The 236,584-nt window shown below is 47.9% G+C and overlaps 3 protein-coding genes across 8 annotated transcripts; 2 read left to right on the top strand and 1 right to left on the bottom strand.

Annotated features, from left to right (window-relative positions):
- Positions 1-59,343: 59,343 nt before the first annotated feature.
- ABRAXAS2 (abraxas 2, BRISC complex subunit) lies at positions 59,344-86,266 on the bottom strand. Its single transcript, XM_025467569.3, has 9 exons — positions 86,113-86,266; positions 82,128-82,218; positions 78,047-78,083; positions 75,826-75,892; positions 67,167-67,357; positions 66,216-66,335; positions 65,622-65,706; positions 64,019-64,133; positions 59,344-61,532 (listed from the first exon to the last, which is right to left on the bottom strand). The coding sequence occupies exons 1-9, from the start codon at positions 86,257-86,259 to the stop codon at positions 61,063-61,065; spliced, it is 1,323 nt and encodes a 440-aa protein (XP_025323354.3). The 5' UTR covers positions 86,260-86,266; the 3' UTR covers positions 59,344-61,062.
- A 6,333-nt stretch (positions 86,267-92,599) lies between these two features.
- EEF1AKMT2 (EEF1A lysine methyltransferase 2) lies at positions 92,600-165,581 on the top strand. 6 transcript variants are annotated; one of them, XR_007406883.1, is made up of 8 exons: positions 92,600-92,754; positions 94,417-94,482; positions 95,516-95,630; positions 110,096-110,203; positions 112,464-112,680; positions 116,422-116,609; positions 132,068-132,199; positions 132,818-133,178. XR_007406883.1 is itself a non-coding variant. In XM_025467567.3 (6 exons), exons 1-6 carry the CDS (start codon positions 92,624-92,626, stop codon positions 116,514-116,516), a joined length of 732 nt encoding a protein of 243 aa, XP_025323352.1. In that variant the 5' UTR covers positions 92,600-92,623; the 3' UTR covers positions 116,517-116,816. The 6 variants fall into 6 exon arrangements, 1 of the variants encoding a protein (XP_025323352.1); XR_007406880.1 differs by lacking the exons at positions 132,068-132,199; positions 132,818-133,178 and adding an exon at positions 165,317-165,581; XR_007406884.1 differs by lacking the exon at positions 132,068-132,199.
- On the top strand, positions 165,440-236,259 carry FAM53B (family with sequence similarity 53 member B). Its single transcript, XM_049103494.1, has 4 exons — positions 165,440-165,581; positions 173,828-173,882; positions 185,216-185,994; positions 232,003-236,259. Exons 1-4 carry the CDS (start codon positions 165,504-165,506, stop codon positions 232,369-232,371), a joined length of 1,281 nt encoding a protein of 426 aa, XP_048959451.1. The 5' UTR covers positions 165,440-165,503; the 3' UTR covers positions 232,372-236,259.
- Positions 236,260-236,584: the final 325 nt, after the last annotated feature.

Raw genomic sequence — 236,584 nt, 5'->3', positions numbered from 1 at the left:
ATCGGTTTTGTCAGGTAGGTGTTAACTCCAGTGATTGAATGGAAAGCCAAGGGACAGAGAGGTTAGGAGGCTCTCGTTTTAGAATTAGAATACGGGCTCCAGAAGTTATAACCCAGTGACCCAGGCCCACACTTTTTCATCGACCTAGCTGGGCCCCAGAAAACACATAGCTTACCAAGGTTTTCATAAAATGTGTGGATTAAAACTAAATATCAGTGCCTTCTCTAATTTTGAGATTACTGTTTTCAAGAAGCAGTCCTTGCAGATAGAATTTACCAGAAGGATCGCAGATTACTGGCCTCATTGCATTTGTGAAATAAGAGACTTCTCTATTGCCGGGGAAAATGAGAAATAGCAGAAGCACTCAACCTGAAACCAAACTCATTCAGTGATGAACTTGAAAAAAAAGAATGTGCTCCAACTGGGTGAATATCTCACCCAATGTTTTTGGACGGGTAATTAGCATCAGCTTCAGAGCACTTTGTTTCAGGAGCCAGCAGGCAGGCCAGTAACCAGATAAGAAAGCAAGCAGAAAGGGAGTTAGCTGGAGTCCACGCGCCTTGCAGGGTCAGTGGGTCTGGGAAAGAAGACTACGTGCGTCCGCCCCGGACCGCAACGGTACAACCACCACTTACAAGCATCTGGGAGCTCAAGCAAGATGTCAGCAACCTGCCTTGAGAACTCATTGAGTTGTACAACCACCTTGCAGAACTACATCCTTCCTCTTTACATTCTTGTGAAAATGTCAACAATTCGCCACTCTCGTAGTAAAAAACAAACAGCAGGAAAAACTTAAGTTGTCCAGGGCCTGGCTTTAAATCCTACTCACGTTGAAAACATTTTCTCCAAACAAGTCGTAGGCAAAATAACCATTGTCCCCATTCTTAGCGGTTGTCCTTAGAAGACTCGCATGTCAACACCCCAGGCAGAAACAGCATGCTCCAATGGGAAAATTGAAATTCTTTACAAATGCATGGGTGAGGTTGAAGAAAACTAACAAAGATAATGAAACAGCCCTGAGCTGGCAGTAAGAGGGAGCCACACTACCAAATCCTAGGGAGGGAGCAATTGTAGGGAGGGCCACCTGGCAGGAGCCTTCCTGGAGTAACACAGTCTTTGTCACCTGGGGGCCCAGTGAGAACAAGCCAGAGTAAACATCCTGGTGTCTCTCTCCTCCCTCCAGTCTCTGGACAGGGCCTCCTACTGGCCCAACCAAACCAGTGACCATAAGGCCAGAGAGCCACGGACACAGCCCTCACAGGCCAGTCTGCCCCAGGGGCACAGAGCAAGTGGGTGTGGAGGGACAAACTCAAACTCTCCAGCCAACAGACACTACAGCAGAACAAATGCAAAAGAACAGATATTTCCTGGGGCGTCTGGGTGGCTCAGCCATCTGACTCTGGGCTCAGGTTGTAATCTCATGATCCATCAATCCATCGATGGAGGGACTGAGCCCTGTGTCTGGCTCTGCACTCAGCAAGGAGTCTGCTTCAGATTCTCTCTATCTGTTTCCATCCTGCTCACTCCCTCTGTCTCTCAGATAAATAGATAAAATCTTTTTTTAAAAAATGCATGTTTCCAGAACTTTACTTGGAGGCAACAACTACTGCTCTTTTTAATCCATTTGCCTAAGCAAAGACTTTTCCACCCAAAGACAAGGTAGTTTGAGAACATCTGAGTTTTCCTTTTGCTACTTCAGCATGGTTTGATGCCATAAAAAAGAATTACATTAATCCATTCCAGAGCTGAAACTCAGGAAAGATGGATGTCAGAGGTGGTACAGACACATTCCAGTGAAATAATGGAGTCATCAGGAAAAGGCTTCCTAAAGCAATAGGAAAAAGTTTAAGTCCATAAAGTTATCTCTCTAGCAGCGTCTCTTCGGACTGAAATGATCTATCACAAAAGATAAGATTTGTCAGAGCCTCGACTGAATTTAATGCCAGTCATCCTTATATGTTAAACAATTAAACTGTATTTCCACCGCTGGCGGATATGAGACCTTCCTTTTATGGCTTTGTCTTATGGTATAGCTTTGGTTCTGTCTGTAGGATTTCCATCACTGAAATCAGGATTAGAGATGAAGAATCTTTTATATTATTAAGTAGGAAAGAATTATGTAAAGAAGCCAGCTCTAACTCAGAGATAACTATATTTTAATAAAGCAGAGAGATTCATAAATGACATGTAGCTTTGTGTTAAGATAATATTCCTGAAAGCCTGGCTAATCAGGAGGGGAACCCCCCCACGAAGAAAACATTAGCAGTTTAATCACCAGGTCGCCTTGCACAACGGACAACTGATAGTATAGTGGCCCACGGTCAGTGTAACTGAAGCGTGACATTTTTCTTGTGCTGCTAGGCCGAGAGACAACGTCTGTCACCATTAGAAAGAAAGAAAACGAATCTTCGAGAGGAAGGCATACTCTTGCTCAAGAGCTGAGAAATAGACCTCTTTAAAAAAAAAAAAATACATTAGCTTTCCATCAGAAAAGCCACATATACGATATAAAAATGCCTGAGCAGATACTATACCATGCAGGGCAATAAGGAAAAGGAGCTTTCTTTGTTGGAGCTGAGTTTCAACAGGAAGAAAAAAAAAAAACAAAGGTACGATGTCCATTTGGAAATGCTTTCCTTAGGGCCCAGAACTTAAGTTCATACCATTGTAACCAGCCCATCATTATCTCCTTTCTCACATGCATGTTGAAAAAAATTATTTAGTCCCTACAAAATACAAAATTCTGTATAACTACAGTGAAATGCTCTCATTTGCACAATGCCAAAGCAGGTGAAATGGTAGACTAGGTAAGTTAACTTACAGAAAAGCAGTAAGGATGATAGAATCTACATTCCCCATTAGAATTCCTTGTCTGAATTTTTAAAAAGCTAGAATGAGAACATTTTAAAATATAGTTTCTCATGGCCCTAGGAGTTAGGGATTGATTTATTTTTCGGAGATTTATAGCCCTCATAACTTAAAAAGAAAATGAGGTTGTAGATTGTGGTAGAAATTGTGAGAGACTCTTTCCAACACCCATTCTCCTTTCTCAAGCAGCAGAACACTGGTTTTTAACAAAATTGTTGCTCAGATAAATGCCTTTCCTGGGTTTCTAAGTCTCTATTATAGGTAGGTGTGGCCTGTTATTAAGTTCTGGCCCATAGTGAGTGAGAATGTGTGTGTGTGTGTGTGTGTGTGTGTGTTGTAAAGGATTTGATGGGAGTATCCCTCAAAAGGAAGGAAACAGGCCATTCAGCTCATCCTATCTTCCTTCCTGGAGTATGGATGTAATGGCCGGAGCTCCTGTGGCCACCCTGAGCCATGAGGTGATTTTAAGGATGGTAAAGCAGAAATACAGCCCATGCATGGCCTGCTTTCGACCAGACATCTCTCCCATGGGAAAAATACATCTGTCTTATTGAAGCCACTGTTATTTGGAGACTTTCTTTTTCAAATAGTCTGATGGAATGTCCACTCCCTGATAACCAAAGAATTGCTCTTGTTCCTTTTCCTGCAGCTTTACATTTTTATCATTTAACACTCCATTTTTCTTTTTGGGGGAAGAAACCCTAGTGAGCAACTCAAAGAAGGAAGGGAAAAAGATCATTGCGAAAAGTGTCTAATCCTCAGAAGATGCCAGAGATAACTTTCCCAAGTCTCTAAAAATATGACAATAAATGAAGTATCTGTTTCAGAGAGAACTGAATTCATAAACATTACAGTTTTAAAAAAAAGAGAGAGAGGGATTCTAACCAGAATATTTTTTATATGACATTTCCAAAGCTTAAAATAACTTCTAACTAAAACTGAATCTTATGCGGGCAGATTTTAACCAAAAAGGTTGTGGCATTGCACATTACTTACAACACTTTCTGACCCACATAGAGTCATGGGTGGGATGACAAGGATGGTGACATGAAGACACCTGGTGTGCCCTCCTTCACTTCAGCTTCTTGCTCAGATGTCACTTTCCCAAACCTGAACGTCTAAAATTGTAACTCACCCGATTTCTTTCAGCATCACTCCCTGACACTTTCTATCCCTGTTTAAATATATAAATATATATATATATATTTATATATTTATCTTATTTGTTGCCAATGTCTTGGGCCGGAAGGTAAACTCCATGAGGCAAGAATTTTTCTCTAGTTGTTAACCTTATGCCCAGAAGACTGCTGGCCCATACCATTTGCTCAATAAATACATGCTAGAAGGCCTGGCAAAACCACCCCACTCCCTGCCCTGATTGTAACCACCACAGCAGTTAGGACGCACACCTAGGTTCCTACAGCTCCAGTGACGGATGGTTCAGTTGTGGAGAGGCCTGGTGGCCCTGCCTCAGGGCGCACAACCAATGTAGTCACACAGGCCTTGCACACAAGAAGCCCCATTCTTGGGGTCTAATGCTCCGTGGCTGGTTGCTGTCTTGAATTTCTGAATTCATTTGATCTCTGCATTTGTGTTTTATAAGTGAAGTTTGATGGGTCAGTGGAGTGTATGCTCCTGGTTCACTCACCATCTTGCCTTCCTCCACCTCTTCCCATCCCCAGGAGAGGAGCTCAGATGCCCAATTCCCTGTCCCAAGTAGTAAGCACCTCTGCCTTTGCTCTTGGCAGGATCCTGGGTGCAGACCCCCAAAGAACCAGGTGGGTCACGCAGGCCCCGTGTGCCAAGTCACCAGGCAAGATCCCAGACAACTATGCGGTTTGGCACTCACCCCACCAAAATCCCCATGCCCGTTCCCAAGACAACGCGACATTAAAGAGAAACTAAAGAAAGCTGTGACTGGTGGAGAGAGAGAAATCATGGGTGAATAAGAAAAAAAAAGGGTCTTTTTCCTGCTTTTGAATGAGGAATCTGCATTTTCACGTGCCACTGGGCTCTGCAAATGATGTAGCCAGGGCATCTGGCACAGAAGGGAAACGGGCCAAGGAACAGGCTCTGTGCCGGGTCCTGCCAAGCCTAGTCCAGCTGCAGGATGCCCTTTAGGGGCTGCCCTCCACACCCTGGTCCTGTCCACCAGCAGGTGTCAAGCATGCACAGAGCCACCAAACTTTTTCCAGTTCTGGTCAGCAAGTCAAGGGTCTGCCCCTCCCTCATCCATGCGTCAGGTGCACCTTGATGCCCTTTTGGACCAAGCTCTATCCAGGTGTGAATGCGCAGAGGCAGCGGTGAGCTGGTAAAGGTTTAAAAACCAGCTCTCGGGGAGCAGGAGCCCTGATTTGCAGCATTTGCTGGCTGCCGTGCTATAGATATTCCCTCAGGGCCGATTCCAAGCTACCTGTATCTGATAACCAGTTCACGAAATTCTTGAACACTTAACAATTGGCTCCCATAAAGTAATACAAGGAGGCTGCTGCCCCTTACTGCTTGGAGGGGAGAGGAAAGAGAGTTCGCTGTGATTTCATCTATAATCTGGAACAAGGGACACCTGGGTGGCTCAGTGGTTGAGCGCCTGCCTTCGGCTCAGGGCGTGATCCTGGAGTCCCGGGCTTCTGTCTCTGCCTCTCTCTGTGTGTCTCTCATGAATAAATAAATAAAATCTTTAAAATATATATATATATATAAATAATCTGGAACAACATAGGCAATTCACAAGGAAAAAAACCAAACAAACCAAAGAAGCAGCAAATGAGAAAAGACTCTTAAAGTGACTATGAAAATACAAATAAAACAGAGGACTATATTACTTTTTAAAAAGTCAGTCTGATAAAAATGTTAAATCTCGAGTTTCAGTAAGATGCATGACTGGCAAGAATGTAAATCTGTGCAGACAGATTTGGAAAGCACTTTGATGGGATCCAGTAAATTCAAAACGTGTATCAGGTCAGCAGTTCCTCTTCCAGGTGAGCTCAGGGAAATTCCCCAACGCGGGCAAGGATGTTCACCCCACATCATCACGGTGGGCTCCCGGCCCCATTACCCAGCTTCAGCAGTTACCAACTCATAACCAGCCTCATTCCAATTTTATCCCATCTGCTTCCCCACTTTTTTTTTTAAGATTTTATTCATTTATTCATGAAAGACACACAGAGAGAGGCAGAGACACAGGCAGAGGGAGGCAGGCTCCCTGCAGGGAGCCCAACAGGGACTCAATCCCAGGACCCTGGAATCACGCCCTGAGCCAAAGGCAGGCGTTCAGACATTCAACCACTGAACCACCCAGATGTCCCTGCTTCCCCACTTTCCATATGATACTGAAGTAAATTCCAGACAGCATATCATTTCATCCATAAATATTTCTGCATCCCTAAATAAAAGACACCTAGAATAGGCCTTTGTCAGGTATGTGGAAGAGAAATCCCAGCAGGGTAATCAGGGAAGGGTGGATAAAAAGGCAAAGGTACTTTTACGAGCACTCTGGAGTTTGGTTGATTCAAGAGTAATGTTTCAAGTACATTCCCTGAGGAAATTGTCCCCGTTCCCTACCGGACACAGCAGGCTGAAGGGACAGCCTTCTGGTGCTTGGCAGATTTGGAGGTCAAATAGAATCTGTGCTAGGTAATCAGCTTAGTGGATAATACATGGAGAACTGCCATTCGCATGGTACTTACAAACTTCCAATGCAGGGGGTTGTCACCTGTTTTCATATTGTCTCCCTTGACTATTGCCCTTTGTTGTCATTATTTGAAAATACGTACCTGATTAGTTATACTCAGTCAATAAAAATATCAAGTGTATAAATAGCCACATGAGAGGTCTTTCAGGTGGCGCGACCTCTGATTGCTAAATTCACTCCCACCTCTCGACTTCTGTCTCAGGGCGATATCTCATACTTGAAAAAAATGCATGCTGAAGGCAATGACTTTCCAGATTGTTTATCAACATCGATCAAAAGAACCCCCCTTTCCAAATTGCTGCTTTGGTCTGTGATTTGCGGAAGGAGCTTTAGGATTTTTGTCTTAATCTGAAAATGAATTAGGACAGAGGTCGAAAAGAAGAAAAGGAAAAATGAGACACTTTCACATTTTGAGAGACACTGTATTAAAACCTCAGTAAACTGCTCTATATTTAGTCCCTGATTAAGTGCTAGAAAACTCCCAGAATACAACAGAGAACATCATCTCCACACGGAACATGGTTTCCTAATTCCTACACACTACACAAAATCCTGCAAACCATCTCCTTACTCACTGTCGCTCAGGACAAATCATTACTGACTCATGAGATTTTAAGCAGCAAGCAGCCGGTGGGAAGGGAAGAAAGAAAAAAAATGTGCAAAAGCAAGGTGGTTACCCTGAAAGCACAAAGATCCGCCTAGCTTTCCTGTAAGAGTAAGTCCCCAGCTCGCCCTAAGGCCTGTGCTACCGTGGATTGAACCTCCACGTAGAACAACGGCAAACATGCAACGAAAGGACAGATGGGACGCTGTCGCCGCGGGAGTGTCAGGTACTCTGAGAGTGAAAGAGGCAGAGCTGTTGCGTCCCCATCACGGAGCAAGATGCATCCTCCTCAGTGGAGCTCTCCCGATCCCAATCCTTAACCAACTTTGTACCTCTCCCCTCTATGATCTGCAACTCCTGCTCCTCTTTTATAAACCCCTAAACATTCTCGTTACTGATTTCGTTTACTTACAAAGACCGTTGTTCGACTTCAAAATTTCATCACGGCATCTAGAGCCAGGGTGAAATCATATATTTTATTTGAAATAAATGCTTGTCATTCACCCTGGCTCATCTCTTGGGGGTGGAGGGTGTGGAGAGGATGGGGAATGCTCCCAACACTGACTCTCCCTCGTTTTTTGTCCAGCAGCAGCAAGAGTGGGATGGTCCCAACCACGGCTCTGGGGTCACCCACCTAACACCAGCTCATGATACTGAGCCAGACATTGCATCAAGCAGCCTCTGTTTACCCATCTTTAAAATGGGAACAGGGCAGCCCCGGTGGCTTAGTGGTTTAGCGCCGCCTTCAGCCCAGGGCATGATCCTGGAGACCCAGGATCAAGTCCCATATCAGGCTCCCTGCATGGAGCCTGCTTCTCCCTCTGCCTGAGTCTCTGCCTCTCTCTCTCTGTCTCAAATAAATAAATAAATAAATAAATAAATAAATAAATAAATATCGTTAAAAAAATACAATAAAATGGGAACAATAATATATCCCAAAGAGGACTGTGTGTCACTCCGACCTTAGAAGCATGACAGAGAGGGCTAACCACGGGACTGAGCATCAGAGAAGCTCCCACAGTTCCTCCTCAAGGCCGGAGGCCACCTCCAACTCCTTCTCTGCCCACAGCCAACCAGCCACTTCTCCCCTGGTCTCTTTTACAAAATAAGTGGAGTTAGAGGAGCTCGTGAATAAATTCCCGTCCAGGTGTAAGGTTCTAGTAACTCCTTCTGAAATGACTGACCCACTGTTCCTTGTTTTTACAAGATAATATGTGGATCCTAGAGAATGTGAAATTCTGGCCAAGTAACAGAGCCCCTGCTTCTGCGTATTAAACCTGCATGCAGAGAATCCACTTAAAGAGCTCTGCAATGAGCGCACCCAGAAGCGGCTGCTGGATCTCCTGATAAAAAACAGGGTTCGTGTTTATAAAGCCAGGAGGTGACCTTCCTTTCACCTGGAGAGAAAGGATTTTAGGAAAGGAAGGAAATTGCCGTGATCTCTCAAAGTCTGTGTCCCCACATTTGTGCGTGGAATGGACAGTCCTCCCTAAGGGCTTAGACTGGGAGACTCACATGTCCATTAACCTTTATTCGTACCGTATTTGACCGTTTGCAAAGCATTTTCACAACCATTATCTCCTACCGGAGCCAATTCATGCTGAGTCTAAATCCTTTTCCAGAAACCCTGACTGTTTCGGAGAATGTGGGTCTCTCCAATCCATCAAAACCGAGGCACCTCAGCTGGGCCTCCCACCAAAAAATTATCATTTGGGGGGCAATTTTTGAGAATGTATTTTTTTTCAACTACATCATTGAGTCTTTTGAATGTGCATATAAGATGCCATATTTCGTGGAGTGTAATATGTGTATTTTTTTTAAGATTTTATTTATTCATGAGAATACACAGAGAGGAGAGAGAGAGAGAGAGAAAGAGAGAGAGGGAGGCAGAGACACAGGCAGAGGACGAAGCAGGCTCCATGCAGGGAGCCCAATGTGGGACTCGATCCCTGGTCTCCAGGATCACACCCTGGGCTGTTGGCGGCGCTAAACCGCTGAGCCACCCGGGCTGCCCGTAATATGTGTATTTTTTCATATTTAACGTCTCTGAATTCATGATGCATCTAGTAATGCAGCCTTAGCTTTCTGTCTTAACCCTGTGAACTGGGTTCAGTAGTGTCCCCCAGAGATTCATGTCCACCTGGAACCTTGGATTGTGACCTATTTTGGAAACAAGGTCTCCAGCGATGCAGTCAGTTTATGATGAGGTCATACCGTGTTGGGGGGTCCTTGATACCACGGTGACTGGTGTCCTTAGAAGGAGAGAGGAGGACATACCGAGACACAGAGGAGACACAGGGAAGAAGGCCATATGACAGTAGAGGCAGAGATGGAGGTGACATGTCTGTAAGCCAACAAGCACCAAGAATTACCAGCTCCCAACCAAAGCTGTGAAGAAAAGAAGGATCCTCCCCCAGATTCTTTGGAGGCAGCATGGTCCTGCCAACACCTTGATTTTTTACTTTTAGCCTCCAGAACCGTGAGAGAATACATTTCTGTTGTCTTAAGCCAGTCAGTTTGTGGTACTTTGTTACAAAAGCCTTCGGAAACTAATACACCCTGCAAAGTGTGTACCCGTGTGTGTATGCACACATACACACAACATGCACATGGGTTTGGTTGGTTTTCATTTCCCTTTCCTCACTCATAGGGGAAGGATGAAGAGCATGACCATCTCTTGAGCTGCCAGGTTCACACTGTGCTAAGTGATGTCGTAGGGGCCAGTTCACGAATTCAGTCAGTCTTCTACTCAGTACAGGAGAAATAGGGTCACAGAACTTTGCTTAAACTCAACTTCTTGAATGTTTTGAACTTGTCTTTAAAGGATAAAGCTTTAGGGACACCTACGTGGCTCAGGTCATGATCCCAGGGTCCTGACATCCAGCCCCGTGTTGGGCTCCCTGTTCAGTGGGGAGTCTGCATCTCCCTCTCCTCTGCCCCTCCTCCCAATTGTGTGTGTGCTCACTCTCTCTCTCTCTCTCTCAAAAATAAATAAATTAAAAAATCTTTAGAAAAAAAGAAAACAATGACATTTTAAATAAAAAATAAAGGACAAATCTCTGCATTCTCCATCTGCCCCACAGCCTAAAGGAAGACTCAAGCATCTAGGGAGCAGTAACAATGGGAATAAAGCATCCTTGGAGCTGAACTTTAACCGGGGTTCTGGGAGAATTTCAAGAAGCCAACCCCACACCCACCCCATTTGTAACAAGTCCTTAGAGCCCCAGGTCCTCTTGAAGGTGACCCTTCTCTGCCCAGTCCGGGTACCACTCTCCAGTGCTGCCCTGGTGGTCTTACGGCACAGCAGGTGAAATGTGTTGTTATTTGCATGTGGTTCCCTTTCAAGGAAGGAAGGACAGACAGATGGAAGAAAGAGAGGAAGGGAGGGCTTAGCACAGGACCTGGAACCTAGCAGGCTCAGTCACTCCACTCTGCAGGAAACAGAGCTGCTTTGTCATCACTGCAGAAGGATCTTTCCCAAGTCTTTACCTCAGGCACAAGAGGTCCCTTCCATGGCCTCGGACGTGACAAACACACACACAAAGCCCATAGATTAAAGAGCACGTGGTGTTTGGGCCACTTGGGATCCTATGCTCAACACTGGCACAGTACAGGTCATAACTGGACATATACACTGTGCACCCAGGACACACTCATCAGGCCTTAGGGAAATGTTTCTCCACAATTCCTGGCTTCTGTCCTTGAACAGAAGGTGGCTGAGCCTGATCACCTTGGAGATCCGTGGTTGTGCTGTTACCAACGTTGGAGACAGACACAATTTCCAAAGAACAGAAGGGATTTGGCCAGGGGAAAACACTGAGAAAGACAAAGAGAAAGGCAGATTGGTCAATTTGCCAAATCTTCAAATAGCATAACCACAACAGTGTCTTGCAAAGAGCAGCATTGGTCCCCAGGAGTCCTCTATGCCTTTTTGTCCTTGTTCCTTCATGCCCTAATTCAGGATTGGAAGATCTTCACAAAGGAATACAGTCTTCACTGGAATTGCTCATGGTGGCCCAGGAACATGGTGCAATATTAGATGATCCATACCGTTCTTAAATATGCTCATAAGTACATCTCAATGTAATCATATGAAGCACAATGTCCACAGATCTAGATACTGCTTGAAGAGATGGAGAAAATTGCAAAAAAAAAAAAAAAAATTCCTAGCAGTTTATATGGTGAAATTCAACTTGCTGTAATCTTTTCTGCAGCAAAGATAGCTTGTCACAGGTAATCCCATACAGTGTTTGATTCTGATATATGAAATCTGCAGCTCATTTCTGAATCTAACTATTGCTTTAATAATTTTACTGACAACTTCAATTGATATTGCGTCAACAGAATGAAGTTTCTCTGTTGAAATTTAAAGATTTTTTTTTTTGAAAGAGAGATAACACGAGGTGGCAGGGCAGGGGGAAGGAGAAGTAGGCTTCCCAGAGCAGAGAGCCCAATGTGGGGCTCCATCCCAAGACCCTGGGATCATGACCCAGGCCGAAGGCAGATGCTTCACCAACTGAGCCACCCAGGTGACCCTCCAAATTGAAATTTAAATTAAAAAAAAAAAAAACTATTCAGGAACTACAATGACTCAATAAAAGTTGTCTAAATTAGTACTACTGTGTAGAACGCAAATTATCTGAAAATTTTGTCTATAACAATGTGAATAATGACTCTGCTGCAATACAGGAAAGAATAATAAATATTGTACCACAAATACAGACTGATGAATTTCATCTTTTTTTTCTTTTTTCTTTTTTTTAATAATAAATTTATTTTTTATTGGTGTTCAATATGAATTTCATCTTTATCACTTGGGCAAACATCACCAGCCCATTAACAAAGCACCTAGACGTTTACGATAATAATTCAAGTCCGTTTCTTTGATATTTTTGCCGACTTTCTGCAGGTAAAAGCCATGGCTTTATAAATAGAAATATTTTGTTGTTTTGTCATTATGAAGATATATTTGTTGAGGCAGGAGGGTAGAACATATTTTTATGTATCAGTTGGGGGACTTGTTAATGACTTTTAAACATTTGGACACATGGCATGTGGGCCTACCCTCCCACTCTCGCCCTGGGCCCTGCCAATGGTGGGGGAAAGCCTGTACTCTGAGCCTCCAGTTTCAGCTCATGCATGCATGTGGTGGACAGTTCCATTTTAAATCACAAGAGCTCTGATGCATCTCCAGGGGAGGTGCCCCTTTGGCCAGGGAGCTCAGAGGAAAGCCTACTTAGGGGGTATGGTAGGTAGAAGCTATTTTCCAGAAGATTCATTCCTTCAGTTTATCCTTCTGCTCCCCACAGGTCACTCCAAGGCCCCAGTTACTGGCTCTGGGCTTTAAGAAAGGGCAGGACCAGGAGTTGGCCAATGGGCAGCTGGCCAGAGCTAGGATGAGCATCCTGGAGTGGGTGTAAGTGGTACAATACCAGGGAAAGTGGGGTGAGTACACATGAGCATGCTCGAGGAGCTGCCCAAAGTAGATGCTAGGAGGACCTGACATTCCCTCCAAGCCCCAAGAGCATGAGCAAGGGTGTACCTGGTGGGGGGGGGGGGGGGATTAGAATAGATCTAAGTGCAGAGGTTCCTGAGCAGCCACTAACATCTGACACAGCACTGGGGCCATCTAACTGCAGCATTGGAGGGAATCCTAGAAAATCTGATCCACTCAGTACAAGTGAGGTGTCTCATTCAATCACTGTGGCTGGGGGTGAGCTCGCTCTAATGCAAACACGGCAGCTGAGCTCCACCTCCTTCACCAAGACAAATCCAGAGAGGGCATGAGGGTTCCTCCTGTGTGTCTATAATAAATATATCTACACCCTATGACAAACGGTTGTCCAGTGGCTTAGGGGTGAAGGATCAGGGTGGAAAATCTGGAGCTCTAGCGCTCTCTTTCTGAGGCTGCATAAATCTCCCCTGACTAGGGGTACGTTCAGTCCCCCAGCAGAGGGGGGTAGTATGCTGGGCATGGCTGACACTGGGGTCAAGAGGCTGCCGCTCAGGGGAGCCAAGGAATGGAAGATGATGTGCTAAGCAGGGGGCGGTGAGTCTTTGGAGATTTCTAATCACCAGTAACAAATCCAGAGGGACTTCCCAACGGCGGCAGAGTTTGCAGTGCCGTGTCATCTGGCAGCTGTGAGTTCAGTATCCTTTTACCAAATTGGTTATTTGGCTGTTTTAACAACTGATTGTAACTCAGTTGATCGTCAGAGTCAAGAGGCTGATCAGATTTGGGTCTGAAGTAGATGTGAACCACGAAATCACCTCTCAGATGTTACCGAGCAGCTTAATCTGCACAGAACCCAAATCTATATGTAACACACCAACCTCTCTCTCTCTCCCAGAGAGGCACCAGGAAATCGCAGCGTGTCAGCATTTACAGGCCATTTCCAGCACCATGGCAACCTGTACACAACACATAACAGCATCTGGAGATCCTGACCATCAGCCTGAGGCCCAAAGCAAAAGACAGAGCTACAGCATTTAGACAGGAAGCTCATTCACTGGAGGAATTAAAGTTAAGAATTTAAGACATGAAGCCTTGATATATTCTTGATGACAATTTTCCTCACCTAACCTAAAAGAGGAAACAAAACTGCATATCTGGTTTCATTCTGACCAACCGGAGTGACTGATGAGTGACAGAGAAAAGCAGGGCCACTGCAGCAGAGGGTCACTGCAGATGGGCCAAAGACGCAACACCCACACCAGGCATTTATCCTGGACTCCCTAGAAGGCAGTCTAGGGGGGCGCCTGGGGGACTCAGTCAGTGAAGCACCTGCCTTCAGCTCAGGTCACGATCTTAGAGTCCTGGGATCGAGTCCCACATCGGGCTCCCTGCTCAGGGGGGAGTGTGTTTCTCCTTCTCCCCCTGCCCCTCCCCCTGCTTGTGCTCTCTCTCTCTCTCTCTCTCTCTCTCTCTCAAATGAATACATTAAAAGATCTTTAAAAAAAAAAAAAAAAGCAGGTCTCAAAAGATGTAGAGGAGAGCTGCCTGTGTCTCAGGGGCCTGGGAAAGCCTGGCTTGGCTCCTGCAGCACTCTTGGGAAGAACGGTGGAGTCCAACAGCTATAAGGCCACACAAGGACTTGGCGGGCCAAGGGGACCCAGGAGGTCAGAGGGGCTGTGCCAAGGCCCCGAGTGCCAGGCCTCAGGGGTCTGAGGGCCACGCTGGGCAAAGAAAAACCATAGCATTCTCATGCCAAACTCCCAGCTGGAGACACTAGCACCCTGACCATCTCCCCTCTTTGGTCCTGGGCGGCTTGTGCCTTTCCCCAGAGGCTGCTGTTACCGCCACCACCTTCGTGGGCCCTACCATTACTTGGTCCCCTTAGCTTGTGTGTCCTGTGTCCTTCCAGGCTGTGGCTCCTGAGGCTCTAACTCCTGCTGTCACCACTGTTGAGGGGCCCAGAGGTTACAGAAGGGTTTTGCCAAGAACCTTTGTACATAGCTCCTTCTAAAGCAGCAAGCAGAGGAGTCTGTTGTGCCAAGAAAGAGAAGGGTGACAAAGACGGGCACAGAGGAGACCCAAGGCAGTGTTAGAACCACCATGATTATGCTTTCCAATATTTCTATGATCGTAAAGTTTGTCCTCAAGGAGTTAGCACGCTAATGACCCCCTTCCTGTCTGTAAATGAGGCTCAGGAACTCTTGAAAATGTCTAGCCACTTCCCTCTTGTCTGCCCAGGGCAGCTGTTACACCTCCACTTCTGACCTTTGGACTTCATCTGGTTCCTGAGCCTGTCCCTGGATTGTCTCTCTTACTGGCCTCTTCCAGCTGATGACACATTGGACTGTTTATCTGGCTTCCTGCTGTAACATTCTCCCACAGCCCGGTCAACCCTGGCTTCTCAAGAAGCACCCCTGCTTCTCTAGGGAGAATCAAATAAAAGTAATACTTATTTCTGGGGCGCCTGGGTGGCTCGGTCGGTCACACGTCTGACTCTTGATTTCAGCTCAGGTAATGGGATTGAACCACGTGTCAGGCTTGTCAGGCTCCATGCTTAGCAGGGAGTGTGTTTTTCTCTCTCTCTCTCCCCCTTTCTCTGCCCCTCCCCATGCTCACATTCTCTCCCTCAAATAAATAAATGAATAAAATATTTTTTTAAAGATTTTATTTATTTATTCATAAGAGACACAGACAGAGAGAGAAGCAGAGACACAGGCAGAGGGAGAAGCAGGCTCCATGCAGGGAGCCCGATGTGGGACTCGATCCCCGATCCCAGGACCATGACCTGAGCCAAAGGCAGGCACCCAACCGCTGAGCCACCCAGGCATCCCAGATAAAATCCTTTTAAAAGGACTTATTTCTTACAGAAGACCTAGAAAATACAGGAAAAAATAAAGAATAAAAATTACCTACACACCCCAAACCAAGAAAGAATCACAGATAACACTGTAAGGAATTTCCAGAAATGTATTATTAAATGTATTATTTTTAAGATTTTATTTATTCATTCATGAGAGGCACAGATTGAGAGAGAGAGAGGCAGAGACACAGGCAGAGGGAAAAGCAGGCTCCATGCAGGGATCCCGATGCAGGACTCGATCCCGGGTCCCCAGGATCAGGCCTTGGGCTGAAGGCAGCACTAAACTGCTGAGCCACTCAGGGATCCCCAGTGTGAGTATATTTATGTACATACTCTAGGGCTTTTTACTCACATTTAGCATTTCTACATATGTGTGTGCGTATAAATTCTTTTTTTTTTTTTTTTTTAAGTAAGCTCTATGCCCAACATGGAGCTCAGACTCAAAGCCCCTAGAGCAAGAGTCACATGCTCCACTGAGCAAGTCAGCCAGGTGCCACAATTTCTTTGTAAAGATTTTACTAAATAATTACATGAGATTCTATTTTAGGAGTAGACTAGCAGTTAGCCACTCCCCTACTGCTGGACACTTAGGTTGCTTCTGAATTTGACTTTTTGTAAGAAGAAAGAACTTCCAAAGTCTTGTCTAATGCTCTTGCTTCAACATACACCAAAGTCTTGTCTAATGCCCTTGCTTCAACATACACCAACAAAGAACTTCCAAAGTCTTGTCTAATGCTCTTGCTTCCATAGCACACACTCTGTTCCCCCCTCCAGGGACTCATCCCATTGCCCAGAGATTAACCCTAATTTAGATCAACATTTTACCAGTGATCAGGGTCACCAGGCCTCAGAAGTGGGCACCATGTGATTCCTCCTTCATGGCCTGACTCAAACGTAGATACTCATCTTGGCTGTGGCTGCTCTACCCTCTGCCCTGGTGTAAAGAGACCCAGGACTGTTATTCACATGGTTGTTGGGCGGAGTGGACATGAAGTCATTTCTATCTTGTCTGGCTGCATAGTGCACCTGACCATGCAGAGGCTGTATCTAGATTAGGCATGAGAAGTAAGAGACCTTCTTCACCCCAGGTCCAGGTGAGCTCTCTAGGCAAGCCATTAGCAGAAAGCTCTGCTTTGGGGTTGTAAGCTGCTTGCCTAGTGTAGCCATTTAACAAAATGTTTTCAAAGAACTTACACACACAGGTACACACACATATATGTGATTTCATAGGGAAATGTGAGTAAAATAGCCGTATACACACACACACACACACACACACACACACACACACACACACACAGGTCCTTACCACTATTATGAACAGCACTACAGTGAACATCTTTGGGCTGACCTCTTTCTCTAGATCTCTATTTTAAACACACTCTATGAACACACAAACATTGTATTTATCAATCTTCTCTGCCAATGCTCCCACCTCTTACCCTCTGGACATCCCAACAGGCAGCAGGAAGTTGCAGAAATCAACACAAAATCTGAAATCAGGATTCCTAGAATGGTTTGGACACCTACTTCCTGTGCCTGGGGCAAACCACTCAATCTCTCTGAGCTTGTTTCCTCATGTGTAAGATTTAAATTAAGGTAGTGACAACATCTGTGAGCCTCACGGGGTCACAGTGAGAAGCAAAGGAGATCATAGATGGGAGGAACCAGAAGAGGATGGGAGATGAGGGAGGCATCGCTGTTCCTCAAAACAGCACCTCACATCTTTTTCTCTATTTTTGCTCAGAACTTTGATCTCTTGGAAAAGTGTGAAAGGACTCAAGACACAGGAAAAGAGGTCCAAGAAGCCAAAATGGAGAATTATTCCCCTTCAATTCATGGGACATTTGGAACTACTTATTTACATATAAAAACACTTAGTAAGCAATTTAGGAATGGATTTGGAAAGCCCTTCGTCTTCCTCATCTTCACAGTTGCCCTTGGCCACTCTTGATCAAGTCCCCATTTCCTGATACATCACTTCATCTCATATGTCCTGACTTTGGCCTACAATTAATAACAGGCTATTTAACAATGTACACCCTGTGCATTTTAAGTATGAAAAGTTAAAGAAATACTCTTACTCTTCTAGCCAATGGCCTTGGGGACTAGAAGGGTCTTTCTTCTTCCAAAGCTATTTTGATAGCTTTGCAAAAAAACAAAAAGCAAAGACAAAAACATGCCTTAGAAATGAGTATAGGGGTACCTGGGCAGCTCAGTCTATCAGGCATCTGCCTTCAGCTCAGGTCATGATCCTCGAGTGCCAGCATTGAGTCCCACATCAGGCTCCCTGCTCAGTGGAGAGTCTGCTTTTCCCTCTGCCCCTCACCCCACTCGTGTTTTTTTTTCTCTCTCTCTCCCTCTCAAATAAATAAAAATAAAATTTAAAAAAAAAAAGAAATGAGTATAGGAGTGGGCTTGCAATCAGAAGTCTTATTCAACAATGAATTACTTTTCAAATTGAGTTGTGTTTTCCTTAGACAAAATGCAGAAAAAAAAAATAAAAAAATAAAAAAATAAAAAAAAATGCAGAGACAATAGCCATTGCCATGTTAGCAAAACTTATCTCTAGATGATCCTGTGCCCGCAACCTGCCATGCTTCTCCCATTCTCCCAGGGTGAGCCCGAAGAGGGGTCTGTCTTCCACATTCCATCCCCTTCCCATTTCATCCTGTCCTCAGCATGCTAACTGCTGCCCATGGATCCCTCGGGCTTAGGGCAGGGAGAAAGTAGGATAGTAAAGGAGCAAAAATGTATTTTTACTTATGTGTTATTCTCATTCAGCAGCTCAATGCCCTCTCTCCCAGCAGATGTCTAAATGCGGACTCCTTATGTCTTGGGATGCACTGGGGGGATGTAGCAGGGATAGGGGTTAGAGACCCACCCACACCTCCAACACTACCCTTGACATCGTGCAGGTCTTGGATGCAGGTGAGACACTCTCATGTTGGACTCTCCTAATGCCCCTGCCCCCCTCCTTCAGGGGTAGAGTTGGCCAATCTGACCCACCCAAGAGCTTTTCTGAGTTTACTGCTAGTATACCACTGGGGTGGGGGGGGTCTGTGCAATTCTGCAGGCATCAGACTGAGGCCTGAGCTGGCAGTCTTCCTTATGGTGAGCACTCCACCGCATAAAGTGGTCTTGGCAGTGCCTCCTTTCTTGGTTTGAGAAGGAAAGGGAGTGGGGGAGACCACAGTACCCACTGCCCATAGGCTGGCAGCCCTTCCCATCCCATCCTCAATCTTGAAGTTTGCAGAGCCAGTTTGCCCCTGCCTTTCTTTCTGCTGCTGCTGCTGCTGCTGCTGTGATGAGTCCCATTCCTTTCTCTGGAATGTGGACATTTGTCACTCACTGACCTCTCTTCCTAGACAGAAAAAGTTACAGAAGCAAAGGAGACCACACTTCAATCAGCTGTTGAAAATCATTGAACTACACTCATTGCAGAAACAGGCTCTGTTTTGTTGTCATTGTCTAGGTTGTTTTCATAGCTGTATAAATAAAACACGAGGAAAGCCACTCAAAGTGGAGATTCCATGTAAGTTTCTGCGACTGCATGGTCACCAGCCCTAGAATCCTGTTCTCAGCAGCAAGACAGCGGAAGGAGCCAAGTGGGCAGAGCGGAACAGGAGACCCAACCCACGGGTCCAGCTGGACTGGGAGGGCTGGCTGGAAATGACCAAGGAGCTTTGTGCCAGGACTTCTTGGAGGCAGGACTGCAGGGGCAGGTAAAGGTGCTCAGTCTGCACTGAAGCCTCACCAAGCAGTCCCGGCTCAGGCCTGGTGCACAGCGTGTGCCCAAGAATGTTTCGAGTCCCACATTAACATTAACATTCAGACAAGAGAAATTTCAGTACCATATGTTGCTTCCAAGAAATTTCATACAATCATTGTGAAGACAAAACAGGACTTTTTCCCAACAGTCTTAAAATGAATTCTGAAGCAAGATTATGAGAAACTCAGTAATGTTGGGAATAATATTTTATAGCTCAAAGGGCCAACTTGATATTTTAAAACTCTGCTAGATCTCTGGAAAACATGAGTGTAGCAATAAAAACATTATAAGAATAGGAGAAGAATCAGGATATAATTTTATTTAGCTCTTTATTAAGCAAGTAAAAGATATTAGGAGGACTTCTGGGTTGAAATGATGGATCGAACACATGCATCTAACTTCACTTCCCCCTGAAATCTCCAATAAAGGGATTAAACAAAGAAACAAGTGAACAAAAATAGAAACCAAGAAGAGCAGAGAGAACAGGAGAGGGAAATTGTAACCAGATTTTGTAAGCTGGACATCAAGCTGTCACTGACTTAGGAGATCCAAGAAAGTCAGTTCCTACCCAACAGTGAGGATAACTGAGAGCCGTTGGTTTATATGCAGAACCTTAAAAAGGCACGGGAATGGACAATACCAGGGACTTCCAGAACTGGAAGAAAGGAAATATGCTAAAGTGAGGGTTGGCTAGAGCTATTGGGTAGTAATCACATGGATTCCTAGATGCCCTGCCTAATCTATGTGGCTGCATGACAGTCCCAGCCCCAGCACCATCTTGGTGAAACAGGATCCAAGCTAGGGGATGGCAGGAATGCTCAAAGGTGTGGGCACCATACCAAATACATATGAATGTATGGAGAGCCCTTGCCTCCTCTTGAACTCCTAGATGGCTGGTATCCAGGCTGTCCCTCTCCACAGAGAGACTGTGTCCTGACAAATCTGGCTAGCCATGAGAAAATATCTCAGGTTACGGGCAACAGGAGTGTCCCCCAGAAAGTGGTCCACTTGATCTTCCTATGGAGGAGCACAAAGACAGCAAGTCCCGCACACACATACGGAGTGTCCAGTAAATTTTTGAGTTCCCATTTCACAATTAAGGATATAAAACATCTGAGAAAGTATATTATCTAAGGAAACCAAAAGAAACAGAAAAAAAAGAATTTGGTGGAAACAAAAACTACATAGAGAAAAGAAAATTAAAAGAAAAAACTCTCAGTGAGAGATAACAGACGCTATTACATCATGAAACAAGAATAAGGCACTATGAAAAAGTAGTATCCAGAGAACATCTCTGAAAAACATGAGTGCATCAATAAGGAACTCAACAGAGTTCTGGCAGTGTGTTAAGCCAAGAAAAATAGAAAAGCATAAAGATCAAAAAGGAAGAAGTAGGGCAGCCCCGGTGGCGCAGCGGTTTAGTGTCGCCTGCAGCTCAGGATGTGATCCCGGGGACCCGGGATTGAGTCCCACGTCAGGCTCCCTGCATGCATCCTGCTTCTCCCTCTGCCTGTGTCTCTGCCTCTCTCTCTCTCTGTCTCCCATGAATAAATAAATAAAATCTTTTTAAAAAAGAACATTTAAAAAAAAAGAAGAAGTAAAACTGTATTTATTTGTAGACAAAATGATTATTTATATGGAAAATCATAAGGAATCTATAAAATATTGTAACCAATGAGTTTAAACAAGAATACGAGGTCAGTATACAAAAATATTGTATTTCTATACAGTAGCAACAAATAGTTAAAAATTTTAATACAAGAAAAAGGGCAAAAGATTCCATAGACACCTCCCAAGGATGATACACAGATGGTAAGTAAGCAAGTGAAAAGACGCTCAAAATTATGCCTTATTAGGGAATTGCAAATTCAAGTGATGAGATGCCGCTACGCATCTAACAGTATGGCCAAAATCTAGAACATGGGCAACTCCAAATGCTGGCAAGGATGTAGAGAAATAGGAACTCTCATTCACTGTTTATGGGAAAGCAAAATGGTATAGCCACTTAGGAAGGCATTTCTTTTTTTTTTTTTTTAAGATTTTATTTATTTATTCATGAGAGACACAAAGAGAGGCAGAGACACAACACAGGGAGAAGCAGGCTCCCCACAGCAAGACTGATATGGGACTCAATCCCAGGACCCTGGGATCATGACATGAGCCGAAGGTGAAACAACTGAGCCAGGTGGCCCTAGGAAGATATTTCTGACAAAACTGAACATGCTCTTACCATGCAGTCCTGCACTCATGATCCTTGATATTGACCCAGAGGAGCTGAAAATTTGTCTGCAAAAAACTTGCACACAGATAGTTATAGCAGCTTTATTCATAATTGCACAAGCCTGCAAGTAACCAAGATGTCTTTTAGTAAGTAAATGAATAAACTGGTCCATCCGGGCAATGGGCTATTATTCAGTGCTAAAAACAAACAAGCTATCAAACCATGAAAAGACACAGAGGAACCTTAAATGCATATGACTAAGTGAAAGAAACCAATCTGACAATGCTGAACGACACCATCTATGGGACATTCTGGAAAAGGTAAAACTATGGAAACAGTAAAAAGATCAGTGGTGGGCATCCCGGGTGGTTCAGAGGTTTAGCGCCGCCTTCAGCCCAGGGTGTGGTCCTGTAGACCTGGGATCGAGTCCCGCATTGGGCTCCCTGCATGGAACCTGCTTCTCCCTCTGCCTGTGTCTCTGCCTTTCTTTCTCTCTGTGTCTCTCATGAATAAATAAATAAATAAAATCTTAAAAAAATAAAAATAAAAAAAAAGATCAGTGGTTGCCAGGGGTTGAGGTAGGAGAGTAAAAATGAACATGGGGGACACAAGGGATCTGGAGGGCAGGAAACTACTCTGATGATGCTATAATGGTGGATCCATGTAATTATACATGTGTGCCAACCCATAGAATGCACAACACCAAGAGTAAACCCTAACATAAAATATGAACTTGGTTGATGATGTGTTGACGTTGGTTCATCAATTGCAATAAATGTACCACACTGATGCAGGGATGTTGATGAAGAGGAGCTGGAAAGGAGGTACATAGGAATCTCTTTCTCTACTTTCTGATCAATTTTTCTGTGAATCTAGGACTGCTTTAAAAAATAAAGTCCATTTGGTGCACCTGATTGTCTCAGTTGGAGGAACATGTGACTCTTGATCTTGGGGTTGTGAGTTCGAGCCCCAAGTAGGGTGTAGAGATTACTTAAATTAATAAAACTTTTAAAAATAAATAAATAGGGATGCCTGGGTGGTTCCGATGGTTAAGCTTCTGCCTTCAGCTCAGGTTATGATCTCCAGGTCCTGGGATCAAGCCCCACGTTGGGCTTTCCACTCAGTGGGGAGTCTGCTTCTTTCTTTGCCTCTCCCCCTGCTTGTGCTCTCTCTCTCTCTCTCTCTCAAATAAATTTAAAACAAAATCTAAATAAATAAATAAAATCTATTAATTTAAAAAATACTATACTGGGTTCTATTCAGGAAGTTCTTTCTCCACTTAGAATGTTCTATTCTAGGGGCATCTGGCTGGCTCAGTTGGAAGAGCATGAGACTCTTAATCTCAGGGTTGTGAGTTCAAACACCAAGTTGGGTGTAGAGATTACTTAAACAAAAAATTTTTTATAAGAATATTCTTTTCTAATATTTTCATGGTTTTGATTTTCACACCTTCATCCTTCAGGAATTAATTTTGGTTAATAGTATCAGAACAATGATTCTATTAGGGGAGGGAGAGGGACAGGGACAGATCAGCTGGATAAAGGGCAGGAGGGAATTCATTGGGATGATGGAACGTATACATCTTATTGGGTGGTGGTAACATGAATATATATCTTTTTTTTTTTTTTTTTTTTTTTTTTTTTTTTTTTATGAATATATATCTTTATTGAAGTTTATCAAGCTGTGTATTTTTTTATTTTTTTATTATTTATTTATTTATTTATTTTTATTTATGACAGTCACACAGAGAGAGAGAGAGAGAGGCAGAGACACAGGCAGAGGGAGAAGCAGGCTCCATGCACCGGGAGCCCGATGTGGGATTCGATCCCGGGTCTCCAGGATCGCGCCCTGGGCCAAAGGCAGGCGCCAAACCGCTGCGCCACCCAGGGATCCCCAAGCTGTGTATTTTTTAAGGATATATGCACCCCATGTTTATTTCTTAAGTTTTTATTTTAATTCCAGCATAGTTAACATACAGTGTTATATTAGTCTCAGCAGTACAATGTAGTGATATAACACTTCCATACATCACCTGGTGCTCATCATGACAAGTGTACTCCTTAATTCCCAACACCTATTTAAGCCATCTACCCCCCCCACTTTGGTATGCATCAAATTTTTCTCTATAATTAAAAGTTCGTTTCTTGCTTTGTCTCCCTCTCTCTCTTTTTGCCTTTGCTTATTTATTTTGTTTCTTAAATTCCACATATGAGTGAAGTCATATGGTATTTGTCTTTCTCTGACTTATTTCACTTAGCATTATACTCTCTAGCTCCATCCATGTCATTGTAAATGGCAAGATTTCATTCCTTTTTATGGCCAAGTAATATTCCATTGTGTATATATGCTACATCTTCTTTATCCATTCATCAGTCAGTGGATACTTGGTTTGCTTCTGTAACTTGGCTATTATAAATAATGCTGCTATAAACATAGGGATGCATGTATTTCTTTGAATTGCTGGTTTTGTATTCTTTGGGTAAATACCCAGTAGTGTGATGTGATGACAAGCATCTTTTCATGTGTCTATTGACCATCTGTATGTTTTCTTTGGAAAAATGTCTGCTCATGTCTTCTGCTCATTTTTCAATTGAGTTGTTTGTTTTTTAGGGTATTCAATTTTGCAAGTTCTACATTTTGAATCCTAGCTCTTTATCAGATATGTCCTTTGCGGGGATCCCTGGGTGGCGCAGCGGTTTGGCGCCTGCCTTTGGCCCGGGGCGCGATCCTGGAGACCCGGGATCGAATCCCACATCGGGCTCCCGGTGCATGGAGCCTGCTTCTCCCTCTGCCTATGTCTCTGCCTCTCTCTCTCTCTCTCTCTCTATCTCTCTGTGACTATCATAAATAAATAAATAAATAAATTAAAAAAAAAAAAAGATATGTCCTTTGCAAATATCTTCTTCTGTTCCATAGGTTGCCTTTTGATTTGCTGATTGTTTTCTTCGCTGTGCAGAAGATTTTATTTTGATGTAAGCCCAATAGCTTATTTTTGCTTTTGTTTCCTTGCTCAAGCCATACTGTACATTTTTAAATCTATGCATTTTACTTTATGTAAAGTATACTTCAGTACACATTAAAGAAGCTTAATAGAAAATTTAGAAGATAAAATTGAAGAAGTTCTCCAGAAAGTAAAAGGACAAACAAATTTTAAATAGTAAAAAAAAAAAAAAAAAAAAAAAAAAAAGGTTAGTAAATTAGAGGACCAATCCAGGGAGCACTATTTACAAAAAACATGAATCTTCCCCAAAAAGACAATCAAGGGGTGCCTGGGTGGCTCAGTTGGTTAAGCATCTGTCTTAGTCTCAGGTCATGATTTCAGGGTCCTGAGATCAAGCCCCACATTGGGCTCCTTGCTCAGTGGGGAAACTGCTTCTCCCTCTCCCTCTGTACTCTCTCTCTCCCTCTCTTGTTCTCTCTCTCAAATCTTTAAGAGAGAGAGAGAGAAAGAACCAAGATGGTAAAGGGGATGGAACCATCAAATAACTTAGAAAATATCCCAGAAAGCATTCTATATACACATTATAAATCTTAACTTTTCACTAAAACTCACTGTTTGGGGATCATTTCCAAAGTCGGTATGTAAAGGCCTATCTCTCTATAATGACAAGGTGTTCCTTTATGAGATAGCTCATAATTAATTAACCAGTCCCCTAATGGCTGACATTTATGCAGGTTCTAATCTTGTGACATTTTAAGTAATATTGCTGGTATCATCTTCACATATTCATCATTTTCCATGTAAGAGTTCCAGGAAAAATTCCTGGAAATTAAATAGCTCAATCCAAGGAAATATGTATTTTAATTTTAATTTATTTTGCCAGACCTCCCTCCATAGAGATGGCACCATTACGATCCCTTCTGGTATGAGCCCCGTTTTCCTTCATTCTCAATAATGCATGGTATCAGTGAGCTTTTTCATCCTTGTCAGCATACTTGGTGAAAAACGCTATATCCCATTGTATTTTAATTCTCAAGTTGAAGTTTTTAAAAGGTGTTTTGGGGGGCACCTGGATAGTCCAGTCAGTTAAGCATCTAACTGTTGATTTCCACTAAGGTCATCATCTCAGGGTTGAGAGATTGAGCCCTGTGTCAGGCTCCATTCTAGGCGTGGAGTCTGCTTAAGGTTCTCGCTCCCCCTCTCCCTCTGCCCTTCCCCATTATCCCTCTCTCTAAAACAAACAAACAAACAAACAAATAAATAAGAGAGAAAAAGGTGTTTTGTGTTTAATATCTGGGAATGATGAGCAATAAAACAAATAATATTGGATTATAACGCAAGGGATAAAATATCCGTGAGTCTATGTGGATACAAACTATTAGCTGTATAAATAAGTAACTGTGCGAGAGGTGACAACTCTTTCTTACAGAAGAATCCCAACTATTAAATAGAGAAGGAATGGGGGAGTGGTAATAAGAGATCACCATTAAAACATCACAGCAATGACTGCTATAGGCAAATTCACTGATGGATGCTAAAAGTTTAGAAACGAACAGGATATTTTCAGAGGCTCAAAAACACCTCACCCAAAAGATTTCAGCACTTCAAAGGGAAAAATCATAACTTCATAGCCGAGAAACCCAGCTATCAACTTGAACCAAGTGATCAGGGCTGACATACCAAAATCATGTATTCTTTTCTTTTTTTTTTTTTTTTAAGATTGTATTTATTTATTTGACACAGAGAGAGAGAGAGCATGGGCAGGGGGAGGAGGAAGCACAGGGAGAGGGAGAAGCAGGCTCACCATTGAGCAGAGAGCTCAACATGGGGCTCGATCCCAGGACCCTGAGAGCATGACCTGAGCCGAGGGCAGGAGCTCAACTGACTAAGCCACCCAGGTGCCCCTAAAATCACGTACTCTTGTTGATGCACTGAGAAGGGTACCTCACTCCATGCATCCTTCCTGACAAAGCACAACCTCAATCTAATCACAAGAAAACGCCAGGCAAATATCCACATGGGGGGACATGCTCCAAAATATCTGATCAGGACTCCAGAAGTGCCAAGGTGTGGAAGACGAGGAAGATGGAAGACCCATCGCAGATGGGGAGATACTTAGCGGACAAGACAATGAATTGTCCAATTTGGACAATGATCCGAATTGGATCCTGGACCAGAAAAAGGACTGCGTGGAAAAACTGATGAAATATGAATGAACTCTACACTGTAGTTAATAGTACTGTGCCAATGAGAATCTCTTACTTTTGATCATTGCGCTCCAGCTACAGGAGATGTTGATATTAGGAGAAGCTAGAGGAAAGGTGCATGGAAACTGCATGGAAACTGTATTATCTCTGCAACTCTTCTGTAGTAAGTATACAGTGACCTCAAAATAAGTTTCTTTAAGGTATTTGTTTTCCCTTTTCTGCTCATGTACATTCATTTTTCAAATTTATTTTCTGCCATTTATATAAGGGTTTTTAGGAATTCTTTCTTACATTAGGGAAAATGAGTTTCTTCATATGTGCTACAAATACTTCCTCCCTGTTATTTGTCTTTGATTTTACCTCTGATAACTTTTTTTTAAGATTTTATTTATTTATTCATGAGAGATGAGAGACAGATAGGGAGAGAGAGAGAGAGAGAGAGAGGCAGAGACACCGGCAGAGGGAGAAGCAGGCTCCATGCAGGGAACCCGATGTGGGACTCCATCCTGAATCTCCAGGATCAGGTCCTGGGCTGAAGGCGGCACTAAACTGCTGAGGCACTCAGGCTGCCCTCTGATAACTTTTAAGGCAAAAGCTTTCATTTTTATGCAAATAGATTAGCCTTTCCTTTCTGCGTCATGTCTAGAAAGTTATTTCCCATTTGGAAACTTTTCTTCTAATATTTTTATGCTTTCCTTTTCCACATGTAAATCTTTCTCCTGTAATTTATTTTGGGATATTTTTTCAAAAATGGTTACCTAAGTTTTTTTCCAATATTTCCACTAAATTATCCATCTTTTTCTCAGTGCTCTTTTTATTTAAAGATTTTATTTATTTATTTATTTGAGAGAGAAAAAGCACACAAGCAGGAGGAGGGAAAAGGAGAAGCAGACTCCCCCCCCCGAGCTGGGAGCCCAATGCAGGGCTTGATCCTAGGACCCAGGGATCACAACCTGAGCTGAGGGCAGATACTTAACCAACTAAGCCACCCACGTACCTCTTTCTCAGTGGTCTTAAAGCCACCTATATTATATACTGATTTTTTATTTTTAGTTAATTTTTAACTAATTAATCCCTGTGTCCAACATGGGGCTTGAACTCATGATCCCAAGATCAAGAGTCTCATATTCTACGAACTGAGCCAGTCAGGTAGCCCTATATTTTTTTCTAATTAAACAAACTGCTTCTGAGGTTTCCATAAGTAAATATTCCAGAAGAGCCAGGGAGCCTCAGAGAAGGAAATATGATGAGGACAGAACCAGCTCAATCAGATATAAAATGTGCATTTTAAAGCTACTACTAATTCTAAAGATTTGCGTAGAGTGCATTGGCTGCAAGGACTAATTCATCTCTGCATATAGCACAGTCCTGACAAGAATAGGAAATCGATAAATGTTTGTTGAATGAGTAACTGACTGAGTAAACAGGTTGAGAAAGGTGAAAGAAACTATGTTGTTAGAGCCTACTCTTTCCAGTGCTTTATATTTGCTTTCCTTTTTACCTCCATTTTTTTTAAGATTTTATTTATTTATCCATGAGAGATACACAGAGAGAGGCAGAGACACAGGCAGAGGGAGAAGCAGGCTCCTCACAGGGAGCCTGATGTGGGACTCGATCCTGGGACTCCGGGATCATCCCCTGAGCCGAAGGTAGACGCTCGCTCGACGACTGAGCCACCCAGGCCTTCCTTACCTCCATTTTTTTACACCCAGTTTACCCTGAGCACTCATGCTCACAACGGTCCAGCCAGGGTACTCAACTGGTGGTGAGGGGTGGACCTAAGATTGGGCCGATAGTCCTCCAAGCCGCCCAGGATCTTGGAGAAGGATCACCTGCAGCTTGCCCAAAGACTAGTTCCCCCGGCCTAGTCCAGGCCTAACCAAACCAGCTTCTGTTTGGGGCTGAGCCCCCACTTCACAGAGTCACTGTCCATCCTGCTGCAGAGATTGACATGGGCCATGTCCCAGGTCTGCTGGACCCTAGTCCTGGACCTGTAGAGTCTTCTGGAGTCCTGAGGTCCCAACCCTTCAGGAGAATAACTACCACAGCTAGATCGAGACACCCAGAATTTTATGTGGCTAACCAGGAGCCTCTTGGGTCAGTCCTGGGAACCACAAGACAGCGGGGTCTCAGACGAGCATGGACAAGGGGTTGGGCAAGCGGAATTCTAACCAGACCCCAACTGCTGTGCATCTTGTACAAACCCTTAAACTCTGTGAGCCTCATCTATATGGTGGGATTTTTTTTTTCTTTATTGAGGTAAAATTTACAAACAGGGACATGCTTAGACTTTACAGTACAATTCAATGAATTTTAACAAAGAATAACCAAAACCCAAATCGAAATGCAGGGCATTTCCATGAATCCAGTGAATTCCTTGTCAAATCCTGACCTTAACCCCTTGTGTGCTCATTGTCTATCCTTAGAGATGATCTTCGCCTTCTTAGATTTCCTATCAACAAAATTGTACAGTATTTACTGTGTCATTTCCGGTTCCTTTCAGCGAATATTTTTGAGATTCATTCATATTGCTGCATGTAACATACTTCATTCCTTTTCATTCATGTCCATTATTGTATAGACATGCTACCATCTGGCCATCCATCCACCTGTCCAAGGACAGTTGGGCCGTTTCCAGTTGGTAGTGATGATGATAAAGGTACAGAGAGCATTTTTTAGTTTTGAGAGACACAGATTTCCATTCCTCTCGAGTAAATATTTGTGTGATAGCCATAGAAGCACACCACTTGTATCTCCTTCTAGAGAACCTGCTGCTTAGGGCACAGATGGCTGACATCTCAGTGCTTCCCCTTGGGACCTATGTCCCCAAGTGGCTTCCAGCCAATGACTGAGCAGAGTGGAGACTTGCACCAGCCCATTCCTGCAGGAGAAAGGACTTCCCACTGGGGGCCAGGGATCAGAGCCTCCGAGCTCCAGCCAAGATTCAATTAGAGCTGCACTGAGGGCCATGGCTCTTCCCACCTGTTAGGGGCTGCACTGTGTCCCCCCAAATTAATATGTTGATGTCCTAACCTCCCTAGCACCTCAGGGTATGACTGTATTTGGAGATCAGGTCTTTAAGGTGGTGATTTAGGTAAAATAAGGTGGGCCCCTAATCCACCGGTGTCCTTATAAGAAGAGATTAGGATACAGATGTGCACACACAGAGGAGGGACCACATGGGGACACAGGGAGAGGGCCATATGCAAGCCTTAGAAGAAACGCAACCCGCCAATATTGTTGACCATGTGCTCTCAGCCTCCAGAACCGTGAGCAAACGGATTCATGCTGCTCAGGGCCCCTGGTTTGCGTTGTCTTGTGTCGGCACCCCGGGGGGACCAGTCCACCGCCCAGCCTTCCTCCCAGCCCTCTCTGTGCTCCCACTTAGACCTGCCCCATCACTGGGGGTTCCCTGCTGCCCGGAGCCCTCTCCCCACCCTTCCCAGGCATTTCCCCCAATGAATGTCTGCCTGTCTGACCCTGTCCGGTGTCTGCTTCCTGGAGGACCCACACTGACACCACCTGCCGGCCGCACCACCCGCGTTCTGGGGAGGTGGAGGCACTGGGGCCGGTCAGCTGGGCAGGCGGCGGGGTCCGTGGGGCCGCTCCACAGGCCGCAGGTGGGAGCCAGACCTCCGTCCCTTGTTCAGACACTGCAGGGCCGGAGGGCGCCGGCCACCCCACAGGGACAGACCCCGGGGTCTCCTGGCCACGGCCCGGCCCAGCAGCAGGGCACGAGCAGCAACGCCAGAGCGGGAAGGGCCTCGCAGGAGCCGCGGGGCCGGGGTGGCTGCAGCGACTGAGGCCATCGAGCATGCGGGCCCGTCTCCGGCTGACCCGGGGACAGAAACAACCGCCACCCCCGGCGCTGCCTGCCTGAGTTTGGGGCGGCTCTGCAGGTGTGTGGGTGCTGGCAGCTGCTCCCCAGCGCCCTGCCCGCTGCCACACGGCCTGCTCAGGGCCCACCTGCCCACCTGCCCACCTGCCCACCTGTAACACAGCCTGCTCGGGGGCCCTCCTGCCCACCTGCCCACCTGCCCACCTGCCACACGGCCTGCTCGGGGCCCACCGGACCACCTGCCCACCTGCCATGGTTGACAGCTTGGGGGACCAGTCCCCCCGCTGGAAGGGGACAGGGGGGCCGTGGTCAGCAGACACTGCCAGGCTGGTTCAGGGCTTTTCCCAGCCGCCACCTGGAGAAAGGTGGAGAAGGAGGGGATTTCGCAGAGAGAAAGCCAGGGTCTGGGTGAAGAGAGCACAAGGATGTGGGGGCCTGAGGGGCGAGGCCTGGGCTTCCGTGGGAGAAGGAGAAAGGAGGCAAGGAGGGAAACGCTGGCAGGCCATGCTGCTCTCCTGGGTTATAAACCACTTTCTCACACATCAGCCTTCGGATCTCATAACCACCCTGTGAGGGAGGCAGGTAATTATCCCCATTTCACAGGTTTGAAGACTGGGGCTCTGGGAGGAGGAGGTTCAGCAACCTGTCAGGCTCTAGTCGTGTTGGAATATCCTCCCCCCTTTTTTGTTTTTAAGATTTTATTTCTTTATTTGAGCGAGAGGGACAGAGAGTGGCAGAAGGGACCACATCCTCTTTGTCCCTTCCTCTGTCGATAGAAACTTGAGGTGCTTCTACCTTCTGGCTATTGTGAACAATGCTGCTATGAACACAGATGTGCGAGTGTCTCTTTGAGACTCTGCGGCCAGTTCCTTGGGGTATACACGCAGGAGTGGAATCACTGGATCGCATAGTGGTTCCAGGTTCAATTTTTTGAAGAAGTGCCAGGCTTGGTGCTCTGTGGTCCCAGAGCAGAAAAGGTCCATTCGAAGGCAGAGTCCTTACTCAGCGAGTATTTTTACAGTGTTGGAGGTGGTGTCCATGTTGTGAGCATCAAGGGTGGACATAAAACATGGACTTTGACCCCATTAACAGGGGACCCACAACTAATGAAGAAGGTAATCCTATTGTTTCGGTAGCTGACTAACCAGGTTAATAGTGTTCGTGTGGTCAACCGTCTGACACTGAGAATCCCTGGAGTGATAGTACAAGACTAAATGGGAATGTGTGAGCATATTAACCATGACTGTGTTTGGGAGGAACCTAGAATGACTTTTTCCGCTACCTTTTAAAATTTTCCTCATATATATGTACTGCTTTTATCATGAAACAAGTTAAAACAATCATTTTTCAACTTTTCTCCCACTATCTCTGTATTCCACTGCTGTTGAGTTGATGTAGTTATGAACCAGTCATCGCACACTTGTGTCATTTGCTAACATGCTTAAGAAAATGTTCTCAAAGTCCTTAGCATTTATTTAGTAATTTTTAAAAGCATCATTTATCAAAATGACATGTTTATAATAAAACAATAAACATTCCAAGAAGAATGTGGAAATTATCCAGAATTCCGCACCCGGAGAGAACCTCAGCGATCATTTCGGTGAATATTTCTGGTTCGCACAAACTCACTCTTTAATTGATTTATTTTGTTAGTTGTTTTTTTTTTTAATTGACCGTATACTTTTATTTATTTTTTAAGATTTTATTTATTTATTCATGAGAGACACACACAGAGAGAGAGAAAGAGAGGCAGGCTCCACGCAGGAAGCATGATGTGGGACTCGATCCCAGGTCTCCAGGATCACGCCCTGGTCCGAAGGGCCTCCTGCTGAGGCGCTCAACTGCTGAGCCACCCAGGCATCCTGATCATATACATTTAAATATACAAGTATAAGGTTTAAAATCAAGCTTCAAAATGTGCAAAAGAATACACGGAGAAAAGAGCATCTTCCTTAACAATATATCTTGTTATATGTCAATAAATATGTAGACACGCCTGGTTCCTTAGGAAGGCAGGACCATATCAGATTCACTATCTCCACTCTGTGAAATCCCACACCACGTGCAGACACGTAACTTCTCTGAAATATGCCATCAAAGCTTTTGCTTTTAAACCCACCCGACTAAGCCTCACTTCCTATCCCACTCCCAGAACCCCTTTGCGTCATCAAGCCTAGCCTCACGTATTTCAATGAAATGCCATTGTCTGCAGGACCTTGATATCTGCTTTCCTGTTTAGCACTACATTTGAGAAACAAATTGGCAAGAAAGAAAAAGCTCACCTATTCACCACGAAGGTTTCCTCTTTCTCGATGTCCTGCCTTCTACGAGGCCGAGGCCCTATGGCACGCCCAGCGAGCAGCACCTCTGACAGTCCCAACACGCACTCTGTATTTTGCAAGGTCATGACAAATTGGATGGGAAGAAAAATCCAGTCGGGGCTGGGTGTGCCTAAAACTGTTCAAGCATCCAGCACATTAGCAACAATCTTTTTTGGAATGTTGCCTCCCCTTGTTCAAAAGGGCAACCACTAGCATGTGATGTTGTCGTTTGCCTTCTTTGTTTTTGGACCTGATTCTCCACCACCCCCGGAAGCAGCAATCTGAAGTCTGTTTCCTTAGCTAAATATTTCTCTTTTTCTTCTTCAAGGGCACTTGTATCCGTACACATTTGAATATGGGGCCACTCCTAGATCCGGGCTGCACTGACTGTGGCTGGGAAAGATGAAAGAAGAAAAAGGAATAACAGGCACCTCAAAGATTCCTTGAACTTTCTGGAGCTGATAGAAAAGCTGAAGAGGCCTTGGCCTATCGGACAAGGTCCCCTGTGTGGCCAGCAAGGGAGGGGTGCCCTGCCAAGCCCAGGGGAGGGTCTAAGTGAGGAGACGGCAGCCACAGATCTACGTGTGCCCACACGCATAACGTGCCCAAGCTCCCACCTCTCGCATTTCCTATCCATGAAATGGGCATTTTCCAGAACAATCTCTTCCAGAATCTCAGGGGGAAGGACAGCAGGCAGGTGCCTGGCCCATTTCAGAAGGAAGTGGATGTTCAGGGAACTCCTCACCGTTGGCCACAACAGCCAAGACTGGGCAGGTCCTCCCCGTACCTTTCAGGAAGGCAGTAAACCATCCTCATCAGGGGACGCCAGGACTCAGGGAAGGGAGAGCAGGTGCTTTGGGGAGGGCCATTTCCTAGCGGGGGTCACCTTGCATCTCTCAAAACAGCCCCGTGACCTTGACTGGATGAGGGAGTGTCAAGAGCCACAGCCGGGCTACTGAGTTCTGGTCCTGGCTCCACCCCTTAGAAGTCCTATGCCCTCCACTCATGCCAGTTACTTTATGTCTCAGGGTCCTTAACTGTGCACTAGAGCTAATGGTAGCGGCCCCCAGTCTTCCTGAGGGTTAGAGGAGAACCGTGGGAAGCACGTGCCTGACCTCACTTAGGGCTTGTTAGATGTTAGCTTTGGTTATTGGCCCGAGCACACCACCCCGGGGCCAGCAGACCCGGGACCAGGGACCAAAGCAGGTAGCACTCTCAGGTCAGATGTGCTGACAGCCAGGGGCTTTGCTACTTTTGCTCCAGACACAGGATGTCCGAGCGAGGCCCAGTCCCTGAACTGGGCTGCACTTCGAGAGAGACCAAGAAGCTTACAAGGTCTGCACACCAGGAAGCCCTCCAGGTGACCGTGACAGGTGCCAGCCTCGGGGATGACGGCGCTGGTGGAATTTTCTCCCTGGACAGCTCAGGGGGTGGAGGCCAAGGGTGAGAAAGCCTGAGGGCCATCAGTGGCCCAGCTGGGCTGGCCCCCCATTTCCTGGCCCTTAGGGCCCCACAGTCTTTCCTCTCCCACAGGAGCCCCTGCAGCCAAGAGGCCAGATGGGAAAAATCAAGGAGGATTCCTCATATCCTTTGAAGCACTTTTTTTCTAAAATCCAAAAGATAAGAAGGGTGCCTCTTGTGCCAACACACTTATTCTCCTTTTAAAAAAAGCAAACTTCACGGTTTTAGGCAGAGCTGAATCCAGGCAGGAGCTTAACTTGCCTCCTGGACAGAGGATCCACTGGTTGGTTGAGCTGTGTTGAGACCTTTTTTAATTTGGAGGATTGTTTTTTTGTAACTCAGAAGGATGTGTGCTCAGCTCCATTTTAGAATTCGCTCTTTTCAGGATAAATATCAGTCTGTCGTTTTGAAAGGGAACATATGGGCGTCAAATGACCATCATTTTCTTTTAATGGCAGACATGTGTTAATGAATATGTAAATGTCCAGAGGTGAGGCTGGTGAAGCTTGGCTGTTGCTGGGCTGGATTTCTTTGAAATATTCTTTGCACCAGATGGCGTTTGGGCTGCCAGAGACTGAAGCTTGGAGGAAGAGTCTTTGCTTCTCCCTCCCCATCCTTGGGGTGGAGGTGGTGGGGAGAGGATGGGCCCAGGGAGGAGCCCTGTTGGCTGCCTTTTGTGCAAATGGGCTGCACCACCCCACCCACCAGGAGAGAGGGTAAGGAGATACATGAGCCTCTGAGTCTAGATGATTCCTCCCACATGGCCTCAGCCAAGTGGGCCTCACTATCATCACCACAGAGGGTAGGTGATGCACCTGTGTGATACACGTAACGTGTCCAGAGCCCAGCAGGCAGCGAGGGTGTTGTGAGTGACAGCAGCTATGGTCATCCAGGCCTGGGCTCCACCTCCACCCACCGGCTTGACCTGGTTTGGGGCTGAGTGGCTGGCTCACTGCCATGCTGCACTCTAAAAAGGGAATATGTTGGGCCACAGCCGCAGAGTAGCAGGAAATAGAGCTTGCTTGCCACCCTGTCATTACTGGCCTAAACGTTCCTCCCAGGCCTCTGTGTCCCCTCATAGGGAAAGGGGTACCCTTTCCATGGAGGTACCCCAGGGCCCCTCCTGCCTCAGTAGGTTGTGCATTCAAATGACTATAGATTTAGATTGTAATGAGCAATCAGGGTTGAGATGGCCAATCCCCCACTGCACCAGTGGCCCAGCCATGCTCTAGACCAGTTAAATGGGAGCCCCATGGTGGGACCAGGGTATTAGTATGTTGCTAGTGCTCCCCTGGGGGATTATAGAGTACGGCCAGGGTGGAATGGTTAGGTAAGCTTCACAAATCCAAGGCCAGTGGTGTTCAGATATGAGCTTGGCACAGCTGACCTAACTGCCCCATCCTGGCCAGGTTCTAGGCTATTATACAAAGGCAGGGTTTCAAAGCTCAGCCAGCAGGACCTGCTCCACTACCTTAGTCTGGAGGTAGTAGATTTGTCCAGGAGTCTTTGGGGTCAGAGGTCAAGCCTAATGTGGGCTGTGATCCTGGTGGAGTGGTTTTGTACACGCCCACAGGCCATGCCTAAAAGATTCCCGGTTCACAAGCACACCCACCCAAGGGCTAAGAACGGCAGCTTGCTGTAGGAAGGGTCTAGCCTCTTTCTGATAGCTGGGTCAGCCAGGCCACAGCCTCTCCCCCTTCCAGGTCTTTGGTGGGCAGCAAAATGCTAAGGACAGGTCCAGTGACTTTAACAACAACAACTTCATTATCATCCATTTATTGAGGGCTGGCTCAGTGTCTGGCCACTACTGCCTACGTGCATTAACCAAATTCTAACTCCCATGGCATTCCAGTGAGGCAGCAGGTACAGTCCCTACTTTGTAGACAAAGAAATAACCTTGGGAACTAGCTCAAGGTCCCATCAAGAGGAAAGTTGGAAGCCAGAATTCACTCCTTCATGTAACGGGCCCAATTGCCCCCGATCTTTCTGGCAAACCACCTTGGCCCCTGCTCCGTGTGTGGGTCTGAGGCTGCAAAGTCGGGGAGCCCCTGTCCAGACTTGCACCTGTCAGGGTGTGTGAAGCTGGAGTACAGCTCCTAGTTCTTTCAGCCATGACTCACTGTAGCAAAGCTCAGCTCGACTCCCGGGCACTTCTGCTTCCAGCTATGACACTGCAGCTTCTGTAAGACCGATTTTCCCAGCAAAAACAACTAGAGAAACTAGGCAGCACACACATGCATGCACACGCACACACACTCACACACACACACTCCCTCTTTCTTTGAAGGCATCTGAGAACTCCTGAGACTGCCAGGGCTTAAAATAATACTAAATAATTAATCAAAAGACAGAAAAAAGGAAGAGAAAAACAAAATAGGCAAGATAAACGGAAAATAAATATTAAAATGGCAGATTTAAATCCCAATATATGGTTACGCATATTGGTAAATATTAGTTACTAATTAAGGTTAGTAAATAGACTAAATGCTCCATTAAAAGAACTTTTATCTTTAGAGGTTTGAGGCAAAATGGCACCTTCTTAGGATGGATGCCCATAGTGCTCTCCCATCTGAGAATGCCCTGTTTATTTTTTTAATGGAGAGGAAGGGACTTTGAAAGAGATTAACTCATCTGGACAATACTGAAATAAGTAAAAAAAAATAAAAATAAAAATAAAAAAGGACATGTAGAGATGTTAGAAATTTGAGGTTGAAATCTGTCTCAAGCTCAAGTGGCAGAGACACACCAGTGGCAAAGGGACAATCGTGAGAGCCACCAGAGAGAATGGACAGATCGTGCTCAGAAAACAGACCAACGGCCGCTGGTCATGACAGAAGGCAGCAAGCTAATACTTTCTTGAAGGGGGGAGCAGAAAACTGCAGACCCACAATTGCAAATCCAGCAAACGTATTTTTCAAAGATGCAAATGAAAACAGAAGCATCAGATAAACAAACTACCAGCAGAGCCTCACTGAAGAAACTTCAGAAGGATGTGCATTTGGAAGAAGAATGTGATTGTAGCAGCAAGAGCCGAGGTGCCACCAGGAGCGGTCAGCAGAGGACTCCTGGACAGGACCCTCTGCCACCCCAGAGCCTTCTTCCAGCTCCCAGCCTTACTGCCAGCTGCTCCGCCTTGCCCTCCATGGGAGCTTGCTTTCCTGTAAGTGGGTCTTCATTATGATCTGGGGGCTCTGATTAGGACACTGCTTTCTAGAGCAGTGATTCTCAGGTGTGATTTGGAGACTCTTTCGAGGGGCCCACAATGTCCAAAGTATTTTTATAATAATACTGAGTTGTCTCTCGCACTCCTGTTCCTCTAAGAACATACCGTGAGGTTTTCTAGAGACTACGTGACATGTGATGCTGCAACAGACTAAATGTAGAAGCCAATAAGAGCATTCTTCTGTTTTCTATTAAGCCAGATATTAGGGGCATTCAGATAGTTCAGTCAGTTAAGCATCTGACTCTTGATCTCAGCTCAGGTCTCGATCTCAGGGTCATGAGTTCAAGCCCTGTGTTGAGCTCCATGCTGGGCATGGAGTCTACTTTAAAAAAAAAGCTATATATTAAAGATGTACAAAAAATGTAAAACAATGCTATTGTTCTCACTGGATTTTTTATTTTAGAAATAAAGCTATTTTTCATAAAGGATATGCTGTGTTCATGTTAATGGCTTACTATAATTTTAAGATGAATGGATTAATTAATTTTGTGGGGGGTATTTTTAAGTAATCTCTATGCCCAATGTGGGGCATGAACTCACAATCTCAAGATCAAGAGTCACACACTCCACTGACAGCCAGGCAGGCACTCCATGAATCGGTGAATATTTTTAATTTCCTTAATTTTTATTTTTATAGGGATCTTATTACTAAATATAATCTACATAACAATGGCTATTTAGGTTCCTTATTAATTTTAAAAGTCTAAGGGGTCTTAGGACCAAAATGTTTGAGAGCCGTTATTTGAGAGCAATAAAAATAAAAACTCAAATGGATGCATCCTACCTATGAAGGATATAACAATGAAGAAGCTTTCTCGCAGTTGCAGCACAAAATTTTCTTAATCTTTCACCACACTAACAGACTTTCATATTTTTTCCTGGTTTTAGGGGCAGCTTTCAAGAGTATGTATTCAGAGTTTTTACATTTTTCCTCAAGCTTCTTAATTTCTCTTTTAAATACTAACTACCATGCCCTTAAAAATCTGAAAAACAACTCTCAAAACGGATCTACCAGTAACTTAACTGCCTACCAGGTCAAGGTATAATACTTTTTAAGAAAATACCACAAAATCTAGACTCAAAAACACAAAATTTACAATGTCTGGTATCTAATAAAAAATTACTAGATATGTAAAGAAGTATGAATATGTGACCCACAAACAGGAGAAAAATCATTAGATGCAGACCCAAAAGTGACTGTCTTAGCCAGCGTGGCTTATTTTAACAGAATACCACATGGCTTATATACAACACAAATGGAGCTCTCATGGTTCTGGAAGCCGGAAGTCTGAGATCAGGATGCCAACATGGCCAGGTTCTGATGAGGACCCTCTTTCTGGTTTGTTAACTGCTATCTTCTTGTTGTGTCTTCACATGAAGAGAGGGGAAGGAAGCTCCCCCATGATTTTTATAAGGACACTAATCTTATTCACAAGGGCTCCGCATTCATGACCTGTCTCGTCCTAATTACCTCCCAAAGGCCCCACCTGCTAATACCATTACATTAAGGGATAGAGTTTCAACATATGAATTTTGAGAGGACACAAATATTCAGTTCCTGAGAGTGAAAGGAATAAATTAATTAGCCAAGGATATTTATTTATTTATTTTTAAGATTTTATTTATTTATTCATTAGAGACACACAGAGAGAGGCAGAGACATAGGCAGAGGGAGAAGCAGGCTCCTTCCAGGGAGCCCAATGCAGGACTTGATCTCAGGATCACGACCTGAATCAAAGGCAGACACTCAACCATGGAACCACCCAGGTGCCCTAGGCAAAGGTATTTAAATAGCTTTTATAAATATGCTCGAAGAGTTAAAGAAAAGAGGAACCTAATAGGAGAGAAATTGAAGATATTTTTAAAAGACCCCAAATGGGACTTCTAGAGATGAAAATTATGGTATCTGAAATAAAACTTTTACTGGGTAGAATGAACAATAAATAAAATATGCACAAGAAAAGATCAGTAACTGGATATAGCTACAGAAACTATCCAAAATGAAAGACACAAAGAAAAAAAGAAAACAGAATCTTGTGACCCATGGGATGGTAGCCAGCAGTTTGAGGTTTGTTTCACTGGAGTTCCAGAAAGGGAGGGGAGAGGATGGAACAGCTATCTGAAGAAGTAACTGAACATTTTTCAAATTTGATTAAAAACTATAAACCACAAACCAGAAATTTCAACGCCTGAACAAGAAAAACACAAAGACAGTGACGCCAAAAAGCACAGTATAATCAACTTGATGAAAACCAGTGATAAAAAGGGAGTTTTTAAAAACAGAGTTTAAAAAGGAAAAAGAAAAAGGGACATTAGGAAAACAAGAAGAAAGATGACAACAATTGTAGATTGCAGCCACCAACTATTTAGGCCAGAAGATAATAGAAAAATCACTCTAAGATATGTAAAGAAAAAATCCATCAGAGTAGATTTGTATATATAATGGAAATGCCTTTTAGAAATGAAAGCAACATAAAGACTTTTTTCAGACAAAAGGGAAAAAAAGCCAAGAGGAATTTATTTCTAAAAGAACTGATCTACAAGAAACATTAAAGGCAATTTTTCAGACAGAAAGAAAATAATACCCAGATGGAAATTTGGATCAACACAAAAGGAAAGAAGAGTGCCGGATATAATTAATATGTGGATAAACACAAAATTTGCGGACTTCAGATAGAGCTGTATTTAAAGGGAAATTTATAGTCTTAAATGTGTGTCTTAGAAAACAGGTACCTCCATATCCATCACAGGGAGCAAAAGAAGCGAAAAGCATTTAAGAATATGTGAAATTCAGGGCACCTGGGTGTTTCAGTCAGTTAAGCCTCTGCCTTCGGCTCAGGTCACGGTCTTAGGGTCCTGAGATCGAGCCCCATGTTGGGTTCCCTGCCCAGCGGAGATCTGCTTCTCCCTCTCTCTCTGCCCCTCATCCCGCTTGTGCTCTCTCTTTCTCTCTCTCTCCCTCTGTGTATCAAATAAATAAATAAAATCTTTAAAAAAAAAAAGAACATGTGAAATTCAATTAAGTAGGAGAAAGCAAATAACAGAGATAAAAGCAAGTGAAATAAACAGATTTATCATTTTTTAAAATCAACAAAGTCAAAAGTTGTTTTTGAAAATAAAATATATAGACTTATAATAAGAATGATCAAGAGAAAACAGATACAGCACATGTTACCATTTTTGAGAAAGAAGACATAACTACTCATGCAACAGCTATTAAAAACACAGCGAGAGCCTTGTCCTAAAGAAGTCAATGTCCCCTGAAGTATTTAAGGATAAAAGTAGCATGATATCTCCAACTTGTTCTCAATGATTCAGAAAAAATAAGCAGAAAAAAAAGAAAGAAGAAAGAAAGAAAGAAAGAAAGAAAGAAGAAGAAAGAAAGAAAGAAAGAAAGAAAGAAAAGAAAAAAGAAAAAAAGGAAAAAAAGGAAAAAAGAAAAGAAAAGCAGCAAATGGGATAAAATGTAAACAATTGGAGAACTCTGGGTAAAGAGCACACAGGAGTTACTATCCATGCAACTCTATTAGTATGAAACATACAAAAATAAAAAGTCATAAAAATAATGTATTGCTACCCTAAACAACTTTAAGTCAGTAATTTAAAAGTTAGATGAGTGGACAAATTGCTTGAAAACAGAATTTACCAAAACTGACACAAAAAATATAAAATGTGAATGATCCTGTATATACTGAATACATTGAATTTTGAATTTAAATGTTTGAACACAAAACACACACAAACATTCCAGGGTACATATGGCTTCACCAGAGAATTCTTTCAAAACGATTTAAGAAGAAATAACTCCAATCTTACATAAACGCTTCCAGAAAATCGAAATAGATGGAATAGTGCCCAGTTGATTTTGTAAAGCCAATGTAACCTTCATTTCAAATCTTGATAAAGACATTCAAAGAAAATGATAAGTGAATGTCTTTCGTAGACAATAATGCAACATCCCTTAGCAAAATATTAACTAAATCCAGGGATAAATGGAAAGGATAATACCCCATAGAAATTTACAAATCAAAGATTGTTTTAACATCTAAAAATCAATCAATGTAGTCTATTTAACTAAATGCAAGAAAAACTCACATGCATTTGATAAAGTTCAATCGTCATTCATAGTAATAAAAACTCAGAAAACTTGGAATGGAAGATCATAGAAAGGTAAGAAAACTCCCTGAATCCCATAGAATATCTGCAAAGAAACGATCATAAGCATCTTACTGAGTATAAATTATTGGAAGCTTACCCCCTAGGATCAGGAATGAGACACAGATGTGTCCTACCACCATTTTCATTTAACACTATATGGATGGCTAAGCAAGAGCAAAAAGGTGAAAAGAGAAGTAAAAGGTGTAAAGAATGGAAGAGAAGAAATAAGACTCATTATTTTTGGAAACATGATTGTATGTATAGGAAAATCAAGAAATCTATGGATAAGCTCTAAGAATAATTTAGCAAGTTTACTGAATACAAGGTCAATATCAACAAAAATCAATTGTATTTCAACATACTAGTAACAGACAAGTAGAAATGAAATTTTTAAAAAATTACTGTTTATATTATGTGTGCATGGATGTACCCATATGTGCACACACACACACACACACACACACACCCCACAAATGCTTTAGGATAAAACAATGAAAGATATGCAAGATGCCTACACAGAACAGTCTTGCAAGAAATTAATAAAGGCATAAATGAATGGGTGGATATATCTGGTTTGTGGATTAGATGCTTCACTGTTATTAAGATCCCCATTATTCCCAATTGATCAATAGAATCAATACAATCAAAATCCTAGCAAGACTATTTGGAATATGTGGAGGTTGACAAGTTGATCCTAAAGTTTATGTGCAAAGGCAAAGAGCCAAGGACAGTGAAGATGAACAAAACTCCAGGATTTCCATTACCAGACATCAACAGTTGTCATAAACTGACACTGTGATAGACAGGCCACTGGGACAACCAAGAGATTAGAAACAAACCTGTATTGGGGGCACCTGGGTGGATCAGTCGGTTGAGCATCCAACTCTTGATTTCAGCTTAGGGGTTGAGGGATCGAGTTCTATGTCGGGCTCTGTGCTTGGTAGGGAGTTTGCTGAGGATTCTTCCTCTCTCTCTGCCCCTCCTCTCCCTCTCTCTCTCAAATAATAAATAAATAAGTCTTTTAAAAAGAAAAGAAAAGGAAAAGAAACAAACCTGCATTTGATTCAACAAATGTGACAGTGGGGTGCTATAGGAAAAAGGTTATCTTTAATTACTGGCACTTAGCCCGCTGGATATGCATAAAGAAAAAATGAATTTTGACCCTCGGATCACGTAACATGCAAAAATTGTGACCCTTACTTCATACAACATGCAAAAATCAAAATGTGAAAAGCAAAACAGTAAAGCTTCTAGAGAAAAACTCAGCAGAAACTTTTCATGGCCTTGGATTAGGTAAGAATTTTTTTAAGATTTAATTTTTTTAGAAATCTCTATACCAGGACACCTGGGTGGCTCAGTGGTTGAGCATCTGCCTTTGGCTCGGGGTGTGATCCCAAGTCTGGGGATCGAGTCCCACATCAGGCTTCCTACATGGAGCCTGCTCCTCCCTCTGCCTATGTCTCTACCTCTCTCTCTCTCTCTTTGTGTGTGTGTGTGTCTCATGAATAAATAAATAAAATCCTTAAAAAAAAAGTTAAAAAAAAAAAAGAAATCTCTATACCCAACGTGAGCCTCAAACTCACAACTCCGAGATCATGAGTCTCATCTCCATTGACTGAGCCCATCAGGCACCCCGAGATTCCTTAAATAAAATGCAAAAACACCATAAAGGGAAACAGTTGGTAAATTGAGTTGGATTAAAACTTAAAATTTCTGTTCAGCAAAGTAAAAAGGTGAGTCACTGAGCAGAAGAAAGAAGCTATACGTATGCATACGTGTACGTGCAACACACACACACAATATGTACATATATGCATATTTGAAAAATATGTCTGGAATATACAAGAATTCTTACAAATCAATAAAAAAGGCAGGTGACGTAATAGAAAAATGAGCTCAAGGAGGAATTTCTCAAAAGAAGTTATTGAATGGGGCAGCCCCGGTGGCGCAGCGGTTTAGCGTCGCGTGCAGCCCGGGGTGTGATCCTGGAGACCCGGGATCGAGTCCCACGTCAGGCTCCCTGCTTGGAGCCTGCTTCTCTCTCTCTCTCTCTCTCTCTCTCTCTCTCTGATTAAATAAATCTTAAAAAAAAAAAGTTATTGAATGGCCAGAAAACACGCAGAAATGTGCTTCACCTCCCTACTTTCCGGGTAAGCACAACTTCTAACCACGATGGTGGCCACTCATCCTAACCGCAATGGCTAAAATGTTTCGCGTGAACAATACAAGTGCAGACGAGCAGGGGCTGCTGGAACCCTCACACTCGGCTGTTGGGAGGATAGGTTGAGTGACCGCATGGCCGGCTGTGTCTACTAAAGCTAACCAGTTACATGCCCCATGAGCAGCAATTCACCCTTAAATATATACCCAAAAGAAATGCGCACATAGGTCTCCCCATACACAGGATGAGATGTCACAACTGTGTTATTTGCACCCCCATCCCCGAAAAGTCTCAAACGTCCATCCACGATTGCACAATTGTTGTCTTCGGCCACACGGATGAGTCCGACAAATATAATGGCGAGTGGAAGAAATAGGCAAGTTTATAAGACATTTACTGATGGTGCCGTCTTAGCGTGGGCTGCTGGAAGGGAATGCCATCGCCTGGGTGGCTGCAAACGACACAAATGCATCACTCACAGTTCTAGAGCCCTGAAGTCGCAGACCACGAGCTGGAGCAGGTGGGTTCTGGTGAGGCTCCTCTTCCTGGTTTGCAAACTTTCTCATGGCTTCTCTCAAAAAGGCCCTGATCCCGGGACGCCTAGGAGGCTCAGTCCGTTAAGCGTCTACCTTTGGCTCAGGTCATGATGCCGGGGTCCGGGGATGGAGCCCAGCTCTGTGGGGAGTCTGCTTCTGCCCCTCCCCCACCCCCCGCTCATGCTCGCTCTCTTGCTTATGCTCTCAAATAAATAAAATATTTTAAATTTTTATTTTTTTAAAGATTTTATTTATTCACTTGACACAGAGAGAGCACGAGTAAGCAGAGTGGCTGGCAGAGAGAGAGGGAGAAGCAGGCCCCCCCAGGTGAGCAGAGAGCCCAGTGAGGGACTCGATGGGATCACGACCTGTGCTTTAGGCAGACCCCCAACCGACTGAGCCACCCAGGCGCCCCCGGCCAAAAACATTTTTTTAAAGACCCTGATCCTGAACCTGATCCCAGCATGGGAACCGCACCCTCGAGACCTCATCTAACCCTACTCACCGCCTAAAGGCACTGGGGATTAGAGTGTCAATGTCTGCATTTTGGGAGGACACAAACGTTCAGTCCGCAACAATGAGAGAGGTCAGGAGGTGGGAGGGGATTGAGAGGGCCCATAAGGGGCATTTTAAGGCACAGGTATTCTATTTCATTTTTTTTTTTATTCTGGTACGATTGACTTTTACCATTAGTCTTGGGTATACAACATTATGCTTCACTATATATATTGTAAAATGATTGCAACAGGGCAGCCCCGGTGGCTCAGCGGTTTAGCGCCGCCTTCATCCCAGGGCGTGATCCTGGAGACCCGGGATCGAGTCCCACGTCGGGCTCCCTGCATGGAGCCTGCTTCTCCTTCTGCCTGTGTCTCTGCCTCTCTCTTTCTCTCTCTGTCTCTAATAGATACATAAGATCTTTAAACAATAAAATAAAATGATTGCAACAATAAGTGTATTTCTTGATCTTCGTGCTGGTTTCACAGGTGCGTGGGCTTTGTAGAAATCTGACAAGCCCTAACGGTATTTGTGTCCTTTTCTGTGTGTATGTGACAGTTTCATAAAAATTTACTCCAACAAAAGAGGAGGGACGGGGAAAGAGGGAGGGGGTGGGGGATAGAAAGAGAGAGAAGCAGGAAGGGAGAGAAGAGGCCACATCTTCCAGCTAAGGAGGCGGGACTGACAACCGTGCCCCCGGGTCTCCAGGCGCCGGGGCGGGAGGGCCCAGCATCGGCCACAGCGAAGTGCCCGCGCACAGGATGCGGTGAGGACAGATGGCCAGGGGAAGGTGCCAGCGATCCCCCCGCCGGCCCCCTTCTCCTGAGGGCTTGGATGTCGCTCAGCCTCTCTCCAAACTCTGCGCCCGCTCCCCCCGGGTGGGTGGACGTGTGCGTGCCAGCCTCCGGATGAAGAACGGGGATTAATTTGATGCCGCACCTGGGCACCTCGGAGTGGGCAGGCCGGGCGCCGAGCAGGTGGAGGGCGCGGGAGGCGCCGCCTTGATCGGCTCCTGGGGGCCCAGCCGGTCAGGGGAAGGGAGCGTGTGGTCGGGAAGGGGTCCCCCAGACTGCAGCTGCTCAGGCGAGGCCCCCCGAGCCCTGCCCGGCCCGGCCTGCCGGACACCGCAGAGGACATCGCAGGCTGAGCTGAGCACAGCGAGCTTCCCGAGCGGGCTGCCAAGGCCCCGGGGGCTCCAGGCCCGGCGCTCCAGCTTGTTCTCCGGCTTGTTCTTTGTTTACTTCAATCTGGGACAAATGTGGCCGAGATGGTCTCTGTCGGGAGGACGTTCTGAGTGTGCGATGGTCTGAGAGGAGGCAGGCGGCCTGAGCTCTGGATCCTTCCCTGGCTTGGTGACCTGGGGCACATGGCCCTGCTACCCTTGACTCAGTTCTCTCTTTGTGCCATAAGGGGCTAGCGTCCTGTGCTGCCCAGGGTGGTAGCCACTGGCCACGTGGTATGTGGCCATTTAAATCTAGATTCCAATTAGTTAAAAATAAATAAAAAGGAGGGGTCCCTGGGTGGCTAGTTGGTTAAACAGCCGACTCTCGATCTCAGCTCAGGTCTCAATCTCAGAGTCGTGAGTTCAAGCCCTGTGTTGAGTGTAGAGATTGCTTAAATAAGTAAATCTTTCTTTTTAAAAATGGATAAGGGCACCTGGGTGGGCTTAGTTAGTTCAGCATCGGTCTTAGGCTCAGGTCATGATCTTGGGGTCCTGGGATTGAGTCCCGCATCGGGCTCCCTGTTCAATAGAGAGTCTGCCTCTATCATTCCATCTGCTTCTCCCGCTGCTCAAGCTCTCTCTCCTTCAAATAAATAAAAAAAATATATTTTTTAAAGATTTTATTTATTTATTCACGAGAGACACAATGAGAGAGAGGCAGAGACAAAGGCAGAGGGAGAAGCAGGCTCCATGCAGGGAGCCCGATGTGGGACCCCATCCGGGGACTCCAGGGTCACACCCTGAGCCAAAGGCAGATGCTCAATCACTGAGCCACCCAGGCGTCCCCAAAAAAATATTTTTAAAAATAAAATAGGGATCCCTGGGTGGCTCAGCGGTTTGGCGTCTGCCTTTGGCCCGGGGCACGATCCTGGAGTCTCGAGATTGAGTCCCACATCAGGCTCTTGGTATGGAGCCTGCTTCTCCCTCCTCCTGTGTCTCTGCCTCTCTCTCTCTCTCCCTTAAATAAATAAATAAATAAATAAATAAATAAATAAATAAATAAATAAATCTAAAAAAATTAAAAAATAAAAATAAAATAGGGACGCCTGGGTGGCTCAGAGGTTGAGTATGTACCTTTGGTTCAGGTCATGATCCCAGAAACCTGGGACCGAGTCCCATGTCGGGCTCCCTGCGAGGAGCCTACTTCTCCTCCCTCTGCCTGTGTCTCTGCCTCTCTTTCTATATGTCTCTCATGAATAAATAAATAAAATCTTTAAATTAATTAATTAATTAATAATAGCTTCTTCAGTTGTGCTAGCCCATATTTTACGTGCTTAGCAGCCACATGTGGCTGATGCCTTCTGTGATGGACGGTACAAATGAACATTTTCATCAGGACTGGACTTGACCAATATGTAGTTTTAAGACATTTTCTATTACCCAAAGCCCAATGTGATCAAGACATGGAATAAGGGGGGTGGTGACAGGGCCCTAGTGGTTCTGATCCCACACGGACCCTCAGGCCCCTCCAATTGCCCCATTTGGGGAAAAGCTTCCAGCTCCAGAGCTTGCTGATATTTTATCTGTAAAACTAGGCGTCTGGGATGAAGACCTGGTTCGAGACAACAGTAGCCAAAAGTACCAGTGTTTATTTCTTCCAGGCTTTGTTTTCAGGACCTCACATGCTCTGTCTCAGTTAATCCTCACAATAACCTCATGAGAAAAGTATTACTGCCCAAATCTACCTACAGATGGGGCTCAGAGACAATGAGTAATTTGTCCTACAGCACACTGGTTTTAGGATTTCAAGCCCCAGCTGATTTGGATTCCAAACGCCACTTCATAGTGCCGTTTTAAGCTACTTCACAGGTCTGGGAGAGGTGGCCTGGAGACCCCTAAAGTCCCCACTCCATAGTAGGGGTCTGCATGACCACTGGACAGGGAGCAAGTTTGCGCAGAAAGCCTAATGCTTCCCTGGAAGAGCTGGTGTGCTCGGGGGAGGGACTCAGGAGAGAAGCCAGGGCTAGGTGGACAGGCCTGAGGGCCTTGCTGCTGGACCAGAGCTGTGGCCTGGACAGGTGGGGTGGGCAGAGATAGAGCCTTGTTCAGAAAGGACAGAGAATGCAAAGGTCATTCCTACAGAACACCACATTTGCAGTCCTGATTGGAGGACCCCGATTGGCTGAAGGCACCGCATGGACACCAGGCCTGGTCTATCTCCTCTCCTCCCACCCCAGCCCCAGTGAATATCTCACCTGTGGCTTTTCTTTTAACCTAGGATCACTGTTTATCCAGGTGTGCTCACTTCTTCTTGTCTATATAGCCTGTGAGTAAATACATTCAAAAGAGGAGAGTTTTATTAGCCCTGATTGACCTGAGATGCTACCGGGCTTTGCCAGTTTCTCCCAGGGAAGGATAGGCTATGGAAGCAGGCTGGGGAAACTGCTGGGATTTGCAGGGTCAGTGATTTTGTAGGATACCATCCCTTAAATGCCATTTGGATCCTCGAGTAGAGTTTAGACTAGTGGTAGAGTGCTCAGCAATCGAAGAGTTTCCAGGATGTGGGAATTTCAATGCTAAAATCAGGAGGTTCCTGGCAAACCAGGATAAGTTGGTCACCCTCATTGCTGGCTACTCTCCAGGAAATTCACCTGTGCTTTCTAAATGCTGCTGGTCCCACAATACTTCAGCACCTGAAGGCACTTTGAGAGCACTCAAGCTGAGGGAGACCATGATACTTGGCTTGATATACGGGCTCTTGCCAGAAACACCCATGCCGTCAATGCACACAAAAATCACCCCACACTTGAGAGCTCGAGAACTCTCAGCCATCGTGCAGTTGCTGAAACAGGAGGGAAAGGATGGGATCGTCACCACTGAGCGAGGGGGGCTGGCTTAGGAATGGGGGGGCATGTGCCATCTCAGATGGAATCTTTGCTGAGCCTCTGTTCTGAGAGGCTTCAGGAAATGCCCAGGAACCTCAAGTGGAAAAGGAACAAGAAGAAAGCCCTCAGGCAGAGGATATCCCCAGTCTCCCCAGGTGAGTGGAGAACATTCCATCTCTCCCGTCTGGAAGGGAACCTGCTCAAGGGTTTGACCAGAGGAAACATAAGCTAGCGCAGCATGCATCTAAATAAGCAGAGGAGAGCAGAGTGACGAGGAGGAGGGAGAGGGCTTTACTGGGATACGAATCCCTGCTGGGCACCCTGCTTAACAGTTCACACAGCTCTTTCTTGGATCCTCTTGGGTTAGTCTCATGGCAACCCTGTGATGTAGGCTGGGTTGGGTATTAGCATCAGCCCCGTTAAAGGATGAGTAGACTGAGGCCCAGAAGGTTGCACAGCTGAGTGATGGAACCCACAGCCAGTAATTTGGTCCATGTGTGATCTTAGACCCAGGCCTCATGTTACTCCTTCAGGCTGAATATCCATTTGTGGGCTCCTCATAGCTCCTGGACGAGGCCCAGCTCCCCTGCACTAGCAACCGTGGGCCTTGCCCACCACAATAATCTCCCTCGCACACTCAGTCACAAACTACTGGGCACCATGGATAAACAAACGGTGGTACATTCAGACAGTGGGATAGTATCCTGGGCTAAACAGAAATGAGCTAGTCAGCCATGAAAAGACAGAGGAATTTTAATTGCATGTGACTAAGTAAAGGAAGCCAATCTGCAAAAGGCTATGTACTGTTTGGTTCCAACCATGTAATACTCTGGAAAACACAAAAACTATGGCGACAGTAAAAAGATCAGTAGTTGCCAAGTGTTTGAGGGGTGGGATGAATTGAGAGCAGAGCGCAGAGGACTTTTCGGGCAGTGAGATCATTCTGTACGATACTATAGTGGTAGATACATGACGTTATGATTTGTCAAAACCCATAGTCTATACAACACCAAGAGTGGACCCCCTTGTCAGCTATGGACTTTGGGTGATAATGCCATGTCAGTATAGGTTCATCAGTTGTTAGAAGTACCTCTCTGCTAAAGGACATTGGCAGTTGGGGAGGCTCTGCGGGAGTAGGGGGTATATGGGAACTCTATTTTCTGCTCAGTTTTGCTGTTAACCTGAAAGTGCTCTAAAAAAATAGTTTATTAATTAAAAAAACAAGAAAAGTACTGGTTATCCACTGAACACACCGACCTGCCTCCTGTGTGTCCCAGTCTGTGCACCTGCCATCCACCCCTCTTGTGGGCCTGACCAATCTTCTCTCCCATCTTCCTAGATGTCCCAAAAAGCCTTCCCTGACCCTCTTTTGTGCTATTCCCATACTTTGAGGATGTGTTTATCGTTTCACATATCGCATTGTAGTCCAATTTATTTCATAGTTCTGTCCCATCTGAGCTCACCCTTAGGGTCTGGAATAATGCCCCCCACACCGAAGTCTCTCCATGTCCTGCTGTGGGCTGTCCTGAAGCACACTGCCTCTCTTTAGACTCTTGGAAGATCTTTGAAAGCCTCTCTCTGCACACCTTCCCCATACCCAATTATCCACTGATGTATTCTTTACATCCTTACCAATGATTAACCAAGTGACAGTGTCAGGTGCTCTCTAGAATTCTAGACTGGCAACTCCTTGAGAGGTGTGTATCAGCAAGGGTTTCATACATAGTTGCCAGGAACAAAAATTATTTCTAACTTTGGCAAGAGAACAGGATTCGCTAGGAGGATTCCAAAGAGCACACATTATTAGATAAGAGCTGAAGAGCCAGGACCAGGCTGGGGAGGACCTGAGACATCTCCAGGGATGTCAGGGGCAGAAACACCACAGGCCCTCCCTCCAGGCTATGGCCACCAGGTGACTCTGCTCCAGCTACCTTCTGATTATACACACCTCCCTCAAGATTCAAATTTCACCCTCTGCCACCTTACTTTTTCAGAGCAGGGAGCTGAGATCCAGGAAGGTGTGGTGATTTTGCTCAAGGTCCCAGCATCCTTATTACAGGTTTCTTCAATCACATAAAGGTCAGGGCTCATTCTGCTGTCTAGCAGTCGCCCTCTGTGCTGACGGTAGGATGCTGGAGAGCCCGGCCTTGGCCTCTCCTGGGTCATCTGGATGTCAACTGGCTTGTTCCATCTGGGGGCCACGTTCTTTCACTCTTTTGCTTTTTTGGTCCAGAGATCCAGGATGACAATAGCTTGTCTGTGTTGACAGGGTGAACTGCACTGTGCATCACATGATTTCCTCTTCTTTAGCAAATGTTCAGCATTAACACCTAGGCTAGTTTCTATCTGTATCAGCTAGCTAATGCTGCCTAACAAATGATTCTAGAAAAGCAGCACCTTATAACAATAGCCTTGGGATCCCTGGGTGGCGCAGTGGTTTGGCGCCTGCCTTTGGCCCAGGGCACGATCCTGGAGACCTGGGATCGAATCCCACGTCGGGCTCCCAGTGCATGGAGCCTGCTTCTCCCTCTGCCTATGTCTCTTCCTCTCTCTCTCTCTCTCTCTCTCTCTCTGTGTGTGTGACTATCATAAATAAATAAAAATTAAAAACAAAAAAACAAAAAAACAATAGCCTTGGATCTTACTCATAGTTCCACAGGTTGGCAATTTAGGCGGGGCCTGGCTGGGCAGGTCTTCTGGTCTTGGCTCAGCTCCCTTACTTACCTGCAGTGAGCTGAGGGTGGACAAACAGATCTACTGTCTTGGCTGCGTGATTTCATATGTTTGGAGTCAGGTGGCAGGAGACACAATCCAGGATGGTTTAGGTTTGGACAAGTGAGTGGGCTCTCCTCTATAATGTCTCTTATGGTCGAGCAGACCCTCCTAGGCTTGTTCTCATGGTGGTGAGAGGGTAGCAGAAACACAGAGGCCTCTGTTACATTCTATTACCCAATTTATTACCAAATCATAAGGTCAGTTCAGATTTAAGGAGTAGAGAAATAGACTCCACCTCTTAATGAGAGAGCTTATATATTATTGCAAAACTCATTGCAAAGCATTATTCATAATCACCAAAAAGTGGAAGCAATGCAAATGTTCACCAGCTGATGAATAGATAAACAAAATGTGGTATGTCCATATGAAGTAATATTATTGGCCATAAAAAGGAGCGAAGTACGGGTTGGTGCTACAACATATGTAGATCTTAAAAGCATTATGCTAAGTGAAAGAAACCAGGCATGAAAGGCCACATACTGTATAATTCCATTTATGTGAAATGTCCAGGACAGGCAAGAGTCATAGAGTCAGAAAGTAAATCAGTGGTGTCCAGGGACTGGAGTGCATGGGGAAGAGAGATGGGGTTTCTTTTTAGGGATGATGAAAATGTTCCAAAATTAGATAGTGGTGGTGGGTGCATAATTCTGTGAATATACCAGTAATTCTTGAATTGTGCCATTTAAAAGGATGAATTTTATGATATATTAATCATATCCCAATAAAGCAGTTATTTCAGTAATAAACAAGTGAAACTTATTGCAAAACAAATCTACCAAAATAAGAAGACCTCTTTTTTGGAAATGTATAAATCAAGGCCATGAAATTTGAATTTTTTTTAAAGATTTTATTTATTTGAGGGCAGCCCCAGTGGTGCAGCGGTTTAGTGCCACCTGCAGCCCAGGGCGTGATCCTGGAGACCCTGGATCGAGTCCCACATCAGGCTCTCTTTATGATGCCTGCTTCTCCCTCTGCCTGTGTCTCTGCCTCTCTCTCTCTCTCTCTCTCTGTCTCTATGAATAAATAAATAAATAATCTTTTTAAAAAAGATTTTATTTATTTGAGAGAGAGAGAGAGAGAGAAGGTGCACATGCAAGCAGGGGGAAAGGGCTCTTTAATCTTAAGAATAAATAAATAATAAATAAATCAGCATAGTAAGCTTTGATGCATTTTAATTTATTTAATCCTAAAATTGGCCAACTGATGTTTGCAAGGCTTTGTGGATTTTTTAAAATTTATTTATTTATTTACAATAGGCAGAGAGAGAGAGAGAGAGAGAGAGAGAGGCAGAGACACAGGAGGAGGGAGAAGCAGGCTCCATGCCAGGAGCCCAACTTGGGATTCGATCCCGGACCTCCAGGATCGCGCCCTGGGCCAAAGGCAGGCGCTAAACCGCTGAGCCACCCAGGGATTCCCCAGCTTTGTGGATTTTAAGTAAAACAAAAATTAATAAAATTGAGCTGACTTACCTGACGTTCTAACAGAGTATTTGTAAGATAGTTGATAATAGTTGTTTTTGGCTATACAAAAACCTCACTATGATAAAGGCTAGAAAAATTCCAAATGCAGATGCTGTGGGTTTAGTAGAAACCAAGTGAGTCCAGTGTTCAGAGAAAGACTGGTGATGATAAAAGTGATTCCCTACTCCCTGAGACTCTGTGTCACTAGATGCTATTAATTTAACGAGGAAGCCACTGGAAAAGTTTGATGCAATCCCTAAGTCAGATTGTGGCCCAGACAGGGGCGCCATTTAGCCAGCAACAGCTGTACTGAACAAAAGATCACACCAACAATTTCTAAACTTAAAAAAATGATTTGAAAATTCTTAGAATAATGTGATGAGTAATTTATACTACAATATATACCCTTCATTTTCTCTATCTGTATGAAACGTCTCTATACATCTCAGGTTATTTCAAGAAGAAAATATATTAACTTCATTATTTCTATATTGGTTTATATTCCATATCAGTCATTGAATATTTTTAATATCATCCTGCCCATGTAATAGCGAAGTAGGAATTGTCATCATTCATGTTTTTATTTTTTATTTTTTTTCATTCATGTTTTTATTTCCCCTCCATTCTTTTATGTACATTTTCCAATATAGGGAAGAGTAGAAGTATAGTGAACACTCATATATATACTAACACCTAGATTCAGCAGTTGCTGAACTCTGCAACATTGTCTTTCTCTATATACATGTTTTTTGAGCCATCTGAATGTGCACTGCAGACATCATGACTCTTCACCCCTAAACAGGCAGCCTGCATTTCCTAAAAATTGGGAGATTCTCTCACATAACCATCATATCATTACTGTGCTTGAGAAAGTTCACAATTTCCTAATATCATCGAACCCAGTCCCTACTCAAATTTCCCCACATGCATAGTTTTTTTCCCCAAAGTCGCAGCTGACCCAGGTTGTTGTGTTTCTAGAATCTCTTTTAGCCAGATTGGTCCCTCCACCTTTTTTTCTCCCCCCATGATGCTGACTTTTTGAAGCACTTAGAGCAGTTATGTTATAGTGTCCCATGTTCCAGATCTAATTATTTCCTCACGACATTGGTTACTTTGTCCCTGTGTGTTTCTTGGATGCTAGAAGTTAGGCCCAATGACCTGATTGGATTCAAGGTTAGAAAATCTGAACACCCACAGGTGAAGTGTGCTCATAGTCACATCACACCAGGAGGCCCATGGGGTCATGGAGTCCCTGTTAGTGAGACTGATCGCTAGATGAAGGGTGATTGTGAGATCTCTCCACTGTAAACAGAGAATTTTGAGACAACCAAGGATACTGGAACATGCACAAAGCACCAGATAATAGCAAGGAAATTATTCTTTTCATTGGGGTGGTAACTGTGATTGTGTAAGGAAAAGCCCTTTATTTCCTAGATAGACACGAAGAAGTGTTTAGGAGTAGGCAAAAAGGATGAGCTGTTGGGAACATGTTTTGAAAGAACAGAGCAATAATTTTTTAAAAGGAAAGAGGAAGATGAAGCAAGAGTGTGGAATAGTTGACAATCCTTGAAACTGAGGCAGGAAAGATCGCGGTTCTTCGTACTATCCTCTCTACCTATCATTGAAAACACTACCAGGAGAGAAAAAAGGAGGAATGAATGATTTCGAGATGGTGAGGTGAAACACAGCCAAGCCCAGATGCCCCAGGCGCCCCAGATGACCGATTGCGACCTTGGCCGTGGGTTTCTCCCTTGCCCTGGCGACACAGGAGCCAGTGCCTGCGCAGCGGACTCTAAAGCAGGTGAACGTTTTCACCACCGTTTCAAAGGGCAAAATGGCTTTCGTTGGTCTTCACTTTATAAAATCCCTTCATGCTTGTTTGCTTGACAAATTATTTTCCAAAATGGCCAAAGGATGAAGTTGAAAACAAGAGCGGGTTCTAAAAGGCAGATCTTGTTCTTTGAGGAGTGGCTCATGCCCTTGGAGCCCGTGTGGCCGCAGGACACTGTTCCCGGAGCCACACCAAGCGTCGCCTTTGAGTGTGGTAGGCAGAAACCCATCCTGGCCTTGGAGGAAAACCCACCCCAGAAAGGAAGTGATGCTCATGAGACTGCTTTCCAGGCCCTTGCAGGTTTCTCCAGGGACTGTGCAACTCTCTTCAGAGATGGTCCTGGCTTCTTCGGGCACCTTTCCTAGGAAGATGTTAAAACGAGGTCTGGCCGGCTCTAAGGTCATCGCTGCTGCTGCGCTTTCTGGTCTGCAAAGGCATTTCTATGCTTCTGAGCAATCAACTACCCTGCTGCGGGACAAGCAGCCCCACCCTCAAGCCCATATTACAGATAAGAGAGGTCTCCAGAGGCTGGGAGACTCCTGGGACCACCCAGCTAGTAGAGGGGAAGTGGTCCTGATGGAAATCTCCGAGGCCTCTCCCTAGCCTTGACACGATGCTGCATTTGTGCCTACCTTGTGTGCCTACCTTGTGGCCGCATGATGGCCCCAGCAGGCTTAGGTAGGAAACTTTGTCAAGAGGGTTTTCAGTACATGTGTAGTTTGAAGAAGTCAAAATTTATACTAGTAACTTCCCCAGATGATAACCTTTGGCTTATGGCCTAATTCTCCAGGAACAGGTATCCTACAGGGCAGTTTTATTTGGGTCCCCCTATTTCCATTCAACCGTCACACAACAGGTATTTATTGGTAGCTGCTCTAGGCCTAGCTTGTGCTGGTGCCAGGACTTGAGAGATGACTCAGAATTTCCTGCCCTTAAGGGCTTCGTGTCCCACGGGGGGACTTAGACATATTACCTAGAACTCTGTGTGACATGCTGAGTGCCGTATCCAGATACCTGCCAGGTACCCGACAGATGTTTGAATACGTACTTAGGTTGCAAGAACCTCCCAGGTGAGTCAGAAACGTTTCCTGAGGGAGGTGACATTTGACCTGGACCTTAAACAATGAGTAGGACGGTGACAGATTGAGAAGATGGAGAGCTTGATAAGGATTCAAGTTGCATAAATGTCTCAAGTTCCCATCTCACATGTACCAGGTATCTACCTTGGACTTGTTTCTAGAGAGTGGTTAGTTAATGGTCTCCAAATTCCTCCCTCATACCCCACTCTGAAAGGTCTAAAAGTTCTTTTGGATGATCCACAATTTGGTACAGGTAAACCACATCTTTTTCTTTTTCAAGATTTTATATATTGGGACACCTGGGTGGCTCAGTGGCTGAACATCTGCCTTCGGCTTAGGGCATGATCCTTAGTTAGGGGATCGAGTCCTGCGTCGGGCCCCCCACGGGGAGCCTGCTTCTCACTCTGCCTGTGTCTCTGCCTCTCTCTGTGTGTCTCATGAATAAATAAATAAAATCATTTTTAAAAACCACTAAGATTTTATTTATTTATTAGAGAAAGAGTGAACACAAGTATGGGGGGAGGTGCAGAGGGAGAGGAAGAAGCAGGCTCCCTGCTCGGGGCTCAGTCCCAGGACCCCAAGACCATGACCTGAGCTAAAGTCTGAGCTACCCAGGTGCCCCTACACCACATCTATTTCTAATCAATCAAGACTAATGAATAGTGGCCTCAAGCTCTATCAAGTAGTGCCCACAACTGGTTGGCCACTGCAAATGTCCCAAGCAAGCATATTTTTGCTCTGGAATCAAACACCTCCCAGACCTGTTTGTATGGAGGGTGGCCCGTCAAGGTTCTACACCTGCTAATACTCAACACAAGGTAAGGTTCCCCAAGCAGGAAGGATACCATACTGAAGCAGGACACAGGAATCTAGTTCTCTGCAAGATCAAGGAAATCACTCTGACAGTTCAACACTCCAAAATCTATTTTGTAGGAAGCATATTTGCCTTAGAGAAATATCCTAAGTAACTGCTTCAGTTTCGAATCACTTTCAACCTCAGAGGGCCTTTCTTATGTGCTTCTTGGAAATATAGGAAGTGGGTTCCAAACAAAGAAAAGTAGGATTGGCTCTAGTTTTATTAGGAAAAAGAAACCCATGCCAGTGCAAAACAAAATGTAAGATTTCATCTGGAAATAAGATAAAAGTTGAATGCAGGGAAGTTAGCAGCATCCAAAGGCTAATCTACATTGGCCACAAATCTCAAGCACTGCCATGTGGTGGCAGAGAGACCCAGAGAATCAAGGATGTCTGCAGGATCACCTCTTGGGTGGTGTGCATGAGGTAATTTGTGTAACCAATGACTTGCCATTTCTGAAATCTCTTATTATACAGATACTTATTGCAGAAAATACTAGAAAATACAAACAAGGCTGGGAAAAATCACATGTATTGCTCTGACCTAGGGACAACACTGTTAATACCAGGATGAACATCCAGGACATCTGAGTGGCTCAGTGGTTGAGCCTCTGCTTTTGGCTCAGGATGTGATCCCGGGGTCCTGGGATTGAGTCCCACATCGGGCTCCTTGCGGGGAGCCTGCTTCTCCTTCTGTCTGTGTCTCTCATGAATAAATGAATAAAATCTTGAAAAAAAAATACTTGGGTGAATATCCTTCCAGATTGTTTTCTATCAACAGCAGTTTACCTATTTTCCCCCATAAAAATCAGACCATGACTTACACTAACCATTTGGAAACCGTTTTTGTTTTAAGATTTTATTTATTCATAAGAGACAAGAGAGAGAGGCAGACACACAGTCTGAGGGAGAAGCAGGCCCCATGCAGGGAGCCTGACCTGGGACTCAATCCGGGGTCTCCAGGATCACGCCCCGGGCCGAGGGCTGTGCTAAACTGCTGGGCCACTGGGGCTGCTCCAAACCTGACTTTCTTCACGTACCTAAAACCTATCTTTCCATGGCAAGACATTTTTTTGACCTCTACCTCAGTATCTTTAATGGCAGCAGGCTACTGCTTCCATGGGTGTAACACATCTAACCATTCCACTATCATTAGCATTAATTTCTAGTTTTTTGCCTTAAGACAAATGCTAAAGTGAACAACCCTTTTGCTAAATCTGTGCAGACAACGAAAGCCACTTCTCTGTGCTACATTCAAGGGCACGTCTCCCTGTTGATGTTCTGAGGCCTCACCACTCATGAGGGAGTGCCCTGTTCCCCATCCCAGGGTCAGAGTAACCCAGAGAAACCCAATTTGGATGTGCCCGGTGCCCTGACTCTTCTGCTTTATTCAGGACATCACAAAAGTCACCGTCAAAAGGAAGACAATTTAAGCGAAATCCGAGAATTTTTCCCAAATCTGTTTGCCATAAAGTTGGAAAGTAAACATTTTCCATTATTTATTAGCACCACATTTGCAGAAGCAATTTCCCTTTCGGTCTCCCAGTCTGGCAGCATTACGGTTTGCCGTGGGAAAGGAGGACGTGGAACTTTGCAGAAGAATGATCTTTCAGTAACTAAAATGAGACGTACGCTCGAGGCAGAGCAGACCCAGAACACAGTTAATAACCATTATTTCTTTCTATTGTATTTTTATTTTACATTCCCCAGGCTCTTTTTTCGCCTCCTTAAGATATGGATTCACAAGACAGTACATTTAAATCTTTTTATTGAAGCAGTTATTGTTACCGCTCCACTTTGTCTGGAATTTTAAAACCTATATCCCTAGGGTCTGAATGTTTGGGGATGAGATTTCCGTTTTTGTGTTTTGATCCTTCTCCAGAAAAGCCCAATTACAACATGTAATTAAGCATTTCCAGACTTCTAAGTAAGCTGAAAGAATCCGGTCTTCTTTTCTCTCAATAGTTGCAGGAGACAGAGTAGAATCCGAAAGGGATACAGGCCACATTTAAAAATCCCCCTGAAAACAGACGACTGCCTTGGGTTTTGGAAGAGATACATCACTTACCAGCAATGGCTCCCACGGAATCCAGAATGCACTTGTTAGCCGGCAGATCCTCATTCGGACGCAGTTCTGTAGCTAAGACACTCGAAGGGCACCAAGTGCTGGAAGCTTCGGATGGTTAGGCTGACTCAGGCTGAGCAGTCTCTTCAAACAAGATCAGTCCTTACGTGAAAGGTGCCTTTGGGGGACTAAGACTTGGTGTTGTACTCAACTGACACCCAATACACATTCCTTGAAACCAACAGAAACATCTTAGGAACTTGTGTTCTCAGATTTCCCCCGAAACCATCCTTACCCAAACTCTGGGTGCTGGTGAGTTTTCGTGACCATTACGACACTGTAGTAAGTCTCCTGAGAGTGGCCGGAATGACTACACCGAGACGAGGCCTTTCTGGGCACGCAAACATGAAAAACAATGGTACCGTGATTAAATAGGTTTTTATTGTCACATTGAACTGCTTTGTCAGATATACATTGTAGGTTTCAGTATGGCATAAAAATAAAGATATTTTCCTGAATGTCAAAATCTGAACAGAGGAGATGGCAATGGCACTTAAAAAAAAATAATAAATTCACACTGGCGCTGAAGCCGCTAGAAGGGAGCTGATAAAAACCGCAACGCGTTTGCAGATAAAGTGGTCTGCAACGTTTCAAATCCAATGGCAGTGGTGTAAGGCCAACAAAACCATGAGAGCAGGAAAACACAGACCCCACAGCGTGGCTCTCTGAAGAACGGCAGTTTTAATATTTCAGTCTACACTGTGTAATTTCATATTGATACTGAAGCTCAGGGAGTAAACTTCTCTCCAACAAAATGAAACTACTTTTTCAGAACCCGGATTTGAAGCCTATTTGACACCTTCCTTATTCTCACAGGTTTTAGCTAATTCAAAGGAAAGGCAGTTATGATTTCCCAAAGCGTTATAACTTCGTGGGCTGACCTCATCACATACGGTGGGTCTCGTCATTTCCAAACCAGAAGCCTAACGTGCTCACGAATGTCTTTAGTGGTTTCACACATTCTGGGCAAAACTAGAAAACAAGCAGTAATTAAATAAAAATATAAGTGCATCCCAACAGAAAGTCTCTACACATTCCGCCTCTATCCTCCAAACAGCAATTAAAAAAAAAATAAGTATGGTTATTCAGATTTAAAATGAATCTTTATTCACCAAGATTCCCAAACAGTTTATTAAACGTGTTTTCCTCCACAAGTAAAACTAATACTAGGATTTGTCAGAAGAGCTAAATGAATTATTTCCCTTATGTATGAACTCAGCTAAATCCAGTGTCTGGAATCTGTTCATCATAAAACCCAGGTCTGGAGCATAACTCTCTTCTCTAATCCACTGCTGTGTGTCCTTCATCTTTAAGACTCCAGAACAGAGACCATAAACGTGGCTAGTGCAACATAGCAGTCACGGTAATTCCCCAAAAGAAAAATAAGTAATTTATTTTATGACATACTTATTTGGATGATTACTTACTGGTAATTAGTATTTCTACTTTTTTTTTTTAAAGGCAACCATTTTAAGTGACAATATATATCAGGCTAGTAGAAAAAAGTTGAAACAAAGCCCTCTCTTTTGATCTCACAAAGTCATGCAGACAAGAGAAGGTACATCCGATTTGTTCCAATCAGGCTTCTTGGAATTATCAAAATTTCTTTCTGGCAAAGATGAATTTGGCTCATCATAGAAAGGTTCTTTGAAGGCTGCTGCTAAACTCGTTTCCCTTTGAAAAAGTAAATTTCAAGGCATGATAGTGCAAGAGGTAAGTTTTTGATTTATAGAACATTTATAGACTAATTGTGCTTAGTCTCTAATTTCCAATTTATTTTAAAGAACAGAAACTATGTTGATAAGTTTCACTTTGCCTAAATTTACCAGTACATCCATGAATCGCACCAGAATTAGGACAATTTGATTATCTTAATGATTCTGTCATGAAATCTGCACACTGTGTCTGCAGGTGAGAACCAGCGACATGAGGCTCCTACCAGTTCTGTGCCCGAGGACCCTCCTGTTGGGTGGCCAGGGGTCTGAGAAAGCAGTTCTCCCCCCAGATTAAGTCCTCAAAAAACTCTCTCAATAAGCAATTAAGAAAAACAGTGCTAAGTGGAGAGTTTCTTTGTTCAGCTAAATCTGGGAGGTCTGAGTGTTCCTGGAGCCCCCGTCGGGATGTGTCATGGGTCGAGAATCCCTCGAATGGGAGTATTCACTGTTAGAGGGTTCTGTGGGGTCAATCAAATTTTCATAATCACTGTCATCTGATTCCTCAATGCTGTCTCCAGCTGCTCTTTGGGAAGGAGGAAGGTCTGTGCCACTTCCAGGATACTTCAGTCCAGCACTGGTGGAAGCAAAATTGGAAGAACCCACGGCTTGAGGTCGAGGCATAAAGACACTGGTTTCCATGCGAGAATGGCTCAAAGTACTTTCTTGATTGTTTGGGTGAAAATCAGAATAAGGGGGAGGAGGATCAGAGGCCTCTGCATCTCCAAGTGTACTTCTACCTTCAGCAGCAAGCCCAGAATAGGGCATCCGAGGGCTGAACGCTGGCCCCAAACTTTCAGATGGCACCTGTCTGCTGATCATCGCCTGCTGCAATCCTGGACAAAAACAGAAAGAAAACTATAACACTTTCTCTTTTTCACAGCTTTGCATCTCAATGCATTACATGGTCAACCTGAATGTTCTGGGAAATGGCAACTGATGACGACTCTTAATTATCTGACATTTGCATAGTACTTCATAATTTACAAATCCTGTTGCTATACATTCATTTAAGCTTCAGAAAACCTTCTGAAGTATTGTCATCATCATTAATATCATTGCTTCCAAATTATTAGGCAAAGAAACCAGAGTTCAGAAAGGTGAAGTGACTTCACTAAGGGAGTGGCTAGAAGTGGAGCCCTGATACTCACACGCAGGTCTTTTAACTGCAGGTCCTGTGCTATCTCCCTCCCCCATTGCTCACTGTGCTCTCAGACTGTGGGGATGGAAGGATGAAATAAACAATCCTTAAAAGTTTAAAAGCCCTGTATTAGATGGCCATTTTCTAGGTTCCAAGCCATAAATATAGCACCTTTTTAAGATGGTAACCTGGGATCAAGACCTGAGCCGAAGGCAGACACTTGACCAACTAAGCCATCCAGGGACCCTTTCTCTCTCTTTTTAATGTAAGCTCTATACTCAACGTGGGTCTCGAACTCACAATCCTGAGATCAAGAGCCAGCCAGGCGCCCGATATGGCACATTTTTATGCATACTCTGGTATAGTCCAGGGTATATCTGGACTCAGATATCTGAGTCCCCAGCTCTGAAAAATACTGGTACAGAATTTAGAAAAGAACAAGGAAAATCATCCATAATTCTATCACCCAGATAACACTTAGACGTTTGGTGTAAAGAGGACAAGATTTGGGGTTAAAAGATGTAAATTTTAGGGATCCCTGGGTGGCACAGCGGTTTGGCGCCTGCCTTTGGCCCAGGGCGCGATCCTGGAGACCCGGGATCCAATCCCACATCGGGCTCCCGGTGCATGGAGCCTGCTTCTCCCTCTGCCTATGTCTCTACCTCTCTCTCTCTCTGTGACTATCATAAAAAAAAAAAAAAAAAAAAAAAAAATTAAAAATAAAAATTAAAAAAAAGTCTTTAGATGTCAGCCCCTCCCCCCTTTTGTGAATTCCAGTTTTATTATCCAGCCTTGTGTGTGTGTGGGTGTGTGTATTTTAAATACAGCTGAGATTATATGTTTAGGCCATTTTATTATCCTGCTGTTTCCACTTAAGGTTACATACTCAGCATTATCCCACATCATTAAAAATTCGCTTCAGGGATCCCTGGGTGGCGCAGCGGTTTAGCGCCTGCCTTTGGCCCGGGGCGTGATCCTGAAGACCCAGATCCCACGTCGGGCTCCCGGTGCATGGAGCCTGCTTCTCCCTCTGCCTATGTCTCTGCCTCTCTCTCTCTCTCTCTCTGTGTGACTATCATAAATAAATAAAAATTAAAAAAAAATTCACTTCAATGGCTGTACAATATTCCACCATATAGATATGCCATAATTTGGGGCAACTGAGTGGCTTAGTGGGTTACGCAGCTGCCTTCGGCTCAGGTCATAACCCAGGGTCCTGAGATCGAGCCCCATGTCAGGCTCCCTGCTCAACAGACAGTTGGCTTCTCCCTCTCCCTCTGTGCTCTTACTCTCCCTCTGGCTTTTGTTCTCAAATAAATAAATAAAATCTTAAAAAAAAAAAAAAAAAGAAAGAAAGACAGGCCATAATTTATTCAACTATTCTACTGCTATTTATTCAACTACTCCAATAGATTGTTTCTCAGACTTTAGAATTATAAAGTCGTGACTAATATTCTTGGACTTAAATCTGTCTGCATTTCTGATTATTTCTCAAAAATATAACACTAAAAATGAATCAGATATCATTTACTCGGAAATATGAATTATATTTTAATTGGTTTCCAAGTATTCTTATTAAATTAGAAAGGTTATAAATTTAATGTACAAATGTTAAGTCTGGTGGTATTATAGCAAACAGGTCTGTTTCCATGCTGGAATCAATAGATTCTTGGGCCTTATTCTCATTCAAGCAGCTGGTTCCTTAGCTTAATTGTATCCATTCATCCATAGCTACCAAAAACCAGACATTCAAAGCCTTTGTTGTGACCTTATGAATCAAATATGAAGTGAAAAGGATAGTAGGTAATTCCTTTATGTTGCTATGTGAGGAACACAGGACACAGTCCCTACACGCTTAGGTTTGCCAGGATTAACTCCGTAAGAAAAACCACAGCTCCTGTAAACAGGTAACCGTAGTCAACACACGCACAGGTCTGCAGCACACACTTCTTGGGATTTACTTTAACTTGCTTTAGCCTTTCTACTTTTATCTTCTTTTTCTTCTAGTTCCAGATACTTGAAAGTACTTCTCTTCTGGAAGTACAAGTGAATGTTCTTTCACAAACAGCCTCATGTGGAGCTTGACAAATGTAGAAGGATTGCTGTGATTCATCCTATGGCTTGATGTTTGCAACAAGAGGTTTCCCTGGTATCAAATGGTGAAATTAATAGGAAACTCACTTCTTTCTTGTTCCTTTTCGTTTTTCCTCTGAGTGATTTGTCTTCTTAATTTGTTCACTTCTGCCTGACAAGATTCAACAACTCGCTCACTCTTTTCTACATCTGCACACACTGCCTGAGGGAAAAATGACAACAGGAACAATTAGTTTCAAATCCAAGCACAAAGCATTCCATGAAGATAACACTGATTGCGACCCTAGGAAGAGCCCAAATGCTTTATCAAGTTAAAAAGACACAAAGTAGAACAAAATCATGAAGGTCCAAGGGACCAGTATTGTTGTTCACTGACTTGCGTTCTTAATATTGTTAAGATGATTATGCTATTTAGCCTATAAATTCTTGAAAAGTTAGGGCAAATTGGAAATATTTAATTTTTGCCCTTGATTATTCATTTTTTATTAAAATGAAAAAAGGATTTTTGATACCAGTCTACCACACAAAGGATGAACGAAAGACAGGAATGAGAAGCTTTCAACTTTATAACCAACAATCAAAAATCAGATGTCACAAATAGATCTAACAGAAAATATTTATAACTAGGGAGAGTGGAAAAGAAAGTAAGTTTCAACTGGTGTTTGCAAAGTGGGCCTTATTCATTTGGCAGTGAAATGCAGAACAGCCACTTTGAAGTCCGCTAGACAGTGCCGATAATCTGAAAAGAGCATGGTCACGAATTTAGGACAAAAAGCTGTTTTTTACTGCACGTTCTTTCCATAGCAGAAATCCCAGAAACAGCTGGAAAGTAGGCCAGTCACCAGTTTGCCTGTTTCAAGTTCCCTATCCTGCTAAGTGGGCCGTGACCTGGTCGGGACCATGGACACTGGAAACTGCCTATTGTATGCTTTCTTCTTTAGCCCCAGGCTAATCATTCTGCTTTCTTCTTTTTCAGCAGCTGCCTAAATTCCCTTCTCTATTCCTTGGGACTTCTTCCTCAAAGCTAGGCTTTCTCCAGGCCTGGGAGAGCGTCTTCGGCTCTACCACTCTCCTTCTTGTTCTCAAAGCCTCTTTTGTTTTTATGGTTTAGGGCAAATTACTCCTAAGAACACACTGGGGATGATGAAAAGATCGTGGGAAAGTACTGTTAGCACCTAGCTCAGTAAGTGGCTGGCAGGAGATGTTTCCATAAATATTTGTTGCATGAATGCCTAGGAATGAACAGGCTCCACTGCGATCCTCCCACTCGATGGAAGCAGCTGTGGGCAAAGCGAGTGACCCAGAGCGAAGGAGCAGGGCTGTACCGGTTAGCGGTGCCCTCTGATGCAGTCTCACCTCCGAGTGTACTGATGGAGACAGCTGGGTTCTTAGCAATCCTTTAAACTCAGAATAGATTTCCCAAAAGAAAACTGTTATAAATGGGGTCACGAGTATTTAGAATAGTAATACTAACGCAGTACTTCAGACTCTACTTCAGGCACATAAGGAGATGGCCTTTTGTAGGCTGGCATGTGAACTAGCCTGCACATCTGAGATTAGTTTGGGAAAGCATATTCTGACGCTTGGATCATGATTCATTTGTCAGCTGAGAGATTATTAAGAATTAAAGTAGAATTAAAAGCACGTGGGCATTATAAATAAGGTGAAAACTACTAGGTAAATCAGTTACCTGCACTTTCTCCTGAAGTGCGTTATAAACCTGATAAATCGCCCTGATGTCTTTCATGACTCCATCCTTGTCAAAAAAGTCAGTACTGGAAGACAGGAAAAAGATGTCACAAAATTATTATAACTGCTAGGAACCTGGAAGGCATTTTCCCATCACTTCCACCTTGATCTACTATGTAAAGGCTGCAACTCCAAATGACTGTCTCAGCAACAATGCCCACACTACTAGATGTACAGAAGACAAATAGAAAAGAACCCCTGTGACCAAGATAACTTAAAAAATAATAAAAAGTTACACATTTTTCAGTGGCCACATTTAGCTTTTGGAACTTTGGAAATATACAGATTCTGTCCAAACTTTTATATCAAAAAAAAAAAATTGCAGCAGTGTTAAAAAAAAAAAGATTATTGGTAAAAATAAACTAAATTTTTGATAAGCATAAAATTCTGACATACAGGGGTGGTGGTCTGGAGGATAGCCTGACTACATTTTTCAGTTTAAATCACATCAAACTTGATTTCACATGTCTCCATAAATCTGTTAAATACTGTTCACAAAAGACAGGAAGACATTTTCATTTCACTTTCAACTCACCCATGCTCTTTGATAACTTTGGCGTAACTCTGAGAAGTATTTGGCACTGAAGATACTTTATACTCCTGCTGGCTAGTATTGCCTAGATTGGGGATAGCAAGGGATATCCTTTGATTATACCTGCAGGAGGATCAAGAGAGATCATGTTAAAGGCGCTGCTCATCCTGATCCGTGGGTCTTGGCAGTAGGAGCTGAAGTCTCTACACTGGTGAACTAATAGGTCTCATGGTGCCGCACCTGCTTGCACAGACAACCCCAGGATGCCCGAGTTAGTAGAAACTCAACTGTAAACTCCTGGAGAGCAGAGGTCATGTCCCCATAGCAACCAGCAGTGCTAAGGAGGTTGTACAAGTTCAGGAAAATACCCACTGATTGATTAATTAATGAAACCTTGTGAATGGCTATTTAACAATTTGTTTTCATTGATGTCAACATAATATAGTCTACAAGTGAATTTCCAGAAGGAAATCTTTCTACTATTTATAGATAGACATCATAATCTTTTTTTTTTTTTTTTTGCTTTCACAAGTTCACAATGCAAAACCCTCATTAACCAGCAGGTGGATCAATTTTATAATTCTGTCTTTGAAATCGGTTTTAAAATTATAGACTTCCAGAAGCAGTAAAACTGTATTTCTACATAATGGATTATGGAGAAGCAAATGATGATTTCCAGCTGTTTATTCCTGTAAGAATTTATGCATAATTAACATATCTTGCTAATGCTTCTTGATTCAAAAACAATTTTAATTTATACAACTGACAGGAAAATACCTTCCCTCACTACAAAGAAAACTAGCTGAAGGAGAATTATAAAAGCTTTTCTTTAAAGATGTCATAAAATGCACATTCTCAAAGTTATAAACCAATTACAGGTACCAACATCTTTACTATTTGAGTCTATTAGGAACTCTTTCTTTTTTTTTTTTTTTTTTTTTAGGAACTCTTTACCTTCGATTTGGTCTAAAGAGAACATATTCTAAAGCATGAGTGGAATTGTTGGCGGTGGAGATGAAGCTGAAGAGAAGGAAGACGAGGTCGGGCACCCCAAGGATGCGAGTGAGCTGCTTATGGATAACCTGCTCTCTGTATGACATCTGCTGCTGTGTATTTCGCCGGAATCTGTACCACCCAATAACTTTCTACAATAAAAACAGAAGGAAAAGGATGAAAAGTTGCGTGAAATCTTAAGAATTTAATTCTGAAGGTATCCATACAAACACTTGTACACATGTTTCGTAGCAGCTTTACATGCAATAGCTCAAAACTAAAAAAACCCCAACTGTTCATTAACAAGTGAATGAATAAACAAAATTCCTAGAAGGAAACACAGGCAATAATCTTTTGACATCAACCACAGAAACATTTTCCTAGATAGGTTTCCTTTAGCAAGGGAACCAAAGCAACGATAAACTATTGGGACTGCATCAAAATAAAAAACTTGCAGGGACACCTGGGTGGCTCAGTGGTTGAGTGTCTACATTAGGCTCAGGGCGTGATCTTGGAGTGCCGGGATCAAGTCCCGCATTGCGCTCCTTGCGGGGAGCCTGCTTCTTCCTCTGCCTGTGTCTCTGCCTCTCTCTCTCTGTGTCTCTCATGAATAAATAAATAAAATCTTAAAAAAATAATAAAAATAAAAATAAAAAGCTGCACAGCAAAGAAAACAAAACTAAAAGACAACCTGCTGAATGGGAGAAGATATTTGCAAATGACATAACCAATAAGGGGTTACTATACAAAATATGTAAAGAACTCAAACGACTCAACACCAAAAAACAAACAAACAAAAAGAAATTTAAAAAATAGGCAGAGGACATGAATAGATATTTTGCCAAAGACATATGAAAGGATGCTCGACATCACTCATCATCAGGGAAATATAAATCAAAACCACAATGAGCTATCATCTCACACCTGTCAGGATAGCTAAAAAAAAAAAAAAAAAAAAAAACCACACAAGAAACAAGTCCAAAAGGAACCCTTTGTTCACACTGTTGGTGGGAATGCAAACTGGTATAGTTACTGTAGAAGACTGTATGGAGGTTTCTCAGAAAATTAAAAATAGAATTACCATATGATCCAGCAATCCCACTATTGGGTAATTACCCAAAATATACAAGAACTTGGGGCAACTGGGTGGCTCAGTGGTTGAGCATCTGCCTTTGGCTCAGGGCATGATCCCGGAGTCCTGGGATCAAGCCCCACATCGGGCTCCTTGTGAGGAGCCTGCTTCTCCCTCTGTCTATGTCTCTGCCCCTCTCTCTGTGTCTCTCATGAATAAATAAATAAAATCTGTTTCTCTGTGTGGGAAAAAAAAAATACAAGAACATGAATTTGAAGAGATACGCTCATACTTATTGTCTATTGCAGCATTACCTACAATAGCTGAAGTATGGAAGCAGCCCAAATGTCCATTGATAGATGAATGGATAAAGCAGTGGTGTGTATATACACATTGCAATATTAGCCAGAAAAAAGAATGAAATCCTACTATTTGCAACATGGATAGATCTAGAGAGTTTAATGCTAAATGAAAGAAGTCTGTAAGAGAAAAACAAACGCTACGTGCTTTTACTCATATGTGGAATTTAAGAAAAAATGAAGAAAGAAAAAAAGAGACAAACAAAAAAACAGACTTTTAAATACAGAGAACTGGTCACTGCCAGAGGGGAAGTGAAGGGGGGGATGGGTGAAACAGGTGAAGGAAATTAAGAGTACACTTATCATGATGAGCAATGAATACAGAACTGCTGAATTATATTATACATCTGAAGCTAATATTAACACTGTATATTAGTTATACTTGAATAATATATATATATTAAAAGGGCACAAGAAGATTTGCAAGGATACGTTATCTTATTATGTTGAGGTTTCATGGGTTTACGGATATTTCAAAACTTACTGAAGTATATACTGTAAATATGTGCAGTTTATTGTATGTCAATTATACCTCAATACAATGATGTAAGAAGTTAAGCTTCATCAGCTCTAACTATAGGATAACTAAACTGTCTAAGTGAATTAAACTGATATGCTTTCTGGAAGAACATCTCTTATAATGTGATCTGCTGGACATCTGAGAACTTACTATTGGGGTCACTCAAACCTGCAGAATTAGAATGTCCAAGGGTAGAACCAGGAATCTGAATTTAAGATAAGTTCCTTGAGTTTTTTCTTGTACACACTTAAGTTTGAAAATCTCTGTTGAAGAGACAATTAACTCTTTGTCAGAGAAACAATCTTTACATATTCTTTCTGTAAAACATACTTTTTAAGTGAAAATCCTGTTTTTAAGAAGTAAAGGTAGCTTAATATTGATAGTGTCTTTAAATTAACAGTAAATTAAGGGGTGCCTAGGTGGCACAGTCAGCTAAGTGTCTGAATCTTGATTTTGGCTCAGGTCATGATCTCAGAGCTCTGGGGTCAAGTCCTGCATTGGGCTCTGCACTCAGCACAGAGTCTGCTTGACTTTCTTTCTCCCTCTGCCCCTCTCACTCGTGCTCTCTAATAAATACATAAATCTTTCTAAAAAGTAATTAAATAAAAATTAATTAATTAACAGTAAATTTAGATTATGTTTTGGTACTTTCACGTAGGAAGGAAGTGAACCAATCTTTGCTGAGCCCCTGTGCCAGGCCCCCAGATAGTTATATGACAAATATTTTACTACTTGTTACAACCTTGGGGGACGCTTGGGCGGCTCAGTGGTTGAGCATCTGCCTTTGGGTCAGGTCCTGATCCCGAATTTCCGGGATCAAGTCCCACATCAGGCTCCCAGAGGGAGCCTGCTTCTCTCTCTGCCTCTCATGAATAAATAAATAAAATCTTTAAAAAAAAGAAGAAAACTGTTAATCTAGAAAACAAACTTAGAAAAAAAAAATTATCACAACCTTGGGAAGTAAGGAATGTTTTTTCCACTGGGTTCACATCCCATGCAAGGAATTGCAGGGAACAAAGAAACAGTTCCTGTCTTCATGGAGTATTACTGAACATAAACCATAACTTCCAATTACATTAAAGCAATTAATTCTGATATTCTTTATTTTTTTAATTTTTATTTTTTTAAGATTTTATTTTGTAAGTAATCTCTACATCCAATGTGAGGCTTGAACTTATAACCCCTATGTCAAAAGTTTCATGCTCTGCCACTAAGCCAGCAAGGCCACCCCCTGAAATTTTTTAAATAAAAAGAAAACCCAAACATTTCTGATTGTGTAAATCTTATAAAAGAGATGTTTTGTCCAAAGTCACTGAGTTAATGAGTAATAGCCTGTCTGCCTGTCCTTTCTACTGTACAATGGTAACTTTATAATTCCAAACGGGTCACATGATTGTGGCCATTACAAAGTGAAGAGTAGATTCTAACAAATTTCCAGGTGATGCTGACGCTGCTGGTCCAGGGACCACACTTTGAAAACCAAAGCTCCAGTTGAAGCCCCTCTACATGTAAAGATGGAGGGGAAAAAAGGCGCCCTCTGAACATTTACCTTCATTTAATGAAATATTTAGATTAAAATACCATCGTTTATCCTTTCACAGTGGGGAAATCATAATGAATCATTTCACAATATATATCAAATTAACAATATCATTTCACAATATCAAATTAACACAATGTACACTTTAAATATCTTACAGTTTTTATATGTCAATTGTACCTCAGTAAAGCTGAAATAAAAAATGTAATACAGGGACACCTGGGTAGCTCAGTGGTTGAGCGTCTGCCTTCGGCTCAGGGTGTGATCCCGGAGTCTTGGGATCGAGTCCCACACTAGGCTTCCTGCATGGAGCCTAGTTCTCTCTCTGTATTTGAGAGCCACATACATTTTAATAAACATAGTTCTAATACGCTTTATGTATTTACTTACTACTGTGACAAAAATCTTTACTAGCTTGTATTTTTTAATGGATAATTCTAGCACCCAGAGGACTTTTAAAATTACTATGTATTTATTTTTATATGAATTCAACTTATTAAACTTTTGTTCAGTTCTTGTACTTTATTTTCTTTCCTTTTTTTAAAAGTTTTATTTAGGTAATCTCTACACCCAAAGCGGTGCTCAAACTCACGACCCTGAGATCTAGAGTCACACACTCTTCTGAATGAGATAGCCAGGTACCCCAATTCTTAGAATTTTTCGATATTAGATTTGAAGCCTGACAACCAGAGTCAATTTTTTAAGAGTTTCTACCAGCACTTTCTTAAAAAGTTAATATTGATTAAATAGAAAAATACTTTCTACATGTTAGACATTGTTTAAAAGTACCCATGTATTTTTAAGCCTAATATTTTATTTCATTTTAAGTAGTCGCCATACCCAGTGTAGAGCTCAACACAGGGCTTGAACTCACAACCCAGAGATCAAGACCTGAGCTGGGATCAAGAGTCCAACGCTTAACCAGGTGCCCCTAAGCCTAATCTTTTAGATGTACCTTTGTAGATAGTACAATAACCCTTTTGAGGTGGTGACGCAATTTTCTATGTTTCCTGGGAGGGAAAAAACCAAACTAGAATCAACTATAAAGCTTTTCAGTCGCCAAATATTATGTGTCATCTTTGCTTTTGTACTAGAAATTTGGATTTTTGAAAAGAATCCCTAAAGAGTTCATAGAATTATAAAATTCCATAGGAGGGCAGCCCCGGTGGCGCAGCGGTTTAGCGCCACCTGCAGCCCAGGGCATGATCCTGGAGACCCTGGATCCAGCCAGTCCCACGTCGGGCTCTCTGCATGGAGCCTACTTCTCCCTCTGCCTGTGTCTCTGCCTCTCATTCTCTATCTGTGTCTCTATGAATAAATAAATAAAATCTTTAAAAAAAAAAAATTCCATAGGAAATACAATGAAATATTAACAATTCCATGGAAAATATAATTTCCAAGTAAATGGAAGCAAAAAACTCATGTATTTCTTTTAAAGATCTTATTTATTTGTTCCTAAGAGACACATAAAGAGAGGCACAGACATAGGCAAATAGAGAGAGAGGCTCTCCTCAGGAAGCCCGATACAGGACTTGATTCCAGGACCCAAGGATCACAACCTGAGCCAAAGGCAGACACTCAACCACTGAGCCACCTAGGCATCCCCAAAAACTCGTTTGTTTTTTTTTAAATTTTTATTTATTTATGATAGTCACACACAGAGAGAGAGAGAGAGAGAGGCAGAGACATAGGCAGAGGGAGAAGCAGGCTCCATGCACCGGGAGCCTGACGTGGGATTCGATCCCGGGTCTCCAGGATCGCGCCCTGGGCCAAAGGCAGTCGCTAAACTGCTGCGCCACCCAGGGATCCCCAAAACTCGTATTTTTAATTGCAAAGGGAAACATGAATAATTGTTCTAGTACAAAATTCTAGAACATCAAAATTATAGATAAACTTTTAATTTTTTTTAGAATCTTAGTCTCAGGAACTGCAAAGTTAACTCCAGCTAACAACCTATGGCTGGTATACTACAGATCAAAAACAGCAAATCCAATTTTTTAAAATTTTATTATTTTTTCAAGATTTTATTTATTTACTTGAGAGAGAGAGCATATGAGTGAGTAGATGGGGGGTAGGCAGTGGGAAAGGGAGAGAATATGAAGCAGAGGGCTCATTTAATTTTTTTTTTTCGGTAAGCTCCACGCCCAATGTGACGCTTGAACTCACAACCCAGAGATCAAGAGTTGCATGTTCTACTAACTGAGCCAACAAGCCCTCCCCAGCAAATCTGATTTTTAAACCTCCAAATTAATTTAGAAATGTGTCTTTATCTACTGCTGAAAAAACTACCTGGTAGAGTTCTTCTTTTCCAACTTATTTTCAATTATAAAACATTGTTACAAAAAACTTGCCACATAAAGTCCCCCTTCATCAGCTGCATCTCCCCACTCCCCTTCCCAAATTAAACATTTTTAAGTTTGGTTGCCTTCCTTCCAGATCTTTTCCTGTACATCTAAATACTCGTTCTGATTTTTGTTATTACATAAAAAGGCTCAAATTATAACACTGCTTTTTTCATGTAACACAACTTTGAGATCCTTCTAGGTCATTACACAAGAACTTCCCTCATTCTTTTTAAGGTCTGCCTCACATACCACAGTTCAGAAGTGCCAGCATACCTTACCTGACCGCTTCCCACTTGTGGACATTAAGATTGCTTTCAAAATTCTCGCTATTAAGCAAAGATGCAACAAAACATCCTTGTACGCTGGGTTCGGAGGCCAGACTGCTGGGTTTAAGCTTGGACTCCATCATTATTTGCTGGCAACCTTCAGCAATTTACTCACCCTTGCCGCCTCTGTTATAAAATGGGGATGGTAAGAACAGCAATTTACCTCCTATTTCCCACACCTGGAAAGTGCTTAGAATGTGGCCTGGCGAAGACTTAAAACTATTCACTAACACTAGCTTTTCATATCTTTGTGCCCAGATGCAAATGTTTACTCGGGCCAGATTCCTAGAGGCGGAAGTACATATTTAAAATTCTGTTATTGCAGGCACCTGGCTGGCTCAGTAGGTGAAGTGTGCAACTCTTGATCTCAAGGTCATGAGTTTAAGCCCCACGTTGGGCATAGAGATTACTTATAATAATAATAAAGAAAATAAAATAATAAAATTATGTTATTGCAAAACTCTTCTCCTAACTGTCTGTTATCAACTTACATTCTCACCAACTACAGCTTCCCCATTTCCCACAGCCTTACCAAAGCTGGGTATTAGCAATCTTTTTTTTTTTTTTTTTTTTTTTTTTGTAATAGCAATCCTTTTACACTTTTGCTAATCTGATGGGTAAAAAAAAAAATAGTATCATGTTGTTTCAGTTTGCATTTCCTGACTGAAGATAAACATCTTTTCATTTATTTCTTGGTCATTTGTGGATTTCTTTTTTCTTTTGTGCATTTCCTATTCATATTCTTTATTCATTTTTGTCATTTAAAATTTTTTCATCTATTTAAAAAAAAATTGTTACTTTTAACATGCAGTGAGTGCTCTAGAAAACTGTGCTCCAATAAGAATTTTCATGGAATACATTCAGTTTTAGAAAGTATAAGAAAAGTTCATTGTCTAAAATATGAAACTAGGGGCACCTAAGTAGCAGGTGAGTTAAGTGTCTGTCTTTGGCTCAGGTCATGATCCCAGGGTCCTGGAATTGAGCCCTATGTCGGGCCTCCTGCTCAGTGGGGAGCCTGCTTCTCCCTCTCCTCCCCAGCTCATGCTGTCTCTATCTCTGTCTCCCTCTCAAATAAATAAATAAAATCTTAAAAAAAAAAAAAAAACGAGGGGCATCTGGGTGGCTCAGTGGTTGAGCATCTGCCTTTGGCTCAGGTCATGATCCCAGAGTCCCAGGATCGAGTCTGATGCGGGCATCAGGCTCCCCATGGGGAGCCTGCTTCTGTCTCTGCCTCTCTCTGTGTGTTTCTTGTGAATAAATAAAATCTTAAGAAAGAAACAAACAAACAAACCAAATGGAATGAGGTTGGTGGCTGGGATAGGAAGATGGACTCCCAAGAGATTCTAGAATATATGCTCCTGGGCAAGTCACTGAAAACAAGAAAGCTGGACAGTGATGCCTGTGACTGCTCTTAACTCCATTTTCCAGGTAGTCGGGGATGGGATCAGATTATGGAGAATGAGCACCTTCTGAGCCTGTCATCATCCACAAACCTGTCTGTCCTTTCTTCCAGCCTTCCCAGTCTTCCTTTCATCTTACCCGCTTGTCTTTCTGCTTTTCCAACTGACAGGACTACTGAGGTGGGCCATAGATGGGAAAGGACTTTAACGGCACTCTACTCCTGATGCCCCTCTTCAGACACCTGGGCACCAAGTCCCACAGTGCTTGTTCTTTTTTTCCACAAGTCATCTTTTAAAAGCTTTTTCATAATACAGGCTTCTAAACAAAGGCATTTTGTTTTCTATGTGACAAACTGAAAACTTTTAATAACTTTTTTTCCTCGAGGGATGGTTTAATAACAAATCTATTTTTCTGGAAATGACATTTCAAGGCAAAACCGCAAAACACACATATGGTACAACAGAGCAAATTATAAATGAGATCATCAGACAATGCTGCAGCAATAAAACTGGTTCATTTTCAATTCTATTCAGACTTGCTGACCAAAGATAATCAGAATGTTATATGCATATGTTGACAGAAATAATAAATACATGATCTTTTGGAAAAACATCTATGTTCAACATTAATTGAACTTGAAAGAGTAACATATCCAAAGATGGTTTAATTACAACTTACATTTTCTAGAATTATTTTTCCTGGTTATAAAATTAATGCATGGATATAAGATATCTGCAAAATTATTTTTTAAATTACAAAATAGAAAAATAAAACCGCCCAGAATCAACTCAACTATTTTTAACTCTCTATAGTTCCTGTTTTTCCTTCTGTTTTTACATAATGGAATCATATCATAAATACCTAAATTTTTTTCCATTGATAGCTCATAAACATTGTCTCACATCTGCAATTTACCCTTAAAATCTACCTAAGTCAACAGAACTCTCTATATTAATATCAAATCACAGTTTTATTTTACATTCCTTTCTGGTTTTAAATTTAGATGATAAGATAAAGAGTAATTTCCAAATCAGACTGGGCAACAAATAGGACATACCTTTCTCCGATCTTTAAGAATCCTGTCCAAACTCTCTTCGTTAACTTTGCTTGCATAGTCATAAAAACTGTTTTTTTTTTAAAGAGAAAATATACTTTATTAAAATTGCATAGTATTTTGACATGAATACACTTAGCCTTATGTGTCTATAGGTCACTGAATCCTAAAAGTTGAATCCTATAATCAAGATATAGTTAGATATAACTGCGTATCTTCAACAGCCATAGAGAGAAATCAATGTCAATGCTTTACTGATGATAGATATCTTTTGCCTCAATGAATACTCAAGAGACTGTTACATTCAAAAGGTATTACTTCCAAATGTGGGAGGTGCTGATTCCAAGTAATTAGGAAATGTGTGGTTTCCAATGGCTGTGACATCTTTTCCTTGTTTCTAAGTATCAGTTACTTAGAAACTTAGAAAGGGGGGGGGGGGATACAGTAGCTCATTTTCTGAAAAATGCAGAAAGGAAACGAACATCTGCTGAATGCTTAAGGGGCTTGTCAGTATGCTTTCTCATCTTATTTCATTTCATTCTTGCCTCAATGCTGGTAAGCAGGTATTAATACAGCACAACACGACCCAAGTTTTATTCCCATTTTTGTAGATAAAGATACCTAGGTTAAGTGACTTGCTCCAAAACACAGGTGGTAGATGGAAGAGCTGGGATTGGAAGCCAGGTCTGCCCCTCAAATAGACCTACCTGACCAGGATCCTATGGTGAGCAGGCCAGGCATAATGATGTGTGACCTCTCTTACCACTGGGTGTGCTTTTAGGAATGCCATCCTTCCTTCCTCCTCCCACCACAGTTAAGCCCAGGCCTCATAAAGTAGTATAAAAAACAAAAAACAAAAAATCCCACTGAACTGGGAATCAGGAGATACCAGCTCCAGCTCAGCTCTGCTTCTCATTGTACAATCTTGGGCAAGTCGCTTAACCTACGTGGTCTCCACTTCCCTTTTCACAAAAGAAAGAATTCTAAAGTTTCTTTCAGTTCTAAGAATTATAGGTCTATGATTTAAACTTAGTTAAATCCTTCTGGTACAACTCTACTGAAAGGTTTTTGAGGAATTCCTCAGAAGGGAAGGCAGGGCACACCTAGAAGAGCTTCACAGTCAGGACCAAATCGGACACTTTCATGGACCAAACACAGTGAATGTATGGACCAGGCCTGAATCATTTCACTTGCTCTGAGATTTTTCTCAAATGAACTGCTTGTCTTGGTTCCCACTCCTCTTTCAATTATGTAAATCTAAAAGTGATAAAGATCTCAGCTGCTTTCAGACTTTGTCCACAGGTAGCCATCTTACATGAGAACAATCCTCTGAATGAATTAATGGTTAAGTGTGCGGTGGGGGGGATAAAAGGGGGAGGTGGGTCCCCAGGAGTTCTTGGGTGCAAGGGCCTGGGTGTTTGGGCCAGCTGGGAATGGGGCAAGGATCAGGGGGAAAGCGGCAGGGGACATAGAACAGGCACAGATAGGCACCAAAATTTGTGGCAGGGGTTAAAGGAGTGCTGACCAGAACGTTGAATCCTACTAGTGTGGGCAGCTCTGGAAGAGAAGTACTAGCTTCTGGGAAGGTAGACCGTGCCCTTAGGGGGAAGTTTAAGAAAGAGTTGAAATCATCATACCAGCCCAGGTGGACGGCTCTGGGACTGATAGTGCAGGCAGAGGCTCCAATGTTGTCTGAGGAGAAGTCTGGTGGATGGGGGATACTGGCTCTTGTCTCCCTCACCCGCCCTTCTGAATGTGGCTCCTTCCATATCTTTCTCTTGCTGTTGTTTAGTTGGTCTTAGTGTATAACTAGTGTGTATTCACTAATATAGACACAAAAAGAAAGGTCCATGTTCTCCTTCCTTACATTTTAAAGTTGAACACTGAATATTTTTTATATACTTCTTAAAAACACCCATTAAATTCTCTTATCCATATGTGACCCTTGATTAACTTCCTGATCTGTGGCTGAAAAGCCCTTGCTTGGGAGGCTGCTTTCACTATAAACCACTGGGGAGCAAGATTTATACTGTCCCCTCCCCCTTTCCCAAACCTGACATAGTGCCACACATACATTGGGCACTCAATAAACAAGTGAATTTGGATGCCCTCAGTTATACCCATGACTGTATAGCCACAATCAGCTACAAGCCTAAATTCACTAGTTTTTAATCAATTAGTCTTTTAATAAGGACTAAAAGTGACAAAGAAGGATACAGCTTACCTAAAAAGTTTTGAACAAGGCTGATGATTATGGATTTCTGTAATCAGAAAGAAGGAACACAGCTTAGTTAGTCATGTAAGATACAGGCAAGTATAAAATAGCCCGTTTGTTTACCAAAACCTCAAACAATAAAAAGACAGTTTTTCTCTCCTAAATAGGTGCTGTGTGTACACTAGTGAAGGCAGTGTGTCTTAACACTTAAACTCAGGGACACTTTCTCAGAACTGCAGAACAAGTTCTGTTTCCATTTGCCCATACATGATGAGCACACATCTGAAAGCTTTTGTTCAAGAACATGCAGCTCTTGTGTGCCCTCATTTAATCTCACCTATTTAAATAAAGCGTAAGAGGGAAAAAGTAACAGCTAACTGGAAGCATTTAATCAAAGTAGACAAGCAGTATGAGGGCAGCTTGGAGAGAGGAGGGCCTAACCACCCTACCATCAATAACCCACTAATGGCTCAGGACAACTTGGACCAGGTGTTTTGATGGGGAAGGGAGGAAGAAACTCTGGAGGCCTGTTAACCCTTTCAAAGATGGTCAGCACCAAGGGAAACATGTCCTTTATAAAGCAGATCCTAATGGCTTCTGGAAAGACTGCTGTGATTAACCAGAGTGAACAATTCCTTCAAGCTCATCAGGGGGCTTAGGATTTGGGTTGCTTTGTAAGACCATGAGACTAATTAACCACTCGATCCTATTAATAACATTCTTCTGGACAGAGACTCATCACCTGTTGTTTAAAAAGCCACAGCTGCAGAGTTCCAGGCTGCAATTTTAATGCAATTAAAATAAAACCACGACCCTGGGGGCCATGGTACTATGCCCATTAGCTTCTGCACTGATGTCAATGCTGCCAAAACACACTCACAGATGCAATCCTTCTGCTGGAAAGACAAATTCATTGCTTGGCATGGCTTTTGACACTGTGATGCAAATAAGAAAACCTCACCCAGAAATTGTTCCTTCTTTTACCACCAAAACTAATACAGTAGAGCATATTACATTATTTCAGCGATACTATTAGTAAAGCAATTAGAATGTGGATCATTTGTAGCAAAAACTTTACAGAGAGTTCAGGAAAAAGAAAAACTCACCTTCTACTTTACAGGAAAAAATATTTTAAGAAAACCCCGAAAGTCAATTCTGAACTCCAAATACACACTGCTATCATCTACCACCAGACTTTTGTCATGATTTATAATTGGGATTAGAAGCACACTAAAGGGATCCCTGGGTGGCGCAGCGGTTTGGCACCTGCCTTTGGCGCAATCCTGGAGACCCGGGATCGAATCCCACATCAGGTTCCCGGTGCATGGAGCCTGCTTCTCCCTCTGCCTGTGTCTCTGCCTCTCTCTCTCTCTCTCTCTCTCTCTCTCTGTGACTATCATAAATAAAAAAAAAATTAAAAAAAAAAAAAGAAGCACACTAAAGATATGCCCTAGGTATCACGTGGCATTTGCTAAAGGAAGTTGAACCTTTCTAAGACTTTTTGCAATGCCTAAGCACTCCATGGAGAAAACGGGGTGAAGGCCTCAAACACAATAAAGCTGTAGATTGGAATAAAGCTGGTTGCCACACTGGCTCATGGAGCTCTGGAAATAGGTAGGAGCAGGGCAGCCTCACCTGGGATTCTACAGACTGCCATGCTTCCAGAGCTCACCTAAAAGGCAGACTTGTCATCAGGTACATAAGGCATCTCTCTCTACAGGCATTTCCCTAGAAGGTCTCCCCCACGCCCCTACCCCATCCTCATCCGGCAGGCCGATCTTCCTCCCTCTGCTTCTCCTAGGGGTTGAGACAACAATTCCACTACTCCCTCTTCTATCCTTTCCAACAAATGCCGCGGTATCACCTAATTAAGGAAGCTCTCCAGTGGTTGTCTGCTCCCTCTCCTTCTAGAACTATGGGTGGACAGTTCTGCTTAAAGTGAGTCAGCCCAGCTTTGAAAATTAATATGTAGTCAACATAAAACGCGAGGCACCTGGCGTTCAGAATGCAGCACTCTATATGAAGTCCTTATTGTAGTAAAGGTCAAAGTGTCTGTGCATGGATTCAGACATTTGCAACAAAAAACAACTCTGGTCAATTTGTTTTATTTAAAACTTCTTATTCTGGAGGTTAGGCTATGCCAGAAAATTTCTTTACGCCACTGGTCGGGAATACTACTCATGGGACTTTACCTAATGTTTGGCCTTTCAACCCAGGTTTCAAGCCCCTGGTTTATGTTTCTAACATGTATTTGTTTTTAAAAGAAAACTATTTAGTTTTCTAGTCCAGCAAACACACTCTGCCCATGAAATCCACAATCATTTCACACAATGAACTGGATATAGCTAATAAATTAAACGTTGTGTGGCAGAAGATGGTTGTCATGGCACTGCATTAACTGGGATCCTATCGATCGGTACTTCTCCGTATCTACAATACCATGGAAACATATTTACTACAAGAACTAGAAGGTTTACGAATCAGATACAGTGCACAAAGCTGTAGAATTTGAATTACTTTAGCATTCTATTTCTTTAAGAATAAATAGAATATTCATCATAAGTGCTATTTTTGTGATCATGCTGGGTAAGAGAGCTTTTTTTGCATGGTCTGCTGTCAGTTAACTGTGCCTGGCATTTTAACCTTCATATTCCAAATTAGTTTTGAAAATCCAAGTACAAACAATAAAATTACATACATGTTCAATGAAACCAAATTATCTATTTTAGGATTTTAAAGAGTTAAGCAAAACAAAAACAAAAACCTCAGTGAAAGAAGTATACAGTATATCAAGTCTTTATTTAACAAGTCAGTACTGGAAAAAAAAAAAATAAATAAACAAGTCAGTACTGTGGGGAGTGGGTTTTATAGCTTAGGTCCTTTAGGAAATGAACTGTTTCTTGTTTTCCCCCAATCCTAACCCCACCTCAATCCTTATCCTGGCCTTCCAATCCATGTACTAGAAAGCTATCAGAACTAGAAGGCTTGAAATTGATGATGTGGCCCCAACATAACCTAACCTTCCAGTAATATATCAAACCAGAAACCACTCACCTTCACATGTTCTGTATTTTCATCGCGTAGAAATAGGCCAGATTCCGTTACCTTATGCATGCACTCCTTGCTCTGTGTTCCCCTGAATACACCGCCCACTGACCCTAAGTTCATCTCCTTCCTGACACCTTTACTGATTTCACCCACTAGCAGCTTTCTTTTTTTTTTTTCAACTGACGGGATTTTCTCCATTCCTTTCTTACAGTACTCATCTTGTACTGTTGTCTGATATTTCTTTCCACACCTCTGGAATATAGGGATGCATCTGGGTATTCCTCTCATTGCCTGGCACATGCCAGGCACATGCCCCACACACAGATGGACAGAGAATGGTGGCAGCATAAGTGAAATGTCCCTTGCTGTGTTGTGAGTATTCAGGATATGCTGCTGTTTGGTGACTTGTTCAAGGTGCAACTGAAAGGAGTTTGATCCCTATTTATCAAAAAAAAGACTGATCCAAAAGGGAAAGGGGAAAGAGAGAGAGACAGACAGACACTAATACAAAGACAGTGGATACATCTATATATAAAATACTCCTTTGTCTTCCCCAGCAATCACCCCAAAATCGACTTTTAGGTTTGTTCTTCAGAAAGCTGTGTAGACTTAGCAAATAGCTCACATAAACAAATGTGAATATCTTTGCTCAGTGCCTCCAGGGAGTACCAGCCCAACAGAACCTTTCATTACAGTATGTGGCGATGATGACAATGGGGAACAGCCCAATATGCAAACTAGGGGTTTGCTGTGGTGCAGAAGAGACAATCATGCGAGACAGCACACAGTGATTCAGTAAAAGACCAGTTGGTGGATAAGAGATAGCTTTACAAGCTACCTAAACTTACAGCCACGAACTGCAAGTTCACACTGACTTATAGAACATTTCATACCAGTTATCAGGGCAAATGATTTGCATTGTGAGTTTAGCTGCTTTCTATGTACTATTTTATCTTTCAGATTAAAGCCAGTTAAGGGCCAAAGAACAAAACAAACAGCATCAATATAGAAAAAGTATTTCTAAGCTCAGTGATAAACTCACCAATTACTTGCAGAAATTCTGTGTTGCTGATTTGTGAGTCACTGATGCTAAAGGTTTCTTCTTGTCTTACCTCTCCCAGCAGAAATCCTTCCTAAAAGTAATAAAAGAAAATAGATGCAGACTAAAAATAAAAATGATCCTTTTTACTGGAAGAGCAACTGGGGGCATTATAATTTTATAATAATTTTAACAATCCAAATTAAGCTTGCCATATAAACTACTACTCTATAAATCAATAAGACTAAAGCAATCTGAGATGTATCTATTAACTGGATTGCTTGAAAAAAGGATTCCATACACAATGAATTATTTTAATCCTTTCAAAAAAAGAGTTTTTTTGGGATTTTAACAAAATAAGTAGAGCGAATTCATTTCCTAAATCCTACTGAGTATAATAACCAATATCAAAAAAGCTCAGGAAGCAGAAATATTCCAAGGTTGTTTTCTCGAAACAGCTTACAATTTATTTCATTGTTTTAAAAGCACTGTTAACGACAGTAGGATAAAGAAGTTAACACAATGCACAACGAATTGCTCTTGTACAGGCTGTGGGAAATGAGGATTTCAGCAAATAAATCACTCACATGAATGTTCTTCCTTAATAAATGCCAAAGTCAGTTTCTTTACACCTTTGGAGAACGTATACCATAAATCCTGGATTACATAGCACATAACCTACTGTGTGAGCACTTGCTGTCATGTTCAGCGCAAGCACAGCTGGAGAACATTAACTCTATATGCCTCAGTAACTTCCCTATAGAGGCTGAACTAATAGGCTGCCTGCAATCTCCCTAGATAGCCACATGGCTTACTCCTTCCCTCCATTTGGCTCTTTACCCTAACAGCACCTTATCAGAGAGGCCTTCCCTGGCTGATGTAACAGAAACAGGGCGTGCCAGACTCTCTGTCCCTCCTCTGCGTTTTCTTCTGTCTTCTCACTGTCTGCCATATTACATCCTTACATTAACAAACGCCTACACCTACTAAAATATAAGCTCCGTGAGAGCAGGGACTTTGTGTTTGTTCACTGCTATATCTCAGCAACTAGCACAGTGTCCAATACATAGGAGGTGCTCAATAAATGCTGGCCAGGGCTATCTGTTGAAACAACCACCTTGTATTATATACCTTTCTATTCTAGGCTGACCCTTCAAATCAATTAAAGAGATACCCAGTTGGAATTTGTGGGGGTGAGGAGGGAGAGACAGATGCTTTACAGCATAGCTTTTGCATTGGATTTAGGGGAAGGAGTGTCCTAAATTTCCAAGTCATCATGTATAGGGCAATTATCAAACTTGAGTAATATACAGATCCCCCTTAAAAAAAACTTTCTCAAACCTGAAGGAGTGTTCATGACTTCTAGTTTGAGAAAGTGACTAAAGAAGCTTGTTTTATCCTATCAAAGTCTTTCAGTTACAAGTTCTCATGACAAAAGAGAAGCTTTCTCTTTGTAACAAGTTAATAAAAATTAAAGTGAAAATAATTATTTAATTCCTACAGAACTTTACACTCTAAGAACATATCTACAGACCTTAGTGTTCCACAGTCTAGAAACTGCCAAATTTAGAAAATAAAAATAAAGGATACCGTTAAATTTGAATTTCAGATAAACAACGAACAATTTTTATGTAATATTTAGGATATATTTACACTAAAAAATGATTTCCTATTTTTCTGAAATTCAAATGTAACTGAGTGTTCTGCATTTTATCTGGCAACTCTATCATAGTCCTCAGTTTGAAAAAGTTATTAGTGACAGCAAAACATTCTAAAACTAAGCACAAAGGAATACTTCTTATCTATTGGTCTGGATTATCCAAGCCATTGTTACTTTACAGCAGGAGAAGGTAAACTATGGTGTGTGGGCTAAATCTAGCCTCATGCCTGTTAGTGTACAGTCTACAAGCTAAGGATAGTTTCTACTTTTAAATGGCTGAAAAAATAGGAATTAATATTTCACGACAGGTGAAAATGATATAAGAAAATGATATAAAATTCAGAGTCCATAAATAAAGTTTTACTGGAAATAATGACCCTAATTAACTTATTGTCTATTGCTGTTTTCTCCGTACAACACCAGAATGGAGTAGTTGCTACAGAGACCAAAGGGCTCACAAAGCCTAAAATATCAACTTATCTTGAAAAAGCTTGCTAATCCCAACTCTACAAAATGAGTAGTTTTAAACTAATTTCCTGCCTGGATCAAAAAAAAACAAAAAAAGAATATGCTACAAAAGCAAATTTTGCTTCAACTTAAAAATATATAATATTGACATTAACGTATCCCACATATGTAATTGTGAGAAGGTTAACATAACCAGCTGTGGTCATACAAAACACACCTGCAAACTACTGTCGTGGTGAAAATTTCCATGAGGTCTAGCACCGTGCCTGGCACGGTGTAGATATTAAAGGAAGAGCTCTTGAATTAAATTATAATAACAGGGGATCCTGGGTGGCTGAGCGGTTTAGCGCCTGCCTTTGGCCCAGGGCGCGATCCTGGAGTCCCAGGATTGAGTCCCACATCAGGCTCCCTGCATGGAGCCTGCTTCTCCCCACTCCTGTGTCTCTGCCCCCCCCCTCATAAATAAATAAATAAATAAATAAATAAATAAATAAATAAATAAATAAATCTTTAAAAAATATATAATAATCTAAGTAACATGACCATCTCACTGCAGGTTGTAGAAAAACTACCCACTTGTCAACAGGTAGCTGTTTATCCTTACAGTAACCCTGCCTTTTACATAAACTGTGATGTTACAAGCTACTCCAAGAACTAGAGATGTTAAAAGGCAACGAAACCACATTTAATACTTCCATGGACGCTGGGAGTATCACAAACCACCTTTCTGTGGAACTGCATCACATTACTTAAACAGCTGGCTGTAGCATCAAAGGCCTCAGTGACCAGAGACACGGGCTAACCCTAGAGAAACCTATGTTGTACCTATTCCCATCGCTACTCTCTACCATCAACACTATAGACGCGAACAGTACCATGACTTCATGCCATCCAATTTACTAGCAGGGTGGCCTCCCTATAGATCAGTTTTTATTAATGGAAGCTAAGGTTGCAGACATCAAACCGAACCCAGTTCCTTATTCTCTAGTGCTGCATTTTGCTTTGTAATGATGACCACAAAACCCCCACACTTACTAAAGGAATTTGAGTAACTCCCATCTCTTAAAAAAAAAAAAAAATCACCTCTTCCGCTTGGTGGACAGATCAGACATGTACTTAAAGACAAAAAAAAAAAAAAAATTATCTAGTTTCGCAAAGAAACTTCCATCCGGGGCGAATGACATTAAAGGGCCGATTCGTACAATAAAGAGCCCGAAGCAGGGCAGGCAGCCTGCGCGTCTCCCATCCCTCCTACGGAGGCCTGTCGTTTCCCGATGTCGCTGCGACCAGCGCCGCGGGGCTCGGAACATCCGCCCGGGAGCTGAAGGTGCGACTTGCACGCAGGCGGACCCCACACCTAACGCTCCTGTCGTACGTTCTCCCGTTTTCCATGGAGACGAAGAAAAGCGCGCGGGCGTTATCCCACAAGGATGCACAGTGACAGCCGTGGCTTCCCTCGTCGCGCCCCTCGGCCGCCGGGCGGGGCCGGGCGCCGAGACTGGAGCTCGGTCTCCCCGCTCCCTGCGGACCCCGCGGGCCCCCGCAAGTCTAGAAGCCCGACTCTCAGGGGGAGGGGGGCGGGCGCTCCTGACACCGCCGGCGGCCGACCGAGGCAGCGCTGCCAGGAGGGAGCGGGGCCAGGGGGCGGCAGGCACTGAGCGAGGGGGCCCATCCCGGGGGCCCAGGAGCGCCGGGTCCCCAGCTCCTCCGGCCGGCCCCGGAGCCCGGGAGCCCGGGAGCCCGGGAGCCCGGGGTGGGGGTGGGGGTGGGGCGGCGAGCCGCCGGTGGTCCCGGCTTGGCCGCCGGCCTGGGACGAAAGCTGGAAGCTCCAGCGGCCGCGGCGGGGGGCCCGGCACCTACGTGGTCCGCGTTGCTGTTGGCGCTGTGGAAACACACAGCGCTGAAGGTGTAGCCCGAAATGGAAGCCGCCATGATGGAAATCTCCAAATCCCCCATCATGCCCCGCGGAGGGCACACAGCCTTCCGGCCGGCCCCGCCCCTGGGCATCCTGGGAAATGAAGTCCTCCGCCGGCGAGGCCCCGCCCCTCCCCGGGTGGCGGGAGGTGGGACGGGGCGGCCGCTCGCCAGGACTGAGAGATGCTGCTTCGCCGGCGCGATGCGGACCGACCCCGGGGGAGGTGTCCTCTGCGTGGGTCCCGCGCCCAGCACACGTCAGACGCTGCCTCTCTTCTGTGTCGCGCTTGATAGTTCCCCAAATCGTGTCTATCTCTTTGCAAATGAAACTCTGCCTAATAAAAGCCAACAGGGGCAGCCCCGGTGGCGCAGCGCTTTGGCGCCGCCTGCAGCCCGGGGTGTGATCCCGGGGACCTGGGATCGAGTCCCGCGTCGGGCTCCCTGCATGGACCCTGCTTCTCCCTCTGCTGTGTCTCCACCTCTCTCTCTCTGTGTCTCTATGAATGAATGAATAAATAAATAAATAAATAAATAAATAAATAAAATCTTAAAAAAAAAATAAGAGCCAACACACTGGCGCGCTCAACGAGGAAAGGAGGCAGACGATTTAAGCAATTATAGACTTTGGGTTTGACAGACAAGTAACCTGCGGTGATTTCCATTGTCGAGACCAGAATGTGGGGGAGGGGAAGGGTGGCACTCGGGTAACCCGCCGCGGGGGGGGGGGGGGGGACAACGGTGGCTTCGGGGGTGGCTGGAAGGGAAATGGTCCTAGCCACGGAGGCCGTAATAAGAGATTGGATTCCGGGTACCAAAGAACACGAATTTAATGAAAAGTCATGGGGAAAAAAAAAAGATAAAAACAAAATAACAGTGAAAATAAAACATAACACAGTTAGAGAAAGAAACTCAGGAATCAGGCCACGTGGGTGGCTCAGTGGTTGAGCATCTGCCTTTGGCTCAGGTCTTGATCCCAGGGTCCTGGGATCCAGGCCCCATTGGGTTCCCCAAGGGGAGCCTGCTTCTCCCTCTGCCTATGTCTCTGCCTCTGTCTCTCTGTGTCTCTTATGAATAAATAAAATAAAATCTTAAAAACAAACAAACAAAAAAGAAACTTAGGAATCATTCTTCAATTCACTCAAAAACTGGACTCCTAATCTCCCACAAGGCTTTCTAAGTTGAGCAAGCAAACAGTACTGTTTTCTGACAGTGGCACAGACCGAAAACCTTGGACTCGTTATTGGTACCCCTTTTGATCCATCAACACATTTTTAAGAATATATTGAGAATCCTCCAACTCACCACGAGCATACCTATTACCTATCATGTGGTCCAAGACATCAGCCCTTTCCTGGATCATTATAACAGTCTCTCTAACTCAAGAGGCTTGAACTGGGGGCAATGTTACCTCTTGGGGAACATTTGGCCGCGTCTGGAGACATTTTTAGATGTCACAACTTGGGGGGAGGGGTGCCACTGGTGATTTAGTGGTTAGAAGACAAGAATGCTGCTAAACATCCTACAAAGCAAACGAGAGGCCCTACCCCCACATCAGTGGAATGAAATTGAGAAACCCTGTATTACAGTCTCTGCCTTTAACGCCTTCCCTGCCAAATCTATTCTCAACATACCAATTAAACTGATCATGCTAAAACTGAAATTCAAAATTTAAATCACATTGCTTCTTGGTCTAACCGCAAACCCTTGTAATGACCTGGCTCCTATTAATCAACCATTAATTGATTTCCCTCCTGTTGCTGCCCCCTTTGTTCCTTCTGCTTCAGCTACACAAGTCTTCTGCTCCCTGGCTATGCCTATCTCCTCCTACCTCAGGGCCTTTGCACTTGCTGTTCCCTTTGCTTAGAGTACTCTTCTCACAGATTGTTGCAAGGTTTACTCCTTTATCTCTTCTATAGATGCCATGATGTGTGACCCATTCCCACCCTTGTGGGATTGATAGATTTATTATTCAGCTACCAGGGGAAGTTGTCTGCTTTCCCCTGGAATTACCCTCAGTGTAAGAAAGTATCACTGCCTAGTCATTCCCCCTTTTCTGGGCAACAAACATTTAAGGCTGTATCAATGTAGATGGATAAAGGCCCACCTCCATCCCTCCAATTTGGGGTAATTCCAAAGGGTCAGCCCAGCTCCAAAGTGCTCTATAGGGGAAAGTGGTGCTGGCTGAGGTGCTGTTTTAACAGTACCCTAGGCTAACCACTTCCTCCCTCCAGTTCTGTTTCTTTCCCTTCCCCTTCTGCAGGATCACCATCCTGGGAGCACTCCTTAGTAAACTCTTTAAATGTTCATCTCAGTATTAGACTATGCTTCCCTGGGGACACAACCTATGACAACCTCTTGTAGGTTTTCACTTGGTGCTACCCTGTCAGAGAATCTTTCCTTATTGCCCTAATCAGACTGCAGCGCTCATCCGATGTTCTCAGTCTTCCTCTCCTTCTATTGTCCCTTCCCCTTTCCCAATTAGTACCACATAACGTCATCTCCATTTTATTCATTTCTCCAGCATATTGCCTTTGTTCCTCTACTGGTGTATTCTGAATTGCATGAAGACAAGAATTCACCTTTGATTTGCTTACTGATATATCTCCAGCATTTGGAATAATGCCTGCCATGTAGATACTGCCCAATACATGATTGTATTGTCCAATAAATGACTATTGAGTGAATGTTGCATGAAAAAATGGGTGCGTCCCACAGAAGATGATTGTGTTTTATCAGCAGGTACTAGAGGGGGATGGAGACAAAAGCTAATAAAAGGAATAAGCCTGGGGATCCTGGGTGGCTCAGTGAGTTAGGTGTCTGCCTTCGTTTCAGGTCATGATCTCAGGGTCCTGGGATTGAGCTCCATGTCTGAGTTTGCTTTTCTCTCTCCCTCTGCCCCTCCTGTGGACTCCATCCCAGGACCTCAAGACCATGACCTGACCTGAAGGCAGAGGCTTTAACTGACTTGAGCCACCCAGGCGCCCTTGAAATAGATCTATTTTCAACTCTATTTTATAACCAATGAAACAGAGCATTTACCATGTGTCAGGCACGTAGGATTTCACAGGAATTATCTCATTTAATGTCTACAGCAGCCCTATGCCGTGGGCACTATTATGAAAGGATGTGCCAACTGCAGCTCTGAGAAATTAAAGAACTTGCCTGTGGTCACACATGATAGGGTCAGTACTCAAAACCTGAGTCCAATTCTAGAGCTGCATGCCTACCTTCCTTTCTAAAAGACTCACTTCAGAGCAGGTGGTACTGGGAAAGTAGGGAGGGGTTTTCCAGAATGGCATCCTAAGCCGTGATCACTACAGAGGATCAAGGAAGGTGAAGCCTGGAACTGAACCCTCGTTTTGCCAATTGTGAAGTGTTTGAGAACTCTTGAAAGCACAGTGTCAAGGGAGTTGTAGGTGAGCAGGTTTCTAGGCTGCAGGGATTGGCAGTATGAGATGGGGACGAGGCAACCCAAAATACCCAAAGAGCTCCCCCTGACCTATATAATGGGCACCTGGTGAGAGGGACTGTGTTCCTTGGCACATTCCACCTTCTCCCTGGTGATGGGCAGCTCCGCTCAAATTGAGCTTCTCCACCCTCCACTAAGAATCCTGTTGCCCTGGGTGATCAGAGGTGGTGCCCCACACAGCCGGCAGGACTAAACAGCCAGAGTAATCCTGGAGCCAGAGAAGGAACTCTGTATAAACAGAGGGTTTTTCCAGGGCTCCATACCAACAACTGTTTATAGTGTTCATCACACACACAGCAAAAACATCTTAAGTGTTGGCAAGACACCAGATTGAAGATGGCCTTATCTTTCACGGGTACTTCTTAATTGGAACCTAAAACTTTTTAAGACTTAGTCACATTCAAGCTTGCTTTCTCTAGCATCCAGAGTCTAGAAAAGATCAAAACAACCATTTGCCCAGGGCAGCACTATTTGGCTGTGGCATTTGGTGGTTTTATTACACTGTAATAAGGTTACTTACGCTCTTTTTTCAGCCCTTTAATCACTATACACATGGATCCCCATCTGTCTTTTACTGTATTCTATCACCAGCGGTTGCTTGAACATCTTGGAACATCCTGTGTAGGAGGAGATGCACATTGGGTCTCAGTTGGGATTTCTGTGAACTGTTGATGCTGTTTACCTCTAGGCACTAACTGGACTTCTATTTGCTGAGTCAACAGAAACATGGTCTAGGAAACATTCCTTTTGGCTGGAAGGCAGCCTTCCTAGGGGTCTTTGAAAGCCTTACTAGGACACTGGACTATCCTAGTAAGTTCATTGCTGCTACAGAAAACCCCCAGACCTTTGGCACCTAAGATTTCTCACATTATTATTAATTTTTAAAAGATTTAATTTAATGGGTGGTTCAGTCAGTTAAGTGTCTGCTTTTGGCTCAGGTCATGATCCCAGGATGCTGGGATGGAGGTCTGCATTGGAGCTCCCTGTGCAGCCAGGAGCCTGTTCTTCCCTCTCCCTCTGCCTTTCCCCCTGCTCCTTGTTTTTCTCTCTCACACTCTCTCAAATAAATAAATAAAATCTTCTTTTAAAATGAAGATTTAGGGATCCCTGGGTGGCGCAGCGGTTTGGCACCTGCCTTTGGCCCAGGGTGTGATCCTGGAGACCCGGGATCGAATCCCACATTGGGCTCCTGGTGCATGGAGCCTGCTTCTCCCTCTGCCTGTGTCTCTGTGCCCCCCTCTCTCTCTGTGTGACTATCATAAATAAATAAAAATTTAAAAAAAATTAAAAAAAATCTATCACCTCATTTAAAAAAAATAAAATGAAGATTTAATTTATTTATTCGAGAGACAGAGTAAATGAGAGAGCACACAAATAGGGGCAGAGGAAGAGGGAGAAGCACACTCCCTGTAGAGCAGAGAGCCTGACATGGGGCTCCATTCCAGGACCCTGGGATCGTGACCTGAGCCGAAGGCAGATGCCCAACTGAGCCACCCAGGCACCCCGATTTCTCACATTATACTGCAGATCTCCTAGTGGTAGTCAAACCAAGAGGCAGATGAATCTCAGGTTCATTGGTTGGGAGCAACTGGTAGAACCAGTCACCATCTATTTCAAGCATGGTGCAGGTGAGGAAGTTGAAGCACACAAAGGCTAGGAATCTTGGACAAGGTCAGGTGCCTGGTCAGGGACAGAGCTAAGACGGGCATTCGGGCATCTTGATTTCCAGCACTTTGTTCTATGACACTTCGATTCCCATGGTTGGAAAATTTTGGGGGTGGGAGGATGTGGCATGGTGATGTCTATAAGGCATTTGTTTCTTGGGCATAAATTCCTATGTCCACCAGTGATGTCAAGTCCCAAGAGGGCAGAATGCTATTTTTAAGGCAAAATCTCAGCTACCAATTAAATTTCTGACCAGGAAGCCAAATAATGCAGTGGACTGTCCCAACTGCTTTCCAGATTGGCCTCAGATAGTGTGGATTTCGTATTGCCAGCCTTTCCCCAAAATGCAGTACCTTGAATAGTCCTGTTTTAAAAAATGCAGCTGAGTAACTTTTTGTTGTCGTTGAAGATTTTATTTATTATTTACTTATGGAGAGAGACCGAGAGAGGGCAGTGCAAGGGAGGAAGAAGAGGGCAGAGAGATAGGGAGATAGAGAATCTCAAGCCGACTCTGAGCTGAGTGCGGAGCCCAGTGCCCGGCTCCATCTCATGACCCTGAGATCATGACCTAAGCCAAAGTCAGGAGTCAGTGGCTTAACAGGTTGGGCCACCAGGCACCCTCGAAGCTGGGTAACTTCAAACATTGAATTGACTTCATTGAGTGATTCATGACTCCGTGGGTAGAAGGGAGCTCTGAGGAGTCGTACAAAATGTTAGGTTTTTATAGGCAGAAGACGAGGGGGCTTAGGGAGTGAAGAATGGATTATTGCACCATCTCAAACAAATGCAACACTGTCCACTATACTTCAATACATCGTCATCATTATAAAAAAGGTTATTTCAGGTAAGGTCACGTTCCCTTAGGGGAAGGCAGGAGGAATCTAGCAGGCAGATTACCTCACTCGTGCCCACCAGAAAATTCCAGGCTGATTGGTTTAAAATTTCATTCTTGGAAGAGGCTGAAAGTGCAGTTAAGTTGCATATTAAGTCTCAGTGATGTTGAGCAAAGCTGACTCCATTTTGGACCTGTTTCTTTTTTTACAGTCCCTTAACACACAGCACTTAGGCGGGCACTTCAGGAAAGGTGCATCTGACCCTGGCAGCAGGGGGCGCGGGGGGCGGGGGGCGAGGCCCCGTCCGTCCGGTCCAGGTCGGGGCTTGGGAGCCTCTCCACCCAGCACCAAAGCCGAGCAGGGACAGCGGGAGGCCAGGAGCAGTAGAGAGGGCGGCCTCCCGCCGCCTAGACGCGCCCGCCCGCGCGTCCGCTCTGCCCGCACCTCGTCTCTATGGCGGCCCCAACGGCCCTCCGGGGCGCCGAGCGGGATGAACTCGGGCGCGGGCGGCGGCGGCTGCAGCGGCGGCGGCGGGGGCGGCGCTGGGGCCGCGGTGCGCTCCGGAAGGGGCAGCCCGGGAGGGGATGGCTTCGCCCCGTCGGCTCTGGGGACCCGAGAGCAGTGAGTGTGGCGTCCGGCAGGGGAGCGTGAGCCGCACGGCCCGGGCTGGGCCCCGAGGAGGGGATGGGGAGGGGAGAGGGAGGGGGAGGGGAGGGGATGGGAGGGGGATAAGGAGGGGTTGGAGATGGGGAGGGGAGGGGAGGGGGATGGGGAGGGGGGTAGGGAGGAGGAGGGGATACGGAGGGGATGGGGTAGGGAGGGGGAGGGGATACGGAGGGGGAGGGGAAGGGGGAATAGGGAGGGGGAGGGAAGGGGAGGGGAGGGGATAGGGAGGGGGAGGAGAGGGGACGGGATGGGGATAAGGAGGGGGAGGGGAGGACAGGGGAGGGGGATACGGAGGGGAAGGGATACGGAGGGGGAGGGGAAGGGGGAATAGGGAGGGGGAGGGAAGGGGAGGGGAGAGGATAGGGAGGCGGAAGGGAGGAGATGGGAGGGGGAGAGGGAGGGGGAGGAGAGGGAACGGGATGGGGAGGGGGATAGGGAGGGGGATAGGGAGGGGTGGGGGAGAGAGAAGGGGCTGGGAGGGGGATAGGGAGGGGGAGGAGAAGGGAGGCGAAGAGGGGATAAGGAGGGGATGGGGAGAGGGAGGGGAAGGGGAGGGATGGGGAGAGGGGGATAAGGAGGGGGAGGGGAGGGGATAAGAAGGGGGAGGGGAGAGGGATAGGGCCTTGGAAGATGGGGATGACCTCGGGGCGTGAAGTGAGGAAGGTAAGGGTGGACAGGCTGGAATCCCCGAGGGGCCACCCTGGAGGTGGTTAAGAGGCACTTCAAAGAGTCGACGTGTCAGGGGGTTCCACGTGTCAGGGGGTTCCACGTGTCAGGGGGTTCGTGGGGTGCTGAATGGGCTCTGAAGCTCCTGGGAGCTTGGCCTTGAGGGAGTCTTGAACCTCAGGGGCAGGTGTGGGGAAAGGGGGGGCGGGGCCGACCCTAGGGCGAGCCAGGGTTGGGGGCACTGCTAAGGCTCCGGGGATGGGGTTGGAAGAGGTGGGACTGAAGGATGATGTGAGGAGGAAGCGGGGGAGAAAGTGATGTGACCTCACTCAGACCGATGCTCAGTAATTCCGAGCCAATTAATAGATGGGTGAACGAATGACCAGGGAAAGGTAAGGATGAGAGAGTGAGTTAGAGGATTGCAAGGGTGCAGCGATTCCAGAGAGAGGAACCCGGAAGAGAAGGCAAATGCTGGGGAGGGGAAACTATTACTTCAAAGGAGTAAACCTTAGAGTTTAACCTTCAGGCAAAGCTGGTGTCTGCTGAGTTCTTTGTGAGTAACCACTGTATTGGTAGAAAAATCTGCGTGTCTGCACGTTCTAGTCTGAAATGTGCTGTAATGACACTCTGCCTGTACAGTGAAGTTTCGGACTTGTGTTTGGGGATTCAGGGATCCTTGGACAAAGAGTTGTTTGTTTTTTTGAGCCAGGATGTATAGTGTTTTTTATGTGTCAGGTATTGTACTCAGTGCTTTACATGTATAAACTGACTCTGCTTGTCTGTGTCTTTTATTCTCTCAACACAAGGATGTTAAGAGATGGATCTATGTGCACGTACTGATGACACTGATAATGTTTGAAACTTCTGTCATGAATATTTACACTGTATTAGAAACATTTAAATTGTAATACAGTTTGATTCAAGAATCTTGCTTTGCATTTGATTATATAGTTGGGATGCTGTCTATGAGAGAGAGCTGCAAACTTTTCAAGAATGTGGAGATACAGGAGAAATCTGGTGAGTTAGAAAAAATAGTGGAATTATGATTCAGAAGAGAGAGAGAATGTTGTGTGTGTGTGTGTGTGTGTGTGTGTATTTGTGTGTGTGTGTGTCTTTTAAGTGCTTACCCCCAAAGAAAGACAACTCAGGAATCTTGGGAATCGTGGACTGATTCTGGCGTTAGTGGGTAGATTTAAAAAATCTCTCTCGTCTCTCTTTTAATGGTCAAGACTTAAATTTGATAAGAATATATGTATTCCCTGCTTTTTGAAAATTCACATTATGTCACTTGGGTTTTATGAAAGGCATTAGTACCTGTTTTGCTAACTGAAAGGAATCTAAAGATCTTTGCTTGCACGAAAAAAGGTGAAAAGCAAAAATAGAGTTCACTGTTTGTTTTTCAGTGAGCCATTAGAGAGGCAGTACACACTCCTAGCAGCAAGAGTGGCTCTGCCAAGCTCCTTCCCCAGGAACTATACTCAGCATTCCAACATCAAGCTGTCATAGCTTTAAACAGTTTCTGTGAGAGTCTGTGCTTTATCATGATTTATTTTGTGCATCTGTTAGCAAGATATATCTCAAGGTATCAGGTCTAAGAGAGGTTTTTTTTTGGGGGTCTGAGAATGCTCAAAAAATTTTACTATATAAATTATTGGTCATTGCTTTTTTGCTTTGTGGCCTTTCGCCTCAGGAAAGGTTTCATAGCAATGCTCTGCTTGCAGTTTGTGGGTAAACCTGTATTAGGAAATTGCTGTCATCCTGTGATTGTCCTTTTACGATAAGCAATAAAATTTTGAGCTCTCAACATATTCAAGTTAATGCTGATGTAGAGAAGCATTAATAAGTAACATAGTGACCTTATCTATTCTGTTCTTGGTAGTGTTCTCTCCTCAATAACAGTAGAGGTGTAGCTTAAGTCACAGATGCTACTTCTTCCTTTCAAAAAAGGCTTAATTAAGCATTTTGAATAAGCTGCTTTAATGGAATATAGTTGTAATCTTTGCTCTATATTCCTCTGGTATTTGATTAACGGATTCTCTGTTTCTAATAGGTTTGGAGAAGAGAGTATGAATCGGCTAATAAGGTGGATGCAAAAACGCAAGATTCCATTGGATGCTTCAGTGCTTGATATTGGAACTGGAAATGGTGTTTTCTTGGTTGAACTTGTTGGTACTTTTAGTATTCATGTGTTAAAGCCAAGTTTTAAAATGAAATTTAAAAAAAGTCTTGGAAATGAGGATACTAACCATGTTAATCTAAAGTAGTAGAGCAAAAAAAAAAAAAAAAAAGTACAGCAATCATACCATTTACTTTTAGAAGCCACATGGTACAAAAGGGAGGCTGCATGGATTATGGATTGTGAGAAAGCATTAAATGAGAAGTAGGGAGATCTGAGTCCTAGTCTTGGCCCTTCTGGCCTTCGTCTTGACTTTGAGCAAGCCACTTAATTTCTCTGGGTATAGTGTAGGTTCTTTCCTAAAGCTTTTGGCTAGGTGATCTTAATTGGTTTCTTCTAGGTAAAAACTCTGGAAATCTGTGTGTATAAAAGAAAGATGACTTTTTACACTTCTGGTAGGACATAAATACCTTATTTTCGGAGTGCATGGTTTGAAGAGAGTATTTTGTCTATGGAACTGAATTTTGGCACAGGTTCTACTAACTAAACCATCACTGATGTGTATCTGTTGTGTGCTCATTGCTGTGGCGTGTATTGTGGAGAAAATTAAAACACTTAGGCTTCCTTCTAGATGGCTTTACTGTCTTAATTTATAAGGATGTATATGTAATGGTGAAATTTATTAGGTGGCTTCCGTGTGCCAAGCCTTGTGCTGGGCATTGGCAACTTGAAAATGCAGACCTTGTGCTTGAGTTGTTCTAGTATAGTAGAGGATGGACAGATGTATACATAATTAACACTGTAGCTTAACGTGTGTGATAATGAATCACTGAGTATAGAAAAGAGAGCAATTAACTTTGGGGAACAGCAACGGGAAGGGTCTTGGAGGAGCTAATATCCAAGTTGGGTGGAAATTGCAGGGACCGGGGTGTGGTGAGTGTGAGTGAGGTGTAAAGATGAAGAGAATTTCAAGCAGTGGACACAATATTTAAAGATTTGGAGGTGCCTGGCTGGCTCAGTTGGTGGTGTGTGGCTCTTGATCTTGGAGTTGTGAGTTCAAGCCCCATGTTGGGTGTAGAGATTGCTACAAAAATAAATAAATAAAAATAAAAAATCTTGAATAAAGAAAGACAAAGGTTTGAAGCAGCATATCATGTACTGGACTCATAAATAATTTGGTAAATTAGAATATAAAGTGTATATGTGGGATGGACAGAATGAGGATTAAGTTAGAGGTAGCAGTCATATCATCTGCCATGCCTAATAGATTTTACTTTTAGGCCATGGGAAGCCTTTAAAATGTTTTAAGCAGTGGAGTATGATTATAAAAATTTATGATAAATGTTTTTGAAACATTAAGCTATAACATATGTACATGTTAAAGTGCACAAATCAAAAGCATGTGGCTCAGTGAATTTTCACAAAGTTAACATACATATGGTCAGCTATGAACTATCACCCTGGTCAAAAAGTAAAATATTACAGATTCTAGAAACTCCCCTAAACACCCTACCAGTCCTTTCTAAATTACTCCCTCCTTCCCCTCTAGTGGTAATCCCTGATGACGAGGTTTTAACATCAGAGATTAATTTGCCTGTTTTTAATTGTATAAAGTCTTTTTTGTTCTTGTTTTTTGAAGATTTTATTTGCTCATGAGAGACACAGAGAGAGGCAGAGACATAGGCAGAGGGAGAAGCAGGTTCCCTGTAGGGAGCCTGATGCAGGACTAGATCCCAGGACCCCAGGAGTTGAGATCACAATCTGAGCCAAAGGCACACACTCAACCACTGAGCCACCCAGGTGGCCCTATTTTTGATTGTATAAATGGAGGGCTCCAGCATGTATTCTTTCCAGTGTACACATTCTGTGAAATTCATTCAAGTTGTTTGTAGTAACACATTCATTTTCATTGCTATATAAGATTTAATTATACTGCAGTTTATTCATTCTCTTGCTTACCTTGTAGATTCTCTTGTAGATTCTTTTGGATTGCAGTATAATTATTTTAGTTTTATTTGTAGAGACTTATGATTTATCCTGAGACTAATAGTTTAAATAGATTCAGATTTTTTACATATACAGTTGACTCTTGAACAACATAGGTTTGAAATATGCAGGCCCATTTGTGGGATTTCTCAATAGATATATGTATAGTACTGTAAATGTGTTTTCTTTGTGATTTTCTTAATATTTTTCTTACTTTATTGTAAGAATACAGTAAATGATACACATAATATACAAAATACGTGTTAATCGACAGTTACGTTATCAGTAAGGTTTCCAGTCAACAACAGGCTGTGGGGGTGCCTGGGTGGGTCAGTTGGTTAGGCATCCACCTCTTGATTTGGGCTCAGGTCATGATCTCAGGGTCATAAGATTGAGCTCTGTATTGTGCTGAGCGTGGAGCCTGCTTAGGATTCTCCCTCTCCCTCTGCCCCTCCCTCCTGCTTTCAAGAGCATATGCTCTCTCTCCATCTAAACAACAACAACAACAACAAAACCCCCAAATCCCGGTAGACTATTAATAAAGTTTTGTGGAAATCAAAAGTTAAATGCTAATTTTTGACTGCTAGGGGTGTCAGCACTCCTAACTCCTCTATGTTGTTCAATGGTTAACTGTATAATTATGCAGACTATGAATAATGGCAGTTTTCTTTCTTCCTTTCTAATCCTTTATAACTTTTCTCCTCTTATTACACTGTCTAGGATCTCTAATAGAATGTTGAAAAGAAGTGGTAACAGAAGACATCCTTGTCTTTTTTCCCCCTTTTCAGAGATTACTTTGAATATTTCACTATTAGGTATGATGTTAGCTTGTAAATTTGTTTTTTAAGATTACTTGGTATCAGACTAAAGAAGTTTCTTCCTATTCTTTCTTTGTTAAAAGAGAGAGTGTGTAGGTGTGTTTCTCATGAATCTTGTTATTAAATGTTTTTCCTGTTATTGAGATAATCATATTAAGTTTGTTCTTTAGGCTATTTGTGTTGATGAATTACACTGATCATTTTCAAATGTTAAGTGTATTTCTGGAATGATATGTATATTATCAGCATATATATTATTAGGTTCTGTTTATTAATACTTTGTTTAGGATTTTTGCAGTTCTGTCCATGAGAAAGATTGTCTTGATAATTTAACTTTTGTATAGTGTTCTGGTCAGTTTTTAGTACCAGGTTATGCTGGCATTATTAAATAAGAATGTATTTTTTGAAAGAGTTTATTAATAATTAGTGTTTTTTCTTCCTTAAATGTTTGGTAGAATTCATTGGTGAAGCCACCTACATGTGGAATCTTTTAATTAAGGGAAGTCACTTTCTTTTTAAATGTGTACTTATTAAATGTAGTATAATGTGCATAGAGAAAAATGGTCATTTAAGTATATAGCTTTTACAAAATGAACACCTTTGTGTAACTTACCAACCTGATCAAGAAATCATTGTTAGCATCATAGAAGAAGCCCCTTTGTGTCATTCCCTTCTAACGTTAACCACAATTCTGATGTCTGTCATATGTTAGGCTGGTTTTGGTGTTAGCTGTACTGGTTTTCTCACTGTGGTTTTTAATTAACATTTCTGTTATAACTAATGATGTTGAGCACCTTTCAGTGTGCTTATTTGCTGTTTGAATATCCTCTTTGGTGAAATGGGTGTTCAGATCTTTAGGCCATTTTTTAAAAAATATTTTTAAAGATTTTATTTATTCATGAGAGAGAGAGAGAGAGAGGCAGAGACACAGGCAGAGGGAGAAGCAGGCTCCATGCAGGGAGCATGATACAGGATACTAGGATCACATCCTGGGCTGAAGGCAGGCGCTCAACCGCTGAGCCACCCAGGGATCCCTTTAGGCCATTTTTAAATTGGGTTATTTGTTTACTTATTGTTAAGATTTGAGGATTCTTTTTTTATTTATTTTTATTTTTATTTTTATTTTATTTATTTATGATAGACAGAGAGAGAGAGAGAGAGAGAGAAAGAGGCAGAGACACAGGAGGAGGGAGAAACAGGCTCCATGCCGGGAGCCCGACGCGGGACTCGATCCCGGGACTCCAGGATCGCGCCTTGGGCCAAAGGCAGGCACTAAACCGCTGAGCCACCCAGGGATCCCCTAGATTTGAGGATTCTTTATGTATTCTGGATGTAAGTTCTTTACCAAGAACTAAATGTTTTCTCCCATTCTTTGGCTTCTTTTTTTAATTAATAATACCCTTTGAAGGGTAGGAGTTCTTGATTTTGGTGAAGTCCAGTGTACTAACTTTTTTCTCATATAGATTGTGCTTTTGTGGTCATAATAACTCTTTGCCTAATCCAGGGTCACACAAATTTTCTCCTATGTTCTGAAAGTTTAATGTTTTACCTATTACATTTATTTTATTTTATTTTTTGTTTTTGAATTTTGTTTTTAAGCTCACCCACTGTGGGGCTTGAACTCAGAGCCTTGAGATTAAGAATCACATGCATCACTGACTGAGCCAGTCAGGTGCCCTTATCTTTTACATTTAGATTTATGATTCTTCTGGAATTTTTCTGTAAGGTTTCGGATATTGGTTGAGGTTCTTTTTTTTTTTTTTCGCATGTGACGGTTGTATTGTTTCCATTATATTTTGAAAAGATTATCCTGTGTCCATTACATTGAGTTTTATCTGTTTTCTTTCTTTCTTTCTTTCTTTCTTTCTTTCTTTCTTTCTTTCTTTCTTTCTTTCTTTCCTTCCTTCCTTCCTTCCTTCCTTCTTTCTTTCTTTCTTTCTTTCTTTCTTTCTTTCTTTCTTTCTTTCTTTCTTTCTTTCTTTTCTTTTTTTCTTTTTTTCTTCAAGATTTTATTTATTTATTCATGAGAGACTGAAAGAGAGGCAGAGACACAGGCAGAGGAAGAAGCAGGCTCCATGCAAGGAGACCAATGTGGGACTCGATCCCAGGAATCTGGAATCATGCCCTGAGCCAAAGACAGATGCTCAACCACGAGCCACCCAGGCGTCCTGAGTTTTACCCTGAGTTTTACCTGTTTTCGATATGCTATAAATGATATTATGGTTATACACTTTATTTAGTTAGTTTTTGATCTCCCCTTTTGCTGAATAGGGAATTGTGAAGTTCTCTTTTCAGAGATGGCTTACAGTATTTCACTGTTTGGCGAAGCACTAGGTGGCTTCATTTCAGTGTGATAGAGTATTAAACTATATGAAAATACCAGTTTATTTAATTATGCAGTCATTCGTTCATTTATGCATTTGCTCCCACGTTGAAGGGTACTGGGACTGTTTTTAGTACTCGATTATTAGTGATACTGCCAAACAATTTCCGAAATGGTTATACTAGTTTATACTCCTGCTGGCAGTGTGAGAAGTCCATCCTTGCCAACTCCTGGTCTTGTCAGTTTATACGATTTCAGTGATTTTGGTAGGGGGTAGTGGTATCTCACGATTTTATTATTTCCTGATAACTAAAGATGTTGAACATATTTTCATATGCATCTTGGGTATTTGGCTATTCTTTTTTGTGAAGTGTCCCACTTTTTTTGCCTATGTTAAAATTGGATTGCCTGTGTTTTTCTTATTGATTTGTAGGAGTCCTTTGTATCACAAAATACTTTCATCTAATGCATGACTTGCCTTTTCACTTTTATAATAGCATTTTTTGATAAATAACAGTTTTTTAATTTTAGTAAAGCTTAATATATCATTAAAAAATTAGTAGTGCTTTTGCATATTCTGTATTAAACCTTGCTTGTCCTGAGTTATAAAGATATTTTTCTTTGTGTTCTCCTGGGAGCTATGTTGTTTTCTTTGCATTTGGGTTCTGATGAATTGTTGTGCATGTTGTGAGATCAAGTTTGAGGCTTATTTTTTCTCTTATGACTATCCAGATAACCCAGCACCATTTTATTGAAATGTCCATCCTTTCCCCCACTGTACTTCGGTCATAAGCTAACTAGTGCTGTGTGCTTGGGTCTGTGTCTGGATTCTTTATTCTATTCCTTTGGGTTTGTTTGCTTATCCTTATGCTAGTGCCTTGCTGTCCTGATCACTGCAGCTTTGTCTTCATATTTGGTTGATGTAAATTCTCAACATTGATCTCTTTTCCATTGTGGTCTTGGCTATTGTTAGTTAGCTTTTTCCATCTTTATTTAAATTTTAGAATAATCTTACCACTTTTCGGGGAAAAAAGCATACCCTGGCGTTTTGATTAGGATTGGATAGAATTTACAGGTTAATTCAGGGAGGATGCATATTTATTTAAATTTTAGACTCATTACTTTTCAGGAAAAAAAAAATCAAAGGATTTTGATTCAGACTGCATTGAATTTGGGAAGGATTTAGATTTTTACAGTATTGAGTCTCTGAATCCATGAACATGATATGTTCCTCCATTTATTTAGTTCTTTATATTCTCTCAGTAATATTTTGTACTTTTCTCTGTAGAGATCTTATTTATCTTTTCTTAGATTGATCCCTAGATATTTGTTGTTGTTCCAGTTGTTACTGTTATGCTTTTAAAATTTTATTTTCTAGGAGTGCCTGGGTGGCTCAGTTGGTTAAGTGTCTGACTCTTGCTTTCTGCTCAGGTCATGATCTCAGGGTCATGGGATCCAGCCCCATGATGGGCTCTGTGCCCAGCATGGTGTCTGCTGGGGATTATCTCCCTCCTCCTTAACCCCTTCCCTTGCTTGTACTTTTTCTCTTTCTCTAAATGAATAAATAAAATCTTAAATTTTTAAAAACTTTCTAATAGTTCATTGCTAGTAAATAGAAGTACAACAGATTTTTCTATTAATCTTGTGTCCAGTAATTCAGACATTAATTCTAATAGTTTATTTATAAATTCTTTTGGATTTTCTTACATACAGTAATGTCATGTAGTTTTATTTCTTCAAGTTCAACTTTGATGTCTTGCTTATTGAGATACTGTGTACTCTCGAATACAACATGGAATAGAATTATTAAGGCAGGTGGCCTGTAACACTGCCTAGCATAGGAGGAAAGCTTCTAATATTTTTCCACTAAATATGATGTCAGTTATAGGTTTTTATAGTCTTTATCAGATGAGGGTTTTCGTTTATATTCCTCGTTTAAGTTTTAATCACAAATGAGTGTTGAATTTGATCACTGGCTTTCTTTGATATCCATTGAGATAAGATGATTTTTCTTGATTCTGTTAATGTTGGATTGATTGATTTTAGGGACAGGGTATCTTTACTTTTTTAATTGATATTTTTATTCAAATAATTTTAGGGATTGATTTTTTTTTTCTAAGTAAGCTCTGTGCCCAGTGTTGGGCTTGAGCTCTACCCACTGAGCTTGCCAGATGCCCCTGATTGTTCACTGTTAAAACAAACTTCCACTCCTCAAGTAGAACAAGTCTGATTGTTGTGTATTATCCTTTTCATATATTACTGGATTTCATTTGGTGGTGTTTATTTTGCTTATGATTTATATAGTTTCATCAGAGAGATTAGCCAGTAATATTCTTTGTCTGAAATTTTCATGTGAGGTTTTTGTATCAAGGTTATGCTGGCCTCAGAACTGGATGGGAAATTGCTCGCCTTTTATTCTTTGGAAGAATTTGTAATTGGCTTTGTTTCTTCCTTAAACATTCAGAAGAATTCTTGATGACATGCTCTGGAATGTGGAGTTTTGTTTTTTTTTTTTTTTTTTTGGTAGGGTTTGAGTCAGTTTTGTGTTTTTCAAGAAATTTGTCCATTTATCTGAATTTTTTAAAATATTTCATTTATTTATTTATTTATTTATGAGAGACACAGACTGAGAGAAAGGCAGAGACACAGGTAGAGGGAGAAACAGGCTCCATGCAGGGAGCCTGATGCGGGACTCGATCCCGGGACTCCAGATGGCAGGTGCTAAACTGCTGAGCCACCCAGGGATCCCCCATTTATCTGAATTTTAAAATTTTATTGGCATTAAGTTGTTCATAATTTGCTGTTAAATTTTTAAAATTTATATATTGTGAAATTGACTTTTTTACATGGAGTTCTGTGGATTTTAACACTTGTACAGATTGCTGTAATCACCTTTACAGTCAGGATACAGAATAGTTGCATTCTATATAACCATACATTTTTCCCCTGGTAGCCACTGATCTGTTCTCTATCAATAGTTTTGTGTTTTTGAGAATGTCCTATAAAATGGAATTATGCAGTATTATAATCTTTTGAGATTGCCTTCTGTTGTTCAAAATAATGCTTTTGAGATTCATCCACGTTTTTGTGTGTATCAGTAGTCATTTTTATTGCTGAAAAGTATCTGATGTATGGTTATATCACAGTTTGTTTATCCATTTACTTGTTGGAAGGGCATGTGAGTTGTTGCTAAGTTTTTGGCAATTACGAATATGCTGCTATAAACATTTGTGTAGACGTTTTTGTGTGAACATGTTTAAGTTTTCTAACTATATGTTTATTAGAAACTGCCAAGCCATTTCTGAATAATTGTACCATTTTACATTCATATTTCACATACATGAGCAATGTATGATAGTTCTGTATTTTTGCTGAAATTTGGAATTGTCCATGTTTGATGTTTTAGCCATTCTAATATTTATATACAGCATCTAATCATGGTTTTAGTTTGTAGTTCTCTGATGGCTAATTAATTTGAACATGTTTTCATGTACTTAATTGCTATCTTTATATCTTGTATGGTGAAATTTCTGTTCGAGTCTTCTCATTTGGACTGAATTGTTTGTTTTCTTACTGTTGAATTTTGTGAATTCTTTGTGTATTCTGAATACAAGAATTCTCTGAAACATCATTGTAAATGGTTTCTCTCAGTCTAGCTTTTCTTTTCTTCTCTTAAGAAATGAAAAGTAAAGTTTATGATTTTGATAAAGCCCAGTTTATTGAGTTATTTATTTGTATTTTTTCTATTAAATATCTCTATGTGGGGCTCAAACTCATGACTCTAAGATTGAATTGCTTGCTCCTTAGACTGAGCCAGCCATGTACCCCTAGTTGTTGTTTCTTTTTAATGTATCATGTTTTTGGTATCCTGTTTAATAACTCTTCGCCTAATCTTTTTTCTCCTTTCTTTTCCCTTAAAAGATTTTATAGTTTTAATTTTTTATGTTTGGATTTATGATCTTTTTGAATTAATTTTATTTATTAGAGAGAGAGAGAGAGAGAGAGTGAGCACAGGTAGGGGGAATGGCAAGCAGAGGTAAAGGGAGAACCAGGGTCCTGGGATTCAGCCCCAGGTTGGGCTCCCTGCTCAATGGGGAGCCTGCTTCTCCCTCTCTGCCTTTTGCTCCCCCTGCTTTGTGTGTGCTCTCTCTCTCTCTCTGTCAAATAAATAAAATCTTAAAAAAAAAAAAAGATACGAGGCTCAAGTCAAGATTCTTTTTTGTGTGTGCATATAGATGTCACTTTGTTTTAAAGCATTTATTGAAAACACTGCCCTTTCTTTAATTGTCCTTTCATCTTTGCCAAAAATCAGTTTGCCATATTTTTGTATATCTATTTCTGGACTCTATCCTGTTTCATTGATATATGTATCTATCCCTTTGTAACACCACACTGTCTTGATGAACATAACTTTTAGTAAATCTTAAAAGTGGAATAGTGTGATTCTGCCAATTTTATTCTTTTTCAAATACTGTTTTGGCTATCCCAATTCCCTTGCCTTTCCAAATAAATTTTAAAATCTATTTGTATTTATCTACAAGAGAATCCATGCTGAAAATTTGGTTGGAATTGAACTAAAATCTGTAATTTGAGGAGAAGTGACATCTTTACTATCTAGAGTCTTCCAGTCCATGAATATGGTATGTCTCTTCATTTATTTAGGTCTTCTTGATTTCTTTCATCTGCATTTTTTCATTTTTCAGCATATAGATCCTGTATATATTTTTATACTTGTATTATATATATATGCTTTTGGGGTATTAAATGTATTGCTTTTTGAAATTCAGTTTCCAGTTGTTTGTTGCTAGAAATCTGGTTGATTTCTGTGTGTTGACCTTGTATGCTGTAACCTTGCATTTATTAGTTCTAGGAGTTTTTTGGTGGGTTTTCTGAGCTTTTTTACATAGACTATCTTATTGTTTATAAATAGGGGCAGTTTCAGTTCTTCTTTTTTAATTTGTATGCCTTTTATCTCTTTTCTTGCCTAATTACACTAGGTAGGGCTTCCAGTACAGTGTTAACTACGAGTGTTAACAAAGGACATTTCTGCCTTGTTCCAGTGTTAGTGATCCAATCTATGTGTACATTTCACCATTAAGGATGATGTGTTAGCTTTAAGGATGTGTTAGCTTTAAAAAAAGGGGGAGGAGTGTATTAGCCTTAAGATTCTTTAGATGTCTTTTGTCAGGTTGAGGAGATTTCCTTTCTATTTCTAGAACAGATGTTGAATATTTTATAGTCTTATTAAAGTTAATTCATTAGAGGGATTTTGCAGTTTTTGAGGAATTAGTCCAGGATATATAAACAGAATTAGACTATGGATGATGTGGTTTATTCTGGGAATGCATTGTTGGTTCCTTATATGAAAATCATTTAATCTATCATATTAACAACCTAAAAAAGAAAAACCTCATGATTATATTCTTTGACGGGAAAAACATTTTTGGGGGGAGTCTGGAAATAGCAACATTAGACCTTTTCATGTTGTTCCACAGGTCTGTGAGATTCTGTTCAATTTTCCCCCCATTTTTTCTGTTGATTAGATTTGATGTCTTCAAGTTCATGGACTTTTTTTCCTCCTCTTTCTATTCTATAACTAAGCCTACATGTTGCAGTTAGTTGATAGTCTATTAAGGCTTTTTTTTTTTTTTTTTTCTCCCTGCAGCTTTTTCTTACTTTGTGGTGTATTTTTGTAGAAGGTAGTTTATTAGTCCCAAATGATTTTCCACAGTGTAGATTTTCTAATTGTACTTCTATCATTTAAAATGTTTTCTGCGCCCTGTATTTTCTGCAGGTTGGAAGTTAGACCTAGAATAAGGTTCAGGAAACTAGAGTTTGAGGATCGAATCTGGCCTTCCTGTTTTTAAAAAATATTGAAATGTAGCTGTACCTATCCATATACATATTGTCTATAGCTGTGTATGTGCTGGAGTGGTAGAGCTGAGTAGTTGTGACAGAGACTGTAGACTGGGAAAGCCTAACGTATTTATGCCCTGTTCCTTTATTTTTTTTTTTTAATTTTTATTTATTTATGATAGTTACAGAGAGAGAGAGAGAGAGGCAGAGACACAGGCAGAGGGAGAAGCAGGCTCCATGCGCCGGGAGCCCGATGTGGGATTCGATCCCGGGTCTCCAGGATCGCGCCCTGGGCCAAAGGCAGGCGCCAAACCGCTGCGCCACCCAGGGATCCCTGCCCTGTTCCTTTAAAGTAAAATTCTGATAATCTGTGATTCAGAGATTTTTACAAACTTAGTTTTTTTTTAAATGAATTTAATAGGTGGTCATTGATATTTGCCTCTGTAGTGCATATTTTGTTTGTATTTTTGTGATGTTAATAGCTATTGCTTATATTCTGTGCCTTTTAAGTGTTTCATCCACATTTTTGATGCATTTTTTTGTTGTTTTTGCTGGGTGCATTATTTATTTATTTATTTATGTATTTATTTATTTATTTATTTATTATTTTTTAAAGATTTCATGAGAGACACACAGAGAGGGAGAAGCAGAAACGTAGGCAGAGGGAGAAGCAGGCTTCATGCAGGAAGCCCGATGTTGGATTTGATCCCAGGACTCCAGGATCATGCCCTGAGCCAAAGGCAGACGCTCAACTGCTGAGCCACCCAGGCATCCCGCTGGGTGTATGATTTTAGATTGCTGTTTTTCCTTTTCTGTTTTCTGGCTTCCATTCTTTATGACTTATGGCTGCCAGTCTTATTGTCAGTCTAGTGAAGGTGGTCTGTTGTTCCTGTGTGTCTCCCCACCCCCACTCCTTGGATGCTTTTGAGATTTTCCTCTTTTTAGTTTTTATCAGATACACTATGCTGGCTTTTTCTTTTCCTTTTCCTTTTCCTTTTCCTTTTCCTTTTCCTTTTCTCCTGTTTTGTTTTCTTTATCTTGGTTTAGGTTGATATTGCTTCCTCAGTCTGAAGCTTGGGGTCCTTCATTGGTATTAGAAAATTCTTACCTGTATGCCATTTTCTCTTCTGCCCTGTTTTCCTTTCTTCTCCTGCTAAGATTCCTATTTTATATGTGTGTGTACATATATATATGTTTATTTATATATATTTATATATATAAATATGTTTATATATTTACATATACTTGTATATATACTTATATATAAATATATGTGTTTGATCTTATACTCTGTTATATTTTGTTTTCCATATTCTTTGCTTTTTTAATTGTCTATTCTTTTGTTCTATGCTTAATAGGAGTATTTCCTTTTGACCTTTCTTCCAATTCACTAATTTTTTTTCTGTGTTTAATCAACTGTCAAGCTGACCTGTGAATCTGCTTATTTTAAAAAATATTTTATTTATTGGACAGAGAGCAAGAGAGAGAGCACAAGGAGTGGGAATGGCAGCCAGAGGGAGAGGGAGAAGTAGCTCCCCACTGAGCAAGGAGCCCAATGCGGGACTCAGTCCCAGGACTGAGCCAAAGGCAGATGCTTAACTCACTGAGCCACCCAGGCACCCTTGAATCTCTTTAATTATTGCATTTTTTTCATTTCTGCTATTCATTTGGTTCTTTGTCATAGTTTTCAATTCTCAGAATTCTCCAAGAACTGTCACTTATTTCATTTATTTGAAAATTGGTTTCTGATAATTATTTTATTTGGGCCTCCTGTGAGTCTTTTCTAATGTCATTTCTTCCCCCTTGGTTTCTCGTCATTTTTTTTTTTACCTTGAATGTCCTTATTTTTCACTGAGTGCCAGAAACCAAATGTGAAAAATGTTGGAGATAGTTTGAGATTTTGGATGATTGTTGTAGAAACCTAAAACATCTATATATGATATTTTTTATAAGTTCTATTGTGAGAAGAGGAAACATAAGAGGAGAACTGGTAAAAGTCAATTCACAGAATTATCCTGGCTTCCTGATAGAGAAGGAATTGAGAGAAACTGGGAGAAAATGATCAGAGTATGGAGTGGGACACCTAGAAGAATTGGAGATTGGCATCGAAGCAGGGATGTTAGACCTTGAGATTAAAATAAAGATAATGAAAGGGAGCAAAATTCTGTGGAATGTAATTGGTATGTTGCTAGAGTTTAGATTAGAATCAGTCACTAGTGATGAAAAGTCAGGGAAGTCTTAATGGAAGGTGTAGGTGTAGGTTAAGTTTTGACGGAAATAAATTGAGTAAATAGTGAAGAGTAGGGAGACAATTTCAGGCTACATTGTAGTTTTCAACTGCTTTCTCTTCAAATTTCCTTTGAAATTACCTTTGGCCTTATCTAAAAACATTCAGCATAGTGTTAGGGGGTTGGGGTTGGGGTAAGGACCAGGAGCAATCATACTTTTGCCATAGGCTCCACATATCCTAGGTGCAGTCATGTGGCTTGTAAACTGCTGGGACTATAGCTTTAGGCTCAAAACTCTCTCTTTCTTGAGAATTTATTGATAGAGCATGAGAGAGAGAGCGTGCACATGAGCAGTGGGGAGGGGTAGAGGAAGAAGCCGACCCCCCGCCAAACAGGCCATCCAATGTGGGGTGTAATCCCAGGACCCTGGGATCATGACCTGAGCCGAAGGCAGATGCTTAACCACCTGAGCCACTCAGGTGTCCTAGGCTCAAAATGCTTTTTTAAATTTATTTTTAACTTTTTTTTAATTTTAAAGATTTTATTTCTTCATTTGAGATAGCACAAGCAGGGGGCGGAGGGAGAGGGAGAAGCAGGCTCCCCACTGAGCAGAGAGCCTGACATAGGGTACCATCCCAGAACCCCAGGATCATGACCTGAGAGGAGGGCAGATACTTAACTGACTGAGCCACCCAGTAGCCCCTAGGCTCAAAACTCTCAATATCCTCTGAGCCTTAATTTTTTGGGGATATTAATACCTGCCCAACCTATTTCACATAGTTTTTGTAAACATTTTGAAAACAAAAAGTGTAACGTGATTAATAATCACTTCACTGGTGGAAAATTGTAATTTAGAATTACAGTGAAGGAAAATTTTTCAGGAACTTACTATGTATGCATTTCATCTATTCATATAACTTAACTGTGCTAAGTAAAATTTATGATAGATTTATGTGTGAATTAGAGCATATTAATATCAGAAGTTAATGTTCTATTTTTCTACTAAGGGCAAAATATTATACATACATTCTCACTATCTATGAGAGAATGAATTTTCTTTTGAAATAGAACTCAAATACTATAAAAGCAAATGAATTGTCACTTGATGTGAATTTAAATTCTTAGTTTCTATTTAGATTCTACAATAAAATTTAAACTGTAGATTATTGGATTGTATATGTCACTTGATCTATTAAATAAATTAAACAGTCGCAGTCCTAAAGGAATGTTGTAATTCATAAGCAAAGCAGTTTGTTAAAACCTTATTTTAAACTAAAGTATAAAATTGTTTCTCTGTCTCTAGGCAAGATCTGGTTTCTGTAATATTACTGGAATTGATTATTCTCCTTCTGCAATACAGCTTTCTGGAAGTATTATAGAGAAAGAGGGTTTATCTAACATTAAGTTAAAGGTAACTATTATATTACTATAACTGTTTGTAATAGGAGTTATAAAGTTTAAGTATTTCTAAAGTATATTTGCTAACTATCTTTTGAACTCAAATTAAGGATTAATTATCAGTAATCCAAATTGAAACATTTTTAAGTAACTATTAAAATTTTCAATGTAGTTGGCTTGGGGAAGTTATTTTCTTCTCTTTCTGTGTGCAGGTGTGTTCATTCTCTCATATTTGCAAATACAAATAATAGCTAACTTTGGATTAACTAGATCAAAAAGTTGTAAGTACATCAAGTGGTGTAGTGCTGCCAAAGATTACTTAGTTTTTTTGTGTGTGTTCTGTGATCTGTGAGGAGATGATGACTCTTGGATTTATATATCTAGCCCAGGCTTCTCTGAGCTCTAGAATGATTTAAAAACTGCGTGTTTTGCACTTCTTCCTGGATAGCTAGTAGTCTCATGTAGTCCAAAATGAAACTCTTAGTTTCTCTTTAAACCTGCTTTACCCCAGTCTTTCCCATTTCTGTTACTGATACCACCATTCACCTGTTGTATTAGCCTAAAACCAACCCAAGGAGTCGTCCTTGATTCTTCTCTTTTAAGTCCCATGTCTCATTCTGTTGGTTTTGTCTTGTGTATCAGACACGTGATCATTCCTTGCTGTTTCCACTGTTCCTCCTAAGTCTGAGCTGCCACCATTTCTTGCCTACAGCTACAGTGGCCTCTTAACTTGGCTCCTCCATTTCTCCTCTTGCCACGCCACTGTCTACTACCACAGGGCAAGCAGAGTGATTTATTGAAATATCAATCAGCTCCTGTCACTGCCTTGGTCATGAGCCTCCAAGGGCTTCCTCATTGTGTAGAGAATGGAATCTGAATGCCCACCCCACCTCACAAAGCCCCTCATTTCTTACCTGTTTTCCTCTTTGTCACCAGTATTCCAGTCACACTGGCTTTCTTTCTGCTCCTGAAACATGTCTAGCCTGTTCTTTTCCAGTCTTTCTACCTGCCATTCTCTGTCTAGAATATTCTTGCCCCAGATCTTGTTTGGCTCCTTCTCTCAGTCAGATCTGTGCTCAAATATCACCTTTGGAGGCCTTTCCTATCTTTTCCAAATTTCTCTTCCCAGACCCTGCTGTCTTCATTACTCTGTTTTTATTGTCTTCATACCACTTTATCTAAAATTATTCGTTTGGCTTACTTATTTGTTCTGTCTCCCTTTAGAGAATATAAAGTGTATTCTCATACAGGGACTCTTTCTTTTTTGTTTACCATTATATTCCCAGTGACTGAAAAACCCTGCCTATAATAGGTGTTCATAATATACTTGTTGAATAAACGAGTACTTTGATACAGGCGTTTAGCTCTAAACTTGGCTCCCAGGAATGGTGGAGCCATTTTTTGCTTCAGGTATAATGAATACTTTGGTGGGAAGAGGAAAAAAAAAAGTTCTAATAAACATAGAATCTACATTTTAAAATCAAAGAGTTTTAGATAATATGCTATTTATGATTACTGTATTAAGTTTGAATAATCATGAGCTAATTGATTACTTTTTAAGAGTAGCTTTTCAGAATGAAGTACATTGGCAAATTATTGTATTAAATGAAATTGAGGCAGATCACAGTTTCAAATGCTTATAATATTATTAATAGGTTATTGAAAATTAATGATATGCTGGTGTATGACCTTCACAACCTAAAGTGCATGATATTTATAAAGTTAAGTAGCTGCAGTTTAAATAGTCCTTTGACTTCGTAAGCTTTATGCCGTTCGTTTTATTCATTAGTTGGTTTATAAGCTGCTGAATTAGGGTGGAGGGACTTCTGATCTACTGTAAGTCACACGACTGTAATAATATCAGCTAAAAATCATCTTATTTTTAATGACCTGTTTGAGTTCCACATAATTTTTATCATCTTAAAAACATTTCAAATGTTCTATTTTTTGACGGAAATAACTTTTTCGTAAGCCAGGCTTGCAGGCTCTATTATGTGCTGGTGATATTAGGCAGTACACCTGGCTTTCATTTATTTCCAAATTTGTAGAGATTTGGAATGTCCAGGAAACCCTGTCTCTCTTACTAATCTTAGCTTTAATGATCTTGGGATGAAGCATGTAAAAGTTTGCTATAAAGTTGAAAATATGTTTATTATATGTAAAATGCCATCATAATTAATTGGTCTTTTTATCCATAACCGTTTACAGATTGTCACTTAAATTCAGGAGAGATTGTGTTACTTGTTCTCATAAGACATTGATTTTTAATATAGGTAGAAGACTTTTTGAATCTTTCCACAAAGCTGTCTGGATTTCATATTTGTATTGACAAAGGGACTTTTGATGCCATAAGCCTTAATCCTGACAATGCGATTGAGAAGAGGAAGCAGTATGTGAAATCCCTCTCTGGGGTGTTGAACGTGAAAGGCTTTTTTCTAATAACCTCATGTAATTGGACCAAGGAAGAGTTGCTAGATGAATTCAGTGAAGGTAAATGGCTATATGTTGTTAATGTGTGCTTACCTTAGGTTTCATGTGCTTAAATAGGATTTTTTTTTCCCCATTGGTGTTACAGTGTTTTAGTGTCCCCTTTGTGGGAATTGCCTGCTTTTCTTCTCAAGTGTAAATGCAAAGGGCAAAGAAATAATATCCAGAGATCCAGAGTCCTTTCTAAAAATTTCCAAGAAATCCTGGCAGTTAGGTACTAACATTTATGAGCCTATAAAAGTTAAGTTCTTTTTTAAGCGGTATAATCTCTTATTTAGAGACTCGAACAGTAAGTACGTATATTGTGCTTCAGACTTTAGTGTACTGATCTACTGGTGATAGTGATAATAGGAATCAGTAATGTGCAAATGGAAGTAGTATTTTTAAAAACCTTACATGAGAGTTTTAATTCTATAAATACTTTCTGTATCTTGCTAATGGTCATTTAGGTTTTAGGATTTATCTTTTTTTCAGTATATACAGAACAATTATTTTTAACATTGCACAGAAACAAAAAGTAGGGACTTTGTACTAGAAATACTCCCTATTAATTCTTGAGGTAATCTACCTTTTTTAAGGCTTTGGTGCCAAGACAAGATCCTTTCTCACTCCATTAGGAAAGTATAATTAGTGCTGTGTCTAATATGTGGGGATCTTGTGAGAATTGAGAATCTGTAATCTATACACAAATATTTTGAGTTCTTTGGCAGACTGTTCCTTGCATGTTTTAAGGAATATTTTACCTGCCAATTTATTCATGCAGCACACAGGCATTTCTGGGAAAGTACCTTGAGAATCCAGGACTAGTATTTGCTTGTTTTTTTTCACAGACTCTTTTTTAGATTAGCATGAAGTTTTTTTTTAAAGAAATGGGAGGAATTTTTAGGGTGGAGTATTAATAAATGATATGGTACTAAATTTTTGTTAAAATTTGAACCTCAAAAAAAAATAAATAAAATAAAATTTGAACCTCAGTTACCACAAGCTAATGGGAAATGAATTTATAACAAAACTATATGCACTTTATCTTAGAGTTTGTTTTCTTTTTTGGTAATAAGGGAACAGGCAGTAGGAGGGAGAACACTTAACACATGTCCTTTTGTGTGCATTCAGTGACTTTGGCAGGTTATATAATGTAAAACTTGAAGTATTTGAGGCTTGAAATGTGAGCTTGTGGTTTCATTATTATTGCCTCTGGAAAACAAGAATTACGTGTGATTTATTGTCTTGTATTTCATGCCATTAATTTTACTATCTTCCATGTTAAATTGGTTTCCCTTAGAACTGTTGAGGCCCTGTATCCATAGTCTTTCCCTCTTCCTGAAGCTTGACAGTTTTAATAAATGCTCGAAGTTAACACTGTGTAGGGCAAGTTTCTTTCCTGGTTTTTAAATACAGGTGTTCTCTTTTACCCCTGGAACCACCAGACAAAAACATATTTGTCTGTCTTTGATAATGAAGAACAGACTCTAGCTGGGTAAAGAGTGCTTAAATTTGTGTCTATGTCTAAGAACTACTTTAAGTTATATTCAGTTTTAGAGCTTAGTACAGAATTTAAGCAAAATATTACAATAGGAAATGTTAAACACATACAATTGAAGACATTTTTTAGGCATCTGTATCTGAGAATATGGAATTTGGAGTTGGATACAGAACACTAACAGAATACATGCATCACTGCCGAGGGGCTTGTTGGTGGCTTCTCACGATTGGCTTCCACGGTCCCTTTGGCATAGAGTGAAGCTTGCTTCACTGATCTTTGAAGGTTCTTTTTTTCTTTCCTGATTCGAAACATAAAACTGTTGAAATAAATCTTGCATTTTTCCTTTATAGCCCTACTTATATAAACATTTTGTGTTGTCATTTGTTTTGGTGAGGTTTACTTAAATCATTTGCCAGATAGTGGTTCTAATTTGATATCCAAGGAAGCTAACTTTCTTAAAACTACTGAATTAAAATGACTTCAGAAAACTTATTTTACTATGGAAATCATTCAGATTCATTCTGAAAAAGATTGAAAAATATCAATAACCCCAACACAAAAAAGCATATAGGTTAAAATAACTCAATTTGTTACCTATCACTGGAATACAACCACTTTTAAAGATTGGTGTTTTATTTATTAAAATACAAGAACTTCAGTTCTGTAGGGTTAATCCAAGGAGTTTAAAAGACTAGTCCTGGAAAATTCACATAGACAGCTCCATTTTCTCTTGAAAATTTTTATTATGAAGAATTTTAAGCATGTGTAAAATTTCAGAAAACAGGCTTTGTACCCCCGTACTTACCACTGTGGCTCCATTCTCTGGCATTAAAATATATCATGTTATTTAGGCTTGTCCTTCTTTGGAAAAGTTTTCTAATGATCAATTTTAATGAGCATTTTAATTTATAGCTGTTTGTTAAGATTTGGTGAAATTTGATTAAGAATATGAATTAGAATGCATGATGAAACAAAGTATAAAAGACCAGTTGATACAGTGATATATATCCTTTTATATATTTTGCTTGTAAGAGTTATTTCAGCTGAAGCTCAAGGCATAGAAGCTTAGAAAGTGTAGACACCTCCACCTCCCAGGAAAAAAAATCTACCCTCCAAACTAATCCTCCTATCACTTTTCCATGGTTAACTTCTCAGTCTTGCTTGTCTTAAATTTTAAAAACAAAATAAAATAATGTTAAATTTCCATTTTATTTTAAAGATTTTTTTAATTTATTCATGATAGAGAGAGAGAGAGGCAGGCAGAGACACAGGCAGAGGGAGAACCAGGCTCCATGCCAGGAGCCCGACTCGAGACTCGATCCCAGGACTCCAGGAGCGTGCCCTGTGCCAAAGGCAGGCGCTAAACCACTGAGCCACCCAGGGATCCCCCATTTTATTTTATAGTTCAGGAAAATGCCATGTTATCTTATTTTGATCTTTACAAATTCACTGTGAGGTAGGTAGGGGCATTGGTATATGTAACCTCCTTGCATAGAAACTGAGGATCCTGGCAAGCATACCTTCACCTAGTAAGTGGTAGAGTTGGAACTTGAACCCAGGACTTTTGAAGCCACATTAATTTTTAAGTTCCACTGCGCTGCTTTGAAAGTTAATACTTCCTTTTCTTCCCAGATCCTTTATTATTTCAGTCTGGGTCTTGATCTTTGGTTACGAACTCTTTTTTGTTGTGGTAAAATATATGTAAAGTCAGATTTACCGTTTAACCATTTTAAAGTGTACGGTTTTGTGAAGTACGTTCCCAATTGTTCAGCCGCCACCACCACCTATCTCTAGAACTTTTTCATCTTCTACAAATTCATTTTCTTTCCACATTGTTTGACCCTTCTGTATTAAGTACTTTTAAATGTGTGATGTAGATCGAGTTACTCCATATAAAGCAGTCAGGACAGCGCCTGATACCTGGTTAGACCTTGGCACTTGATAGCTGCTTCCTACTAACTACAGCAGGCTGAGGGAGATGTGGAGTGTAAGGGGTCATAGACAGGACATGGGGGAAAGAGGGATGGATAGAGAGCCTCTCTTTTGCAATTTCATTTTGGGATTGTCTGTTCCTTGCTCAGTTTAAAGTGTTAGTGGGTATGCCCCCTCTGTGCACATCCAGTAGAACTGAAAAATTATCCAGTGAAATTCCATCACAACATAATGGTTTCATAAAAGGTTTGCAAGTACATTGTTCATACACATTCCCCTTTACTGTGGGACTGGGTCCCTATTAAAAGTATTTTAATCTTGTCTGACAGGATTTGAACTTTTCGAAGAGTTGCCAACACCCACGTTCAGCTTTGGAGGCAGATCTGGAAACAGTGTAACAGCATTGGTTTTCCAGAAAACATGAGACTTTTCACTGGACAAATTCAGTTAGCTTTATTAAGAAGCTCCACATCAAAGTAAACCTGACACAGAAAATGCAAGTGCAAATAAATGCTTAGTAAGTACACAGGATGCACATGTTGAATAGCTATAATGGGTTGGTAAAAATATGAACATGTGAATGGTTGAGTTTTAGACACCAACTGAGAATCATTTAAAGTTTTCTTTTGTATTTGAAATGTAAATATTTTTCTCTTTGATTAAAACAAATTTCCTGTAACTGTTGAACAAGTAAACTTTAAAGCAGTAAATGAATTTACAGAAAGCATGTATTTTTGGTTTTTGTGCCTTGGTCAAAGTTGAATTGGATATAGCTGCTCATTAAGATTTGACGAAACTACTCCAGGGCCAGAGTAATGAACACCAACTTTCTTAGTGTTTTATTAGACTGTTTATGAAACATAATAAGTATAATATTTTAGATTGGAGGTGGTTATTTAAAAAAAAAACCCAATACCTGGGAAAAATGCCATAGTTTTCATGTGTATAATTAAACAGAATCAGATAAATGTATGAGTTGATCAAGAAATCCTGAGCTTGTGTTTTGCTGCTGATGGCCTTTTATACACTGTGAAGGATAAACAGGAAGTAGGAAAGACAACTAAGAGATCTGTTATTTGGTGTTAAGTTGCATTGTGGTATTAAGTCACTGAATCCACCAAATATCTTCTTCTCAAGGAATGTAATTAATTTATTCCTGCTTCTTCATATCAGAGGGATAGTACTGGGGCACCTGGCTGGTTCTGTTGGTAGAGCATGTGACTCTTGATCTCAGGGTTATGGGTTGGAGCACTACAGTAGATAGATTACTTAAAAATAAAAGAAAAAAAAAAAAAAAAGAGGCTAGTATTGGATGGAGGCAGGATTCTTTGGGTCTGACTAAAACCCATTCTCTTCCTCTGGCATATTCTGCTTCCCAGGTGCTAAGTCTCTGCCTTAATGGCACTTACAGTTCAGTGGGGGAACCAGGACTGGTCCAGAGAAAACACTGTCAGAGGAATTGAGTAGTTGAATTTTCAAAGCTCTGCAGCTCCTTTTTGGTGACAGTGTTGGTCTGTGGACTGTGAGTTAGTGAGTCATCCTTCACTACTTTTCTCCATCTCCCTTTTGTCTTAACAGACTTGCCTAATCAAGAACTGAATAGTGTCATTCTTTTGTGAAAGGGTGGTGTAAGCTATATGTGTGTGTATATATATATAAGCCTTCAGGGACATGAGGACAAAGATGTTTTAGTTAGGACTAATTAGCAAGAGAAACAGTTTACATATTAATGTTTTTGAAGAGATAGGTTAATATATAATGCCATTTTTGTATTTGGGCTGATATTTTCATGTTGGAGCCACAAAACACGTTTTTAAGTGATAAAATTTTTGATGATTTTCAGCATTTTGAATCTCTTGGGTTTTTGTTTGTTTGGCAGATGTTAGTCCAGTAATGAGTAAGTCTAGCATTACCATCCTTTTTCTTTTCTTTTTGTCTCTGAGTGGGGGCAGGGTGGAGGGAAGAGGGGTTTGATTTAGATCAACATTAATCAACTATTAAGATTACTACCTGCCTTGCAAAAGATAACCGAAGACATTTACATAAGCTTTCAACACAAATAACATTGCTTAAAAAGGTTTTATTTTTAAAATGTAAAGGGTGAGATGTTACTTCAAAATATATGTGATTTAAACTTACTAAAAATTGTGTTGATTGAAAAAACTGCGCAAGGGATTTTAAACCACAGAAAAACAGTTTATAATTTATTGAGGAGGTCTGGTCTTTGTTGTGTTTTCATATTATTGTTTCTTGATGTCAAATATGATAATAGTGTAGAAGTACTTTTTTTTAGAATTTTGAGTTGTTATGCATGCTGTTTTAAAGCACCACTCTAACAAAATAGGCTTTCTGTGCCACCAGACTGAGACATTGGGTTTGATTCACTGATAGCTTGGAATGGGCCTTTGTTGAAAAGCTCCTCAAGTCACCCTCGTGGCAGAGTATGTATGTTCCATTTGCAAAGATGAAGGATTTGGGGGGGATCATGGAGCTGTTGCTAAGGTTAGGAGAAGGGATTTGTCATCTCTCCTTTATCAGTTAATCCTGTTGGAAGCCGGCTTCTCAGAGGTTGCAATTAGAACAAATGGAAGGTCCCAAAATGCTAACAGTAAATTAGTATTTTCAAATAATGCCACACTTTAAAAACCAGGCCAGTAAATGGCCCCAAGTTACTGAAGCAAGTCGTAAATATGTGACTATTAAACTGAGTTTTGTTTAAGCACATGACTATGTGGGTAACTGGAAGAAATTATACAGTTATAAAAGGGAGCAGTGAGTTCCATAGTAAGTGCTGGTTTCTCTGCATAAGAAGTTGGAATTGTAATTTTATTTCATCAAAAGACACTCTTATTTTGAGGAAACTTGTTTGAAATGCAAACGAAGTTTCTCTCCAGAGCCTGAAAGGCATTGTTGCTTCTCATTATGATGTTATTGCTGCATAGCCAGCGCTTCTGTGTGTAGGAAGCGTGCGGGCCTGTCCGAAGGGATTTGAGGCTGAATGGGTGGGTTACACCAATTAACAAATAGAAAGTTTTCAGAACATTTTGTTTTAAGCCAGGTGCACAAGTTAGAGTTGCTTTTTGGGACTGGCATTTATGCATATGAGAATCAAACCTGACACTACTCTTGGCAGCTTGACTGAGGCCATTTTAAAATAAGTACAAACTGTCCTTGAATTGATTTTCCCCCCCATTGTAGTAGCAGCAAGTTTGCCTTTCTTCTTCATCTGTGACATGCATGCAGTTTTCTGTTATTGGGGGGGCAGGGGAGAAGGGAGGTAAACACGTGCAAAAGACTTTTAGTCTTTATGTGAATAATGTGTTTCAGTTTACATATTTTTAATTTTCTGTGATACTGTAATTAGAACTCTATGTTGACCTTAATTCACATTCATCTGGAGTGCAGTAGAGAGCTTAATTTTTAAGGTATCTATGGTAGCCTCTAACCTTTGAAATAATTTTCCTTAAATTGATATGCAAAGAAATAGAGTATCCCTGCTTATGTCAATAGACTCTGATTTATGTTTTCTTAAATTATTTTATGTATTTATGCATGCACGTATGTGTCTGGTAGTCCATAATGAAAATATATACAAATGTGAAAACTCAATTGCTCTCCAGGCCAGCATTCTGCTGCTTGGGGAGGCCTGGGTTTGATTTCCTGTTGTTGGCACTGTGAACTAGAGTGTACGTGCTCCAGAGACAGCTTTCTGCTTTGAAAGCAAGAGACCAAGTGTCTTGTGTTCCACAGTAGTAACCTCTTTAGCTAATTGTGTGTGGGGGGGGTGTGTTGATGGGCTCTGAAAGGAGTCTTGTCTAGGACACTTCACTGGAAGGAGGCTGCCCATGACCTAGAGTTTGATTGTGGGAGACCAGGAGCATGGTAGGTTGAAGGACAATTGCTTAGTGGGAAAAAATTAGGAAACCCTTGTCATTTCTCTGTTAGGCTGGAAACAGAGATGTCCTTAGATGAAGGGGGAGCACATGAGCATGTTTTATTAACAGTTAATGGAAGAAAATTAATGCTAATTTATTCTTCATACACACCATGCAATTTGTTGGAAAAGTAAAAGAATAGTTTGAAATTCTTTGGTCAATTGATGGATTCCTATGTTAGGGGCATAGAAATGAAACTCAACATTAAGCAGACAAATACCCAAGCCCACAGGCTACATAAATGCTGAATAAAACCAGCTCTACAATAGAACTCTGAAAAGCGAGGGGTAAGAAGCCTAATGAATGATTGAATATGACCTTAGCAAAATCCCTGGAGTGTTGTTGAAGGATCATTCATTTCCAGCTTAGATGTCAAGATGGGCTCCAGTAACCAGGAAAAAAGAGAGCTTGAGTCAGTACTTACTGAGTTTTAAAAATCTTTACAACTCAGTGCATTAGACTGATCATTAAAAGGGCTTCTCTAACTAAATTTTGAGCTGTCACTGTGTAGACCTGTAGTTTAGGCCCAGGGAAACCAAATTAAAAAGATAGTAATTCGCAAGACATGAATGTATCGATATCCTGCTTTTATGGAGTAGAACTTCAAAAACTGTATGTAGAGGCTGGCATAATGTACTTTTGTCATGCTGATACCATTGTAAGAAAGACTGAGCACCATGAGATCAATTGGACCTTAGAGCATTTGCAAATTACTTGCCCAGTTTATTAGAGGAAGATAGAAAGAAATCAAAATGTACTTTTTTCATTTTTAAGTGGTTCATTCTGAAGAAATGATAAATTCTTTTGTTCTGTTTAAAATACGTGTTATTACTGCATCAGAAAATAAGTATGTTAGAAAATAAGTATGTTAGTGATCTTTATTGTGCATGCTGTCCAGAAGCTTTTTAAGAAAAGCAAATCTAACACATTTGTTTCCCCAAATTCCAAAAAATGTATACATGAACCAGCAATTAGCATATCCTGGATATTATATGAGAAGCTTAGGAAGAAGTATGAAAATACCCCCCATTTGGACAAAGGGACCATTAACTGTATTTCTCATCCTTCATTAACATACTCAGAGATGAAGCAGTTTATTATTCTCCGTGACTATAGCAGAATAGAAGTGCAGTTGGGATGGTCGCCGCTCTCCTGCTATGGCCCTCCACGCTGCTTGTCAAAGATGGGCATACGCAGGGGGAGGGAGCTAAATGTAGAAGAGAGTGGGTGCTGCCAGTGCACGTTTTCTCGTCACCCCTCCTCTAGTATGAAAATGTCAGTCCTTTGTTCCCATCTAATTTTAGTACATCCTGGCTTAAAAAAAAAAAAAAAAAAAAGTTAGGATGCTTTCCAACCATGGAACTTTGAGGGGTGGGGTGGGCGGGGAAAGAGTACAGGAAGGAGCAGTTTACATTCCATATCCGTCTGCCTTTCTGCGACAGCATCTAGCCCCTACTCTGTTGATTCTGGTAATGAAATAAATTTAGATGCACTGAACCAGCAATAATTAAGTTTTCCTTCCATGTCCTCAACAAGAAGTCTAGTTGGAGTCTGAATGGGGAAAATCATAATATGGCATCTAATAGAACATACTGGGCTGAATTAAAGAGCTGTGTACAAGTTTTAGAAGACAGGTCTGAAATCGTGAATGAAAAACTGCATGTTGTCTTATTTAAATGTGACCTTTGAGGCCCATTTGTGATTCAGTGAAACTGCTTTTATGCTCTTGTTTAGAATGAGAGTAATATTTGTTGATTTTTGAGAAGCAATCAAAGGCAAGGTACACAAATCAGAGCTGTTTATTCCTCGTGGAAACCCTCACCGTCTAGAAGGAAAGCTCTGATTTCTTGAAAAGAACCAGTTGGGTCAAAGAATGGATAACATAGTTTGTTCAAGAGATAGGACTGAATTCCATATGGCTTTGTAGTTGAAAGTGCCAACTGTCATGGTTATTATTTAATTAAAAAGTAATTAACCAGATTAAACTATGAGGGGAAATCTACATTCTGGACTTCACTATGAAATAAGTCCATCTTTTCCAGAGGTTTCTTGCTTTAGGTGTTCTGAGGTTTCCTCTTGGAATCTCTCTATGGTAAAGATATTAGAGAGCTACAAGTAAGAGGAATTATTTTGTTACTAAGTCCATTTGATTAATGATTTAATTTGTCATGGGCGGTATCAGATTATTTTCTGAACTTGAAATTTATTTTCGTTCCTTTGATTTTATAGTAACACAGAGTTTAAAAGCTGTTAAGTAATAGAGTAAATATTAAAGAGAAATGATTATTTTTTTAAATACTAAATTTGGGAGATAAAAATGATGGTAATATAGGCAGGGTGCTTTCCTTCTTTGGGCTTCAGTTTTCCTTTCTGTAAAATGAGGGTGTTCAGTAGGTGATATTTAAAGTTCTCCTCTACCCCTCTAGTCAGTTTGGGTTGCCGTTGACCTGGTGGTTTAAACAGCAGAAATTTACTTTTCACTGTCTGGAGACTGGAAAGTCCAAGGTCAAGGTATGAGGAAGGCAGGCTTCATTCTGAGGCCTCTGCTCTTGGCTTGTAGGTGGCTGCTCACCTGGCCTCCCTGTGCATGCTTACAAGGGAGAGAGAGTGTGGGAGCAGGCTCTCATGTGTCTCTTCTTAGAAGGGTGCTGAGTCCATCAGGAGAGCCCCATCCACATGACTTCATGTAACCCTGATTACCTCCCAGAGGCTCTACTTCCAGATATTATCACATTGAGGGTTAGGCCTTCAACATGTGAATTTGGGGGGGCACACAAACATTCAGTCCATAATATCTGCTGAAATTGATCTAAGATGTAGAGAAGGGCTTAATAGATTTTCACTATATACAGGAAGTTTAAATGCTCCAATTAGCTAAATATTGGTTGTTAGGTCTCTTTAGAGTTCTTTTTCTTTTTTAAAGATTTTACTTATTTATTCATGAGAGACACAGAGAGAGAGAGAGAGGCACAGACATGGGCAGAGGGAGAGAAGCAGGCTCCTTTCCATGCAGGGAACCTGACCTGAGACTCGGTCCTGGGTGTCCAGGACTACACCCTGGGCTAAAGGCGGGGCTAAACCGGTAAGCCACCCTGGGCTGCTCCCCCCCCCCCGCCTTTTTTTAAAGATTTTATTTATTTATTCATGAGAGAGACAGAGACACAGGCAGAAGGAGAAGCAGGCTCCATGCAGGGAGCCTGATGTGGGACTCGATCCCGGGACTCCGGGATCACGCCCTGGGCGGAAGACAGGTGCTAAACCATGGAGCCACCCAGGGATCCCCTCTCTTTACAGTTCTTAAAGCAAGGTATCTATGTGTATGAGAAATATATGTACATATAAGACATTTGGAGCGAAAAAATCATGTATTTTTCCATCTAAGATATCTTTGTACATCCATTGGTAAACTTTAGATCTGGGTATTGATTGTCTTTGATATGTATTTTTGATAATTCAGTTTGTATTTGTTTGACCACAGCTATGTTTTATTCAGGAAACTCAGAAATTTACGTCTGATTGTTTGGTCTCCTTCAATTTTACATATAGAAAGATAGAGATCAAGATTGGGCCTAAGGAAACACAAAGGAGTCCTACTCATAGATGACCTCATTTAGAAGTGTAAAGTCCCAGGGTTCTGAGAATTCTACTCTCTCATGCTACACAGAGTCCCATGCTTGAGCAGGTGGTATGTGGTCTGCCCTTCTCAAGCCTTGTAACTATGGGCTCTTGTCTACTTAATCGTGGTTTCCCTTCAGAACTTTTCTTCAAAGCAGTTGGGTGTAATGGAGAGAGAAGCAGTCATGGAGACCTGCTGTATCACCGGATCAGGAATATTAAATGAGAAGAATCAGTGTGAAGCAGCTTAGCATAATTCCTAGCACACACGAGTAACTAGGCTTTTCTCCAAGGACCCTTCTTCCTGTTGCAGCTGATGTATGGACTTGTTTGAGCTTTTACCCCTCAGTACCACTGAATTAATGTATTCAGTTCAACTGTATTCCAAGAGTGTTTAGATGAGGGAAGAGAGGAGGAGTGGTAGACAAGTGAGTAAGAGTATAGCTCCTTCTGGAGTCTCTAGATAGGGCTGGTGCTGAAGCACCTTTTTATTTAGCTAAGAAAACAGGACCGGATAGGATGCCAGATTTTCACTGAATGTTCTTTACGATGTGTTTCAGTGGACTCCTTAAGAATACTCAGGTTTAAGATCATTATCTGTTTACGTGGTAATTATTTAGTAATCAAAGTAGGTCTGGTGGGAAAAATGTTCCTGTGGATGCACTGGAACCGGCTAAGGACGCGGTGCACCTTCCCTCAACAGGTCTGCATGCTAAGGCAGTATTTCCAGTGACATGAAACAAGGTAACTAAGATCAGGTCCCTCAACTAATGAAAACTGAGTTGGAGTTGGGTCTTTCTGGGTATCTAGGAAGCAGTGGGCTAAATTTTTATCATTGATTTCCACCTTGCATCATATAGATTTGATTTCTTTGATCAGTGAGTCATATTTATTTTCCTTGTTTTAAGTTGAGTTAACGGTGCCATTCACAGTGACATTTCAAAGTTTGGTGTTGGATAATACTTTAGTTTATCTGATTTGACCTTAGTTTATACTGGAACTGACTGTATTGTTTGTAATGTACAGTGAATTGATTGTCCTCATCTAGAAAACATTTGGTTTTCAGAATTGTTTATTTAACCTTTTTATTGGTGGGTAGGTGAATATTTCAATGCCTGGGCTGCTTAGTGTGACTAGAGAAATGCTGGCCAGAGCAGTGTCACTTTCTTGAGCTTAAATCTTTGAAATATTTTTAAAAGGTTCTATAGAGAATGAGGTCAGTATGATAATATATGTCTGTAGGATAGACGTAATAAAAGCTTCACTAAAGTTAAGTACTTTAACAGTACTACAATGGGTAAGTGACCTGGTTTTGATCAAGAATTTTTTGTTTGTTTCTTTGTGAAAGTTAAGAGTAAAGTAGTATTTAAAATAGCAAGCTAACTTCTCATATCAGTTCTCCCTTTCAGGTCAGGTGCAGGGTATGTGCATACAAAATAGGCAAGGCTAGTTCCTCAGGGATACGATAAAACAAAACATCTTTGCTTTTGATTAAAATGGAAGGTTGACAAACTGCTGAGGGAAGTTAAGAAATTCAGAGGCTAATATACTCTGGAAGGCACATGTTCTTTTCATACTGCTCCCAGGGATGTTTTACTCTTTGGAGCCAGAGACTGATTTTTTTCTTCTTGATATTTTAAATCCAAAGGATTAAGTCTTTAGATTGGGTATTCAGGCTCTGTGAAATCAAAAACTGTATGTATTTTCACAGTTTCCTTTTTCCCTAATGAAAATGAAATTCACTCTGTTTCATTTTTATGGGGATAGGCAGGATGGCAGTAGCTTTGAGCATATCACTAGGCATGAGTTAAAAATAGATTTTTCTTGAGGCAGTGACTTATATGGTAGATAGTTGACAGGAGAGAAAAATTAAGTTAAATTTTGGGCTTATATTGTAAATACAATATCTAAATTCTAATAAAGGATATATAAGAAAAAAATGGAAATGGTTTTCATTTGAAGGTGATAGCATAAACATTTAGTCTGGGTGTGCTGTTGAAATGTATTCTAGGTAAAACTTAGTGTGTAACAGTATGAAAATACTGTAACTTGTATTTAGCTATGTATTTGGTGGAGTAACTGAGGCCAATGTAGGTTATGGGTGACCAACCATGTTAATAGTGATTGATATTAGAGTACTTCAGCTCAGATCATAAATAGATCAGGGAAAGGTCAAGAATGAATTACGCTTTTCAGTGTTACTATTAAAATAGTAAAATAGGTTTGATAGGTTTTGCATATGCCAGTAACTTTGAATATAGATAGTGAAAAGCCTTCATTATACTTACTTTTGCTTACTTATCATGCATAAACTTTCCAATATGTTTTTTCATGCTTGTGTTTTCTGGTAGCACATAACACCAATAGCTACTATTACCTTGCCAAAAAAAGAAAAAAAAATGTATGTCAAATTGAAATAAGTTTTAACTGTTGCTCTGTTCTTTTTAGCTTACATTACCCAGAGCTCTTCCATCCATGAGTTGCAAGCGTGACATTTGCTGTGTTTTCAGCACCTGCCAACTTGGAAACCAGGGTTTGTGCTCAGGACTTAGGCTTACAACCCACACTTTGTGGTGCACAATGCCGTCCCAGCTGGCATGCTTCGTACCTCAATGGTGCTAGACGTTCGGTTACAAAGCTGTGCAGAGTCACGTGCACTGATTTCAATAGGCATTCCGCTTCGAGCTGTTTTCAACTCTCGTTTTATATCAGAGGAGTTAGATTGGTATCATTAAATTCACTGCATGGTTATTTTTCAATGAAAATAAATTTGTTTTATGTCGTTCTTGAATCAAAAAGTAACTTTGTCTTCAGGAACCAAAGTACCTCTTTTAAAAAGGTGTGTGTTTAGATGTGGGACAGAACTCTCTCTCTCTCTCTGTCTACCTATATGAGAGAGATTCCAGCCAGGGCTATAGTTCATTTTCATCAGTGGAATGGTTTCAGAACACAGTATGAAAAGGACAGAAAGAAAAGAACAGAAGGATTAGTGGGTCATAACATGGTTATGTAGGTAGGGTCGTTAGTTGTAGATGGCTTATATATTTGGGGACAATTACAGAACTCATTTTTCTGAATAAGATCTACATAAGAGATGGTAGATTCAGATTTTCGGTTTTCATCTGTAACCAAAACTTTACATGTTGTCCAGAGAAATGTATTTTGCTAACTTGTTTTCTTTCAGTAGCCAGTTTCTTTGAAAATGCTTCAGGTGGACTTGGTGATGTCTGTCTTCCCATCATCTGTTATAAGCAATTTTAAAAGGTTCTGCTTTGTAAAAGATCTTTTCAGATTTAGAAAGGACAGTGTGAAATGTGAATGACTGGCTTTTAATACAACAGTTGTGACAAAGAGGCAGTGGCTTTTGGAAGCTGAATAAAGGGGTTAATACACACATCTGCATACTGTGCTGTTGGGTGCGATGTATAACAAGTTTGATGTTTGTTTCACTCACTTCATTCTAAAAAGAATACTATATTATTCTCAAAGATAAACTAGTTTATCCTTTTTTTAGTGGGGAGCTCTTTTTTACAGCCATAGGCACACATAGATTTGATGGGTAAAACTGAACAACATTGACTGTACTTGCTTAGACTTCAAAGCTTAGCTCCTTGTTGCTTGAATATCACATTAATTTGATTCTAAAGGCACAAAAATAAAACACCCACTAACTACCTAGGACACTCATTACTACATATCAAAACCCAACCTTTACCCTCCTCTGCATAAATGTGCTTAGGTGAATACTTGATTAGCTTGTTGATACAAGTTATAGTTGGTTACACCCTTTCTTAATAAAATACACCCTTATTGTCTCCTATTGCTTAAGAGCTTTAGGCTTGGAATAGGGGAACTCTTTAGAATAGAGCGATACTCAGTTTAAATTCTCCTAGGCAGTTTTGAGTGGATGGGATTCGTGCCATACGCACAGGCATTCCTCCATTTGGTGTTTCTGCTTTGAGCCGGGCCAGGAGAGCCAGTATTACAGTGCTTTATCTCTGGTTTCATATATTGGTCTCAGAGTGAGACTGTATGCAACCCCTACATTTTATATTTCCCAGGTGTTTGTGTTTACCCAAGTTAGTGTTGTTGGTCAGTGATAATGGAAAAGTTACAAGTGATCATTTTTGGATTATTTATGTATTTATTCCTAAATTGGCTTATGAATTTGTGTTTAGTTGCCTGGTTGTACTCTAAATCTGTTTTTAATTTGGTTTTGACCTTTAAGGATTGAACAAAGGTAGACAGCTTAGCCCCCCACCCCCCGATTGCAGCTTACATTGCTTTACATCCAGAATGCGACTGAGCTTGTATTTACTCTTCTGACTTGAGCAAAGCTCTAATATACCACCTTTCAGGTAGGACTTTTTTTAAAAAATAATGACTATGTAGTATAGCCCCCAAAAGTGGGGGTGTTTAGGATATACAGGGCTTACTGCATAATGTGGGAAGAACCACTTAGTATGGAAGGTTAATTGACACAGGGCTTAATGTATATATCTTTTAGCTTTTGGAGATTCAAATTAAGTCCATGAGAAATAGCCATTCATTGGTTAGTAGCACAGCTCCTTAAGCAGGTATTTTAGTTCTGTGCACTTGCAAGAAAGCCTCAGAACCAGAAAAACAGGCTGCTTTAGGTTGGAAAGGAGGCGTTGCAGCAAAGAGCTTGCCATAACCACAATCCTTGGAATTTTGTGAGACTAAAATCATCCTGAAAGCAACAAGAATCATGATTGCGATAATTGTCTCCAGGCTCTGGATGTGGCCCCCCCCCCCCCCCCCCCCCCCGCCCATTTTGTTTTCTCCCTTGACCCGATGAACTAGTAATTGTAGGAATAAGCTGAATGTTTGCCAGCAGGAGTCACTCTAGGCTTCCTAATAAAAAGTAAATTAAACTTTATTCTTAAAGCTCTCAAAGGCTGAGGTGACACTGTGATAAGATGGCATTAGGGAAGGTATAGGAGGAGCATTCTCAAATTATCCCTTGTGCCTTTCTTTGTTTAACTTAGGGAGCCTTGCTTGGTTCTCGTTCCTTTCAGAATTGGCCCTTGATAAATTCTTTTAAAGCAATGTTTATGGAAAAGGATATCAGTATCTTTGCATTCTGCTTATTAGCTCATTTTGGTTTTTGTAGGACAAATTGGTTACATCCCACATCATCTACTTGAATGAATAGACACCCATCCTTCTCCTGATTGTTGTTCATTGTAATCTTGCAGAAGAAATCACTAGAGTGAGCCGTAGCTGGTGTGAAAGGAGATGTTAGCTCATGGTTTTCTGAAAAAGAATGGGTCCAGTGTGATGAGAAACTGAAATATTTCAGCAACAGCCATGAAATATAATAGTTTCCCAAGTGCATACAAGCTCAAGAAGTTAATTGTCCATTTATGTTTGATACTGGGATTGAAACATTGGATTAAAACCAATTAAATGTTCCTAGAAGCAACAGAAAAAGTTTCCTGATTTATGAATAGACCCATTCAAATGGCGCAGACACAATCCATGTAAAGTAATGAGGTGTTTTGTTTTTTTGGCAAAGGAGAACACAAAACAGGCATAGGGGAGTTCTTTAAAAAAAAAAAAAAAGAAAAGAAAAAAACCTTCTCTTTAAAAATCTCTTTGGATACAAGGTCTATAAAATAACATACACTGGTAGGACGGAGTGATGGGAAATCTAGGGCTTCGCTTCACAAGGGAAACAATCCCCCTCCCCCAGGTGAGCAGTACAATGAAAATACTCTGCTTATTCTATCAGGGTTACATTCCTGAACTTAAGTCAACATCCTAAGTTACAGAACGAAACATGCTCTGCGTCTGCTTAGCAACCACAAATCCTTCCTTCACCAGTTGCATATATTTTGCATGTGGCTTCTGAAGTACACATTCCTTTATTTCGACCAGCGCCTCTAGTTGGGAAACTAGCGCTTTATTTTCCCAAAGTGTGACAAGGCTCGCACAGCCCCCCTCGCTGCCGCCCGGCACGCCGCCGACAAACCTCAAAACCCCACAACCCGGAAGCTGGGCGTCCGAAGTCCACGCGGCCCGGCCCGGCCCGGGGTTTTGTGCCCCGGCTCCTGCGGGGGGCGGGGGCGGGGGCGGGGGCGGCCGCGGGACCCCTGGCTCCGGGCCCGGGCGGTGCGGCGCGGCGCGGCCCGGCCGGCCCGGGGCCCCTTCCCGCGTGCCCTTCCCGCGTCCCGGGGCCTCGCAGGCGCGGGCTCGGCGGGCGGCGGGCGGGCGGCGCGGCGCGGCGCGGCTCGGCTCGGCTCGACTCGGCTCGCAGGACGGCCTCCAGCCCCGCCGGCGGCGCGCCGCGACCCCCCCACTCCCCGCCCACCGGCGGCTGCGCGCACTGCACCCGCGCCCGCCGCCGCCGCCGCCGCCGCCCGGCCCCTGCACGCCGGCCCTGCACGCCCGGCCCCTGCACGCCCGGCCCCTGCACGCCCGGCCCCTGCACGCCGCCGCCGCCGCCAGCCCCGCGGCCGCCCGGGCCCCGCCACGCCGCCGGCGGAGCGCCCGACCCGGACACACGCCTTGCGGGCGGCCGGCCCCACGGCGGCGGCGGGCGCGGCGGGCGCGGGCGGCCCGGCCGGGGCCGGTGAAAGGGACGAGTTGCGAACAGTTCAGGAAGTGACAAGTCGATTTCCTCCTCCCGGGGAGCCGCTCGGTACAAAGCGCTCGGCGCCGGCGGGAGAGCGTGCGCGGCGGCCGTGGCGGTGGCGGCGGCGGTGGCGGCGGCGGCGGCGGCGGCAGCGCGGACCCCAGGCGACCCCGCCGCGCACAGTAAGCGACCGGGCGGCGCGCGGGACCCCGGCGGCCGTGCTGGCCCTGCGTGCCAGGATGCTCATTTTGTTACTTGGAAGTGTCGCCGCTTTCCTTTTTTTTTTTTTCTTTTCTTTTCTTTTCTTTTCTTCCCCCCTGCCTGGTTTCGCGTGGGGTCGGGCGGCTTCTCGGGGCGCTGAGCGTCGGCCCGGGGCGGGCGCGAGACTTGTCAGCGCAGCCGGGGGCGCGGCGGGGCGCGGTCCTGCCTCCGCGGGCTCCGCGCTCCCCCGCGCCGGGACCCGGGGACCCCGGCGCCCCGAAGTTCCCGCACCGTTTGCAGACAACTCTTTTGTTCGCGGAAGTTTGCGTCCGGCACCCCCGGGATGCGGGCGCGCGGCGGCGGGCCCCGCGGCTCCTGGACGGGCCGGGGCGGGGTGGGGGGGGGGGGCGCCTGGCCCGGGGCGGGGGCGGCCGGCGGGGCGGCCGCGGGGGCGGGGTGCGGGGTGCGGGGCGGGCGGAGCGGGGGGCGCCGGCGCGGCTTCGCACATGGCGAGCAGGGCCGCGCTGCACGGGCGCTGCTCGCCTCCCCTTCCTTTCCCGCCGGGAGTGCCTGCTGGCGGGGCCGGGGCGCGCGGGGCGAGGCGCGGGCAGGACCCCCGGAGTTGCTCCCCGGAGTTGCTCCCCGGGGCGTCCCGGGGGACCACGCTGGCGGCGCGGGCCGGGGCGGCGAGGGGGCGGCGAGGCGGCGGCGGGGCGCGCTCTGCTGCTCGGGCCGGTCGCCCCGGGAGCCCCCCGGGGCCGGGCTGCCCGCGTCCGGCCGCCGGGCTCGTTCGCACGCACTGTACTTGGTCCGATGGTGAACAAAGAACAGCGCTTTGCGGCGTTTGATGAATGGGATTCCGCCTCCTATAGGCCACACTCCGAGCCTTCGGTGCGCTGCAGCCCGCGGACCCGGCGGCGGCGGCGGGCGGGCGGGCGGGCGGCCCCTCGGGGGTGCTGCACCCCGGGCCCCCGACCCCGGGGCAGGGCCCGGCCGCCGCCGCCGCCGCCTCGCCTTGCCGCCGCCTCGCCTTGCCGCGGCGGGCGCAGATGGGGCCGGGCCGACGGTGGTTCAACAGGAACAAATGTTTGTTGAATTGTTGGATGGCGGAGACGAGGGGCTGTTCCTATCGACTGCTGCAGGAGCAGGAGCCGGAATGGCATTGTTTATTGGCCTGGGAAGCCGGCGAGCGTCTTGCGCCGCTCGCCTCCGCATTCGCCCGCCTCCAAATGACACACCAGCATGTGGGTTCCCCGCGCTTCCCGCAGGCTGGGAGGGGATCCCGCCCGCTCCAGGCCCTGGGCTCGGTCGAAGGATGTCACCCTGGCGGGAGCGCTTGGGGGGAGGAATGGAGTTAGTAGACCCCGTGAGACTCCCTGTTGCCGATCTGGCCAGACTTTTAGTTTCATTTTAATTTATCCACTTAGCAGTAACTGGTCTCAGTTACAGTTTTGATACTGAGTGGCGGATCTGTGGGGTTTGGGTGTTGTCGGGTGTTGTCGTCGTTCCCACCCCCAGGCTGTGGACAGCTAGATAAACAGAAAACAGCTATTTGTCCCCATTGATAGGCCTGTGTTAGTCTGAGAAGGTTTGACTTTTTTTTTTTTTTTTTTTTTTTGAGCTCAGGACTGGTTGGTGGCCCTTGACCCGGTGTCTGCACTTGGCTAGGATCTGGATGCTGCCAGCCATCCTGCAAAAGGGAGGAGCATGCTGCTCTAGCTCCTAGGATCTAGAAAAGGAAGGAGAGGCTTGGGACAGGTCTGTTCCCACCCCACCCCCCACCCCCATGCCCCTCCAGAGAAGGAGGCGGTTTTAAGACCAGTTCAAATCATTTTGGCCAGGGACTCACTATTCCCCCCCCCTCCCCCGCTCCCCACCACCCCACCCCGGGAGGTGATCTTGATGTGCAATTATTTTAACATTGAAGACAAGTTTTAAATAAAAGCTGGCAGTACTGGTTGTTGCAGAAGTGGACTTGAATTCCTAAGGCTGGCAGGACAAGTAGAGCCTTCCACAATTGTGATTGATAATGTTTGTAGTCAGTTTCTCCCTTCTGTTTTCAATTTAGGGTATGTCGCGCACGTAGTAGCGTGTTGGAAGTTCATGAAGTTCCTTTAGGAAGAGCTTGAAGATGCCTTCTTGTCATCATAGCGGCTCTGCTTCATTGACATTTTATGGGAAGCCCTGTTGTTATTTCTTAGGCTCTTTCTCTCCACATCTTTCATCTTTCTCGGTTCCCCCTGTTGGTTACTTTGCTCTCCCCTGGCTCTGTGGAAGCCTGATGGGCTGGGTGTCCTTTAAGCGGGTTCCGGGGCAGACGCCTGACCCATGCTGGAAGCTCCGTTAGGGCCAGCCTGCCGCTCTCTTCCCCTGCAGGAGACTGGAGAGGAGAGAGTCTTGTACACCCTGGGAGCTGGCAGCAGAGGACGCCTCGGAGCAGCCTGGAGGTGTACCTTTGCAGTGCTCTTAAGCAGTACGCCTTTCTCCGCCCCTGCTTCTTGCAGGGGGCCCTGAAGACTGAGTGCAGGACCCACTGGCGGACTGTTGAGTTGATGTTTTATCTGGGCAAGTGTGACTTTCCTGAACTGCACACCCTATGGAAACTTTTTGTTCTTGCCCTTAAAAAAGCCTGAAATAAGCAAATACTCAGACCAGCACAACTGCCATCATTACCACCACCACGCACACCTCTCTGATGTGTAATAAAAGAGACCTGCAGGCGTAATTTGTTATGTAATATGCTGATAATACAAGTTTCGGTTTTAGATGGAAACCAGATGTGGAGGGGCTCTCTCTTTAATTGATCCAGCAAGGGGGACACGTTAATAGATTAACTAGCTCTTGCAAACCCTGAAGGTGATTTCTTTTCTTTCTTTCTTTTTTTTTTTTTTATTGTGAGGGGAGAATCCTAAACTTGGGGCTTTTTTAAGTCTCCACCTCCCCCACCCCACCCCTACCCCTAGCTTCTTGCTTTACTGCAGCTGTCCTTTTTGTCAGACTCTTCCTCTCTTGAAAGAACCGGTTTGTTGCCAACATGAAGCACATGGCCGGGTCTGGCTGGGCTCAGCGCAGCTTAACTCTGCTGGGCTCCACGCTCCTCCTCGCCTTGTCCAGCTGCTGCCCTGTCCTCCACCCTACAAAACAGGGCCTGGCTGAGGGACTTGCGTGCTGCAAGGAATGTTGACTGGCCTCCCTCAACTCCTTTCTGAAATGTCTGATCATCCAGGGAGAGTTGCTGTTTAAACTTGCCCGGTGAATACACTTTCCAAAATCATTGACTCTCCTTCTCTGATTAATTTCTGTGTTTGTTTCCTGCCTAACTTTACGAGGGTTCTTTCTACATGGCTGAGTCACCTTTATTATGGCCCAGGGTCGGGGACTGCACTGTAATAGCTGACCCCATTAACAGCAGTTTCATTGCGTGCTGGGATGTGAGCTTTGGAAACAAACCCACAGGCTTAGATACGCTGATGTGCCCGGAGACTTGCTTAGAAAATTTTTGTTTTAGCGCAGTTTACATTAACATGATTAATGATCGCGCCACTGAAAAGTCTATATTCAAAAGCAATTTACCGTTCCCTAGGGTTCTTCTTATGGTGAAGTAATTTTCTTTGCCAAACAACTTTGTTTTAAGGTAATTTCTTCTTTGATGTTTAATCCAAACCTCCTGTGCACACAGTTTTGGATCAAGGCTTGGGCTTCGAAAATTGCGGGTTGTGGTTTTGGTGGTGCCTGTCTAACCTTCCTGAACTCGGGTCGGAGGGCACCCGGATTCTTGATTTAGGAAAGCCCTCTGAGATCCTAAGCAGCGGCAGAGTCAGTGCTGGGCTGATCAGGACCGGAGGAAATCTTGCAGGGGAAACTTGGCTTTGGGGTGTCTTGGAGGAGGGATGTAAGGAGGCTGGAGCTGAGGACAAGATTTTTTTTTTTTTTTTCTCTTCCTTGCATCAACTGGAGATACTTGAGCTTTTTCAAAAAACAGAGACGTCTTTGCTTCAGCCACCTCCTCCTCCTCCTCCTCCTCCTTTTCTTCTCCTTCTTCTTCTTTTTTTTTTTTTTTTGTTAAATGTGGGTGATTGAGAGGGGAAATGCTGATGGGTGGGTCTGAAAGCAGCCTTAGGAACCCGAGAAAATAAAAACACATTTGAAGGACTCTGGAAGATTTTGCATTTCAAAGGGTCTACCTTGTAGAATTTCACATCACGTCAGGGGTTATGGAGAAGTGTGACAGGCACCCCCGCTTCGTTAACGGTCCTGCCCCTCTCCTGCTGTGGGGGCTGCAGGGGAAGCTGTCTTTTGCAGGGGGGCGGGGTGGGGGCCATTTGGCCAGACAGCGCAGGAAGATCTCGGAAACAACAGTGCTCCTTAGGCATCTGTAGTCCCTGGAGGGACTTTTTCCATGGGGCCGCTCTCAGGAGGTAAAAGCAAATCATGTTGCTAAACAGCCCATTTGACCCCAGAATGCAGGGGCAGGCCAACTCCTGACTGCACTTGCTCTTTTCCTTCGCTTGTGAAACAAAGAAACAGATTCTCCTCCTGCACTGGTATAATGTGGTTCCCTAGTTCCCAAGATTCAGGACCATGAAAAGTTGGGCGCAGCAGGCTTCAGCCCAAATAGGTGTGGATTGTTCAAAGAATAATAGCAGTGCCCACTGGTTATTGAAGGCCCACCCTGGGCCAGGGGCTTTGCATACGCTCTCTAATTTTCAAAGCATTCCTGCAGTTACAGCTAAAGAAAGAAATTGAGTCTCGGAGAGGCCAAGTAACTGGCCTCAGGCCACACAGCTGCTAGGCCTGGAGGCTGGTAGTTCTATCCTACTCTCTCTCACTTCAGAGCCTGGTTGTTTTGCACACGCAGGCTATGGGTTGGTGTGTTCGAAAGATAGAGGCACTAAGTTCTGTTTAATCTCAAAGCATAAATTTTGTTTAGTCTTGTTAACACCACAGGGAAACTTAGAAATTTTGACTACCTCTTTCCCTCCCTCCTCCTTTTCCTACAGCTTTAAAAAAACTTTTTTTTTTTTTTTTTTTTTTTTTTAAAGGAGGGCTCGGGGGATCCCTGGATGGCTCAGCTGTTTAGCGCCTGCCTTTGACCCAGGGCGTGGTCCTGGGACCTGGGATCTAGTCCCTCCTTGGGCTCCCTGCATGGAGCCTGCTTCTCTCTCTGCCTGTGTCTCTGCCTGTCTCTCTGTGTCTCTCATGAATAAATAAATAAGATCTTTAAAAAAATAAATAAATAAATAAATAAAGGAGGGTTGGATTCTAGGTCTACCATAGGACCAAAGACAGTGCCTGAGTTCTGAAGACTGAGAAGTTTTGCTTCATCCTTACAGAAGACAGACTCACAAGAAAATACAGTTATTCTTGGTGACCTTCTAGGGGAAATGGGAAATAAATCTGGCAGCCCAGAAGAAGCATCCCCATTTATTCAGATTCCATTTTCCATTCAAAGAGATTGTTAAAAGGGTTTCCAGTGTGGTTGGGTTTTTTGGTTTTTTGGTTTTTGTTTTTGTTTTGTTTTTTTTTGCTTTTGTAATTCGGATCCCTCAAAGTAAATCATTTTGTGGTGTTTGCCACCCCAGGTTTGTGTAATAACACGTTTTGTTTACATGCCCAAAGTAATCAAATAACTAAACTCAATTGTACAGACTCCAGTGTGTGGGAATTTGGTATGCCCTAGCTCGGGCTGGGCAGAGGCCCTGCATTCTGTCTCAGACTGATGGCCCTTCGAAGGTTGATCCTGGTTTGGGGGTGGAGGTGGAGTGGGTGGTGTTTATGTCCAGCAAGGCCTGCCTGGTGGATCTCCTGCCCTTTCTGCTCCTAAAGAGTTTGTGGGAGATAGCTGGGCCCTCTGTGCCGAGATTTGAGACTCCAGAGCAGTTATTCTGAACCTTGGCTGCACATTATAATCACCTGGAGAGATTTAAAAGAAAAAAAGCCTGATGCCCAGGCTGCATCCCGGACCAGTTACATCAGAATCTTGGAGAGAAGGGGTAGGACGCAGCATTGGTATTTTTAAAGCTTCTGAGTTGATCCTGTTGTGCATCCAGGACGGAGGAATGAGGGCTGGAATAGACCCCATGCATACCTCTTTTCCCTCACGGACCTTCCTCTTCAGGATTGGAATAAACCTACTGGGATTTTCCGTTGTTGCCATGTCTCGGTGAAGGAGAATCTGAAAGGTACCCACCTCTGGGCGAAGTGCCTGCTGTAGACATCATCCAGGTGGTTCCTCTTTCTGCTGGGCCAGGTCTTGGGTGTGCCTTCCTGCACAGGATTTGGTACAACCCCTCCGAGCCACCACCTTTCTGGAACAGAGAGTGCCGGTTTTATTCAGCTTGTTGCCTCAGGGTAGTTCTAATATGGGGGAGGGGGGCCCTGCCTCCCCACCATCTCTCTGATCTTTTCAGCTTCTTGTTCCTTCTGCAGGTTTGGCACATGGTGATCCTCTGGGGTTCAGGGGAGGGAAGGTGCAGTCTGGGTCCTGGCCATGTCTTGGTGATTCTCAGCAGTTATTCCTTTTCTCCTCAGTCTACAGCAACTGTCACAGTGTCTAGTCACCTGTTTTTTTTTTTGTTTTTTTTTTTTTAAAGATTTCACTTATTTATTCATGAGAGACACAGAGAGGGGCAGAGACACAGGCAGAGGGAGAAGCAGGCTCCCTGCGGGGAAACCAATGTGGGACTCGATCCTGGGCCCCCGGATCACGACCTGAGCCGAAGGCAGGCACTCAACCACTGAGCCACCCAGCCGTCCCTCTAGCCACCTGGTTGTACCCAACTGCTCAGAACCTGTCCTCTTGCCGGCGTGCTTGGGATGAGGTGTCATAGAATTATGTTTAGAGTGTCCGGGGGCCGTAGAGAGCATGAGCTCTGTGGCCTGCTTGTGTTATCTGATGGAGGAGAAATCCAACTCCCCCCCCCCCCCCCCCCCCCCCCCCCCGCCCACCACCACCACCCCAGAAGTACCGTGACTTTGCCAGGGTCACACAGTGGACACCCAGAGGAACCAGCACCTTTGTCATCTGAGTCCCTTGCTCCAGCATCCTGTTCTCTGCAGAGAGACTCTGAGACGCAGTCTTGCTTGCAGGACCGTGTGCCGTATGCAGCTCAGGCCAGCAGTTAAGCAGAGTCATTGTTCAGAGCCCTTCAGCCAGTGAAACGTGCCATCCGTTGCCCTAGGTCTACTTCATAAGTCCGTGTTTCTCACCCTCTCTCCTGATGCTGCTCAGCAGGGATCCATTAGGCTGCTGAGTGCAGGCTCACTGAGCCCCAAGTACGGGAAACAGTCCTGATGGAAAGTACTGAAACCTTGAGCCTGATGAAGAGGGTTTAGGTTGCTTTGGCCAAGGCTTGTCCACCTGCTCTTCTGTGCCTTGGTGGTGGTGACAAATCAGGGCACTTTCTCCTCTGCTCTGGGAGTTGGGCTGGGGCCTAATGAGGCAGGGGCGAGGAGGTGGGTATTTTCTGCAGGCATTCATTTCCCAGGCATTGATTGGGCACCTGCTGAGCGTCCCGAGTGGGGCTGGGCACTTGACTTCATTAGTTCATTTAATCCTCAGTGCAGGATAGATGGCTGAGGGACTTGCTCTGTCCATTGCTGGAAACACTACCACTCAGAGCAATTACTCGCCCGGAGGAGAGAGGACAGTGGGATTTCAGCTCCTGGCTGGCTTCAGTCCTATGTTCTTTCCACCATGCCATGCTCGTTCTTCATCCAGTGCTGTCTCAGTGGGAAGGTGATACAGTTCCTGCAGTAAGCAGGGTCTGTGGTCCAGGAGGTGTTCTCTGGCCATTACTCCCCGGGCACCTCGCTGCTGCTTCTAGGAGGGGCTTGGGTGGCTGTGCTGTGGAGCCTGCCAGGTAGGCCCATGGGCTCCTGGACAGCAGGGCCTGGCCAGGTCCAATATGCATCCAGCAGCTCCAGTAGTGTCCTGGATAGAGGGTGCTCCTGCTTGCCCGTCCTCCACCTAGGGGTGGCCACCCTCCTCCCAGCTGCCCCCTGCTTGAAGTGCCTTGACGGACAAGGCCCAGCTGGGAGAGGCCTCGGCTGCGCCTGGAATTCCCCTCGCTCTGGCATTCATGTTGGCTAGGGGCCTGGGAGCGGAGGGAGGTTCCATCTGCTGGCTGGGAGCAGCCTTTCTGCATGTTCAGAGGTGGGAGGACTGCGTCCTCTGTAGCCGGCCACCTCCATGCTCTGGGTGAGGAGAGGGAGTCGTCTCCTGGTTGTAGGGGTTTGTGTCTGTGGTTCTGAGGCTGCAGAGGGGGGTAGGAGATTCGGGGGTCCCCGTGATATGGTCCTGGGGGCCATCCTGCTGTGAAGGCTCTCTGATAAGCACACAGCTCCTTTCTTGCTGGACTGGTTTGCTGCGTGACCCTCTGGGCTCCGGATCTCTCATCTTGCTGGCTCTGCCTCCCAGCGTTTTAAGGAGCGCGGTTATAAGAGCCTGTCTGAGAAGCCCCTGTGAAGGGTGTGGTGCCGTGTGGAGGGACACAAGGTAGGAGATGTGCATCGGACCCGAAGGGTAGAAGTTATGCCATGTGGTGCAGGGCAGGCCGCCTTCCAACTGGGGAAGAACCACAGAGGAGCTTTGGGCAAAGCAGAGGTGAGACCCAGGCCTGTGTCATTTACGGCAAGGGCAGTATTGCACTCTGGAGTCAGTGCCTGGGATCAGATCCCAGGTGTGCCCTTTGCTGACTGTCTGCCCCTGGGAAGGTGACCATCTCTCCCAGCCTGGGTTCCCTCATTTGGATGATGGCCTTGCCGGCAGGGCAACCCACCCTGTGGGTTTGGGACACTGAGTGAGGCCCTGGGTGGAGACCCTTAAAACCCAACAAATGTCAGTAAGCATCTCGTGCAGCCTGTGGCAGGCACGTGCTGTTGGGAGAACACGGGAAGGATGGGGCAGTTGTCCTCACGGCCCTGGTGGGTGACACCGGGATGAAGCACAGAGCTTAGCTCGGCTGGGTGGGCCAGAGTGGGGCAAGTAGAGCCTTTCCTCACCCAGCATTCTCCACTCTCAGATGTCTTTAAGATTTTTTTGGTGGGGGGAGGGTTGAAAGCATGTGTTCTAATTTAGTTTGCAGGTGTGTCTCTTAATAAGCATTAAGACTGGTGAAATCTTTTAAGCTTTCTCTTTGGAAACAAAATCTCTGTTTACCGAGACTGATTGACTTTGGTCTTAAACATAGAAAAGTAAATGCGTATAAGCATCACAGCGTGGCCGCAGAGCCTTGGCTCTGCTCTCACCCACCTCTGAATGCGAGTGTGTTCTTTGCAAGCCTCCAGGGCGGCGCACCTCTGTGACCTGAGAGAGTGGGAGGCACATTTACCTCCTTCTTAGATTCTCTTTAAATTCTTTGCAGCTGATGTCTTTATTTGGTTTTGCCGCCTCTTTCAAGTCCGCAAGCTGCCTTCACGACTGCAGTCAGCATTGGTGTATGTCATGTGGTCACAACTGGGGCACTCGCCCCCAGCCTGGCCACTTCTCACTGACCCCTGGGGTACAATTCCAGTTGGCCCCCCAGACCCCTGTGCCACCTGAACACGACCGGCCATCTCTCCAGGAATAAGAGCTCTTTAAAGCTCATTAAAGCTTTTGAACCAAGCCCTTGACCCAGTTGACAGAGGGAACGGCCTTTACCCTCTTCAGTGGTTACTAGGCTTCTCTTGGTGCAAGCCAGTGATTCCTGACAGTCTCCACCCACATGTCTTCTGAGCATTACACATCGCAAGCCCCAGCCTGGCATCCTGTGGGGTGTTCAGAGTGGACAGTCTTGGCATGTGAGATTGCCTACTGGACTTTGGGCAGCTTTGGGGGAGACCCCTTGGTACAGGAGGGTGAAGGTTTGATATTGTTTATTTGGTTCCGGGCAGAGGCCCCGTTCCTTCAGACATTGGCATAGATGGTTGGGGCTAGCTTTGGAGAACCCTCTGCAGAGGACCCACCAGGGTGGTTGGGGTGGGATGGCCTTAACACAGACCCTCCTCTTGGACATGATGAAGCTTTGTGGGTGAGGAACTGTGTGAGGGAGGCATCTGGGCTGCCTCTGTTCTTGGCAGATGTTCAGAACTCATTTTCCTGACTCTCTCTGCCTCTTCAGATGTGTCATTGTTCCTGTGGTGACCGCAGAACAGTCTGCCATGCTGGTGGTACCCTAGGCACAATCCAATCAGTCTGTATCTAGTAAACGCCCTGTATGTGTGTCAGGCCCTGAAGAATTCAGAGATGAGTAAAGCGAGTTCCTGTTTTTGCAGAGTTCATAGGCTTGTGTCATGGACAATGAGACGGCAGTTGTTTTTTATTTTTTTTTTATTTTTAGTAAGCTCTACACCCAACGTGGGGCTCGAACTCACGACCCTGAGATCAACAGTCGAGTGCTCTTGTAACTCAGCCAGCCAGGCGCCCCAAGAGACAGCTGTTGTTTTGATTAAGTTCCTACTGCGTGCCAGATGAAGCATAAATGTGGTGGAGATGTGTGTGCACAGGGTACTGGTGAGTCCACAGCCCCGTGGGAGTCAAAGGAAGGTCATTTACACTGAGCCAAAGGGAAGAGGGTAGAAAGGCTTCCTGAGCCTTGAAGAATGAGCAGGGGTTGTTGAGACAGGTGAAGGATAGGGAGCAGGAGATAACCTCGTTCCAGGTCGGGTAGCAGCGAGTGAGGAGGTGTGGAAGCACGATGCCGTCTTTGTGGCATTTGAAAGGAACAGCAAGTGGATGATAGCCACCCAGATCTGGGCGCCTGGATGAGAAGAATTTGTTGGGCTAAGCTGGTCAAGGTCAGGATGGCAGCAGATGCAAATCAAAGGAGTCCTGTCTTTAAGCAGGAGGCTGGGAGCTGGGGAGTCATATGTCGATGCTTGTACTTTGGGATGCTCAGCATTCGGGGAGTGGCAGCACAGAGTGGATTGGAGCAGACAACTGGGAGCCCACTGACTGAGCCCTGAGAGGGATGTCGAAGCAGGGTGGGGTGAGGGCTGAAGAGGATAGCTCTTGGCCAGTGACTGCCTGGGGAGGCAGCGGGAGGGAAGGGGTGTGTATGGGGGTGGGGGCAGTCTTCTCCAGCAGTCCTCACTTGGGGCCATCTCCAGGGAGACTGCCCAGGGGCCCAGTCCTTTTGACCTTAGGGGACCTCCTTGGAGGGCACAAGACTAGGCTGTTTAGAACATAGAGCTTTCGTCAAGTGCCATCTCCTCAGCCAGAGGGACGTGGTCTTTGTTTATTTTTAGCGGGAGCTCTTGCTTTCAGCAGAGACATTTGGGATTCCCAAGAACTTCCAGAGTTTCTTGCCTGTGCCTACATGAGAACTAAAGAAATCTAAATGAACAAAACCTTTTGGCATTGGATAAGTTGAAAACATCCTTATTTGTTTTGCTTTTTTTTTTTCTCTTAATGGAAAAAAGTAGCCATGTTGGTATGATTGAAAAAGGAGCTTCCATGCCCTTTGGGCCCTGTCATAGCGTGTTCTCACCGGTGTTCTCCAGGGTGGGGGAGTTGCTGACACAAACACGTGAGAATGTTCTGCCTTGGGTCACCTGACTCTTGGCGCTCCAAGTGCTCCTGTGGCCTCCACACCCTTAGATGCCAGCCCAGATTCCAGGCCCTGTTGACCATGTGGCATGTGACTCAGACCCAGAGGAGGAGAATTTAGGAAAATAACGAGCCTACGAGGATGGGCAGGTCAACGGCCGATCTTGGATTTTGGGGTGCCTTTTCCAAGGCAAAACCTGTAGGGTTTTGCTCATCAGCTTTCAGTCCTGAGAAGAGAAGTGAGTTAGCTTTAAATAACGTTAATTTTGGCAGTAAACCTCCCTGTTCATCTAATTCCCAGGGAGATTAGCAGACACTCTCACATATTAGAAAGAAAAATAGAAGAGAGATCGGGCCTGGCTGGCTGAGTAGTATGACCTGGAGCAGAAGAGCCACATGCTGGGAGTAAGAGCCGAGCCTGATGGGTCCGACTCCTCAGCTGCTGAGGGGGCGATGGTTCACAAGTGAATGGGTTCTGACTTGCCTTAGAAACCAATCCGTTTTCTAACTTGTGTGAGGTTCAGGCATGTCCCCGAGTGTTACAGAAAAGACTCTAGGGCATTAGTGCTCTGGGATGGAGCACAGGGCCCCAGTGACCACTCTGCTGGGTCAGAGCATGGCCAGCGTGGTGTCGGCTTGCAGATGCCTGAGGAACTCCCTAGGCCTGCAGGTGTCCTGCTCGGCTGTGAACCTACGTGAAAATGCCTGGCCCAGCCCTCCCCCTGCGCTTGTGAAAGAGTGACTGAGCAGGCTGCTCCTGTCACTTTCTGGGGGATCCGTGGGGTCTGGGGGAGACCAGGTGGTTCCCCTCCTGAGTGGTGTGGTGGTGAGTGGCATGGCCAGGGTTTAGGTGCCCCTGGGGGCACCGGGGCTTAACTTCCAGCCAAAGGAAAGAGTTGGGGCCCAGGGGGCCAGGCTGGGCCCGTTGCTCACTTGGCCTCTGCTTGGGTTTTGGCCCAACCACTGGGCAGTTAAACCAGCATGGTGGTCACAGTCTGTGGTGTCTTAGGGCCCTGGAGGAGAAGACAGTAATCCTGAGCGCTCTCTCCAATGCTCGGGAAAGTCCGTGGCATACCCACTGAGGAGATGGGGGGAGAAGATGTCAGGGGCGCATCTTTCTCCTGAATGTAGGAAGAAGGGCCTGTCATTCAGGCCACAGGTGAACTGGGCCTTCTCATATGCGGATCATGCAGCCCTGTAAAGAATTGCAGAGAGCGTCTCCCTGTGGCTCAATCATAGGGCCGGGATAGTATTTTTCAGTTTCAGAGGACTCATGGGGGAGGCAGTGCTATGAAGGAAGACAGCAGGGATCTTCATGTGGCTCTGCGGCACCTTGAACCTCATTCTGACCCAGCACAGTCGGGGGAAGCACTCTGGGAGGATGTCTTGTGGTGTGCCAGTGATTGACTGCCTAAGGTGAGGGGTCTCTGGTCCCTAGAGGTGACCGGAGCTCCAGAGTGGTGGACAAAACGGGAACCAGGACAGTAAAAGAGCTTAGAGCCCTCAAGAAATTGTCTACTTTGTCTTTCTTAATAGTTTCCTTCACAAAGGAGTGAGCCTCTTACAGTGCAGGCTAGTACGCACGAGCCCAGTCAGATAGAAAAGCCTCCACGGAGGAGAGAACAAGGGCACGGAACCAGGAAACGGGAGCCCTGGATTCTAGTCCTGCCATTCTGTTGCACTTGACTTGGAACTGGCTACTTAAGTTCCCTGCAGACTGGGACGGGCAGTGTCATCTTCACAGAATGGGGAAGAACACAGGAGACTGGAAGTCGGAGCACCCAGTATGTGTCCGGCTACCATTCACCCGACAAGGACTTTCTGAATGCCCACTCTGGGCATTGTGCTAAGGGCGTTACAGACTTCTCATTTAATTCTTACATCCACTGTAAGAAGTGGGCGCTGTGACAGTCCCCTCCTTATAGACGAAGAAATTGAGGTTTAACAAGATAAAGATGCTCAAGTTCATCCTGCTGGTGGGCAGTAGTCCTAGGATTTGAACTCCCAGTTCTTTGTTCTATATCAGAGGTTGGCAAACTCCGCCCGTGAGCCAAATCTGGCCCACTGCCTTCTTTTGTAAATAAAACTTTATTGGCACACAGCCATGCCCACTTGTGTTTGGAGTGTCTGTGGCTGCCTTCATGCTACGGCGGCAGAGCTGAGTGGTGGCAGCAGAGACCCTACGGTCTACAGAGGCTAAAATATTTACTGCCTGGCTCTTTACGGGAACCGTGTGTTGATTCTTCTCTATACGGATGCTGTATGTTCTGTCCAGTATGGTAGCCACTAGCCACGTAGAGCTATTTAAATGTTTTTCAGCTTTCCTGAGGTATAATTGACAAAATCATCAGGTTATTTAAATTAATTAAAACTAAGTGGAATTGAAAGCTCTTCGGTCACACTAACCACATGTCAAGTGCTCAGTGTTGCACAACACAGGTGTAAACCACCACTGTCCTCATAGAAACCTCCACTGGGTGGACGTGCACTGGACTGTTGCCCCGTGTGTGGGAAAAGCCAGATTGGAGAGACCCAAAGGTATGGAGGAGGCATTCCAGTGAAGGAAAGAACACTGGACTTTCCTGGCCCAAAGACAGAATTGAAAGAGAGTTCACTGACTCAGAAGTGATGGAGAAACGGGTGACATGATGGAGGGAATATGAGTCCAGAAGAAGCTGCCCCCCAGATTTGTGTATGACCCCTGGGCAAGCCGCCCAAACTGCCCAGGTCGCAGGTCCTGACTGCAGGTGACCAGGTGCTGTCTGAGGGTCCTGCTCTGCCCTGCCGCTCTCCAGCCTGTGATCCCAGCTCCTTTCTCTGCAGTCCTTGACTCACCTGGGCGGTGGCCTCGTCACTTGTGTTGTGCCTGGCACATACCCGTCTCTTCCCCCTGCCCCGCCCCCACCCCACGCTAAGATGGAAACATTTTTGCTCTGATGAAATGGCCATGTTTTCCATAGACACAGATAAGGAACTCCTTTATTCATTCAGAATGGTGGCTACTGTGGAGCTTCAGGAAGGAAGAGGAGTCCCAGCTCCCTTAGCACACTGATGTCATGTGGCTTCCTCCTTAAAATGCTCTTAGCTGCAACACCAAGGCAGCTCGTTGACTAGCGTGGAGGAGCTCTTGTCCTGCTTGGTTCCAACGTTCTCTGAATAAGAGTCTCAGGGTGCCTGGGTGGCACAGTCGGTTAGGCGTCTGCCTTTGGCTCAGGTCATGATCCCAGGACCCTGAGATCGAGCCCCTATTCAGTGGGGAGGCCTGCTGCTCCTTCTCCCTTTGTCCCGCATCCCCCCTCCCTTCAAATAAATAACATCTTTAGAAAAAATAAAAATCTTTTCAGAAGCTAATTAGGGGCAGAGTCATTTTGAGGTGGGAAGGCAAATATATTTGGAGAACATGGGTTTTCAGTTCACTGGACCCAGTCATAACGCATCAGTGCCAGAACCAGCTCCTTCACCTTGTTGCATGTTGGTGGATCTGAGCACAGAGGAAAGCTGTGTGGTGGTTTACTGCTGGGCTGTCCCTGGTCCAAGGATGGCTGCTCTGGGGTTTCTGATGACATGCTGTGTGCTGTCAGGAGTCTGGCCCACTCCTGCTCCCGGGAGTGGCTGGGCCTGTCTGTGTTGAGTTTAAATGGGTACAGTCTGCAGCATAGCCAGTGCCCACTGCCTGTATAGCCAGAATGAAAACTGATAAAGTGCAGAAATAAGCCATCAGGAAGAGTTTTCAGAACCTTGGGCCAGAGTGAAGAAGGGGGAAAGCCAGAGCAGCCTGGATTCAGCCATGGGATAGGTGCATGATGGCAGCCCTTGGTAAGGAGGAAGTTGAGGTTAAGAGGATGCACACAGAGAGGTTTTGTCTCTTGCTTTAAAAAGGAAAAGAATAGCCCCGGAAGGCCAGGCTTGACTGCATGCCTGCCTCTTGACAGTGCTTGCCTCTAGCCAGCCACTCCCCAAATGGTCTCCTGTGTCTTCCTTCCGTAGGCAGTTGGAGGGCTGAGAGCATGGCAGGTTGGGCTGGACCCAGAATTGCTCACTGCTGTCTCATCACCCAGAAGTGGCGAGAACTCGCATGTGTGCGCGAAGAACCTTGGTGCCAAGAAGATTACATGGAAATTATTATTATTTTTTTTACTTAGAGAGTTAGCTTCTGCTGAGCACCTACTATGCGACAAGCACGGTGTCGCATAGTTGTTATGTAGTTGTTAGGTACAACTAACATCTGACAGTTGTTAGGTAACCAGCCCCAGCCACATCCTTGAGAACGTGGGTTCTGACCCCAGTTCATCTGTTCCAAAGCCCCTCTTCTCAACACCTGGTGTTATCTGTAGTCGTGGACCATGCTGCTGTTTGGAAGGAATCTCTTGCTCCTCTGGATAGGCTCCCCAGTCACATTTTTATCAAGGCCTGTGGGCAGAGAAGTAGGTTGCTCTGCGGGTTGACATTTAAGAAAACCCACTTCATTGAGCTTTCTCTTTTTTAATGTGTTGTGGTACAAGAAGTCTTCGTTTGTCCCAGGCTATTTTGAAATAAAAGGCAGGAAACCCCCCTCTCATTTCTATATCTTGCATAGAAGTCATCAAAACAGAATCCTGTGTTCTGTGCAGGAGATGTGATTGAGGAAGCAGCTGTTCTGTTCACGATGACCCGGCCGAAGCCAGCCATCTGTAGGCGTCAGGCATCCAGAATTGTCTGTTCCATCTGCCGGGTGTACTTGCATTTGTTTAAAGTATTTGGCATGGAAACTCTTTTCCTTCCCCAGCCCCACATTGTGAGAGAGGCCAGAGGGAGCCCTCCTCCTGAGGGCAGGGCAGGCGCCAGGCCCTCCTCTGCTCCCAGTGGAGCCACAGCTCGCCCTGGAGAATGGATGCCAGGCAGGGACACAGACCAGGTCAGTCACCCCTCCCAAGTCCACAAGCGGGAAGGCACGTACTGTGTGGGGTTGGGAGTTTCGTGGCACTACTTTGATGTGCTCAGGATTTCAGACAGTCTGTGCTTTCTAGTCATTTTTGGGCCTTGAGCTAACTCAGAATGAGCCAGGAGTGATGTAGACGGATGTGCGTGACCGGGGTACCGACGCCCAGCGAGTCCCCGAGGCTCTGCAAACCAAGGTGAAACCTCGCCCTACTGGCCGTTTTGGTTTGAGCCGTCAGAGTCCGTGAGGCCCGAGGCTGTGGGCTTGTGATCTGGGGGCCAGATGTGGTCCTGGGGCGTGATTTGTTTGGCCCCTGTGATGCTCTCTGAATTTTTGCATTTCTTGACAGTACTTAAAAGCTGGGATTGTACAAAGAAGCCTGGGTTTTCAGCTTTTCCTGACAAGTCAGGAGATTTTTAGCATCACCCTGGGGCCCTCTCTCCCCCACACCTGCCCGGGGCTAGCCGTAGCTGCCTGAGTAGCTGTCTGCTCCCCGGGGCACACTCTTGGCACACGCGACAGCTCCCACCTGGGCGCTCTTCACCCATTTATGTTCCCTGCTTGGCTCTGGGAGGCACTTGACTTTGAGATCCCTGGGGGTAGACAAGACATCCTGAGGACAGACTTAGATGTTCTCATTCTCCAGGTTATTTGGTGCAGGGTGAGCAGTGGTGAGTGGCATTTGCTCGTGGCACCGCGCCCTGCTTCGGGTCATTCCCACCATAATCCTGCTAGGTCTTCCACCTGCAGGCAAACTGACCTAGATCAGCTGGCACTGAGCAGAGGGGACCTGCGGCCTTCATCTCCGTGACACGGCTCCGGGAGGACAGCCCCACATACAGGGCCCTGGACCCAGAAGCCGGCCCTGGCCCCTTCCACCTGCCATTCACCCCTGGGTGTCCTGCAGTGCCCAGTGCCCCAGGGATCCTTTCCATATGTCCTCCCTCCCCTCCCCCAGCCCTATAAAGTCCCTCAGGTGCTTCACCCAGTTTAATCTTTGTAGCCTAAAAGTGCCTCCATGACTTTAACAGCTGCTGCAGGAATTTTTTTTTTTTTTTTAAACAAAGATTTAATCTTCAAATTATCTTGACAAGCAGTCTGGCTGCCATTTATCAAGTAGATAACTTCTGCTGGTGGTAGAAAGAGGAAGATTTCTGAAAGCATGAAAACATGCTTAGATTCCTATAGCTCAAGTCTCTTCAGGCAGAGATTCGGTGAAGCAGGTGGAAGTAAGGAGAAGATTCTCCAAATGGCAATTTATGTGTATCCAGGAATTAAGTTTTTCTTCTCACATTCCCCCACATATTATTAGTTACTTCTTTCATTTACCTGTTTGCCTCAGCTCCATTTTTTCCCCCTCCTCCTGTGGCAAATATTCTGCAAGCATTTTTTTTTTTCCTTCTGATCCTGACACATTTCACATTTCACTACGTGGTCAACCTATGGGTTCTTACCCTCACTCCAGATTGTTTGTTCCTTACTGACATGCACTAGGGTCATCTGTACCCGAATCCCCCCAGGTCCCAGCCCAGGAGAAGTGCTGGTGGTGGGGCCTAGGCCTCATACTCCTTAATGACCCCATGGCCTTCTGCAAGAGACTTGACCTCGATGGACCCCAGGTTTTTCATCTGCAGTGCCGTCCTCCCAGTCACCAAGGGTCATGGGTACTGGATGTACTAACATAGGTTTTCAAATTTGGGGGAGCACCAGAAGCACCTGGAGGGCTTATTACAGCACTAATTACTGGACCCCACTTGTAGAATTTCTGATTCCGTCGGTTGGGGTGGGAACTGAAACTCTGTTTCTGACAAGTTCCCAGGTGAGGCTGCTGCTGGTGGTCCAGGGACCACACTTGGAGAAGCACTGCTCTAGAACCACACCGTGGGAGCGGGTGGCACACGCTCTCGTGTTTACCTCAGCAAGGGTGTGGGTTAGCTCAGCAAACAGGTCCCAGCTAGCGACTTGAATGCCTGCCCTTGGCAGCTCGTGAGCCTAATCTTCCTTTTTATTTTTGCACTGCGCGGAGGTATGGCTATAAAGCTTTGCATCTTATTTTCTGGGAAACCTAACCCTCAGTGCCCAAAGAGGTTTCACCTCTAGTTGCTATGGACCAAGTGTGCGTATCCCCCTCCCCCCAAATTTGTACGTTGAAACCAAGATGATGGTGTTAGGAGCTGGGGCCTTTGGGGAGGTCGGTGGGTGACCAGGTCACGACAGTGGAGTCCTCATGGATGGGCTCAGCGCCCTGATAGAAGAGTCTCTGAGAGCCCTCATCCGCCCTGCCGCGTGAGGACACTGAGAGGACGGCTCTCTTCTGACGCTGAATCTGCTGGCACCATGGTCTTGGACTTCCCAGTTTCCAGAACTGTGGGGGAAAAAATGGCTGCTGTTTATATGCCACCCAGTTCGTGGTGCTCTGTGACGGCAGCCCGAGCAGACTAAGACACCTGCCGTGTTCGTGGGGGCCATTTGTCTTCAGACCTTCATGGTTGTAGTTAGACATTCATTTCCTACGTGTAGGTAATTCTTTGACCTACAGCAAGCCACCCACTGTCCACCCCTGCCATCCATCCCCTCCTTGTCTGGAACCCTTGATGCCAAAGGAGGGCAACGCCGGTTATTCTGGGTTTTGAACTTTGGTTTCTCAGGTTGGTTTTACCCGTTCTTGCCGAAGCAGGGCCCCTGTCAGGTTGAGCTAATAACCGGCACAGAGATCCTGGATGACCCTGCCTTAGTTGCACCCTCTGGGGCAAACAGAGGGTGCTGTCCTTCCTGCTGTTTGTGCTCTCCGGTGCTTCCCCAGAGCCGGTCCCTGGCCGAGGTGCCTTTTGTCTAGGGTGCCCTGAAATCAGTGTCCCCGTGGCCTGGGTGGGAGCTGGCAGGGGGCATGAGAGTGCCCAGAGGTAGCCGCTCTCATCTGTCCTTTCTCTTATCTGACAACAGAGGAGGAGCTAGTCTGGGCTGCCGAAAGTGAAGGAGAAGTTGCTACAACCGGGGAAACCGAGGCCCAGAGCTAGGAGCTCGTGTGCCTGCATCCATACGGCCAGCCCATGGTTGGACAGGTCTGAGTTGTCTAGTTGTCGACTGCCTGCAAAGATTGATTTCATCTCGTTTTTGGTTCCAGTTGTCCAGGGTGAGCCTGAGATCGCTGCTTGTTGCATGTTTTTAGCTTGAGTCGGGACTGGCTAGGAGGGGGACATTGGTTGCTGGTTTTGCCAAGCTTTGCAGCTTTCCTTGCGGTTCTGTTGTGTAGTGTCCCCCTTCCACTCCTGCTGTTTTAAAAACTCGGGAACAATAAAGCAGTCATGGTTTTGAATGCAGCGTTTCTGTGGTGTTTTTCTGAGTCCTTGCTCGTTACCCTGGTCCCCCGCCATCCCCAGGCCAGGCCCCGGCAGCTGAAGCACATTGGCCCTTGTGCTTTTGTGCTTTCATAGCCGCGTAAACACGTGGTGAGCGCGTGCTCAGCACATGCCTTGAGCACATATTTGTAACTCGGGAGTCCGAGACGATTGTGACATTCTCATATGGGGTTGTGCGTGGCCACTCCCCCTTCCCAAGAGTGAGCACAATTATCGTATTGTGTGTTGGCATTCTGGGTTAGCTGCGTGGGTCAGCGCAGGGGCTGCTGGTACAGTGGCAGAGAGAAATAACTGTTGTGCAGCTTGTATCTTTATGCTGTCATTTCGTGAAGGGAGGAGGTTTGGGATATCCCGTCGAGACCCCCTGAGCCCCCTGACTTTGTTCAGCTAAGTAAACCACCAGCCGGTGTCCCTTGTGGCTCAGCGCCTTTGCCTGGTGTTCTTACCGGCAAAGAGGAGAGCAGGACAGGTATGGTAGGGCTGACTCCTGAGAGCTCAAAGGAGTCAGAGTGAGGTGGAGGCTGGGCAGGGGCAGGGCAGGCAGGTGGGTGGTGGCCCGGGGCCACCCTCAGTGGAGAGCCCCCACCTTCCCGGGCTTATGAGGGGCAGTGGCAGCAGCTGGACATGTGGCCCTGGGGCTGCCCGGCTTGCTGGGGCGTTGGACGTGTACTTACTAGCCTCCTCTTGGGATGTCTGTGCTCCTCCTTTGGCTGTGGAACTCCTACCCATCTGTTAAGGTCCGGCACTCAGGCCACCTCCTGCAGGACATCTGCCCAGAATTTACCCCCCGATTTGGGATTAGAGCCTACCCCTCTGTTCTGTGGTGTTCATCATGTTCAGGCACCTCTTGTGCTTGAAGCTCGGTGGGTTGTATGAACTTGGTTGGGTCCCTTCATCTTCCTCCCTCAGTCCCTGGCACAGCTGGTCCAGGGGGCGTTGGACTGATACCATGAAGAAATCGGACAGACGAGGCACGGCGCAGGGTGTGCATGGGATTTGCCTGTTAAACTAACATCCTCTTGTGTTTAGGAGCTCAGTGTTCCATACACATTCAGCTTCTCTTGGATGATCCTGCCCCTCTGCCCTTCCTTTGCTCACCCTGCAGGCTCCCAGGAGACACTGGCCCCCCGGGGGGGCCCTGGAAGTACTGCCTCCCAGCAAGCCTCGAGGGTGGCCAGTCTTCTCTCTTAGAAGCAGAACGTGGAGGACAAAGCCTAGGGAAGGGTCTCAGGCAGATGTTTCCGAGGATCCTCTGGGAGAAGGGCCGCCGCGGGCACAGGGGCCCTGGCAGAGGCTCTGATGAGCATTCGCAGGTTTCCCAGGAGGTGCGAGCGTTGTCAGATAAGGGGTCTTGTGCTGACTGCAGATTCCGCGGGTGCTCCCGTGCTGTGGAACCCAGACCGCATTGAGCCCAGCCCCTCTGTGGACCGAGAGGTGTAATGCCTCGAATTAGTGTTAACAACACAATTGTGATAGCTGAGGGAAACCCCACAAGCGAGAGAGGTTTCAATAGCTTTTGGCACCAGGAGAGTTGAGACTTGACTTAATGTGGCGAATGCGTTTTTTTTTTTGTTTTTTTTGGTTCAGCAAACATTTCCCAAGTAGCTCTTTGTGGCAGGTGCCAGGGACTCAGGGGACTAAGGGTGGACCCGTGCCCTCCGGAAGCTCACAGTCCGTGGAGGAGACGTACAGCAGCAGTTCATTTCATGCTCCTATCGTTCAAGCTGTGCCAGGTGAAGACGACCTTCCTGGAGGAGGTGACAACTGAGCAGAGTCTAAGAGATGAGAGAGGTTAGCCTGGCTGGAGGCTGGGGAGGCCGAGGAGGCCAGGACAGGCCTGAGAGGAGCAGGGAGCCCATTTTAGCCAGATCAGCGTGAACAAAGGTCTCTACGCATGGAATAGCATAGCGTATTTGGGGAAGTATAAGCATGTTGTGTATCTGTGTTTAATTTCTTTAAAAACAGGCAACATGTGCCCATGTTAGAAACTCAGCAGCGACAAGTAACTCTCCCCGTCCCTGTCCTGTCCCCCAGCCACACATTTCCTTTCCTCTCTGTTGCCCTTTTCTCATTTATCCTCCCAGAGACAGATCCTCTGCATGTGCAGGCATATACAGGTCTATGTACAGATAGTTTAGATTTTTTTGAAAATTACCCTTTTTTTTTTTTTTTGCATAGGTCATCCTGCATGTGGTTCAAGATTCAAAATGAATATAATGGTATTCCTTTTTTTTTTTTTTTTTTCAAGATTTTATTCATTCATGAGAGATACAGAGAGAGAGAGAGGCAGAGACACGGGCAGAGGGAAAAGCAGATACCCTGGAAGGAGCCTGATGTAGGACTGGATCCCTGATCCCAGGATCACGCCCTGAGGTGAAGGCAGATGCTCAACCACTGAGCCACCCAGATGTCCCCAAAAAGGTGTTCCTTGAGGCGTCTCTTCTCACTTCTGTTGCAAGCTACCTGCTTTCCCTCCTTAAAGACCACTGATGTTTCTTTTTGCATCTTTCCAGAGACTTCTGTGTCGCTGGAATTATTTATGTGGTTTTACCCAAATGGGAGCTGATGATGTCCACTGCTCTGGTTTTGCTTTTTCCCTCAACTAGACTGGAAGATGATTTGCTAACAGTATGTATCAAACAGCTCTTGACTGTTTGAAAAGCTGCATTTTGTCCTCTGATGGATGTTTTGGCATTTATTTACTCTACCCCTACTGTTGGGCTGTTAGGTCGCTTCCCATCTTGGCGGCACCAGAGGCGGGTGTTTTCCTGCACACGAGCCGGACTATCTGTGGGGTAGATTCATTTGGTACTTTATGCTCATGTAGCACAAGGGCAATAGAATGGCCTGGGGACTCGGCCCATGATATGTGTTGGGTTCATCTCTCTGGAGGTTGACTCATTCCTCTTTGTGGGAGGCAAGTAAGTTTTAAATTGGGTTCTTCTGAGGGTTTGGGGGAGGAGGAACTGTTTTTATTCCTTTGCTGCCTGCCCTCAGTGACACCTCTGTGATGGAAGGTTCACCTGGGCTGGTGAAGAACGGCCTGCACAGGGCTGTGGTCAGCGGCACACAGAGAGACTGCCTCTTGGGCACCCGTGCCAGTCTCAGACCCTCCTGCAATCCACAGCGGCCTGGGCCGGGAAGCAGCCCGCAGAGCAGCTTTGCCAGTCCCATCTGCTGGGGTCTGTGGACATAGAAGCCACTTCTGGGCACTTGCTGGGCTTTGTGCTTCATGAATATCATGGCTCTAGTAAATGTTTTGTTGGTTTATTAATAATTGAAGTGAACAAGAGTCTGCCCAGGCAGAGAACTGGCCAGGGTGCAGCGGGGAGAGACCCCTGCATAAGCTTTATACTTAGCCCATAAAGTTGCGATGCCAATTTCTGAACTTTAGAAGGCCCGATTATGTCGTCATGTTACTTGTTTTTTAAAATGTGCTCTGCTTCTTAGTGTATTTTATTTTGCTTTTTATTTGACTCATGCATCAGTTGTTAATAGCTTTCACTTCCTTGGGAGGAGGACCTGTGCCTTCAGCCCCTCCCATCACCTCTGCAGTGCTCAGTGAGGGCTTGCCGGACGTCAGATACAACCCTGATCCCATCCAGCTTTTCAGGGATGAGAGCCTGCTGTTAGCTCCTCATCGAGAGTACCCGAAACTTGTTTTGCTGCCAACATGCTGGCCTCTGCGCAGTACCTGTTAAGTTTCCCCCATTCTGATCCCATCCCCTAATGTGGTCTGACAGCTTTGTTTTCTTTATTATTATTTCCGACTCTGAGGACATTGCTAATCTCTGGCCACCTCCCCTCATCTTCCCCCTGGTTGGGAGCACTGCTGGGTTCATGGGTAGCTCTCCTGTTCTTGTGCATTTGATAACTCATCCAGACGAAGTTCCTGAGCAGGGCCAGGCCCTTCACACAAGCCAAAGGCCACCTCGTGCTGGCTTAGGGAGGTGCCCCAAGGCCTGGTTCTGGAGTTCGGCTGCTGACTCACTGAGATCGGCTTCCATAGAGCCAGGCGGACTGGCACCCCCATCCAGTTCTGGTGGCTCTGGGTCGGGGACAGTGACAGTAAGACAAGCACAGCTGCAGCTGCTGCACTTGGCAGTTTTTCAGGCACTCTGTGGACAGACACTGGAGTGAACCTGTTTCTTTTGGAGCCCTTTCTGATGAGAAGGATGGGGTGCTCACCTTCAGGAGGCGGTCAACTCTTTCAGGAGGAGACTCTTTTGGAGTCTCAGGGCCATCTGGAAGGCTCTGGAATGGCTCAGCAGGGCTTCTAAGGCACCTTTCCTTGAAGCCAGGGGAACCTGGTTGGCTCTGTCCTCTCCTCTTCAGCTCCTCAAGGCCTGTGCCCTCAGCACAAGGAGGTCCTGGTGTCACATCCAGAGTGCTTAGAAGGAAGTGGAGGTGGGGTTATAAATGAAGTTCCCCGCCCTGCTCCTACACCCACGTCCTGCCAGAAAATAAAAAAGGGCCTCGAGACCTAGTAAGCAGCTGCTCCCCAAGCTCTTTGTATTCATTCCACAGCCAGTTCTAAGTAATTTGGAATTAGATGCCCTGGCTTTGCTTTGCATCAGGACCTCAGCGAAGCCCTTCTCATGGGAAGGAGACTCCTTCTCTGGCCCTTCTGCAGACACATGGCTGTTGTTACACAGATAGCGCCCCTTGCCCCCATCATGGCTACAGCCCATGCCAGAATGAGCTTCATAGGGTTCATCGTGCCCTTTAGAAGCCCCACCCTGGGAGGTGCCAGAGAGGTGGCTTTGGGGATTTGTTCTGAGAGGAGCCATGGAGTTCAGGTGTACCTGTCGTTACAACAGATCCGTCAGGCAGCTAAGTCTCTCAAGTTTGGTTTGGCAGATGATGCTGGTCTTGAATGCGTGGTGGAACTTGCCATATGAAGGGGGTAGAGGGGAGAAGGCGGAAGGCTTAGTGTAGATTGTTGCCTGTCTGATTAATTTCTGCACCAGACCCTGTAAAATAGGTTGGTAGATATGACTCAGTCAGATCAGGAAGGTGAGGTCCTGTATGGAAGATGAGGTCAGGGTGTGATCTCTGAGTGGGTGGCAGATGGGAAACCTAGCGGTTCTCGCGTCTCTACCAGTTCTGCTGCAGCCTTTTGGTCCCTCCTACGTCACTTCCAGTGTCTCACTGTGATACTTGTGATACTGTTTTGAGCCCTCCGGCCCCTGAGATAAAGAGATCCCTGCCCTCTCAGCTATGTCCCAAGTGCCAGCTGCTGAGTGATTACGATCCCTCTGCACAGTGACCTGGCAATTCTGTGAGAGTAGCCCTGGGCTGCAGCCAGGGTTGGAGCTGGAATGCTTCTTCCTGTCCCTGGAGCTTCTGGAGCCACGCTAGCATGAAAGCCACGTGTGTAGCCCAGGCTGGGGGTGGCTCATCTCACCGGAGCAGGAGAATGTAGCTGTCTGTGGACCCCGAAAATCCATAACTATTTTAGAAAGGAAGAGAATATTTTTGTTGCAGAGGAGGGGGGCAAAGTTGTGAAAACTGTCGAGTAACTAACTTCCTGGGCCTCCCAAGAAACTCCTAATTCAGAACTCAGTACCCATGAAAGACACCAAAAGCGCCCCTGTGTGCTTAAGGACTGAGCTTGGAAAATGAACTTGCACAACAGTCCTGTCTCTGCTGTAAGAGAGAGGGGCTGGTTCTGTAACCCCACCTCCCCCAGCCTCGAGTGACCAGGCGTTGCCTGACCCCACGATCGCCAACAGAGCGGAATGTCGGAATGGCTTCTTGCTTCCCACTTTGCTGCATGGGAAGTCACAGTTGAGGCTCCTGATGGCAGCGAGTAAGGAATTGGCCTTTGCTGTTGTCCTGTTGAGCAGGACCAGGAAGGCTGGCCTGCACACAGCCCACCATAGCAGTTGCTCCAGGATGGGTGCCATCAGCTCTTAACCGTCCTTTCTCACAGCTCATACACCTTTCAGATCTGTTGTTGAGACTCTTTACACACCCAGAGTTCCCATTTGCATGTCACAGGCAAGGACACCAAGCCTCAGAGAGGCCACAGTGGCCTGGCAAGTGGCTGCACGTAGATGCTCACCAGTCAGAAATGGAGCTCCTCTGGCCCACGCTTCCATTTGACAGGAGGGGGCCCAGAGAGGGAGAGTGGCTTGGCCACCAGGCAGAGCTGCTCAGGAACAGAGCCAGCGCCAGAGCCCACATTTACTGAACCCTGCTGGCTCTCCCTGGACCACACTGCCTCTTGTTGGGCTTCTCTACTTTTGATTATGCTAAAAATCTGTATATTTATTTTTTTTACTGTCTACCTCTTTTGGTTTTTCCTCATGGTTTGATTAAATTCGCCGTACTTGTAAATAGGTCTGACTGAAGAATAGGTCATGGTCGTCTTAGGCTAAGTGGCTTAACATTTCAGATTATCTTTTGGGGCCCTTGCTTGTGTCTCACCATCCTGTGTTCTCTGCCCTTCTCACCCTGGTTTGGAGGCGAAGGTGGTTGTCTGTCTCTGTGCTCAGTAAGTACTGGTTCTCTTCCCCTCCCTACCCCTGGTCCAGCATTTCCTTCCTTTTGAGTTTGCTCAGCAAGTTCTAGGCCATAGCACACTCGTATCTCGTGGTGTTTGGTGGGTTAAAATGACATGAACGGTAGTGAGAATTACCGGAGTGCTCATAGGAAATTTGTCTGTCGGTTGTTTCTCATTGATAAATGAGCTCCTGACAAGTCATGCATGCAGCTGGCTTTGGTTTCAAGAAGCAACACCGGCTGTCTCGTTCCCATGTTCAGATTTGTTTTGGCTCTGGGTCTCAACACTTTCATGTCCCTGAATAATGTCACTCCCCTCCTCTCGAAATGCTATTTGCTTAAAACCCCAGAAAATCCCTGCAACACCGAGAGTGTGTGAAGTCCCAGAGAACAGAATCCTGATGTGGTTCAGTGGCTCATTTGACTGTTTTGTTTTGTTTTGTTTTTTCCCTTCAGTAAGACAGTCTCATAAAAGAGCTTGGGTGACTTTATTCAGCCAAGGACATGGGGGTGGGTTCCTCTCTAGGTAGGTAATGTGACTGCCAGGCCTTTTCCAGATGTGGACCTTTGGTGGCCTTTGACCACCTGAAGGACAAGGACAGGAAGGGTATATTCTTCTCAGCTACAAAGAAAACACCCCTGAGGGCACACCTTACTCTCGGGTGCCGAGTAAGGGTTGGGTGAGCAGGTGCTTGGTTTTTGCCGCAAGAACATACTTCTCCCCTGAGAGTGTGATACAGGCACATGTCAGCTGTGAGGCTTTAGGTCCTTTTGCCTCTGGTAGCCTGGTTTCTTCCCCCATTTTGTGCAACCAGGGAACCCCCAGTGAGTGAAAATCAGTCACGGATGTGAACATCCAGCAGTGCCATCCTGGGAGTGAGGGGCTCAGAGGATTCACAAGCCTGCTTCCTGCCCCTCCAGCAGCTCCTGCTGTGAAGACATGATCTTTGTTAGCCACAAGCATTTAGTCAAGGCCTGCATTCTGCTTGGAATGATGCTTGCCTGAGGACTTGAGTGCCCGTAGGGACATTCTTCATAAGCCCTCACCTTAAATAGTCTCACCTCCTTAACCTTCCACCCTCAGTGGGCAGGACAAGGATCACTTCTTACAGATTACCAAGGATGAAAGAGAGCTTAGCAAAATCACGTAGCTCACATCTGGGACTGAGCTGCGTGGCCCTGTGGCTTCCGGACAGAGATCCAGTTTTCTCCTCCAGTTTTGTTGACTTTGCCGACAGACCTGGATGTCAGGTTCCTGCTGTGACAGGCTCTATGCTGAGACCAGAGGATGACTGAGGCAGGCCCACACCCAGACTGCATGTGGAGGGAGAGCGAGATGGCCGTGATGGGGAGGCGGTTGGAGGCAGAGGCCCAGAGAGATAGTGGACAGGCCTCGATTCCAGCTGGTGTAGAAAGAAGCCAGGCCTGGGAGCACTTCACAGCTGCCCAACTATATGGTGAGGATAGAAAGTAAGGACTTTATGTTCCACTCACCCTCTCCAGGATGCCCTCTTACCTCCCCACTCCCTGCTTACAGTGGAACCCCTCATGCTGTGTGTCAGCATTAGCTTCCAGAAGGTTGGTGTGCAGCCTGGGATACCTCAGGATGAGCTGTATAGAGAAGGGGTGTATTGTAAACCTAGCATCTGTGCTTCAGCATTTGGTCAGTCTAACTGAGAAATCAAATACTTTACTTGAAGGGTAATTATGATGAATTTACAGATCCTGGAATAGAAGAGTCAGTGGTTAAGACAAAGATTTTGGAGTTCAGCATATGTGGCTGGAGTCCTTGTTCTGTCCTTCATACCTGGGTGACCTAGGTCACCCAGTCTGTCTGGTGCCTCCATCTGTTGCTCTGTAAAACGGAATAGCAACAGCGCCCACCCAGAGGGACACTCTAAGGATGCCCTCAGCGGAGACTCCAATGCTGTTGCCATGGCTATTCTTACTTTATTCACACTCTGCTAGAAGGTAGACTCTGTGTTACCTCCTATTTCTGCAAATACAGACCAAGAAGACACTAGAAAAATGGTGAAAACAACATGTCATTTCCCCTGGGTTCTGCTCCTACTGTGGAATTCCCTTAAGGCAGCAGGATTTGGTATTGCGCACGTCCGTGGGGGTACCCTGTTGGCTAAAGAGGCTCATTTGCCTCTGGTTGTCTGCATGTGTGTTGGAGGTGGTGGAGGCAAAGCTGTCTGTCCTGAGTTATCCTTCAGGAGGACTTGCAGGCCTGGGAACCTGGACCGAGGGAGTTCATTGCAGCCCCGGGGGTGCACACCCTGCAGCCCTGGGTCCCCTGACTCAGCCTCTGGGCCCTCTTTCCAGCATTAGCTGGGTCTGGGAGAGGATGGACTGGTGATGTTCCCGCAGCCTTTCACGTTCATCCTTCAGACTCTGAGGACTTGGGTAGAGAGACTGCAAGCAGAGGGCCACTCTGGGAAGGTTCGATTCCTTTGTTTGGCCAACAGGAGCCTGCTGCCCCCAGGATTCGGCTCCCCTGTCCACCTTCCGAGCAGTTTGTTGGCAGCAAGAGACACAACCCATGGGAAGGTGCACTTCTCCACATGTTCCTAAATTTGCTTCTGGGTCCTGTCCCCAGACTGCTTTGGGTACACCCACAGCTGAAGTTAGGAAAGTCTAAAAACGCATGCGCCCTTCCTGCAGACCTTGTAGAATGGGGCTGTTTTCCTCCCATTTCCTCTGCCTGATGGGAGGGGAAGTGGAAGCGCTGAGGAATGACTTGCTTGAGCCGTCAGGAAAGTCACTGTCTGTGGCCAAGGTCCTGTTTAGATTTTGCTCTATGAGTGCTGTGTTCAGGGGGGCGAGATAGTCTTCTGCTATAAAACTAACTTATGCAAGTAGTAAACACAGGATATAGATACTCTTTAAAAGGAGGAAAAGTTTGTCTTGGCAATTCCCAGTGTGGTCAGTTTCTTTTTAAGGGGTAACCCTTCAAAGTGCATTACAGAAGCATTTGGTAAACTCCTTTAAGCTACTTAAGAGTTATATAGAATTTTAGAGTCTACAAAACTTGTTTGCATGTATAAATTCATTTAGCACACAGGCAGGGTTCCTGGTAGCCAGGAGCCGAGAGTCTCTGACCACAGTGGTGTCCAGACAGCTGGGTTCAGGGGTTGCAAACGGATGAAGGCACATTGAAGACTGCAGGACAAAAGCAAGAAAGTCTCATGTTAGGGAAGACGCGTGTGAGGGATCAAAGCTGGAGAGGCAGACCCTGGATTCACATCTTGCCCTCACTCACTAGCTGTAGGATCTTAGGCAAATGTTGGAGATGGTTTCCTGGAGTCTCAGTCTTCTTATCTGGAAAATGGAAGTTCTCCTAACAGTTGCCCATTCATAGGAACCTGAGAGATTAAGTGAGAAGAGCCCAGCCTGTAGTTGATGCTCAGGGAGGCAGGAGGTTGAGGCCTCTAAGAGTATGCCTGGCGGGTTTGGGGGGTTATAGAGGGAGGTGGGAGCGGGTCTGAGGCTGAGGTGCTGTGATGCTGCATCTGGGGCCTCTTGCCGATGGTGGGCAGTGTCACCCGGTGCCCTATGACACCTGTGTGTGATGTTCCACCCTGCAGGCCTGGTTCTGGGCACAAGTGCTGGGGTCGGGGGTCGGGACTGTCTTTAGGTAAATGCACCCTTAGGGGGCCAGTGGAGCCCTCTGCACCCGGGCAACAGTAGGTTGGTCGGGGAAATGGGATCATGGGTCAGGAGAAAGTTTGACTTTGCTTTTTGTTCTTTCAATGGAAATGCTGGAGAAGGTGAATCACTGAGTGGAGGCTCCTGGGGTTGGAGCCAGAGAGCATCCATGCCCCTAAATAGACCGGGCACCTGCCAGGAGGAGACCCTTCCTCCTGTGGACATTGGCACCCCAGATGTGTGTGGAGTGCGAGGCCCTCCATCTGCCATGAGCACCGTGCAGGGAGTCTGACTTACTGCATAAATATGGGCACAGGGGGACGCCTGGGTGACTCAGCGGTTGAGCATCTACCTTTGACCAGGGTGTGATCCCGGGGTCCTGGGATGGAGTCCCAAATCGTGCTCCCTGCAGGGAGCCTGCTTCTCCCTCTGCCTGTGTCTCTTCCTCTCTCTCTCTTTCTCTCATTAATAAATAAAATCTTAAAAAAAATTTATATTTACCTACAGTATAATTCATTCTATAGTTCTATGAATTTTGATAAATGCCCAGATGAAGTGGGCTTTTTAAATTTTTAGAGTGTTGTAAATACACATGTAGTTGTATGAAATAATCAAAATCCTGTCTACCATTTAGTCAGTGTTCCCCAGTAGTGACGTCTAGCAGAACTGTACTTGGGAATCACAAGCAGGAAATGGACACAGACACAGTTGAGGTACAGGACATCCCCATCCTCACGAGGGTCCCTCCTGCTGCTTTCTCATCACCATGCCTACCCCCTTCCCGCTCCCACACCCCCAGCCCGAACCCTCATCTCCAGCCCTAGGTCCCCCTCATCTAGTCTTCATTTCTGTCACTTTGCCATTTCAGGCATGTCCTGTGAATGGAGTTATGCTATGGTTACCGTGTGGGGATTGGGGTGGTTTCCCTCTGCATAATTCTCTGGAGAGTCATCCAAGTAGGTGTCAATAGTTCATTCCTCTTTAATACCGAGCAGTATTCCACGGTGGACCTGTGCCACAGTTTGTTTAAGCATTTGCCCCTTGAAGGACATCCGGGTTGTTTCTTGGTTTGGGCTGTTGTGAGTAAAGCCACTGTGAAGGTTATTGTGTGGACATAAGTTTGCATGTCTCTGGGGTAAATGCCAGGAAGACCACTCACTGGGTTGTATGGTAGTGGCTTGAGTGGGCTTTTGAAGGATGCGCTGAGGTTGGGGGAGCAGGTGAGGGGCAGGGGCCCTGCTCTGGGTGGACTTCGGTGAAAAGCATATGCCTGGGAGCTGGCCCACTTGGGTTCAGTTGTAAGATCAGCCCTATGTCCTTGGTGAGTTGATTTATCTGTCTGTATAATGGGGATAAATGAACCTGTTGTGTAGCCATTGTGTATAAAGTACTTGGTACACAGTAGGTTCTCAGTAGATAGAAGCTGTTCTTCATATGTGCGGGGTCTGTGCCCCAAAGGTGGCCTCCAGGAGGCCTTCACCATGCCACCCGTGGCTCTGAGGCACTTCCTTCTGCCTTGGGCAGGGGCATGCTCCCAGTTGTCCCTTCAGAGGCTGAGCCTCCTCCCCACTCCTCTCTTTGCTCCCAGCTTTTCCCTGAGAAGTCCCTGCCTGGCCCCATTCTCAGACTCGGCTCTAAGTCTCTGGACGGGCATTGGCATTCCTTAGTGAACTTGGCCAGACCCATGCCACGGATCAAAGGAATCCCAGGGAATTCCAGATTGTGCCAGGCTCTGCTGGTCTGGATTTGCCTCACAAGGTCTGAGAATGTGCCTGGATCATTTCAGATGTTTCTACGATTTAGCTTCATTCCAAAATGTGTATTGAGCTCATACTGTATTCAGGGCACTGTGCTAGGCATCACAGAGGGCCCCCCAAAATCACTCTTTTTCAACAGATCAAAGTAGCCAAGCTCCTGGGGGAGCCCCCAATGGCCACATGATAAAGTCAGCATTCAGAGCTGTTGGTCTGGTTTGCGTCTGTCTTTCCAGCTCCTTGTCCTGGCACTCCCCTCTCCACATACCCTCTGCTCCTGCCCCAGAGTGCTCACTGTGTCCCACACACCATGTAGGGGTCCGGGCACCATGCTTTGCTCACTGTCTTCCCTCTGCTCATGTACCTTTCCTTCATGTTGAGATCTTGCCTATTTTCTTTTTAAGCACAAAGGTGTCATACGTACTGGCTGTCGTTTTCAAGCAGCACACAAAGCTTTGCAATCCAAGGGTCTTCTCCAGAACTGCAGTCCCTTCCATAAGGCAGGCATGCTTTTGGGACCAGGCCGTACTCCTCTTGCTGTGTTCATTTCACATTGTGTCTCAGAGAGGGTTTCACATCTGCCCCGTAAGAGTTGCCTCGTTGCAACTCTGCCCAAAGTGACATGACATTCCTTTCCATAGTTCCACGGTGATTTGCTTACCCAGTCCCCTAGGGATGGCATCTCGGTTGTCCCCCCTTCTGGGCTCTCATGGGTCATTCTGCATGTTGTTGGGCCCTGAGCAGAGGCCCCCTGTGCAGAGGCACTCAGCTCCAGCGCTCACTACTCCTGCCTGCCTTGCGTGGACTAGCTCCTGCACTCATAGAACTCTCTATGACCCCTGAGGACAGGGATTGTGCTAGACCTCCTTTCTCCATTTGGCACCTGCCATGTTTGCTGACCACCGTTGCCAGGAGCTTACGGTGCTTTCATATGCACCCTGCGTGCTGCCTCTGTGAGTCCCCGTCTCTTGTAGGGGCTCCAGTTGGGGAGCAAAGCTGTAAGAGTGAGGATGCCTGCACTGCTCCCTCAGTCTGCCTTGTGTTTGGTGCCTATCGGCTGCATCCCAATGGCCAAACAGGTTTCCATGGTAATGGACTCCCACAGCATCATTCTTTCTGACCACCTACTGTTTTACCAGAGGGGTGGCTGGTTCCATCCTGGTGGAATTTAGCTTTCAAAAAATTTGATGGACTTTCCTCTTTAAAAAAAAAAAAAAAAAAAAAATCTGAGAAGACAGATGCTTAGGGGTCCACTGCCGAGGAAGGATTGGGACCTACAGTTTCCCCAATGAAAGTAGTGACAGTAGCTACTGTTTATTGAACACACCTCCTTACATGAGCTAGAGCTCCTCACCGAGCAAAAGGCTTGAGCTGTTTTCAGATGATACAGGAATCTTCTGAGGCAGGGAAACACTGTTACCTGTATTTTATGGAGAGAGAAACAGGCTCATAGAGTAAGTAACTTGGTAAGGGTCACTCAGGGCATTTTGAGAGCTGGGATTCCAACCCAGGTGTCCTTGACTTGGGGCTTGAGCTTGTAACCACTAAGCCTTCTTGCCTTGTTAGGGAAGAAGGAAATGGGGGTGGGTGGGAAGGGCAGGTCACCCCTGGGCCTTGGGCCAATGGCCAGCTGCCCCAGAACGAATCAGGCTACACCCAGAGAGAAGATGGCTGCCAGTAGGCTTCGCCCCTACCACTGAGGCAGCACAAAGGGTCCCTTTGAAGGGAGAGTCCATAGCACCCCCCAACCCCCGCTCCCCAGCCAAGCGTCCAGGGGGCTGGCGGGCATTTCTGGCTCAGCTTTCTGGCCTGAGCTGGGAGGAGTGGTCTGACATTCTTTCCTTGAGCAGCTCACTCTTGGTCAGAACGTGTTGCTTCTAGACTGAGGTGGTGTTGAAACTCCAGTGTGACCTGGGATCCTACCCGCCACCAGGTCTCTTCCTGAACAGCCAGTCCTTTGAAAATGTATTGATTTCCCCCCTCCCCTTCCCTGCTCTTGCACTTTGGATGAACCTTGTTTTCGAAGAACAGTAGAAGGTAATTTCCCTGTGCCTGCCAGCTGGCCCGTAATTGAGCGATTCCAATAACACCCACTGTAAAGTCTAATCGAAGTAAACAGGAAAATATGATTTACAATCTGGACGGCAAGTAAATACCAGGGTGCAATTAATTTTTACACAGAGCAGCAGATTCTAAAACATTTTCCTGCACTGAGCAGTTTGTTTTTAATTATAGATTAGGAGCTGCCCTTTTCTGCCGTCATCGTCATTATTTTTCACTTTGTGACGGTGATCTTCAGGTTCCTTGCATCCATGTGACTCTCTTTGAAGGTGTGACCACAGCGGGGTGGGATGGGGAAGTAGGATTGGAGAAATCAACGTGTAGAGGCCGAGTTCTCAAATCTGAGCAAAGGGCTACGCTCTTTCAGCATTTGCTTGGGAGGTGACGTGGGAAGAGGTGCAGGATGGCGGCATGAGGGGTCCCGTCGCTGCTGGCAGCCCTGGGTGGTGTGGGCAGGCCCTGCGAGCGCCGTGACTTGCTTGGTGCGGCTCAGTCTGGGGAAGGGAACAAAGCTACAGAGGCCCCCAGTGTTGCAAATGTGTTATCGTTGAAACGGGGCACTTCCAGGGATGGGAGATCCATGCCTTGAAATGGACCCTTCTGGTTCTTTCAGTCGCTTCTGTTCATAACTGGGTGGAGGACAGTAGTCGCCTTGCTGACTGAGGCTGCCTGGGGGCTGGTCCCTTCAGTTTTGGCTGTGGGGTTGGTGCGTGTCTGACTCTCAGCCTTGGGCATATACTGAAACTGTCTGTAAAGCGAGCTGGGTGTAAGATGTCACATGACTCTAGTACACGCTGGGGATAGCAGATTGTGACCAACCCAGACCCTGAGATAGGTCTTAAAGGTGCCACGTGGCTGAACGGAGACCCATTGCTATACCCATTAGTGCGTTGGCTTTAGGGGTGCCCCAAGGCCGGCATGGGGCGAGGATGGGGGACTCTGAGAAGGGGAACCTTTGTAGCCATAAAGCATCTCCTTTAGCCAGGAGGCAGTTCCTTTCCCGAGCAGGGCCCCAGCATGGGGGTGCATGGGCAGTTCTCTCAGCGCCCCGGTCTTCCAACTCCTGAATCTCTTGTCTTTCTGTTGTCTTTCCAGGGAGTTGAGCGCACCTGGATGTTTCCTGAAAGCACCTTTCCCCAAGCGTAAGCAGCCGGTTGGGAGCTGTTCCTGTTGATGCCAGTCACCTGGGAAGTGCCCAGGAGGTCACCTCTGCCCAAGTCTGCCTGACTGAAGATGGCTCGTGCCCACCCTGGGATGGAGCCCAGCGCCTGAGGTCCTTACCATGGTGATGATCCTAAGTAAAAGCCTCGACAACCAGGGAGCTGACTCTGTAGCATGCAGGACCTTCAGCCCTGAGCTGGTAAGGACCTATTGGGCCTCATTTCTCTGATGACCTTTTTTGAGGCCTGATGTCCAGGTGGGACTGTGCACTGACCATGCAGGCTTAGTGGACTGAGTCCAGAGTGCCCAGGAGCAGAGAGCTCTGGGAGATGTTGCAGGCCGGGGCAGTGGGGCGAGGTAACCCGGAGCCTGGCTTAGTGCTGGCGAGAAGTAGCTGGCAGAGGTCCTCCGGCGCATGAGGAGGGAAGGCCGGCACCCTGGTAAATAATACCAAGCGGGCTTCTGCTGCCCCTGCCAGGCTGAGACTGACATTCCTCGTGGTCTCCACCTGGTACGGGGAGGTGGTTTCCCTAAGGGAGGTGGTGCCAGAGTGGGGGCCGAGATCAGGCCGCTTCCAGAGGGCGGTGCAGAGCGAGAGCTACTGCCTCAGGAATGTCTTGGGTGGGAGACTATGGAGAACCAAGGCGTGGTCGGCAGCCACGGTGGTGGGCCTCCGCGACAGCTGCCCTCTGCTGCCTTCTCCCAAAGTTGTCCTGTGACCCGGCGGCCTGACGGGCTGGGCCGGAGAGGCAGACAGCTCGGCCTTCTCAGACTGAGAACACAGTAGCCTCTTTACTCCTCAGAAGTGAGTGGGACTGCTCCCCTGCCGAGGGTCAGGAAGAGGTCCCACTCTGGCCAAAAAAAAAAAAAAAAAAAAAAGAAAAGAAAAGAAACCCGAGGAGGAGTTTTGCCGATTAGCTAAGTCCCCAGGACCCTACCGCTTTGGTGGTCAGCAGGGACAGTCAATCCTAGGTCATGATGTCTGGCCCCCCTCCTGGCGCCCTTCACGGCCACTCCTGAGGGCCCACCCTAGCACCCGCGTGGGCTCCCTGCCCAAGCTCACACCCGGCTGAGAGCAGACGGGCCAGGCTGGGTCCCCAGCCCCTCTCAGGAGTGTGTGAAAGCCGTGGAGACCCGAGGCCTTTACGTACGAGCGTGAGTGTGCCCGCCACTGGGCTGGCGGGCCTCCACAAGCAAAGATGGGTCAGCTGTGGAAGCCCATTGCGGCTTCCTTTGCAGTTTGCACTGAGTATATACCTGTAATAGATGCCCTCTCTCCGTCCCCAGTGCTGCCACGCTGGTCCCACCCACTGTCCTCTCTCGTCTGGAAATTTGTTGTACTTGTCTCCTGCTTCTGGCCCCTTTGCCTGTTCTCCCCCTGCAGCCAGACGGACTACAAGGCGGTGGGTCCCTCCTCTGCTCAGGCCTTCTGCTGGCTTCCCACCTCAGGCCGAGCAAGCGTCAGGAGGCACAAGGCCCTTGTGCTGACTCTCTGTGACCATGCTGCTTTCTCTGCACTTCCCCTGCCCCCTTCACTCTGCTCAAGCCATGCTGGCCTCCTTGCTCAACATGTCAAGTAGGAGCCTGCCCCAGGGCCTTTGCACTTCTGTGGCTTGGGAAACTCCCCCTTGGCAGGACTCCTTTCCTCTCTTTGTTCACGCAGCTTAAAATTGAACTCTGCCAGAACCGCCCCCCTCCTCATACTTCTGCCCTTCCCCCATCTCTCTTCGCTCTTGGCGCCTGTCACTTTCTGACGTTTCGATCTTGTTTGTTGAATGACTGCCCTGAAATGTGAGCTTCATGAAGTTAAGGAATTTTGTTTCTTTTGCTTGTTGTGTGCCCAGTGCCTGAAACCAGGGCCTGGGACGTGGTAGGTGCTCAGGGACATTCGTGGAGCAAGTGGACGTGGGTTCCTGCCGCCCAGGGGCTGCCCCAGCTCCTCTCTGGCTGCTGCTCAGGTTCACGGCTGAGGGGCTGAGGGTGCCGGGATGCTGGGAGGGGCTGCTCCGCTTTCTTCTGCGGGGGTGGGGAGCAGGGGGCAGGGGGCGGGTTCCTGCTGCAATCTGAAGAATACATCTGGAGTAGCTCTGACCAGAAAGGAACCATCTCCAGGGTGAGGGTCACCCAGAGGTCCCACGGGAGGGCCCCTGCCCGCTTCCAGCCGTGCTGTTGGCCTCAGCAGCAGCTGCGGAACGAAGTTCTGTCTCGGGGTCGGCCCGGCTGAGGCTGGCTGTGGAACTGGTCCCGGGGCACGTGGGCCCCAGTTCAGCTGAGCTGCTCTTGGAGGAGACAGGGCCTGAGCACACAAGGGTGGTCTCCTAGCCCTGGTTGGGGGAGGAAAGTCGAGGGAGGCCGGCTTCCAGGCCAAGCGTGCACAGTGAGCAGCCGAGAAGGACTGGGGATCATCCGAGTCTAGGCTGACGTCCGTGAGACAGAAGGGAGGGTAAAGTGAGGGGAGAATTTGCTCTCCCTGCCTGCGAGGTTGGGAGGAAGCGGATGGGGGCTTTGCTTCAGCCGCCTTAACTGGCAACACCATCCTCTCGTAAATACCATCAAGATAACAACAGGAACATGGAAAAGCATTTCTCTTTTGTTTTCTAATCAGGCTAAGAAGATAACAGAAAGGGGAGGGGGTGGGCTTCAGATTGAAAAAGAAAACATGAATCACAGGGCACTTTGGAATTAGGGAAACAGGCTCCAGAGGCACAGCAGTGGGGAGAGAAAGTCTAGTACTGTCAGTGAAGGTCACCCGGGGGCCACCCGGTGGTGACCTTGGAGGCGCTGGGCAAGGAGGCCTGTAGACCCTCCCCCTGCCCCCGCCCGGCCTCTGAGGTCTCTTGTTCTTTTTCTTTTTTAAAAAGATTTTATTTATTTATTCATGAGAGGCAGAGAGAGAGAGAGAGACCGAGACACAGGCAGAGGGAGAAGCAGGCTCCATGCAGGGAGCCTGACGTGGGACCCGATCCCCAGTCTCCAGGATCACGCCCTGGGCTGAAGGCAGCGCCAAACTGCTGGGCCACCAGGGCTGCCCTCTTGTTCTTTTTCCAAAAACGAAATGCTGGTGACAAGTGACCAGTCTTGGTCCCAAGAGAGATGTAGGAAAACAGAAAAAAAGGACTGACAAGCGCTCAGCGTTTTGCCTTTCCCGGTGGCGCCTGGCCCTGGGGAGAGAGGGCCGAGGGCCCCTGCCCTGCCCCAGCGCTGGCCCAGCTTGCACAACGCAGCAGTGAGGACTGTGCTTAGTTCCCCTTCCCTGCCACCGCCCCCCCGCTCTGCTGGTGGCTTTCCTCTGCGGAGTGGGCTCTTCCTTCTCGTGTTCTAACATTAGCTGCTGCCGCTGGAAGGCAGCCCAGACGGTTGACCTCGGGAGCAGTGTTCCCCAGCCCCTTCCCGCACGCCCACACTCAGGCTGTGGCCCATTCTCCCGGGCCCGAGTACCCAGAGTGCCCATCTTCCTCTGCCCGGCCTGCCTCCTCTCCTGAGCCAGTTTCTCAGCCCTCTGTCAAGTCTGGAGACTGTTCCAGGGGAGACAGTAGAGCATGGCTGTAGGCTGCCTCGCTTTCCCCAACCTCAAGATACTTCCCACAACAGCCGACACTGGTTTGGGGAGCAGGCCTTTGCTCTTGTCAGATCAGCATGCCAGGGCTGTGATTTGGCCAGTCAGGAGAGTCTGTGGCCATGCCAGGCCTTGCACTCCACTGCCTCGGCGCTGAGGGTCTCCCCAACCCTGAGTTGGCTTTGGTCTCAACAGCCCCAGGCAGGATGGCTGGCCCGGCCCCAGGCTGGCCTGAAGTTAGAACCCAGAGGTGCACAGAGGCCCAAGGCAGTCCGAGGCCTTTTCCCTGAGCAAGCAAAGCCCCTCGCGGGCCTTGGCTGACCCTGAAGCCCGGGGAGCCAGGGCCGCCGCTCTATCTCTGTTGGCATCTTTGAGAGCCTGTATGCAGGGGCACTCGTCCCTGCTCGGCTTCTCTTCTTCTTGTTGGCATGGCTCTGGCTTCTGCTTTCCACTGCCACAGTGTCACTGTGTTCCTTTTCAGAGGCTGGGGTACTCTGTTCCGCTCATGTGCACGAGTGTGAGCTTGCTGGTATCGCGTTGTGGTTCCCCATAATGCTGTTATGGGGAAACAGTGATGTGATGGCCATAGTCAGTGATCTGCAGAACAAAGTCATGAAGAAGCATGGTTATGGCCAGAGATGAGCTCTGCCCTAACCTAGTTGCTCATTGAGTAAAGACCTGAATCGTGTCTTTATTTAAATCAGGCCTTTTTTCTTTAGTCAGACAGATGGCCCCTGAAGCCCCAATTTGATTTCCAGCTTTTGCCTTCCTTGTGGAGGATCTGGTTCTAGAACCTTCTTTTGTGATCTGAGGACTCTCAAAGAGACCAGGCCCTGTCCTGGGGTAGGTTTGAGAACAGAACCATCACAGTGGAGAAACATAACGGGAGCTGCGCTCTTTGTCCTGTTCTCTGCAAACACCAGCCAAGGCCGGGTCGTAGGAACTCTGAGGCCGGGCGTCCCCAGGGCCTGTTGGGAACAGGCCATGTAATGATTGGCTAGGTCATCCTTCTTGCAGTGGTGCAGAGGGTTTGAAGGTTGGGAAGGGCTGGCTGCAGAATGCTACAGACCAGCAGGAATTTTATCATATACTAGGCATACTGGGGGTTAAAATTGGTCCTGGCCAACCTGGAGCCCAGAAGGGAGCTTGATGTTGGACTCAGCAATACCCGACAGTGGTCAGGGTATGCCTGGGCCTGACGTCCTGGGAAGCTGTCGGTAGAGCTGATGAATTAAGCCCCAGAAAGGGCAGAGACAGGGCTGCTTGGAGGGTTTTGGAAGCAAGAGCTCATGGCAGGTTCCCGTGCCCCTGCTGGGTAAAGCAGCCCCTGTTCTTCCTCAGTCTAGGACTCAGAGCCTCAGAGTGAGAGGGCCTGGTTGGCCACCCTGGCATCCTGTGCCATCTCTTGTCAGCAGAGATGAAGGCATAGTCCCGCCAAGACACTGTGTGGTGATGGAGGGACGAGTCGAGTCCCAGTGCAAGCGTCGAGTGCTGATAGCAGAAGAGCTGCTGTGTCACCGGGTCATGCACTTTCACATGCTCGGTGAGAGAGCAGGAATGGGGCTCACTGAGAACAGGGGATGTGGAGGAGGCGTTCCATCAAGCTGTGAGATCTGAGTGTGAGTGATCACCGCCCTCTTATTCCCTGGGGTGCAGAGTCAGGCCACACGAGGAGCCTGGGCTCGCCTGGCGCTTGCCCCCAACTGTCCAGCTGGTGCTCTCTCCCCTTCTCCACCAGGTTTCAACTTGGCATGAGCCCAGTGATTTGGGGAGGTGGCAAGTTCTGCCCAGTGAAAGTCTGTTTGCACTGGCCCTGCATTTGCTGGGTGAGTGGCAGCAGGAGCAAGACAAGCTTGGGCAGACAGGTGGCCATAGCTGTCGGTCACCAGATAGTCACATGGCACCTATTCTGTGCTGGGACAAGATGGCAGCCTTAAGAAGCTTCATTCTCAGGGGCAGAGAATAATAAGCACAGCAGCCGAGGATCCAGCGCAGGCGGTGTGAACACTCAGCACGGCCTTGTGGAGAAAAGCGTGGGTGGGGAGGGCGCCCTTCAGCTGGGATGGTCAGGGAAGGTGGCTGGAGTGACGCGAGGGGGTTTTGCAGAGAGACCTGAGGTGGCAGCGGGTGTGCCTGTCTCCTGCACCCGGCTTGGCTCCTTCAGGCCTGGTGGCTGTGGGGAGAGGGGTGGCCAGGTTCCATTCTCGTTGCCGTGGGGAGTCGTTGGAGATCCATAAGCAGAAGAGCAATGTCGGCTGGCCTCTGTGGGTTCTGGACGGAGGATGGACAGTGGGCCCAGGGTACAGGGGGCACCAGTTAGGAGGCCGGTTTGGCCCCTCTGTGGAGGAAGGGTGGTGGTGGCTCTGAGTAGGGCTGCGGGGGCAGTGAGAAGCACTCTTGTTCCAAGTGTGTGTTCTCTACCCGGGAAATGAACCGTCTGCAGCCAGCAAGGGTAAATCCTTGCTGAGCGAACAAATGACTGAGCAAGGGTGCATGAGCCCCTGTGGCCCAGCCCAGTGGCTTCCCTCTGTAGGCCCAGACCCCAGCCTTTCTGGCACCCACACAGGTGTCAGCAGTCCCTGGGAGGGCCTGGATCTGGAGGGCCCCAATATGCCCCTCTGTCTGGAACACGCCAGCTTTGTGTAAGGAAAAGCCCAGTGAGCGATGCTCTCCTGACCAGTCAGCAGCCTGGCTCACCGGCTTGCTTCCTGTTGTCTGTAAACCCCAACCCTCTCCTCAGTGGTGTCTGTGTGCCAGGGTAGCAGACAGGCCGCTCTGGGGTTCTTGCTCTCTTCTGCTTTGCCCGGCCCAGTCCTGGTTTGGGTTTCTGTGGGCTGCCAGCCTTGGCTTGCTTTGCCACCTGCCCCCTCAACCCAAGCCTGGGGTGGGGGCTCTGGTTCCCCAGTGGGTGTTTGCTTTGCCAGTAAGGTGCTCCTGAGCTGTCGGGAGTTGTCTCCCTGGGCAGGCAAGGCCCCTGGCATAGGCCCAGCCCGACGACTTCTGTCTCCGAACCCTCCCCCTGGTTGGAGCAGGGCCTGCCTGGCATCCGTGGACTGTGCTGCCTGGAGGCAAGGCTCTTGAGCCTTTGTCACCGACTGTCCATTTGGTGACTTTGGTGTGGGCTTTCCGTGTGCATCTTGCTGTGTTAACCAAGTCATTTGGGAGAGAGGCAGATACAGCCATCTTTTTACCTCTTTCCAGATATCCCCCTGGATGACTGTAGGTCGGATGGTTAAAGTCATTGTGGAATCCAGGAGGGCAGCCTGTCCTGAAAATATAAGGATTGTTTTAAACCGAGGAGGGGGTACCAGAGATGGCTTCCCTGGCCCCATTGCTCCTTGTAGACTTCTTCTGGTCCTTGAGCACCTGCTCCGGTGCTCTCCCAGGAAGCTGGCCCTGGCCTCCCACGCCCCAGCACCCTGGGCCTGGGTCCTCTCCTCTCCAGTCCCACACTCTCTGTGGTGTAATGGTTTGTCTGTATGACTGTGTCCTCCCTGAAATGGGAGCTTCCCGAGGGCCAAGGCAGGCAACCTTCCCCTCCGTGTCCCAGGCTAGGCAGGATGGACCTTTAATAACCTGATTGGATGAACACATAGCTGACTGAGGGCAAAGGTCTCTGAATTGGGGAGCTGGGGACAGGGGTGGGGGAGCTGGGGCACTTGCCACCCTTTTATCTGAGTGGGCCAGGTGTTCCGAGTCAGCTCCGCCCTCCTCCTTCCAGGTCTTAAAGTGCCAGGGCCTGGGTTCCCGCCCATTTCTCAGACTGGATGCCTGTGTGTCCCTGTTATTTGGGTCTCCTCTCAGAAGTTGGGAGTCCTGTAGGACAGGCTGACTCCTCCGGGACCGAGAGCTTCCTTCACCGACACGTGCTCAACCCCTAGTGCGGCCTGCATGTGAATAATTACCAGTACTCGTGAGTCGGTCAATGAAGGAAGGAAGGAAGGAAGGAAGGAGTCTTAGGAATACTTGTGGCAGACCATCCTTCCTGGGGCCTCAGTGGGCACAGTCTCCTCCTCACCACAGGTCAGAACAGACCCATGCCTCAGCCAGCACAGGGGAGTCTGGAATGTTCTGTGCTCAGGTTACTGTGTAGACATGGAGCCGGGCCTGGTCTTGGGGCCCTTGTAGGCGCCACTGGCCTGTTTTTCTCCCAGTGGCCATAGCATTCGCTGAGGCTAGGTGCAGGGCTTGAGGGGAGATGTGGAATGCTTACGGCGGGAAGGGAAGCCATTGAAATACAGTGCCAAGGAGTTCAAGAGCCATCGCTCTCCGCTGAGACCAAACATAACCTTTGAGTTTCTGTTTCAGTTCAGAGAGGGTGCCTGAGTGGCCTCCTCGTAGTGGCGAAGCAGCTTGCACAGCAGAGGGCCACCCGCTTGAGCTTTACCTGGTGCTTCTGTCTAGAGGAAGAAGAGCTGTTCTCCTGGTGTCTCAGGGGAACGGAAGGAGTTGAGGGTGGCAGATGGGCCTCTGCTCCTCCCTGGGGGCTCTTCCTGTCATCACGAGGCCCCCTCCTCTCCCAGCTCGGGCCGTGGGGAGGCCTCTCTGCAGCCCGGCTTGGTGAACCGTGTGTGTATCATGCCTCCTCTTGCACCCTCCTCCACCTCGTTCATGTGGAAAAATCCCCAAGTGTCAGAAGTCGTGGGGCTTCCTTGTGTGTTTTTTGAAGCCATTAACTTGATTGACTCCATTACTCACTGGAGACTTGGGACAGGGAGTCCAGGTCTAATCGTGGGCAGATGTTGCCTCTTGTAATACTTTTTTCTCCTTTCCCTAATCTGACGTTGGCAAAAGGCAGTTACCCCTTTAATTGTGACTGTAGCGAGGAATCAGGTGCAAACGTGCTTCTTATGACTTGAAGAGTGAATAGCTTTTCTGGTTGTTTTCAGCACACGCCAAAGAAGATGAGTCAAGGACCGACACTTTTCTCTTGTGGAATTATGGGTGAGTAACCGAGGTCGCTGTGAAGAGTCCTTCTCTAGTCCTTCCATCAGGGCCTGAGTCCTCCAGGTGAGACGCTGGCAGCCCTTTCTGGACACAGGCACAAAGAACAGCAGTGGGGACTCTTCTCTGTGCTCGAACCGTTTCGGTCCTGGGGTGCTGGAGTGGCACCGGGGCCGTGGGGCGGAGGGAGCGGGTGGGCGCTGGGGTACGGCTCACGAATGTCCCCTCCAGCCATAATGTTGAGACTTTCTGTCTGTTACTAAGGTAATCACGTTCACTTTTATAAATTCAGAAAATGTGTCACAGTGTAAAGCATAAAATAAGAATCTCTGGTAGCTCCAATACTTAGTGATAACTCCTGTTAATATTTTGGTGTGTTTTTATGTTTTTTTGAATTTTTTACATAGCCATAGTTCGTCTACGATGAACATACGACTGTATAAGATTTTGTACAAAAAAAAATCTTTTTTCTCATTTCACTGAGTAGTCCTAACTGCCATCCTTTCCCCAGTGCGCTAGTTGACTATTCCACACAGTTTAATGAATCTGTAATTCCGAGTTGTGTATCAACACGTATTTAATGATTTAACTGTTTCTTGTGTGTTGGGTGGAATGGCTGTTTTGTTTGCTGCTATGATTAACAGTGACTAAGTGTCTAAGTCTTTGTCTTTTGTCTGCTTTTTGGATTATTCCTTAGGAGTTCCCAGCAGTGACATAGAGAGGCCAGAAGGCAGGAACATTTTTAAGGCTCTTGCTTCAAGATTGTTGACATGCTTTCCAGCACAGTCGTCGTCGTGGTCTTCTGTGCCCGTGCAAGTGTGAATTACTGGTTTTTTATAAGGGGGAGGAGCTAAGAGGAGATGACTGTATTGATTAGATTGGTTTTTCTGTGCTCCAGATAATTGGGCACAATCTCTCCTTTTGCCATCTCCCCATGACTCCTGCCCCCGGTGGGAACACCGTGTAGGATGAGTTCCTGTAATGTTTGCGTTGAAGCTTTCATGATGGGGACCACTGCAGGCCTTGGGATTCCAGGCCTGTTTTCACAGGACCGTGTCAAGTTGTCCTGCCTTTGTTTCTTAGCCTTTGACTCTGAGCACAGTGTTTTCTTTGTCTTCTTTAGACTCTGTCCTGTAGATGGGGTGATGAGGGTGGAGGAGGTGCTGGGTATGTATAGGGAGCACCTGGCTCCTTCCTCGCAGGGTTGCCAGGACTCGGCAGCCACTCTGGTGTGGGCGGGTGGGGAGGCCCCGTTCACATATGGGGAAACCAAGGCCTAGTGAGGTGACTCCCCGCCAGGCTCCCTTGGCACAGTTGGACCCCGGTCAGGAGAAGGAAGATTGTTTTCTTCTCAGTCACAAGCCACAGCTCTGTGGGAGAGCCCCAGGTGGTCCTCTTGATGCTGCCACCCAGAGGAAATGGAAACAAGGAGATCACCTGGCCTTGGTTTACCCATGTGACACACTTCTGAAACCTGTCCCCACATGGGGCTTGATTGAGCATCTCGTTGGTGGTTAACGGCTTTCAACAAACCCTCAGCGACTTAGGTGTATGGCTCAGAAGCTTGTCTCATTGCCTGCTCCGCGGGCTGGCTGGACTCTGTTGTACTGTGGTAGACCTGCCTGCCTTCGCCCCGCCAGGAAGCAGGGAGAGGCCCCTGGGCACACGCAGATCCTCAGCCTGGCCTGGACTTTAGCTTTCAACTGGGCCAGGCCGGTAACCTGGGTGTGGAGGTGTCGGTCTTTATTTCAAGGCCACGCGTACCTGATATGGGCTGGCTTCAGGGCACTGCCAGGCAGCAGAGGAACGGCCAGGTGGGGGTCCGTGGGGCCTTCTCTGTCCCACGTGCTCCTCTTTGTGTTGGCCTGCCTCTCCTTGATTTGGGGAAACCCTGGCCCATCTGAAGCGTGTTACCAAGGTGTTCCATTCTCCACGGTTCATTTCAGTGGCTTGTTCTAGTAGGTATTTATTGAGGATCTACTATGTGTCAGACACTTGGAACAGAGATAGAGTATGAAAGCCCCTGCCCTGAGAGAGCAGGGAACAGTGAATTCCCCGTGGATTAAGGCCCTCTGAGGTGAGGGCAGATCAGCCTATCTTCCTGTGCCTTTGTCCCCCCCTCCCTTGTAGATTGCAGTTCTTGGTGGGATTTAAAGACACAGCAGCAAGGGGGGCACTTGACGGGATGAGCACTGGGTGTTATTCTGTGTGTTGGTAAATTGAACACCAATAAAAAATTAATTTATTAAATAAATAAATAAATAAATAAATAAATAAATAAATAAATAAATAAATAAAAAAAATAGACAGCAGCACATAGGTGCCAGCTCAGTCCCTCCCACTTTTATCCCCTTTCTGGACACTTGCTTGGGTGGAATGTCAGCATCCAGAGGCCTTGCCAAGCTCAGTTGACCGCTCCTGCCCATTTTAACCTGTGCATCGAGCTGTCGCCCCACCCCGTGTCGTGAACTAGAAGGGCATCCCAGGCAGTGAGGTCTCGTCTGAGGCAGGCCTGCTTTTTTAATGGCACTGTGTGAGTCCAGCTGGACTTTTCAAGAGGGTTTTGAGCCTTTCCAGGACCAGACAATACTCAGCCAAGACAAAATGTCCTATTACTATAATCACCAAACTCCCTGTCTGTCTCCTGGAGATATGGAACCCGTGTTCTGGCCCCAATCGGTGATTGCTGGGGACAGCTTGGCCCTGTGGCTCAGGGCATTTCCCTCCCAAGCCCCCATTGCAAGGGTCCTAGTCAGAAGCCAGGGTGAGTTTGTTTCCCGAGCATTCTTAAGAAAATCCAGGCAAGTGCTTTAGGGTGGGGAATGCAGCAGCCTCTTGGCTTCCTCTTAAAAAGCTACCCTTTTGAGTAGGCCCGCCTCCCCTTAGATAAAATGCCTTACTCATGTCATCAAGTGCTCACAACAATGTGTGTTCTTTTTAAGTACTTCATGTTATTGTGAGCTGGATGATGGGCCCCTCCCCACCTTTCTCCCCTCCACACACACCCCAAGTTTGGAAACTTGATATAAAGAAGCAGTTTTGAACTTTCCCAAAGTGGGTGAGAGAACAAAGCCAGGACGAGGTGTGAGTGGCAAAAGCAGGTCAGAGTGGAACCAGGCCACCGCCTGGCCTGGCCTGTTCTGCACCAGGGCCCAGTGCTCCTTATTAGGTTGTGAGCCCAGCCTAGTCCCCAAAGGGCTCTTTCTAGCAGAGACAGTGTTTGCCTCTTGGTTTCCTTTCTCTCCTCCCATACCATCCCGAGGACACTTTCTATGCCAAACGGGAATTTCCTCTGCAAGTGGCTTCTCTGGGGAAGAGCCATGTACATGACCGGTTACTGTGTTCTCAACACAGGAAGCCTTGGTCAGGTGGCAGCTTCAGGGCTGTGGCCCGCCCACTGGTCAGCCGGCCTGGCAGGCGGGCAGCCCTTGCTGCCGGCCACGATCTGTAGCAGGTGAAGAGGGCTTAGCTGCACCTTATGGAAGTGCTCCGTGCTGGGAGAGGCAGGGGTTCCCCACAGGTCCTCTGTCACTCGCCGTGGGAGACGCTTTTTCATGCTGACCCAGGGGCACACGTGTGTTAGTTTAATCTTTTTTTTGGTGAAAAAGGGCAAGTGGGGTGAGAGCACGCTCCACTCACCACCCTTGGCTAATTGTACACATTAAATGAGTTCTGTATTGCAGGGACAATGGACACCACACATTTCATTTTCCTCACCACTCAGGCGAGGATAGACCTGGAAATCAAATAATATGTGAGAAAGCGAATGCAATACCAATTATTGCAAAAGGGCCACTAGGAAAAGTCGTGTAAATACAAGTCAATGAACAGAGAACAAAACAATTCATATGCTAAAAAAAAAAAAAAAAAAAAAAAATTGCATGGAAACCCATAATTACTTTAGGAGTTATGGTAATAAATTATTTATTAATGTAAATTATTTCACAGGCAGAGAACATAGAGAAACTTGAGCAGAAGGATCATGCATTATGTATAAAAGGGAATTGTAAAAATATTATAGCGGCGCTACTTGTGCCACTCTGGTTCAGGTTTGTCAGCATTTTAATTATAAGCCCTTACTTTCTGTGTTTAATTACTTGGCTGTTAGAGTCTACCCTGTACATGAAAGGGTTGTTCCCGGGGGCACGCTCTGTATTAATTCCTACAGGGTAAACCAGTTGGCTGTGTTGAGCTGTGCGGGACTGAAAGATTTCACTCTGAGATTTGATAGCTTTTGGTCTTTTAACTCCTCTATTATTTGTTGTTGAAAATGGGATGTGATTGCACCTTGTGTGAGAAAGCTGGCATTGGGAGGTGGGACATTGTAGATTTCTCAGAACGAGCTCCTGACCGAGACAGAAGGGGCAGCCACAGCAGCCCCTGAGCTGCTCTGGCAGTTTCTGGTCTCTGCTGCCACTTCCGTCTCTCACGGGTAGCCCTTTGGAATATGATCGTTGGAGAAAGAGATTATGAATCGAAATTGGCCAAAGGGAGCCTTGTTTTCGTTTTTAAAAGTATATCCACATACAGGCATGCAGGTGTGATTTTTTTTTTTGGATTTACTTTTTATTTATTTTCATTTATCATGGGCATACATACATGTGATTTTTTAGTCCCTAAAATAGTTTAAGGTTCGTCCATACAGAGTGCTTTAAATGTTTCCTTGCACCGTGTATTGGTTTCCAACAATGTTTCTGGAATAAAATACAGACGAGAAGTAGGTGCAAAGTGTAGTTGGCACAGGATGGCAGCTTACGGTGACAAGTGAAAAGGGAGCCTCCCAGGCTGCCTTCTCACCTAGGCTGGCCAGCCTTGGGTGGGGGGGCAGGGGGCCACAGTGGTGCCAGAGGACAGGGAATGACAACTGCCAGAGTGGCTTTGGGTACCACCCACCACGGTGCATTGCCAGCTAGAAAGTGGTCAGGTTCTGTGCAGCCTGGCCCCGCGGCGAGGGCGTGGCCTTGGGACTGCAGGCTGTGCTGTTTGCTGGCTGCGCGTCCCTACGTGAGGCGTGACGCCCTTTGGAAGCTCAGGTTCCCCACCGGTAAGACGGGGAGTGCCTTGATGCCCCACAGTTGAGTCGTGTGTGTGGGATGTGTGCTAGTGCTCTCTCCCTGCCTCAACAAGGATCCCAATGGGGTGTTAGTTCGTTAACAGTTAATACACATTTATCAACAATTTTCTGAATAGTTCTCCCAGCTGCCAGTTCTCTTCTCTTGGTAATGGTGCTCAGCTTTGCTGTGTGCATGGGTTCAGAGATGAATCGCAAGCAGGTGCCCATTTCCCAGGCTCTGTATATACCCACAGCCAGGGTGGGAACGCCAGAAGAGACAAGCAGATCTCACCTTTCTGTCCCTTTAGGACGACTGACTCCCTCCACATTTCTGAATGCTCCTGGAGGCTAGGGGTGGTCACCTTGCCTTATGCAGATGGGGAGACTGAGGCCCATGTTTCTTTTTTTTTTTTTTTTAATTTTTATTTATTTATGATAGTCACACAGAGAGAGAGAGAGAGGCAGAGACACAGGCAGAGGGAGAAGCAGGCTCCATGCACCGGGAGCCCGACGTGGGATTCGATCCCGGGTCTCCAGGATCGCGCCCTGGGCCAAAGGCAGGCGCCAAACCGCTGCGCCACCCAGGGATCCCGAGGCCCATGTTTCTAATGCTCAGTCTGGTGTGTTTTTTTTACCCCTCTCTACTGTCTGTTGGGGAATCCCACCAAGCCCATTTTTTTTAAGGACAGAGGCTTCCCAGAAGCTGTGGCAGCTGCCATGGGCCACCCCTACCTGGCTGGTGAGGGTAGGGCCCTGATTCCCACTCTGAAGGTTACCAGCCACTCAGGCTTCTTCTAGAGCTTCTTGCTTCCGTTGATGGGACTGGTGGAGTGCTGTCTCCAGCCATCCTAATCCCCTGTCCTTGTGCCTTGGCCAAGGAGCTTGGTGTCCTGTGTCACTGTCCTTGAACCCAAGATACAGCTGACGTTTTATGATTCATCATAGTTGAGAGAGCATAACCGGAGGCTAAGGCCTGGTCAGGCAAAGCCAAGAACCCTTTCTTCCTGACACAGCTTAGAACTGAATCTCCATTCTGATGCCACAAGAAAAGAGGCACTTGAGTGGGCCAGGGGCTCTAGAAGTTCATTTAGAAATCCGTGATCCCATTGTGGGATAGCAAATGTCATTCTCCTGCATGGTTTCTCCCTATGGCTTAGTAAAGCTGCCTTCTGAAAGATATCTTTCTAGTTTCCCATCGAGAGCGTTAGTGAGCTCCTACCCCCAAAGTCAAGCATAGAGTCTTTGCAGCCCCAAGGCCAAGTTATAGCACAAGCCAACCCACAAGGTAGGGGAGAGAGAATCATCGTCAGCACGAGTAGATAGGTGTGAAGTCCAAGAATGAGTCAGCCGGTCTTGATGGGGCTGGAGACTTGCTACCCAGGCCCAAGAGTCTAACCTCTTGGGTGTGTGCTTTAGGGTGCTTAACCTTTTCTAGAAACCACATTCTGTTGTGGTTCTGTCACCATATGGCAGCCGGTAACAACACAGCACACACGTTTCCAGGGCTGTAAATCTCTTCTAGCTTTTGAACCGAAGAAGGCTGTAGTCCCCTAAGAATCTGGGCCCCTGGGAATTTCCCTTCAAGTTTAAGGGTAGAATGGAAACAACATTTGAAGTCAGATGCTATTTGTGCTCCTCCAAGTGTTTTCTTTCCTGGAGCCCTAGATCTGCAAACCCAGCCGCCTTCTGCCCTTCATGGTCAAGGTGTGGCAGGACCAGTGCCTTGTGAGTGGGGGCTGTTGGTGGTGCGGATCTGGGCTTTTCCTGTGCCCCCCAGAGGCTTCAAGCTTAGATATCAAGCCTCAGCTTTGAAAGGCCCCTCGAGGTCACCTAGTCAGGCCATCTGTGAGAGAACGATGTGGTTTGATGCTTTTGTGTGAGTTTGTGTGGTTTGTCCTACCATCTCGAGGTAGAGCCTTGGGTGTGTTTACCTTACACACACACCTCCTGTGAACCATGTCAAACTTTGAAGATAGGCTCAACTGCGTATGGAGCAGCTTCAGAGGAGCAGGGACTACAGGGAGCGTGTGTGGCCGGTGCCCTCATCCACCAGAGGCCTGGTGTCGGCTGGTGTCGGCGGGACGCCTCAGACTCTCCCCCTGGCTTCCAGTGCTGTGCAGCTTGGGGCCCCCACCTCCTGCTGTGAGAAAGGGCCTTCCAAGTGCCTGAAGGGTAAAAGGTTGCCTTCTCTAAGGCTCTACTTCTTGTTACTGGCTGGAAACAAAACAAATACCAAAGCAACAACTTTTAATGATACTCTGAATCCAAATTTATAGAAAGTGGAATGTCAAGCCTCAGGAAGTGTCCTGGGTATGGCTAGATGGCCCGAGTGAACGGCCACTCTGACAAAGGTGTGTGAGAACCCAGGCCCCTGTGTCTCCTGTAGGAGTGGTTCTCAAAAATAACCCGAGGAGCTTATTTCAGTGCAGATTCCTGCCCCTAGAGATTCTGTATACTGAGTCAGGGGCTGCGTTGAACCAAGGGTGGTTCCTGCCAACCCAAGGGTCCTAAATAAAACCACACTGAGGTGGCCTGCACTGTGGTGTAGAGCGTACAGGTTCCCACTCCAGCCAGACCCACAAAGCGTGGTACCTAGTGATCGAAGAGCTGAGCCCCAGCTGTAGGCACATCGTCCAACACTGTCGTCCTAGTTGTGGTGCGGCTGCTGGCAGAGCCTGCTGTGCCCTCACAGGCCCTGTCCCAAGCAACTGTTTGGTTCTTAGAATAGCTCTGCGAGGTTGTTACTGTCACCCTCGGTTTATAGACAAGAGAACTGAGGCTCTGAGGAATTAAAGTGACTTGCAGAGCTGAGGTTGAAACCCACGTCCACACCCTTTCCACCATCCCATGTGACCCCTGCTCAGTGGACTCCCCAGGTCCGTGGCCATTGTCACTTCTGAAAGAGTTATAGCTGTCTGTGCAGAGTGATATTGAATGGAGGGGCGGGGGTGTCCAGTATCCTCTCCTCGGAGCCCTGCCGAGGCCCTTTGTCCCGTGTGACGTCAGGGCCAGAAGTTCGAGGCTGTTTGCCATTAAAAAGTAGCTTCTATTCCTGTTTCTTTTGTCTGGTGACCTGACCCAGCAAATCACTTTCTGTTCCCTGAGCAAAGGGGGGAAAACACGAGGGCTAAACATAGCCTCGATTGTTTTTTACTTTTCTTATATTGTACTTCTTCAAGCGATAAAGATAGTAACAATTAATATATTATCTGCCCCTCAGACAGACCAAGTGGCCACCTGGCTGGTGTGGACACACAGTAGCAGCACTCAGTGTTGAATGAGGCTTTGTGTTTCCAGAGCATCTTAGACATCATACCACTAGCCAGACCCTGGGTTGCTTCACCTGTAACTATCCATGGCCTCCACAAAGCAGGAAGGTTGAAGGCAGAGTCCCGAGGTTGCACCTGCCTGGCCAAGGAAAGGTTACTGGTGCCAAGGATAAAAGACAAGTGAGACCAAATGAACACCCCGGGCCTGCCCTGCAGCTTTTATCTGTGCATTACCCACTCCTTCCTCTACCCACCTCTGGCTAAGGTCAGCTGTGTGCCAGGCTCCATGCTGGGCACTGAGGGGCCATGCTGGGTCTGTGCTCGAGGGCTGTGGCTCAGTGGAAGCAGACCTGTAAACGGATAATTTAGGTTCAGGTGACATCTGAGCCATAAGATTGAAAATCAGGCAAAGAGCTGTGGGCTAATGTGGAGAAGGCATGTCTACAGAAAGGGTGATGTTTGACTTGCCTCTTAAATGATGAGGAAGAGACCTTCGCTGGAAGGATAAAGCAAGAGAAGAACAGTCCAGGCCTTTGCAAAGGTGTAAGGATGTAAAAGAGCTAGTGTTTTTGCGGCAGCTGCCGATTCACTGCAGACACATTGCTTTCGCATTGAACTGGTGGACCTAGTTGAGAACTGACTCTTAATCGTCCCTACAGCGAAGGAGTCTTACTGTTAGAGTCATAGAGGCTTACCCTTCAGTGGCGTGGCCCCCGCAGGCGAGCAGGAGCACGTTAGGGTTAGCCGTCCAACCCCAGTCCCCTCTGGGGATCTGACAGCCACCCTAAACACAGAACTCCCACCTCCTGTGTGCTCCTGCAGCTGCTTCATTAGTCTTCCGTTTTATGAAGAAGACTCTTCAGGACAAATGAGGAGTGTGCTTTATGGGCTGTTTGAGGGATGGTTTGGACTCTCCCTACCTCTTGTCTGACTGCTGATGTCACAGGAAGTCCTCTGTGTCCCGAGTAGAGGGTCTGGATGGCAGCCTAGAAGGTTTGCGTTCTTTCTGTGAGGCCACGGCAGCTGCAGTGGGGACAGAGCACGACAGGCATGGGCCTCAGGAAGTTCTCTGGGAGCAGTGAGTGGGTGAGCCTGGATGAGGGAGCCTGAGGGGTCCTGTCACGAAGCACCGAGATCACGAGATGGCCACAGAGGAGGAAGGGCACTGCCCGATGAGAGGGACTGAATCTTCGGGCCCCCGTTCTCATTACTTCCCTGGATTTGGGGACAGTTCCAGGGCAGCAAAGATCTTCTGAGGGTGGGATCAGTTCTTTTTCATTTCATGGGTTCCCCAAGGCCTGGGACAGAGACTGTCCTTAGTAAGCAGGGTCACTGTGGCACCATGTTGGGGCCTCACTGCTCTGTGGCTGGGCCCGCTGGCTCCCTCCTCAGTCAGCCACATTCCTGGCCCGCCTGACGCCTCCATGCCTTGTCCCAAAAGAGAAGTTGGTGGCCAGCGTTATTCTAAGGGAACTCCCTGGAAGACCAAAGGAGCAAAGCCAGTGGAGGCTGGGGTCATAGGACCTGACCCTGGCATAGCACCAGTGGGCTTGGTGGCCACAGCCGCCACATATTTGGAAATACATTTGTCCTTACAGAAAATGGAGAAGCTGCAGCAAAACAAAAAGCCGGAGGGGGTGGGGGAGAGAAAAAGTGTGTGTGTATCAGCCAGTTCTCTCCCATTTATCCAGGAACACTTTGGTTTATCTTCTTTTAATCATCACATATAATACACATTTTACAAAGTAGGAATCATGCTATCTATACACTTTTCCTATTCTGTTTTTAGGCTTAGAATTATTACATCATTAACATTTCTCTGCATCATTAATATTCCTTGAAACTGTGCTGTTTTCATGCTCCATGTTCCTACTTGCCTGCTCATTTATGTCGCCAGCCCCCGACCGGAGGGCGTTTTGTTTACCATTTTGCTGTCAGTCGTATCACTTTGTTGTTGTTGTTGTTGTTATTTAGGGTTTAATTTATTTATTAGAGAGTGCAAGCACGAGGGGCAGAGGGAGAGGGCGAGTGGGCTCCCCGCTGAGCAGCGGGTCCTACATGGGGCTGGATCCCAGGACTCCCGAGATCACCACCTGAACTGAAGGCAGACGCTTAACCAACTGAGCCACCAGGTGCCCCCCGCCCTACGTGACTCTTTAGCAGAAAAACACCAAATATAGTTCTTCAGTATTTCACTAAAATAAAGGTCTGGCTACAAAGTCATCGTTTCCTCAGGCTTAGCTTATTTATTCACGTGTTCGAGTAGAGACCTGAATACGTGAGTTTAAATCGTACCCTTACGTCTGTGCAGGCCAACCCAAGCTCCTTACAGATTTGAACTACTTCAGCGTCCTCGATTTCAGTGAGAAACCAAGAGAAGGCAAGGAAAGTGCTCTGTGATTGGCAGCCACTCGTCACAATGATGATGATGTTGAGCGTTTTGGCGGAGGAGGCATACATCAGTACAGTTTCCAGTTTCTGTTGTCAGCAAGTGTTCTAGAGATGGAATTCGGATGAACTAACCTGGCGGCCCTGCCCGCCCCATTTGACCTTGACCCTCCCGAGTCCCAGAGGATTCCCCTTGGTGGTGGTCTCCTACCGGGACATTGGGCCTCAGCCCTGAGAGAGGACGTAACAGACATCCTGCCTCCGCTGCTGCAGGCCGGGGGAGGGCTGGGGCAGATTGGTTTCCCACCTATAAGATGGGGAAGCATTTGGGTGGAAACTGTCGTTGGACTTCCCTGGGAGGCAGTATGGAATGTTGGAAAGGGAGCCACGCCAGGAGGCCTGGGCAGTATGTGCATCTTGGGCCTCGCTCTGCGCCTCAGTCAACACCGTGGGATTCACATCCCTGCTCTGAGACTCCGTTTCTCGTCCATCTTGGACCTCATGGTTTTCAAGGGCCTTCCTGGCTCTGAAACCCTGTTTAAAATGGGCTCTTGGTGAGGAGATAGAGGGCTGGCATGCAGGCCTTCTCAAATCCTGTTTTCTCTTTGTCATTTCTGAACCAGAAAATGACAGATGGCGAGACCTGGACAGGAAATGCCCCCTTCAGATTGAGCAGCCGAGCACCGGCATCTGGGAGTGCCTGCCCGAGAAGTGTCAGGATAGCGCTCTGTGGCACCGAGAGGCCGCCACTGCCTGCGCAGTGACCAACCTGATCAAAGACCTCAGCCTCAGCGACCACAACGGGAACCCCTCCGCGCCCCCCAGCAAGCGCCAGTGCCGGTCACTGTCCTTCTCCGATGAAATGTCCAGCTGCCGGACATCGTGGAGGCCCTTGGGCTCCAAAGTCTGGACTCCCGTAGAAAAGAGACGCTGTTACAGTGGGGGCAGCGTCCAGCGCTATTCCAATGGCTTCAGCACCATGCAGAGGAGCTCCAGTTTCAGCCTCCCTTCCCGGGCCAACGCGCTCTCCTCACCCTATGACCAGGCAGGATTCCACCATCGATTCGGAGGTCAGCCCTGCCCAGGGGCGCCAGGCTCGGCGACCTGTGGACAGGCAGGCGACATCTGGAGCCCCGACCCGAACCCTGTGGGCGGGGGCCGGCTCGACATGCAGCGGTCCCTGTCCTGCTCCCACGAGCAGTTTTCCTTTGCGGAGTACTGTCCACCCTCAGCCAACAGCACACCTGCCTCAACGCCAGAGCTGGCCAGACGCTCCAGCGGGCTGTCCCGAAGCCGCTCCCAGCCGTGTGTCCTTAATGACAAGAAGGTCGGCGTTAAGCGGCGGCGCCCAGAAGAGGTGCAGGAGCAGAGGCCTTCCCTGGACCTTGCTAAGATGGCACAGGTAAGAGCCTCAGCCATGCGGGAGGCATCACAGGGGCATCTGGGTGCTTACGGGAGCCCCTGCTGGTCCTGGCACATCCCAGACAAAGGTGGGGTATCAGTTTCAGTAATGCCCAGGAGTGGGTTATAATTCCTTATTTTTTAAATCCTATTCAAAGAAAGATGAAATCAAGGTTTGTTTGTTTATTTTTTTCCTTTAGTATTTGTTTTTCTCTGTTTAAAATCAGAGATGCTCTTTCCTTGTGAACACAGTGTTAGTGGTGTAGGAGCAGACAAATGGTGAGAGGTATGGTGTTGGGGGGCGGGAGACCATTGTCCTCAAACACTGGTGATCCCCTTCTAGCACTTCACTGGAGCCTCTGTCGCAGGAACCCCTCCCTGCAACACAGGCCAGGACTCAGTGTCACTCAGGTTATGCTGATCTGGAGGTCAGGACTGTGGGTCATGGTTTCAGAGGGTAAGAGATGCGGAGAAGCACTTACTGATATGATTAAACTGTCAACAACACGAGACCATCAAGAAATTTTGATTGCCACCTTTGTAATCATCGTTGCTGTTCACCGTAGGTGAGGCCTCCAGCCATGGGCCGTCTCCCTTGCACCTTTATCATCTGTGTCTTGGAGCCCTGCCTTGTGCTAACAATGAGCTCGGGGCTTGAGTTGAATGAGACGGACATGGAGAGAGTACGCGGTCTCCAGGACAGTCTCGGAGCCTGATTGCCACCTGTGTTGGGTTCTTACTGAGGGGGCCTGAGGCTGTGAGCGTGACAGTGAGGCTTGGGGAGGCCCATCCCAGGAAGGACGGTGGGTGTGGTGGGTAGGATGCAGTCTCTCTGTTCTGTGTCTAGGGGGCCCTCAGCTCCTTCGTGCCACTATTTGACCATCGTCTTTGCTGACTTTGTTATGGAAGCACTGGTGGCCGCTGGGTGTTAAGGTGTTAAGGGACAGATCCCGCGTGGCCCGGCTCGTGCAGTGTGTGGCCGCTTCTGGGGCCACACATGTCTGCTCTTTTGTGGGCATGACCACCTTCCTTCAGCGCCCAGAGCTGTTTTTCCAGCTGGGCCTCCTTTTGCTTTAGAATAAAAATGCCACTTCTGTTGATGGCAGTTCCTTCTCTTCTCCAGTCCCCCTGCCAGCCTGGTGGTTCTCCCCCCCGCCCCCAACACACACACACAGGAGGGGCAGGTGTCTTGAGTCTTGAGCATAGACCTGGCCCCAGAGTGCAGGTTGTGTGGCCCTTTGCTGCAGAGCCGGGCCCTGGCCTGGGGCAGCTGGAGGACGAGCCCGTGACGTGCTCCGCCTTCCCCACGTCATTGGGGCTCACCCAGGAGTAGACCTCACCCTGCCCCTTGTTGTCCAGGTCCCATCTTACCATCAGTGCTCCAGGAGTGTCCCTTTCCTTTTCCTGCATAACGGACATTTTTTGCTTTACCAGCTAGACAGGGATCAAACACGTTCATTTACGTTGGATGTGCAAATGGGATTTTTCTTCTCTGGAGAAATTTAAGTAGGTAAAGAGACTGGAAAGGTGACAGATGTAGGTGACTTCCTGAGGGAAACCCAGAGCCCCGAGTTCTGGGTACGATAAACGGCTTCAGTTAAATTTTTAACGTTGAGCTTATTTTATTGGCTAATAAGCTAGATAGGTAATAAAAACAACTTACACATGTTATTCTGTTTTACTGCCCACCAGTTGGAGTAGCAGCATTGGCATCGGTGGAGACATTTCCCGTCCTCACTTGGGTAGAAACTGTTTGAAAATATATTGCTCGGTGGGGCTGTGCCCAGATGTGTAGATTGCTTCATTGGCTCCAGGCAGACCTCCAGGATCCTGGGGAGGCCGCCCTGATTGTGCCTGCTTTTCTCTAGCCAACGCCTGGGGAGGGCAGAGTCCGGGACAAGTGAAGACGGGGCCCCTGGGAAGTGTGTATGCCAGGAGGGGGAGGCCCGAGCCCTGGGGATGGACCCTAAACCACCTTGTCCATGCCTCTAGAGCCCCAGCCAGCCCTCTCTGCACGGGACCCTGCCTGCTCTGGCTCCCCCACTGGATAGTTCATGGCCTCACAAAGTGGACCTTGCTTTTGCAGGAGCCTTGAAAGCTAGGCCTGAGGCAACCCCAGTGCCTTTGCAGAGAGCCCTCGATCCACGTGGAACATGTAGGACCCTGTGCCCGGGAATCCCATGAGCTGAGCCTATCACTGGCACACAGACACCTGTCCACGGCCAGGTGACAGCTGATGTGGGACTGCTGCCCCCAGATATGAGCCTCTGTGGGCTGTGGCTTTCTCAGTATTTGTCACTGCTGGGAGGGAGCAGGGTCTGCACAGCTGTGGGCAGAGAGGCTTGAACCCAGGTTCAGCACGGCTCTGTTTCTCCAAGCCGGATCTTGAACTCTTTTTCATGGGTCTTGTGATCTTGGTTTATAATATTCACTTATTTGCAGGGGGTGAAGGTTCTAGTTGAGTATTTTTGTGACTGAGCCCCTTTGTGTGTGTAGATCTGGGACCAGGTGTATGAGATTGTTGCAGAGTGCCTTTTCGGTTAGACCTTTGGAGTGACTGGGAGTTGTGACAGACCCCAGCTTCCTGGAGGCGCTGCCTGGGGCTGGGGCCTTCAGGGCTCAGAGCACACCTGCCGGCATGGGGATGAGCACTCGGAGCTTTCCTCTGGCCGTTAGTCAGGGTACCCGGAGCAAGGGGGTACTCAGAGCCCCTCCGGCCTTGTCCGTCCTAGCCCCTCCTCCTCCTGGAACATGATGTTCACTTGTAGATCTGCTTTTGGGGGCTGGGGGACATGGGCAAATCAGAAGACCTCCAGATGAGCGGCGGGAGGCTGGCAGCCCTGGGCAGACTGCTTCACATGTCTGTGCAGCAGCTAATACCACAACCACTGCTGCTGTTGCTGCTGCCCTGGGACTGTCGGGAGGAATAAGGGAAACTGTGTGTGTGTGTGTGTGTGTGTGTGTGTGTGTGTGTGAGAGAGAGAGAGAGAGAGAGAGAGAGAGAGAGAGATGTGATAACATGTACGTGTGTATCTGTGTCTGGATGTGTGGATGTGTGTATACACGAACCCATGGGTCCATCTGTATCTATGGAGACGTCTGCGTGTCTCCTTGCCTGTCTGTACACACACACACACACACACACACACACACGACCTGGTGCCCTGGCTGGTGCGCAACGAGTGCTGACAATTACTGTTAGCGTTGCTGCTGCACATCCTGGAGGGAAGACGTGAGCCTGTTGTAGACGACTCCAGAGGTGGACCTAGGAGAGAGAGTGGTGGTCCCAGGAGGCACCCTCCGTGCATTAGAAGGTTCCATGTTTCCTATATTTGCCCATTTCTTTCATTCTGTTTCCCCCACCCCCCACCGTTTCTGTCCTTGCCATTTACTACTTCTCCTTGTCTGTCTTCTTGCCTCATCTTTTTGAAATGGGAAGGAGCCCTGCCCTGCAGCTCAGCCCAGCCCGTGGGGAGCCCTGTGCTCCTCAGAGCCAAGGGTTGTGAAGTGGTGACCGAGTCAGAATCGCTGCCGCCAGAGGAGGTGGCTGTGTGCGAGCATTTTGCCTCATGCCTGTCACCCACGGAGCTAGGTAGACATGGTCCCAAGAGCCCACCAGATGCCCTTCCTCTTCCCAGCTGCATCTCTGGGCACAGCTGTCCAGCCGGCTGGCAGCAGTGGCCCTCTCGCGTGGTGAGGCTGGGGCGCCGGGGGTCCGTGGTTACAAATTGATTTCAGACTCTCTGTCTTTGCTCACGTCTTCTTAAAACCTCAATGCCCAGCTTGTGGGCAGGGATGCCGAGCGAGGCTGCAGGTGCCCCAGCCATCTGGCTCCTGAGGGTGCCCAGTGGGAGAAATGCCGCCAGGAGCCAGCCCAGGAAGGGCAGCCCCGCCCCGTTCATTGTCATCGCAACCACTCAGCTCACGGAGCAGCTGCTTGAAGGCAGCCCAGAGGGGCAGTCGTGCCCGCCCCTGCCCAGACCACATTTTGCTGACCTCCCTCTCAGCTTTCCCCACGTGACCCCTTCTGCCTGGTGTTTTATGTGAAGCCGGAGCCTCCGTTTGCAAAATGACAATGTGTGCCATTGAGAGCAGGCCCAGCTTGAGCATATGAGTTGTTTACCAGCAGGACTTCTGCTGACGTGATTAGTTACTGCTTCTTTGAGACCTGGCTTGACTACCAAGCACTGGTTGACTCCCAGCGAGACCTGAGCTATGCATGGCCATTTAGACACAGATCACATGTGTGTGAGCAAAGGTCTCAGAAAAAAGCAGCAGTTAAAAAGATTACCCACGGAATGCCGCCTTGCCCCTGGGTGTCACAGCCTTTGCTGTCTCTTTAACTCCCGAGCCGGTCAGCTTGCAAGAGCAACAAATTGTATTTCTCAACAGTGCTTCAAACAGAAGCGAGACATTTGTGAGGAGGGGTCGGGATGCTGAAACAGAGGTTTGATTGATCACAGCTGCCCACACACTGAGTCCGCAAGCCTCCCGGAGCAAACCCCCAAACAGGCAGCAACTGTTGTGCTAGCAGATGTTTGAGGGGCCCGGGAAAGCTGGCCGGGGGCGGCTTGGGCAGGGCAGAAGCACGAGGTGGAAAGTCTTCTGCGGGCTGATCCAGGATGAGTCCAGGAGACGGGTCCAGGAGAGCTGGGTTGGCTGGGGCCGTGGGGGCTCTGAGGGGTAAGGAGCTGCTGCCAGAGCTGTCGGAGGGCTGTCACAGATGCTCCTCAGTAGCATGTGACTTGTTGGCAGGGCGTCCCCGGGTCAGCCTTCCACGCTCTGCCCCGCTTGCCAGTGGGGGTTGCCTGTAACAAAGGAGTGGCTCTCAGCCACCGTGTGGGGTGGCTCGTCGTACCCCTGGCTGCACGACCTCCCCGCTTAGGCGGCCCCAGCAGTCACAGCCCGCCGTGCTTTTCCCTGGCAAAGCCCTGGGCTCAGGCCTGGCTTGCCCACGCCAGCCAGCCACTGTGCTGGGTCTAGTTTCCTGCGGCCTTGCACCCGTAGACCCTTCCTGCTGGCATGGGGAACCGCGCTGACGGCAAACAGAGGAACTCAGGGATGGGCGGCCCCTTACAACACAGAATACAGACAGGCAGGAGGATCTGGTGAAGGGCGGTCACAGAAAGCCTGGGATTTCTAATTGGAATGAAACAAATGCTAAATGTAAAGGCAAAACCCACTGTGAACACATGGGAGTAGTTGCTTCTGATGAGGAAACAGTCGGGACAGGCTTGAACAAAGGTCTTCCTCTTTAAGACTTGGATCATCAGAGGGGCGCCTGGGTGGCTCCGTTATTTCAGCTCAGGTCCTGATCTCAGGGTCATGGGATCGAACCCCACATCGGCCTCCACGCTCAGCACAGTCTGCTTCTCCCTCTGCTCCTCCCCCGTCTCACGCAAGTGCTCTCTCATTCTCAAATAAATAAATAAAATGTTAAAAAAAAAAAAAAAGACTTGGACCATCAGAAGGGTGGTTGGCAAGGGATGGCAGCTCTGGGTGCTGACCCAGCAGGTCTGTTCTGTGCTCTCGACAGATGTTGCCGGTCAATTGTAGCAGTGTTTTGGTTGGACTAGGCAGGTCTTAGACTCCCGCTCCATGATCTGGGACAGCCCCTGCTGAGAGATCTGCTCGGTCAGTCTCTTCACTTGAAAGTGAGGCCCCTCGGGGTCCAGGGGAAGTCAGTGACTTGTCTGAAGCCACATGGTTCCCTAGGACACTGGGAGGGCTGGAACCTGGGCCTCCTAACTCTGGGTTCAGCATTCCTCCTGCTGCTATGATTTGTCCTCCGAGAGGACAGCCCCATTGGCCTTTCCAGGTTGGCGACCCCTACGGGACCTAGAGGGCATGGAGGTGAAAGCGTGAGCGCTGGAGTCAGAAAAAGGCTCAGTTTCCCTTTCTGCCACGTTTGAGCTATGTGCCTTGGGCAAGTCCCCCTCTGTAAGCCTCCATTTCCTTCTCTGTAAAATGAGAAAGGGGACCCATGTTTCTCATGGGTGAGGGGAGGAGTCAGGAGATGTGGATCCATCCAGTGGTCGGCACACCAATGAGCATCAGAGGTGCACCCTGTGGCCTGTCTCCTGCTGCTCTGGTTCTGGGCAGTTCGTGGGGCTTGCCAGTCCTGGGAGAGGTGGCGTCGGCGTGAGGCCAGGGTCCTGCCAGTGGTGGGGCGGGGAGGGCCGAGCCAGAGGCTAGTTTCAGTTCTCCCCGGGGTTTCTCTTCTGTCAAAATAGGCATGTCAGTAACACTGCAGCACCCCTGACGGGTATTGTCACAATTCAAGGAAACCCTGTTCAGACACTTGGGTCGCTCTTTGCTGTCCCTTGTTGCAGCCACCAGGTTGCATAAGCAATCCGTTTAAGGTCACTCGGATTGGGGCCGAGTGTTGACACAATAGCTTTCATCTCCCGGGAAAAGAAAAATAGAAGGAGTTCAGCTGGGGACATGCCAGGGAATCAGCTTTTAGTGCCACTTGGTGATTTTCCACGCTTTAATTGTGAGCCTTTCAGAGCCGAAAGGTGTCTCAAGATGTGAGGCAGCAAAGCTCTGCGGTGCCCAGGGCTGTCTGAGGGCCTCCGCTTTGGATGCCAGTTGTCCAGATGGGAGCCCCTCTTGTTCCCCAGACATGCCTGGAGCATCCTCAGCTGCCAGGCCCTGCTCTGGTCCTGGAGGTCGCTGCACCTGAGGATGTCTCTCTAGTTCCCTCTCCGTGGAAGCCAGAGTGGGAAGGGGCTGTTGGCCACGTGGACCTTGCCTCTTTGATGCTTCAACTCCAAGGAGATTCTTTGTCTCTGCCGCTCTGGGGTCCTCAGCTGTATCGCTGCTCCCCAGCAGAGGGCCTGGAGCCCAGAGACTTGTGTGACTTGTCGGAGGGTCTGAGTTGCCTTGTTGAGGTGTGGACCTGGGGCTCTGTGACTCCAAGGGGGGTGTTTACTTGATCCCACCTGGTAGATGCTTCTCATATCACAAGGGAGTCAAAGTGTGGCCTGTCATTGGAAGTGTAGCTGCGTTTAGAGTTGGAAGACCCCGGTTGAGACCCCGTTCTGCACCCCGCCGTGCTGTGACTGTGAGCCCTTGGCCTGCCTCTCTGAGCCCTGGGTTTATGACCACGTGTTCTTCTGTGTAGGTGCAGCCAAGAGAGACTGCAGCTTCCTGGGCCCCTCCCCGGGGTCTGAATCAGTAGGTCTGGGCCGGGACCCCCAGTGCCAGGGTGTTTCAGGAGCTCACCAAGGGAGTGGTGGGGTTTGGGAGCAGCAGAGCTGAGCACAGGCCCAGCCTGGTGGCTTTGCAGAGGCCAAGGATGGGCTTCTCTCATGTGGAGACAGCACCAGGACTCAAGGCCCCTCAGTCAGGAGGTATTGGGTCAGCCTGGATTTGCAAAGGTGTGACCTAGAGAAGGGATTCAAGAGCCCGGTTTTCCAGCCTCTGAGTTCTTGAATGGCCCCCTACTGAGTCATTGTGCCAGCAGAGCAGTGGCATCCCCACTCTATGGTGAACCTTCCCCAGCACCAGAGAGGGCTTGGGGTTGACTTATGCTGAACTGGGGACATAGCTACCTTAGATGTGTCCACAAAAACAGCTAACGTGTAGCGTTGGACATTTGTGAGGCAAGTCCTTATGTGTGGGTTCTTAAAGGCAACTTCTGAGTCCCTGTTCACCATCTCAAGTCTTGGGCTGAGGGCAGAGTGACTGACCAGGAACCCAGTGTGAGTGTTAATGCCCTGTCCAGATGCTGTGTGTGCTGGGTGTCTCTGGCCTGTGGTAGCCTTTGAAACGGGCCTGCCTTCCAGAGAGTGTTCTCACAGCACGTTAGAATCTGCCTCATGAAGGAAATAAGCCACGAGGCAGCCCTGGAAGGGCTCGAGGATGAGGTGGGTTGGTGGGAGGCCCACAGGAGAAGCACAGGTGCAAGGGTTGGAGTCAGGAAGGGCCTGGGAGGAGCCCCAGTGTGGCTGGAATAGAGTGGAGGAGGGACAAGGGGTCCAGCACAAGGGCCTCCCTGGAAGGCACTCTGAAGTCCTCTGGCTTTATTCTGAGTGCAGGGAGGGGAGTGACAGTACCCCAGAGGAAGCTCCATCAGGTGGGGTGAGCAGCAGACTGAGGCCCGTGGGGGGACAAGGGGCCTTGGGCAGAGGATAGTAGACAAGCCAGGGCAGGGGCAGTGCACGTGTTGATTTGAGTCAGAGGCTCAGACGTCCTGGAGGTGTACAGCAGGACTGCCTGGTGGCTTAATCTTGCTTCCAGCTCACCCGAGTCACAGACCTCACTGGGCAGAGAAGCCTTTGCCTTAATCCCTGAAAACAGGTTCCTTTAAACTACTCAGGTTAGTGTGTGCTGGATAGAAGTCTGCTTTGCTATCTGACCTGCGGCCCTCACTTTGCCAATATGTCTTCTCGATCTTTTCTCAGTATAAGTGAAGCCTAGTCGATCACCACGATTCATTTGGTTTCCACAAGCATCCTCAAAACCATCCCACCCCCAAAACCTTGCATCTCAGTGCTTTGCCACCCAAGGCCGGCTCTCCCTGCTGTTGAAACTTGACCCCTGCCCTGTCCCCGGACCTCTGACCCCTGTGCTGAAGCTTCTCAGTCCTTGCCCACTTGAAAATGGGTGCCTCTCTAGACGTGGGCTGGAGAAGGCTGAGGTCGCTTAGGGCCACAGGATTCTCTTACAGGTTTGAGGGCTTGTCACACTGGATCGCGCTTCAGCTGTGCCACATCTGGCCTGTTGACAGCAGCTAGGGAAGCAGCTCTGGAAAATGTGGTGTCTGCGATGGCCTCTAGAATCTACTATCAGAGCCTGGGAGCCCAGCCCAGCCCAGAAGGATGCGGGGGAAAGGGATGCTTGACGGACCTAGGAATTATGCCACTCCCTGCCCTCTTCCCGCTTCCTTAGTGGGGATGTTGGGGGAATGCCTCCTGGGAAGGAGCGGCAAGCCCCTGAGAGAGCCCCAGGGAGGGCCAGAGACTGGGAAGCACAGAGAGGTATCCCTGAGGAGGACACGTGCTTAATTGTGAGCGGGGCCCAGCACTGACACGTCTGACACATGCCTGTGCCTTTGCCCTGTGCAGCCACTAGCTTCTGCGTGGCCCTCACAGGATGGAAGCTCCATTGTCCCAAGCATGGCTGCAACATAGAAGATCCCCTGTGGACATGGGCCATTTATTTATAACATTCTTGCGGTATCAGCCGTCCTGAATTAACTGCTTCTCCCAGCGTCAGGCCACAGTTGAGAATTAAAGAAAACAAATGCCACGCAGGAGGGCAGACCCTCTGCTGCAGCCCGCAAGCCAGCGGGAACTTGGTTTGACTGCACTTGGAGTGGGTGGTGATTGCCGATTTATGGCCAAATGGTTAACAATGCCTCCTTTGAAAGTTGGGCGTAGTAGGGCTCTTGGATGACTCCTTTCGGGGAAGGAGAAGGGTAGCTTTCTTTTCTGTCTTGGAAAACAAAAGAAATGTTTGGTTCCAGAATACAGCGCAACCGCCAGAAGCTCCACTCGCAAGCAGTAGTGGTGAGCTCACATGGGTAGTATGTCGCAGTAGGCCACCAGGCGCCAGCCCTTTCCCTGAGATAGTGCAGGGCCCTGTAATGCATTTAATCTGCGTGGAGCGGGTGGTAGTGGTGGTGGGGGCTGCAGCTGCTTCCTCGCCAGAGCTCTGTGCACAGAGAGTGTGCAGAAGGCTGCCTGGAGCGGCCAGGGCCCCGGCGGTGGACAGAACCCACCCGTATGTCCACAGAGAGGTCACCGTTGTTAATTGGGTTTCTGGAGAACTGAGAAGCCAAGACGTGAACACCAGATATGATGGAGGAAGCAACTGCAGGAAGCTGCTCCCACCCCGGCGAGGGTGACAAAGGGAAGAGGCTGTGGTTCTGCAAGCTGCAGCACTTGGAGGCCACAGGCCCCAGGGCCTGCCGGGACTGAGGACAGGAAGCTCGGTGGAGCTGCTTCTGCGCATGTTGGGAAAGCTGCAGGCTGCAGCAGCTGCCGTGCACGGGATGGAGGGCCCTGCCGGGTCAGGAATCAGGCCGGTGACAGTGACAGACACGGGAAACAGACAGGAGGACACAGGGCCCCCCTCCCTCCTCCTCCAGCGCTCCTGTTTGCAGAGCGTCAAGGGGAGCAGATGGCAGAGTCCCCCCCCCCCCACCTGCACCCCCTCCCCCGGCTCAGAGGCCAGTGGGCCTGGAGCTGAGCCCCGAGCTCTGGGATCTCCCAGAGCCGCTGTGGGCACGCCTGCCCTCTCCCTGCCACACAGCTCTGGGGCAAGCATGGTCTCTCCTCCGTGCCACCTAGCATCCCAGAACTAGGGGTGTGTTCTCACTCTTTTCCGCTCTTTACCTCCTTGTCCTCCATGGTGTCCGATGAGTGCCTGTACTCAGCTGGGCTCCGACGATATCTCTGTAAGCCACACACAATTACCATCTTCATATAACCTACTTTCTAGAAAGACGGGTGGATAGTAAGCAACAGGCAAGAAAATTTTAGGTGGCAGTAGATGCTGTAAAGAAAATAAAACAGGCAGGTGCGATGTGGATGCCCGATGGGAGAAGAGGGGGTGGATGTGGCCAGCTCCAGGTTGGAGTGACAAGGCAGCCAGTCAGGAGGTGACCTGATGACGAGATGCCTTCAGCCATGCACAGGTGATGAAGGAGAGCATCCTAAGTAGAGGGAAGGGCAAACACAAACATCGGGAGGTGGGATGGGCTTGGCGGGTTCAGGGCAAAGCCAGCTGTGATGGGGGTCCTGGCGGGTGGGGGGTGTGCAGGAGGGGCTGTGAGGGGTCGGCATGGCTCAGGTGAGCCTCGCAGGCTAGCGGGAGTGGGTCTGTGTGCTGAGCCCAGAGAAAAGCCATCAGGTGTTTGAGAAAGGATCGGATGTCATTTGCTTGGTCCTGGACCCTCTGAATCAGCTGCCTTGGGGATCTGGTCTCAGAGTGCACCTGGGAGACCATAGCACTGGTCAGGGTAAGAAGGCATGTAAGTGTTCATCAGGGGAAAGAGGAGGATGACCATGTATGTCCTTGGGGAGGCAAACCAAGTCAGAAATGGCTTCCTTTTCCTCTCGGGAACTAGAAAGCCAGAGCAGTGAGACACTGGGACTTTCTACATTGGTTTGGGTCACTTGCCTGGTCAGCCTGCTGCCCACACTGTCCCTTCTCCCTGGGAATGAGGGCAGCATGGGTCATGTCGAGAACCTTTAGCTGGAGACCTGCACCTCCTGCAGCCTGGGCCCTACCCCATGATACTCTGGTGAACACATGAATGTAGCACTCATGGCTCTCGCCACGTGTGGCAGTGTGCTTGCAATGCCTACATGTCCCCGTCCCCACTGCGCATGTGGGCCAGAGACCAGATTTATGTTTGTGTCGTTACGTGTTGTCTCCATTATAGTATTGCACAGTGGGGATTACTGTCCCTTTCTGCAGAAGTGACTGAGATTCAGAGTGGCACCCAAGCTCACGGCCTCATGTGCCTGTAAGGTCCATGCTTGTCCTAGTTTCCATCTGCATCAGGGGCCCTTGGCAGAGCTCAGGGTGCCAGGCCCTTCCCATCCTGGGTGGAGGGTCAGAACCAGTAGGGGCTGGTGTCACGGAGCTGCGGGTCGGCTGGGAGCAGGTCTTCCTTCTCAGCTCTGGTGGGTCCTTGGTGGTCAGGTCATCCTGGACACGCAGGGCTCTCTGGTTTGAGGACAGTGAAGTGGGCAGGCTGAGAGGTCAGTACCCAGTTCTGGGATGGCAACCTGAGCTCTCACATGACATTGCCAGGGGAGCCTGATCTGGCCCCTGCTCCACCAGCTGTTGGAACTGTCTAGACAACCTGAGGTGACATTTGTCACCGTCCTGGATGAAGTAGGCTACAATTGGATTATTCTTGAAATCTGAGACCATTTTGAAGCAGTGACAATGAGCAGTACCCAAATGGGGACACTGATGGTGACCTCGAAGAAGCTCAGGAAGCTGTGTGAGGAGTTGTGGGCTTCCACAGCGATGCCTGTGGCTCGGCATGAGATGGTGTGCGGAGAAAATGAAGCACCTCTCCCTCCGTGGACCTCCCCCACTGCCCCAGCCCCAGGCCCTAGAGAGATCCACGATGCAGGGTGCTGGCCACGAGGCCTGTCCCAGAGCCGCCAGCCCAGAGAAGGGTGGAGACCATCCTTATCCCAGGTTTGGGACCCTGGTGGGGCTCTTCAGAGGCCATGCATCCAGAGCACCTGGCCTTGCCTTTGTTTCGGTCTGCTGGGACCTTCTCTTCTTCTTCCAGGGTTGTAGGTGGAACAGAGGGAAGCCGTGAGCCCCTCAGCCCTTGAGCCTGTGCTGGGAGGGGTATAGAGAGTGCCCTGGTCACAGAGCAGGACTGGGAGGACCAAGGCCCGGTGTCTGCAGAGTTCCGTGTGGGGTGTGACTTAATATTTTATAATAGATTCAGTGTTCTAACTAGAGCTCTGCTAGGTGGTGCCCTGGGGCCTCCCAAGCGTGCGTGTATGCGTGTGTGTGTGTGTGTGTGTGTGTGTGTGTGTGGCGGGGAGGGTTCAGTGGTACTCTGTTACGGCCAGTGTCTTCCAGCAGAGGTGACAGTTGTCATCTCAGACCATCTAGACCAGGGATTGGCATACCACAGCCCAACAGGCTGTTGCCTATTCTTGCAAATAAAGTTTTATTGGCACATAGCCACGTCCGGTGGCTGAATTGCCTATGGCTGCTCTCAAGTTAAAACAGATTGGACAGGCCAGAAGCCTAAAATATTTACTTTTCTGGCCCTTTAAGAGAATTATTCCAGCTCCAGATCTAGATGCGCCCGTGCCTTAGTTTCTCCATGTGGAAGGCGGCTGGACTTCATCAGTTTGTTACTGAAAGCTAGTCGTGGGAAGAGCCCTGGTGCTGTTACCCTGGCGGTCAGGAGCGTGGGGGTGATGTAACGCGGCCCACCCGATTGTCTAAAGGTCTGCCGAGCCGAAACTTGGCCCCTCCGTGGCCTTTTCCTGTGCTCCTCAAGTGGCAAATAAGAACACGGTGCTGGAGAGGGGGCAGCGGAAAAGGAGTGGCCAGCGCTTGTGAGTTTTGGCTAACTGGGACCCTGGCGTCAGAACAAGTTCAGCATATCTCAGTGCACAAAAGCGTGATTTTTTTTTTCTTTTTTCTTTTTTCTTTTTAATTTTTTTTTCTTTTTAATGAAAACTGCGTTCTCACAGTGGCGTTGCTCTGGAAGCGTGTGCTGGGTTGCCTGTCCAGCCCCGGCGCTCTCGTCTTTTCCAGGCCGCTCTTCTGTTGCTGCCATACTTGAGAAGCGTGGGCCAAAGTGAGGATTGTTCATTTCCTTCTGCTTTCACTCGCGGCCGGAATTTTCTCCCGTCCCTCGAAGGATTTTGGTGAGGCTGTTCCTCTCAGTCTGGTACAACAAAACTAAGATGCAGTCAGCGAGGGGTGGCCCTGGGGTTCTCATCATGCAAGACAAACCCCTAGAAAGTTCACCCTGGCCAGGGATCCAGAAATCTCTCTGCTGGCCAGATGTGTCCTGGCCCTGGAGGCAGACAACCCGCTCGGAAGTTGCTAGAGGATATTAACTTTGTGGTAACAGAGCTTGGCCCGGTGAGGTGGTTTTGGAGCAGCATTGTGAAATAAGGGAGGGATGACTGCTCTGACATTTAAAGGCCTCCGTTGGCCGTGCTTTTATCCTGCGCTCCACCCCGGACTCGGTCCGCAGAGGCTGGCCTGTTCCAGGGCTGACGCCGCCCCACGCCTGGGAAAGCCACAGCAGCCAGCACAGAGCCAGGAGGCCGTGGCCTGGGCTGGAGCATCTTCAAGGACCCGGGAACGTGGTTGGAAAGTCCTCTGTGTGACCAAGAACCACTTCCACCATTGCTGTTGGCGTCGGCCCTGCTGCGGAGCGGATGATGAGGGAGAGAGGGGCAGGGAGGGGAGGCTGATGATGCGAGGGTACCCGTCTTCCTGGTAAAGAAGGCTGCTCCCTGTGCTGCCCCTGATTCCCACCTTGGGCTGTGGGTGGCCACACGGTGGGCGGCTCTGCATGGACTTTAAGGTTACCTGTAAGCAGAGCGGCAGGAAGACCGGGTTAGGGGTCACCATGTTCCAAGGAGGAGTTTAGCTTCACAGTCACAGGCTGTACTTGTTCTGCAAGTTCTATCAACTAAACTAAGCTCCTCCTGTGTACGGGACGCTGGGGTGAGTGTGCGTCGGCCACTGTCTCTGTCTGAGCGAGGCACGTGCTGCCCTGAGCCCCCAGCTGCGTTCTGGGGCCCTGAGAGAGACCGGGGCACCATGATGAGGCTGCAGGCTCTTCTCTGACCCTCACTGCCACCTGTTGGTTCCGGCTGTCTTGAAGCTCAGGCAGCCCGGGACACGGGTACTGTTATTGTCATGCTGCTGACCACTGGGGACGTGGTAGCAGAGACTTGGCTAATAACTTGGCCCTGGCGGCAGAACCAGTCCCTGGCAGGTGTGGGACTTGAAGCAGGGCGGTATGGCTCGGAGTGTGTGCTGAGCCAGCGCATGGCACCGCCTCGAGAGGCCCAGGAAGCAGGGTCCAAGGAAGGAGGGCTAGAGAGTTCACGGGCAGGGTTGGAAGCGTAGGTGGAGGGGAGGAATGCAGTCCTGGAGTCCTGCCACTGGCAGCCTGTGCCCGCAGCTCCCACCCCTGGGTTGTGGGGCGAGGTGAAGGTAAGTTTGTTAGCATGCCTAGCCAGTTGCTAGGAACTCGTGTGCACCTTTGTTCCTGTCTCCTGGGGTGGGCTTTGTGGGCTCTCACTCTGTGCTGGACTTGTGCAGAAGGTTCTTAAAATGAAAAGGTCTCAGAAAGGTGACACCTCTCTGAGCCAAAACGTGCTGTGGTCTCCAGGAGGGGGTGGAGGATGCAGCACTTTGCATCCTGTGTGGGGGCCGACCCCTTGGCAGAGCAGCCTCTGAGAAACACCATTAACATATTAGTGGGATTGGGCATGTGGCAACAGGTGGGAGGGGACCTACTTGATATCTGTGCTGGGGTCCGTGGCCCGGAACCCCTGCAGAGGTGGCCTGGGACTTCTGTCCTGAAACCTCCCAGCGTGGCACAGTACAAGGCAGCACTGAAGATGGCCTAGTAGGGTCCCTATTCCCAATCATTCCAGTGTTTTCTTCAGTTGAACATCAAGCAAAGCCTTTTCCCCAGGTGCCTGCTGGCCTGTCCCTTTCCCCAGCCCTGGGCAGTCTGCTGGGTGAGGCCAGGCACTGACTTGGGGGAGACAAGTCACCGGTCATGACCCAGACATCTCCAGAGTGTCCACCCAATTCATGGCCTCTGTACTAATTGTGGTTAGGAGGACAGCTGCTTTCAGTGGCCAAGTAGGAAAAGGGGCAGAGAGAAAGGAGCCCTCGAGGCTGCAGGGAGGCTGTGGGGCAGACTGGCTCAAAGCAGGGCCTTTGGAAGCAGATACAGCTGGTTGCAGATCTCGCTATGGGACCCTGAGCCTCCATGTCCTCATCTGCGAAGTAGGTATGTCATGGGGGTTAAATGAGGTGATCTCTCTCTCACATTGAGGACATAAGGGCACATAAGACTGAGTTCTTGGCACATAATGATATTCTTGTTGGAGTAGGGACAAACACACATGAACTCAAATGATTTCTGGATTTGTTTATGTGTATTGTTTCTTCTGCTTACAAAATTCACGCATGTAAAAAATTCAGAGTTTAGAAGGTAAAAAAAAAAAAATTACAGTTCAGAAATGTAAAAACACAGAAAGTGAGATCCTTCTGGAATCTACCCCAGAGGTAGCCATCATTAAATGGCGTGGTTCCCAGTCCTTTCTATAACTGGCTGTGACGCTGAGTGGAGACTCTCGATGGCCCTCCGAGCCCCGGGAGCCCATTGACTCTGCAGGTTCAAATACACTGTGGAGTTATAGGAAATAAGAATTTGTTCTTTTAAAAGAGAAAAAAAGATGAAAGAAACAGTCCTTATTAAAACAAAACACATGAGCTTAGCAGCAACTTCTCACTCTGTCCAATAAGAAAAGCAGACACATAGCGTTAAAAAAAATAAAGTCACCACAAAATTCTTGGCCCAACACAAAATAGAATTGAATTCTTTTAGCCTCTTTGGTCCAAGGTCTGTGGTGAATGTGTTGATTCTCTCGTAGCCTGTGTGTGTAATAATGCAGGTTCCCTTTAGCATCACAGAACACACTCCGCTGGCTTGGACAACATGCCTCCTGTGATTGGATCAACCCACCACCCGTCCAGGGGGGCCCGTTGGCCCAGTGGTGGTGCCAAACAGAGTTTGACAAGACGCTCCCAGGCTGTCTGAGCGCAAGAGCCATTTCCAGCATCAGCCCCGTCCCACAGATTGGGGCAGGAGTGTCTCCTGGGCAGGGCACTCCTGGTGCTTTGGGTTTTGTTCTTTTTGAATAGTCTGCCTGCGTGCTTGGGGAGCTGGCTTGACCAGTTGGCTCTAGCTGACCATTCTGTTTTAGAGCTGTGGTGCCGGGAACACCACCCACCTGCCATGGCCACAGTCCTGGAGCCCAAGGGCCCCGTGCTCATTCAGGACACGCTCAGTTGTGGGGCTTGCTGTGTGTCCACACTGCCTGTGCACAGCTGGGGGTGTGCATTTTGTGTGAGAAAACCCAGAATGCACCTGCATAGTGTCTGCCTCCCAGGCGCACAGGCCTTGCTCCAGGAGCAGAATCTGGGCTTCCACCAGAGTTTCTTTCATGCGCCCGGGGACCCACGTCTGGTCCGTTTCTCTCACCTTCCACTCAGTCTGGAACCTCTCTCTGGGTTCCTGTTGTGTGCCGGGCACCGCTGGGCAGGAAAACTAGAAGCCAGATCCCGTTCCCGCCCTCTGTATGGATTCTGTTCATCGTGGGGCCGGTGCTGTTTGGTGTGTACCTGCTGTGTCTTAGTGTCCTCACCACTAAGGATTCAGTGTGGGGCAGGATGGCCACGTGCCCTGGTCTCTAGAAGCTTCCCCCTTGTGTGGATAGATAGATGATAAGGAGGAGCAAAGATTATGTCATAGTGTCACATACACCTGAAACATGGGTGATGGGGGAAAGATGGGCAGAGAAGCAGAGAACCTTCCATGGGGAGGGGTGGCATGAATGACCCCAGAGACTGAGGCAGGGGACAGGGCCAGGGACTACACCTGGGCCAGCCCCAACTCTACCACTGAGCGGTACCCCAGATGGCGATGGTAAAGTGGTAAAGCCTCCTTCAAGGAGGGACCATTGTCCGGAATCCCAGTGCTGTCGTCCAGAATCCCAATGCTGGTTGGTTCTTCCCCATTACCTTTCCTCAGCATCTGATGTGTCCTCTATTCACTTAAGAAAGTCTGGGGGTGAGGGGAGGATTTCTTGGTGGGGAAAGGTGAGAGAGTGTCAAGTTCAGGGAGCTCCTTGTTTTCCTACTGATGTCCAAGAGGGCTATGGCTTCTGGGACCTTTAATAGCCCAGTGGATGTTGGCACAAACCCCTAATTCATGTGGAAACTAAGCTGCAAATGGGCTTCCTGGCTTGTGAGTGGGAGATGAAGGATGACTGTCCTTGAGATTCTTAGCAGCCTCATGTCACCTGGATGTGGCAAGTCATAGTGCCCAGTCCACTCTCTCTGGCTGAGAACATCCAGTATGGTGGTGAAGGTACGACTGGGCTGGTAGCCCGAGGGCCTCAGGACACAGTCCTGGACACCAGAGCTCATATTCTGTGTTACTGTCAGTTAAAAATGGGATCCCCAGAAGCCTGTGACATGTGTGCGCCTAGGGCTCACATAACCTGGCCGCTGTTTGGGGACCTATGGTTCATTTGAGTCTTGCCTATTAGCAAATGATCTCTGTGCCCTTCCGGCCTCTCTTGCTTTTCCAAGAAGCCAGGATGACCTGCTGTGAACCTGCCCTTGGGGCTCCCTGGGCCAAACATGGACAGGTGAACAGTCACAGGAGGGCTCCTTTTCAAAAGCTTCTGGCTTGCAGACTCAGGAACTCCCAAGCCGGAGAGGGTCAAGCCAGCGGCGTCAGGAAGGCTGAGCCACCTGCAGCCTTACCTAGAAGGTGGCATCTCATCAGCTCTGGCCATTCTGGTTGCGGAAAGGAGCGAGCTCCTGCGACTGCCCCTTGGAGGGGCTTAGAAGGAAATGGCTCCTGAGCACGAGGGGGCTCGGGCTTGCTACCCCAGGCTGCCCACCCTGCGCCCATGGCCGGTCCTGGGAGGGGAGAGCCTTGGTTGAGTCGGGGGCAGATTCTACCTTGGGAGGCAGCCACTGCCTTCTGCTTGTTCTGCTCCAAGTGGAAAATAAGCCCCTACTGTCCTGCCACCCTCACTGTCATCCCCACACCTGCGGGCCTTGGAACCAGAAGTCCCATCCCACCCCTGGGAACTCCCTTCTTTCCCATTATCCCCAACGTGGCGACCAGTTAGAAATGCCCCTTTCTGAAAGTGTGTGTTTCAGCGCAGTCCCATTTGGGCCCCGGCGTGGGGAGGACATCACTGCTCATACCCAGGGGTGGGCAGGGCCAGCCAGGTCCAAGGCTTTGGGTCCTTTGTCCTAAGGTCTTTTTCTGAACAACTTCCTGTTGGACAAAGATGATAGTCATACTTAGCATGTGTCAAGCACAGCATGACGTGCTTTTGTCATTTAATGTTTTGTAATTATTTCCTTTGGTAATGAGCCTTTTTAAACAGAATATCTTAAAAGCCACGTTCTTCCCTCTTTTTAAAGTTTTTTTTTTTTAATTTAAATTCAATTTGCCCACATATCTTATAACACCCAGTGCTCATCCCATCATTTGTCCTCCTTAGTGCCCGTCACCCAGTCACCTATCCCTGCACCCTCCTCCTCTTCCATAATCCTTTGTTTGTTTCCCAGACTTAGGAGTCTCTCATGGTCTCCAAATAAGGGGAGACACTGCAGCCCAGCTGGTGGCTGGTGTCCTTTGGGCTGCTTGAGGGCTCTGAGTGGCCATTCTTCCTGTGTCCAGGCTGACCTGGGAAGGAGCTAACTGGAGCTACCAGGAGCCTGCCAGGTGGGAACCCAGCACCTGTGGTTTGCTAGCTGAGCCTCTGGCCAGTGCCAGTCAGTGTGAAAACATAACCTGGAGAGTCCAGCCAGCACCGGCCCAGACCTGGTGTGGCGTTGACCCTCCCATCCATGCAGTGTGGTAGATTCATGAAGAACATTTACGCACTTCGTTTCCTTTCTTCTTTGTGAGACCTCTCTGACGTGGGCTGTGCTTATTCAGCTTGTAGATGAGGAAAGCAAGGCTCGGGTGGAAGGACCTGCCCGACATCTGTGGTGAGGAAGTGCCTGCAGAGAGGGCTTTGAGCCCCTGTGTGTCTGGCTCCTTCCCTGACCGTCCCAGCAGCACCCGAGCGAAGGATCCACAGCCCATCTGTCCTTGGCTCTCTGCAGAGCCGCATGAAAGTTGAGGGTGGAGAGTGGGGCCTGGCTCTCTGGGCACCTGGTCATGTCCAGCTGTTTCCAGCCTCATAGCGGCCCTGTTGAAACAGCATCAGAGGACAGCCCCGGTGGCCCAGCGGTTAAGCACCGCCTTCCGCCCAGGGCGTGATCCTGAAGTCCCGGGATTGAGTCCCATGTCGGGCTCCCTGTATGGAGCCTGCTTCTCCCTCTGTCTGTGTCTCTTCCTCTCCCTCTCTGTGTCTCTCATGAATAAATAAAATCTTAAAAAAAAAAAACAACAACAGCATCAGAGTCCTGGGGGTGGGGGCCCCCTTGCCAGCCCCTCTCATACCCCAACCTTCTTGGTATAGAGGAAGCCAATCACCTGAGCCTCAGGCAAAGCTCCTCACGAAATCTGGAAGACATCCCTTCCTAGCTGGCTCTGAGCTTGGGGCTTCATCAGAGAAACTCATTAAAGCCTGTGGATTTCCCTCCAGGGAGCTGGAATGTGGACTCCTTTCCCCAAGGTGGGGATAGAAACCATTGGAGTAGTTTTGAAGAGCAAAACCTTGCTACTGTGTTTGGGGCACTTGAGGTGCAGGCAGGCAGCTCTTGAGGCTGCTATGAGCTGAGCTCTCTGCAGAGCCCTGGGGGTCCTGACTGGTGGGCTGGGCCCATGGCATCTCCCTTGGGGCCTGGCCGAGGCACTGGCTTCCCCAGGGAAGGCAGCCTGTTTTGTCCGCAGTCCCTTGGGAGTGGTTCCTCAAGCCCATGCTGACAAGGGCAGCCTGTGTCAGTATGCAGCCATGGCCGGAAGGGGACAGGAGGGGCCAGTGTCCTGGGGACACACCTGAAAGTTTCTGCTAGAAGGAGTGTCTCCTTGCAGCGGGACTCCTGCTGCCCTCCATACTGAAGGGATTGGGGCCATGAGCTGGGAGCCAGGTAGGGCAGGGGACGCTTCTCCGTAACTGTGTGACCACACACCATCCTTGTCCCCCAGCACTGGGCTCCTGGGACTGAGTATGGCATGGCAGCACCGAGAAACACCAACCATCACTCACTTCCTTCAACTCCTTGACTGCAGGCAAAGCCACTGAGGTTTGGAGGAGGAAGCGGCTGTGCTACAGTCACTCAGGAGCTTGTCACCGGGGATGGCAGGCTGGGACCAGACTCGGGGGTGGCTTCAGGCCAGGCTCCTTCTCAGGACTCCCCAAAGCCCACGGCCTCTCCTGCCACTTGACAGCAGCGTGCACTGGCGTATCCTAGTATTGCCCAGAGCCTCCGTTTTCTGATCTGTGCATTGGGCCCGAGATGTTTGTTCCTCTTGCCTCCGGGACTTGGTGCAGGTGCGCTGTTTGCACCGTAGGACCTCAGGCAGCCTGCGCACTCCTGTGGTTGTGACCTACTGAGTAGACCTATCTGGAGAATGGGTGATTTCCCCTCTGCAGGGATGAACTTGGGAAAGTCTTGGGACCCAAGTAGAAAAGGGCTGGAAATGAAGACCTTGGGGAGATAACTCGAACCCCAGAGGAATTCTTCTTGCACTTTGATGAGTTGGGACCGTGTTGGACTTGACATTCTCCAAGAACATCCTGGAGGGAGGCGCTTCCTAAAAGGCAGGGGCTTGTCTTGCTCAGGCCTGATTCCATGGAAGTCAGGACGGCACCTGGTGCACAGTGGGTGCTTTGCGGGTAGGGATGAGGATAGGAACCTGTGAGTGCAGGCTCTCTGGGCCCTCGGTTTCAGCTCATCTCACGCATCCTGGGCTCTGTCAGCAGGGGCTGTGTGAGGGACGTAGCAGTCGTGTTGTGTGTCGGTTCTCAGGTCTGCCGACGTGGGGCAGGGGTCAGGTGCCCGCAGGGAGGGCTCGCCAGCCGTCTCTGCAGCCTTGTCCTCCCAGAGTGCTCAGGCCCCAGGGCAGGAAGTCAGCTGACCGTCCGCACAGCACCGCAGGAAGCAAGGAGGCTGCTGGGCTGGGACATCCATCGCTGGGGAGGCAGGGCAGGGGATGAGGCGGGGGAGTCGGGTGCTTGGGCTGGGCCCCTGGTGCCTGTTTTGGGCCTCGGTTTTTGTCTTAACAGCCGAGCTTCCGGTCACGGTGCCCGTGGCTCAAGAGCGAGACTGGCCATGGCCACTGCCCTTGTGCTCTCCTCCGTGGCCCTCCTCGCCTGTCCTGTGCAGCTCAGAGGCCAGAGCGGCCCCGGAGGATGCCAGGCAGGGCCCTCCATCCAGCTCTGTCCCTCCCCACCTCCTCCTGCCCTCTGTGCCAGCTGGAAGGGGAACACGAGGAGCTAAATCAGTTTACTTGAGGCCTCGATTGCTGGTAGGAGCCTGACAGCAGAGCCATGACAGGCTCTGAGGGGTGACCTCTGGCCCTCTGTGCTGCTCTGCCTCTCAGCCACCCTTGCTGCTGTGCCTTTGGCCTTGGAGTGGTTTGGACAGGATGCACCCTCTGAAGAGAGGTTGGGGGGCTGTCAGTAAAAGGAGGTGCATGGAGCCCAGCTGTGCCCCTCACTGTTCTCCCAGCACCTGCCAGCCCCTTCTGTTCTACCTTCCTTGTTGTATGAAGAAGTTGGCTTTCACTCTCATTGAAGGCAGGAGAGGGATCAGAGTCTGCAGCACACAAGGGCTGCTTTAGGGTGAACTCTTTCCTTTCAGATAGGCCTACACCTCTTAAAACAAATGCCAGTGGCTAAGGGTGGTTGGCTTGTTACATTTGTATTGGGGAACTGCAGACCAGAAATTGCTAATCAGCAGGAAAGGTTTCCCCTCTACCGTCGGTCACTTGGGGGGCATGAGGTAGAGGAGGAATAGTACCTTTAGAGTCCAGAGTCTGAACCCTTCCACTCTCTAACCAGGTAACCACTCTGAGCCTCAGTTTCCTTGTTGGAAAATGGAGATAATGATAACTCACCTCAGAGGGTTAGTGTGAAGATCTCATAAGCCAAAGGCCATAAAGTACCTAGCACACCTGGCCACGCTGCGGGTGTTCAGCAGATGGTAGGCGCTGACCTCCCAGTCGCCAGCACCATTATCTTCCCCTTCATCTTCACCATTACCATCACTACCACCACCATTAATACCACCAACATCATCACTACGATCATTATCACCACCTTCATCACCCCCTTCATCATCACTATTAACACCACCATCACCACCACCTTCATCTTCGTCATTAACACCACCACCATCACCACCACTCATCACCACCACCTTCATCATCATCACCATCACCACCACCATCACCTTTGTCTAGCATAGAGAGCACAACCGGGACACCTTGAAGACTTGGCCTCATGCCTGACTCTGAATCAAGTGGAAGTCAGCTCCTGTCACAGATACTGCAGTAACCTGGGCTTCTGTCCTTTCAAGAAGGCTCTTTACCTTTGGCCTTTTCCAACTGGTAGCGGGTTTTCCTTGTAGGAAGAGGTCCCAGTGTTAGTTGCCGTCTCCTTAGTGCTCACTCAGAGTAAAGCAGATCCTACAGGATCTTAAAATTATTCTATGCTCAATTATACTACTAAGAATAAAACATTCTGGCTCCATTAGGGAGAAAAGTTGTCTGGTAGATAATTATGTTGTCTCTACGTGTCATCACATCATCTTTTTTTGACTTTGGTTCTTAATGCTGTAAATGTCCCAGTAGGTAACTAGAGATCCGAGTGCACAGTAGAGCAGGAGCTAGCCTAGGGCCAAGCGGGCCCTGGGGGTCGTTCCCACCTTTGTTCACTGGCTGAAGGATCCTGGGCAAGTGACTTCTCTGGGCCTCAGTTTGTTTTGATTTGAAAATTGGGGCTAACAGTACCTGCCTTATAGAGGCATCGTGAGCACCGAGGATGGGTGGCTTAGTTCCCAGGACAAACACGTATTCAGCAGATGTTAGTGCTTGGGGAACCTGAGGGGGTAGAGAGAATGCAGTGGCACTTGCAGTGCCTGTCCGCGAGACCTGATGCTGGCAGACTGAGTGGTTGGGGGTGGGGAGGGCAGCTGTCAGGTCACGAAGTTTGCCATCTTCCAGTTGGGTACTGTTCGTGGCACGTAGCCTTCATACAGCTGTGTGGACTCAGGCTTAATCTGGAAGTTTGTTAGAACTAGGATTGTCCAAATCTTTGCAGTTGTTGGGTTGTTGGCAATACCCTGTGGTATGCGGTGGAGGAAAAATATGTTGGGAGAAACAGCTGCTGACTCACGTGGAGGCGGGCTGGCCAGGACTGTTCTTTTGGCTTCCCACCGCAGCCTCTGATGCCTGGGCCAGGAGGGTGGTCAGAGGGTGCCAGGCTGACCCAAGAACAATATGGGGGGCCTCTGCCAAGGTTGGTATGCTGGTATCTACTGACACAACAGTATTTTCCTCTGGGAAGACTGTGAAAACTTCCAGTAATCAAAGGATGGTTTCCATGCTCCCAGTTTTGAGGATGAAGAGGTGCAGAAGGTTCTAGCTGGAACTCATAAGTGTTGGAGTTTTAAGGGACCTTGGTCTGGTCCCGTCACTGCCTATCCGGGGAAAATAGAGAGAGAGGCCCTACGCCCAGGGTCACGTGGTGAGGCGGTTGATGACAGGGCAGCGACTAGCCCCGGGTCTTGTCTCACTGCTGTGGCCTGCCCTTCCCACCTGGACACTCTTCCCTGCAGGCCGGCAGCTATTCCTGCAAGTTGGTAGGATGTGGCTACCCTCTGCCACTGGTTCCTTCCTGTCTCCTCGGCCCTTACCCTGAGTGCCTCTCTTGTTGTGGCCAGCTCTTCCCACCGGTCTCCCCAGTGACGCCACACATTCCTCAAGGGCTGGGATGGGGCTTTGTCTTCCCAGGGCAGCCTCCCAAGACTGCTAATCCCAGCGAGGCCTCTTAGTGGCAAGAGGAGCCCTGAGCAGGCGGGGCAGGTGGTGGCGTCCAAGTGCCGGTGGTGTGACCTTCAGCCGTGAGACCTTGGGCAAGTTAGTCTCTCTCACCCTGTTTGCTCATCTGCAGAGCGAAGATAGGAGAGCACCTCTCGGGGCTTGGTGGTGAGAGCGCCGTCCAGGCCTCTGCTGCTACTATTTTAGTGGGTTCTCCCTTTTGATGGCTCACGACATTACTCTTGAGGTCTCCTGGCAATCCTCCAAGGGGAGCTGGCTGGAGGAGTGGCCATTTTACAGATGGGGAGTTGGAGGCTCCTAGGGGGAAGGAGATGAGTGGTGACTTTATGCCGGGTGGGGTCGGGCCAGGCCGGGACACGGCAGGCGGGTGCTCATCCCTGCGCCCCCTCCTTTTCCCCAAGCTTTCTGTCTACAGAGACCGGGCTCACGGGTGCTGGGCACACTGTTCTGGAAGCGGCCACTGCCCTCCCCACTCGAGGTTTCTTGTCCCAGCCTCGGCCCTTTGCTGTGCCTGGGCCTTGGCCTCACATGCGGGGCTCCTGACAGATGTTCTCAAAGTCAAGGAGCCTTAGTATCCTCGTTTCCTCCCAGAAGCTTGGGTGCCCCCCAGTGCTCCCCGAGAGAGGGCTTTCTCAAGGAGGAAGAGAGTGCCATTTCGCCTTGCAGAAACAAGCAGATTTTCAACATCTGAGGGAGAACTGAGAATGCAGAAGCCTGGGGCTGGCAGCACAGCCTCAGCCTGCTTCACGGGCACGTTCCAAGTGCATTTCCTGTTGACTGTCTCCTCACCCACACCCACTTCCTTTCCCATCCCTCGCCCCACCCCAACCGCCCTGCTGGCTGACAGCTCAGTGGAGCAGCCCCTGTGCTCCACGTTCGCCTCCTGCCTGTCCTGGGTGCCGCAGTGCTATCACCTGAGTCCCGAAGTTCCTGCTGCGTAGGTCTCGTGGAGCCAGAGACATCTTCTTGGCTCCTTTCGGGTCTGTCCTCAACACCTCCAGCAGGTGCCAGCAGGGGCGACCCCAGGGGAGATTTGGGACCCACCACGGGTGACGTGGAAAGAGCACAGGACTTCTTCGTGCTCTGCTGCACCCTAACTGTGACATCGGGCACATGCCCTTGGCTTCCACATTAGCGTGTCGGCGACATTCATTTCTCTTCTTACATCTGTTGTGAGGAACTTAATCATGCTGGTGTGAAGGATCCAGCACAAATAGTGGGTCTCAGCAGGCTGCCTTCCCTTCCTGCTCTTGGCTGACGATCGGAAGAACACTGACGGTTCATTTGGGGCCTCAGAATATAGAAATCAGTATCCAGCTTGAGGCCCTGAAGCACCTGATTGTCACCATGTGGGACTTAGGAGCAGGAGAATGAGCTCAGGCCCAGGGGTGGGAGGCTCAGGCATCTTCTTGGATGTGGGGAGGCTCTTGTATGGCTTTCCATCAGCCATTTACTCAATCTACTGAGGCTCAAATCCCCCACTTACAAAATGGGGATGGTAATAAAGTAGAGTCCCTTAGGGAACTGGCACAAAGTAGATGATATTTCATATTGCTCTTAACAGAGCACCCAGCACAGGCCGAGTGGTCGGTAAAACACTGGCCCTGACACCTCACTCTGAGCATCCCTTCCTGAGGCGGGATGCTCATCCCTTCCCGGACTGCAAACTCCCCAGAGGCAGGGGCTGGTCCCCTGCTCTGGGTTTCCAGCTAGGGCTGGGTGCCAAGAGATGGCCCTGCCAGGAAGCTGTATCACCCTGCCACGGCCCCTGGGCACCTTGGATCTGTGGATGGAGCCTCACTTTAGACCTGGGGAGAACGCTGACCGCATGGCTGACTCTCGACTTGCCATAGGTACTTCTGCAGTGGGGAAAAGGTACCGGCAGTTCTCCCAGATTCCTTGGGCACCCGTCACGCCTGCTTCTCCCCTAAAGTAACTGTATGATTCATCTCAGTACCGCAGTCTGACAGTTCAGATAAGAGGGGAAGGCAGGGCTCATGTGAAGGGGGTGGGGGGAGAGCCCCAGAGAGTGACCTTTGCCACTTGTGCTGGGAGAGCAGGACACTGTGTCATGTCCACTGTGACCCTGGTCCCATGTCCTCAGCCCTGGGCCTAACACCCCAGAGGCCCAGAGCTGGGAGCAAGAGGACCAAGGGAGGAAATGGCAGGTGGAGCTGGAACTGTGGGAGCACTCCAGTTTGGGGCAGCTCGTGAGAACGCAGTACTGTTTGTTCTAAGATTCCTTCTAGCTTCGCTGCAAAGGTGCACATTTCTCCTCCCTCTCCCTGCAGGCACTAAAGGCCCAGGGAAGGTGTTTGAGCCCACTGAGGGGCCAGAGCAAATTTAGTCTGCATTAAAGCCACGGTGGGAGCGTTCTTACTGCGCCTCACAAGTGCCTGATAGTGAGCAAGCTGCACTCACTCATTACGGGGAGCAGTGCTGCCTTATTAAGACCAGAGTTTCTCAGCCTCAGCACCACTGGTGTCTTGGGCTTGATGGTTCTTTGTTGGAGGGAGAAGGACTGTTCCGTGCTGTGGGATCCCTGCCTCCACCCACCAGATGCCCACAGTCCTTGTGCCTTCCCAAGTCACGACAATCCCTGGGGCTGCATTGTGTGGTACAGAGCCACAGACTGGAGGGAAGGATTTTGGCCTCCCTGGTGGCTGCAGTCCCTGGGGCCCTGTTACGTGCCTGGCCTCAGACAAGAAATCTGATCCTTCCGAACTGGCAGTGGCAAAGGACAGGTGCCTTCTCAGGGCCCCCTCGGCTGGAGCGCCATGCAGAGTGGGTGGAGCCGGGCAGTGGGGCATCCTGTTAACCGGAAGACGTGGCAGTGCAGGGCCTACTGACCCTGGGCTGGGTTGGTTAGCTTAGTTGGCTCCACATTTTCTGTTCCGTCTCTGAGTCCATGTCCCCAGGAGCTGGGAACGATGATGACGCTGTCTGATGGCTTCTTAACCCTCTCCTCCTGAGCCCCTCCAGGGAGAGGAGGCAAGCAGGCAAGCAGGCATTTTGCCAGGCAGCTGCCAGCATTGTGCACCGCTGTTTTCGTGAGAAAAAGTGCCAGAGCCCCATTGCCAAAGCGGAGAGCCATCTTGCCCATTAATCAGGACTTCAGGATCCTTGGAGCCATCTTAGCAACTGCTTGGCACGAGCCCTACTCAATTTACCATCACCTGTCTGCCTTGAGAGCTGGCCCCTCCTGGGAGGCTGCCATAGGAGAGGGAGCCGCCACCATCTCGGCCTGTTTCAGGGGCTGAGACAGCACCTCCCAGCAGGGCCCCAGGAAGTACTCGGTTAGGAGTAGTGTCGTTTTTGTTATGACTCTCGATTTTCAACCTTAAACATGTAGAAAAGGGAAACTGGACCGATACTCCTAGGGATTCTTTTGAGGAAGAGGGAGAAGGAGCAGGAGCAGGAGCAGGATGTGCTCACAGAGCACTGTGATGGCTGAGCCCCTGGGCTGGCCCTGGCTGCCCCTTGCTGCACTGAGGGCTCAGCCAAGTGCCCTGCGGGGCCATGGGGGCACCCTGCACTCCCCCCGTTGAGACTGAGCTTGGTCATTGTTCTGCTGCTGCCTCCAAGGGAGGCGACCACTGCTGGGGTCCTTGTCTCCGGGGCCTGGCTCCTGCCCTGCAGACAGACATGCATACACTTGGCTCCTTCTCCTCTTGGGGCAGAAAGGGAGAGGCAAGTACCATCAGATTCTAGGTGTGACTGGGGCCATCCTCTGCCACCTGGAGGCAGGCGCTCTAGCAGCGCTGGTCCCCGTAGTAGAGGGACCCAAGACATCACCCCTTCTGTCTCCCAGCATCTCAACCAGAGGAGCCTCTGGCTGCCCACCTCTGCGTCCCTCTGCCATTTCCATCGCTGCTGCCACCCCCAGGACCTGTCTGCCCTCGCAGGTCTAGCTCTCCGGCTTTGCTCATCTTCCTAGATGGCCCCTCCCAACACCATCTGGGAAACCGACATCCCCAGCGAGGAACAGCCCAGCGAGGTCACCTCTAGCCTCCCTCTGTGGCAAAAAGCTTCGAGCAGTAGGTTTCTGAGACGTTCCTGGGGGAGGACCTCATACAGCTCAGATACCCCAGTAATTTGGAGAATTGCTGCCGAGTGCCACACAGATCAGCCAAAATTAACACACATTTTGCTGAAAGAATGGAGTTGCTCCCCCCACGTCTTCATCTTCATCCATTGCTGGGCTAGGCTGGACTGGAATTCTTAAGGACACCAGGAAGGGAGGCAGCAGGGCAGCAAGGGCCCCCCGACTGCTTCTGGGGGGTCTGATTGACCCTCATGGAGCCAGAGCTCCTTGGTTTGCTGGAAGAGCTTCTGAAGGTGGTGGCCACTCGGCAGTGCTGTGGGCTAGTGGTCTCGGTGTTGGCGGTCCCTGGGCACGGCCATGTGTGCCGTGTACGTGCTAGCCCAGCACTTCTGCAAGGTAGCGTGCATCATCGCTGCTTTCCAGTTGAAACAGGCCCAGAGGGGCAGAGTGACTGGGCATTGGATAAACAGCTAGAACATGGCCAGGCCTGGGTCCCTTTTTTCTACCAACCACGATTGTGTCCACAACAGTCAGTGCCCCGCAGCTTCCTGGCTTGCTGTCCCCCAGGCGTCTTGGGAGCAGGCATGGGTGGTCGGTGCACCCCAGAGGCGTGTCAGCCCTGGAGCAGGGCCCATTTCCACCCACATCTGGTTTGCCTTGACTTCCTGAGGTTCGGAGGGTGCAGGGAGCTCCTGAATGTCCCAGAGATCCAAGGGACCGATGCCCAGGCAGGCCCTACTCCTTCCAGAGGCCCCTTCCTCCCAGCCTGCCAGTCGCCCCTGGAAGAGCCCAGCATTCACAGTCTCGCCTCGTCTCCTGAGCCTTCTGTCCTCGCTCCTCCCCAGGAGCAGCCTGGGAGGGACCAGGCTTTTAATTAGCCTAGTTCGGGGGATGGCGGCTCTAAAGCCCTGGGAGGTGAATGCAGCCGCCTTGCTTTTGGAAGCCACTGCCAGTGGACACAATGTAGCTGTAGGAATGAAAATGAGGGAGAGAATGGCTCACAGGCTGGGGTTTTTAATTGGCACCGTCCTCCCGGCCCCGCGCCCGCCCGCCGGCCCTCCCGGGGCTCTGTTTGGGCGGCCGGGCCCGGGCCGCGAGCGGTGGAGCCTTTCACAGCTTCAGACTGATTTAAGTGGCCCTGTATAGACGCGGGCAGGCCTCGCTGAAAGGCAAGGCGCGGTCCCCACGCCGACGAGCCCTGGGAAACGCATCGGCCACCTGCGCGTGGTGAATGGCCTGGTGAATGGCGATAGCCGCTAAGAGCCCCGCCGAGCCGCCCGGGCTTCAATGGGCCCAAGGCCCTGGCGGAGAGAAAAGGTTTTTCTAAAGCTGCAATTAATTTCTTTCCCCCAATCAATCGGAGGTTGCTTTCTTGTTTTCAGCCGGGCGAGCGGGACGCTTGATTCTGTGCTTCTCCGTTAACCTGGGCGCGCCGACAATTGATGTCCCTCTCGAGAGACAGAACGGCTTTATTTCTCACCGGCCATCGAGGCGGGACTTTTTTGTTTGTGTGTGTGTGTGTGTGTGTGTGTGTGTGTGTGTCTGTCTCCCTCTTTTTCTAAGATCATCTCAAGCTAATAGTGAGAAAAAAGGCATGTGAGCGTTTCTGCCCGGGCAGGTCCCACAATACCTTCAGGAACGTCGGTTTTTCTTGCTTTCATGGGAACACTATGAGGTCTCTCTTGGAGGGGACAATGGCAAGATTAAAGAGGGAGGGGGCGCGCCAGAAAGCGGGAAGTAGAAAGGCCGTTCAGCCCGGCCGCCCCGGAGCTTTATGCTGCAATTTGAAGGGGTCTGTCCTGGACTCACCCCCTCCCTGCCAGAAGCATCGGCAGAAGCCTCTCGGCCCCCACTTAGTTTTACAATGAGAACCAGTTTTAACTGCAAAAGAGAGAAAAGGCCACCCTTTCTCTCGGGAGTCGGTGTTGCGTTTCTACGAACGTGAACTGTGAGTGTACGTGTGTCTGGGTTGGGTACTGACCCACAGGATCTCAGGTTCCTGTTCACTTGGGGACCTTGGTGCCAGGACGTCCTTCTGGCTGCCTTTGTGGCTGAACAGGCTGCCTGCAAGCCAGCCCGAGCACCGTCTGTCTCTCGGACCACCAGGGCAGGGCCCACCCCCCTGCCTCAGGCCAGTCCTCCTACAGAGGGGAGGTGCCAGGCTTGAGAAGTGGCATCTGGGGCCGTCCTGGCTATGCTGGCAGCCCGTCTGTCACGGCAAAATCACTGGCCCCTCTGCCCCAACCTTGAAGCTGGCCTGCTTTGGCCACGGCCTCCAGGAGAGGTTTTGGTGAGAGGAGACGGTCTGTCGCTGTGGGTTTGTCCATGTGCTTGACTCAGCTTTCACCCCCCTCTGGTCTAGGGCCCCAGCCTCGTTAGGATCCCTGACCTGTCCCCTGGGCAGGTTGCCCATAAGCTTCGGCACAGTCCGTGTCCTTGAGAGGGGAAAGGATAGTGACTGGCCCTGTGCCCCGAGCCCATCAGCGTGACCACTGGCTGCAGCTGCAGGGACCTGCCGGTTAGGGCCCCCACGACTCACTCTCCCCTGAGGTTTGCAGGGTGCTGTGTGCACACACCATTTTACTCAGATGGAGAAGGGCCATGCTCACCCAGTGACCTGTCAGTCTCTTCGGCCTCTGTAGGCCTCAGCTTCCTCATCTTCCCCTCCTGATGGAGGAACAAGTGAGGCCGAGGACGCTGAGTCTCTGCTGCCTGCATTTGGTAGACGCCCAGTTCAAGGGAACAGGAGTGTCAGCAGCTCTTCCCTCTCTGCTTGGAAGACCGAGGGTAGATGGGGGCCAACGGGCAGGGAACGCACTTGGTTTTGCTTCTTGCCCTAGGCTGTGGTGGCAGCTCCTGCAGGGATTTGAGACCCTTAGCCCTTGAGGCCTGTGTGGCTCTGGGCTCCATGTTCCTAGTGAACCCGGGCCCCTGCCAGTGACACACAGTGTCTGGCAATTCCTTTTTGCAGTAGCTACTTGCAGATGGAAAATGAGGGACTTCCCCATGGGTTCTGTGCTTTTTCCAAATTGTTAAACGTTTTTATTTTTGCAAGAGAGAAGTGGGCTCATTTCCTGACTCAGGTGCAGCCAGTGTTGGTGGGAGGCCAGAGGCTGGGGCCCCAGGCCTGGAAGCTGGTCTCCTGGTGGTGGGCACCTCCTCTGCCTCACTGCAGCTCACCTCAGCCTTCTAGACCAGGAAGGGCCACCGAGGGGCCAGAGGCCAATTGACCGTGTCGTCATCATCAGTCACTGTAGGAATCACCATCATCTTAGAGTGATTACAAGATGGCCGAGCTGTGTGTCTGCATCTCTGTGTGTGTGTGTCTCTGTGTGTGAGAGAGATGTGCGTGCACACATGCACATGCATGCATTTACATGTAAGGGAAAGAAGGAGCCAGGGCCGACCTGGGGCCCTCAGGAACACGCCTGGGATTCCGTGCACATCGAGGGTGTGGTAACGGCACTCTGCTGGTTTCTTTTGTTTGGTCTTGCTGGTTTGCATCCTCCTTGGCGCTTTCAGCCCTTTCCCCCTGACACATCATTTGTCACCTGCGGGTGGGCTCCAGAGGAAAGTAAGTAATGTACTCACGGCCTTTGCCCCTTCCTGCCATCTGGCCAAGGGCCTGGCCCCACGTGGGGCAACCTGGGCGCACCCTCCTGCCGGCCTCTGGCCCGGCTGCTGCCTCGCTGGTGTCCTTCCCCTCTTTTCTCCTTCCTGCACTCGGGCACTCGGCCCTGCAGGCAGACTGCCGGGGCTCAGATCCTCCCCACCTACTCCCTGTGTGGCCTTGGCAAGCCCCTGACCCTCCGATGACCGTGGTGCACTGCCCCCACCCAGGGCTGTTGTGAGGGTTCAGTGGGATGGTCCCCATGCAGAGGCTCATGGTAGATGCTTAGTAAATGTTAGCTCTGCTCATCAGAGGCCACACAGCTGCTAGGCCACGAGAGCAAACCCCCTAGAAATGCCGACTTTGTTCCCCGAACCCGATGAGATTCCAGGGGATGATGGCTGGAGGTTACGGTAGCTCAACCTTGTGAGTCAGTTTTCTATACATGAGGAAATGTCTGGGCTTAAGAGTGATTTAGGGCTGCCACCAGCCCTGCACATTGCTCGGGGACTAGCTCGGACCCTCGTCATCCCACGAGCCTTTGGCTGTTGGAATTTTTATCAAGGAGCAGGTGAGGATTGCCAGTGGCTCTTGGTGGGTAGAAATGAGGGTGGGTTTCTTTTCTGGATTTCTGCAGTGTGATGGGTAAGGGCACCGGCCTTGAGCACATGGAACCGGGCCTAAGCCTGCCCCTGCCCCTGCCCCCTCTGCGGGGGTTTGCGGAGGAGTCAGCCTTGGGCTGTCATGTCGGGGTGCTGCCCCTCGGGACTGGGTGCTGCAGCGATGGAGGCCGGAGCTTCACCCAGTGCTGGTCTTGGACACCCACCTCAGGTGTACTAACTTGACTTCTAGGTGGCCCTTGAGATGCGGGTGCTCTGTTTGCATATCCTGCCAGACATTCGAACAGTAACGAACAAAGGAGAAAAAATAGAAAGGGAAAAAATAAGCCTATCAGGAAATTAACAGTTATGTTGAGGTGTGTCCCTGGGAAAGTCAAAGAAACAGAGGCCCGCCCTGGCCAACCCTTCCGGAGCCTGCAGTCAGGCCTCCAAGCGGGAGCCACATTCTGCTGGCACGCTGACGGCTTGCATGGAGCCATCCACACGCTCCCTTCCACACGAGGTCAGCGTCATGATTCCCACCCTGGCTCTGAGAGTGGAAATGACTCGTCCAGAGTCGCTAAGTAGAGTGCGCAGGCTTTCCTGTCTGGTTGGTGCTCAGGGCCACAGCCATCCCCCCCCCACCCCACCCCGAGGATAGGCTCCTCAACAGCCTCGTGGGGACCTCCTGGCAGCTAAGGAAATGGCTCCCAGATGCCTGCTCCTGCGGAATCTGGATTTCCTGCTGGGTGGGTTTGGCACGGTCCTGGTGGAGGGCCCAGAACCCCCTCCCGTGGAGCCCAGGAGCCCCTTCCCCAGTAAGGGTGCTCCTGGGCCGCAGAGACTGAGGAGTGCCTTGGGCTGGTGGCCACGAGTGTCTGGAAGTCCGGTAAGCACAGTGCAGCCTCCCATGGTGGTCTCCGGTCATTCCTCCCTGCAGCTCAGAGGAGCTGGCTGTGAGAGCAGATGGGACCTGCTCAGGTGACCCATGGGGCACTGGGCAGAGCTGGACTCTGAGCCAGGTCTGCTGGTCCAGCTGCTCCAAGATGCAAGCCCTGCCATGCTGTGGCATTGGATCTGGCTGCAGAGATGGAGCTAGAAGGCAGGTCATCCCAGGAAAGGCACCTGGTGGGCCAGAGTCCCCCTCCCCACCCCATAGCGAAGCCAGCATCTCTCCTGCCTCCAGGTGAGGCGAAGCTCTCAGGTGAGGCAGTCCTCTCTGGGGCGTAGGAGCAACCAGGACCCCACGCACTGCGTCCCTGCCACTCACCTTGGCTCTGCGGGTGGGGACAGTCAGCCCAGAGAAGCAGAAGCAGCAGCCCAGGAATGTCCTGCCACACCCGATGCCAGCAGGCATGTCTGTGGCCACCTGCCGTGCTCGGGCAAGCCGGGACACGCTGGCCGGGCCGGCTGGGCCGCTGCCACTCCTCACCCCCACGGGGCTCTGGCGGCCAGTGCAGGCCCACGCGGCCCCTCTGCCCAGCGTGCCTGCGATTCTGCTCTCGCAGTGAGACTGGGCGGGTGAACGCTCTCCTGCCACTGCTCCCTCCCGGGGCTGCAGCTCGGGCCTCCACGCTGGCGCCGCTGGGCCCCGTGAAGCTGTCGAAATCCCGCTGAGCCGGGCCCTGCGTGTGATCTCATCAGTCGCCATCACAGCCCCATGAGAGCAGTTTTATTTCCCCATTTTACAGATGGGGAAAGAGAAGCGTAAGTTGTCTAAGGAGCCAAAGAAGCCCCTGTCCTGGCAACAGAGGCAGGGTTCCGTCCCAGCCAGGCGGCCGTTTCGGCCTCGTACCCGGTAGCCCACCCTGTTCGGGCATCGGGGTGTGGTGAGCCCGCCCGTCAGCCCGTGGGTCTGGGCACGGGGGGCCAGGGAGGTGTTGTAGCTGGACCACAAGGGTGATATGGCCAAGGCAGGGTCTCCCCAGAGGGAGCGAGTGGACGAGGAGGCCGCGGGCGAGGCAGGAACGGGCTGCTGGGGCTGCTGTGGGCCGCACACCGGGGAGGAAAGCGCCTGGCCGGCTTGAGCCACGCTGAGCGGAGAGGCCTGTGAGGTCATTCAAGGGGCCCGCAGCATCCGGAGCTTGGAACGGGGTCCAGCCTCAAGGCGGCCATCTGGGGCCACTGGGGCAGGGGGACGGTTCTGATTGGGATCTGGTGCCAGGCCTCAAGTCACATCAAAGCTGGTTGTGCACAGCAGCCTCTCAGGGCAGGGTGGGGACGCCCTGGGCTCATGCGGGACGACTCTCATGGCGCAGGTGGGCCGGGAGCCGCAGGACTTTCCCAGGACACGCCCGGTGTGCGGCAGGCTGGAGCCAGGGCCAGGTGCCCTACGTCCCCGGCAGGTCACCTGGCAGGGCAGTGTCCTCAGAGTCTGTTTGTAGTCTCCCACCGTCTGCAGCCTGCCGTGGGGCCCAGAGCCAGCAAGGGTGACCCTTGGGAACCACCCCTTCCCAGAACAGAGGACAGACGGAGGCCCAGAGGGGAGCGGGGTCTGTGTAAGGCCCTCCCGAGTGGCACTAGACCTTGTTTCTGATGCCCCTGCCAGGAACCGTTCTCCCACCTGTAGCGCCTTTCCAGGGGAGGGATTGCCCTTGGACTCTTGTCCTTTGACCAAGTCACAGAGCAGCGAGGGTGCCTGTGTCACCTGCCGTGGCCAGCGTTGTGGTCAGCGAGGAGCCTCTCTGGGATGGGGGAGGGAGGCCCACCTTCATGCTGCAGAAGTGAGGGCAGCTGGACACCTTGTATGGGTCCTCTTGGGCCTCTTGTCAGAGGACATTGGCAGGCAGGGTACCCCTTCTCTGGGGCTCTAGCACATCCCTGCGCCCCCAGCCTGCCCTCCCGCCCTGTCTACGATGATAGGTGCCGAGTGTGAAGAGAGCCGGGGCTGTGTGTGACTGGGCAGGATGCTGGCTCTTGCTGTGCACAGGGGTGTGGGGACCACTGGGGAGCCAGGCTCATCCTAAGACGGGGAGCGCCCAGCCAGCTACAAGGGCCGGCCTGCGAGGGGCTTCTCGACTTCGCTTCTGCAGTTTTCTGCGTGAGGCCTATTTGAGCAGATAAGTCAGGTAGCTGTGTTCCTGCAGCATTTGTCTACCTTCCTTCACGATTCAGATTTTGTTGTTGGGGAGAAAAGAAGAGGTTCCCCCCCAAAAAAACTGAAAGGAAATACAGCTGAATTTGACACTTTGAATGTAATCTCTGCTTCTCATCTCTTTGCCAGATGTAGAAACATGATGGCAGGTGGAAACGGGCTCCAGCGCACACACCACACCTGTGGACACCTGGCCCAAATGTCCGTCTCTAGCGTGTGTCCTAAAGTCCCCTCATTCAGCGCCGGGGCTGTTGCAGGCAGGGGGGCCCTTCCTCCCAACCCGCTTCTGGCAAACAGGCAGCCTCCTCCTAGCACCACCAGCAGGCAGGGCTGGGCAGCTGCTCGGGGTGGGTGCCACTGGCCTAATTGGACAAGGATGGCATCATCTGAGAGATGAGAGATGGGCCTTGCTGACAGAGCCAGGGCTTGGGGCATGACGCAGCCCCCAGCCCCGTGGTGGGTTGCCCACAAAGCCTGGTCGTGCTCCCCCATGAAGTGGGAAGCCCCACACCAGCCTCTGCTGGGGGGACAGGGAGCCGCGTGGACCTCTGCGGCAGGGAGACGTTTTCCAGGGATCTCCCCACGACTGCGTTCTGTGAAAGCGCCCACCAGCCGCGTGAGCAGGCCCGCACGCTGGCTGCCTGCACGCAGCTGTCTGGCATATGTGTGGCCCGTTTGCCAGTTTGGGGCTGGCACTTCCTGATGTTTTCACATCCTGTGCTTGTATGAGCCTCAGATTTAATTTGGTGATTATTAAGTGCAGGAACTCAGGGCTGGTAGGGGCTTTCTTTTTTTTTTTTTTTTTTCCTCCTGCACAGTTTTGCAAATTGTCATTTTCAAAAATGTATATAAGCCTCTTTCCTGCCAATAAGGAAATAAGGAAAATCAACAAGAACTTTGATGGAGACACATGAAAATGATTTAATATGGAGATGGACAGGGCTCCTTTTTTCGAAAATGGAAGTGACCTTTTGAATGAGATTCTGACCTGTGAGTCATGGTTTTTTTCATTTCTGACTTAGTGTGTGTCCTCCTCTTACACACATACACACACACGTGCGTATTTTTTTTTGATAATACATTCATATATTCAAAAATCAACGTACAGCTGAAAGTCTTGCTTCCCGGTTAACTGCTCGTGTGTTTCTTGTGATCCTTCTAGAACTCCTTTATGCAAACAGAAGCAAATAAGGCTTTTCTTATTTTATTCTCTCCTGTCTTACACAAAGGAGGACATGCTCTATCTACCTTTCTGCTGCACTTTGCTATCTCAGATTACAGACCCTGGAGGTGTTTCCATGGCAGAACCGAGCTGCAGACCTTTCTGTCGTGTGGACGTGGCCTGGCTTTCCTGGGCCGCACCGCCGGGCCCCTGCAACTGCGCAGCCTTGTTCTGCCATGAGCTGCGAATCTCGCGTGTCCTTCAGATGCGGCAGGTGGATCCCGTGGGGGGTACACTCCACCGGGAGGATCGCCGGGCCGCGGGTTGTGTGTGAGTCGCCCAGGTGGTGGTGTAGGATTCTGCAGGGGGTCTGTGTTCCCGCCAGCACACGCTGGTCACACGTGGGTTTTTGCCAAGTGGATGGGTGACAAGCGGTCTCTGTGTCAGTTTAGTTGGCCTTTTTGTTACCGATCGAGCATCTGTTCTTCGTCTCATGGAAAGCAGTTCACATGTCCTGAGCTCTGCTCATTTGTCCTTCTATAAAGGTATGAGTTGTTGGTCTTTTTCTTCTCCGTGGTGTGTTAGGGAGGTTCGTCTTCGCCTGCGGTATGAGCTGCAGATCTTTATTTCTAATTTGTTCCTCGTCTTTGACACCTGTACTGAGATATAGTTCGTGTGCTGGACACGTCACTCATTTCAAGTGTAGAAGTTCAGGGGTGCCTGGCTGGCTCGGGGGGTGGGGGGTGGAGCATGTGACTCCTGATCTCAGGGTTGTGTGAGTGCAACCCCCATGCTGGGTGTACAGATTAAAAGTGCATTTCAAAAAATAAATAAAAAATAAACCTTAAAAAAAAGTAAAGTGTACAAGTTTAGTGGTTCTCATATATTCCTGAGTTTGTATATTGTCATCGGTGTGTGGGTCACCACAGTGTAAAACGTTTCATCACCCCCTAAAGAAGCCCCGTACCCCCCAGCAGTCCCTTCCATCGCCCTCAGCCGCCCCCAGCCCCAGGCAGCCTGTAACCGACACTCTGGATTTTTCGTGTACGTGGGACTGTGCGGCACGTGGTCTCTTGTGTGGCTTTTTCCACTTGGCCTGGTGTTCCCAGGGTTTCCCTCTGTGGCGGCAGGTGTCAGGGCTTCTCCTCTCTCTGTCCGGTGAGTATTCCGTCGTATAGATGGCATTTTATTTATCCATTTGCTAGTTGGCGGCCGTTGAAGCTGTTTCCACTTTGGGGGCGTGATGAACGGTACCACGGTGGACATTCGTGTACCCGTTTCCACATGGACGTGTTTTCACTTCTCCTGGGTGTGCGCCTACGGGTGCCATCGCTAGGTCCCACGGTAGGTAGCTCTGTGCTTAACACTTTGAGACACTGCCAGACTGTTTTCCGAAGCGACTGTACAATTTTACATGCCCACCGGTGCTTTTGGCATTTTTTGACACCTGTAGTTATCAGGCTTGCTAGTTATTTTATGGGTCTGGATTTTAAGTTTTAGAAAGGCCCCTTTATCCCCAGGTTATGAAAGAATTCTCATGTTTCTAGGGCTTGTTGCAGTCCTTGGTCCGTGTGGATGGAGTTTATCGTGTACGTGGCAGGAATATGGAGCCAGCTTTTCTATTTTCTTTGTTGACGGCTCCCCATTTATCACACTACCAGCTCTTGAGAATTCCGTCTTTTGCTCTGTGCTGCGAGCGTCCACCTTCACCGAGTACTGAGCCGGGCCCGAGAGTCTCCTTGTGTCTTCGTGTGGCAGGGCACCCTTAGCTCTCACGGCTTTCTTACGTGTTCTGGCGTCTGGTAGAGAGAATCTCTCCTCCCTGCTCCGTAAAGTTGTCCTGATGAACCTCTTCTGTTTATTTTCCATTAAAAACTTAAGAATCACTTCGTTTGGAGACGGTGGTGTGAGGGGGATGCCATTGATGTTTTAGATTGGGATTGTGTTCAGTTTAGGAATTAACTTGGGGAGAATTTATGCCTTTTTGAGGTCGAGTCTTCCGGTCTGCAACACACCATGTTATTCTATTTGTGTTCTTTATGGTTTTCTTCATATCATTTTTGCTACTTCTTATAGTTCTATTCCTAGAGATTTTACCTTTTGAGTCACTGCCTTGTCTCCTTGCTCTTGAAAGCAGATCTGGATTTAAAAAGCGCATTTGGATTTGACCAACCTGGAGGGTAGATTCTTTCCCAAAAGCCGAGCCCCCCGACCCCTTGGCTGTGCAGTGCTGTGTCCCCAGAGTGCCCTGGGCACATCGCCTGCACCTGAGCACAGTGAGGGGCAGGGGGTGGCGGGAGGAGCTCAGGTTTGCCAGGCACCTTCACTGGCTCCTTGGTGCTCTCACTGCAATCAGTTCTCCAGACAGTGCTGTGACTTCGGGGCTCTTCTTAGCCTCGTGGTACAAATGTGGAACTGAGGCTCAGAAGTTTAATGATCTGCCAAGGTCCCGCAGAGGGCACAGGGGAGCCGGGATTCCAGTCTGGGGTTGTCTAGCCTTCTCAGGGCCGCCATCCTGCCTGAGGATCAGATGCTCTCCTGAGCACAGCCTGCAAGTCAGAGGTCTGGTTGCACATCAACTAGCCTTGCGATTTGGGGCAGATCTCATCCCTGGTCTTGACCTCAGTCTGCCAGTCTCCAAAATGCAGTTGTTAAACTGGTTCACGATTTGCTCATTTTTCCTAAAAGGATCCTCTTTCTCTGGAAGCCACTACCTGGAACAGAGACATGGAGCTGCAAGGGCCCCGATGCTTTGTAGTCCTGGCTCCCTGTGCCCTCATGTGGCCCTCAGAGCACCCAGCTCCAGGCAGCTGTACAGAACCCAGTGCCCACCACGCCCTCGAGGGCCCCTCCTTCTGCGCCCCCAGTTCTGCTATAGCAGCTGCCCCCCGACACCGCGTGCCTCCCGGCAGCACGTTAGCCTTGGCCCCCTGCCAGAGCCCTGTGTGCTTTGGAAAGGTCCCTTGACTTTTGTTAGGCAAGGAATTCTCCTTACACCAACCCGAGAGCGAGGTGGTTTCACAAGTCCTGTCCTGAGTGTGTGCTGGCTGGGGTGCACGCCACAGAAACAAAATGTTTGTTTTCTGATTGCCAGAGTGCTGGAAGGCCCTTTGGCACAGGCTTGCACACCTTCTGTGTCCAGGCAGGCCATCTGCCCCCCCGGGGGGTGGGGGGGTCCTGGTGCAGAAACGGTGTCTGCCACAGTGTGGCCTGGGGGACACCATTCAGAGGGCTGGCAGGGCTCTGGGCCACCAAGGCCTGTTCCTTGGCACAAGGCCAAGCCAGGCAGGCTAACTAACCAGGTGAGTCCTTCCTTCTCATCCCCCAGGCTGCACTGAGCACCTCCTATGAGCCGCCCCCAGCCAGGCAGTGGTGTGTAGGGTCAGGGCCACGTGGGGCCAGGCAGGGTGCACACAGGCTCGCGGCTGGCTTTCAGAGAGGATGATGCAGAGCTGGGTTTTGCCAGGTAAAGAGGTGCTCAGTAAACATTTGTGGCCTCCGCAGAAGTAAGTTGAGGAAGCAGTGGCACAGGAAGCCAGGGACTTCCTAGTAATTGCCCAGAGCCAGTATCATGTCCAGAAGATAGTCCCTGGCCCCCTGGGCTGTTTGATTCTAGAACCTGTGACCTGGGGAAGAGCCCCAGGGAGCCAGGGCCAAGTCAGCAGTGCTCACCGGGACTCAGAGGCTCCCCTTGGGGCAACTTTATTTCCTCTTTTTAGGCCTGTCTGATAGGGTTTCCCTTGTTCCTGTGGGTAGAAAAGCAGTCCAGGCCCTAAAAGGCTGCCTCTTGTGCAGTCAGTCCAAAGGTAAGCATTTCACAAAAATGGGCTGGGCCTTGACACAGGCCTGGGCGAGCAGCTGACCCACCCCGTGCAGGAAGAGGAGCTTGGCTGTGGCAGGGGCATGGTGAATTAGGTGCCCAGAGCAGAGGGCCAGCCACCACAGGGCCCCAAACAGCAGCCTCCAGTGTGGGCCAGCTCGCGCCCCCAGTGCCCAGCCATCTCCAGCCCCTGCCTGTCACCAGACCCACCCACACTCTGGCCCAGGGCAGCCTTGGGAGAAGCAGCACCCCCACCCGGGGCCTCCTGTGAGAGAGCTGGCCTTCATGCAAAATTCAGATTAGCCAGAGATGGATTCAAGTTAGGCCCAACATGTGCTGGTACCTTTTTCTCTTCTCTGAGATATTAAAAAAACAAAAACAAAAACAAAAACAAAAAACAACCACCCACCCCAGGAAACCTCATGTCTTGCCTCCTTGGTGGTTTCTGTGCCAACTTCCAGCATAAATGAGACTTAGAAAATTTCCAGGCCGCTAGCCATTCTCGTGGCCTGGTGTTTTCTTGATACTTGGAGAGTTCTGTTCTCGTGAAAGTGTCTGTTTGGGGAGGAAATGCCTCTGCTTAGCCAGAGCCCTGGGCCCAGCAGCTTCCAGCAGAGCGGCTGCAAGGCTCTGGAAAGCTCTGGCCAGGATGGTACCAGGGCTGATCATCCTGACTTGTTAGCTGGGTTTCTTTATGCCCGTCTTCCTAGAGGGATTGGAGGTAGCTCCAAAGATGTGTAAAGATGTGTAACACAAAGAGATCTGCAAAGGTAGATTGAAAAGGGGGCGGGGGAGCAGCCCTAACAGGAGGGAGGAAGAGCCAGGCGGGCCTGTCTGGAGGGCTGGCTCTGCCTCGCCTCTTGTCTGAGAAGGGGTGTGCCTCGGGGAGGCATGTTTTGTCCCAGGTCAATACTAAAGGCAGCTTTGTGTGGGCACTGTGCTCAGGACACGGCACAGCCAGGGAGAAGGGTCCCAGCAACCACTGCTCCCCGGCAGACACCCAGCGGGCTGGCTCCCGATGGCCAGACTCTTTGGGATTCAACAGTCAGGACCTGCATTGCTGTTCTAGAAAGGTCCAGAAGCTCTCTCCCTCCCAAGCTGCTCCACCACACGTGCTAGGTTCAGGGCATGTGGGGGCCCAGGGAGACGGGAATGGGGAACACAGCTTGCCCTCTTTAGGGGAGGACAGTTGGGAGAAAGGGGACACGTGCTCCAACTACCCACCTTTGCCCCTGGCCTTGTCTGTGGGATGCCCCCACCCCTTCAGCCAGCTCTGGGTCCTGGAGCTGTTCTGAGAGGAGTCTGTTGTCCTCCCTCCCCCCACCCCATCGGCCTTATGCTCTGGGTCTTTATTGGTAGAGCCTGTGGTGCACTTGGGCTGGTACACAGTTCTGGATTCCCCCCTGGGTTCCTCTAGGCTGGCGTCAGAGCAGTAGCACTAGAGAAGGGGAAGGAGCTTGGGAGCCTAAGCTGGCACGTGCAGCAAGGTGGGGCTGAGCGTCTGTTAACATGAGTCTCCTGGGGAGGGGGGGCTGGGTTTTTAGCTTGGAGCCCCAGGCACAGGGGCCCCCATCTGGAGGGACTGGACTGTGCCCTTCCTGGACCCTGTGCAGTGTGTGGGGGGAAGGGACTGGCTGTTGAGGTACCCAGGGCCTGACGGGCCTCCATGCACAAGGAGGACCACCCAGAGTCCAGGGGGTGCACTGCAGCAGGTGAGGACCTTTGTCTCTGTCCCTGGGGCTGGGGCCTCCCACCCAGGAGGACATCGGAGTGAATATCTGCACAGGCCGTGCAGAAGAGGAGCCGATGCTCCAGGCTGGGAAGCCCTGGGGGACGGGTTGGGGTGGGCTGAAATGTGGCTGGCAGGTCTGAGGGGAACTTCCTGACGTTTGGGGGCTCCTTTTGGAAGTTGCCCCAGACTCTAGGACTGGGGTGCTGGGCAGTGTTCCCAGTCACTAGCCCGAGGCCACAGCAGAGGCTCCTTCTGATCTTTGTTACCTGAGCAGGCCTGTGCCCAAGTGGGTGGCCGATCCCTGGGCCGGGGCTGGGCCTCAGGAGGGCAGAGTTTGGGGCAGGGGACTGTTTGTCCTGGAGCAACCATTCCACCACAGACTGGTGTTCACGTGGCCCTTTGAACCTGTTAGCAGCTTTCCCCAGACATATTTGAGGGCACGCAGGCCTCCGGGCCTCCCAACAGGCCCGTGCAGCGTTCTCCTGTGGGAGCCGGGCTTCTGGGGAGTGCGAGCTGGCAGGAGAGGCTGGGCAGGACCCTGCCCCCAGGGCAGGTGGGCACCAGGAGGCTCACCCAGCATGGAGCCTGGGCAGGACGCACACTGCCCCATTGTGTCAGCCACATTCCTCCCTGGCAGGTGGGGCTGGCCACCAGCTGGGGCCCTCAGTGGGCTCGTCTTGGTTTTCACTGTGGCTGAAATGGCTGAGTTTTCAGTCAACAAAGTTTTCAAGGTGACATTGGCTTTGCAGCCAAGGAGCAGGTGTCTTTGAGGACTTCTGGGGGCTGGGGTGCAGGGACGTCCTGGGGTATGCTTGTGACAACATTCACCAACCACAGCTGGCAGCTTCTTGCCCTGCTGCCAAGCAGAAAGGACCCAGTTATTCCCAGGTGCCCTTGGCCCACCTCTTACTTGGCAGGTGGGCTGAGGTCCGTAGGCTGGAGGGTCTTGTCCGGAGCCTTGGGAGGCGTTGGTGCCAGAGCCCGGGTCTGTAATGGCCCGTGTGACCTCAGCGGTCTCCAGGGAATACTTGAGGCGAAGGCAGAGAGTTCCCAGCAAACTGGGGTCCCCGGCACCCTGCTGCTCGTGTGGCTAATGTTTAACGTGATTAGTGCCCTTAGTGCCCAGACGCACACCCTCACGCTTGCCATAAAGGCAGAGGCAGAGTCCTCCGCCCCCACCCACCTGCACCTTTACCCCATGCGGCAGTCTGCGGGCGGGACGGTCCGGGCGGGGAAGGTGAACGCAGACTGGGGAGCGTCTCCGCGCGGGTTTATGCCAGCGCTTCCCACTGTTTCCTGGCCACAGCTCGCAGCAGACAGTGCCACGTGCTCCGGCGTTCAGCACGCTGGGCTGATCCCCAAGGGCATCACCTGTGACCCCTCTGCAGCACATCCGGCTTCCATCGGACACTGTTGTCCTGTCGACACCATGGAATGTCCTCACACCACAGCTCCGTGGGCGAAGCAGCCTGCTCAGCCGGGCGGGGGTGCCGGGCGTGGCTCCCCCCGCACCAAGGCCCCATGACACCCCCTCGCCCCGCTCCTGCTCCTCCTCTGCCCGGGGCAGCCGGGGACACGGGCTCGGGTGGAGGGTGGGCAGCCCCGTCTGGGCGAGGCCACCCGCCCACTTTCTCGTGCCCCCGACCCGTTCCCCTCCTTGGCTCAGGTCTCGGCAGGACAAGACGCTGGCCGAGAGGCAGACAGGCCGAGGGTCGGGTCGGGTTCCGATCTGGGGGCCGTCTCCAGCCCTCGCTGTGGTGGGGCGGGAACGTCACTGTGCAGAGTGAGGCCCCACTGAACCCCACGGTGACCTGGGCTTCCGCCAGGGCCTGGGCCAGCATCGCGGCTCTGACCGGCGGCCGGGCCTTCTCCCTTCGGTCCCGGCGCTCTTTCCTAGAGCCCCCACCCCCAGCCTTCACCTTTCTCAGTTAATCAAAAGATCCCAAGAACAGCAAACCCATGAGAACGGTTTGCTCTGGAGCGTTCGGGAACAGCGTGCACACGACAGGCACAGCCACCTCCTCCACAGAGCTCTTCTTCCCCATTTGCCGAGCCCGTTTCAGCAGCTTGTTTGCCGTGACAGCCGGTGGTCCTCTTTATCTCACAGGGACCTGTGAACACTGCAGGCTGTGAGGGACCAGGGCCCTCGGGACAGGCCTGTGATCTTGGCTCCGGGTCCCCGCCCTCGCGCCGCCGTACGTGGTGCAGGGGAGCAACCTGCGCCCACAGGCCTCTCCTCTGCCCTCCAGCACATCTCTTCTCTCGAGTCCCTGTGGGGAGCTCCCCAGGGCACCGCTGTGGGCACCCCTAGCCGTCACAACCCACCGTCCCGATTTTCGCTCTATTGTGAAAGCAGGTGTTTAATCCACTGTGCAGTGTTGGGCCTGCCCCCCCTTGAGAACAGCGAGGACAGGTGTCCCCAAGCACCCTTGGGTCCTGTTTGAGCTGCGCCTGCCACTCAGGGAGGCCCCGGCTGCCTCCTTCCCCAGGCTGGCCCCACACAGAGGCAGCGCCTGGTGGGCAGGGAGCTCTTGACAGCCACACCTTCCCACCGGGCCCTCGAAGAGCCCTGTAGAACAGGTAGGGACCAGTGTTTGCCTCTCAACAGCTGGGGCAGCCGAGGCCAGGGAGGCCGAGGGGCCTGCCTGAGGCCCCGGCTGGTGAGCCCAGCCTCCCAGAGGCTCAGCAGAGCTGTGGTATCCACCCCGAGTGCCCGTCGAGGGCACAGGGGCCTGACCCCCACTAGAGGGTCGGCGTCTCCAGGCGGGGCCCAGGCTCACGTGGGAACCAGCTCCCTGCATGGCCAGGATGTCAGCTCTACCCTCCCGGCCCCGTGTCCCACTCCCGCTCCTGGGGTGAGCGGGTGGGTGGGCATTAGACCTCCCTGTGCAGCCCTGCAGCCTGGCGGGGTTTCCCCTGGGCCTGGAGCTCCCACTCCGGCAGTGTTCTTTTGAAGGCCGGAGCGTTTTAGCCTCCCCTTGTCTGAAAAGACATGTTTTACGGAACGTGCCTTATCCTGGGGGGTTTGGGGAACTCTCTTCTCAACTCAGCAGGATGACAAAATTTCATTTTGCTGAATTTTTGCACGCATCCTAAATTTTTTTTTAAAGAATTTATTTGAGAGAAAGTATGAGAAAGCACAAATGGTGGAGAACGGGGGAGAGGGCGAGGGAGACACAGGCTCACCGCTGAGCGGGAGCCCGACACGGGGCTCGAGCCCCGGACCCCGAGATCGTGCCCTGAGCCGAAGGCAGACGCTTCACTGACCGAGCCACCCAGGTACCCAGGCACCTAAATTGTTTTCTGAAGCTAGAAATTCTAGAAGCAGAATTACCCGCTGAAGGGCGATGGGTCGCTTCTCAGAAGGGTGGTCTGCACAGGGCTCGGAGCCTGGCCTTCCCACCCGCGCTTCCCCCCACTGGGTGCTGTGAAGCTCAGGCTCTTTCCTCATTTGTGGGTAAGGGGTTTTGCGTCTGTTAACGCAGCGTCCTCGGCCGGGTTATCTCTTCGTGCCGACTTGCCAGCGGCCCCTCTTCCTCGCCCGGACGATGGAGGGACCGGGCTCTCCTGGGCTTCCACGGCCCGGCGGACCCAGCGCCAACATCGCCCCGGGGGCTGCGGCCAGGCGGTCTGGGGCCCGCGGGCCTCGGGTTTGGGACGGGCCGTGCCCCTCGGTGACTGTGTGTCTGTCTCCCCACAGAACTGTCAGACCTTCAGCAGCCTCAGCTGCCTGAGCGCGGGGATGGAGGACTGCGGCCCGCACAGCCCCTTCGCCCTCCACGTCAGCAGCACCAGGTCCTGGACCGCCTTGCTCTCGGCCTCGGCCTCCAGCCTGGGGGGCAGGACCCCCGCCGGGACCCCGGTCCCCGAGCCTGTGCCCCCGGCCTTCGACGACCAGCTGGCCTGCAAGGAGGAGCAGTGCTGTGAGGAGTCGGGCGGCTGTGCCCTGGGCGAGGGCTGTGGCAGGAGTTGGGGGCCGGCCTCGGCCTGGCGGGACCGCGGGGCAGCGGGGAACAGCCCCTGCTCCCTGGACGGCGAGTTGGACATCGAACAGATAGAGAACAACTGAGGGGCGGCGGGCACTCGAAGCGGGGAGCCCCCCTCCCGGGCCAGGCTTGAGCTCCCCGAGGGCGGCGGGTCCCAGGGAGCGCACCCTGGCCCCCCCGAGAGGCTGGCCCGCCCGTGGCCTGGCCACCGTGCCACACAGCCGAGCGCCCCCCCCCCCCCCACCAGCACGGGGCCACGTCCACCGTCCACCTGGAGCCCGAGAGCAGCTCTCCCGGCGCCCCCCCCCACCCCGTTCCTAGCTGGCTGTCCCGCCAGGCACCCCGCACGGCCCGATGTTCTGCAAGCGGCTGCCAGCGGGGCAGGGGGGCAGGGGGGACTCGTGCTCAGGTCCATCTGGTGGTGTCAAGCCCTTCCCGGCCTCCTGCTCAGGTTCATTTCGGGGGGTCGGCCCCACAGCTTCTTTCACTCCGTTGTATTCCGTGCCTTCTCTCCCAGGTCTCCCTGCTTCAGGCTTGGGAAGGTTCGGGAGACGCTTTCCTCTGTAGTAACACCAGAACCATTTGGCCTTAATTCCAAGCGTGGGAGACAGAGCCCTGGGCTCCTGGGGGGGCTCTCCGTGTCGGGACCCTGGAGAACAGTTGGGCTGCTTGTCAGAGGCATCTGCACTGGGGAGATGTGGGTGGATGTGCTCGCCCCTCCTGGGGTGCAGAGGGTCTGGCCCCCTCGCTCGGCCACCCTGGAGCCGCTCGGGCAAGGTGGGCACGCCAGCCTTTCTCTGTGGCGAACCTGTCACTGCGTGATCAGCTTGATTCAGGAGAGTGGGGAGAGGTCACCAGTAATGGGCAACCCCTGAAAATGCCCTTGGGAGGCAGGGCTGAGCAGCTGCTGGGACCCTGGGGAGCCACCGCAGGCTGCTGGGGGTCCGGGTAGCCCTGTCATCTTGCCTGTGCACGCTCCGGGGGTCCCGGGCTGGGGGCTACACGGGCCCCTGCGGTGTTCTGAGCACATCTCAGAACCCCGCTGGTCGGTGGGGGCCGCTGGCTTTACTCAGGGTGCAGCAGCCTCCCCCAGGACGAGCGCTCCTGCGGGTCGGTGGGGAGCAGAGCTCCAGGTGCCGTGTCCCTCCTGCCGGCTGCAGGCACAGAACGTGGTGAGCACACACCATCCCAGCTCCTTTGCACCCCTGGGGACTCCCTGCTCACGGGACCCCCCACCCCGACCCCCTGAGGTTTCGCTCTCAGGCAGCGCAGCTGGCAGACACACCGCACGGGCTCTGTGCTCTCAGAGTCTGGCTTGTAGCAAACTTGGCGTCTTCTGCAGACAATAGCAACCGGGTCGGCTTGTGAGCGAGCGGCTCCTTTCCCCATATGGCTAAAAATAACCGGTGTATTCTCTTGAGTTTGCTGACATGTAACAAAGGCACGTCTGTAGCCTCTTTGCTTTTGCTCATCCTGTGTGGACAGCGAGCACCTCACTTCCACGGCGTGAGTACGGATGGTTCTCACCCTCTTTCTCCAAAAGAAAGAGCCTATTTGGGAAACTTTACTTACACCTTCACTTTTTTAGTCGATCAAAAGCGTGGTGCTCAAGATCTGATTTATAGGTGGTGTTTCTTAAAAATCACCCATAAGATGCTGGTAGAGAAAATCTCAACTCAGTGGCCCTCCCAGGTTGTGTTGAAAGCCTCAAGTTGGATAGTGGAGTGGATGTGTGGGCACAGGGCAAGGTCCTGGGGTCAGAACCAGTTACCCTTCAGTGGCCCCCCGACCAAGGGCACGTCCCCTTAGGACCCTGGAGACCCACAGCAGGCTGCTGGTGGCTCTGGGTAGCCCTCCCATCTTGCCTGGTCCCCACGCAGTGGGTCATGGAGGCCACGTCTTCTTAGAGCAAACCCAGAGGAGGCTGGGGTAGTTGTTGAGTAACACCTGGCACCGTATGAATTTAGAGAGCACACGCTGGTGCCCTCGTGTCTCAGAAAGCCCGGGGTGGGTGGTACTGGCACGCAGCCCGCACCAAGAGCGGCCACAGAGGGAGCATGGCCTCTAAGGAGCCCTTCCTGTGGAAGGAGAGGCAGGGCCCCATCTCCTGGTCCACGCCGCAGCGAGGGACCGAGCGCTGAGCCAGATGGGCCTGAGCGACGAGCCCCAGCTGCCTTTCCTCAGGGTCACCTGGGACAGCACACGGTAGTGTGTCACTGGGCTGTGGGGCGGGTGATCTGCCCTCAGACCCTGCCCTCCAGCCTCCCCCCTCCTCGGGCTTGGTGGCGGCAAGGGAGGCCGAGCCTTCCCGCCTGCTCCCAAGCTGGTCCCATCGTCGACCCGCAGACGTCCCAGGGCACTTTGGGGCAGAAGGTACCCCAGCCCAAGGCAGGGGTTGGCCCTCCAGCCTCCGCAGGCCCCTCTTTGCTGTCCTCACTCCCACCAAAGCTCGGAGCCCAAGCCCACAGCAGCAGTGGGGAGAGAACGGCCACCGTCCCCTCTGCTCAGAGAAAGCGATGCCCCTCCGTTGCTTCACGCTCACCTCTGGAGAGAGCCAAGCCCTGTAGCAGGTGCCCCACCGTCCAGGGAGGCGTGTTCATGCTCCGCCCCGCGGACGCCAGGACTTCTGGTCCGGAGGCTCCTGGAGGCTCAGGCCAGGGGCTCCCGCTGAGCACGTGTGGCTCTCCGCGTGGCCGTGGGGGCCCGGCCGGCTCCCCGTCACGAGCCCCGCCGATGCCCAGGCCCTGCCTCTCCTAGTGGATGCCCGCGAGCTCCTGCCTCTGCAGGGAGACCCGGGAAGCCCAGAGCCGGGAGGACGGGCCGCACCAGGCCGCCTGCCCTGCCCGCCCCGGGACCCTGAGGGGCAGGAGAGCGGGAGGCGAGGCTCCCGTCGCCCACATCCCTGCCTGCTCCAGAGTGAGCACCTGCTGTCCGCCCGGGGGCCGGGCCGGGGTCAGGCCTCAGCCTCACCGTTTACCACAAACCCTCTTGCCTTACTCGCCGGCCCAGGGCCCACGGGCACACACACACCCAGGCCGCGGGGGCGCTTGTGCTGATCGTCCACAGATTTTCATTCTCAGAAAGCCTTACTTGTCATCAAAATTTTTGTAGCAGGAAAGTTTTGTGAATTTGTACATTGAAAGGAAATTTAAATTAAAGGAAACCCACATTGAAAAGAAAACAACCCCCGGCGTTCAGGTGGGCCTCCCAGTGCAGGGGCAACGCGCCACTGGCCCACTCGGGGCCCTGCCCGTCCGAGCGAGCGCCGCGGTCCTTCGGACACCCCTGGGTGCTGCGCCGTGGGCCCCGGCTGGCGCTGGCGTGGGGTGCCCCTCCGTGTCCCCCCGAGGGCACAGCCACGTGCACTCCGCGGCCGCGGGGCCGTCCCCTGAACGATGACCGCCTCGGGCCCGGGGCCCTGGCGTGAGCCGCGTCCGAGCCGCCGTGGCTGGTGTGGCCCAGGCCCCCTGCCCCCCGTACAGGTAGTGACGCCGCATCTTGCCACATCCACACAGCTGGTCAAACCCCTCCCGTTGGCTCCAGAGAACACATTGCCTAATCTTTAAAGAGAAAAGAAAAGATTAAAAAAAAAAAAAATCCAGACCAGAGCAGAGACCTTGTAGCCTAGGTAGGATAGTCAGATCTTCTAGCTTAGTCTCTTTGGCAAATAAGTTGTGTTTTCAGTGCGTGGGGGAGAGGTCCCGGGGGCTCGGTGACAGCGCGTGGGCCCACCTGGGGGCTGCAGCCTGCTTTCCCGACCCACGCGTCGTCGAGGCTGCAGAGCTTCAGGGAGCGTGGTGGCCGGAGCGGGGAAGGTGTGCGGGGAGGCCCCGGGCTGTGCCGCCCCCTGCGCCCACGCAGCCTGTCCCCCCACGCGGGCCACGACTGTCTTGCACTAGAGCCGCTCTAGTCTCTCAGGAATTTGCTTGTTACTCTTACTGTGTAAATAAAGCTTCCTGGTTCAGTACCCAGCCTCTGGGAGCCTGCCGTGTGGTTTGTCAGCTGTGGGGAACTGGGCGGGGGGTCCCCTGCTTTGTCCAAGGGAGCATTAAGCTCTGGGTTGGCGGGCGCAGAGTCTGGACCCCCGGCCCCTCCGAGCCTCGGGGTCGGGTCTGTGATGCGGACGGCGGGCCTCTCAGCGCTGTCCCCGGGCTCAGATGCAGGAGCTGAGTGAGCCACTGCGAGCAGGAGGGCTGGCCACCGCCACCGCCACCGCCCCCGCCCCCACCCCCGCCACACTCGTGGCCACAAGGGCGGACGTCGGAGCAGCCCGGCACCCAGGGCAACGCGCGTGTG

The sequence above is a fragment of the Canis lupus genome, chromosome 28 (genome assembly GCF_003254725.2).
Source record: "Canis lupus dingo isolate Sandy chromosome 28, ASM325472v2, whole genome shotgun sequence".
NCBI lineage: Eukaryota > Metazoa > Chordata > Mammalia > Carnivora > Canidae > Canis > Canis lupus.
This window is presented reverse-complemented; position numbering and strand designations above follow the sequence as displayed.

Bases quoted from the DNA above. Each gene is read 5' to 3' on its own strand.
- ABRAXAS2 (XM_025467569.3), bottom strand. From the start codon at position 86,259: ATGCCCAGGGGCGGGGCCGGCCGGAAGGCTGTGTGCCCTCCGCGGGGC. The intron at 78,084-82,127 runs GTGAGTTTATCA...TTCTGATTACAG, and splicing joins AGAATTTCTGCAAGTAATTG to AAATCCATAATCATCAGCCT. The intron at 67,358-75,825 runs GTATGTCCTATT...TTTTTATTGTAG, and splicing joins TTCTTAAAGATCGGAGAAAG to AAAGTTATTGGGTGGTACAG.
- EEF1AKMT2 (XM_025467567.3), top strand. From the start codon at position 92,624: ATGAACTCGGGCGCGGGCGGCGGCGGCTGCAGCGGCGGCGGCGGGGGC. The intron at 95,631-110,095 runs GTTGGTACTTTT...CTCTGTCTCTAG, and splicing joins GTGTTTTCTTGGTTGAACTT to GCAAGATCTGGTTTCTGTAA. The intron at 112,681-116,421 runs GTAAATGGCTAT...CTTGTCTGACAG, and splicing joins GCTAGATGAATTCAGTGAAG to GATTTGAACTTTTCGAAGAG.
- FAM53B (XM_049103494.1), top strand. From the start codon at position 165,504: ATGGTGATGATCCTAAGTAAAAGCCTCGACAACCAGGGAGCTGACTCT. The intron at 173,883-185,215 runs GTGAGTAACCGA...TTTCTGAACCAG, and splicing joins TTTCTCTTGTGGAATTATGG to AAAATGACAGATGGCGAGAC. The intron at 185,995-232,002 runs GTAAGAGCCTCA...GTCTCCCCACAG, and splicing joins ACCTTGCTAAGATGGCACAG to AACTGTCAGACCTTCAGCAG.